Below are 219438 nucleotides of genomic sequence, written 5' to 3'. Positions count from 1 at the left end.
TCGGCGCGGTTGCAACAGCTCATGGAAGAGGATGCGTTCAGTGCGAAACTTGTTTTCAGTGATGAAGCAACATTTTTTCTTAATGGTGAAGTGAACAAACACAATGTGCGAATCTGGGCGGTAGAGAATCCTCACGCATTCGTGCAGCAAATTCACAATTCACCAAAAGTTAACGTGTTTTGTGCAATCTCACGGTTTAAAGTTTACGGCCCCTTTTTCTTCTGAGAAAAAAAACGTTACAGGACACGTGTATCTGGACATGCTGGAAAATTGGCTCATGCCGCAACTGGAGACCAACAGCGCCGACTTCATCTTTCAACAGGATGGCGCTCCACCGCACTTCCATCATGATGTTCGGCATTTCTTAAACAGGAGATTGGAAAACTGATGGATCGGTCGTGGTGGAGATCATGATCAGCAATTCATGTCATGGCCTCCACGCTCTCCCGACTTAACCCGATGCGATTTCTTTCTGTGGGGTTATGTGAAAGATTCAGTGTTTAAACCTCCTCCACCAAGAAACGTGCCAGAACTGCGAGCTCGCATCAACGATGCTTTCGAACTCATTGACGGGGACATGCTGCGCTGAGTGTGGGAGGAACTTGACTATCAACTTGATGTCTGCCGAATCACTAAAGGGGCACATATCGAACATTTGTGAATGCCTAAAAAAACTTTTTGAGTTTTTGTATGTGTGTGCAAAGCATTGTGAAAATATCTCAAATAATAAAGTTATTGTAGAGCTGTGAAATCGCTTCAATCATTTGTAATAACCCTGTACAGGCTATACACCAGCCGAACTAATGTTTTCTCAACAGGAAAGAAATGAATGGATCAACCCTTTACCTAAGTTAACCAATCATGAAGTTACTTTGGAAGAAAAGATCAGAGAAGCACTGGTACACTTAAAAGAACAGGGTCAAAATAGAAAGAGAGCATTTGACAAAAGACATGGAAACAGAACAGAATACAAGGTAGGAGAGGAGGTACTACTTAGGACACACCCTAAGTCTACCAAGGTTAAGAAACTGAACAAAAATGGCAGATGCTTTATGCTGGTCCATTTAAAATTAGTAAAATTCCACACCCTGGAGCATACTTGCTAAGCTACCCAAAAACTGGGAAAATAAAGGGATTATATCCACATAAGGATTTAAGGAAGTATTTAAGACACACAGAACCTAGTACGAGAGAGAAAGAATAATCTGATTTGGAAGCTATGACAATATCAGGGAAAAGACACATGTGTAAATAGTAAACTTTACTTTAGGCAATAAGTTACATTTAAGTAAGAAAGTAGACTAAGTAAGGTATTGTAGAGAACAGGAGGAATAGTGGAGTGCTAGAGACACACACTACATGTTCTAAACACTTCATGTACATAACAAGTCAAGGTTAGACAGTAAGTTCACACTATGTACAGCCAATAATAGGAATAAGGAAAGCTATGTACAAAAGATGGATGACAAATTACAAGAGAAAGGAAAACCCACCACCATAACACTAAAGCTATAGCTATGAACATGATGTACAATATTTACAAAACCCACCTTAATTCTGTGTAAAAGGCAGACAGTAAGAGAAGGGAAAACACTTAACACTGAAAACAAATGTCATCTCAAGCTAACATTACACACAAACACTTGCAAGGTAAAGCCTAGGCAAACTGAAGCAATATTAAGAACCAGATTACAGTAAATGAGAGGAAAAAGCAGAAACTATACAGTATACACTACTTTTCTTTCAGATGGAAGTAAGGAACAATATAAAGACACGATAAATGCATATGAAAAGCACAAAAGGTAACATAAGTTGAAGTGTGAGCAAAAGGTAGTATTCTGAAAGCTGAATAACAAGGAGGAATATTTTGTTGTAAAGAAAAGGTAAACTGTTGAACTATTATAGACAGCACTTATGTTATACACATGGTAACTGTCAGGGAGAGATATAACTTGGATTTTTGTGAGAATTTTGTATGTGAGTGAACACTGAGGTAATCCTACAGGGAGCCTTAACTTAGTTTTAAGTATTGGAGGAAGGAGGAATTTACAGTGGGACCAGAGGATAAAGCCCGGCCCACATTAATGATGGTAGTATTGAGGAAATGGAGGTGTTGGTATCTAATGAGAGGGCCACACAAATATTGTAGATTTAAGGTGAATGAGTGTGTAATGAGAATAGAATATGTGTGAGAGTATGAAGCCACAGTGAACCTCTGACATGATCTAGAAACCATGTATGTTATGATAATAAGCAATGGCAAGTGTAAAGAATTTTCCATTAGAAAAGCACAGAATATACCACAAATAACCACACTTGTGTTGAGAATAGCTCAAATTTGAAGCCAACTCAGTAGGGACCACCTCAAGACACAAAATAACACAAGAAGCAATATGCATTTTTGCAACATTTCTTAAGTGTATACACACAGTTATCTGTAGTTGAGAAGACAACAAATTAACATTCTGTAGCCTAGCTAACATCGTAAGATAAGCTACATGAAACCTAAAGAACCACTAATATCTGAATAAGATTACTGCTCTTACTGTAAACTAGTAACTAACCTATGAAGTTAATAAGCAAACAATACCTCAGGAATGCTAAGAGAATGTATGACATATCAGCATTTAACAGGAAGAATATGCAAAAGCAATATTTAAGCAATATTAAGCTACAAATCCTTTTACACTACAACTGTATACATGTACACACACACATTATAGTGGGAAGCACACATGAAGGACTTGTACATAGCCATAGCAGAGAATATGACATGATTTTTGAAACATGCAATGGATAGCCATGCACAGCATGAAGCTCTGAAAATATACCTACTTAAATATTGTTTGTTAAGAGTGTACATAATACATTAAGAAGAAGCATGGAGAGTAAAATTAAGGTAAGTTTCAAGCTTGTAACATGAAAAAACGCTGATATACAAATGATGCTTAAAGTAAAACGCAGACGTCAGATATGCTGAGAGACGAATTTTGCACTAAGTTGACACAACTTGTAGAAATCACTGGTGTACAAGTGAGAAACAAAGAGTAAATGTGGAGTGAATGTGAATATTTATGGTTAAAAGTTCTTCTTTGTAGGTATTGTAGATTGGTAGTTTTTAGCATATTTCTTCACCTTCTACTTGTAGTGTAAAAATAACACGACTTGCAGTAAGAAGTGGTGAAGACCCTTGTGAATAGCGAAGCAGCAATTGAACCTCAAGAATGGAACTTCTGTACAACAGGAGTTCACCCTAAAAGAGAGAAAATAAGAAAGAAAAATCAAAGGTTGAAAAAGTTCAGCTCTTTAGGATAAGATATTTAAATTCCATGTTTAAAAATGTATGTAAGGATAACTGATGCCACAAAAGAATAATGACAAAAGAATGAAGGATTTATCATGTAAAACAAGTATATATGAACTGGAATTTCAGAAGTATAATTATTTGTCTTCTTGTTTTGCATATTTTCATGATGATGTATGTCATTAAAAAAATGTTGGCATGGAAGAAGACAAAGTGAGCATTGTGACAAGAGTAATGGAAAAAATGTGTGTGAAAGGAAAAAGTCTTTAAGTGATTGTGAAAAATCATACCTCTCAAGGGAGGAAAGTGAAGAAAAAGGTGTGCGAGTGTTACTGCTTGTGTTACATACCTGTGAGGTGATACTGCGGGCTGGAAGTTTGCACTTTGACCCTGGAGCACACCAAGGGGCGTCGTAGCGGGTACTTTGGGTACTGGTGCAACCAACGCGACTTCTAGTAGCATTTACCACCAGGAATCCAGCACTTTCACAGCCTCCACGTGAAGGGACAACGCGGTCATGCGCGAGAACAGGAACGACAGTGTGGGATAAGACAATGCGTGCCTTAGACGCACGAGCCAAACAATGGTCCCATGGAACAAAAGCCTGCCGACCACCAACTGTAAGGGAAACAATGGGTATCCAAGCCCAACAGGACGAATCTGAGGACTCGCCAACGCGAGCAAAAGAGGAAAAAACGCAATTGTAAAACCAAAAACTCTTTTTTTTGTGTAATATATATATGTGTATATATGTATGAATTTATGTAACAAAAATTTTTTGTAGTAGTTAAGAATATCACCTAGTATAGCAATCCTTCAATTAGATTTAGAGCAGAGCTGAATTTTTTCTTAGAGATCTATATAGATATATGTAAAAGTGTAAAAGGTACTGTTCACTATCCACATGAACCAAGGAAAGTGACCTCATGCGTCAGTGAACAGTAGGGGGTGGTGTAGTGGAACAGACCCCTCCCCATTGACGCAAATGACAAAAAAGGAAAATGTTTATTTACTTTTTATTCAAATGAAATTACGCAATTAATTATTTAAATTATCATTTTTGTAAATTAATATTAAAATAAATAAATAAATTTTCTTGTAAATGTGCTCTTTGGTCGGAAGCAGCAAAGACAAGGCATTGCTATCTCTGACCAAAGAGGTGCAGTAGCGTTGATAGACGTTCGCCAGTCGAGAGTGGCAGCAGTTGCAATTAAGATCTCTTACTGTGATAACACATAGAGCAGTTCATAGGAACAGTGCAAGTGACTGATGCATTCTTGTAAATGATATTGACCAGTTTGAAGATTCGATAATGTCAGATTTCATTGCAACTCAATTTCGTATGGTCGTAAATAAGTACAAGCAATAAATGAATATGGAAAACAGCAAGATCAAGAGTTAGAAAAAAATCATTTCCATACCTACCTACTTCAAGAATCGGAGGGAGAAAATCAACGGAGACAATAGCCTGACCAGCAGCTATCAAGAGAAAACGAAGATCTACACAGCCTACTGTAAAATTAGGTAAAAAGGGATTCTAAAAGCAAATTCACTCTGTTAAATCTCAAAAATTATCCAAGGTTGTTATTTCTGTAGTAAATTGACCCATATTGCCCGATACGGTCGTGAAAAGTTACATTCTCAATACTGCATTAAAAACACTTTCTTTTGGCGACTTAGAAAACTTTAATAGAAATTTGTTCACATAGAAATAAATTTTCTTTTGGCAATTTTACTTCGGATCGAAAATCAGGGGTAGTCTCATTCACGAGTTCCTGTCCCCCTAAACTTTAAAAAATAAACTACCTACCAAAAAACCAAATTTACTACATGGTGAAATGATTGAAGCCATAAGAGTTGCTGGAAAACAAGGAATCCACTGAAAGTTTGAGACACATGGGAAAAAGGAAGATAGGTCTATTTGTTGACTGGAAAATTAGCATCATTATCCCAATTTTCAGGAACACTGATAGAACAAAATATTGTAACTACAGAGGTATCAATGTCACATCTCAAGTGTGTGAACATTATGAAGAAATTGTAGAACATAAGATCACACCCCTCATTGAAGAAAACTCTTGGAAGAACAATATGGATTCAGGAAATGAAGGTCAACAACTGATTTAATTTTTGCTCTCCGCTAATTAATGAAAAAATACCATGTACACAAATTAGACCTATGATTCACCTTCCAGGATATAAAGAAGGTGTTTGATGTTGTGAACAGGGAATATATGTGGGAAACACTGAAGAAAAGTGGAATATAAGATGGCATGGTACACAGGATCAATAATTTGAACTAAGATACCCACAGTAAAGACAAAACACCTGTGGGAATGGCTAAAATCTTTGACATGAAGTATGGGTTAAGGCAAGATGGAGTTCTGTCTCCTCTTCTTTTCATTATGGAAATGAAAAAGATATAGAGAAAATTACACCAAATCATCGGCAACGAAAAACTGAAAACCATTTTGTTTGCCAATGATGTATATTCTGCGGAACAACTCTAAATAAGGCCTTCAAGATCAAATAAACACCTGGGCAGAAGCTGCTAAAGTATGTGGTCTCATTTTCAGCCACGAGAAAAGTGAGGCAATGGTCATGAAAAGATATGGGCAACCAGTAGGACATGTTGAACTGGAGGGAAACAACAGATAACCTACTGTTTTAACTATCTTGGTAGTGTTCTTTTCGATACTGGTGTAGACAAAGAAATCACACCCACAGAATTCAAGCAGATTCTAACTTCGATCAAACAGCTGAAGACCTAATATGGGATAAGAAAGTACCATTAAAATGTAACTGAGTTATCTACGAAACCTATTATATGGTGTAGGAAAGTACTGTTAGAATATAAATACTTTTGGATTAAAGTAAGCCTCTCACTGAAAGCAGAAGTGTTGACTCGTGTAGAGGCACACACAAAAAGAAACAAAACTCGCAAGCTTTTAGAATAATCCTAATCCTTCTAAGAGGTAAAGTAAAAGCCACACAAAAAATGCACACGCACACATACACATGTCTATGCCCTTACATGGAGCAGGCGAGCCCAGCTGGCACTCTGTAGGAAAATAGGTGCATAAGTGAGTACGTGTTTGTTTGTTTGTTTGTTTTGTGTGTGTGTGTGTGTGTGTGTGTGTATGTGTGTGTGTGTGTGTGTGTGTGTGTGAATTTTACTCTAGCTCACAGAAGGATTACTCCAAAAGCTAGCAAGTTTTCTTTCTTTTTGTGAGTGTCTATTGACAACTCAATGCTACTGCTTTCGGTGAGTTGTCTCCTTTAATATTATCATATGTCCATTTTGATGTACTGTTGTGAAAGAAGTAAAAGCTTCAGAAGAATTGAGACAGTTAAGCGGTGGTTTCTTCATAGTATGGTCAGAAAGAAATGAAGGGATAGAAACTGGAATGAGGAAATCTGAAAACAGACTCAAGTCTGTACGCCTACAAGATAAAATAATCTCATAATAACTGAGATGGCACGGGCATATGTGATGCAGGGATGCTAAAGGTTAATGAGACTACTCTATGATCTGAATATCAGAAACAAAAGACCAAAAGGTAGACCAAAACTCAGGTACAAGAACATAGTGAAGTCTGACATCGAGCAAAGAGGACATACCCAAAACGTCATCCCAGAAGAAGAGAAGTTTAAGAACCGTAATTTGCTGAGAAGCCTGATTTGTCAGTCCATAAAATAAGATAGAGTGATGTGGAATATGAACAGCAAATGGGTGAAAAGTATGATGCTGACTAACCTTTTCCCACATCTGAAGCAGTTTGTTACTGGAAAATGTTTCAAATCCACCAAACACGTTATGGGAGCTGTAAACGGATTAGAATAACATAACAGAGAGGGTACTAACTGAAAATACGACTATGTCAAAGCATAAAGAGCATTTTTGATTTAACAGAAACACAAAACTTTCACTGCCCGGCTGAGAACTTTTCACCATGCCATTATGCCACCTTCTGTTAGACAGAATGGCGGTATTTTATTTAATTCAGTACAAGCCCTTTATATAAATATATATGACTGTTTTCAAGAACCTATACTTTCAATATATAAATCGAGTCTAATAAAATTTTCTGTACAAATCACAAATAAAAAATCACACCTGATTACAAAGGGCAAAAAATAATATATGTGCCCTTTCTAGCTGCACCAAATGTATATATATTAACTGTATACATATTAAAAACTTACAACTAAAGATTAAATAACCTTCGTGTGCAAAGCAAGCACTGTTGATGTTAAATATTTGGTTGGTATTCAAATGTCATCCCCAGTGGGTAAAAACACTGGCTTACTGTCACTCTAAGATAATGACATCATTATCACTGTCAGTATCAATCTCTGGATGTGTTGTTAAGTGCCTTTCCACCTGTTTTGATTCATGTGAATGAAATTCTGATGTATTATTCTTGGACTGTTCACATTTTTGCAGCATACCATTATGTCTGTCCTGCAGTTTAGATGGTCTCATTTCAGAAGAACAATTTGACACCCTAACATCGATTTTATGTGGCATACCATGTGCTTCAACTTTGATTGAAGCTGTGGCAATTACCACTCTCTCTTTAAGTTCTCTTCTTGGTGATTCCTGTAGCAAATTACATTTTTCATTCTTTTTGCTCCTTTCTGCTTCACGAAGTAACTTTGCCTTATTGTCAGTATTATGTTCTGATTTTTGTTCATGAATTACCACAATTTCTTCTTCATTTTCTGCTTGTTTGCTGTTATCATCTTCACACACAGTTTCCTCTGTCTGTCGGTCTTCTCTATCCACGTTGCCATCACTCTCCTCATTGGATTCTTCTTCATTTTCACTGGTATCATTGTCATTGTTATCCATATCTGAAACAATTAATAAAAAACAAGGCTTCAAAGGTTTTTCTCAAAATTCTGAATAAGCAACTTTACTAACTAAATATCCTTTTCAGGTGAAACAACCCTCAAATGTTACATCTTAACTGTCTAGTTTTTCTAGCCAAGTAGAAATGCATTGTTATTGAAAAATCTGCAACTTTTATTATTATAACATTTGTTCATCCTTTGTTCATTTTGTACAGCTGTATGTACAAGTCACATTACGAAGAGGTATACTGCCCAGCACAAACCACAGAAATAACCGTGTATAGAAACAAACAATGGATGATAATAATGAAAATAATAATAATAATAATAATGATACATGTTCAATTACCCAAAAGTTCCTAAATGCAATACAACATATACCGTACAGTTAAAAGGAAGTGACGCTTGATAAAGGTCTGCGTCACTCCATTCTTAACCAGACTTAACGTCTGAGAAAGTAAAGATAACAATAATAATAATAATAATGTGTATAGAAAAAACATAAGTATCTCAAATAAGTATAATGATTATTTCAAAACTATATATACATTGTAAATACTGGACAGAGAAGGGATGACAGGTGGTGTTCTAAGAGTAACACAACACTGACTTTCATATTTCAAGCACACCATGATTTAAACAGTCAGTAACATTAATAACAAATAGATTTTTTTTTCTTTAGCTGTTACAAAATTCTGTATATCAATCTGCCATAAAATCAGTTGATTCCGGAGAACAGAAATACCACTGGTACCCTCAGAACTTGATAAACATACAACATCCTGAATGTAACTAACTAACGAACTAAATTAAAAAACTTTGTATAAATTGGCAAAAAGACTTGATATTTTCAGGTTTCCCCACTGCTAAGTAAACACAGGATACAAGAAGAACTGTCTAATGATATTTCTTGCAATCACACTGGACATATTGATAAATCAATCGATAATTACACATAAGTCCAATGAGGTCTTTAGGGCACACCATAGAAAGACACAATCACAGTGCCATATCACATACCAAAACATTCATAGTAGATTTAAGGGTTGCCATGGACCACCACAGTCTCACTCGTACAGTGAGCATAGGGGCACAATGATAAGTTCATTATTAAAAACGTCTATATGTGAGAGTAGGGTATTGTGATTTCACCAAGGTAAGGTATTCATATGTTGGTAACACCAACTGATTTTTCACGGTGGCCACTTGCTGCACTACTGGCAAAATGTCGCAAGTGTGTCTGAACCTCATTTTTTGCAAGATTTCCGAGAAATAAAAACATTTCTACTTGTACAACTTATTGTCCATGAAAGTCAAAAGCAGTAAATGTGAATGCAGTAAATTTGGAAAGGATATTGAAGCACTGAAATTGATCGTACAAGTACTTCTAATTTTATTATGTAGTAAGTTTTGCATACTTTATGTATGGGGCGCAATGGGAAACTGATGCTAGGGGCACATTGGACATACTGCCCAGTGTGTTTCACTATCATTAAAATTATTGTTCTGTAGTATTCTCCTCTCCCCTCTCTCATGTTTCAAGAAATATGATTCAGAATAGGAAAAGGAAAACTAATATCGTATGACACCTGAAGACAGGATGAAAGAAGTTGTACAAGCTTTCCTAAAAGATAGTTATGCTGTGCTTGCAGCATCTAAAGAATACGGAATTCCTAAATAGACACTTGCACAGCACACTAACGTAATTTATCTATAGCCAAATTTTAAACTGAAATATGAAACATGTATATAAAGCTAAAAGCTACACTAATTCACAAATTTATTTTTCCAGATATGTAAACAAAGCAAAGGCTGCACCAGCCTTTGAAGAAGTTCGATTTTATCCAAAGTATAATTTTAAACAAGTTTTTACATTGGAGCAAAATCACTTTTACAAGAGTATGCTGAAGTATCTGCTGACATGCTGCATGGTATACCATTACACAACTTGCTAAGCTGACATATGGGACAGCAGCTCGCAGTAATATCAGAATGCTTGAAAATTGGGAGACAAATAAATGAGCTGGTCCAGGCTTTTAAAACGACATCATTCACTGAGTTTGAGGAAGCTACAGCCTACATCATTATGATGAGCAACTAGTGCCAGCCCCCAGGATGTGGGAGCGTTCTTATGCAGACACCAGCAAAAAAGTAGGTAGTACGTTATACACCAATTGGACATGGCCAACTTGTTACCCTAACTTCTTGTGTAACTGCATTGAGGAATTCTATTTCACCTGCAATAATATTCCCTACAGTTCATTATCCAGAACACAAACTATATGGCATACCACCATAAACAGTAAGGTTAGCTCAGAAGTCAGGGGGGAAATTTTGTTCACGTAATTACATGAACCGTGTTGTTAAATGTTCTAGTGCATCTCGTAACGACCCAGTTTTGTTGATTTATGACAATCATGGAAGCCATCTCAATATAGATTGTATGGACACAGTAATGAAGAATGGTGTGACAATTCTGACACTCCAATCTCATTATAGCCACAAACTACAACCTCTAGACAGAACTGTTTATGGTCGTTTTAAGAGGTTTTATTACAGGGCTTCTGACAACTTTATGAAAATGAACCCTGAAAAGACTATCAGATTCAAAAATGTTGCAGCACTTAACTGGAAGAGCATATCTGATGGCATTCACAGTATCCAATATCATATCAGGATTCCAGTGCATAAGCATCTACCCTCTTAACACAAATATTTTTACAGAGCAAGATTTCCTGTCTGCTTCTGTAATGCAGCATGAAACAACTGAGGAAAATGAGAAAGAGAACTATGATGCAATTAATGATAAAGTTGATTATGTAAGTGTTTTATCAACCTTCAGACAAGTCCAGGAAATTGCAATAAAAGGCTACACCTTGGCCTTCAAGAGATGATACCAGTAGAGCATCATGCTTGTCTGTCAAACCTGAGAGCATCATGCTTGTCTGTCAAACCTCAAAAAACTAGTCCACCCACAAAGGCACAACCAAAGTAAAGTTCAATTGCCAGAAGGAAAAAAGGCAAAACATGAATCCTGACAGACATCCCAGAAAAACAAATACTTGTTGAACAAAAGTAGAAGGAAGCAAAGGGAACTGCAAAAGATATGATCCCTGAGAAGCAAACAGCCAGAGCCAAAATGCAGCTTATTTTTGAAAGTAATGACTCTCGGGCAGAAATGCAAATTGAGTTGGATGACACAGACAATGGACGATACTGATTTTTGTAGTAGTGATGGAGATCACAATATATTCACAATGCTCACTGAAGATCTCAAACAAGATGATTATGTAGTGGTGAAGGGGAATACATTGCAAAAAACAGATCCCATTTCAGCACTTTGTTGTCATAATCACTTCTACCAACAATGAGAAAAAAATTACACAAGTGTCCTACCTGAAGAAATCACATAAAAGTGGCAACCATTTCACTACGCAGAATAATCCACAAAAAAAGTCTCTTTGTACCATTACAATGTTCAGTAAACATGTGAAAATATATGTCTAACAATGAAATAAATGTGTTAATTATGAGAAAAGAAGTCTTTACGTCAATAACTTACCTTCCCAAATGTGTACTCATAGTGTCCCAAGCAATTTCTAACTCTATCCCTACATGGTGGACAATGGGCACAAGAGACAGAGCTTTACCAGTATTTGTCCCAAAACTGTTACTGTGAGAACAAATAGAAAAATTACAGAAACAACTAATGTAATTATGTGACTCATGGAGTTTCAACTTTCTATTGCAGTTACTGTAGATGAAATAAAAATATTAAGTGATTTCTGTGCTCACCATGGCCCAGCTTCCCCAACCACAACAAGCCAGCGCTTACAGCAAGCTCTCTGGTGTGTCCTTTGATGACAACCCTGCACTACATGATTTTCTTGGACCGTGATTTGGACTTTATTATTAACTATCATCGACATATGGCTAGTGCACAGACTTTCCTACCTGCCTAATGCAGTACTGTCTTCACTCACTGCTCAACTTCTAGCTGTGCTTTCAGTGGATGAGCCAACAGCTTATGGGTGCACCAAGAGCATGGTTCACATCCAAGTCCCTCCCAGTCATATTTCTCTTGTACTGATGTGTGAGTTACTGAACAATCTTTCAGAATGCTGTATTGACCACAAGGTATCCATCTCCAGAAGTTTTTCATTTTGTGTATTTCCAGTCAAGCCAAGAACAGTTACTTTCTGTGAGTTAATTATAAATAACTTGTGCTTTATTCTGATAACACCGCTGTTGTTAAGGTTAAAACTCCCTCCAAGTAGCAAGCTGAAACTTTGATTTGGTCAATGAGGCATACTCACATAGTGCAATTACATGGTCCAGTCACATTAAAGTGGCCATCACCTATTTTCAGCTTCAATATGCAATAACCACTTACAAACAGCAGGTGGCAGCACTGACAGTGGAGGGTATATGAAGTGAGTCACAGGGTCACTGGAAACACTGCTGTCATCGTCATAATGCAGAAACAGAGTGATTTATCTGACATCAAAAAAGACATGCTGATTGGCTTTCAGGCCTAGGGTGCAAGACCTATAGAAATGGTGAAGTTTGTAAACTGTTTGCATGCTGCTGTAATTAAATTATATTGTGTGTGGAAAAATGGTGCCAACCAAAACCAGCACCACGGCAACTGTGTTGCACCATGGTTCATAGATGACATGGGCGACGATGACTGTCGAGATATGAATGGGTGAACAGACATGAAACTATTGAGCACTGACCACTCAGATGAACAAAGGGGCCACCAACAGTGTCTCTTCAACACAGTCTAGTGAAAGATACTGCATATGGGCCACCACAGCAGGTTAATTCATGCACCCATACTGACTGTTGCTCATAAGCAACAGGGGCTGGAATTTGCACCCCGATACTGCAACTGCACATTCAAGGAGTGGCAACACATGGCCTTTTCAGATTAATCACATTTTATGCACCATGAATACAGGGCTATAAATACAAAATCAAATAGGGGTAATGCAGGAGTAGGTTTAATAATGAATAAAAAAATAGGAGTGCGGGTAAGCTACCACCAACAGCATAGTGAACGCATTATTGTGGCCAAGATAGACACGAAGCCCATGCCTACTACAGTAGTACAAGTTTATATGCCAACTAGCTCTGCCGATGATGAAGAAATTGATGAAATGTATGATGAGATAAAAGAAATTATTCAGGTAGTGAAGGGAGACGAAAATTTAATAGTCATGGGTGACTGGAATTCGAGAGTAGGAAAAGGGAGAGAAGGAAACATAGTGGGTGAATATGGATTGGGGGAGAGAAATGAAAGAGGAAGCCGCCTGGTAGAATTATGCACAGAACGCAACATAATCATAGCTAACACTTGGTTCAAGAATCATAAAAGAAGGTTGTATACATGGATGAATCCTGGAGACAATAGAAGGTATCAGATAGATTATATAATGGTAAGACAGAGATTTAGGAACCAGGTTTTAAATTGTAGGACACTTCCAGGGGCAGATGTGGACTCTGACCACAATCTATTGGTTATGACCTGTAGATTAAAACTGAAGAAACTGCAAAAAGGTGGGAATTTAAGGAGATGGGACCTGGATAAACTGACTAAACCAGAGGTTGTACATATTTTCAGGGCGAGCATAAGGGAACACTTGACAGGAATGGGGGAAAGAAATACAGAAGAAGAAGTATGGGTAGCTCTGAGGGATGAAGTAGTGAAGGCAGCAGACGATCAAGTAGGTAAAAAGACGAGGGCTAGTAGAAATCCATGGGTAACAGAAGAAATATTGAATTTAATTGATGAAAGGAGAAAATATAAAAATGCAGTAAATGAAGAAGGCAAAAAGGAATACAAACGTCTCAAAAATGAGATTGACAGGAAGTGTAAAATGGCTACGCAGGGATGGCTAGAGGACAAATGTAAGGACGTAGAGTCTTATCTCACTAGGGGTAAGATAGATACTGCCTACAGGAAAATTAAAGAGACCTTTGGAAAAAAGAGAACCACTTGTATGAACATCAAGAGCTCAGATGGAAACCCAGTTCTAAGCAAAGAGGGGAAAGCAGAAAAGTGGAAGGAGTATATAGAGTGTCTATACAAGGGTGACGTACTTGAGGGCAATATTCTGGAAATGGAAGAGAATGTAGATGAAGATGAAATGGGAGATACAATACTGCGTGAAGAGTTTGACAGAGCACTGAAAGACCTGAGTCGAAACAAGGCCCCGGGAGTACACAACATCCCATTGGAACTACTGACGGCCTTGGGAACGCCAGTCCTGACAAAACTCTACCATCTGGTGAGCAAGATGTATGAAACAGGCGAAATACCCTCAGACTTCGAGAAGAATATAATAATTCCAATCGCAAAGAAAGCAGGTGTTGACAGATGTGAAAATTACCGAACTATCAGTTTAATAAGTCACAGCTGCAAAATACTAACGCGAATTCTTTACAGACGAATAGAAAAACTAGTATAAGCTGACCTCGGGGAAGATCAGTTTGGATTCCGTAGAAATGTTGGAACACGTGAGGCAATACTGACCCTACGACTTATCTTAGAAGCTAGATTAAGGAAGGGAAAACTTACGTTTCTAGCATTTGTAGACTTAGAGAAAGCTTTTGACAATGTTCACTGGAATACTCTCTTTCAAATTCTGAAGGTGGCAGGGGTAAAATACAGGGAGCGAACAGCTATTTACAATTTGAACAGAAAGCAGGTGGCAGTTATGAGAGTCGAGGGACATGAAAGGGAAGCAGTGGTTGGGAAGGGAGTGAGACAGGGTTGTAGTCCCTCCCCGATGTTATTCAATCTGTATATTGAGCAAGCAGTGAAGGAAACAAAAGAAAAATTCGGAGTAGGTATTAAAATCCATGGAGAAAAAATAAAAACTTTGAGATTCGCCGATGACATTGTAATTCTGTCAGAGACAGCAAAGGACTTGGAAGAGCAGTTGAACGGAATGGATAGTGTCTTGAAAGGAGGATATAAGATGAACATCAATAAAAGCAAAACGAGGATAATGGAATGTAGTCGAATTAAATCGGGTGATGCTGAGGGAATTAGATTAGGAAATGGGATTCTTAAAGTAGTAAAGGAGTTTTGCTATTTAGGAAGCAAAATAACTGATGATGGTCAAAGTAGAAAGGATATAAAATGTAGACTGGCAATGGCAAGGAAAGCGTTTCTGAAGAAGAGAAATTTGCTAACATAGAGTATAGATTTAAGTGTCAGGAAGTCGTTTCTGAAAGTATTTGTATGGAGTGTAGCCATGTATGGAAGTGAAACATGGATGATAAATAGTTTGGACAAGAAGAGAATAGAAGCTTTCGAAATGTGGTGCTACAGAAGAATGCTGAAGATTAGATGGGTAGATCACATAACTAATGAGGAAGTACTGAATAGGAATGAGGAGAAGAGAGTTTGTGGCACAACTTGACCAGAAGAAGGGATCGGTTGGTAGGACATGTTCTGAGGCATCAAGGGATCACCAATTTAGTATTGGAGGGCAGCGTGGAGGGTAAAAATCGTAGAGGGAAACCAAGAGATGAATACACTAAGCAGATTCAGAAGGATGTAGGTTGCAGTAGGTACTGGGAGATGAAGAAGCTTGCACAGGATAGATTAGCATGGAGAGCTGTATCAAACCAGTCTCAGGACTGAAGACCACAACAACAACAACATGCACCATCAGGCAGATGGCCATTGGTGTGTATAGCATGAAATGTCTGGAAGCAAACATCGTGCAATCAGAAGGGAGCATTATGGTTTGGGGAATGTTTTCATAGCATTCCCTTGGTGGATCAACAAAAGCGACCATGTCCACCCCTACATACAGTTTGTTCTTCCTCAGCATGATGGCGTTCACCAGCAGGACAATGCAATTTGTCACACAGCGTGCAGGTATATACGTGGTTCAAAGAGCACCAACATGAGTTGACCATTCTCCCCTGGCCACCAAATTCCCTATATTTTAACCTGATCAAGAATCTATGGGACCACCACAATCGGGCTGCGTTTCATACTGCAAAAGGAGTTTATCCAGGCTTTTGACAGGTGGTCACATTAATGTGACTGGATAGTATAGTAGCACTTTGCCAACAAAATGCAAGGATCCAAATTCCAGGCAAATTCTAACATCTTACTAAAGGTTCAATCATCAGGAGTGACTCAGAGAGCAATGACCATACAAATCTGCCTTCGGCATGGAAAACATCTTCAGTAGAAGAATCCTAAGGAAGTCTAATCGCCCAGTGGAGGAGAGCATTGACAAAACTTCTGTCTGATTAGTTCTTCATTATTGTTTGGCACTCTGGGAACTGAACCATGCTGGATTAATGGGAGTGACAGATGAAACCCAAAGAGAATTTGTCAAGGGTTTATTCATTCAGCATAGGAAGATCACAGAAATGGTCTAAAATCCCAGCTGGGAAATACCACATGAAAGATATCAAACACCACTTTCAACCTTCCTTTTAACATGCTGAGATGGTATGCTCACAGCAGAACCAACAAACAATCTTCCTTTGACGAGTAGCTCTTGTAATTACTGCTACCATAAAATTAGAAAAATTCTTGTGGGAAGTGTACTGACTATAGTTTTCCTGTGAACCACCTGCAAGGTAAATCAATATATCCATTCTCTATACAAACTTATGAAATACACATGTTATTGCAGATTTCTTCTAGTTCTATTCTCGGAGAGTTGTTAGGAGAGTGGAGGGAGGTTTTTCATCTGGAAGGTGTGTGCAAGTGGTTCACTTAAGACGGGGCAGGGGTTCTGGTTCAGCACAGTTTAACCTATCAAAAATGTTGCATATTGAGAACTGAAATAAAATATTTTCATTCATTTTCCAAAATATCAAGCACTTCTAATTGAAGTGTAAGGAACATTACAGAATGAATCCCAACAAATACCTAGAAATAAATAGAGAGAGAGAGAGAGAGAGAGAGAGAGAGAGAGAGAGAGAGAGAGAGAGAGAGAGAGAGAGAGAGCATTAGGTAAAAAAAATAAAAAATTATACATCCCACACAAAGCTGTTTTACTGTTTAGTGACAAATGAAACCTTGCTCTAATTTTGGAAAAGTTTAAGTTAATGCAGATGAGTAGGATAAAAAATCCAACACTGTTCAAATTGTGTACAGTCGTGTGCTTGACACAGTGACATTTATTAAATATCTAGGCAAAATATTGCAAAGTGACATGAAATGGAACAAGCACTTGTGATTACCTGAACAAAAAGCAAATGGTCAGTTTCACTTTACTGGGACAACTCTAGGATAGTGTAGCTCCTCCTTCATGGAGACTGCTTACGGAACACTTGAGCGACACATTCTTGGGCACTGATCGAGCTTTTGGGATTCCCACCAGATAAGTTCAGAGTACTAGCATTCGCAGACTGCAGAATGATTCTATGCCCTCAACATATATCTTAAGTAAGGACGACAAAGACAAAGTGAGAGAAATCAGGGCTTGTATGAAACTATATAGACAGTGATGTTTCCCTCACTTCATCTGCAAGTAGAGCAGGAATGGGAATGATTAGTAGTGGTACAAAGTGCCACTGCCATGCACCATATGGGGACTTGCAGAGTACATGTATGTAGACTTAGGTGTAGATTTAGATTTATACAGGAGTACAAATAAACTAAGCTGTCAGCACTTAAGAGAGGGTAACTACAGCATTCATCATACCTATTGCCCCTTTAAATGTCTGGAGCGCTATAGTTGAATATGATATTTGAGGACGCATGTTTGTCTTATCGAGGACCTGGTATGCATTGGTCACTATTTAATTGTGTGTCTAACACCTCTTGAGTGTTAGCACATGACACTGACAAAGTTTGTATTGTGCTCAATATGAAAATGGTTTGATTGTTTCCCATCTGGAATTGTGTGTAAGTTGTTTTCATACAATAAAAATAACTGACCTCAAACATACTTTAAAGTGGGATTTGATGATGTCCTCAGGTCTGAAATTTTTCTAGCTCATTCATAATGTGAATCAGTTAAATGAATACAGTAAGATGGATAGTACAGAGATATGCAGCAATTTATTTGAATATTTCTGTGAATAACACATATAGCAGACATCTGCTTGGAATTCATCAGACAGCCGTTTGCTGAGTCATTAATACATTTCCTCATAGGCTGGTTTGCTCCACATAATAATGTACACTCTCAAACACTGAAATTAATGGACCCATCATTTGGATGAGATTTTAGCCATTTTACAACCACATGAAATTGCGAAAGTGGTTCAAAAGCAGTTTTACGTAAAACTTGATATCACAAAATTTAACAAGATACTAAAAAAACTAAAGAGAAATAATCCACTGACTGACATTGGATAATGTTTTCCTCATCCTCAAATGTCTTGGAATAAGCAGACAACAGCAGAAAATCACTGTTGTATCCCCGTGCACCGTTCAATCTTTCGACCAACTTTGTTGTACGGGAGCGAAAGCTGGGTGGATTCAGGTTACCTTATCAACAAGGTTGAGGTTACGGATATGAAAGTAGCTAGGATGATTGCAGGTACTAGTACATGGGAACAATGGCATGAGGGTGTCCACAATGAGGAAATCAAAGAAAAACTGGGAATGAACGCTATAGATGTAGCAGTCAGGGCGAACAGGCTTAGATGGTGGGGTCATGTTACACGCATGGGAGAAGCAAGGTTACCCAAGAGACTCATGGATTCAGCAGTAGAGGGTAGGAGGAGTCGGGGCAGACCGAGGAGAAGGTACCTGGATTCGGTTATGAATGATTTTGAAGTAATAGGTTTAACATCAGAAGAGGCACCAATGTTAGCACTGAATAGGGGATCATGGAGGAACTGTATAAGGAGGGCTATGCTCCAGACTGAACGCTGAAAGGCATAATCAGTCTTAAATGATGATGATGATGATGATGATAATCCCCGTTTCCAGACTCCTGCTGTTTCTCACTATTGTTAGTCATGCCAAATGCGATAGACGTGTAGCTTGATTTTTGTGTGTGTGTGTGTGTGTGTGTGTGTGTGTGTGTGTGTGTAGTTTTCTTCCTGGAGAAGATTCCGTCCCAAAGCTACAATGTGTAACAGTATTTTCATTGTGCCTGTCTGCAACTCAACAGGTCATCTTATGGTGAACAGCAATCTATTCCTTTCCTAATACTGTTTATATTCCAATCTGGAGTTTCCAGTGTTTGATAGATGTGTAAATACCTTACACTGGTTGTGTGCTCCAATATTTCTACCAAGTCCAGACTGTTTTACAGTTCACAGCCAGTGATAAAAACTATTGCATACAGTGACCTAGGAGAGTTAGAAAATAATATTTTGAGCTGTTTGAACCAGGATTAGGAAGTGTGTCCTTCCTCCTCTTATTATGATGGGAAGCAGCACTCCCAAAGGCATTTCAAAGCTACTGCTACTGCCAGCTCCCCCTCCCCCCAACTCCCCCTCGCCAGGGAGAAATTCATGTACCCCTTCTGTCCGCACCTAGTGGAATCGCATGGGCAAATGTTACATCTGTTTTCAATGTGTTTGCATGTTGTAACACTACTATTGATATTGTAAATAATTTGTACTGATTAATTCTGAGTAATGTAAAATGTGTATTCTTTATTACGAAATGTCTTTGATCTACTATAAAGAAGTAGAGTTGTGTGAAATATTTACTCTTTGTGAGTTAAGTTCTTTGTATTACTTGGAGAGCAATATCATTTAATCATGGATATTTTTTGTTAACTCCTTAATATGTTTACATGATGAGATTTTTTAAAACATGTCTCTCTGTAACTATGTAACAGCTGGTTCATACCTAGGGACTTTGCATTATATAAAGTAAAACCAAGAGTAATTCCCCTCTGCAATGGAAGTGAGTTGACATGAGCCTGGGCGGCAAATGAGAGAGCACAGTATTGAGTCGGCAGTCAGTAACTGATGAATGAACAGTGCAGGTGCTGAGCAAGGCTTACAGTACTGCAATCGAGATGGAATGGCCTCGGATGTAATTTGTGATTGAAAATAGTGCTCTAGCTTTGGGAAAGGCTCTAAAAATGATATTAATGACGCCAAGAAGAAGTAAATAGAGCTTATTAATGCCAACGTAACAGCCACATGCTCGCCGCAACCACTTCACCACACATACGAAAGGTCAGAACTGTATAACTGTATGAACCAGTAATTTTGTGTTTGGTTTTGTGAAATTATAATTCTAATATTGAAAAACTGTTTTTTAAGAATTAGTATGTCCTGTGCACTTATCCAAATAGGATACTCTCCTTGTAAGTGACGAAATCTGAGTGTCCTTTGTAAAAATAACTAGTTAAATTCTTGATTTATACAAGAATGCCTGGAATTCAATGAGAAATTAATAATATGTTGTTGATTAAATTAACTGTTGCATAGACAAAGAAAGGCATTCAATGAGAGATGTATTACAAAGTTTCAAGAGCTTCATATTGCTTTAAATGTGTGTGTCAAAGTTTTGTGATAGTACACTTAATGTGCTTGGTAAAATTACCTGTTTCATATGTAGATAAAAACAAACTCTTTATGTCTGATCATTTTGAATCTTAAATATGAACTGAACTTAAATATGAAACCAGGCAAGAGTATTACCTGGGGAAAAGTGTTTTAATGTTCATTTGCTTTAAAAAGTGTCAGTAAAATTCACTTGCTTCACAAGTGGTATCAAAAAGCAGTTGGTTTGGATGTAGATGGAAACTGAACTTTCACTTGAAGTCATGTTTAAAGTAGTAGAGAGTATTGTCAATGCTAGTAGTGTTGAAACATTGCAAGATTAAAGATCTCAAGCGAGGGAGTAATCTGACTTTTACCATAATATCACATTGTTTCTGGAAGTGTGTATAGTTTGCTCATATGATGAAAAGACAGTTTATGGGATTACATTTCATTCTTTTATATCAGAAAGAAATCAATTTGAATAGTTGTTTCGCAACCAGAGAGACCTGAAGTGATTATTGAAATAATAAATTTAAAAGGTTTGTATACAGTGTTGTCTTATAGCATATGTACTGTAAATGTGTGTTAATCAAGCTGGGCTACTATCATGTGCTATTTTGTCTTGTGTGGGTTCTGAAAAACAAGTTTAGGCTGAATTAGTTAAAGGTAGAGGTAATGACTGTGATATATGAAAGGAAAGGTCTCAATTGTAATTCTATGACTTATCTGTGAAAGTGATTACTGCTACTACCCACTTTGTAGTTCATCCAGTTGTGTGTATTCGTTGCACTTCACTAATCAGAAATTAATGAAAAGTCCTCTTGAAATAGTAAGAATAGATTCTTTCAGAATAATTTTTTCACATTATTATGCCTAATTAGGCTGGCAACCATATTAGTATTTCATTCACCAATCATCTGTTACTGAAATTTCTTGCCAAATTTAGTCTTTCTGCAATCTGCCAACTACTATCATTACGAAGTTAAAGTTCGATGCCCTTTCTTCTGTTAGGAAAAACAGTCAAATCCAAAACTCCTCTCAGAGGGTAACACCTAATGCATGCTTAGGCCATATTTGATACCAATAGTACGTGGTTGTGTTGTGTGTAACCTCCTTGTGACAGTCTGAAAAACCTCCTTGTGACAGTCTGAAAGTCCTTTTATTGGGAAACTGTGTAGTTCACACATTATCGCGACGCCAGTAGTGTTATACGTAGCTTTTCCCGTGACAGGACTATTTGTTCTGTTGGGGTATAGGTGTTATAACGTCATGTATCTGAGGTGGGATGTGGGAACCAGCCCAGTATTTACCTAGGTGGATATGGAAAACCATCCAAAAAATACATCCAGGCTGGTTGGCACACCAGCACCTGTCATTAATCCGCAATCTAGATTCAACCTCGGGCTATCGCAGCTCCCTCTGTAGCAGAAGTGGAGGTCTTAATGCACTCAGCTATGCGAATGGGTCTGCATTAAACTGCGAAGCACATTTGTTGTTGCTATGGTCTTCAGTTCAAAACCTGGTTTGAAGCAGCTCTCCATGCTGGCCTATCCTGTGCAAGTCTCTTCATCCCTACGTAACCACTACAAGTCTACATCCATTTGTTATTCAAACTACTCATTTAATTCCCAGCATTCTTCTGTAGTCTCACATTTCTAAGCTTCTATTCTGTTCTTTCTGAACTGTTTATCATAAATATTTTATTTCTGTACAGGGGTAAACTCCAGACAAATTCTTTCAGAAAAGACTTCCTTACACATTAAGTTTATATTCAATGTTAACAAATCCCTCTTTTTGAAAAATGCTTTTGTTGTTATCGCCAAGTCTTCATTTTATATCGTCATCATTTTAGCCATCATCAGTTGCATTGCTGCCCAAATATCAAAACTCATTTACGGCTTTTAGTAGCTCATTTTTTAATCTAATTCCCTCAGTATTAATTCAACTGTATTTCATTACCCTTGTTTTACTTTAGTGATGGTCATCTTGTAACCTATTTTTAAGAAACTAACAATTCCATTCAATGGTTCCTCCAAGTCCTTTGGTGTCTTTAACTGAATTATACTGTCATCAGAAAATCTCAAATATTTTTATTTCTTTTCCCTGAACTTTAATGCCCTTTCTAAATTTGTCCTTGGTTTTCTTTACTGCCTGTTCAATGTACAGATTGAAGCTGAATGTGAAGACTGAATAACACTGGGGGCAGCTGAAACCCTGTCTCACTCCTCCTTAAATGCACCTCCTCTTTCGTATCCTTCGACTAATAAATTGCAGTCTGGTTTCCAAACAAGTTGTAGACAATCTTCCACTCCCTGTAGTTTACCCCTGCCACCTTAGCAGAGGGAGAAATTACAATGAGAATCCCACAGCACTTGGTCACTGGCCCACTACTGTTCTTATTTTACATTAACAATCTGTCATTTTATTTGAATCCAGAGACAGAATTAGTCCTGTTCCCACATAATACAAGCATACTTGTGAAGCCGAGCAAAGAAGCATCAACACAGAAATGAGTAAATGACATTTTTCTGAAAAATATGGAATGGTTTTGCATTAATTAGCTAGCCTTAAACTAAAAAAAAAGAGCAGTTTATTCAATTTTGTACTGTTAAAATTATCCCACCTCCTATTCACATAATATATTTATAAGAAATTATAAACAGGGTACAAAACTGTAAATTACAACGGTCCATACTGATGAAAACTTAAACTAGAAAAACCACATAGTAGAGCTGCTAAGACATTTAGGTTTGACTACTTTTTCCATAAAAATAACTGCAAAATTTGTGGCTACAGAAGCCAGTAAGTTGACAAATTTTTCATATTTTCTATTCGTTAATGTCTTATAGAATAACATCCTGGGATAACACCTCGCTCAAGCAAAAGGTATTGATTAAATAAAGGAAAGTAATTACAACCATGTGGGGAGCTCACACGTGTACATCTTGCAGGCACCAGTAGCTCTTTAAGCAGCTGTGAATATTAATCACAACCTCACAGTACATTAATTCACTTATGAAATCTGTCACCAGGAATCCATCTAAGTTCAGCAGCAATAGAGATTTTCAAAATGATAAGAAAAGAAAGAAAAATGATCTTCATTACCCTTTTAAGAAATTAACTTTGGCACAGAAAGGGGTGAAATATGCAGTTATAAAACTCTTCTCACGCAAATAATGTGTCCGACAGGTAGCAGAATGTTTTCAAATTTAAAAAATAACAAAACTAAATAAAAAAGACCCTGTAGAGAGACCATATGAAGCCAAATAAATGATGTTATTTTCATGTATTTAAGTGTTCTATTGTTCTGTTGAAACATTCCCGATCATAAAGTTGAGTCTGATCGATGGCACAAGTATTACCTATAACTATTCCAGTCGACAGTGTCAAAAAGTTTCTCTAAATCTTCCATGTACCTACATTTCTCCAAAATACAACCTGATCTTCTCCAATGTTGGTTTCCACCAATTTTTCCATTCTTTTATAAATAATTCATGTCAGTATTTTGTAACCTTGACTTGTTAAATTGACAGTTCTGTAATATTCATATCTATAGGCACATTCCACTTTTTAACTGGAATTATTACATTCTTCCTGAATGTCTGAAGGTATTTCACTTATTTTCTACATCTTGCACACCAGATAAAGTAGTTTTGTCATGATTAGCTCTCCCAAGCACCTCAGTAATTCTGAGAGAATGTCGTCTGATTCAGAGTCCTTGTTTCAGGTTAAGTCTTGCAGTGCTCTGTCAAATTCTATTTACAGTCACATATCTTCCATCTCATTTTCCTTTCTATAATACTGACTTCAATTTCATTTCCCTTGTGTAGCTCATTTTAAATATTCATTACGTCTTCAGCAGGTGACATCAACTTTCCCTTGAATTTGCAGAGCTCATCCAAATTGTCTTGCTATATGTGATACCTAACTGCTGAGTTGAATTCAGTATTACGTCAACTATTAAGCAACTTGCACTGTGTGTGTGTGTGTGTGTGTGTGTGTGTGTGTGTGTGTGTGTGTGTGTGTGTATCACGTAAGATGTAACACCCCTTTTATTTCATGAACAGTTACACATACCAAAATGTGTTTTTTTTTCAAATGTTACGAGTGCTGAAGGGCATGTATGTTTTTGTTTGGTTAATGTTTTTAGTGCTGGTATGAACTGAGGTACTGAATTAAATATGTTTTTTAAATCAAACCATCTACTTTTTATAACTGCATTCAACATTTCTTGAGGAGGTATTAACAGTGATATAGCATTTGTTAATGTTGATGTTGAAGCCTGTCACAAAAAAATTCACGAAATGTCCTAGAATGTGAGCGCACGATTGCTGGAAATAGTATTTGCGGTACAAACACTGTCAAGCAGGCATCTCAGATGAGACTGCATAGCTGTATACCATAAAGTAGGCTTGCAAGATGAGAATAAAACTTTATTTTCCCTTGAACCAACTTACAACCTAGATGTAGGTTCACTATGAACACTGTATATGGAAATATGACATAGGCTAGCATCTAGCATATCAATATGCTGCAGAAAGCAACTTCTGAATTAAATATCTAAATGTTAGAAGTAATATATGACCTCTGTCTTCTGTACATGGCTGTGAGCTGCTTAGAGGTAAAATGCATGCTGTTGGACAACTGTCTCTACCTACACTGCTATCAATTATATCATACAGGATACATTTGTTAAACTAAACATTTCATTAAAAATACTTCGATGATCACCAGTACATTGCAAAATAAATATTCTTCACTCGAAACATTGTTTAATGCTGAATGTTAGCACATAACGACAGTGTGTACCAATGTCCATTTAGAACGCCTGAGGTAGAGTCAGGTCCCACAATGTAATTACCTATGACGACGCACCTTACGTTTACACTCCATGGCCACTGATGTTGAACCTGAGGAAGCTAGTGTGGTTTTTTCGCTGTCCAGTAGTGGATGTTATGCAAATTTGCATTATTGTGGTTAGTAAACGTTGCTTCATCGATAAAGAGCACATGTTGCAAAAAATGTAGGATCATCTCAGTTGCTGAAAGGCAAACCAATAAAATTCTGTATGATGTTTGAAATACACAGTTGTCAAGTGCCTGATGAAGTGATAGATGATGAGGATGGAAATTCTGTTGACGCAGACTGTGAATGTCACTTGTCTGGCTGATTCCACATTCCTTGACAATATGTCTCGTAGCACTGTGTGGATTCATTAGCGTTGTAGGTAGAACAGCTTCTTTGTGTTGTCTGTCAGTTGCAGTCCTCTTTCTCATTCTCTTTCTGATATTCAAGCAGCCTGTCCAAACCAACTTCTTAATAATTCGGGCAACTGCCTGGTGCATCAGACACTGGCTATCTGGATATATAGCCCTACACCACTGTACTGTTTTTGTGGCATTTCTTTTACAGTTACTGTATAAAATTAGCATATCTAACTTCTCCTCATTGTTGTATGTATGCACACTACGAACGTTGAAGCAGAAATGAGTGGCCTAGTGGCCTGCAGTGCAGGTAAGTAAACAGGCAAATGTGTTGACATTCTGTCACAGCGTAGCACGAGAGCTCTACTTGGCAGTGTTTGCACCACTAATGTCAATATCGGCCACCATGCTCTCAAATTCTATGACATTTCTTTAATTTTTGTATGACAAGTTTCAATGACAACATTAACAAATGCTTTATCACTGTAATTGTCTTCTCAAGAGTTATTAAATGCAGTTATAAAAGGTATACAGTTCCATTTAAAAAATATTTGCTTCAATATCTCCATTTATACCAGCACTAAAAACATCAACCAAACAAAAAAAACACATGCCCCTGAACGCTCTAAAATTTGCTGAAAACTGCATCAATATGTGTAACCTTTCGTGTAATAAAAGGGGTGTTATGGCTTATGTGATTCACCCTGTATAATGACTGTTACTCAGACACACGCATGGTGCATGTGCAGTGAGTGTGCTGTCCATATGTAGAACAAGAAAGGCACACAATCTACCTGAGTTTGACTGAGTGCATATTGTGATGGCTCAGAGGCTTGGCATGAGCATTCTGGAAAGTAAATGACTTGAGGAGTATTCAAGGAGTGCTGTGATGAGTTCTTCAACATGTGGTGAAACCATGTCCACCGTCATGGGGTTGGGCGGCCACCCTCACTACAGATGTTGAGCATCGTATGCTGGGCAGACTGATAAAACAGGACAGGTGGTGAACTGTGGCAGAACTATCAACAGACTTTAATGCTGGACAGGGTACAAGTGTGTCTGAACATAAAGTGCACTGAACGCTCCAAAGGATGGGCCTCCACAGCCAATGACACATGCATGTTCTGATGTTACCACGATGATATTGGCAACTACAACTGAAATGGGCATGTGACCATTGGCACTGGATGTTGGTGCTGTGGCAGAGCATTGCATGGTCTGGTGAATCCCGATACCTTCTTCATCATGCCAATGGGAGAGCATGAATCCAATATCTTCCAGGGGAACAGCTCCTTGACACCTGTACTGAGAACAGACACAAGCTGGCAGCGGCTCCATTATGCTCTGGGGAACATTCACATGGGCATCCATGGGTCCAGTGAAGCTCATGCAAGGCACAATCACAGCTCAAGAGTATCACACACTGGTTGCAGACCAAGTACACCCTTTCATGATCACCATATTTCCTGACAGCAGTGGCATTTTACAACAGGGAATGCGCCATGTCACAAGGCCAGGAGTATGATGGAACAGTTTTAGGAACACAGTGGTGAGTTCCAATTGATCTGCTGGTCCCCAACTCACCAGATCAGAACATCGCATCAGACCTTATTGACCACCCTCCCCAGAATTAACGGGAATTGGGTGACCTGTGTGTGCAGATGTGCTGCCAACTCCCTCCAGTGACCCACCATTGCTTCCATGCCATGATGCATTGCTGCTGTTATCCGAGCCAAAGATGGACATATAGACTATTAGGTAGGTGGTCATACTTTTGGGGCTGATCAGTGTATGAGGGGGTAAAAAAAAAAAAACCTGGAATAACACTGCTTGGGTGGAGCTTGTGTAGTACACATTTCTTCCGCTAGGCTTGTATAGCACAACTCATTACCAGTTCAGAGCTGCCTGTGTTGTCAACCTGGCTTGTTCTGTTCATCCCCAGTGACTGTTTTTGCTAGTGCTGTTTTGTTCTTGTTTTGTTTCTCATGATGGCAGGTGAACAATGTGCAGCTGTGAAATTTTGTTTTCTACTTGGTAAAAATGCTGCTGAAATTGTTTTAATGTTGAAAACACCTTACCAAGATGATGCTATACAAAAAACTAAAGTGTACGAGTAGTTTGCTCAATTTAAAAATGGTGACCTGTCTACTGATGACAAATCGCATTCTGGAAATCCATCAACTGCCCAAATCGTCAAAAATATTGAAAAAAATAGAGCTGAAAGACCATTGACAGACAACTGATGAACTGTCAGTGATTAGTGGATCTTGGAGCTCAGTTCAACACATTTTAACAGAAAATTTGGGAATGACAAGGGTTGCTGTCAAGTTTGATCCTCAGGTTCTGACTGACAATCGAAAGGAATGTCAAGTTGAAACATGTGGTTTGAAACAGCAGCTTGAAACAGATCCAGATTTTCTGTCAAAGGTTGTTACTGGAGAGGAGTCAGGGTGCTATGGGTACAGCCAAGAAATAAAGCTACTGTCAAGCCAATGGAAGACATCTTCATCACCCCATTCAAAAAAATGTTGTTAAGTCAATAAAAAATCGAAACAATGCCGATTTACTTTTTTGATGCGAAGAGCGTACAGTATAACCACGTTTATACGTTTCTGGAATCAATGTTTTCCTGCCATTTACAATATTTTTTTTTTATCGGTCCTCTCAAATTTCCTATGCCCACAATGTTAATTTGCACCTGATTTTGCGTCAACATATTTATAATTTTCCCCCAATTTATGCATTACGAAAAAATGTTTGTGGCCAAAATATGATGCTGGCATGATGTTGGCCATCCAGTAGTGTTTACAAATATTAAGTGGTTAAGTTTCTTGACATGAGGGCACCCTACTCAGCAGATTTTAACTGGTAAACGAGTAAAAGTTATAACAATTTGTGCCATATCTCTTGCCGCTGCCAAGCTCTAATGGTGTGGTGGCTGATGGGAGTAACTAGGTTCATTCGAATGAAGATAATGTGACCAATCATAACCATTTCCAAACTGTCTCTGCTGCGCAAATGCAGTTTCGTGATTGTTGTGATCATCGTGACAGCTCTGTCGAACTATATTTAGCGTGTTTCAGCATAGGGCCACGTGGAGCGCTAGTTGAGACAGTCTTTCACTTTGTGTTGCTCATATGTTTTTAGTGTAAACACAGTGCTGGTTACGTATTGTATTCATGCTGGGCAAAACGTGTTTCGAGAATTTATTCTCATTGTCAAGTGCAGTATTTACGAATGTATTTTTTGTGATGTTACACAAACAAACAATGAGAGTGATAGTTTGTGTGTGTGAGTGTGGTTTTCTACATAACTAATGAGGTACAGTACCTGATAACCTCAAAAAGACAACTACAGTGCATGAGACGCAGAATAACACATATTCAAACACCATACAAAACACATATTTGCACTTGACAATGACAAAAAATTCTCAAAACTCGTCATGCTAAGCATCAAAAAATACATAACTAGTGCAGTATTTCATTATTGTATCAATATAATAGAGGGAAACATTCCACGTGGGAAAAATATATCTAAAAACAAAGATGACGTAACTTACCAAACGAAAGCGTTGGTATGTTGATAGAGACACTAACAAACACAAACACACACACAAAATACAAGCTTTTGCAACCCATGGTTGCTTCATCAGGAAAGAGGGAACCTTCCCTCTTTCCTGATGAAGCAACCGTGGGTTGCGAAAGCTTGTATTTTGTGTGTGTTTTTGTGTTTGTTAGTGTCTCTATCAACATACCAACGCTTTCGTTTTGTAAATTACATAATCTTTGTTTTTATGATGGTATCAGTTTCATAACTTTCAAAAAATGGAAAGTTCACTATGGATTAACAACAGTAGGGACTCATCTCTGTCAAAAGACATCGTGCTGTACATCCCGAGCGGCATGTAAAAATCTGTAACCGCCGGACCACATGCAACTCATGATGAACAGTGTCTTTTTACAAATATTTACAAGCTGTGGAGCACACAGTATACAAAACTTTCACGTTGAAAGCAGATCTCCCATAACAATGTTTCCATTGGCCTTTTTTTGTATTATCATAACAAACATAAGACTACCGTGTTCAGCATAATCACCCATACAACTAGCAGTTAGGTACACCCATGTTTCCTTTGCAAACATGACTTCCTATCTTTTTAGGTGAAGCTGGAGAATGTCTTGAATGTTCAGTCACTAAATATTATTTCTGTTTTTATATAACATTAAAACAAATCATATTTTAATGATTCGTGATTATTTGTATCCATATTCAATGCACAAAATTGGCTAGATTGTGGCTTTTCGCTACATCTGTCGACAATGAAGATTAATTAATTGCCATGCACTTGTAAGAGTGGAAGGCTTCTTACTGCAGTTGCCAAAAATTTAAGCTGATTGATAACACGCTTACCATTTTACGTCTTGTCTTTTTTAATTTTATAAATACACGAAGAAACAAGAAAAGAAAAAGATTACATTTCAACTTCAAAGTTGCATCATTAAATTAAAACAGTAATCAAACTATGGAAAATCCAGGATATAATGTAACAATATTATGAAAAGGAAAGTTGCTACTCACTGCATAATGGAGATGCAGAGTTGCAGAGAGGTACAACAAAAAGACTGTCACAAATAAAGCTTTCAACCAGTAAGGCCTTCGTCAAAAACAGACGACAGTCATTCTCTCTCTCTCTCTCTCTCTCTCTCTCTCTCTCTCTCTCACACACACACACACACACACACACACACACACACACACACACACAATTGCACTCTCAGGCAACTGAAACCACAATGCGAGCAGCAGCACCAGGGGATTATGGGAGTGGCGACTGGGTGGGGGTAAGGAGGAGGCTGAGGCAGGGAGGGGGAAGGATAGTAGGTAGGGGTGGCAGACAGTGAAGTGGTGCAGGGGGCAGGTGGGGAGGAGGGGGAGGGGAGGGGGAGGGGAGGGGGAGTGGAAAAGGAGAGAAGTAAAAAGACTGGGTGTGATGGTGGAATGAGGGCTGTGTAATGCTGGAATGGGAACAGGGGAGGGACGGGATGGGTGAGGACAGTGACTAACGAAGTTTGAGGCCAGGAGGATTACAGGAACGTAGGATGTATTGGAGGGAAAGTTCCCACCTGCGCAGTTCAGGAAAGCTGGTGTTGGTGGGAAGGATCCATGCGGAACAAGCTATGAAGCAATCACTGAAATGAAGGATGCCATTTTTGGCAGCATTCTCAGCAACAAGGTGATGTTTCTTGGCCTGTGTAGGTTCGGTGGACGGCGGAATATTGCTGTGGGAGGAGTGGGAAGGATAGTGGGCAGGACATTTCTCATTTCAGGGTACGACGAGAGGTAGTCGAAACCCTGGCGGAGAATGTAATTCAGTTATTCCAGTCTTGGGTAGTACTGAGATATGAGGAGAATGCTCCTCAGTGGACGGATGGTGAGACTTTGGAAGGTGGTGAGAGACTGGAAAGATAAGGGACGGGAGACTTGCTTTTATACAAGGTTGGAAGGATAATTATGGACCATGAAGGCTTCAGTGAGACCTTCAGTACATTTCAAGAGTGACAGCTCATCACCACACACACGACACCCACGAGTGGCTAGGATGCATGAAAGGGACTTCTTATTATGGAACGGGTGGCAGTTGTCGAAGTGGAGATATTGCTGGTGGTTAGTAGGTTTGATGTGGACAGAGGTACTGATGTAGCCGTCTTTGAGGTGGTCAACATTTAGGAAGGCGGCTTGTTGGGTTGAATAAGACCAGGTGAAGCAAATGGGGAAGAATTTGTTGAGGTTCTGGAGGAATGTGGATAGGCATCCCCACTCTCAATCCAGGTCGCAAAGAAGTCATCAATAAATCTGAATCAGGTGAGGGATTAAGATTCTGGGTGTTTAGGACTCTAGGTGGCCCATGAATAGATTGCCTCCGGATGGTGCCATGCAGGCGCCCATAGCTGTACCCCGATTTATTTGTAGGTAATAACTTTAAAGGAGAAGTAATTGTGGGTGAGGGTATAGTTGGTCATGGCGACTAGGAAGGAGGTTGTTGGTTTGGAATCCATCCATCAGTATACAATAGCAGTAAGGCCACATGCATTAGGGATGTTAGTGTAAATGGGCATGGCATCAACAGTGATGAGCAAGGCACCATGTGATAAAGGGACAGGAACTGTGGAGAGTCGGTGAATGAAATGGTTGACATCTTTTATATAGGAGGGTAGGTTATGTAACAGGTTGAAGGAGTTGGTCTACAAGAGCAGAGATTCTCTTAGTGGGGACACAGTAACCAGCCACAATGGGGCATCCTGGGTGGTTGGGTTTATGGTCTTTAGGAAGCATGTAAAAGGTAGGAATGCAGGGAGAGGTAGGGGTGTGCAGAGATATGGACTCTGGGGAGAGGTTCTGGGATGGGCCTAAGGATTTGAAGAGTGACTGGAAATCCAGCTGGATTTCTGGATTGGGGTCACTGTGGCAAGTTTTGTAGATGGAAGTATCTGACAGCTGACGGAGTCGTCCTGCCAGGTAATCCTTGTGGTTTAAAACAACAGTAATGGAGCCTTTATCTGCAGGTAGGATTATAAGAGATCAGGATCAGTTTTTAGATGGTGGACTGTGGTTCTTTCTGAGGATGTAAGGTTACTTTCCATGTTGAGGGATTTGGGGAGTGATGGCGAGGCAATGTTTGAGGTTAAAAAATTCTGGGAAGTTAACAAGGGGTGATTTGGGGGCAGTGGGGGTGGATCACGGGTGGATGGAGGAGTGAATTGAGTAAGGCAGGGTTCAACATTGATCTCTGGTTGAGTCCGATTGGTACGGTTGGTGGTGAAAAAGTGTTTCCACTGTAGGGACTGGGAGAAGGAGTTAAGGTCTTTAACAAGTCCTGCATGATTGAATTTGGGAGTGGGGCAAAAGGTGAGGCCTTTGGAAAGGACTAATATTTCTGTGGAGCTAAGGCTTTTGAGGAAAAGTTCATGACTGTGTTACAGGTCTGTTTAAGTTCTGGATTCTGTGTGATGGTGGGAGGGAGTTTTGGAGGGTGGGGTTGAGTGTAGTAGGTCTGCAAGACAGGGTTTTCAGTTATGAGGGGATGTGGGGGAAGTTTGGAGGTGGCTGTAGAGGTGGTGGACAGTGGTACTCCCGAGGCAGGAGTAGGATGTGAGCAAGATGGAGCCCTTTTTGAAGTGGCAGTGTGCATGCTGCTCTATTTTCTGGATGGCAAGAGTTTCAATGTTTGTTATGGGTTCCAGGAATTTGGGACTGCATAGCAGGAGAATTTTACAGATGGAACCCTGAGCTGTAATAGACACTGACAATGAAAGTTATGAATGTATCTATTACTTTTAAAAATTAATAACTTCTAAGCACTTTAAGTGATCTTACAGAACAAAGTGTCCACAGGTAGTGCTTGAGAACAGCTACTGAAAAACAGCTTCAGAGTTCCTGTTAGGGTAATAAAATTTGAGTTATGTGACTGGTATATTGATGCCATGGACTAAAAAACACATTTAATGCAAAATAAATCACAATATAATAAATGTATCAGCACTGTTAGATAATAAACTGCAATTTTTTGGAGGGAGGCAAGGTACTGCAAGGAGGTTAGGGCACAGTTTTGTAGGACTATCTCGGTGAGGACCTAGGATTGGCGGAATCTGAACAGGTGGAGGCCATTGTGGAAGGAGGGGTGGCAGCCAGAGATGGGTAATTTGATGTAAGACCATTTGGGGGGTTTTCATGAACCAAGCAACAACACAGGAACTGAGTTCTGGCTAGGGATAAGGAAACTTTTCTGTATTGATGCAGCTGAAAGGAGCAAGGATCCATGATGGTGGAAAAAATGCAAAAAATTACATCACCTATCCACCAAAGGCAGGGCTACCTGTGAAACCAGTCATGTGATCTACAAGCTAAGCTGCAACCACTGTGTTGCATTCTATGTGGACACGACAACCAACAAACTGTCTGTCTGCATGAATTGTCACTGACAAACTATGGCCAAGAAACACCACCTTGTTGCTGAGCATGCTGCCAAACATGACATCCTTCATTTCAGCGATTCCTTCATAGCCTGTGCCGTATGGATCCTTTCCACGAACACCAGCTCTTCTGAATTTCACAGGTGGGAACTTTCCCTCCAATACACCCTACGTTCCTGTAACCTTTCTGGCCTCAACCTTTGTTAGTCACTGTCCAGACCCCTCCAGCCCCTTCCCTGTTCCCATTCCAGCACTACACAGCCCTCATTCCACTATCGCACCCTGTATTTTTAATTCTCTCCTTTTCCGCAACTCCGCCCCCTCTCCCTACCTCTTCCCTGCCCTCCGTCTAACCTGCAGCACTTCACTGTCCATCACCCCTACCCTACTATCCATCACCATCCCTACCCCAGCCTCCTCCTTACCCCTACCCAGTCACCACTCCCATCACACACTGGTGCTGCTGCTCGCATTGTGGTTTCAGTTGCCTGAGACTGCAGTCATGTGTGTGTGTGTGTGTGTGTGTGTGTGTGTGTGTGTGTGTGTGTGTGTGTGTCTCACCTATTTCTGACTAAGCCCTTAATGGCCAAAAGCTTTATTTGTGACAGTCCCCCTCTTTTTTTTTTTTCCTCTCGATGACTCATCATCTCCGTTATATGGTAAGTAGCAACTTTCCTTTTCATGATGTTGTTAAATTAAAACAGTATTTGATATCGCACAAATTATATTTTGAAATAGTTTCAAAGCAACTACTCTCTCTCACTTATATATGAATGAAAGTAAGGATTGTTAAGTCAGTTGCTGCAAATTTGATTGATCTCAAGAATTAGGTAAGAATTGACTGCCACATTTAAAAAATTGATTTTATGCAAAATCAGCCAAAATATCCATTTAAGGAGTTAAACAGCTTATGTCCATATTGCAAAACTAGTTTGAATGGAAGTGTTGAAACATATATCACATACACAATTTATATTTCTGTTTTTGAACAACTTTAAACAATGTAAACCCAATAAAATAAAGAAAAAGTCTCTAAATACGCTGTAAGGATTAATATGCCTCGAAGTGGTTATCCTTGATGCAATTCAAATTCAAATAAAACTACATTTTTGGAGGAAAAGAGACTATTCAAATTGTACTAGTTTGTTAAATGTAATCTTAAATAAGATAAAAATAGCCCATCTTTTTCATATACAGCACCTTGCAAATAGTAAGTGCAGATGAGCAGAGAGGCAGGTTTTATCTTACTGAATTTCCAAAGTGTTTCACAGTTGAAGTGAGCAATTTTCTATACCTAAATTTGCGACAGACCAAATTTGGGACACATTAAAAAGATTTTAAAATAAAAAAAACAAGAGATCTCAATTAAATGTAATAAATGCAAAATATTACTTGTCACAAAAATACATTAATTTATATTTTATTAGTGCCTTCTAAGATGAAGCTAGTAAAACATATTGATACAGACAAAATAAATACCTAATTCGAGATAAACTGTTTCATAACTGTTAAATCTGGGACAGATGTCTTAAATTACCTTCGCAAAATTTGGGATAGAGCTACAAAACTGGTGCCTGTCACAGAGAGGAGGAAAGGGGAGGAAGGAGGGGGAAGTGGGATGGGATGGATGATCTCTTGTATATGCTCAAAGAGTTTCAAGGAAGTGTAACAGGAAAGTTATATATAGAAACAATACATCAATCAGGGTCTCCAGCATACACAGATTGTTTGCTGATGGTTCTGTTGTCTATACCTAGATCAGAGCAGGATAACAAACTGATTGATAGTTAATTGTTTACAGGACAGCAGCAGAGTAACCAATCCGAGAATCAGTGTGGTCACATCTCCAGTTCTTTGCAGCATTATATCAATCTCCTACCTCACATAACAGTTACCACTGGCAGCTGCAGATGCTTCTTGTGGATGGAAACATTACCTCTGTGGTTTTATTTTACTGTGTAGTTTGTTTCTCTGTGTGCCAAGTTTATTTTATGAAACAAATCTCTAAAGCCACAGTAAAAGTGGGCAGAAAAATGATAAAGATGTTACAAGCGCATTCAACGAAGCACATTACAGGAGAGTGTGCGAACGTATTCAGAATGTCATCACATAACTGTTGCTGCCATAGCTATTACGCATGAGTGGATAATATTACAAGCAAAAAAAATTCACCTCCTCCCATGCTCAACTGTCAATCACTTTATTATTCTGATCCTGGTATACATACAAGTATTGTCACAGAACTTTTGTGTGAAAATTCATAGCAGAAAACAATATTTAAACATGAAAACTCCAGGTAGGAATATCAGCAATGTAGGAAAAGATAGATTGCTACTTAGTGTATAGAACATGCCTTAGGTTGCAGACAGGCACAATTAAAAGACTCTTACATAAAGCTTTCAGAAACAGCTTGTCAGCAAGAGACAAACACACACCATTCATACACACAAGCAAGCACAGCTCATGCACACATGACCACCACCAACTCCAGCATCTCACACAGCAATGCCGGTGCGAGGTGCTGGAGTTGGTAGTCAGGTGAGCATGAGGTATGCTTGCTTGTGTGTATGAATCATGTGTGTTTCTCTTTTGGTGACAATTATTGTGACTGAAAGCTTTATGCAAGTGTCTTTTAATTGTGCCTATGTGCAACTTCACGTGTCTTCTTTACGGTAAGTAGCAATCTGTCTTTCCCTACAATGTAGAAAACAATGTTTACTTTAATAACACAGGGAGGTATGTAACACTTTTGGATTAAATAAGCAACAAGTTTCTAAACAAAAATTCTTCTCAGGAACTGCCCAGAAAGAGCATTTCAGCTTCCTTTCCAATTTTTTATCTGTCAGGCAGTTAATATCACTGGGTATGTGATTAAAGATTTTAGAAGCAGCATTATTCCTCTCTTCCGAGTTAAAGCCAATTTAATGAGTAATAACGATGTACATTTATTTTTCTTCCAATATTGTAATTACAAGACAATATACTTTCTGTACTCTAGTGAATATTTTTCATGAGAAAAAAATATTTACTGTGATGCTGTAATTAATATATGTAACTCCTTGAACAGCTGGTTACAAGATGGCTGGGAAGAGCACTACCTGTTATTCTTATTGCACTCTTTTGAGCAATCAAAATCACAATTTTATTACTTATAATCATTGATTTAGTGTACAGAACACACATCAGTGTATGTAATGTAATAGAGACATAGAAAGTGTTGGAAAAACCTAAATTAATCAGAATTTACAACCATCAACACAACTTTATTACATTACTTAACGAACACAGCTTTATCATTATTTAAAAATTCTGTGAATAACTAATAATATTTTTGCATTAATTATATCAGGTAACTTTCTTTTCAGCACGCCTAGTTTCATACAATGAAAGTCTTTCACTTTCAATTTATTATAAATTTTCACATCCATGTACTGAGAAGTCTGGAAATAGCATATTGATCTGTGAAATGGAAACATATAATTTTCTTTGTTTATAGCATAATAAATTTCAGTGTGAATGCAAGACTGTTTTATCTGTCAAGTAGTTTATGTGAGAAGACCATGGTTTTTTTCACAAATATCCCCAGGAATTTGACAGAATTTTCCTCCCAAGTTTCTGATTTCTATAGGTAATTTGGAAATTATTTGATTTTTTTGTTTAGTTTTATATTTTTTTAGTCAAGTCTTTGTCATGTTTCATTTTCCACCATTTAGATCACACTACCTGTAATATTCTAAGCAGTTTAGTGTGTCACTGACTCTTTGGAGAACTTGCTTAGTGGTTTCACTCCAATGAGTTTAAATGTGTCATTTGAAAACAAAACTGAATAGGGATTATATACAGAGGTGTATCACCTATTAAAAATAAAAACAGGATTGGGTCTAAAATGGAACGTCGTAGGACTCCCTGCAACATATTTTTTTCTGTCCAAGAATAAATTTCCTGTGCATAACGCTGCAACCACATTTTGCTTTTGTATGTTAAATACAATCTGAACTACTTCAAAACACTACTGCTATTCATATAATGTAGACTTCCACAGCCAGTATATGCTTCCTTGGATTTGTAAGCTTCAGGCCATGGTTCAATTGTTTGAGATTGATTGTAAAAGCTTCATGAGTCATTATAGCCTCTGATGATGTCTCCAGCATTGGAAGAAGAACATTTTAGAAGACAACTATGCCACAGACCATGGCCTAATACCCATGAAACAAAAATCATCATAGACAACAATGTTAATTTTGTATGTTAGTACTTTATGGAGCATTAGGGAGTGGTTTACACAATCAAAACATCATAGAAAATCCTGTATACATAGATAAGGAAATTCTTTGACAGATTTGTTGGCTTCCTGGAATCCAAACTGGTTTAATGTGATGGAATGTATATTGGAAAGACAGATTAGAGGCCACTGGAGGGGAGAGTGTTCACTGCAGTTGATAAAAATATTCTCTCTATTGAGTGTGACAGTGAAGTTATCTGGTCACGTATAACAGGTGTAGGTGAAAACAAGTTACTTATTGGATGTTTTTACCAGGCACACCGTTCTGCTGTGACAGTTTTAGAGTCATTCAAAGAAAGTCTATGGCCAGCAGTGTGTAAATACCCAGATCTTGCAACACCAGTTGGAGGTTACTTTAACGTACCAAGTATAGACTGGGTGTCTATGGATTCATTGCAGAGGGTGCAGACAGACCATCGTCCAGAGCACTTTTGAACACATTTTCTAAAAACCATCTTGAGCAGCTAGTTCGGCTGCCCACTTGAAATGGAAATATCTGAGACCTTGTAGCTACAAGCAATAGGCCGAACCTTATCGACATCAGTATACAGATGGGTGTTAGTGATCATGATGTCCTTATAGCAACTATTGTTACAGAAGTTAATAAATCAGTCAACAAGGCTAGTACAGTGTTTTTGGTAGAAAGAGCAGATTAGCAGATGTTAGTATATCACAGAGACAGTGAACTGACATCATATAGAGGAATTATTGGCAAAGTTTAAGCAGTCTGTAAATCATGGTATGGAAAGTCATGTGCCTGGTAAGTGGATTAACAACAGTAAACACTCAACATGGTTTAATAACAAAATTCAGAAGATGCTGAGGAAGCAGAGGCTGTTGCACTCTCATTTCAACAGAGAATGCACAAATGACGATAAGAGTCGTTTAGTAGAGACTGGTGCATCTGCGAAAAGATCTAACAAGGGGAGGCCGCCAATTGTGAAATTCAGATTCGATTCATACTGCGCATAATAAAAGCTCATGGCCAGAGGTGTAACGTGGCAAAGCACCAAGATGCACTTCTCAGCCGTTGCCGAGAAAATCGACAGTTAAAAGAAACCGTTGCGGTGAAATACTCTCTACGGTTAATAATTTTCTATAGCGTCGTGGCGCAGCGGTAAGCGCTCGGGTTCATAATCCAAAGGTCGCCGGATCGAATCCCGCGGCATGCAACTTTTTTTATTACTAGTTTTTTGTAATTTATATATATATATTACTTATCGCGAATGCACCCACAAGGATCACGCAAAGCTTTCTGACGTCGTTTCTTCCATACTTCTTTCATTCGTTCTCCATGTTTTCTTTTTCTTTCTTCTGTCCATTTTGTTCCTGGTCTCTTTAGTGCTTCCTTCTCCGACAATACAATCCACTTTTCCACCTTATTTCTAAAAGTTTTTCTATCTTTGACATCTTTAAGTTCAATATTTGCTTTTTGTAAATCTAATTTTACTTGGCTAATCCATGGTGTTGTTGATTTGACTTTTTCTATGTAAGTGAGAATTCTGTTGGTGAGTCGTGTGGGAGGAAGTCTAGTGACATGTCCATAAAATTTTAATCTTCGCCTTCTTATGTCTGCTGCCAGGTTTGATATAGTTTTTGTGGTTCTTCTTGATTGTATCCGGTATCCTTCTTCTGTTAATTTTGGACCTAAAATCTTTCTCATAATTTTGCGTTCTTCTTTTAGTATTTTTTCTAAATCACATTTTGTGTGGAGTGTGAGCGTTTCACTAGCATATAGTGCTGCTGGCTTAATTACTGTGCAGTAGTGTCTGATTTTTGTGTTCGAGGAGATGGATTTTTTATTGTATATTTCATGTGTCATACCATATGCTCTCTTCATTTTCTGTTGTCTGATCTTCTGTGCAACTTTCTCTCCTCCGGTTGGCTCCAAAATTTCACCTAGGTATTTAAAATGTTTTACTCTATTTATTTTTCCGTATTTTGTGTTCAAACTGTGTATATGGAATTTCGTACAGAAAAATTCTGTCTTTTGAAACGAAATTTGTAAACCTACTTTATCCGCGCATTCCTTAAGGATCTCTATTTGTTTGGTGGCGATTTCTTCATCATCTGCAAGTATGGCCAAGTCGTCCGCGAATGCTAAACAAGATATCTCCACGTTGTCTTTGGTTCTACCAAGATGGATTGGTTTCCAGTAGGATTGATTTTTTAATTCTTTTTCCCATTCCTTAATGACTTTATCCAGGACTATATTAAACAGACGTGGAGATAGCCCGTCCCGTCACCTTGACGTACTCCAGTTTTTATGAGAAAAGTTTCAGAGATTTCTCCCCTGAATTTAGCTTTAGATACAGTGTCTGTCAGTGATTCTTTGATAAGCCTTAGTGTTTTGGAGTCAAGTCCAAGTTCCTCTAAAATGTTAAACAAAGATTGCCGGTCAATTGAGTCATAGGCTTTCTTAAAATCTACAAATGTACAAATTATGGGGGCATTTCTAATTGCTTTGTGTTTTAATATTGTCTTTAAATTAAATATTTGTTCTATGCATGAGCGACCGGGGCGGGAGCCTGCTTGATAATCACCAATTTGGCGTTCCAGCTGCTCTTGTGTTCTTTTCAGCAGGCATGTTGAGAGAATTTTGTAGGTGACTTGTAAAAGTGAGATTCCCCTGTAGTTATTGACATTTGTTCTGTCTCCTTTTTTATGTAACGGGTGAATAAGGGCACATTTCCAATCCTCTGGTAATTTTTCTGTTTCCCATATTTTTGTTATTATTTTTGTGAGCTCTTGCAATGTCTTTGGTCCTAGGTTTTTTAATAGCTCTGCAACAATGCCATCTTCGCCAGATGTTCTATTATTTTTTAAGTTTTTAATGTGACATTTGATTTCTTCCTGTGTTGGTGGTAATGAATCCGGTTGAGCGTTGACACTGATTTCTTTGGGAAACCTTAAACTAGGTTCTGGGCAATTTAGTAGGTTAGAAAAATATTGAGCCAATACTTGACAGTTTTCCTGGTTTGTTAGGGCTAATTTACCATCTGGTTTTCTGAACCATAAATTTTGAGGGATATATCCTCGTATTTTATCTGCGAAAGTTCTGTAGAAGTCTCTTGTATTATAGTTTTGGAAATTTTCTTCTGTGGCATCCAGTTGTGCCTTTGTGTACTTCCTTTTTGCTTGCCTAATAGATTTTGAAACCTGTTTTCTAACCTCGTTAAATAAATGTAGACTTTCTTGTGATTTTTTACTGTTATATTCTTGAAATGCCTTTTTTCTCCATTCCAATGCATTTTCACAGTCTGAATCCCACCAAGGGTGTTTGAATATCTTTTTCAAGGGAATAGTTTCCTTAGCTATTCGCGTGATTTTAGAATGAAATTCTTCCCATTTATATATATATAATAAAAAAAGTTGCATGCCGCGAATTAATGAATTGCTTTATGCATGTTGGTGAAGGCGGATCGCTCTCCAATTGTACCGCCTCCATTTTTCCGTTTGTTTAACAGGATGTACCAAAGCTCTCACGCCCGCACTGATTTTCGACGATGTTATAAGTTGCACTAGGGACCGCATCTACCTTCTTTCGAAGTTAGCAGGCAACTACGCTGTTATGCGGCGGCTCGTTTCGGCCCATTCAACATCTGTCCATCAAGTGTAACGAGCGAGTAACGGAGTTTATATTTCATACCTGCCACAGCAAATTTGTGTTCGTGGGGTCTCTATTCTAATTCGAACGTTTGACTTACGCTATACTTATTCGTTTCGGAATATCGTTTCTACGTCTTCCGTTAACTATACGTGGTAAACGTTGTTGTTGTTGTTGTTGTTGTGGTCTTCAGTCCTGAGACTGGTTTGATGCAGCTCTCCATGCTACTCTATCCTGTGCAAGCTTCTTCATCTCCCAGTACCTACTGCAACCTACATCCTTCTGAATCTGCTTACTGTATTCATGTCTTGGTCTCCCTCTACGATTTTTACCCTCCACGCTGCCCTCCAATGCTAAATTTGTGATCCCTTGATGCCTCAAAACATGTCCTACCAACCGATCCCTTCTTCTAGTCAAGTTGTGCCACAAACTTCTCTTCTCCCCAATCCTATTCAATACCTCCTCATTAGTTACGTGATCTACCCACCTTATCTTCAGCATTCTTCTGTAGCACCACATTTCGAAAGCTTCTATTCTCTTCTTGTCCAAACTGGTTATCGTCCATGTTTCACTTCCATACATGGCTACACTCCATACAAATACTTTCAGAAACGACTTCCTGACACTTAAATCTATACTCGATGTTAACAAATTTCTCTTCTTCAGAAACGATTTCCTTGCCATTGCCAGTCTACATTTTATATCCTCTCTACTTCGACCATCATCAGTTATTTTACTCCCTAAATAGCAAAACTCCTTTACTACTTTAAGTGTCTCATTTCCTAATCTAATCCCCTCAGCATCACCCGATTTAATTTGACTACATTCCATTATCCTCGTTACATTATGGAGACAATTAATAACATTTGTGAAATACAACTTTGTTTGCGGAAAACATAATGATGTTCGAAGTCGCCAGTTTTTCCACGACAAACGACTTTCAACATCTTATTATATGCATAATTGTTGCAACTGATTGCCGGGAATTATATATGTGTGTGTGTGTGTGTGTGTGTGTGTGTGTGTGTGTGTGTGTGTGTGTGTATATATACACACATTTGAATTACAAAAAACAAATACTAAAAAAAAAAAAGTTGCATGGCGCAAGATTCGATCCGGCGACTTCCGGATTACAAACCCGAGCGTTTACCGCTGCGCCACAACGCTGTAGAAAATTGTAAATCGTAGAGAGTATTTCACCGCAACGGTTTCTCTTTAACTGTCGGTTTTCTCGACAACGGCTGAGAAGTGCATCTTAGTGCTTTGCCACATTACACCTCTGGCCATGAGCTTTTATTATGCGCAGTATGAATCGAATCTGAATTTCACAATTGGCGGCCTCCTCTTGTAAGAGTGAAGCATACAACAATTACCACTGTCATACCTTAGCAAAAGATCTAGCAGAGAACCTGAGGAACTTCTGGTCCTACGTAAAGTCGCTAAGTGCACCTAAGGCTTCCATCCAATTGCTCGTTGACCAGTCTGGTGTGGCAGTTGAAGATAGCAAAACGAAAGCCAAAGTTTTAACTTTGCATTCAAGAAATCATTCACACAGGAGAATCGTACAAACAGACCATCATTTGAACACCAGACAGACTCCTGCATGGATGACACAGTAATAGGTAGGTATCCCTGGCACAGAGAAATGATTGAAAGATTCGAAAGCAAATAAGTCAGTAGATCCGGATGGAATCCCAGTTTGGTTTGACAAAGAATACCCTACAGCACTGGCCACTCACCTAGCTCGCATTTATTGCAAATCTCTTGCCCAATGCAAAGTCCAAAGTGACTCAAAAAAAGCACAGGTGGCTCCTGTTCCTGGGAAGGGTTCACAAACGGACCCACATAATTACAGACCAATATCCTTAACTTCAGTTTGTTGCACAGTAACTGAACATATTCTTAGTTTGAATATAATAAATTTTCTTGAAACTGAGGAGCTTATGTCTACGAATCAGCATAGTTTTAGAAAGCACTGCTTGTGTGAAACTCAGCTTGCCCTTTTCTCACAACAGGCAGATTCCATATTCCTATATTTCCAGAAAGCATGTGACTTAGCGCCCCACTGTGCGCTTTTAACAAAGGTGTGAGCATATGGAATATGTGAATGCTCAAAGACTTTTTAAGTTATAGAACCCAGTATGTTGTCCTCGATGCAAATGTTCATCAGAGACAAGGGTATCATCAGCAGTGCCCCAGGGAAGTGTGATAGGACTGCTTTTGTCGTCTATATACATGAATGATTTGGCTATACATAAATGATTTTGCAGACAGGGTGGGCAGCTATCTGAGGTTGTTTGCTGATGGCACTGTGGTGTACAGTAAGGTGTCGAAATTGAGTGACTTGTAGGTGAATACAAGATGACAGACAAAATTTCTAGTTGGTGTGATGAATGGCAGCTAGCTGTAAATGTAGAAAAATGTAAGTTAATATGGATGAGTAGGAAAAACAAACCCATAATGTTCAGATACAACAACTGTACTGTTCTGCGTCACACATTCACTTTGTATAAATAAGCAATATGAAATGGAATGAGCATGTGAAGACTAGTATGGAAGGCAAATGCTCGACTTCAGTTTATTGGGAGAATTTACGAAACTGCAATGGAAACTAAATATGGACACTGATGCTACCTGCTCTTGATAACTGCTCAAGTGTTTGGGATCCATACCAGGTTGGATTAAAGCAAGACATCGAAGCAATTCAGAGGCGGGCTGCTGGATTTGTTACTGTTAAATTCGAACAACACGTAAGTGTTATGGAAATTCTTCAGGAACTCAAATGGGAATCCCTGCAGGGGAAGTGATGTTCTTTTCGAGCAACAGTATTGAGAAAATTTAGAGAACCAGCATTGAAGCTGACTGCTTAATGATTCTACTGCCACTAACATACATTCGTGTAATGCCCATGAAGATAAGATATGAGAAATTAAGCTCAAACGGGGGTATACAGATAGACTTTTTCCCTCCCTCACTATCTGTGAGTGGAACAAGAAAGGAAATAACCAATAGTGATACAGGGTACCCTCCACCATGTGCCGATGGCTAGAGTTGTATCTATGCAGATGTGGATACTAGATTTGGCTCTAAAATGTTGGACTGAATTGCAACAATTTTTTCCATTACTTTCTTTCTTAAAGACGAGTTACCCAAGAATACAATTCCATATGGAAAATAAGCAGAGTATGTTAACTTGCTGATTTGTCTCTCTCCAAGGCTTGTAATATCATGCAACACAAGAACAACTGAACTATGTTGCTGAAGAAACTCTAAAATGCTTTTTTTTCTTTTGTTTTTCAGTTTTAATTTTGATCAAGATTCTGCCTCCTCGTGCTTTAAATTCATCACTGGTTTTGTACCCTTTAATGAGCAGAATTGAATGCCTTGCATTAGAACATTGTCCAGGTATCTAAGGTGTAATATAAGGGCCAATCAAAAAGTTCCATTCGAAGGCCATACAGTCCTAACCAATTTGCCCATCAGCCAAAATTCCTTTGACCACTAAGGCAATCATTCCTTTGACACACCAAGTTGAAGGTACCCTTTTGGTAAAACACTGCATCCTGCTGCATGAAGAAGTATGTAACTGCTTGCTGCACATCGTCATTCCACAGGAATCATTGACCTTTCAAGACCCATTTTAGGGCCCAAAGGCTTGATAATCAAATGGAGAGAAATGAGGACTGCAGGGGATGTGCACAAGTATCTCTCACTTGAATTGACATAACTTCTGCATTATGAGATTTGTGATGTATGGACACATGTTATCATGAAGCAGCAGCACCCATTCCACAATGGTGGTTTTTGACATACATGCTGATTCATTCACGTTCTTCATTCTCTGATGGATACCTGCTGGTGTTTGTCCTTCACCAGCCAAAAAAACAATAACAGCATGTTGGTCCTGTTTGGAACATCTGGTAATGATGTCACCATAGTTCAAGTTCCTGCATTTACCACACGCACATTGGAAAGACGCGATTCCCACAGTATTTGCTTGCCAAAATGTTGGTCCTTATATACCTGCATCGGAGTTGCACTATGTTGCATATATGCTGCAGCAATGCTCTCAGATGGAAATTTTTTATCACCGCTTCTACTATGAAGAAATATGAAATAGAATGAACAAGTGAAATCAGTACTAGCAAGGATGACAGCATAAATGTATTCAATCTGTTAAGAAGACCATGTATAAAATATTAATGTGACAGAGTACTCTTCTAATTTTTGGGGTTCTTATCAAGTAGGCCTCAAAACAAACATTCCAGGAATTTGGGTACATGTCTCTAGGATCATAGTAGCTCAGTACAGCTTATAAACAAATGGGAATCACAAGAAAGCCAACATTGCTCCCATAAAGCCCTGTTAAGTAAATTTAGAGAGTTAGTATTCAAGTGGAATACACTACAGTTCCATTCTCTCCATCATATACCATGCACAGAGAAAATAACATAAATAAGGATGAGAATGCAGTCCTACAGACAGTTACTTTTTTTCCACTACAAATGCAAATAGAATAGAATGGGAAATGGCTAATATTACTACAAAGCACCTTCTACCATGAGCTGTACAAATACATATATATTTGTAGATTTAATTGTCTGGCTATCTTGTAGCCTACATCCGTTGCCTGACAAAAAAAGTGGAACACCCAGAAGAAATGGTCAGACATCAATATAACCTTATAGACACGCACATCATCAGCAGATGAGTTGCAATCCTTAATGACAGGTAGAATGGCCACCACAGTGCATTCATGTTGTTTGTGTTTAGTGTTGTTACCAAGCATGGTAGGTTATATAAGGTGAGAGAACAGCATTATCAGCACCTTACTGAGTTTAAAAGGAGCCTCATTGTGAGTCCTGACTTGGCCAGCTGGTCTGAATCATGCAAGATCCAGATTTGTGAGGCATCTGGACGTGACTGCGGCCCAATGTCGGACTGCATGGGAATGTGAGGACAGGTCCCAAACAAACACAAACGGCCACCAGCTACATTGTACTAAGAGTACCAGGCACATCGTAATCCCTTCAAGTCTGTGCCTGCCATTCTAGAACAAGTGACAGGACTGTCTGAAATACTGTGTGTCATGTCACACCATCAGTCGGACACTAGCAGCTTTAGGAAATTACCGCTCCTGTTTAGGTTACCATTAATACAACACAAAAAGCTGCATTTGGAGTGATGTCTTGACGGAGAAGCACGGATTGATGATGAATGGTATCACAATGTGTTCACTGATGAATTGCGGTCCTTTAGTACCTTGGATGACCATTGTTGGTAACTGTGGAGGTCCAGTTCTTCCAATGTTTTGGATAGGCACAGTGGTGTGACTTCTGGTATCATGGCGTAGGGAGCTATCAGGTATAACTTCAGGTCACAAATGGTAGTGATTGAGGGACCTCTGATAGACATCCTGCAACCTCATACATTACCCCTCACATGACAGTAATGCGGTGCCATTTTTGAATAAGACGATCCCTTTTCACAAGAGGGACATGTTCTATGAACTGTCTGTGCTATGTTCAGGCAGTCCCATGGTCAACAAGATCCTTTCACATGTCCCCAATAGAACATGTGTGATCAGCTCAAGTATCAACTCCGGCCCAGTGCTAGCACCCAGGTTATCAAGGACCAGTTACAACAGTTGTGGCCCAGTTTGTATAAGGAGAGGAAACAACAGCTTTATGACATGCTTCCCAACCAAATCAGAGCATGCGTCAGACCAAAGCAGTGCAATGTCGTTCTGATAAGTGGGCTTATAATGCCAAGTTCTTTGTCAGTTTGGCTCGATTTTGTAATCACTGAAATACTCTAACATCATATCCTCTCACCAGTGAAGTTTTATTTCATTTCCTCCTCCTCTTCTGGGTGCTTCAACTTTGTAATCACACAGTGTATGTAGAGTTAGATGTCTGACTGAGGACTGATACCACGCTCACAATTTACCTTTGTGTTTGCGTTCCTCCTTATCTTTCTTTCTTCACCAGTTGTCTCTTGTCCTCTTTTTCCCCACTGTCTTCAAAGAAGAAATGCCCTTCTTTAGAAGCTCAATATTCATCACAGATGTTTCTATACTACCAGTAGCATTGTCTCAGTTTCCACTACTGATGACAACAATCTCCTTTAATACTGACTGGGTTTTGCGTAGGTGCTTGACGCAACATGATAATAATATTAAACAGGAAACACTTCCTAATGTTCTGCAAAACCATATTTATTTGGTTATGAATTAGCTTTCAGCATCTTATGCCATCTTCAGGTAACAACTGACTGTTACAAACAAAGATAAAATGAAGTGTGACTTACAAAGATATTGCTTACACGGAAGATATAAAAGGCACAAAAACAAATAACATTTTGAGTGTTTACATAAGATTTTTTGTCACACATAACTAGTTGCATTAATTAAAAAGGAAACAAATGTTTTAAGTAGGGGCACTTTTAATAACTGATGAAAAATAAAGCTGAATTTACAATAATAATGTAATACTAAGCTGGCATTCTGTGCCGTATGTTTACTGATTCCCAGTGTTTCTTGTAGGGTCACTATTCTGCTTTACTTAACAGAACATAAAATTTCACATTCTCCATAATATGAATGGTTTTCTGTTATGAGATGATCTTGTCAAATGACCAAACCAGTTTTCTTTTTCCTCCTCTGTTATTTAACTTTTAGTTACAAACACCAGAGTAGACCTGTAATTTCAATTTTATTTCTCATCAGCTGTTAAATGTATAAGGGGTAGCCAAATGAAAGGGAGATTTGCGGTTGCTTATGACACTATGAGTGCACACAGGCATGCACCTCTTTGTCTGAAGCAAATTGACAGTCATGAATGTCCTCCTTCAGGGCTCCAAAAATATGGAAATTCCACGGGGAGAGAGCGGGGCTGTGTGGAGGATGTGTAAGGGCTTCCCAGTAAAACTTCTGTCGTGTTGTCAAAACAACATTGTTAACATGTGGGTGGGCATTAGCCTGCAACAGAATTACACCATCTGTCAACATTCCTGGGTGCTTGGACTTGATGGTGCACATAAATTTTTGCAATGTGTCTACATACCGCTGTGCACTAATTGTGACACCACGTTCCAGAAAGTCAATGAGCAGTTGGCCCTTGCAGTCAAAGAACAATGTCACCACATCTTTCCTGGAGCTGGCATGCACAGTTCTGAATTTTTCAGAGGGGTGAATCCATGTGCTTCTACCATTGGCTCGATGTTCTCTGGCTCAAAATGACAGTATGTCTCATCTCCCATGACAATATAGTACAGGAACTGATATTCTTCTTCATTGTGATACCATTCCAGGTGCAGTAGCGATGTTGATATTCTGATCAATTTCTGCTCTTCCATCATCCTGTGCAGAACCCTCAGTTCACAGATTTTCCAGAACTTCTCATGCTCTGTCATGATGGCATGATCCATACTGTGACTGATGCCCAACATGAGCCGAATGTTTTTCACCCTCCACTGTGGTCATTTCTGGTGGCAGCATTCACTGCAACAATGACAGAAGGGGTAATGGGCATGAATTGCACTGCCAGACAATCCCTCTGCAGTCAAAAATCACACTACGTCTCACTGTTCCTCCTTCCTGGCCTACGTAGTGAAGACACACACACACACACACACACACACACACACACACACACACACACACACACATGGCACAGTGGTGAACATGCATGCTGTTCCTTCCTGATTCCCCATACAGAAAACTTCTACACACATACCAACCTGCATTAACAATGTCCAAGCCTTGTTTTCATTTGCCTGCCCTTTGTATCTTCACATCAAAAAACTTTGTTTTCATTTTTAGTTAATGTAGCTATTTCTGTGTGACAAAAATGTAATGCTTTCCTATGTGCACACTTCACATGCCATCATTTTTGTGTCTTCTGTACAAATAAAACCTGTGAGAGTTGCACCTCATTTGATCTGTGTTGCAACATTCTGTTTTCACCTAATAGTGGCTCAAGAAGCTGTAAACCACTCCATGTCCAAATACATACCATTTTGCAGAATGTTAGAAAGTGTTTCCTATTTGATATTAATTATCTCTTTGACTAATTTATTCCAGTACATAGGTTTCATTTCCAACATGCATGATAACACTTCATAACATTGTCTGGCACACACTAACCTGCCAAAATCTTATCAACAAAGTCATCTTCTGTTTCACTTCCATCAACAGTCTCTTTTTCACTACCATCCTCTTCTTCATCCTCTGATTTGCTTGCTATTTCATCATCAGCAACCTCTTCTGGTATAATATCTTTTGTTTGATCAGCAAATTTGTCAATAACCTGTAAAGAAAAGCAAATATATAACAATTACCTAAACAGAAAAAAAGTGCAGAACAAATTGTGAACTTTTAATTTATATATATTTAATAATTAAAGTGTTGTATGTGCATTCATTTTTATAGTGTGAATTACAATAAGGAGAACCAGGGAAGCTAGTTGCAAATTAAAGACAGTTTGGTCAGGTGTCAAACTGAAACAATATGATACCGCAAAATAATCTAGGAATGACACTTGATAGATCCCTTACTTTCAAGAAGCATTGCATGCAATGCCATGTCAAAAGCCTCCACTAGTAACAATCTTCTATGGAAACTGTCCATATTACAGTGGGCTAGCCAGCCTCATTCTACACAAATTTCTGCAATGGTACTATGCTTTTCTGCAGCAGAGTATGCATGACCTGTCTGGTATAATTCAACACATGGCAAACAGGTGGACATAGCTCTCAATGATGCTTGCTGAATCATAGCAGGTTACTTTAAATATAGTCCAGTCAAATGGCTTCACCACCTCACAAGAATAGCACCAACTGCTGTTCAAAGAGAAATAGCTGCAAATGAGGAAAGAAAGGCAGTGGAGCAAAAAAGAATACAGCCTCTGTATGTGCACGAACTGCATCTGCAATGACTGAAGTCAAGGAGGAGTTTCCTTAGAACATCGGCGGCACTTAGAACCACGGCTGAAAAAAGTAGGCTGCAACTATCAAGGGCTATGACCTACCTTGCTTCTGAGTAGAAAAGAGTTTCTGAAACTTCTGACTATGATGAAAAATGAATGGCTTAGAAGTTCCTGAATAGACTGAGATCTAGAGTTGGCAGATCAAAGTGAATTTGAAAGATGGGGCTACACTGATCAAGATGATATTCATTGTGACTGTGGAGAAGACCAAACTATTCATCACATGCTTCAATGCTAGCTATGTCTAACTGCCTGCCCAAAAGAAGAAACTTCATCGTGGAACAGAAAATGCACTGGAAGTGGACGAGTTCTGGACAGAAGTAATACAGTCATAACTGGGTGTATATTTCTGATATGAGAATAAATAAAATATTTTATATTACATCAATAATTAAGAACTTATATTTGCAATGAAAACTGAAATTTTTCATTTGATATATAATAGAAACAAAAAGACTTGCATTTTTCATAAGAATAATGATTAGATATGTGTTAATTAGAAAATTTGATGAATTTTATGTTAAATGATGTAAGTATTCGGAGGGAGGGTGGAGTCCATAGTGAGATTACCTGATTACAATTCTCTGAACCCACCCAGTGAGCCACTGTACCCATCATGAAAATCACTTTCATTTTAGGGAATTAAAGTTCGTGAAGTTTGGCAGATTTTACAAAGAATTTTTCAGAGCTGCATTGAACAGCTTTGTGTAACTGATGTTTGAGTTTTGAATTTTATGTACCATAAATTTAAAAAAAATACAATTGCTGGGTGGTCTCTTTGTTAGAAAATATATGAAAAGGTCATTTACAAACATACTGCCTCATCCATTTGTTACTACTCTTTCTCTGTCTGGGATGCTCACTGAGCAGAAGAGTGTCATAGATACACTAACTGTTCAAAAGTATGTAATGCAGAATTGACCACTAGATGTCACAAGGGGCGCATTCACCAGAATAAGAGAAGGCAGGAAGTACTGTGTTGTCAAAAGATGAGTAGTAACAGCGGAACAGGTTGGTCAGGAGAGCTCCACAACTTTGAACCTGGACTAGGCATCGAATGTCACTTGAGTAACAACTCCAATAGTGACATTACAACACTTCTAAAGCTGCCCAGATCAACTGTTGCTGATGCAATTGTGCAGTGGCAACATGGAGGAACAACCACAACTAAACCAAGATCAGACAAACCTCATATACTGAAAGACATGACCCTCTAGTGTTGCAGAAAATGGTTGTAAGACATTTCATCAGTAGAAGATATCACTTTTGAGTTTCAAATGCTACCAGCAATCCAGCTAGTGCTGTGACTGTGCACAGGGAGTGTGAGTAGAACGGTCATGCAGCTTCTCATAAGCCACACCCATCGTGTGTAGTGCCAACAGTGAAGTACAGAAGAGGTGGTGTTACGGTTTTCTTTCTTTTTTTTCCAGATTAGGGTGTGGACTTTTCTATCCTGCACAGCGTAGGTCACCTATTTATAGTCACTTGCTCTGGTGGGTACACTAAACCACAAGGAAACAAACACACATTCCTATATGTCCACAACTGACTGAGTTCACAAAGTGAATGAACTAGTAACAAGTTTGGGACTCCGTGAAGTCAGTGTAGAAATACAACAGTTTCGAATCAGTAAACACTTGAGTCCAGAAAACAGAGTCAACTAGGCTGTGCAATGGTACGATACGAGTAGCTACAAGGTACGATACGAGTAGCTACAAGGTACAACATGCAATGATCTGTGCCACGAGCCCAGGCCACAGACTCAGCAGCAAAAAGTTGCCACTGGGTGGTGCCACATGACACTCGTATTTTGACAGTGGTTCCCCTTACGATGGCAGCCCGCAGTTGCTGTTCACAGCCTTAGTACCTCTGACACGTCCATGTCCGTGCTGGGTGGGGAATCCAAATCACTGTCAGATACCGAAATTGTCCCCTTACTGCATGTAAGACAATGCTAAATGCAGAAGGATATGAACACACTTCACATCATGTACTGCATATAATAGAGGAACACTTAGGAGGCAATGATTGTTCGTATTAGCATGACAATGTAACCTGTTATTAAGTAACACCTGTGAGGCAATGATTTGTGGATAATAACATTCCTGAAATGGACAGGCCTGCCGGCAGGCCCAACCTATTAACACCTTTGGGATGAGCCAGAACATCAACTTCACTGCAGATCCCAGTGTCCAACATCACTATCATCTCTGGATTCACCTCTTGACAAAGAATGGGGTCCCATTCCTCCACAGGCATCCAGGCATATCACTGAAATCATCCCCGGCATAGTTAAAGCTGTCATAAAGCCAAAGGGTGGATACACCCCATGTCATTCTCCACTGATAGGTGTCCAGACACTTTTGATTAGATATTGTGTGTACGATAAACCATTGTGGGACATGCTGAAGCAAACGTAATTTACACTATGGAAACAGTTACTCCTAAAAATTTGAGCACTCACTGGATAAAAATAGCCAAGAAACATATGACTTAAGCCATAAACATAGTGCATAAGGATCTCACCTTTAAAATGTGAGATAATGGAGTTTATACAGTGGCCTAGAGGCTACATGTCTCTCTACACACCATTTTCAGATGGAACCAAAGTGGAGGAAAATTATAATTGATTGGCCTCCACATGTGATAATTTGCAGAGTACAAATGCAGAAGTAGATACACACACAGAAATGACAGAAAACGTAATGCAGAAAGACCTGTACAGGATGTCAATGTGGCCCTTGCAATACAACCTTAGAATGTTAATGCTGATTCAACCTGCTCACTTTTCCTAATGAAAATTTTATAAAGCTTGTTTGGACTTCATTAAAGTCAACAGTTTAAAATATTAATCATCAGTGCACCAACAACAGTGAAGTCAAGTAAACATATTTGCAGCCAAGGCTATGTAATTAATAATACAGTTATTTAAAGTTGCCATATGGGATTTGGAACATGAAGTATGCCATGGTACACTGTTAAGTCAGTTTTACCTACCCAATAAGACAACCACATGGTTCTAAGGGCATTCGAGCAGTGCCCCACCGGGTTTAATAATGCCAAGAGCAATCAAATAACCAAGGGTGAACATTCATAAACACAGAAGAATTTGGCACCCTTGACTGACTACAGGTAGATGTCATTTCTCACTGGGACAGCCCTGCACTGTTGAAATTATCAAGTAGCTGCACAGGAACAGCTCTGTATTGTTGAAATTATCAAGTAGTTGCTCACTGAACAACCAGAAAGACTACAAAAGCTTTGTCTCCTCAAGATATGCATTTCACAACTCTCAAAGAATAGCCATAGGTATTATAATACTGCTGGGATTCTGGACAATAATTCAAAAGCAGTAAATCTTCAGAAAGAAATAACAGATCTCTCTGCAGTGAAGAGGTTGCTCAATATTTTGTGTTTATGGTGCGTAACCACTGGCTAATAGGGCTTGTGCAGTACTAACTACAAAGTGAGTACTGTTAAACAATATCCACAGAGACATTTCTAAATTTAGGTGCTTAATGTGTATACAAATTCCATTCTTTGTTAAAATTTATACAACAAGAAAGTGGATGAACAATAAAACCAGCAATGGAGTAACATCCACAATTCATCAATGAGCTTGAGTAAATGCTGTTATAAATCCACAACACAATCTATAATTAGCAAACCACGCCGAATAGTTTTCCAAGTCAATCCCTCACAAAATTTTATTGATGCTCACAGATCGCTATGAACATAAAAGTGGCAGCAGCAGCAACAACAACAACATAACACATTAGTAGACAATTAATAAAGTACAGCTCAGGACAGGTCTGTTACAGCAATAGTAAGCACAAAAAAGGGCATATGACACTATTTTACTGGAATACATGTTTTAGAGGTTATATCCAAAACTACAATTCAGTACAGATGTCTAGAATATTCCTGTGTTGCAAATGACACCATGCTGTATTAATATAGACCTGCAGCTGATTTATGTTAGCAACCATAGGCCACACTTAACAACAACAACAACAACAAAAGTAAAGTACATATGTAATCACAAAATCTGATGTTGACATATTCCTAAACTACATAAAACTTGTATGTATACTTTTCAGAAACAATAAAACAAAGCACATGCTGAAGATACCATAACTGTGAAACGTGCTTAGGGATTATACAAAAAAAAAAAAAAAAAAAAAAAAAAAAAAAAAAAAAAAAAAAAAAAAAAAAAAAAAAAATTTGTATTCTTGTGAGAAGGCAGACCCTGCTTAATCACAAGGAAACCAAATGATTAAGACACATATGGCAGGCCAGATATCCTACCAAATTTTTTGAGGCCCAGAGAACACACAAAACCTTTTCCCACAATCATTGCAATTTACCTACAATGGAGAGCAGGTCATTTATCCAGGTAAACTGCTGCCTTCTTTTATGAAAATAAAATGCAGTCAATCAGAACTTCACAAACACTGCAAATTGGAGTGTCTTTTTCCTGGACGAGGTGATTATGTCTCTCAGAGCAGTGTCATGTCCGTCCTCATTCATGCCAGCATGACTTCTTTACAGCAGAGTAACTCAAGTAACATCCACTATAGCTTTGTAATTCACTTCAACTGACGTAGCTCACTGTTTTGGATCCCCACTCAGTCACTTTCCCTTCAACGTACCCCGGCAGGGAGGGGGATTGCAACATCCTCAAGTACTGTGTTCAGTGGCTCAGGGTATAATATGTGCATACTAAGGGGATGAAGTGTTAGTGATTCATTTGTCAGGGTCAACAGCATCAGACTGCACTCAGGAGGCCTCTCTGCACACCCTCTGCTTTGACACTGCAGGCAGTAACTGTGCTCAGTTTAAAGGTGAACAGTGTTTGCAACATTCATTCTACGTTATTACCCATGCACCCCCCTCCCCCCAATAAGTATGTGCTACTGTTGAACAGCTTCAGTCATTTGAACAGGGTCGCACTGAGGGCCTGTGGAAACCTGGATGGAGAGAGGTTTTAACAGATTACTGTGTATGTTGGACACAATGTATCAGTGGTGTCATTGCTTCCAGAAGTCGTCTATGCAACATTCCCACACTTGTATGTCAGGTTCTGGATGTCCATATCATATAGACGCATGTCAAGATCGACGCCCTGTGTGAGCAGCAGTGGTTCACCAAACATCTTCCACAGATGAAATCCAGGCACATGTTGCACCTGCTGTGTCATCAGGGACAACAGGAACTGTCTGCTTACAGCAGGGTTACAATCAAGTGTGCCTCTGGCCAGGCTACCACTGACACCACGACAATACCAAAAATGGCTACTCTGGCGTCATGAAAGAGTTTACAGGAGAGTGGAACAGCACTCTGTTGCCTTCACTGATTAGATCAGGTTTTGTCTGTATGCAAGCAATGGGTGCACACAAGTGTGGTGTACACCTGGTGAGCTGTTTATTCCAGAGTGCATTCACTCACAACACAAAGATCCGATCCCAGGCTTAAAGTATGGGGGGATCAACAGTTATGACTCACAGTCATGTGTGGTATTTCTGCAGGGTAAAGACACCAGTGCCTGATACACTGCACAGGCTGTTATCCCTATTCTACTGCCATTTCTTTGATAGGAAGATGATGTGCTTTTTCAAAAGGACAATGCATGTGCACATACAGCTGCTGCAACGCAACATACTCTTCATGGTTTACAACTGACACAGGCAGTAAGATCACCAGATCTCTCATCTACGGAACACATCTGGGTAAGCCTGCAAGAATGATTGCCAAGCTGCAACAAAAGGCACAAGATGCTTGGGATAATCTATTGATAATGTATTGATGCAACTGTCTGGAAACCCTTTTGTGTGACGTATATTTCATTTGGTGTCAATATGTTGTCATACCATCTCACTTGTCAGTAAAACGACCTTGTCCCTGAGGGTGTTGCATTTTCTTTTTTCTTTTTTTCCCCCACAGGGTATTACTCTTCTCTTTGGCTATGAGGTAATAGTTGATAATGGAATGCCATACTGTATCAGAAAACTTTCCCCATTATTGCCCCTGGCTTGCTCATTCTCATGTACCTAGTCATCCAGCAGGAATATCACCATCTTCCTTCCTGTTTTTCTCACTGTAACAATATCAGTTTATCCTTGACATTCTAAATCATTCTGTTTTCTGAGAACACTAGCTGAATCCTCTGAAGGGCAAACACGGAATCTGAGAACACATCTAGAAGTCACATCACACTCACTCCAGTGACTTCAGAATCACGTGTGAGACGGTCATTTCAATTATCACCTCAAAATAATCATGTTGACACCATCAAACTTGGTGACAGCGTTCATCCTTCTTTATATATTCGTCCTTCAATTTGACGTTTCCCAACAAAGGATGATTTGGTGAATACCTTCATTGTACAATCCCGCATTTTGGCTTTCAGAAAACGTTCCACCCCAAAAAATCAGCTTGTCCCTATCCTGGAAATGTCTGCAGTGGAATGTTTCTTTCTTAATAAAATATGAAGAGAGTACTGGGTGTCATGTCAGGAGCATACAGAGTGTGAGGCAAAATTTGATAGCACAAAGAAACAGCATGACTGCTGTGTTCTGTGCAGAATGAGTGGCGTGTTCTAATGAAGCATAAACACCCACTTGGACAGCAGTTTGTGACACTTTGTCCAATAAAGTCATCAGCAGAGTTTGGTAGTATGCTCCTATGACAGTTTGTGCCTTACAAGCATTACCTATTATCTCCAAGTCGTGGTGGTCCCAAGAAGTACCCAGCATTACCTTGTCTGATTATGGTTGGTTCTCCACCTTTTTCAGTAGTGTTAATTCACCTGTTTCCAGAGTTTGCTCGATTGTCTTGGTGGCCCAGAACTCATACATGGTGATCAGGCAGCCAAATAAGTCATCTGGCTTGAGCTAACAAAGCTGCAGCATTTCTGCCACTGCCAATTTCGAGAGCATTTTGAACGGATGTGAGCAGCCACAGGAGGCAGTGACCTCCTTCATTCACAAAAAGTCATGCAAGATGTTGAAAACTCACCGACTGATTTTCACTTTTACCACTATTTCCTCAAATCTGATAGAATTATCTTTTTGAACAGTATGGCTTCCAGTTCTCCTGAGACTCCTCATTCTTCATGTAGAGATGATCTGCCACTTTGCTCTTTGGCATTCAGACTTTTTGACCAAAACAGAAGCATCTACGCCACCTAATCACTGTTTTGCATGACGGTCGACTGTTGTCATACACCTCCATCACTCAGCTTGGACTTTTGCAGCATTGTCTACTTTCAAATGTGGAGAACAAATTACCACACAATATTCCACTTCATGAATGTGCTACGTCATTTTGTTTTGGCTCCTCTAGCAGTGTGCTACAATACTGTTACGCAGAGATTTTAATGTGTATCAGGTTTGCTGACATGCACTTGCAAACAGACAAAAAATTGACCTGATTTTTCTGAGATGACCATTAAAACTTTATAACTACCCTCATACAATGACTGTTCAGCCCCATACACTGTGGCAGGGACATTATAACTTACACATTGCTCTCTGAAAGTTTTAGGGCTATAAAATTGGGCTATATGACAAAGCATGACCTCATGGTAACTTCAAAGTGTCTGTAGGAAAATCCAGTTTGGGTTCCATCTTTTCATGATTGCTTCCCATTCTTAGTTCCCTACGACTTCATAATGGACCAAAAAGAATATGGGAAGTACTAAGATACACATTTAAAAGCATCTATACTTCCTTGTGAGTTAGTATTTATAGTGTCAAAATGAGAATGGAATAAAATAATTATGAGGCTTTGGCAATGCAATGAATACCTCTGTATTCTGATGAGTTCTATCCACCCGTTTAGCAAACAACTTAAGGAAATGTACTTTCAAAGTTCAGCCTATAGTATGTTTCATCATTTTTTGAGAATGGTGCAGACACAGCTCCTTCCTAAGGCTCCAGTTGAAGTTCTTGAAATGTGAAGGCACACATGAACTTCAACTACACACTGCTGAAACACATGATAAATGTGGTGGTAATATTAACCATGTGTAGAATGTGTAGGGTATCAGATTCATTTAAATAAATTTCTGTAATTCTTTTAGCTTGCAAATTTATTTAGGACTGGGTGATCCTACACTAGAAACCAGCATATAAGTAACGAGCAGTACATGGCTCAAGACAGAGAGGGTCAAATGTTGACTCAGTGTAGATACATACGCATAAAATAAATTGTTATACGACACAGTAAATACTATTATAACAAATTTAAAAAGAAAAGGTCTAACCTGAAGACACCTTTCTATGCTGATCACTGCAGAGCACTCCAAGAACAGGAACTGTATCTCTTATGTTTGAAGATTTGAACTGGGATTTGTTTAAAATCAGATGCTTGCAATTAGCACCAGACTTTTCTACTTCTGAAGAAGCACTTTGTCTGAAAGTTGTAATATTTCTAGTATACTTTTCCCTTGTGCCTGCCAGTGCCTCATCTATGTGGTGAGTTGCAATCTGCCCTTTCCACATTACTGTTAATTCATCATGTGCCTTCTATTGTTTGTTGCAAATTTCTATATACCATACTAGACAACTGTGTTATTCGTCCAGGGACATTTCTGCACTAAATGTCCACATTCACAGTACAAAGGTATGATATGCACCACGACACAGAAGAAGAGCGCCTACTGATCAAGCACCAAAATAGGTACAACACGAGTGTGGCCTTCATAAATACAAATTGAAAAAGGCAATGAACCTCGAACTTTCAGAACAGGTGACACCATCATTGGGGATGGGGGACTGAAATCTGATGTAGTGAAGAATAAGTCACCCAGAACCTAGGGTCTCAGCACTGTCTCTCTTTTAATTCAACACTCTATGTGGGTCATTCTTCCTTACACTCTATGGTCTATATATATTTTTCCCGTACCTTTTCTTTCTCTCACATGTAGGTTCCTATAAGAAGGCAGCAGTTGTTTCTCTAAGCTACCTCTTCAACACATTGTTCCATTTGTGCTGCTATAAGTCCTACAAACCATTACCAATTAAGCAGTAGGTAATTACTGATTAGGCACAAGAGCTCTGTAATCATGATTCATATTTTATATGTCTATATCGGTAAAAATGAAAATAAGTAAAAGACAAAAGAGTGCACAAGCTAGTAACCCATCGCTGAAGATGTAGCTATATGGCATCATTTATAAATCAATATTATGATAGTTATGTGTTGTAGTAGAACATCTCTTATGAATTCAAACATCTTCGGGAATTCGGAGTTTGCAACCTGTTATTGATCAAAGCAATTACCATCATTCAAAACAACCAACTTGAAGTATTTAATGTCTGAGCCATGCATATTACTAAAAAATATAAAGATAAATATATTTAACAGTTTGGAAGGAATGATTTCAACCTCATTTATACGACTCCCAAACTCCTTCTTGTGCTCTCTAAGTTTCTCATCCAGCTCCTGGTCGTCTTCAGCTGGATCCCTGTTATCACCCAAATAATATGAGTGTGCATTCCACGTAGAGAATTGTCGCTGCCGCTGCAGTTGCTCTCCAATGGTCTGGAATGCTGCTTTAGCTGTAAAAGATAACTTAGTCAGCATGTTTATGTCTTACGCAAAAAATTTAGGAGTAATGGAAGCCACTCACTGAATAGCAGAAGTGTTGAGTCGAATCAGTTCTCTCTTGTGTTACACTACTCCTGAAGCACCCCCCCCCCCCCCCTCTACACACACACACACACACACACACACACACACACACACACACACACAGTCAGTGCCCCTACATAGTGCCAGCTGGATGCACTATGCTGTGACTACAGTTTGACAAGTGCACTGGGTGTGGAGGGACTGGAGATTGGGTAGCAAGCAGCTGAAAGGAGGCAGCAGGATTGCTGTCTAGGCATGCAGGAGGGATGGGTGGCAAGTGTATGGCCTAGACATGTGATGCATGGGTGCTGGAGCTCGTGGAGAGCCGGCCAATGATGAACGTGATGTGGAAATGTGAACTGGTAGGGGTTGATGGACAGAAGAAGGGCAAACTTTTGGTTGGAGGGTGTGTAGACTATGGGTCAACAAAGAATGAGGCCAGCAAGATTCTGGGAGCAAAGTATGTGTAACTCCCATCTGTGTAGTTGAGAAATGCTGGTGGTGGAAGGTAGGATCCAGATGGCCTGGGTTGTGAAACTGCCTTTGAAATCATGCACAATGTGCTCTACCGCCTCTTGTGCCACTCTATGGTCAACTTTGATTTTGGCCACACTTTGGTGGTAGCCATTCATTCCAATGGTGATCGACAGCTGGCTGGTTGTCATACTGATATATAAAAAGTAGTGCAGTGATTGCAGCATAGTTGTTACATGACATGGCTGATATCATGGAGGTACTGCTTCTGTTGGGCTAAGCACAGACAAGCCCGTGACCACTCACTGTGTACACGAAATATTCAGCAAAAGATAAGCACATAATCAAAGGGTTTAAAATAATAAAATAATATCTCAGTTTTCTGCTTGAGTTTTTCTACCAGAGTTTACACACACACACACACACACACACACACACACACACACACACACACACACACACGATCCACTCAATCCACTAGACGATTTTTTGTTTTGAAAAATATAAGTCACTTTGGACCTACATGATGCTAGGGCAAGGACAGTTCATTCAGATGGAGCTCCACTTACTTGATAAGCCTAATACAACTTCTGTGCAGTAGGCATCTCACTGTTTGATTGCAAATGACTGGTTTGCTTCTACAGTCATCCACACCATTAACACATAGCACACCTTGAGATTAATAATGTTATAAATGTTTGAATCACCTCTGAGATCTCAGTGGTGTGACAATACAAGGCACACCCTTCACGTAAATAAAATCAATAGTTGACATCATTCTCCACAATAATGCGCACCACATTACTCATTATTGTGTCATTGTTGCTCACGCCCTCTGTAGTAGGTGGATGTGATGTCACAAAGGGGTATGGAGAGTGCTCAGAAGGGCTATTCTGAATTTGGCTATTACAACTGGGAGTTTCCATTGTATGACAGTTGTTCAAGTACTCCGTGGCAGCCACTGACCATATGCAAATTGTAGCATTCTCTTCACAATAAACAGAAACCAGTGGTGCATTATGAAATTACGGGTAGTTCATGAAAATATAAATGGCATTTCCCGCCAGGGGCCACTGGCTTCCTCTCGCAGGTGACTGCAGTCCACGGTTGGAGGCCTTTGGTGGAGGTGCCCGGAGCCACTCAACAGCGTGCTACTCAAAAGTGACATGCGCTGCAGCAGTGGTGGTGCAGTTGTAATGCATGAGTAACTACACTCCTCCTTTCTTGGGAAGAAGAGTGCCCAGATGCAGGCTCCTCTGCCAAACTATGACGGTTGACACATCCATACTGTCAGAAGCAGTTGTCCTGGGTCCAAACAGGTCCCAGTCTATGTGAACTAGCAAGCAGGAGCGAAAGTGGCATGAGAGCAGACACACACAAGTCTTCCTCCCCAACCGGAAAAGCCAGCGGAAAACCCCAGCGCCCTGCAGGCACAGGTCATTTCAACATAGCACTTTGTGAGAGGTGCCGTGAGCTGGGAAGCTGTGGTGTCTGAAGATAACGTAGTCAATGTAGGAGATGCAGGCACCAGCATAGGAGGTGCCTGTGCGAATGCTGATGATGACCTGGCAGCCATTCCCCAAACTCCCCACACCAGCCCTGCAAAAGAAGGCACTGCAGAAGCACTGAGAGGCCGAGCCACATTGGTTGGGTGCAGCCAGGCCACTGGTGGAGCAGCTGGAAATCACCTCAGGAGTGTGCAATGGCACAAACGGCAATGCCAGTGGAAGAGGTGCCAGCATGGCGGTCTGCTGAGTGGCATCACTGTGCACCTGAGGGCACAACTGATTGGAATGGCAGGCCACAAGGCACTCGTCAATGTCCACCATGAACACATGGTGCCCACGGTGACTGTGGATATGCCTGGACTCCAACATTGGTGTTGTCTGAAGCCTCAGGCTTAGACCACGGTTCCCAGCAGAAATCACAATCACTTTGTAGCTGCTACAGAGGTGACTGACTGGGGGCAAGAGCTATGGCTGCCAGCAGTGCAAAACTCCTCTTCTGTTGGTAATTCCTTGATGTCTCTGCACATTTGTGTTTTTAAGGACCACAAAAGATATTCTGCCTTGCCATTGGATTGCAGATGAAAGGGAGGCACTATGCCATGGTGGATGCCATTGTGTGAGCAAAAATCTAAAGGACTGAGCCAAAAATTTAGGACCGCTGTCCAAAACTACCGCACAAGGTAGGCCTTTGATAGAAAAAAAAAATCTCTGGCAGCAGCTTGACTGTCGCATCTGCCATGGAATACAGACAATGAACAACATATGGTAACTTGGAAAAGACAGCAACAACCAACGACCAAAAGATATCCAAGAAAGGTCCAGCAAAGTCTATAGAGATTCACTCCAATAGCAAGGGCACTGGCCAAGAGCAAAAAACTGTGTGCTGTGCGGCCTGTTGTTTGGAACACTGGTTGCAGCCTGTGACCAGGCACTTCACCTCACAATCAATGCCAGAATAGAACACATGCCGACATGCCAAATGTCTAGTGCAGTCACCTCGACGTAACAGGGTGAGAACCTTGCAGGGCAGTGGCACTGGAACAACAACAAGGGGAGTACCCCCTTCCGTCAAAAAGAGATTAACACCATCCAACAGGGAAAAATGATTATGGAAAACATAGAAGTTTCACAAAGAGCCGGATGCTCAGCCTGGTGGACAGTCAGTCCACCCATGTCATATCATGTGCACAATTTACTGATACTCAACGCTGGGTCTGCAGATCACAACACACATCCTTGGTTGTCATATCCCTCCTTTCGTTCCCTGAAACACCTATGTACCTTGGCACCCGCAGAGAGACACCTCTTTCCCAAGCCTTTTCATTTGAGGAGGATGGCTGGCTGGGCTGTTTTGAGGGAAGAGACCAAACTGCTAGGTCATCGGTCTCATCGGTTTAGGGAAGGAAGTCGGCCATGCCCTTTCAAAGGAACCATCCTGGCATTTGCCTGGAGCGATTTAGGGAAATCACGGTGAGGAGGATGTCCTGGATACTCTGGACTACTTTATCTGCTGGGTACAAGCATTGTAGAGAGTAAGAGGAACTCAGGGAATTGGAACAGACAAGGAATTTAGCACTCAAAACATCTCTCATTTGCTCCAGCGACTGCAAGATCACATACAATTCCACGTCGATGACAGTAAAGTCTGGAGGCAGTCAGATCTTGAGGACATGATCAGGGAAAATAACATGGTAACCAACAGAATCCTCCTGTTTAGACCCATCCATAACTACAGCTACAGAGTCAATTAAAACGTTATAAAAGAATGTATTAAAAATGCATACAGAAGTGCAACCTCTCCTGTACTGAACTAAATCCAAAATTACTCTGGGCCTCTGCAGTAACCAGGGTGGCAGGTGGTTGAAATTCTCGATTTGGTGTGCCATGTGATCCACACCATGGGATTGCAGCACACACTTTGTGCAGATCGCTAATGGCCTCATTGCCTGTGAGCAATTGGTAAAGATGTATTCCCATAGATGGACAAACAATGGTATGGTATGCTGGTGAATGAGGAGTAGTGAGGAACTTACACGCCTGGTAGATTTGCCACTGGATGGTAAGTGGTGGTTCACCAGCCTCAGTGCAGAGACTGGGTATGGGGCTGATCCTGTAAGCACCCATGGCCAATCTGATACCCTCAGGGCATATAGTGCCAACGATCTTCGGGGTAAAAAGACCTCACTGACCCTTATGATCTGCACCCATAGTCCAATCACAATCCCATGAAGAACCTACAAAGCTACAGCAGAAGCATTCTGTCTGCTTCCCAAGAGCTGTGGCTCCCTTATCCTCAGGCTCTTTAGGTCTGATAACCATGACAGTTTGGAGTAAAAAATGAGGCCTTGAAACCACAAACAGACTTTAAAATGGAGAATTGTGTCCCACATACACAATTCATGTACAGCAAAAAGACAACGAGAAAGATTAAAATGAACAGGTCTCTGCATAAAACATGAAAGCAATCTTTGCAGTCCACCCCTCCAACCTCTTCACCATAAGTTGCAACTGACAACTTGGTCTTGTGATATGAAAGAGCAGAAGACTGCAAAATCATCCATAAATAAGGAGCATTGGAAAGGACTGCCTGCTGTGGATGATGTACTGTGTGCTGATATTCTTGAGTGAATATTGAAAGTAATATGTAGCTAACGAGCTTCATGGTTAATATTCATAAATGTAATAGGTTAAAATTATGTGAAAGACATACTGTGTGTAGTGTCTTTCTTTGTATTCTTGTGTTCAATGTGTCTGAGAATGCTGAAATAATGCCAGCAGACTGGAAGCAGCACAGTAATGGCAGCTTCGGAAGTTGGTTGCTGTACACACCGAGCCGACAGCATCGCCACACCAAAGAACCAGAGGAAGACTTCATTGGGCCAGCAGATTCGACACAGAATAAATTATAACATTGTTAATATGAAAAAACTGGTTACTACTGTAATTTTGTTCATGTCTGTCTTCCACTGAAGTAAGTCATTCGATGGAAACCTGTACCATCCTATGTGTACTGTGAAGAATTATAAATCAACGGAGAAGATTGTTATTGTGAAAAGAAAAAAACACTGCTATTGAAGACGTTTTGTTTTGGATGCTTGCATGCTGACGTTGGTTATCAAAACTGAATCAAAATCCTAATCAGCGATTGCCCCCTTTTTTTTTTTCTTAAAGACGTGATTAATTTATTCTCATGACTGTGAGTGAGTTTACTGAAAAGTTAAAGTTAATCTGAAAATTATTGAAGGTTATTTAAGTTCACTGAAAGTAAAATATTTTGACAGTCACACTGCACATATCAGAGGTATGCTTAATGATATTGCGTGCTTGACTGTTTAGTAATACACGCAAGCATCTCTGGTTGTCTTGACAACAGAAACTAAGTGCAACATATCCAAATACAAAAAGTAGCCTGAAATTGATATTTCCAACATGAATCTTGATGAGAGAAAAAGCTATTACTGCTCATTTGTACTTTTCGAAAATATAAAGAATAATTCTTCAGAAGAGACAATGTTAAATATCGGCTCATTCAATATAGTTGAAAATAGGGTCAGGCTGATCTGTGGATACATTTCTGTGGCCAGTACATGTCCAGCTGTCTGCATGTTGTAACTATTAGTAGTATGAATAGAGTTGGATCTGCAGGTATGATGTTTGCGACACACTTTTTAGCTTACCATGTTTGTTTCAAGTAACAATGATGCATGGGGTATTGAGGGAGAGGAAGATCAAAGACACAATAATGCAGTAATTAAAAAACCACAGCAGAAATCATAAACATATAAACAAAGTATTTTATCTTAATCCATTAGGTAAAGCTAATATCACAACAATATTAAGTCGCATCTATCATGACAAAATAGTGGAACAGTCTGTTTATTTTTGTGATGATGTAGCTCACTGGTAAAATTTTGCTTCAGTTGCCACTGTTCTCAAACACATTTGCCAGTTTTCGTTCTTAAAATTGTGGTAAATCATCAAAGTACATAAGCCAAATCGCCTCTCCCTGTGATACACACTGAAATGATAAAAGTCATGATATATATAGTGATATGTACATATACAGGTGGTGGTAGTATCATATAATCACCTACACAAGGAATAAAGAGGCAGTGCATTGGTAGTGCTGTTGTTTGCACTCAGTTGATTCATGTGAAAAGGTTTCCAACACGATTATGGCCGCACAACAAGAATTAACAGACTCTGAATGTGGAATGATAGTTGGAGCTAGGTACACGAGATACTCCATTTGTGAAATCATCACAATATACCAAATTTCAGGTATTACCTCTTCCCATGGACAAGCTGTGGCTGACGGACTTCACTTAACGACCAGGGGCAACGATGTTTGACAAGCTGTCAGTGCTAACAGACAAGCAACACTGCATGAAATAACTACAGAAATCAATGTTGGATGTACAATGAATATATCTATTACGAGAGTTTATCAAAATTCAGTGTTAATGGGTTATGACAGCAGACAACAATCGTGAGTGCCTGTGATAGCAGCACAACATTAGCTGGAGTGCCTCTTCTGGGCTCATGACCATGTTAGCTGGGTCCTAGATGACTGGAAAACCATGGCCCGGTCAGATGAGTCCTGATTTCAGTTTGTAAGAGTCTCAGGTAGGATTTGAGTGTGGCGCAGAGCCCACGAAGCCATAGATCCACATTGTTAACAAGGCACTGTGCAAACTGATGATGGCTACCTAATCATGTGGGCTGCATTTGCATGAAATGCAATGGGGCCTCTGGTCTAACTGAACTGATTGTCGTGGTTATATTTGTCTACCTGGAGACCATCTGCAGTCATTCATGGACTTCATGTTTGCAAACAATGATGGAATTTTTATGGATGACAATGCACCATGTCACCTGACCACAATTGTTTGGCCTCCAGATTGCCCAACATGAATCCCATCGAACATTTATGGGACAGCTCAGTTCATGCACAAGATTCTGTTCCCACAACACTTTCACAATTATGGATGGCTCAATATTTCTTCAGGGTACTTCCAACGACTTATTGAGTCCATACCATGTTGAACTGCTGCACTATGTCATGCAAAAGGAGGTCTGACATATTAGGAGGTATTTATGATTTTTGTACCTAATTGTATTGTGTTCCACAATGTTGAGTAAAGTTTGAATATACCCTATGTTTACACAAGACATGTGGGCTCTCCAATCTCAACTCTGGAACCCAAGTTCACCAAGCCTGAACCCTGCCAATGCAAACTGAGCTTTCTCATGTGACCACAAGGTAGGCAAATGCAGCTTACATAATGCTATGGACTTGCCAAGTATTACTGTCTGCAACTATAACTACGTTAACCAGTCCATACTGAGTCATATGAAAGGGAACATTCATATAACAATCAAAATTGGTGACTAACTGCTAAAGACCAGTTGTCTAAACATTATTGATGAAGTATTCTGGAGCAATACCTTAGTTTATCAAGTGCTGCATGTTACGTATTGCTTGTACCGGAATCTCATCAGTGGCTATGCTGAGGTGGATAAATTGGTTTCCATCAGATCTCCGAAGATAACCGCTATTGAGCATGACCAGAACTTGGATGGGTGACCGTCTGGGTATGCTGCATCCTGTTGACAATTTTGCCATTGCCTTTCAGCAGAGGAGACAGAAGGGGTGGTGGCATTAAGTCCCTGATCATTAGTCTTTGGAGCAATGTCCTGGATTAAATTACAAACCTTTGTGCATCCTTATCTGGTGGATAAGGATGTTAAGCTTGGTGGCCCCCTTGGCGCTCCTCAATAGAATATGCCCATTCTGTGAACTTAAACTGTCGGGTTTTGTCGAATTGTGTGTTAGAAACTGTAAAAACTGAGTCTTATTGTGATTTAGTGTTAGTTATTTTCTACTACAAGCCACGAACTTATGTCATGAACTGCACTATTTGAAACAGACCCAATGTTGCACTAAACATCCTTTACTACCAAGCTAGTGTCATGAGCACACAGAAATACTTAGAATTACCCGCAACACAAGAGGCATATCATTTATGTAAATAAGGAACAGGGATGGCCCCAACACTGATCCTGTGATACACCCCCCACCCCCCCACCCCCAATTTACCATACCCCACTCAGACCCCACATCACAGCCATTCTGAACATTGTGAATAATGACCTTTTGCCGTCTGTTGTTAAAGTAAGAGGTGAACCAATTGTGAGCTACTTCCCGAATTCCACAACAGTCCCAAATCTGGAGCAATATTTTGTGATCAACACAATCAAATGCCTTAGTTAAATCAAAAATTATGGCTAGTGTTCAAATCCTTTTGTTTAATTCATCCAGTACCTCACATAGAAAAGACAATGTAGCACTTTCTATTGTTAAATGTCTTCTAAAGCCGAACTGTACATTTGATAGCAAATTATGTGATATAAAATGATCAATTAGCCTTACATACACAACCTTTTCAATAACTTTAGCAAACACTGATGGCATAGAAATAGGTCAGAAATTCATCAGGTTACCCTCCATTCAGAGGCTGTTGCACTCAGCGACTGTTATTGACTTGTAAATAATAGATTTCAGCTATCAGTCGTCCTTTTGAAATTTTATTGGCAGATCTATATTTCAGCTAGAAACTAGCTATTCTCAATGCACTCAATGCACTATCATTTTTGATCAATGCATGAAATGCCTGTTGGTCGGGCTTCTTCCACAGTTCATTGAATACTCAATGAACTGTGGATGAGCCCAACCAACAGGCATTACATGCATTGATCAAAAATGATAGTGCATTGAGAATGGCTAGTTTCTAGCTGAAATGTAGATCTGCTACTTTATTTAATTCACCAGCAATGCTCAGAAAGTGATTGTTAAATACTGTACCTATATCTGACTCATGAGGAACAAAAATATTTTTACTATGAACTGACTGTATATCATCAACCTTCTGCTGCTGATCAGACACTCCCTTCACAACTGGCCATTTAGTTTTATTTTATTCTGTGAATCAGCTATTATATTTGTATACCACATACTTTTTGCCTTCCTAATAACATTTTTAAGCACCTTACAATACTGTTTGTAATGGGCTACTGTAGCTTGATTGTCACAACTACTAACATTTTGATAAAATTTCCACTTTGTTCTACATGATATCCTTATCCCACTGATCTACACTGATCTTCTGTCTCATCTTCTTCTTCATTGTCAGGAAACAGTGTTTCCACAAGCAGGGAAGCTGACAATTAAGAAATTTCTGTTACTGCCCTGTCATTTCTTTTGAGCATGGACAAGACTGTTGGTAAATGTATTTTCTCACAGACTGTTTTGTATGGATTCCCCAGGGACTAGACTCCACGAATTGTTTCCATTGTTTCATTTCTGTTGTCCATAATGTAGCACTACTATCTGTTCTTACCACAGCTACAGTAAAACAACCATTACCATGATTAAAAATAACATTATTAACAATACTAAAATTAAAATTACAGCCTATAAATACACATGGGCCATCAAGGATTGATGTAGTGGCAACCCTTTCCAATTTATTTTTTGCGACACCCACTCCAGTGCCACTCTTCATTTGATTCCTTGATAGCCATGCACATTTGTAGGTTGTAATTGTAATTTTAGTATTGTTAATAACAATACTTTTAATCATGGTAACGGATGCCTTACTGTAACCATTGTAAGAACAGGTAGTAGTGGTACTGTTGGGTTGGAGAGTTTTGATTCTCTCCCAGTTAGCTTCCTTGATGATGTATCTGAGCTTCATGCACACGTTTTCTGCAGTATCTCGAATTTCCCTTCCAGTGATGATATAGTTTGTGATATTGTGATCACTTGATGTCATTCCACTCTCAACCTTCCAGCCTTTCACTCAGTGTGTTGCTGCCATATTTGGTAGAGTAACAACTATGTTTGGTGCTGCTCCAACCCTCCCTTCATACACTGCCAGACTGTCAGTCATATTCAAGGCCTGTAGGTTGAGTTCTATGATAGTTTCTTCTAATTGTCTTCCACGACCATCAGCCAGGCGGCTATGCCACAATACCGACTTTGCGTGTGCACCAATGGGATACGGAAGTGGCTTCATTCATCCTAAGTGAAATATCCTTTAACTTTAGCAGATACTCACTGATCTAGTCACTAAATTGCAAATACACTAAACACAGGATGCAATTCTCCTTTGCCGTTAACACTTCCACACAGAGTATATGTTCTGAACAACAGTATAATATATTTGTCAGTATGATGGCCTTGTTAAATTCTATTGTTGCTGCCATAGGAAATTGCCCTTGGGTGACTATCTGGGTAGTTACTGGCATATTGGGGACCTTTCCGCCCTTAGTATAGAGGCACAATACAACTAACTCCAACTCTTCTGCCACTCTTCTAGTCTCATGCAATACACTAGCATTTCTCAAGACATTAAGCTCTCCTATTTTTATTTCCATTACGGGTGATAGGCATATATTTGACAATCTGGTCATTCTCATATGTAATCCCATGCTACAAGACCATGTGTCATCACAAAGCACTTACATAATGTATCTAAGGAGAATTATTTATTTCTTCTGGCAGGAACCTGTTTCAATAACTTCTCTAGTTTTTCCAATTCTGCTGGCAGACTGTTCACCTAGAGTGTTGTTGTTGTGGTCTTCAGTCCTGAGACTGGTTTGATGCAGCTCCCCATGCTACTCTATCCTGTGCAAGCTTCTTCATCTCCCAGTACCTACTGCAACCTACATCCTTCTGAATCTGCTTAGTGTATTCATCTCTTGGTCTCCCTCTACGATTTTTACCCTCCATGCTGCCCTCCAATACTAAATTGGTGATCCCTTGATGCCTCAGAACATGTCCTACCAACCGATCCCGTCTTCTGGTCAAGTTGTGCCACAAACTTCTCTTCTCCCCAATCCTATTCAATACTTCCTCATTAGTTATGTGATCTACCCATCTAATCTTCAGCATTCTTCTGTAGCACCACATTTCGAATGCTTCTATTCTCTTCTAGTCCAAACTATTTATTGTCCATGTTTCACTTCCATACATGGCTACACTCCATACAAATGATTTCAGAAATGACTTCCTGACACTTAAATCTATACTCGATGTTAACAAATTTTTCTTCTTCAGAAAAGCTTTCCTTGCCATTGCCAGTCTACATTTTATATCCTCTCTACTTCGACCATCATCAGTTATTTTGCTCCCTAAATAGCAAAACTCCTTTACTACTTTAAGTGTCTCATTTCCTAATCTAATTCCCTCAGCATCACCCGACTTAATTCGACTACATTCCATTATCTTCGTTTTGCTTTTGCTGATGTTCATCTTATATCCTCCTTTCAAGACACTGTCTATTCCATTCAACTGCTCTTCCAAGTCCTTTGCTGTCTCTGACAGAATTACAATGTCATCAGCGAACCTCAAAGTTTTTATTTCTTCTCCATGGATTTTAATACCTACTCCGAATTTTTCTTTTGTTTCCTTTACTGCTTGCTCAATATACAGATTGAACAACATCGGGGAGAGGCTACAACCCTGTCTTACTCCCTTCCCAACCACTGCTTCCCTTTCATACCCCTCGACTCTTTATAACTGCCATCTGGTTTCTGTACAAATTGTAAATAGCCTTTCGCTCCCTGTATTTTACCCCTGCCACCTTTAGAATTTGAAAGAGAGTATTCCAGTCAACATTGTCAAAAGCTTTCTCTAAGTCTACAAATGCTAGAAACGTAGGTTTGCCTTTCCTTAATCTTTCTTCTAAGATAAGTCGTAAGGTCAGTATTGCCTCACGTGTTCCAGTGTTTCTACGGAATCCAAACTGATCTTCCCCGAGGTTGGCTTCTACTAGTTTTTCCATTTGTCTGTAAAGAATTCGTGTTAGTATTTTGCAGCTGTGACTTATTAAACTGATAGTTCAGTAATTTTCACATCTGTCAACACCTGCTTTCTTTTGGATTGGAGTTGTTATATTCTTCTTGAAGTCTGAGGGTATTTCGCCTAGAGATGGATGCTATATATGAAATCAGGTACAGGAAAAGTAATATATTCTATTTCTGGCTGCATATTCCTTACTAGATGTATTAATGCTATAATAAGTGTCACTGGTTCTTCAGTCTAGTGAGTTACATCACTTTCTCTATGCTTTCATAAATCTGTCACAGACCTGTCCCGGTCTCTGTTCTGTTGTTTACCTCTCTGTAGAACGTGTTTGTTCCACGTACGTAATGGCTCTGAGACTCGTACTGTTTTTGTTGCAGATTCATATCCTACACTGGCAAATTTTCTTTTGTTTCTGTAGGCAGCACTATATTTTCCTCGAGTTCTACACACAGCTGCCCAGTTCCCAGTTTCTGCTCGTCTGTTTCACACGTCAGTTCTACTTCTGCCTTTGATCCTGGTTCTCTGTTATACCACATTGCTCTGAATTTTTGCCAAAAACTTCTTTCATGCTTTTTTTGAGTGAATGAACTCTACTTCAGTCTGTCAGATGCTCTTTTCTATGGTGTTTGATGGTGATTTATGTTTCTTTGTTTCTTACATAGACAGCCTGCACTGGTATCATTAGAGTCCTCACTGTTTTCTAGTTTTCTGAGACACCAGTACACAGTCCATTCTTAAAATCTGCCTTGTCAGGAGGGTTTGGTACATGTAACATTCACCCCTGTTTCCCATGCACTTTTTACCCCTATACTTATAACACACACATATTGCCCCCTTGTTTGATTTTACAGCAGTCCTTCCTGGTTTGGCCTTCTTTCCCACAGTGTCCACAAATTACTAATTGTTTATGAGAGCATTTTGCCAGATGACCAAGATTATGGCATTGGGCACACCATCTCAGTACTAAACAGTCTTTCACTAAAATGGAACGGACTCCAATATATACTTTTTGTCATTTCATGAGAGTTGTTCTATCCTCAGGGCTCATTTCAATAACTTGATCAAACACTTTTCTTCTCATCAGTCCCGTCCTGTATCATACCGTAAAGCCGCTTTCAAAGCTTTACTTGGTCAGTTCCCCCTCAAAATTTTGCATTTACGAGAGGCATTCAATATGTAATGCAACACACTTTTTTCCAAGTGCTGGTTGGTTTTCTTATGATGCCAATACCATATTATTCCCCACTCTTTTGGGTACAAAATACTATACTTCAACATAATTTCTGTCCAATGTGACAGCCTTACTCTAGCTTACTGGGAGGGCCTGTGTGCCTGAATAGTACCACTATACTGGTTGACATCAGAGCCAATGTCTTGCTGCACCAATAACCTCCTTGTCATCCCTATACTGCTTCTTGTGGAGTGCCAAACAGATGAAGTCGGAAAGTGCGAGATCCGGGCTGTAGGATGGATAAGGAAGAACAGTCCAATGAACTATAGTAAGCTCCTCTTGGGTGTACAGGCTTGTGTGAAGCCATGTGTTGTCATGGAGAAGGAGAAATCCATTTACACTTTCGTGGCGATGAACACATTGAAGTCATTTCTTCAGTTTCCTCAGGGTAGCACAATACACTTCCACGTCGATCGTTGCACCACGAGAGTCAACATTAAACAGAACGGCCCCTTTGGGGTCACAGAAAACCATTACCACGACTTTACTGGTTCAGGGTGCAGCTTTAAACTTTTTCTTTTCTTCAGAGGAGAGGTAGTGTGGCACCACTGCATGGACAGTTGTTATGTTTGTGGTTCAAAGTGATGAACCTAGTTTCATTGCCCGTGACGATGGTCGACAAAAAATTGTCACGGTCAGCCTCATAACACACAAGCAATTCTGCAAAGATGGTCCTTCACTGCTCTTTATGGTCTTCTGTTAGATGGCGAGGAACTCGGCAGGCTCACACCTTTGATTATCCCAACTCGTGGATGAGTGTGCAGCATTACCGACATAGATGTCCAGTTGTACAGCGAGGTGTTTGATCGTAATCCATTGATCACCAAGAAAGAGAGTGACTTCATGTTCCAAGATTGTAGGAATCACAGCTACATGTGGCGGCTGGCAAGTGGGACATTGTACAGGTTTGCTCGACCTTGTTGTGATGATGACAGATAACTCACCCAATGATTTACTGTGCACAGCCAGGTCTCTGTGGGCATTCTGCAAGCACCCATAAATATCTGTAATGTTCCAGTTTTCTGCCAAAAGAAACTCAATGACAGATCTCTACTTGGAACACAGGTCTGTTACAGATGCCATTTTGAAAGTTATGTACGGTGCCGCAATCTAGCAGAACTTTATGAAACTACAGAGGCTGAAGCATGAATATTCCACACTGTCCCACAACAATTTCCACATTTTTTTAACCGAAGTTGCTTGAGAAAAAAAAGTGTTGAATGCCCCTTATATATTGAGGCTTTTGGTGTCTTTGCATGTGTGTTCTTTGGGCGTCATACTGTATCATTAAAGGTCTCTTTTTCTTAGGCTGTTCACATATCAGCATCTTTTGTACCTTTCTGTTGTTCATTATTCTTTCCGTTTCACTTTGTGTTGCTGTTTCCAGGATGACTACATTGTGAGTTTGCTTGATCTTCTTTATACACATTTTCTCTTTGGCAGGGTTTAATAAGCTCGTTAGTTTTTGTTGCACTATCTTTACCTATTTATTTGTTCTCAACGTTATGAACAAAATATTTTGGTGCATAGTTTATGACTGACTGACTGACTTATGAATGGAGGGGGGAGGGGGTTATGGGACTAAACGACGAGGTCATCATTCTCATGATTCCATTGCACAGCTTGTGCTGCTGCAATGTTAACAGCAGGAGATGTTTTGGCTGTCTCTCCACTAGGTGGCATTGTTAGTAATGCATTTGGATAAGTTTTCTCTGGTTTTTGTCAATTTCTCTATATCTGTCAATAACTTTTGTAGTTGTTCCAGCTATCCAATCAATAATGCTTGTTCTACTGCCCAATGTGATATTTTCTCCTTTGATTCTACTTTAATTCATATAAATAGCCTGTGTCATTTTTTGTGAAGAAAATTCATTTTCAATAAAATCCATCAAATCCTCATACTGCTGTTGTATATTCATCACTTCTCTAATTGTTGCAGCTTTCTCCTAGGCATTATCATTTGAATTAGTCAAGTGACTGGTGCCAATCCTTCAAGGGTAGCAATCCTCGTTACATCCATTTCCCCATTTTATGGCAAATCCACTGCAGTGTATGCCTTCTCCACACTGAGCTGTGCCGCTGCCTTACCTGCATCACTGATCACTGAGTCATCAAAAGAAGTGCTGTGCGTGCCGAGGTGGTTCAACTCGAACCAACTGTGGCTGGCTGCGGTGGCAGTGCAGCTGACAGCAAGTGCCTAATGCAGTCCTGTTATCCACATGCCACTACTCACTGATGTGCAGCTTGCTGACACAATGTGTGCACTGATTTGCACTTCCCACCAAAGGGAGAGTGACTATCCCTCCACACTGGCAGCAACAAATTACACTGGAAACTTTACACATTTGCTCTGCTTTATTTACATTTACTGTCTTCCAGAAAATACACACTTCAATAAGCGAAACTTCCACTACTCGTGGGCATACCTGCCAATAACAACATCTGCCACACGTAAACACCATCTGAACATGGAGTCATCATCAAACCACAACTGATCCCACAGCCATCTTGGTTTTTCTAACTCCATGTCTCAAGTTTTTGAACCCCAGACATCTTTAACATTATAAAGCAAACCTTTTAACTCTGTTGACTGAATGAAATCCACTGGCCACCCTGTCTTTGCAGCACCTTATTAATTTGTTCTGCATATGGCACATCTCAATCTTTCGGAAGGTGTTTCCAATTTTGGATGCATGATCTGCTCAATTTATTGACCTGAGTACTCATTTCTTTGGAGAGGACTAAAACGGGTTTAGTGTTCCACTGATCATGAGGTAGTAAGAGCTTTTCTTTGGATATCTAGTTGTAGGTATCGTAATTTTTTTGTGCTTTTTCCTTGTGTTTTAGTGGGTGAGCTGTATGAATAAGGTTCATCAACATGACAGTTCTTTGTGATGAATGCTGACGGTGCAATATATGAAGACAGAGGTCAGTGCGCTTAGAATTTTTTAGTTACACTGTTTCCTTGGGACCTGTCTGACCTGTTTAAACTTGCAAGTCAAGCCGGTCCTATTCTCCAAGTTCCATCACGAATTTAGTATTAAGATGTTTGAAGAAACCTTGAAGTCTTGTTACTAGTTTGGTTCACCACAGAAGATAATAAATGAGCTACCCATCGCCACCTCATTGATTTGTTCATAATATTTTCTGTCAAACAGGAAATGGATTAACACAAATGCCTGCCTGAAGAGAGAAGTATTACTTCTGTCAACCTTCACATTAATGACAGATAAGAATTCAGAAAGGTAGAATCTCATAAAGAGGATGTTGTACCTTCACCCATGACAGACATCACTCATCCATCCATACAGTTCACAGGCCTGCTTATACAAGCCACCTGAGTTGGCCCCTCACACGCTCTGGCGAGCCGCCAAAGAAACAGTATTATTTAAGCAATTGTAAATAAGTGCTCAGCCTATTTTGTACCCTGCATTACTGTTGTCCAGTCAGGAATGTAACAATATTATGAAAAGGATAGTTGCTACTCACCCTATAGTGGAGATGCTGAGACGCAGATAGGCACAATAAAAAGACTGTCACAAAATAAGCTTTCAGCTGACAAGGCCTTTGTCAAAAACACACACACACACACACACACACACACACACACACACACACACACACACACACACACACACAAAATTGCAACTCACACACACATGACCACAGTCTCTGGTAGCTAAAGCCAGTCATTGCATTCAGTGCTACACACAACCTGTACTTCACTGTATGTTACATGTTGCTCTATAACGTACTATGTTCCATAAATCATCTTTTTTCTTGCTATAGCAGAGAGAAACTGCATCAAATCTTCCTGTGATGTCCTACATCCAGAATCAACTGTGAATTTGCTTACAATATTTTGTCAGCTAGTATGTCGGCATGCCAATATAACTAACTTTTGCTTTTAGGGAATACCTTCCTTGTGTCACTTAGACAGCTCATATAGTTGAGGTGACAAGCCTGCAAGTTCTGAGCCTGGCATATTGCATGAACTAATCATCTTGATCAATACCATCATTATCCTAATTTTATTGGTGATGATGATCACCATCCTGAGGGCATTCCTATTCAACAAGACTAAAATCTTCTTGTTGCAGTCCGCAAGTGACGTTCAGACTGTAACACTGCCCTTGTCATTTGGTAGAATTTCCATTTATTTGTTCTTCTGCACATTTATAAGTCCTACATACATAGCCAATGTAATCTGGTACATGTAACCTTTGAGTAGTAGGTATGAAATAATTCATTTGGTACAAATCCTCAATGTAGTGTTGTCCAGATGAAGCATGTCTTTCACGGACATTAACAGCAATATTCCAGATTTCTTTTAACAGAATTTCTTTCAGATAACAAGTAAGTGGGAAGTTATGATTGTGATTAGCTAAGACTTTCATCCGAACCCACACTAGCATACACTTTTGACTTAACAAAGAATTAAGGAATGTTTTGCACTTCATGTTATCTTAGTACTATGTATATCTGCCGAACAAAAGTGTCTGAGCACAAGTCATGGTACAGAATACAGCTTCAACTTGGCACAAATGACTAAGTAATAAATAGTAATTATCTTCAATTTATTATGAATAATATTTGTTACTGACCTTGGTTCCTTAGCCTCTCAGGAGAAATATTCATTTTCTCCTCCTCATATGCAGACTTGAGAAGTTTCAAAACATCTTGATAATCAGGGAACTGTCCTGTTTTATTCACATACTTTTCAATAGCACGGTTGACACTTGGAAATGCAGTTCCTGAAACACACACAACATGTTTCCAACTAAATTTTATTCAACACTTGTTGAAGTTGATGACCTAAGTAAGACAGATCATATTCCAGAAATAGCAGTAAAATGAATGTTTAAATGAAATACTCCAGCTCAATGTAATGTCAAAATGAGTCTCTAGGTGCTGTAAAATGGAGTTATTTTGTGCGGACTTCTAAGGCAGAGGACAAGGGAAAGGTACAGATTTCTTTTTTAAAAAGAAGAAGAAGAAGACCACTCAGTAGTATCCTCAATGACTTAATTTCATATTCAGCTTTCTGGACTGACATCATTACAGGAGCAAAACTAATTATATAGACATGCAAAAAATTACCGAAAGCTCTGCATCATAATAGCAGGAGCTCCTTTGTGGCTGCTTCATGGTATTGATTATTTGCATACTTCTTCCCAGTCTATGCACTTCAAGGAATGAGGAATTTTGCTGGCAGAACTTGCTGCTCAGCATGTGCTTAGGTCCATTCCAAAAGTACCTCAATTAATGGCATACACTTGTTTTACTGCTTACCTCTTTTTGTATTTGTTTTTATCAATCCTACTGCTTCTTCGTTCCCCCCCCCCCCCCCCCTTTTTCTTCACCCTACCTTCTGTCACTTCTTATTCTCACTTTCCACCACCACCTTTCAGACAGGCATTACTATTTTTGTTTTGATCTTCAGCTACTATTTCTATCACATCTATTATTTCTTTTTTATTTTTGTTTAGTTCTATCACAAGTTACCTCCTTTCCTTATGTTTGACTTGTCAAATGCTTTCTGCCACAGCAATGTTCAAACAAGTACATTTTCTTCATCTCGTCTGTTGCACTCCACAGTAAATTCCCATTTACAGACATCAAAACTGAAAGTCACTGGATGTTAATGATTTCATAAAACCTGTTTACTATTACATTTTACTGGTGTTCACATTATGTAGTTGGAGTATTTGTTATGTGCAATGATGGCAGGATGCATAGGTCTTCCTAATACTGATACATCATAGAGACTATAATTGTAATATTCTGAAAAGGATACACTGCTACTCACAACATTGAGATGTTGAGTTGCAGCAGGAACAACAAAATGACTGCTAAAAATGCAAGCTTTCGGCTAAAAGGCCTCCTCCTGAAGTAGACAAAACACACACACACACACACACACACACACACATTTTCAGACAAGCAGATGGTAGGTGAACTCTGATGGTGGTGGAATATGAGTGCCATGAAGTAAGCTGACTGTTGTAAGAGATGCAAGAAGGCTAGTGGGGTTACTGTGAGTGGTTTTCACCAGACAAGTAGCCGCTGCTGGCCCGTGCATGATGTTAGGCTGCCACCATGGTACAAATTCAGAGACGCAAATTTTTTCAAGGCCACTGCATAAGTGAAATCCATAGCAATAATTATGCTGACTAGACAATAGCACCACATGAAAGACATAAATGAGGTGAGGAACCATATCTAAACACCCTATCTATGGATGTAATAGTACTTTAGATAGTGACAATGAAAGTTATGAATGTAGCTATTACCTTTAAAAGTTAATAATTTCTAGGCACCTTAAGTGATCTTAAAGAACAACATATCCACAGATAATGCTTAAGGACAGCTACTGAAAAAGTTTCAGAGTGTCTATTAAAGTAATGAAATTTGAGTTATGTACTGTAATGTTGATTCCAAGGACTGAAAAACATATTTAATGCAAAATAAATCACAATATAATAAATGTAGCTGAACTGTTAGATAATAAACTGCAATAATGATCTGTAAAACTTTAATTCTCATTATGTGTAATATGGACAACAGTAAATAATGCTAATGTTGACTGTCTCACTGAATAAGATGTAAATAAATCAAAAATCAAGGACCAAGGCAAAAACTTAACATCGCCACAGAGAAGGTGGTGAAATTCTTACCCTGATTCAAATATAACACTTATGGTAGCAATAAATTTAATGTAATTTTTATTCACTATAAGGTTCATGAGCAACACGTGCAATGTGAAATGTGCTCCCCTGATAGCAAAGCATATTATCATTCCACTTACAAACCAGTCTGCCATTCAACACTATTGCTATTTGGTGTTAATAACAGTGAGTTTAACACTACACATACTATACAAATGAAGTGCCTTATAAGACTAATTTTTCATGAGTGTATATTCATATACCCCTAATCAGCACAAATTTTCATATTGCAATGTTAGCTGTTGTTTATACTAAGCACCAACACCAAGTAGACTCAGTACTCAGTGAGGTCCATAATGGGAGTAGCTGGACTGACAGAAGTTGAAAGACATTGGCCCCTTCCTAGACACTGCCAACATTAACTAGTAGACAACACTGTGTTCAATCCACTGACATCCACTATAGCATAAGCAACATGAGGAGTTAACAATCACTGAAATATTATATGTAACTGAGTTTGAAATAACTTCCTTTATTGACAATACAGAGACCTTAAACACTGAGTTGTTTGGTAGCTAACAGTAGTAGTGACCAGAAATGAGTCAACGGCATTTTTGTCAATTCAGTTAGTACCATCAGGCCAGTCGCAGACACAGAAAAACGTCAAGGAGGGGGCACTAAAGATATGTTGAGCTACCTTTACTTTTACTGTAAGAAAAAATAATCAAGTCACATGCAAAGTTTAAGAAAGTTTTATTTAAACTGATTATGCACATATACATGACAATGCCATCTTGTGATATAAAACAGTTGCAATTGTGGTTCTCTTCCTTAAATGATGAATTCTAGGTGCCTTTTCTTCCTGGCAAATTGGTTAATTACATTGTCAATAGGACAATCAATGTAAGGGTGAGTGTTCAACAGAGGTAAGCCATTAAGTCAATCCTCCTTTATTGTCGACCTCAGCCATGCCTTTGTATGCCGCAATGTTAAAAACTTCGTTCTACTGCAGCAACATATGCAGCTAGACAAGCAAATATTTTGTACAGTGTGTGAAGTAGGACAGTCAGATCTAGAACACACAGAAAATGCTTGCATAACAGAATCACGAACATTAAGGGCATTTAAGCTTGTTTGCATATATTGAAGAATCTCTCCCTTTAGTCTCTTTTTAATCACGAAGAGTGATTCTTCTTCAAAGAACTGTAGTTCAGTTAAGCACTGATTCAATTTGTGTGCCAGATCATCATTACTGCCATGTTTCAGCAGTTGTGAGGGCAAAAGTATGTTGAATTTTAAATGATAAATATTTTCTTCAGCAAAAAATTCTCTCATGTCAGTCGTAACACGCTCCAGTATTGCAATAAAAACAGTTCTTTTTCAATATGTCATAGCATCATCATTATGATAGCAGCTTTCTCTGCGTCTTTGTCTGCTTGTACAATGAGGAACACTCATTGTCATGTCTAACTCTCCATAACTGCCTTCGCCTCTTCAACAATAAGAGCAAAGTGGATATCAGCATTAGCTCTCATGCCATTGTACACCTTAAGGATCGAATCTAATTTTACTTTTGCCAACCCGACGTCCAAGCTAGGGTCTTGTAATATATTGCTGACTGTATATGTTATGCTCATAATGCACCCAGTGTAAACAGAGTGATGATAAACTCGCAATTAGAGAGAGCTCGGAGGAAAATATTGCCTTTGGCAGTCGTCGGTTCTATCCTTCCAACACTGTATTTCTTTAAGAACTTTGCAAACTGATCTGAGATCAGTTGCGAATTGAATAACAACAAGTTGCTCAATCCATCTCGTTTGACAATGTGACTGCAGCAAGTGTTTTAGGTGACACTTCAACATTGTGAACCACTTTCTAAATGCTATAAAGAACGATACTGCTTCTTCAATAGTACCAAGTGAGTTTCTCACACTTGTAACTTTGCAACTGCAAGAGACAGCGAGGTTGAGCCGATGACTTCAACACGGTGCTACTTGCGCCGTTGATAGCTTTCTTTTTTATTGTAGCCACAGCTCCTTTCAATTCTGACATATTAACTAAGCAACCATCACAGCCTATACTCACACAGTTCTCAAGAGACAGAGAAAGGCTTTCAATTCTCGTTAGAATCGTAGTACCTAATACTTCACCAGTAATAGTATGCTCTTCATCTTGACTTTATGGATGCCAACAAAACCCAAAAATCTTTCATGTAATTTGCCATCACCATCAACATATCTTGCAGCTAAACTCAGTTGGGCAATGTGCCCAATGTCCGTAGTCTCATTTAGGCTTAAGCTTTAATAACAAGAATCTTTGATTTCCTCCACTATTCTTGATAATATCACTGTTTCACAGCATGAAATAAGTTTGTTACACGTTGTTTTACTTATGTAAGTGGAGTTTACTTCCGTGGGCTCAAGGTGATGCTTTAGTTGTAAGTCTCCAGCATCAATTCTAAACCTTAGAAGAGCTCTAGATTGGATTGGATTGTTTGGGGCAAGAGACCAAACAGCGAGGTCATCGGTCTCATCGGATTAGGGAAGGAAGTCGGCCATGCCCTTTCAAAGGAATCATCCCAGCATTTGCCTGGAGCGATTTAGGGAAATCACGGAAAACCTAAATCAGGATGGCCGGACGCGGGATTGAACCGTCGTCGTCCTGAATCCGAGTCCAGTGTGGAAGAGCTCTAGAGTTTCCCTCATTACTCACTATACTTTCATGATCATTTTCGTTTTCTAATAGACTCCCATCATCTGTATGCACCCACAGAGGAATATTTTGCTTTCTGTGAAATATGATTGTTTTTATTATAGGTACAAGACAGTCTCTGTTTTCACTAATGCTTTCCAATCTCTGTGTTGACAACTGATTTATGACCTCAAGTTTGCGTTTGTCTTAAGTCACTCAAAATAATTTTTCATCTGTTGATGCATCACCGTGGTACCTGAGCTGAGTGTGGGTATCCAGGTCACCGTCTTTACCAGTAAATTTGGCAAATTTTGTTAGTGGTTCAGTCACAAGTTTCTTGGCGATGATGGATTTCTTTCCTCCAACCATTTTATTATTCACAAAAATTGAATAGTTAATGCGAGGAAGTCCCTTTTTAATTTGTGAGAACACCAGCCATGGATACTGCTCAAAGTGATTATCGTGCACTTGTCAGCATTCAACCCATCCCCTCCTCCTGTACTTGGAAGTAGAAAAGATATAACCTTTTTAAGCGTTCCTTGGAACTGTGAGAGGCTTGTTTTATAGCATCACTAATATTTCCTGACGCTAATATATCCAGATACCGCCAATATCCATGGGATTAAAAGAACCAGCCAATGAACTTTTTTGTGGAAGTTTCAACGAAGTGCTGGGTTCTGCCTGTACATCTGGTGGTGTTTGTCCGGCTGAATGGTGACCGGAGATCCATTTTATTATATTGTTGTGACAAAGGTAAATTAGATGCCAATTATTCTTGAATAAACATTTTATTCACACTGAAAAATGCAACACTAGTACACTTAACACTAAAACACACACTGTCACACTCGGTGTATTTCTAATATCACTAAGCACAACACTCACTGAAGTCCATGGTGATAGCCAATAATCACAGTTGTTCACTTTTTATCACTTCCAAGTTATTGCGACGATTCTAGCTTTCAAACTGACTACCTGGCAGCAACTATGCTTCCCTTATACATGTGGCTCAGTTGCTTCGGGAACATTCACTGCTAGAATGTTTGCTTCCAGACTTTTATGGAGTGTGAACAAATAACTACTGTTAAATCTACAAACCAATAAGTGCCTTATGACATATAATATAAGGCCGAGTTTCCAATGATGACATCATCCGGCAATTTATGTGTGTGGAACTTTTATTGTCGATTCTGTTACTTTCTAGTGCATTCGATAGAGGGCCTATATACTAACAATGTGTTTTTAGAAATCTTCTCGAAAGCCAATAATCACAGTATATATGCATCAATAGTTTCCCAGACCTAACTTGTATTACAAGTTAGGTATAGGAAATTATTGTTACATTATTAGTAAAAATATTGTTACAAGTCTCGTAACAATATTTTTACTGAGAAATTACAACGAATTACTATTATTAATACTTCACAATCAACTGATCACTTTCACTCTTGACTAATCTTCACACTTGCACTTGCTACAACTAGGACTTTTTACTTATTCATTCTTCAGTCTTAATATTTCTGCTTCTGAATGTAAACTAGCATCATATTCAGCAAATAGTCCGTATTTATAACGCTATGTATCGAAGGTTCTCTGTACAAGAAAACAGTACAATATTCATGACTTTTCTCGAACAAATGCCAGACAGAATAACGTACTGAGATCACTAGAATGGTTGTGACTTTTCTCATAGATATGTGTTAGCTATCTATATGCCAGACAGAAACATATAAAATATGATGATGTTGATGTCCGTACTACATAGGAAAGTACAACTACTCGATAACTCGATTCAGTCGAGTCAACTGACGAAAGAAACGAATGAACAGCGTGCGGGTTGACTGGCGAAGGCGGTGCGGGTGGCAATGCGGGCAACCCCGCACCGGGGGGCACACGCCCCACATGTGGGGAGGGTGCCCCCCATATGTATCCACTCCTGCATCTGCCCAGACTCTTCTTAAAATGAAAGTGTAGCACCACCTGCTACCATGACTGGTGTGTTGCCATTTGTTTCCATGGATGAGTGCACAAAACCAATGAAAGCAACATTCATGCATGCTAGAAACTGCTTCACTTTGCAGAGAATTTGTTTAGAAAATTGCTCTTACCCTGCCAACCACCATGTGAGAAGATGCTAGCATACTGCAACTGCTATATCACATTACATTCTATACTGATTTGTCCGTCAATGTACCTTTAGTTATCATATTTATACTAGCTATCCTGAGTTATACAGATTTTTCTTTGCCATTTCATTCTTTTTTCCTACGTGAATGACCATCTTAGACTTGCAACTTTGTGTTATCCAGATTCCTTTCATTTAGATTATTAAAATGTTAAGTGTGTGGGAAAGATGGGGATTTGAATAAAAAGTTGACACAAACATTTTTCAGCAAGTATGGAGCTGTACCATTTTGAATTTGATGCACAAAACTCCATAATGAAGAACATGGGTCTAGATGACTGACATTTGGCTACAACTTGGTGGTAGCCACAGATTAATATGGGCACTATTTCTACACCTACATCTCCAATTATATTCTGCAAACCACCATGAAGTGCATGGCATAGGGTATGCTGCATTGTACCAGTTATTGCGGTTTCTTCCTGTTCCATTCACATATGGAGCACAGGAAGAACAACTGTTTGACTGCCTCTGTGCATGATGTAATCTTGTCCTCATGATCCCTACGTGAGCAATACCTAGAGGGTTGTAGTATAATCCGAGAGTCATCATTTAAAGCTGGTTCTTGAAACTTTGTTAGTGGACTTTCTGATAATAGTTTACGTCTATCTTCAGCATCTCTCTGGTACTCTCCCATGGAACAAACAAATATGTGACCATTCATGCTACCCTTCCCTGTATGTGTTCAATGTCACCTGTTAGTCCTATCTGGTACAAGTCCCACACATTCTACACGGGGTGCACAAGTTATTTGTTAGCAATATCCTTTGTAGACTGATTGCACTTCCCTGGTATTCTATCAATAAACCAAAGTCTACCACCTGCTTTACCTGTGACTGAACCTATCCAATCATTCCATTTCATATCCCTACAAAGTGTTAAACCAAGGTATTTATGTGTGTTGGCCGATTCCAACTGTCATTGATATTATAGTCATGGGATACCTTTTTTTTCTTTCTATGAAGTGCACAGTTTTAAATTTCTGAAAATTTAAAGCAAGTTGACAATATTTGCACCACTTTGAAATCTTACCAAAATCTGACTTCTTTCAGACAGTACTTCATTTTATCAGGCAGTAGTTCATTTTAGATAACTGCATCACCCACAAAAAACTGAGGTTACTATTAAAATTGTCTGCAAGGTCATTACTATACAACACGAACAGAAACGGTCCCAACACATTTCCCTGGGGCACACCTGAAATTACTTCTACATGTGACAATGACTCTCCATCCAAGATAACATGCTGCATCCTCCCCACCAAAAAGTCTTCTGTACAGTCACAAATTTCATTTGATACCCCATATGATCATACTTTTAACTATAAGCAAAGGTATTGTACTAAGTCAAATGCTTGCTTTTCAGAAATCGAGAAGTACTGCATCTACATGACTGCCTTGATCCTAAGTTTCCAGTGTGTCATGTGAGAAATGTGAGTTGGGTTTCACATGATCAATGTTCTCAGAATCCATGCCAACTAACACAGAGGAGGTCATTCCGTTTGAGATACCTTCTCATCTTTGAGCGCAGAATATGTTCCAGATTCTACAATAACTCGACGCCAAGGATACTGAATGGTAGTTTTGTGGATCACTTCTATTACCCTTCTTGTAGACAGGTGCAACCTCTGCTTTTTTCCAACCATTGGGCACAGTTTTTTGTCTGAGGGACCTACGATAGATTGCAATTATAAGAGGGGCTAATTTAGCCACAAATTCAGTATAGAATCTGACAGGGAACCTATCAGGCCATATAACTTTGTTTAATTTTAATGATTTCAGCTATTTCTCAACACCACTGACATTATTACTTATTCCACTCATCTTTTCAGTGATTGTCATCATCATCAGGATTTCCTTCCAGCGAGCCAGGTAGGAACTTGGTGAACGATATGCCTCGATTGGTTTCTGTCCTGGTATAGTTTTTCTCTCTCCACTACATCCCATGTTACTTCTCTTCCCTTCAGATCTTCTTTAACCTAGTCTGCCCATCTCTTTCTAGACCACCAATTGGTCTTCTTCCTGGTACCTCCATCTCCAAATACTGGCACGGCGTTGAGTGCACTCGCTTCAAATGACTAAACCACTTCAATCTCAAAGCACTCATCCTCTCCTCTGTAGTCAATGTCACCTGCAGGCCTCTCCTTACACAATCATTCCTGACTCTGTCTCTCCTAGTTTTTTGTAGAGCTGACCAAAGGAACTTCATTTCACATGCTTGTATTTATTTGACTCTCTTCTCTCTTATTTATGACACAGGCCTCTAGACTATACATAACGATTGGCAGGAGATAAGTTTTATACATGGTCTGTTTGGCTCTTTGAGGGACTTCCTTGTTCCAGATTACATTTTGTACTTGGTGGAAGAAGCCAGATCCTTTTGTTATTCTGTTTAAGACTGGTCTGGAACTTCCGTTGTGTGATATGATGCTACCCAGATAATTAAAGCTTTTCACACATTCAACCTCCTTCCCCTCCAGTATGATGTGACAAGGTGTTGATGTCCTGCTCATCTTCATTGCCACTGTCTTGCTCCTACTCACAGTTAACTTGAATTTTTTAAATTTTGTGTTCCAGTAATCTAGTCTCCTCCGAACCTTCATTTCCATCTCTCCACAAAGTCTCCTCCGAACCTTCATTTCCGTCCCTCCACAAACGGCAATGTCAACAGTAAAAACAAGAGCATTGAGATCTTCATTTTTTCCTTCCTTGACTTCTTTCATGATTGTGTCCATAAGTGTAATGAAGGATAAAGGGGAGAGCGAACTGCCTTGCTGAACACCTCTCTTTGTCTTAAACCATTTTGATCTTTCACCTCCTACTTGTACACTGCTCTCACAACCATCGTACAGCATCTGGACTTATTAAATTAATGAATCAGGAACATTATGTTTTCTCAAGCATTCCCATATTTTATCCCTTGGTATACCGTCATATGCATTTTCCAAATCCACAAATACGACTATCAAGTCCTTTCCTTTTTCCCAGTACTTCTCCATTAACTGACGGAGGTAGAAAATGAGATCTATACCTATTACTTCTGAACCCAAGTTGTTGTTCCTCTAATTGGTGTTCTAGAATTTTCCACAATCATTTTTCTATGACCTTTCCCAATATCTTAAGGCAGTGTAATAACAGTGCGATTCCTCAGTAGTTGGTGCATTTCTTTCTCCTACCTTTCTTGAACAATGGTATTATAATTCCTTTTTCCCATTCATCTGGCACTTTGTTTTCTTTCCATATCACCTCCAGCACCCGGTATAACCATCGTATTCCATGGATTACTGCGGCTTTAATCATATCTGCTGTCAGCTCATCTACTCCAGCCACCTTCCCACTTTTCAGCTGTTTCAGGGAATTCTCGTTTCTAACCAAGAAATTGGATCCTGCTCCTCCTCTAATTCAATGACTTTGGTGTCACTTTCTTGTGCACCTTCCCCATTCAGTAAGATTTCAAAATAATTCTTCATCTCTTCTCTCACAACTTCCATGTTCCTGATAATATCCCCATCCTCTGTTTCAATTACTTTTATGTCTTCTTTATCAAATCTTTTACTCTTCAATAATCCATATAGCAGTTTTTGGTTCCCTTTGCTATCCTGCTCTAATTTCTGGGTGAATATTTCCCAATTCTTCTCCTTTTCTTCTTTCACAATTCTCTTTTCTTGGAGTTTCTTTTGTCGGCATTCCTTCTCCAGTGTTGTCACCTTGTGTTCATCTTTCTTTCCATCTTTTCAGTAATACATGGATTAATTGGGGCAGTTCTTATAGGTTTTCCTTTGTAATGGAACATCTGAAAACAGAATTAAGCGTTTCAAATTTTGCTTTGCTGCCCTCAATTTCACTTCCTGTCTCATCCGCTAGAGACTGGATGCTGGTGCTGCTAACAGCCTTTACATATGACCAGAATTTCATTGGGTTTTGTTGAAGATTATTTGACAACATTCTGCTATGGTACTGAAGGCTTCACGCATGATTCTCTTGATAGACAAATGTATTTCATTCAGCATCTCTCTATCAACAGTGCTATGCCTTGTTTTATACCTATTATGCAATAATCTCTGTTTCTGTAGAAGTTTCTTAACAATGACTGTATACCATGGAAGGTCCCTTCCACTGCGAACTGTTCTACTACGTACTTCTCTATTCAGTGCACGGTCAACTATTCTTTCAATCTAGAGCCATTGTTTCACACGATCCTACAGCCCAGACAACAGGCATTACTTGCTGCAATGTGTGCCACAATCTGCAGCTGCTACTGCCCTTTCCTGAAGGTTTCAAGTTCCTCACCAAGATATGACACTACTGATTTTTTATCTAGTTTACTTAACATGTATATCTTTCTGCTTGGTTAGGTTGTCCTTCACACTTTGGTAATCATCACATCATGATCACTGATGTCAGTTTCAATTTTGACATCCTCAAAGAGGTCGGATCTGTTTGTAGTCATTAGGTGCAATATATTTCCATCATGAGTGGGATTCCGAATTACCTATTCCACATAGTTTTCAGAGCAGGCATTACGTAATGTTTCACACGATGTGTTATCACACCCATCACCAACAAAACAGTAATTTTCCCAGTTGATTGCTGGATGATTAAAGTCTACACCAATGATTACAATACGACTGGTTAACTTGCATACAAGCAAACTGAGGTTCTCTCTAAAGTTTTCATTTACATCAGGGGATGAGTCTGGTGGGAAGGATTCAATTACCATTTTATGCCCATCCTTATACTGAGTCTTGCCCAAACAATCTGACATGCAGCTTCAATTTCTATCTCAGTATATTTGAAATTCTTATCTACTGCAACAAATACACCATCTCCATTTCCCATTAGCCCATGCTTTTGATACATATACTTAAATTTTCCCCAAAAATCTCACTGCTGTCAATTGCAATTACAATGACTGCAGGTCTTCAAATATTCCAGTCAATGTGAATACAGTAATCTCAGTTGCCACAGAGGACAGTGACACCTGGAACCACTTTCCTTTTCTGCAAAACAGAGGGCAGATGAACACCATTCCGCTGGTCATGGATAAATGGTGACACACCACACACACACTCAGTCACTTGGAGTTCCTGTGCCAGTTCGCCAGTTGTTAGCAGTTAGGGTTCGACAGCTACAGTCACCACCAACCGACGCAGAGCATCAGTTGCCACCATAACAGCTGGATGCTATATGCAAGTTATTGTGAAACAGTCAACATCGAGTGTGTATGTGATATTCACAATCAGAGACAGACTTAAATTGTTAGATACTAAACTACTTATGATCTCTTTCACTTTGTTAAGTTAGTTAGCGTGTAGGACCTCAGCTACTGAGCCATGCATCAAATATCACTAAAAGCTGAATTCTGTGTAAATCCTTTTAATAAACATTTATTACTTGTTTCAATCTGTGTTACACATATTACTGGTTTTAGACACAACGTGTCACAAATTCTCTGTGATCTTTATTGGGTAAAGCTTGACCTTTAATCAATTAAAGGACCATAATGCCATTAATCTGTTAAGATAACAAGAAGTACTGCAGAAGCAGTGCTGCAGTAAGGCAGTCAGCATGTGACACGCTAAGGTAATATGTTATTAATATTTAAATCTAAAGGTCACATGTTTCAATTCTTACTGAAGTACAAAGAGCATGGGTGAACTTTTATTCTAACGAGTAAAGCTTATAAGGGACTGCAACTACTTGTCATCACCAACTGAGCAGATATTAAAGCAACAGAAGCAGGAGCTCCAGATGACCAAGCATTTACAAAATATAGCAATTTTGGTTGGTGTAGCTCAGGTGAGGCACAGGCAATTTATGTTAGCACAATTTCCAGGCAGCAGTTTGCACAGTGAAAAGAATACAGTGTGGTAATAAAAGGGTTGTGGTGTAGATTCCCTATAGTGGAACCTGCCCCCCCCCCCTTCCCAAGCACATTTTGTTTACATTCACATTTGGTTTACATTCATAAAAGGTTCTCTTTCATCACACATTTTGGCAGGAAACAACGTGCAACACATCATTTCACCAAATATTGGCAACGATAAATACAATGTAATGTGTTTTGTGCAGTCTTTTCTAAATGTGATTTATTTTTCACTCTTGATTAAGTAACAGCAGTTTTGAAACTTCTTAACCAAATTCTTTAGCTAATGTTAAAATTGGACATTGCAGAGTTGCAATGGTATAGTGCATTTTGGGCAACAATCACTTTAATACTGCATGATGATGGAAATATTTCTTGAACCTATTCTTATGTGTCTGAAGCTGAATCAGAATATTCACATTTGATGTGTCACCCAAAGTACTGTGTGTTAATTAACCTTTAATGCACCTCAGTCACTGTTAATTATCTTTTTTATGTGCAGGTCCTGCAAAGCAGTATCTCTGTAGAACCATATGTGTGCCTTCTACTTTGCAGCAGTTATTGGTGAAAGGAAAAATGATATTACTATAATTACAAAATTATGTCAACATTTCATCATTGGCTGTCTTGTATTTGCTTCAGTGGGTGTACAGATCATGATTACTTCGTAACTTGGAGCAGTTACAATATAAATTAAATATAACATATGCCTTGAAGTGACATTTCATTTTAGAACTTCTTTTGTTCACTGTTTTTTTCATTCTTGGAGAGGGTGTCTACTCCTTGACAGTCAAGACACTGCCAAGTTGTGATTTCGAAACATGAAAGGCCACACCCACAGTAGGTGAAGATATTTACTCAGCATCAGGCCTTGCCAATTACTTGAACCACACACCTCTCCATTCCACTCTGCACATACGTGAAACAAAACGACTGCACACAGCACATGTTTCATGATTTTTCCCTACCTAATACTACTTTACTATTTTGTCAAGATCATCTTTCCTTGTCTTAAATAGGGAGTGAGAAATATCGTTTGCCTAGTTGGCATGTAACACTACAGTGTCAATTATCCTACATACTGAAAAATCTCATTGTATAATTGTGAATTGTTTGTTCTTCCCATGAGTCAATTGCCACAAGAAATCTATTCTCCTACACATAGGAGCATTATATATTGAGCATTATCTCAGTTTATTTGCAGTATAAGTACTTTTAAAAAAATTCTCCATCCGTATCTGATCTCATGACCCTCAGATTACCATTCTGCACTCTTTCTACTGCATCAATTGCTGCCTGGAGTCCAGGGAAAAATATGGCTCATGCTTTGCCTGAACCTCACTAATAATAGTATTTTTTCTAAATGTGAAACAAATACTAACAAAGAGATAGAGGGGCTGGCCAGTACTTACCTCAGCTCAGTACAGCCGATAGATACACACAAAACAGAACCGAAAATTTTTTCTAAATGCCTGTCCATCTGGAGCTCCTACCTCTGTCACTTTTGCTTCTGGCAAAGCCCTGTGTACACCATAAATCTGGACAAAATCACTAATTATGAGCAGGTGCGATCCCATTGTTACTCAGACAAAGCCACACACCTCGACACCCAACATGTATGCTTACTGGAGAGAGTTCCGTGCACTTGTAACTGATAGGCAGTAACTTTATGGCTGCAGTTCTACAATGGTGGATATGCAACCTATGGTTATTAGGAAAATTTTGCTTGATTCAATGTCCCGTGCCCTTCTCTGGGCTTATTACCAGCCTGTTTCTTCTCCACTGCATATTGGTATATTTTCTTCATCTACAGGCTAATTCTGGAAGGTTCACATTGAGACAGCACAAAATGATGGGACTGTATGGCCATCAGAAGTTGAAGTAGACAGTGTGAACAGTAAACAAAGTTTTCGCCAAATCTGTAGATTAGTAAATGCACTCTTCTGCAATATGTAGCCATAGAAATTAAGTAATGATCAGGAGGGTAATGTGGTAAATGCCTACCTGAATACGTTACTGTTCTTCTCTCCTGAAGTTTTGGTACGGCACCACATTCATACTGTTGCAGCTTTTTGTACACTGCTACTGCACGCTCTTTATACCTGAAACAAAATAATAATATAGTAGCAATATTTTCAGAGCTGTAACAATTTTCAGTAGACACACACACACACACACACACACACACACACACACACACACACACACACACACACAGAGAGAGAGAGAGAGAGAGAGAGAGAGAGAGAGAGAGAGAGGGGGGGGGGGGGGGGGGGAGGGGGGAGTGTACCATGTCAGTGTAGCAGGGAAAGAGGAGGAGAAGCTAGTGCAGCAGAACTGTAGAAAGTTGCATAAACACTGGGAAAAAGGGGAGGGGGGTGAGGGGAGGAAGCAGGGCACCAAGATACTGCTGAAAACTATGGAAAACTGGAGCAGGAAATCAGAAGTGCCCTTTCAAAAGAACCATCCCAGCATTTGCCTTGAGCAATTTTGAGAAATCACGGAAAACCTAAATATGGTTTGCTGGACGTGGGTTTGAGCCATCATCCTCCTGAATGCGAGGCCCGTGTGTTAAAACTGTACTACCTCGCGCAGATGGTAGAGAACACAATGCAAGAAGGCACCGAGCATGGATAATGAGTTGCATACATAGAAAATTAAAACAATAATTAAAACAAGGGAAGGAAGAAACTAGTTAGGGTCGGGGTGGGCACAAAAGGGGTGGGAAAAAGTGCAAAGAGATGGGATGTGCTCCTAGGCACGTGGAGGACACGGGCTAAAGGAGATTGATGCCAAGACACAGTGATCGCAATAATTACTTTTAGAAATTTAATTCCACCAATTTCAATAAAAGTTAACTATCTTATGTGAGTGGCTTACGTATTCCAGCATGGAAATATATTTTATAAACAGATTTAATTTTTTTTTCACAGGCATTCCCAGCTGTTAGATGTCACTTTTTTAAAAATATTTATCATAGTGTACACAGCTGAATGTGCAGTATGAACTGAAAGACCACAGAGTAAATTTCTGTCAACATTTACTATGAGAGAACTGCACTTAGGAGAAGTTGGTAGTATGTTGTATGTCAGAGATACGTAATAGTCAACTGCACTCTGTAAGGGCACAGAACTGTATTTCGGAAGACTGTTTTGGGAAGCTGAGGCAACAAAACATATAATGGCCTTTCTCTCAATTAATAATGCAGCAGAACACAGTGGTCCATCACTAGCTTAAATCTATGGAAAAACAGCCTGCATCAGATATTACTGGTGGTGTTAACAGCTGCAAAAATATTCAGATCAAGCAAGTGGTGTACTATAGGTGTGTCAGTTTATTTATCACTGTGCTTCAGATTGTGTAAGTTGTTCCAATTTCGTATACAATATGAAAAAAAGTATTTAAGGAAAACCAACAATTTCTATTTGAGCGATGGTGTGACTTGCATAATCTAATCTGAACATTGCAGTTTTTGTAGTATGTACAAGAGACGCTGGAAAGAGCTGATGCAAGATAATATAATGGGTTTTTGACTGCCAGGGACTGCTGGTTCCTGTTGCAGATCAATGAGGCATTGTCCACTGTTGGCTGCCTCTGGGGGTAGTGCCTGGAGCTGCTGAATGGTGCGTTATGCAGACGTGCCATCTGCCGCAACCATAGTGGCAGACACGTAGTAATGTGGGGGTTACTATACCTCTCCCTCCTTGGGGGAGAAGAGTGCCCAGATGTTGGCTCCTCTGTGACACTCTGATGGTTGACACAACCATAGTGTCAGATGTGGTTGTCCTGTGTGCAAACAGCTATCGGTCCACATGAAAGCATGAATAGAGGTAGCAATGGCATGAGCACAGACACACGTGAATTCCTCCCCCAATTGGAGAGCAGGCGAAAGAACCCAGCTCCTCACAAGCTGCAGACATGTTGACAACAAACACAGAGCTGGAGACTCGGAGTTGGGGGTGCCGCAGCATGCAGAGGTACTGTAGGGGGCAATGGTAGGGAGGCGGTAGTCAGGCAGCAGGGAAGGTGGCACCAGCATCAGTGGAGGAGGCACCTGCGGCAGCTTAGGAGGCAACTGCAAGTGTGCCAATAAAGCCTCAGCAGCTCTCCTCCCTCCCTGCATGAGCAGGCACTACAAGAACAACAAGAGGTTGAGCTATGTCACCTGTGTATGGCTGAGCCACTAGGGAAGCAATGGAAGATCACGACAGGATGGTGGGCAGGCACAGCCTGGGTGGTATGCTGCCCATAGCATATGGCCATGCTGGTGGAAGAGGTGCTAGTGAGGTGGGTCACCGTGAGGCTTCAGTACTAAACCGAGAGTGCAGCTGATTGGAGTGGCACACCAAAGGCACTAATCAAGGTGCACCATGTCTGCACTGCCTGTGGACAATACCCACAAGCCAACGCAGGTGTCACCTGAACAGTCAGGCTAGATTGTCACACAGATGACAAAATGGTAGATATCGAAATAGACGGCAGAGGGATAGAGAAACAATTAATATCGCTCAAAAGAGGAAAGGCCGCTGGACCTGATGGGATACCAGTTCGATTTTACACAGAGTACGCAAAGGAACTTGCCCCCCTTCTTGCAGCGGTGTACCGTAGGTCTCTAGAAGAGCGTAGCATTCCAAAGGATTAGAAAAGGGCACAGGTCATCCCCGTCTTCAAGAAGGGATGTCGAACAGATGTGCAGAACTATAGACTTATATCTCTAACATCAATCAGTTGTAGAATTTTGTAACACGTATTATGTTCGAGTATAATGACTTTTCTGGAGTCTAGAAATCTACTCTGTAGGAATCAGCATGGGTTTTGAAAAAGACGATCGTGTGAAACCCAGCTCGCGCTATTTGTCCACGAGACTCAGAGGGCCATAGACGCAGGTTCCCAGGTAGATGCCGTGTTTCTTGATTTCCGCAAGGCGTTCGATACAGTTCCCCACAGGCGTTTAATGAACAAAGTGAGAGCATATGGACTATCAGACCAAATGTGTGATTGGATTGAAGAGTTCCTAGATAACAGAACGCAGCATGTCATTCTCCATGGAGAGAAGTCTTCCGAAGTAAGAGTGATTTCAGGTGTGCCGCAGGGGAGTGTCGTAGGACCGTTGCTATTCACAATATACATAAATGACCTTGTGGATGACATCGGAAGTTCACTGAGGCTTTTTGCGGATGATGCTGTGGTGTATCGAGAGGTTGTAAAAATGGAAAACTGTACTGAAATGCAGGAGGATGTGCAGCGAATTGACACATGGTGCAGAGAATGGCAATTGAATCTCAATGTAGACAAGTGTAATGTGCTGCGAATACATAGAAAGAAGATCCCTTATCATTTAGCTACAATACAGCAGGTCAGCAACTGGAAGCAGTTAATTCCATAAATTATCTGGGAGTACGCATTAGGAGAGCTTTAAAATGGAATGATCATATAAAGTAGATCGTCGGTAAAGCAGATGCCAGACAGATTCATTGGAAGAATCCTAAAGAAACGCAATCCGAAAACAAAGGAAGTAGGTTACAGTATGCCTGTTCACCCACTGCTTGAATACTGCTCAGCAGTGTGGGATCCGTACCAGATAGGAATGATAGAAGAGAGAGAGAAGATCCAACAGAGAGAGCGCGCTTCGTTACAGGATCTGTAAGTCGCTTCAAAAAGCAGTGAAATACAACCGGGGCACTAGACACCCCACACATTAAACACTGATATTAATAAAGCCCAAAAGACTTGTTCACAACAAGCAGCTGTTTCGATGTATTATCTAATGGAACCTACAGCAAGGCTTCAGCTAAGTCAGATTTGGAAAAGAATTGGCCCTCAGCCAATTTTGCAAGTAACTTATCATTTCAAGGCACAGAGTCAATAACAGACTGAGTATTTATGATAACTTCAAAGATGCCAGAAAGTCGGTTTTTTCACCAGAACTAATGATGCACCCCATTCACTTGTTGAAACTGGTCGAATGACGCCAACTGTTATCAACAGATCTATTCAAACTTAACTTGTTTGCACATACTTAACTTGTTCCCATAAGGACACAGGTATGGGCTGGACCCAGAAAAAGCTGAGCTGAAGGTTTAAGTTTGATATGTGTCGTGAAATTGTTCACACCCCCTAAATCTCAGTACACTAGTCCAAAAATTCAAAGCACAATGAATCCAACTCTTGATCATGAATGTGAGCTGACACATGATGCATAGAGTCAGTAATAGAAAATTCAAAAGCAACAAATGCATCAAATCCAAACTAATTCTCACTGACAAGCAAATAGACCAAGAACAGGACCATGCTGTTTACTGTAGTTTACCAGACAGCATGTGATGAGAGCCAACTGTGGGGAGCCCAGCCATGCACACATTTGAGATATGAAGAACAAACCAGCCACTCTGGTGTCTACTTGTAGTAACAATGGTTTGTTCACCAGAGACATTTCGATAAAGGGCTTATCTTGACCTGAAGGCAACAATGAAATAGTATGACTGTTCATGTCCATTGGTTCAGAGGAAGGCTGAGAACGACAAACTGGTGCAATGTTACCTTTCTTGTGACACTTTATGATACAATGCACAGTGTGTTTGTCTGGGGCGGCCACATTTCCTGGTTTGCATGGCATCGACTCCCTCTTAGCTTGGTGAGCATGTTGCTATGTGCAGTTGTTGTTCATTATCAATGACAGTAATGTTTCCCCCACACTTTTATTTGGTGGCCCGCTGAATGGGAGACCGCAAAGGATTGAGCAATGTTGAAAACTTCTTCCAAAGACAGATCTTCACATTGAAGGGCCCTCTGATGAAATTCCAGTTGGGTGCAAGTTGGTGATCACATTGTGAACCATGAAGTTGGCATAGGATTCTTTGGAGGTTTTAGCAATAAAGTGGATTAGATCCTGTAGCTACACTGCTCAAGCCCAATAAGATTGATGTGGCTGATTGAGGCACTGGTAAAACTCTATGTGAGTAGCAATGCCACGACTGTGCTTGCAAAGACAGGAAGACAACAAATTACACATTTCATCAAAGGAAAGGGAAACCAGTTACTGCAAGGGGACCAACTAACACGACAACTGATACATGCAAGGAGGAATTCATGGCAAAAATAATGCATTACAAGTATAATCATTGTCACCCTAAATGCAACAAAGTAATGGTGGAACCATTTTTCATAAGCTTACCATCTTCAGCAGGGTTCACATAAGGCAGAAACAGCAGTAGATGCACCTGAGACAGTGGAGCCTAAACAGACAACATAGCCTCGAGTTTTTCCAAAGCGGTCAATAGTAAGTTGCTGCTGGTGCAGAAGTGACTAAATGGAGAAATTACATGATAAAAAAGTCACTGAAGTTGAACACAGAACTTATTCTCGTCGACACTTGTGTTCTAACTCAAAACACAATAAGAAACACAGTTATGAAAAACCAACAACCTTTGAGTCATGGTGTGACATGTGTAACATAATCAGAATGTTACAGACTGGTAATATGTACGAGAGAGACCGGCCAGAGTCTATGCAAGAAATTACAAAGGGCATTTGCCCACAAGGATCTGCTGGCTTCCTGCTGCATGCGACTGAGGTGCCATCTACAGTCAACTGTCTCTGGTGAGGGTGCCTAGATCTAACAATGGACAACTGCAGAATCAGAGCTAAGTACTTTGTATGTAGCACACTTAACTCTCTTCCTTTTAATTCTAAACAAAGTAAACATTAACTTTAAAATTAATGTTGGCATTCCCAAATAATCAATATAACGAAAAGCCAACGCCAACAGTAGACATTTTATAGTTACAAGAGTAATGATTGCCACAGCTAAAGACAATCAATTACCTTATCTAATCAAATATAACACTCTTCAAGCACATGGGGCTAAAACTAATTAATACTGTCTCCCATGTGAGCTTTGATGATGTGAAAATAGGTCAGTAACTGCATAAACCTTCTCAAAACCTGTGAATGAATTTAATATGAATGACAACATAATCAGTTAGTAATTCAGAGAGTAAAATGTTACATTTGTAATGGATCTGGGAGATGTGTTATTTTCTACCGGATTTGTCGATACCAAATCTAATGAGGGAAGTTGTAAATGTTTTCTTATGTTTTTGAAAGAATATTTTTTTGTGAATTGTAATTTGCCTTATTTTATGCTAATTTACTTATATTTTTGAGAGTGACAGCATATTGATTAATATTAGTAGATGTGACGAAGAATATCAAAGAGACTGGTTACAAGTGGAAGCTTGTGTGTTGTGTAAAATGTCTTTGACGCTGGAGTCGTCTTTGACCATAGTCAGTCGGCAGTGAACTCTCAGTGTGTGTTGAAGGTGGAACAATGTGCAGGTCACCATTATAAATAATTTGCTAGTGAACAGGAAAAATGAATTATGTTACTATTTTTTTATATAAACTTCAAGAAGAAACCACATTCGAAGAAATGCTATTTGAAGCACCAAAAATGAGGCAAACGCATTGAACCAGGTCATTTCTGCAGCCGACGAAACTGCATTGTGGAATCACACTTTCACTAGATGACTGAAGCCAACACAAAAAGACAAATATCGTCTAGCAAACATTTCATGGAAAAGGTACTGTCATGAAATATGCTAAATACAGTATATAAAAAATAGTGAGCATATTTCAACTGGGGACTGTAGCCAGGATATTGTGTTCATGTGATCTTCAACAGTGCTACGAAGAAGAAAATTTTTGTGTGTTAATACCAGTTTTTCAGAATGTGTGTTACAGTATTGGCATTCATCGGGAAGTAAAAGTTTTGGAGAAGAAATGTTTTGGCAAAAAATTTAATTTTCAACAGACGAGGGAATTTCAAGAATTTTGGTTAACAATCACATGGATGGAAAACGTGGATTTGCAACAGTAGAAGAGAGTTCCAGATAAGTCACGAAACCCTCGTATTTTGTTAAAACAATATTTTTATCTTGTTTTCTATTGTGTTTAATTTTTTTTTTTCCTTCACAATGACTTATGAGATTTTCAAGAGTATTGTGCCTAAAGTAGAAAATAGTAATTTAATAGACTTCGAAAATCAGGACAGGTCAAATGAAACAGAAAGAACCGATCAATTTGATTTAAAAAGTTTTCTTGTAAATTTCACAAAAGAAATTAAACAATCAGTTGACGACAATAAGACTTACTGGGATGAAAAAATTGATAACATTTTGTTGCAAGTCCAAGCAGTCAATACCCAAGTGGGTGATCTTTCGAACAGAGTTGGCAGTGTTGAGGAAAAAATTGAATCTGTGGAAGCAAAAGTAAAAGAAATTGATGCTAAATTCAGCGATGAAATTAATACTGTAAAAAATGAGTTACTGACAGATAGAGAAAGAAATTTAATTGATTTTAATGAGATAAAAGGGGAAATTAAAAATTTGGATGAGAACACAAAAGTTTTAGTAAAAAATGCAGAACAAAAAACTGACAATAGTTTGGTTACTCTAGAAAAAAGTAGAATACAATGATTTAGAAAACAAAAAATCTGTTAAAGAACTTAGTGAAAAAATTGAAAGTTTCGACATTGAATTTCAAAGCAAAAATCACAATGTCAACACTTGCAATCTTGTACCTAATATTCCAGTGAAGCACTTTTCGGTAGATGGACTCTTACACCCCGTTGATTTTATACAGTATTGTAAAGATTGTTATTTACCTCACTCACTAGATGATGTGAAAATTAAATTTATGCAAAAATTCTTGGAAGGGGAAGCTTTGACTTGGGCGAACCAGATTGTAACTGTGTGGATGACCTTTTCAGAATCTGAATCAAAATTTCTGGAAAATTTTTGGAATGATCTTAAACAAACTAGAATCAAAAGTGAATTTTTGAATGGGAGAAACTAAAGAGAATCAGATGGGAGCATGAAACAATTTTGCAAAAGTGAACTCCAAAAACTTATTCATTTAACAAAACCTTTAGATGACTTGATCAAAATTGATACCTTAAAGAGAAGATTGCCATCAGCAAATGCAGTTGAGTTTAGTTCATTGTCCTGATAGTAATGTTGAGCAGTTTCTCAATTATATTAAAAGTTGGATAGGATAACGACAAGAACACACAGCGGGTTTACTCAGAAAGATAGTGGTCAAAATTGGGGAAATGATAACTTTCAAAAAAGGGAACAAAACAATTATCATGATGTCAGTCAAAATTCAGGGGGATATAACAAGAATTTTCAAAAGCAGGACCATAATTTTCATCCAAAACAAGAACAACATTTTCACAGAAATAATCAACAAATTAGAGAACACTTTAGGGATCAAAATCAAAGAAATTTTGCTATAGATCAGTACAATAGAAACCACCAACAACCAGGTAATGTTTGGCATAGGAATGGGAACAGAAATGTTGATCAGAGACATTGGCAGAACCACAATAAGCAGTTCAAACAGGAACCAATTGTAATTCAGGAAATAAAAAACAAGTAGACGCCCCCTTGAAGGTCCGCAAGGTTGAGGCAGAAGGTGAGCATGATGAAAGGACCAATGGATGTGATTATCATAAACCCAAACATGACAGATCCAAACCTAAGCTATCACATGAGGTCATTAGTTGTTACTTATTGAAGAAATTTCAGGAGGAAAGTAATGATGATACTGATAAAGATAAAATTTTCAGTACACAAGAACATACAGTAGATAAAAGTAATTGTGATTCATTTAATTTAACAGAGTTTTACACTTGGGCAGAAAAGAACAACACTTTGTCAGATGATGTAATTTGTAGTCAGATTTGTAGTAGTTCAGAGACGTGTGTGAATGACAGAGAGAATGCATGCTGTCAGAATGAATGTATTAGTGAAAGGGATCTGGTAACTTTAGAAAGGGGAAATAATATTTTGGGGGATAATTTGAATGTGTATGACCTGAATATGTGTAATGATAATGATGTTGATGATAAAGTTGATAATGATGGTAATGGTATTGATGATGAGGAAAGGTATTTCATTAGTTTAAATAGGGAGTTGGGTATACACATGGTTGAAAATGGATTAAATAGTGAGAATAGAAATTATCAGGGATGTTACCAGGATGAATAAGGCTCGCAAGCAGGGTGTATGTGAAAGTGTGAATTTTGATGTTGTTGGTAAAGAATCTGACTACACAAATAATGATGACACATGTATAACTTCTAGCCTAAGTGAAACATTTACAGATACTAATGACACACACACATTTCTTATGAATCTATGGCTGAACAGTGAAACTATTTCTTTTGACAAGAATTTTAGAAAGGTGCTTATTAATGTACGTGAAACTATATGTCCTGAGTGGTGGAAAAAGATGAGATATTTTATTTTTGAAAAGCTGAAGGATAAGTACTTCAACAGTATACAATGTGATTTGGATGAAAATTCTTGGCTATTTGAGATAATAGAGAGTACTAATGACAATTTTGTATCTTGTGCAAATTTTATAACTGTGACAAATAATACATATAATGGTATACCATATGATTCTGATAAGTATAGGTTTGAGGAAATTGAAAGTGATTTATTACACAAGGATACAGGTTCTGAGAAAAGTGATAAATTTTGCAGTCCTTATATAACAATTCAAATTGGGTCATGGAATGGTAAATGTTTAATTGATACAGGAAGTGAGATCTCGGGAATATCTGAAAGGTTAAGCAAGAAATTAAAAGTGGGGAAAGATTATGTTGAAATGCCAGTTGTTGGGGTAAAGATAAAAGGTGCTACTGGGAAGAGCACTAAATTGGTAAAAAGCCAGGCTTTAGTGAAATTTTTAATTGAAGGCAAGTTGTTCACACACGGATGTTTTGTAATTCAGGAATTTAATGAGGATTTTCTTTTGAGTATGAATTGGATAGTAAAAGTAAATACAGCATTTGATTGGGGTGGAAGAAAACTTTTGATAGAAACTAGTGAAAGGGAATACATTCAGACAAAATTTGTGAAGACACTTGGGGATCGCAGAGTAATGGAAATTTTGAAAGTATCAATTTACTAAAAGAAAATAGATTGGAGAACATTGAAATTCATAGATTTGATACTGATGAAGTTGAATTTGGGAATTTAGTAAATTTGAAAATTTCAGAAACACAAAATTTATCTGGGGAGCAAAAAGAACAGTTAGAGAATCTGCTGTGGGAATACAGTGATGTTTTCAGTGACATACATGGTACGGTAAAGGGTTATCAGTGTGAGCTTCAGGTAAAACCTCATGAACCATTTTTCATAAAACCATACAGTATTGCAATATCAAAAAGACTTGCTGTTGAGAAAGAGCTGGAAAAGATGGAAGGATGTAACATAATAGAAAGGAGTATCAGTGCATATAACAATCCTTTAGTAGTTGTTTCGAAAAAAGATGGTGGAGTAAGATTGGTTTTGACTCTAGACACTTAAACAAAATTTTGTTCAGACAGACAGACCATCCTGAAAATATTGATGAGTTACTCTATAAATTTACAGATATAAAATATATGTCAGGTTTGGATCTAACTTCAGGTTTTCATCAGGTACCACTTTCGGTTAATTCTAGAAAATATACTGCTTTCTTGTACAATGGTAAGAGTTACCAATATTGTGTTGTGCCATTTGGGTTAAATTCTTCTGTTTCCGAATTTATAAGAGCTTTGGATCATGTACTGGAGCAAGAACTTGCATCTAAACTGATAATTTATGTAGATGACATTTTGGTTACAGGGCAAAATTGGGAGGAACATTTTTCGATTTTGAAGTCAGTTTGCGAAAAACTTAGAAAAGGGGGGATGACATTGAAATAAGAGAAATGTAAATTTGCAGTTTCTGAATTAAAATTTTTGGGTCATGTTGTCACAGACAAGGGAATTTTGGCAGATCCAGAAAAAATTAAAGCAATTTCAGAAATTCCTATTCCTAAGACTAAAAAACAATTAAAGTCATTCTTTGGGTTATGCGGTTATTACCGAAAACATATAAGTGATCAGAGTCTGAATGCACCATGTTTAAGTCAGTTACCTAAGAAAAACACTGTTCGGGTTTGGGATAAAAGTTGTCAGGAAGAGTTTGATAAAATTAAGCAAGAGTTGAGGAAGCAACACTTATTACACAGACCTGATTTTAATTTACCATTTTGTTTGAACACTGATAGCAGTAATTATGGGCTTAGAGCAGAGTTATTTCAAGAAAGAGTAGAGAATGGAGTTAAGATACATTGTACCATAGCATTTGCAAGCAGAATGTTGCTCAAGCATGAGAAAAATTATACAGTCACAGAGAAGGAACTTTCGGCAATTCATTGGGCTTTTACAAAATTTAGAATTTACCTTATTGGACATAAAACTATAGTATTTTCAGGTCACAAAGCTTTGAATTACTTACAAGAGTGCAAATTATACCACAGTAGATTGGCCAGTTGGGCAATATTTCTGCAACAGTTTGACTTTGAAATCAAGCACATAAAAGGTTCTGAGAATGTAGTAGCTGATTCACTTTCAAGGTTACCAATTGGGGGAGAAAAGGAGATTTTTGAACAAGAGGAGGAAAAGCAATTTAAAATTAGATACTTGAAAGGGGTGGAAAACGAGAAAACAATTAGAGCTGTGTGTAACAAAATTAGGAAAAATCAAAATTTAGATCAAAGTTGGAAATTAATCAAAGAAGATTTAGGCAAGAAGGGGTATGAGAAACTTGATAAATTTTACAAATTACATAAGGGGATTTTATTTCGGAGAACAGATCTAGATTCTGATAATTGGAAACTGTGTTGGCCAGAGGCAGATGCTGAAAAGCTGATCATTTACACACATGAAAGTTTTGGTCATTGTGGGATACAGAAGTGCATTCAAAAGATACAAGAAAATGTTTATTTTTACAATATTGGAAAGAAGGTAAGAAAAGAATTGGCAACCTGTGACAAATGTCAGAGAGTTAATGTGAGCAATCAAAGACGTGGTGGAGAGATGCAAAACATTATTCCGGAAAAACCTTTAGAGCTTATCGCTGTGGACTTATACGGAATGTTGCCAAACAGTAAAGATGTTCACTGTTACATATTTGTTATGGTAGATGTATTTTCAAAATTAATTAAACTATATCCAGTGAAAACAGCTACTAGCCATGAAATTGTAATAAAAATTGAAAGAGATTATTTCGCACAGGTGGGTAAACCAAAAGCTATATTATCAGATAATGGTTCACAGTTCACCTCTAAAATATGGAAAAAGTTCATTGAAAGATCAAAATTGAAGCATATACTTATATCTGTTTATTGTCCATCCACCAATCCTGCAGGAAGATATATGAGGGAAATTGGGAGACTCTGCAGAACTTATTGTAGCCATAAACATCCAACCTGGTTTGAGCACATTCGAAATTTTGAAGATATTATGAATAGCCTACAACATAGTTCCACAGGATTTTCACCGTATGAGATTATGTTTAATATCAGACCTGCAAATCTTATATTAGAGCTTATTGAATTTCCTAAATGTACACCTTTAACTATGCGAGAGAGAAAAGATATTGTCAGGGAAACTATGAGGAAACAAGGGGAAAAGAGGAATAAAAGACATAACAACAGGGTAAAATTAACCACTTTCAAAATTGGGGATCTTGTTCTGGTAAAATCTCATGAAAAATCAAAAATGTTAACTTCAGAAATTAAAAAATTCTTTGAAATCTATATTGGGCCTTTTGAAGACATAGAAAATCCAAACCCTAATGCTTATTGTTTGGTATACACTTAGTCAAAGAAATTATTTGGTCTCAGGAATGTTGTCTCTTTGAAACTGTATAAACAGAAATCATAATTTCAAAATTTAAATAACCTATTTTCATCTAAAACAAAAGTCCTCCACTGGAATATGCTTGTTAGAACATAACTACCTGTAGGACCAAGTACGTATATTTGCATGTATAAATTAATAATTTGAAGTCACATGCTAATTGAAACTGATGAAAAAACACTGTTGTAACAAAGAATGAGGGAAACATTTATTACTATTTTTTTCTACAAAAAAAAAGTCTCCATAGTGAGCATTTATGAATTTTTCTAATTTTTGGAAGCTAAGTCTTCCCTGTGGGTGAAGGCGTGCATGTGAGGACATGCATGCAAAGATATAAGTTTCAAAACCAATTTTAGATAAAGCCTCATGATATATGAGCAATTTATTATTCTCTATACTGATGTTGTGGGGAGCGAAAGTTCTCTTCACAAGAATGTGACTTGTAGTAATATTGTAGTAGAGAGGCAAGTGTACACAAATAATTGTAAAAAAAAATTTAGATAGTACTTAATGTATCTTTAGCTATACTAACAAAAAAAAAAAAAAGAGAAAAAAAAGAAAGAAGGAAAATCATGTATACAAAAAAATATATAAAATTCAAAAAAAAAATCATAACTAAAAAAAACATGCAAAGATGATATGACTTACCAAACGAAAGTGCTGGCAGGTCAATAGACACACAAACAAACACAAACATAAACACAAAATTCAAGCTTTCGCAACCAATGGTTGCTTCGTCAAGAAAGAGGGAAGGAGAGGGAAAGATGAAAGGATGTGGGTTTTAAGGGAGAGGGTAAGGAGTCATTCCAATCCTGGGAGCGGAAAGACCCACCTTAGGGGGAAAAAAGGACGGGTATACACTCGCACACACACGCATATCCATCCACACATATACAGACACCTGTAACCCGGAAGGTGTACACGATCAAAGGCAGAGCCATGTGTGAAAGCACCCACGTGATTTACCAACTGACCTGCCTACACTGTGAAGCTTTCTATGTGGGAATGACCAGCAACAAACTGTCCATTCGCATGAATGGACACAGGCAGACAGTGTTTGTCGGTAATGAGGACCACCCTGTGGCTAAACATGCCTTGGTGCATGGCCAGCACATCTTGGCACAGTGTTACACTGTCCGGGTTATCTGGATACTTCCAACTAACACCAACCTGTCAGAACTCCGGAGATGGGAACTTGCCCTTCAGTATATCCTCTCTTCTCGTTACCCACCAGGCCTCAACCTCCGCTAATTTCAAGTTGCCGCCGCTCATACCTCAACAACATCTTTGCCTCTGCACTTCTGCCTCGACTGACATCTCTGCCCAAACTCTTTGCCTTTACAAATGTCTGCTTGTTGGTTGGTTGGTTTGGGGAAGGAGACCAGACAGCGTGGTCATCGGTCTCATCGGATTAGGGAAGGATGGGGAAGGAAGTCGGCCGTGTCCTTTCAGAGGAACCATCCCGGCATTTGCCTGGAGTGATTTAGGGAAATCACGGAAAACCTAAATCAGGATGGGCGGACGCGGGATTGAACCGTCGTCCTTCCGAATGCGAGTCCAGTGTCTAACCACTGTTTGCTTGTGTCTGAGTATGTGCGGATGGATACGTGTGTGTGTGTGCACGAGTGTATACCTGTCCTTTTTTCCCCCTAAGGTAAGTCTTTCCGCTCCCGGGATTGGAATGACTCCTTACCCTCTCCCTTAAAACCCACATCCTTTCGTCTTTCCCTCTCCTTCCCTCTTTCCTGATGAAGCAACCATTGGTTGCGAAAGCTAAAATTTTGTGTGTATGTGTGTGTTTGTTTGTGTTTCTATCGACCTGCCAGTGCTTTCGTATGGTAAGTCACATCATCTTTGTTTTTAAAAATATTTTTACCGCATGGAATGTTTCCCTCTATTATATTCATATCATTAATTTGTATACATAATGTGTGTGTTCAGGCTGGAGTCAGTTTGCTCCACGCTCTTGTATGTGCAAGTGCTGAATAAACCTTTGTTGAGTGAAGTTAGTGTTCATCACTTATCCAATTACACCTTTTTCTATGTGACATTATTCTGGTGGAGACGCTGGGTACTGGAACTTACGATCGCGCACATTATCGACCACACAGTGGTTTCCACCAGGCTATGACAGCGCCGCCGTTTACATGGCGAGAAACCCAAGTTCAAGCCATATTCAACAGATCGCAATCTATCAGAGATTGAAGAAGAAGAGAACGTTATGATGACAGCAACTGTGTGCCACCATATGAGACATCCTTCCGGGTTCTCTGGTGATGATGGCCAAGATCTAAACAAATGGCTGAAGGTATATGAGCGTATAGCCAAATTTAACAAATGGGGTGACACCGTGGGTTTTGCTAAAGTATTTTTCTACTTGGAGGGCACTGCCAAGCAATGGTATGAGAACAACAAGGAGAAGTTCACAAGCTGGGAAGTATTCCAGGCAGAACTGCAACAGCGACACACAACGACAGAAGTGCAAGGCTGAAGATAAATTAAAATGCAGGGCACAGCGTCCAGGAGAAAGTACAGCATCCTACATTCAAGACATCTTGGAGCTGTGTAAAGTAGTGGATCCTAGAATGACGGAGGAAGATAAGATTGCACAACTCATGAAGGGTGTTGCTGAGGACGTGTATCAAGCCATACTCATGAAGGACGTTTCGACAGCAGATGACTTCATAAAATGGTGCCAGTATATCGAGACAATGCATCAAAAAAGAATTACACGCAAGAAGTTTGAATGGCTTCCAAACGTTGTATCGATGTCTGTGTTGGAGGAAGAAACTGATTTCACAAGTGTTCTTCGTCAGATAGTGAGAAAGGAAGTTCAAAAGGCACTTGAATTGCATGGCGAGCACAAAACCAAGACGCTACAAGAGGTCATAAGGGAGGAAGTGGAACATGCATTGAACCCAATCTCTCGTCCTTCATTTCCCTTTAAAACAGTTAAAAAGTCAAGTCTCAGGTGAAGTTACATTCCTACGATGCCACATGAGGAACCTGTTTGAGCACCAAGGAAGACAGACGTCTGGAGGACCCAGGATAACCAACCAGTATGTTTCCACTGCGGACGACCGGGACATATGGTGCACTATTGTCGAGAAAGGCAGCAGATATTTGATGACGCCTGCGCCAGAAGACAGCAGACCGATCTTAGCTGATGCCAACTCCAGGACGATGAAGACGAACAAGATGATGTGGATGCAGGACAACGTAGGTCACCATCGCCGCAAGCTGGCCGCTGGAGACGACACTCCCCAACACGCCGATCAAGGTCTCCATCGCCATTCAGAAGCTCCAGCTGATCACCTAGCCGCCGCAACCTGGAAAACTAAAGGGTGCGACCTTCCTTGGAGGTGAGACCACCGAAGAGAAAATTCTCCACCATCGATCCTACAAAAATGATAGGACACTATGTCAATATCTTCTTGGATGGCTGACCAGCCCAAGCTCCTGTGGAGCATGTAGCATCATGTTCAGTCATTTCGGAGAAGTACCATCGCCAGTTGCAGAAAACTGTATTCGTTGACAACAAAACATCTCTGCTGAAGGTGGCTAATGGGAAACATGTAAAACCTGCAGGTAGATGTACTATTCGTGTGAGTATAAGTGGCCATACAAAGCCCTTAGAATTCATTGCCTTACAAGAATGTAGACATGACGTCATTCTCAGATGGGACTTTTTGAAAGATTGTCAGGCAATTGTAGATTGTGGTCGCTCGAAGATTATGCTAGACGAGATGAGATACCATGGACAGGAAGATGCGCATCTGAGTGTGTGGAGACTATGTGGGCTGGATGAAATGATCATCCCTGCAATCAGTGCTAGAAAGGTAACTGTCATGTGTCATGCCATGCATCAACCCATGGAGCTTGTAGTGGAATGTAAGAGAAGCATACCACTGACGAATAACTCGGTCATCCCAGCCTCTGTCAGCTCAATCAAAAACAGATTCGGTGATTTGTGGATAGTTAATTGTCGTTGAGAACCGCAGATCCTTCCAAGACGCATTTGCGAAGCAAACACTGAGCCATTAATTGAAGAACAGCTGAGCATCAGAAACCTCCCATGCCGAGTCTGTGGGCAAAACTAATGCTAGCACTACGAGACAAGATCTTCTAGCTCGACCATCACCAGATCTCACTAAGGAACAGCAGAAGAAGCTACTTGCCATTCTTCAAGAGTTCTCTGAATGCTTCAGTCCACAGGTGAAGAGCAAATTAGACAAATTGACGGTGAAGTACCAGATTAGCACTGGAGACCATCAACCAATAAGCCAGAGAGCATACCGTGTGTCAGCAATGGAGCATCAGATAATTCGTGACGAGGTAGAGAAAATGATGAAAAGTGACATCATTCAGCCTTTGTAGAGCCCATGGTCGTCACCAGTGGTCCTCATCAGGAAGAAGGATGGCATTTGGCGCTGTTGTGTTGGTTACATAAAGCTTAATAAGATAACTGAAAAGGACTTTTACCCTCTTCCATGAATTGATGTAAGTTTTTCTCAACCATGGACATGTACTCGGGATACTGGCAAATCAAAGTAGATGAGGCTGATCGTGAGAAAACTGCATTCATCACCTCTGAGGACCTGTATGAGTTTAAGGTAATGCCGTTTGGTTTGTGTAATGCACCAGCAACTTTGAACGGATGATGGATAAGTCACCTAAAGTGGACGATGTGTCTTTGTTATTTAGATGACATTATAGTGTTCTCAGGGACCTTTGATGAACATATAAAAAGACTGAGGCCGTGCTTAAGTGTCTCCAACAAGGCGGACAGAAACTTAATCCAAGAAAGTGTCTCTTTGGAGCAAAATAAATCAAAATACTTGGACACCTTGTGTCAAACGAAGGTGTGCGGCCAGACCAAGAAAAGGTGAGAGCTATAACAGAATTTCCTATTCCTAAAAGTATTAAAGATGAGATAAGCTTCCTTGAATTATGTTCCTATTACCGTTGTTTTATCAAAGACTTTTGTATCAAAGCCAGGCCACTCCAAGAGTTGTTAAAGCCAATACAAAATTTATCTGGGGTGGTGCTCAACAAGATTCTTTCGATGTGCTGTGAAAAGCTCTGACGACTGACCATGTACTTAGTCTGTATGATGAGAGAGCACCTACAGAACTACACACAGATGCCAGTGGGTACGAGATCGGTGTTGTTCTGGTGCAAATTTTGGATGGAAAAGAGAAGGTTACAGCTTATGCTTCTAGGACTCTTACAAATGCTGAGAGAAACTACTCAACTTCAGAAAGAGAATGTCTTGCTGTGATCTGGGCCACATGCAGATTCCGACAGTATCTCTATGGACGGCCACTGACAGTTGTTACAGACCGTCTTTCACTCTGTTGGTTGACAGGTCTTAAGGATCCAACAGGATGACTACATCTTCAAGAGTATGACATTACCATAGTGTACAAAAGTGGGAGAAAACACCAAGATGCCGACTGTCTCTAAAGAAACCCTGTGCAAGACCATCAAGACTTTGATGAAGATAGTGGCTGTCTCACTGCACTCCAGGATCTCTTTGCTGAGCAGAAGAAGAACGCCAAGATATCTCAAATTATGCTTGCCTTAAATTGGTCAGAGGATGGCCCGGTGTGGCTCCATCTACATTTTTCTTATTGTTTTTAGTACTGACAGACATAATCTTATGATTATATGTCTTTATTCCGTATTAGTTTTATTCTGTGACATGGCCAATGTTTGGCACTCAAAATAATTTACTTTTAGTTCTGAAGAAGATACCATTATTGGCATCGAAACCTATGTAAACTAAAAAAAATTTTACCTTGCAACTGAAGGCTTTCTTATTGTCCAAATAGTTCTAGTAGGTCACAACTGATATAAAAACGAGCTCCTCATCCAACCTTGAAGGCCCAAGGGATGTGTACCAACCACTATGTCATCCTGTGCTTTGTGGCATCATGCAGATGAGGTACTGTGAGGTACGTGGTTAGCAAACTGCTCTTCTAGCTGTTTTGCAAACTTTGCAGACAGTGGTGCTGCTGCTACTCGGTCAAGTAGCTACTCAATTGACATCAAGAGACTAAGTGTACCCTGTACCATCCTCCCACCAAGGAAAACTCCTTGGCAGTATCAGGAATCAAACATGGGTCCTCTGCATGACAGTCACCTATGCTGACCACTCAGCTGGGGAGGTAGACTCTTAAATGATATGCAACATCGATGATAGTCATAGAAAATGGCTGGAACAATTTGATGGCAGTAGTTAAACACATGGCTCTTCCTCAATGAAGTTCATTCACCACAATTAAAGAGAACAGGGGATGGGATGAAAATAGCTATGTTAATGTTCTTTACAGTAAGTGAATACATCACCAAACACACAGATGAAGAAGCAAGAGAGAGAGAGAGAGAGATCATGTTATTCTGTAAGATCTTTGCGAATGGCTAGGTTGTGAACCATTGTTGTACTTTCCAAAAAACACACAAAAACAGTAACCAGTCTAATTTCATGTTGCAAGTTTTAATAATGAGTAACTGTTACATGGAATGAGGGTGTCTTCACTTCAGCCGAAGTGGAGTTGAAAGAGGAACATTTCAGTATCATGTTTTTTGTATTACTTCATAATGCTGTGGAATCCTGTACAACAATTCATAGCTACAAACAGTTCCAAAAATCTGAAAGATTTTCATAGTTTATAGGCGTCTTATGCCAGTAATCAAGTAGTGTGTAACATCTGTTTCTCTAACTGTACCTGTTCACATACGTGGTCCAGTCACAGTAACATGACCAACGTCTACTTTCAACATCAACATGCAATAACCACTCACAGACGAAAGATGATAGCACTTCCAGTGAAGAGTACATAAAGCGTGTCAGAGGGATGCCATTACAGTGCAGCTATTGTCTTAATGAAGAAATGGACCGGTTTAGCTGATGTCCAAAAGGGTATTATCAATGGCTTTCTGGCCAAGAGTGGAAGCATTTCTGAAATGGCTAAGTTTGTAAACTGTTCACTTGTCGCCATGGTTAAGGTATACTGTGCACAACAAAATGGCACTATCCAAAACTGGAACTACGGCAATTGTGGGGCACTAGATACCGTAGAGGACAAGGGCAGATGAAAGCTGAGGTGGTGTGTATGGGTGAACAAATGTGTGCCAGTTGAGCAGCTGATTGCCCAGATGAACCAAGAGGCTACCAATTGTCTCCTCACAAACCGTTCAGCAAACATGGCTGCATGTGGGCCTCCACAGCAGATGCCAGGTTCATGCATCCACAGTGATTGTTGTTCACTGGTGACAGTGGCTGGAATTGGCATGCCAATATCACAACTGGACATCCACAGAGTGCCGACAGGTGGCCTTTTCACGTGAATCACATTTTATGCTCCACTGAACAGATGACTGTTGGTGTGTACGGCACGAAATGTCTCATAGCAAACAACCTACAACCAGGAGCGAGCATTATGGTCTGGGAAATGTTTTCGTGGTGTTGCCTGGGTGGTCTTTTCATCGTGGGAGGCAAATGGATCAACATAAGAATAAATCTATCCTTGGGGACCGTGTCAACCCCACTTGCAGTTTATTTTCCCTCGGCATGATGGTATTTACCAGCAGAACAATGCAACATGTCACACAGCCCGCAATGTACGTGTGTGGTTCAAAAAACACTAGGATCAGTTTACCATAATCCTCTAGCCACCAAACTCCCCAGGTTTAAACCCAATCGAGGATCTTTGGGGCCACCTTGGTCAGGCTTTCGCGCTGTGGCTCCTCAAACTAGAAACATACAGCACCTGGCCACGGCATTGGGGTTAGTGTGATTCCACATCCCTGTTGGTATCTTCCAAAACCTCACTGAATCTCTTCCTGCACGTCTTGCACTGCAAAAGGTGGTTATTTAGGCTTTTGACAGGTGGTCACACTAATTTCACTGGACAGCACACAATGCAGTTAATGCACAGGGGATCACATGATTAGAAAATTGCTGAAAGATGTAAGATAAACTGCAGAAACAGGTATCTTCAACAAAGAAGCCGGTGACCTACATAAACAAATAAAGTGCACTTAGAGACAGGCAAAAACATTTAACAATCTTTGGTTACGTAACTTTGCGTTAATCATTGTTGTCAATCACAACTATCAGTTGAGACAATGAGGATATGTGAGTAAATTTATTTTTGGGGTAGGTACATCACAATTACTGGAAGAGTACCACAAAAAGTAGTTCATCCAGAAAGGAAGCTCCAAGCAAAATAAATCTGAATGGTTCTTCATAATTGTTGTCAGTCTGGAGCCCTTACCAAAGTGGCTACCTACACAGAAGTCTCACAGGCAAGCCATACAATTCATCTCATATTTCTTTAGTCAGTAGGACAGTCTCACAATAATACTCAACAGTCCCCAGTAAGAGAATATACAGAAAGATATTGTACAGCACAATCAATATTCTCGAAATTCCAAGAGTGTGCATTCATTTGACATAGTAACAATGATATCTATATCTACATGTAACAATGATATCTATATCTACACGTATGTCTAAACTCTACAAATAGAGAATATTTCAAATACCACAAAAATTTTCTTCCTTTCCTTTTCCATTCACTAACACAGTACACTAGTTTGCCACTAGACAAGTCAAAACAAAACAACACAAGCCATTCATAAACTGGAGTACTGTGGAATAATTCATTTTCTGAATTTGGAGGAGAACGACATTGCAACAATTCAGGTGGAAATGTACTTCAGCAATGTACCATCATATTGTACAGTGGTTAGGTGGCACAGACATTTCCAGTGAAGTCAAACAAGCCTGAGTGATGAATAACAATGTGGCAGACCATCCCTCTGTGAATAACTGGGAATCGCAAGGGAAATGGAGACACACATGCTCCACATTGCACTTGAGGTGGTAGTAAAAATAGTGAAAATCAGTCACTGATCAGTTTTCAGCATCTTGCCTGGCATTTTGAACATAACAAAGGTCATTGCCCACTGAGCTGTTTGATTGTTCACATCCATTCAAAAAATCTGTTGAACCGAGGCAGGAACAAACATACTGCAATGGTGGTAGCTCAATCCAGATGACTTCTTTAGCCATGTAAACACAATGTACAAGTGTTGATTGTATCGGTATGACCACCCTATAAAAATGGGTCAATGCAAGCAATGGAAAACTGTGGATTCACTACTCTGACAAAGGTGAAGACCCAACCGTCAATGTGCAACATGATATTAAATGTTTTTTGGGAGTAACATGGTGTGGTGCTAACAGATTATGCTCATTAAGGGGCAAACCAATACAGCACCATATTGCAGAAATCTCCCAATGACATTGCAGAAAGGGGGGGGGGGGGGCACTGTCAAGCTGAATCTTCACAGGAAGCTATCAACGGAGCAATTTTTATTCCATGATGATGTTCCAGATCATTATGTACTGGATTCAGTTACACCTGCTACTTCTTTTGGCTATCAAATTTTGCATTTTGCCTCATCCACATCCTGAAATGGCATTCACAGATTTCTTGCTCTTTCCTAGGATGATGAAACCATGGCATGCATGTCATATCCTGAAAGATAACAACATGATTTTCAAGGTGTAACCCTTCCAGAACAGCCAAAATATAGACTTCTACAACCAGATCTCTCCCAAGTCATCTATCATTGGGAAAAATGTGACACATCAAGGGTGAATATGTAGACAAGGGCTGACAACATCTCTGAGTTTCATTGCGACAACTTGTTTCAAGGTGATAATTACAACTTCACAACTAGTTCTCATAGTATGTGGGAGGGATGCGTGTCAGTAAGCTTCTATATGAATTCAAATTTCACTCATTTTCCTTCCGTGGTCATTTCACAAGATGTTAATTGAAAGAAGTGATGTGGTGTCTTCCACTTCTAAAGGGTCTGCCAGTGGCCAGTGTGTGTGTGTGTGTGTGTGTGTGTGTGTGTGTGTGTGTGTGTGTGTGTGAGATGCACTAGTTTTCTCCCTTCATGGTCCTGCTATACGGTGCGTGTATTTTCTTCACCTTCTGCAGTGGGGGTGCATGCTGGAAGAACGCTTCTATCTGTCCAAAGTACTAAATGGTGTAAACTGTTTTTCAATAACTCTTCTGTATTGTAACAGCAACATTTCTACAGTACGTTTACTTTTACAATGATGAGTGATGCAGATGTTTCATAAGCTGTGGCATATCTCTGATGCTTTGACATCTGACAGCCAAGTCAGAATGACAGTTCACAAACATGTACTCAACTGTTCAAATGCTTAAATTCTAGTCAGTGGCCCCTTTTCTCTAGGACTACCAAGGCACTGCCAAGTCGCAACACCAAAGCATAAGCGAGCCTCTCCAGTAGGTGGAGACATGTAATCAATGTAGCGCCTTGTCAATGTCTGGAGCTGGCGGCTTTTGCATCCCATTTGCACATATGTTAAACCGAAGTGCACACACTGGGATGTTCCACACTTAAAAATACCCAAACTACATTTTCAGTTTACATGTGCATCAGCGTAAGAGAATAAAGATGTAACATGTTATTCTGCAGAGCCCCATATTACACCACTACGAAAGTGTGATTCTTTTCTTAATTTTTTTACTCTTGAGTACGAAAGCCTATTAAAGGCGAAAGCAGTTTCGTGGTAAAGGAAATGGTTTCATCCTTTGCAGAAGGAAACTTATAGGATTATCGGCGTAAAAAACACATGCCCAAATTATTATTCATTTGGCATATTAAAAATCATCACTAAATTTTTAGTACTGATGGTGTTACACAGGGAAGGTTTTATTTTGTATTAATGTATAAATGTTTGTTTTTATTTTTTATTTAAATGAGTTCAATGGTCTCTAAGATGTTTTAATTTTTTTAAATCACATAAAAAATAAGGACATAAACACAATGAGATCCAGTATTTGTTGCACTTACTGGTAATTCTTAAAGGGAATGGTCATCAGCTTGTTGAAGGCACACACCATAAGAGCAGATTTATTTTTAACAATGGGAGTACGGCTTTCCATTTCTAATCTCGTAAGCAGTCAGTCAGTTCCCAATTTTACTTTGTTTACCTTTTCGAATGTACAACATCACCACCCAGATGAGTGGGCATAGTTGGTGGTGTTTCTGAGACAAGAATGTTGTAACGAGTGGTTCACAGTTAAGTGCAATGGGGCTGTAGAATACCTGTCATGCAGTTTAAATTGTTGGTATTAACCCAGGTCGAGTTTGGCTTGGGATGTGGTTTTGTGTGTCCAGGAATGTATCAATCATGGTGAACTCCCATATACTGAGTGCTTTGCTTTGTCATTAGTGACTGGACATTTGTTACTGTGGAAAGTATTGCTTTACTATGCAATGTGCTTAACACACCAAGAACATTATTGCATCCTGTACTATCACAAAATACTATGTGGTGATCAAACAATCTGAATCACAACTGTGTAATTTTGCAGTGCGTGTGAAACATTAAATCATCAATGGGGCAGATACAAGTAATGTTTTGGCTACATATGCAATGCAGTGTGCTGACTATATATGGACACATTAGTGTGAGCTAGAGCAGTGTATTGCAGCAGCAGCGACAACAGAAGCAGCGGACTCACTGGTATTGCACATACTCGTGCAGCAAGAGACAAGGCAGTTTTCCAGCATGGCAGTAGCAGTGGTGTTTTAGGGCACATGATTGTTAGCGGCGCATATGCACAACAATCACACGCTGCCGACTGTGAGTAATGGACATTTTGTAATGAAATTATTCATCTCACAGCTCTACCTGGACAACAAGGCTGTGCCCATCGAGGCTGTCAGATGTAAGAGCCAGTAGAAGTAGCCCATTCGAAGCCATGGCAAGGCAACAGCTCTATGCAGCAGGTCCCTCCCAGACTTAGTGCCATGACACAGAAGGCCAATCCACCCCTGCTCCAGCAGTAAATCTAACTCCTGTCCAGGAGACACACCAGTCATCTTCCACCATCCCAGGATGGGAATCTCATCATGGTGGGCTTCCCCACACTGGGACAACTGAGGCACCATCCAGGGCTGCAGCAGATACAGCAGTGTCGAGGGTACACACCACTGGCATGGAGGCCTTGCTGCTGGCTCACTTAATGAGCATACAATGGAGACTCTGCATTAGCAACTAGGGTGTGCAAGCAGCGGAACTCAGTGTGGTGTACCACACAGCACAGATGCTTCCATACACAAATTGTTAACTTTGCAGCCACATTTCTCTGGAGCCTTCTGGGCTCTCCCTCACCTCACCACCCACTTGCACCAACCCGGCTCATAGCTGCTCCTCCTTGCACTGGGGTGCTATAGTAATGAAAACTATTGTGTCAGTGAACTATTTTAAATGTGCAAGTGTGTATATGTGCTAATGTTCTGAAAATATCTCAATGTATTTGAGATGAACTGTGGATAATTGTTACTCAGTCACACTCCTTAAATGTTTCGGCTCATTGCAACACTGCAGGTTGGTAAAGTTGTATATTGCACAGTAGCTACCAAAACGACAAATGATGAGCACCACCATAAAAGTTTTATTTAAGTAATAATATAGTATAGTATGCTGTTCAGAAAATTATTTCCTTTATGTGCATGTATTCTGGAGCAGATAGATGCATGTATCTGGAAGCTGGGATGATGATAGCACTTTCACTACCATTTCGTAGAACCTTGGAACCTGCTGTTTGGGTGGTTTATTTCCTGTTGTCGGGTCCTGCCTTGAAGGTATGGTGTGTGCCATGAAAGAAGAACTGCTGTGACAATAACAATGACACCATGAGAAGAGCACAAGCAGTTTCGGCTTTCACTTTTCTGTCAGCTGTCATTCAAGTGAGAATGAATGTCAATTAATATCATGAAATTTTAATAGATACAGCTTGTTTGCCAGAAAGTACTGTACAAGGTGTCTGAGTACTGTAATGAGGTGGTCAATATACTTTTCTTAAAGAAGAAACCCTCTACATCATTTCTTGGAAGACTGAGTTTTATGGCAGACCTATTCAGCTTCCAGCACAGAAGAAGTTGCAGAAGGAAACAAAGTCTACATCAACAAAGACATACATGGTTATTCTGACTTGGCAATTTAAACAAAAGAGGACAGAATTATTGATTAATGGTGACCGGAAATTTACTTCTCTCATACACAAATTGCTGTTAGACATGAACAAGGAAAAAACTGGCAGAAAAAAAGTCCCAAGACCAACTGAGGATTATATCATAAATCTTTTGGAGTCTAACCAGACAGTTACCCACTTAGCTACCAAGCCTTTGTAACTGATTACACACTTCATGTTTACAGGCTGAAACAAAGCTCCCTAATGCAGTATAATGTGGCACCTACCCGCCATTGCTGGTGGCAGGGGGTGAATCCTCGACAATTCTTGCAATTCATGCTGACAAAACATTAGAAAAATCATTGTACAAACACAGTCCAAAGATCCTGAGACAAATCCAACAGGAAATACATCAAGTGACCGCAAAAGCCTTTAACAATTTTTTTACATATGCTGTGTTAAAACAGATCCCAACCCCCCCCTTCCCCCCCCCCTCCCCCCCCCCCTCTCTCTCTCTCTCTCTCTCTCTCTCTCTCTCTCTCTCTCCCCTCCCCCCCCCCCCCAATCTCATATGCCTTCCCTGATCTGACGGGACTGATGAGTTCACTGTTTGGCCCCCTACCTCTCCCACCCCCCCCAAAAAAAAAAAACAACCAACCAACCATAAAACTCACCTTTGTAACTGTATGTACGTGGAGTCATTTTCTTCATCCCAGTCTACTTCTTTTTGTTCTAGTTTTGCGATTCTTCTTTGAAGGCACTGTAAAATGTAAGAAGAGAAATTTCATCAAAATTATGCATGCAATTGTACATAATCCAATCATCAATTTTCCAGCAAGCAAAAACTTAAAGTAAGTAAACTGCATGCAAATGGATGGTATTACATCTGTGTCAATACTAGGTGAATGAGGATAATCTTTCTTGATCTGAACACTATTGATTCAGAGTCTGTGGGTGAATTATGTGAAATTGGCAGAACAATGCTGCCAGCCAAACAAGAAATTGAGGATTTTGTGAAATTGGCAGAACAATCTGCTAGCCAAAACAAGAAATTGATGATACTACAAGAGCAAAGGAAAACGCAAAGTGAAACTCAACATCTAAGAATCAGAAATAAGGGAAAACTCTCTGTTTGTTTGTGTGTGTGTGTGTGTGTGTGTGTGTGTGTGTGTGTGTGTGTGTGCTGGGAAGGGAGGGCGGCATGCAAGTGCGAGAGCAAGCACATGCATACATGGGTGGGTGTTCAAGTGGTCATGGTCTTCAGTCCGAAGACTAGTTTCCTGCAGCTCTCCATGCTACTCTATCCTGTGCAAGCCTCTTAATCTCCGAATAACTACTGAAACCTACATCCTTTGGAATCTGTTTACTGTATTCATCTCTTGATCGCCCTCTATGATTTTTACCCTACACATTTCCCTCCAATAGGAATTTGGTGACCTCTTGAGGTCTCAAAATGTGTCCTATCAACTGAACTGAGTTCATGGTCTCAGAAAGTAAGGACAGCTGAAAAGTGTTACAGAATGGGAGAGGGGTTGTAAACACCATCTCCTCAGCTTTCACTTACATCTTTGGATCTAATTATTGTAGCCACAAGCAGAGATACGAAGATAAATAAATCTAAGAAATGTGCACTGAATATTCAGCTTCTATAGTGTTTCAATGCCAAAAGAACAAGTGGATCATTACAAATACACTGCCTAACAAAAATGTGAAGCACCCAGAGGATATCGTCAAGTGTCAGTGTAACTTCATACATTTACACACCATCGGTGGATACATAAATGATTAGAGTCGCAGCTCTCTGTGACCACCAGAGTGCATTAGTTTCGTTCGTTTTTAGTGTCATTACCAGGTCTGGTAGGGTACATGGGTGTCCCACGAGGAATGGTCAATATTCAGGGGTAATAAATGAATGGACATTCAAAGCTAAACTGTCTAGTAAATATGGGTTCTAAAGTGCACACTGAGAGAGCTTTGAGAATTTCTTCATCTTCAATAATGTGAAACAAACCTATTCTACAGCAAGCCGTTTGCTTTCCATATTTTGGGAGTAGTAGTATGGACCAAAACAAGAAAGAAATGTGTAGTTAACATGGGCTCTAAAATGCATACCTTAAGAGCAATTAACAATTGTTTAGTAGAAGAGATGTGTTTGATGGAGCACAGATGAACAAGTGATCACTGATATTAAGGTATGTATTTTAGAGTCCATGTTTACTGTAGTTTTTTTCCATACTGCCACTTCTCAAAATGTGGAAAGCAAAGATCCTGCAGTACAAGAGAATTGTTTCATTCACAGTATTGAAGACGAAGTAGTGCTCATAGCTCTTAAGGTATGCATTCTAGAGCCCACGTTTATTACACTTTTTGCTTCAAATGATCGTTTCTGTCACATCCTTCAATATTGACCATTTCTTCTGGGATGTCATGTATAAGTGTGAAACGCAGAGAAAAGCTGAACTCTGAAGGACACAGAGATGCTTTGTACTCTTGTGTTGTCAGTATGTGTTAGAGTTTAAAAGGGGTTTAATCACGGGGATCCCATTGGTCGACTGGTTGAATCTTGCAATGTCCAGATTTTGGCAGCATTTGGATGTGACAGTGTTGCCCTATTGGGCTGCATGGGAACATGCGGGCTGGCATACTCATCGTCAAGCTTCAAATTGACCATGTCTGACTACCACAAGGTAGGATCAACATAGTGTGCACAGAACCCTTCATAACCCCTTCACATCTGTGCCTGCCATCTGACAACGAGCAACTGACTCCCTGCAACAGGCTGTGCCATGCTGCACCATTGGTTGGAGACTGGCAGCAATGGGTCTAAGGACTTACCGTCCGATTTGTAGTAGGGTGCTGTTAACATCAGCACACAAACAGCTGCATTTACAGTGGTGTCATGACTGAGAAGCACGGACTACTGATGTATGGTGTAGCACTGCTTTAAGCGATGAATCACAATTCTGCTGTACACCCAATGATCATCATCGTCAAGTATAGCGGCGACCTGGGCAGAGGGCCCAGTTCTTCCAACATTTAGGAGAGTCAAAGTGGTGTTACTGCTGCTATCATGCTATGGGGAGCCATGGGGTATGACTTCTGATCATGGACAGTAGTGTCTGTGGGAACCATGATGGCAAAACGGTTTGTCACAAACACTCTATGTCTTCACATTTTACTCCCATACAACAATATCGTGGTACCACTTTTCAAAATGACAGTGGTCATTCTCACATGGCACTTAGCTCTATGAACTGTTGCAAGATGTTGAGGTACTGCAATAGCTAGCAAAATTGTCAGATATTTCCCCAATGAAATATCTGTGGGCTCAAAATGGACATCAACTCTGTCCCAGTGGTAGTATCCAGCATGTCAAGGTCCATTTGCAACATTTTGTTGGCATGTTTGCCTCCAGAGAAGATACAACAGCTTTATGATACCCTTTCCAATTAAAACAGTGCACGCATCCAGGCCACAGGGGGCACAACGTCATACTGATAAGTGGCTTGTGAGTTCTCTAGGATGTTATTTCAGATAACTGTGTGCTCACTGACGTCCTATCTGTGGTACCATACGGAGATCACATTGCCACACCAAAGTTGGCAACATGAATTGATACCAAAGATATCAGAGAGGTTTCACTAAATCTGTAGCAATGTATGGGAGGTGCTTCTGAAGACTATGCTTCCCGTCTCAGCACAGCAGCACCTTCACACTGAGGTCAATGTATTGTCCAGCTAGCAAGAGCTCTGCCCCAGTTCGAGACCTCAGTTACAGCAGTCCACGTCATAGTACAGGACCAGTGAGTAGTTAAAATTTCAGATGAACTTGTAGTGTTGTTGATGCTGAACATTGTACATCAAGAGAACGGTGTATTAATTAGTGCATCAAATGCTTTGAATGTCCATAACAGTTGTAAATTATCCAGTACTCATGTGGCAAAAAAGGGTGTCAAAGTTACATAACTCTTTTATTCATTATCATATTAAAGTGAACTATATTTCATGAGTTTTATTTTAATGTGCCACCTCACTAAGCAATCAAAGAACCCACAGTTATGGGCAGACAATTGTAGTTTTGTCTCATCACAAAAAATGGCAATGATCAGTGTTTAACCAGCTCATATTCCACACCAACTGCCTGCCTGTTGCACACATCTTATTTTTTTTCTAAATTTTGTTCCTCTGTTTCTAGTCAGTTGTCTTATTGTGTGTCCTACTACATTTCAAGATCTCCGAGCCATAACAGGGAATGAATGTAACTGAACTTGCACAGTTCCAGGTAGGTAGAAAACCTGTGGTCACTGTCAGCCAACTGACATCACTAAACAAACAAGCAGCATGGTCACCGGTAACTGCTACAAAATTTTGTCCTTATTTTTTTGTCCACCGTTGGCCCCAAAGTGTACTGCCTCTGTGTGAAACTCTGTGCTGGAACTACTCCCAACAAAATCACATATGACAAGCTCGTGAAATTGTTAAATGAATATTTTGACAGTCAAATCCATGGAGCTGCTGCATGGTTCAAATTTTTTCACCTGAAGCAGCAGCCTGCTCAGAAGTCAAATAGTGGAAAGTGGTCTCATCAGACACTTTAAGTTTAAAGATTTATGTGGAATTAACTATAATGAAGTAATGTTACATAGTTGCGTTACTCCGACTGTACCTGATGCATGCATTCATGTTGCAATTCTTAAACTGCCTGACCCTGATTGAAAAACTGTACTGTCTATTGTGGAATTTCAAACAAATGTGGACTCAATATAGATTGATTTTGAGGCTCCTTGTGTTTCAGTTTTTCATAGTGCTCCAGACAATCAGTCCCATATACAGAATAGTGCTCTGGCAAACAGTAAGAACAACAAGAGTAAAACCTTCAGTGCTGTAGCCCACAATGTGGGTTAAAAAACTCTGGCAGATTACTGTATCCTCAGTGTTTTTCGAAGCACAATCAGAAAGACTGTCCATGTCATAATGCTCGTTGCTTTGAATGTGGACATGAAGGACCCATTCTAACTGTGTGTTTACAGGCAAGTAAGGCAAGGGAAATGGCTGCTGCCATGTGAGTGTATGGTGGCCACAGCCATGCTGTCAATAGGTGTATACAGTACAGGTTGTGCCACTCACACAGACACAAGCTGAACCAAGTACTTCCACACTGCAGAATTCTTCCAATGCTATATGCAATCAGGCGAACAAACCTTTTTTTTTTTTTTTTTTCATTTAAAGATGAAACAACAGATAATAAAGTTACAGATGGACACCGGTACTTCTATTTCCCCGATAAATAATGACACTTATGCCAGAATTGGTAGCTCGCCACTACAGCAGCCTACTTAAGTTTTGCCTGCCTAAAACTGACAAGAAATTCCTGTCCTTGGCATGTGTAGTTTGCCAGCAACTTTTCAGAGAGTGACTAAATGTGTTTCTTTTCATGCACTCATTTCTAGAAACAGTGCAAACATACTCGGTTTGTTCAATTTGTGGATTCAGTACAATGTGTTACAAATCAGAGTTGGTGTGTCCAACACTAACGTTTCTGACTCGTGTAGCATCTACAAGGAACTATCTGAATCAGCTATAGCGTGGAGCAAAAGACGTTGAAGCACACATCACTGTGAAGGAAAATGCAGAGCCATGATTTTTTTCACGTACGACCTGTCCCCATGCAATACGTGAGCAAGTTGATCAGGAATTGCAAAGATGGCAAGACAATGGGATTATCCAACCAGTTTCTGCAAGCCAATGAGCATCAGACTGTCATTCTGAAAAAGCCATCAGGTGTTTTACATCTGTGTTCTGCCTTTAAGGCGACAGTAAACCCACAAACTGTAGTGGATTCTTTTCCTCTTCCTTATCTGAAAAAAGTGATGGACAGACTGGGATAGGGCAGACACTTTTCAAACATAGATTTGCGAGAGGCTTATGTACAGTTACCGATGACGAACAGTCCAAGTGATACTTTGTGATAAACACTCACTTAGGTTTGTTCTAATTTCAAAGATTGATGTTTGAAAGTGCTTCAACTCCTGCAAATTGTCAATGGTTCCTGGAACAGTCAATAGTCAAAGCCACTGTCTGTGGAGAAGTCCGCGACGTTCTTCTACATCTGAACCTTCAACCTGCAGATGAGATATTCCACCTTGCATTAAACTGGGGGTGAAAAGGAGCAGAAGTCACGTGGTGAATGCCTTGATGGACGTGGAAATCATGGAAGGCCTGAGACACAAACTGCAGATTGTTATCCATCTCAGGCACATAAGGCAATCCATCCCTAGAAGAAATGTTGGAGAGGGCCTGAATCATAGCGGAGAGCGCGTCACCTGCTGTGCAGCCTGATGGGTAGCAGACTGAGAGCACGCCAAAACATGATGTACAATCCCACCATCGATGCCGGGCCAAAACACATGCCAAATGGCCAATAACTTGGTATGCAAAGAGCGCCAAATGTACCTGATGTGGGAGCTGAAGCACATCCCTCTGCAGGGCCGCCGGGATCACAACCTTAGCCAACAGGCCCTCTGTAGCTAAGAGAACAGCTTCATCAAACACTGAAAGGGAGTGACGTAGGCAAAACAGTTCTGCAAAGGATCAAAAGCCCTGTCCTGAGGCATGTCTAGCCAACCATGCTGAATGAGGTGAACAACATGCACAAAATTGGATCGACAGTGATGGCAGTTGCGATATGCGAGCCCGTATTAGGAAACCCTTCCACTTTATGTTGCACCTCAACACCAAAGTGAAAACAAAGGAGTTCATCCTGATCAAAAGGAGGATCCTGCCCCACCAGAAGCCAGGACAGCATACTGGCATCATCATGTTGCACAGAAGACTGAAAATGTATTTCATTGTTGTAGCAAGACAGAAACAACAACCACCACTGAGGACGATGTGCTGCTTTGTCAGGCAGTGAAGCAGAAGGATTAAACAATCAAACCAAGGGCTTGCAGTCAGTACTAAGGTTAAACTTAAACAAACTCAGACCCATACAAGAGCACATGGAACTTTTCAGGGCTTAGCAAGTGCTTCATTTTCAACTTGGGAGTAGAGTTGAGCATAAGCTTTCAGGCATTCGGAACTGTCCTGCCTCATGTCCATACTAAGAGGTGTCCATAGCCACAACCAGATTATGGCCAGGATAGAAAGTAGCCAAACAAGAAGCAGAATGTAATTTAGATTTCAAAAGCCCTCACAGGCCAGCATCCACTGAAATGGAATGTTCTTGTAGAGCAACTTACAGAACAAGTGGGCCAATATGACTATACCAAGCATAAATTTGTGGTAGTAAGCAATGTCACTTAAACATGCTTGGAGTTCTTTGACATTTGTAGGGTGAGGCAGAGCTGTGGCTGCAATGACATGATGATGTAATGGTTTAACACTATCTCAGGAAACCTCAAGTCCCAAATACACAATAGGCGACTGAAAAAAGTATGACTTGGCCAAACCGTATTTCAACACTGTTGCATGTATGACCATGAACAAGGTGTGTAAAATATGAAAATGCTCTTCCATGGCCGCACCCAACACTACAATGTCATCGAGATAGTTGATGCAGCCTGGAACGGAAAAATCAATTGTTCTTAAAAACGCTGAAGAGCCCTCATCCACTGGAACCTGTAAACAGACTTAAGATAAATAAATATTGAAGAAAAATTGGTCCCCGGCAAAGTAGCCAATAAATCATCTGGATGAGGCAAAGGGTAGGTGTCAATGATAGACTGAGCATTAACCGAAACTTTAAAAGTTGTCGCAGAGACGAAGCTGATCATTCAGTTTTTTAGCAAACATGATGGAGATTGACCATTCACTCAATGCAATAGGCTGTACAATCCCCAATGATGTCGGCTTGTCCAATTCTGACTTCACTTCATCAATAGGGCTATCACGGGGAAAGTGTGTGCCATACATTTCAGAGTAATGTGAGCTGCAAAATTAATGGCACAACCTGACTCATCCGAAAAAAGAGATGGGAACTCAGAACACAGAAAATCTAACTAATGGCAAAGGATCTGGTCGGACAAGAGGTGCACCAAATCCACAATGGAAAAAGCAAATGCATTGAAAACATCCAGACTAAACAAATTTGTGGTGCCATCAGCTGATACCGAAAAAGTCAACGAACAAACATTTGTATGTTCTTGGGAAAATATTTTGAAATGTCTGTCTGTTTTCCCCACGTAGTAGCTAGGACAAGTGGGGCATGATACTTTATACACTCCATCGCAGTTGAACTTTTGGGTTTCTGTTATTATGTTGTAGACCAGTGAATGTCCAAATTTATGTCAAATATTTTCTCTTCTTTATTAAAATGGCAATTTGCTGTCTTATTTTTATGTATTTGTGTGTCTAAATTATCAGTTGCTTTGGTCGTGTAGCCATTTTTATGGCAATATTTTTTATTGCATCCAATTCTGTCCTAAGACTGTTTCCTTCTAAGTCAAGTAAGCACCCACTGTTCAGCAAAGCACTAGGTCTAAAATAGGAAATAGGGTGCAGCAGAAAAGAACACAAACTCCATCCGAAAGCCATTAAAACACAATAAGAAAGGGATGGGAGAGCAAGCAGAAGCAGGTCAAGGAGGTAGGGCAAGGGGTCCCCAGGTTCAGCATGCAGCAGGAGAAGCCTCAATCCCAACCATCAACCAACCGACACTGCCCACAAGGTAGCTTAAAACTTTATATTTGGAAATAAAAAACACATTCACAAAACACGGGGAGTAAATTAAAGGGAGGAGAGGCAAAAATGCTGACAAGACGGCTGCTAGGCACATTCCAGCTGGTAATCCCACCCGACGACGGGTATCATGAGGTCGACGCCCCTCATAACCAAAGAGTGAGATACATTGGACAATTATGGAATTCTCAAATGGTGACTGCATACGAGAGTATGAGTTGGTAGAATCAGAACTGAAGATATAATATCCCTGCTTCGGCAAGGAGACTGTCTACAAGACTAGCCCAGATGGCTCCAGTGGCCATATGAACTCCATGATGATGGACTGGATCTAACAATTTCAAAGCCAAAGATGCCACTAAGGCACAAATCTGGCATCACAGTCTGGTCAGAATAAGACCATGGCCTGGTAAATATGGAGAAGAATGGCATAGTTCACATCTCAAAAGGTATGGGCAGGGAAGCAGAGAGTGTTAAGTTTCTGTATGCAATTAGTCTTCAACTGATGACAATGATGCAGTCAAGTCAGCTTTTTATTAAACAGCAGGCCCAAGAAATTGGACTGTGCAACAACTTCCAAGGACTGGTTATCTAAGTAAGTTCTGGGTCAAGATGGACTGTGGTAGGACAACATAAATGCATGACACATTTTTGTAAGAGAGAACTGGAAGCCTTGGAAATGGCCCAAACAGAGGCTCATAAAATGGCACCTTGGAATCTGTGTTCAGCTGGAGCTACTGACTGGTAGCTGTACCAAATGTGAAAGTCATTGGCATACAGCACAGGGGTGAGCAGTGATCCAATAGAGGGCACTATCCCACTGATGATGATGATGATGATGATGATGATGCGGTAGAGTGGAATGCTCGGGACAGAGCCCTGTGGGACACCATTCTCTTGGGCCCATGGAGAGCTAGTGAAGCACCAGCTCCAACACAGAGCAACTGGTAGGGTAAAAACTGATGAATAAAAATTCATAGGGAGCCTCAAAACCCCAGTCATGGAGGGTAGGTACAATGTGATGATGCCACACACTGTCATACACTTTATGTAGGTCAGAAATACTGCAATGATGCGTTGGCATTTAGAAAAAGCCTGTTTGATTGCTGTTACCAGCTGGACCAGATGGTCAGCTATGGATTGTCCCTCCCGGAAACCACACTAATATGGGGACAAAAGGCCCCGAGACTGAAGAACCCGGCATAATCCGTGGGCAACCATCCTTTCAAGCAGTTTACAGAACACATTGGTGAGGCTAACCAATTGGTAGCTGCACAGAGGCATTGGATTTTTGCCTGGTTTAAGGATTGGGATGACAATACTACCTTGCCATGTTGGATTATCTGATTACAAATTGGATATGGGCCTGGGGCAGTATCTTGAGATGAGGCAAAAGCTTGAAGCAGTTCCCAGTAAATGAAAGGTTTATTATAAGATTTGGCTTGGCTGGCAGGGGGAGGAGGGGGAGGATGAACATGAAACATTGAAACATACGAGGACTTTTTCAACTTGTTGTTTCTGCAGTACAAAGATAGCCAGATAAAAAGAGGACATCAATACTGTGGCAAAGTGGGTCGCCAGGTGTTCAGCAGCAACTGACCCTTTGCTAGAAAGACCCCATTCAAACCTGGAAAAGTTGTTGATTAGAAGATCATGGACTGCATTGAAGTTTCAATTCCTATCTGAAGAGACAGCCAGGTCAGAATGGCCATTTTTTCGTAAAATTTAATGTTTCATGTGCGAAACATCCACCCTGACGCCAACTACTCCAATCAAGGGCTCTACCCAAGGACACTGCCTAGCCACAGCAAAGGCCATCTGGCACAAAGGCTGCTGCTGGGAGTCCTCGTGCTTCACAAAGGTGGGCATCTACTCATTGGTGTGAGTGAGGAGCTAGCAGCTTAGGCATCAGCAGTTAGGGGGCTCAACCACATGGGCACATAACTACCCCACCATGTCGAATTGGCTACCGTGTTGGCTATGAAGTGTCAATAATAGCCAACACAGGAGCTGTGCACAGCAGGTCTTTAACACTGCATGCAGTAGGTGCTATTTAAGGTTGGTTGATTGGTTGATTTATTTGGGGAATGGGACCAAGCAGCGAGGTCTTCCGTCTAATCGGGAATGATGGGGAGGTTTGCTGAGCCCTTTCAAAGGAACCATCCCAGCAATTGCCTGAAGCAATTTAGGGAAATCACAGAAAACCTAAATCAGGATGGCCGGACATGGGTTTGAACTATCATCCTCCCAAATGTAAGCTATTTAAGGTGTTCTTCCACAGTCGGTCCACACTACAGAAAAATTTGGGAAACGAAGGTCAAACCCAAAAGAGGAACACAGACTACTCCAGCCAAAAGGTGGTGTTTGAAGGAATGTTACAAGAAAGGAAAACAGAACCTAGGGAATAGCTGGGCTGACATCAAAGGCTGCCACCATGACACAGAGAGCAAGAGAAGGAAGGCACTACAGAGATAAGAGATTGCAGCACAGAAAAGCAAGTAGATGCTGCAATAGCTTGGGGCCAAACACATATATTCACGAAAGAGTCACGAGCACTGAGGGGGGCTGCAGATGTAATGGCGTGTGTAATGGCACAGTTTTTTTTTTCTTTTTTAGTGTCAAAATATTGGTTGGTTGGTTGTTTTGGTGAAGGAGACCAGACAGCGTGGTCATCGGTCTCATTGGATTAGGGAAGAATGGGAAGGATGTCGGCCGTGCCCTTTCGGAGGAACCATCCCGGCATTTGCCTGGAGTGATTTAGGGAAATCACGGAAAACCTAAATCAGGATGGCCGGACGCGGGATTGAACCGTCGTCCTCCCAAATGCGAGTCCAGTGTCTAACCACTGCGCCACCTCGCTCGGTATCAAAATATTAGCAACAATTCAACAAACTGATATTTTTTTTTCTGTGAATGTTACACTGGCCAGAACAGAACAAGTTGTTTCATAGTGTAAAGACAGCGAAGAAGTGTTGGTGACAATAACAGTATATGTATATATACAGTCTACACTATGTCAAGGTTGTACCATTCAAACTTGGACTATGGGGGCTATTTACTGTATAAATAACTTTGTGGATGGTGAAAGCGGCTTCTGAAAGAAAAAAGTGACCAGTGTATATGGAACAACAACTGCGATGATGTTTTAATCATTACTGTGGTAGAACAACTATTGAATGGAATCCAGTTCTCACATTGAATCCAGTAAGTCAGTGAGTGGTAAACTTCGAATCATCAACAATTAATAAAATTCTGATAATCCATAATGAACTTCTTAAATGGGTCAACACATTTCTTGAACTTGTGAGCGTATTTGGTTTTTTGCTACAAGACCTACTCCACTACCAAGGAAAGCTGACTTGAACTGCTGTCTATAATTCCTTTTATTCCAGCCGAGACCCTTCAAGACTGATTAGTTCCAGAATGGGAGAGGAATAAAATCTACAGAATGAAGGATGCTTCTGAAGACAGATGAACAGAGGAGCACATCCATTGTTAACATCGGAAAGTGGACACCATTACAGCTGCATAAAACAACTCAGACAAGTGCCCTGTGAGCCAGTGGTTGGTAGTTTAAATTATGTAAATGATTTAGAGTTGCAATTCTCTGCAACAGGTAGAACTTCCACCCGTGTGAATTAGTGTTATTTAATTTTAGTGGCATTACCAGACCTTGTAGGGATACAGGGTCATGAACAGCCCAAGATGGTGAATAATCACTGTGAAGGAAATGGAGGTGCTGTGTACTCTGGTGAGACAGCACTATCAGTATCTGACAGAGTTTGGAAGCAGCCTCACTGTGGGTCTCCGATCAGCTGGTTGAATAGTGCGGTTACCAGATTTGTGGGGCATTTGGTTGTGATGAGTGGTCCAATGTTGAACTGCATGGGAATGTTGGGCAGGCATACTCATCATCAAGACTCCAGTCATAAGTGAACAACACAAGGGAGTATCACCATATTTTGCATAAAGCACACTAACTCCTTCATGTACGCACCTGAAATCCGAGAACAAGCAATGGACTTCCTGCAAGTGTGTAGTCATTCCACACCATTGGTTAGAGACTAGCAGTAGACAAAGTAGGGAATCACCACCCCATGCACAGGCTGTCATCAACACCACACCATGATAGCTGTCTGGAAGTGGTGCTGTGACTAGGAAGCCTGAACTGCTCATGAATGGTGTTGCAATGTATTCAGCAATGAATCATGGTTCTGCACTACCCCAGATGACCCTTGTTGGTGAGTACAGTGGAGACTTGGGAGAGGTATCAACCTTCTAAGGTTTTGGAGAGACAACAGAATTACTTCTGGTGTCACAATGTGGGGGATCATGGGTGTAACTTCAGGTGATGGCTGGTAATTATTGAAGGATCTCAGATGGCATAACAGTAATCACAGATATCCTGTTTACTCATATGTCATGTCTTGTGCAACAGTATCATGGTGCAATTTTTCAATAGGGCAATGACTGTCCTAGGACAATTTCCACACATGGCACATGTCTCTATGAAATGTCTACGTGTTGTTCGAGGTTCTGCCATGACCAGCAAGATCCCCAGAACTGTTCCCACTAGAACATGTGTGGGACCAGCTTGGACATACACGCCATCCCAGCACCAGTATTCGGGATATCCTGGAGAAGTTACGACAGTTGTGGGTCATGTTGCCTCAGGAAATTTCATGGTCCACTTGGATATACAGGGTTATTGTAAATAATGGACCCATTTTCGAAAATTCCTACATATTTAAGTACAAATCCAAAACAAACAAGTTTTATACCAATGAAAAGAGGATGTTTCAAAGCTTTTGGCGGGTGGGCAGTGATGGTTTCAGATGCAGCTTGTAGAGTTCGTGTGGCAATAGGGCCATGTTCCGTTTCACTGTCAGTTGTGAGTGAGATGGTGACTGTGAAGCACAAGGTTTTCTGTATTCTTCAGTTCGTGAAAAGTGAGTTGCAAATTGTAGTGCAACGGGCATTTCGGACCAAATTCAGTATTCAACCAACAACTCGCAAAAGCATTAGCCATTGGTTTAAGCAATTTAAACAGACTGGGAGTGTGTGCACTGGAAAAAGCACAGGCCGACCGTGTGTGTCAGAGGATGATGTCCAACGGATTCATGAAGTTTTGTGTGGAGTTGCAGTATGTCTACCAACATAACCAGTTGAGAACTTGGAAAACCAGCTGCATGGAAAGTTCTGAGACAGTGTTTCCTGTACAAGTCCTACCGATTACAACTTGTGTAGGCTCTCAACCCCAATGACGTCTTATATTTTGTGATTATGTGCCAGCAAAGATGGGAGGACAATGCATTTCCACAGCATGTAATTTTTAGTGATGAAGCGATATTCCACCTTGGAAGAAAAGTAAACAGACACAATGTTCACATATGGGGTTTGGAAAATCCACATTCACTACTGCAACTTGAAAGAGACTCACCGAAGATCAATGTGTTCGATGCTGTATCCCATACAAAGGTTAATGAACCATTTTTCTTTGCTGAAAGAACCATAAAGGGAGTCATGTACCTGGACATGTCGGAACAATGGTTGTTTCCTCAAGTTATGGAAGATTCTCAGGGTGGAGCTCTGCCCCATTGGCACTGTGATGTATGAGGCTTTTTGAATGACTACCTTCCTCAATGCTGGATCTGTTTCAGGGGCTTGAGGACCTGGCTCTGCACTTCTGGCCACCAAGCTCTCCTGACCTCACACCCTGCACCTATTTCTTATGGGGTTATGTGAAGGAAGCTGTTTACGTCCTGCCTCTACCAAGCACTCTGAATGATCTGCGGAACCTGACCACTGCTGCCATGTACTCAGTAACAGCAGATACACTTTCGCGTGTGTGGGATGCATTTGGCTACCATTTTGATGTTAGGCGTGCAGCCAACAGTGGCCACACTGAAGATTTATCACATTTCTAATTATTAAATAATTATTAAAAATGAATTAATTACAAATTATTAAATTTATTAAATTGATATCAAACAGTACCAAAAAGACTTTGAAACTTCCTCTTTTCATTGGTACAAAGCTTGTTCATTTTGCATTTGTACTTGAATAATTATAAAGTTTTGAAAATGGGTCCATCATTTACAATAACCCTATACGTTGACTTCACTGTAGTCTTAATGAAAAGGTCACTTTGTCAGCAAACTAACCACTACTGTAATGCTCGTATAGCACTACAACTGGAATGCTTTTAACTTCAGTAGAATAAAATAGTCTTTGGTAGAAGTGCAGTAACCTTTCACTTGATTAGCGAGATGCCAGACTTTCTGAAGTTTGAAAATTGCTTTAGGGCATTGTTGCCACTCTTTTCTGTCTGGACATGTTGCATTTCATGGTGACGCTGCCTGATTTAATTTTCATATAACGTCCCAATCTGTGAAGGGACTTGGTTTGTTGTTATTATGGGCTCTCCAAAACTTGTAGCTTATGTAGAACTCTGTATGGCGAGGGGCGACACAAGGCACCCATCAGCAGGTGGTGGTGGTGGTGGTGGTGGTGGTTAGTGTTTAACGTCCCGTCGACAACGAGGTCATTAGAGACGGAGCGCAAGCTCGGGTTAGGGAAGGATTGGGAAGGAAATCGGCCGTGCCCTTTCAAAGGAACCATCCTGGCATTTGCCTGAAACGATTTAGGGAAATCACGGAAAACCTAAATCTGGATGGCCGGATATCAGCAGGTCTGTTAAGGTGCTGCAGAAAGGGGGGCGGGGACGGGTTAGCTCGTAAATAAAAGTGTGGGTGGGATAGGTTGCCAAAGCAGCCCTGGGACAGCCGTGAAAAACCGCTCAAGCGGCCATAATGTATCGTGTGCTGAGGCTGCAGACTGCAATCTCCCTAGAGAATATATATATTCAAACTACGAAACTGAGAAAGTTTTTAATGGCATGAAACCAAAACCTTAACATGATCTGCAATAAAACACAATATCTTAGTGTACAGTGTGACTGGATATTGCCTTAAATGTTATTAAATATTGTAGCATTGAAACACAGTCATAAAGGCAGGAAACCATTACAACATGTAAGACACACATATTTGCTACGAGTTTCATGTCTTATAGCCACCAGTCAACTCGTTAAAAATGCCACTTTTTTCTGCTGTGTTGAAATTGTTTTAGGGCAATATAATGATAAATTCTTTGAGCATAAAAGTCAAGATTTGTGTCACCTGAAGAGCTTATCATGCATGTTGTTATAAATGATAAAAAGTAAAACCTTTTTGCTAGAATAGACATGCAACTTTTTCTTTAACACCACCTTCCACTCTCCCCATACACACAAAAGTTAGCACTATGTGAGTTTTAAAATTTAAGATAAGAAATAGAAAAGCTAATGATAAGAGAGGACTAAAGTAACTGTAAGTGGCTGATTGATCATGAAACCAAAATATATGACCAGCTACACAGAAACGCATTGAAAGTGCAAGCAAGTAGAACTGTGATGTTTGAATAGCGGTACTTCCCATTGCTTTCTGGAACCGTTCACATGTGGGCAGCTTATGAGACAAGGCTTTAAAAATATTCTATATGATGGGGAGAGAGGGGGGCAGGGTATCGGTATTATTACTGTTAAAACTGTTTTACTGCTTCTTTTTTTTCTTATAGTATTTATAAAATTACTTACATGCAGCATTTTGCTCAATTTCTTTGCGGCTCTCTCTTGAAAATGTGGTTCTTCTTTAACTGCCTTTACTTCTTCAATCGGCTTTTCTAGATTGCTACTCTCCGGTGAATCTGTTTCAAGTTTTATTTTTTTCCTTGGTGGATCTTTCTTACCTCTCAGTTTCAGTTCATCGACAACTTCTTTGATATACACATAAAGATTCTTAGGATCCTTGTCTATCAGTTCCATTCTTGTTTGCAGAAGCTTCTTGAAGGTTTCGGACGATGTATAAGCAGCATTACACGCATGATAATATTTCTTGACTTTTGCGTCAATTATTTTGCACATGTCTGCTGACTTATCATATTTCAAACATTTCATGATGAACTGAAAATCAGATAAACAAAGAACATATACTCGCAGCCATAGTAACATAACAACCTTCTATACAAAAATAAAAAAGAAACAGTGGCAAAGAAATTATAATTTTGGCATAAGATCTATAATTATAGATCTGTACATGTTATTCACATCATCACCAAATTTCTCCAATAATCTTTTTTATAGTATTTTCTTGCAGTATGCAAAATGTGACCCTCAGTTTTTATGATTCCTCTCAGCTAAGGATTTTGCACACAGTTCTTTCATTAAGAAGATACTGAGAAAAATGGTACTTCTGTTATCACTTCACAGAGTGAATCTTCAGCAAACACAGGAAAATATAAGCTTACATCTACTTCTGCATCCACAGCTTACAAGATACTGAGCACTAAAATACAGACCTGATTCATGTGCTTCCTGAATTGTGTGTACAGAATGTGAGCTACAATTAATATTTTCCCCAGATTCAAGCAGATTGTTATAGAATTTATGTTTCTTTATCAATGAAAATCAATGTATTTCAGCTTTGAATATGTTCCAGTATCAGCTGTTGAGGATACTGGTATGCATGTAGACTTTGCCAGCATACACTGTTGATGAAAAGCACACTAGTCCTGCTTAGCAGCAGTGTTGGAAAACTGCAGCATTTAGACAACTTCCATACACATCATCTTCACAAGAAGACACTCATTGAAACACTGCAGTTTTTCAAGATTGTCACCCGACTGGCAACTCGAGAACTTTTCAACATGTTAAGAATACTGAGCTATAATTTTATACACGAATCATTTCAGCATTCTCATAAAAATGAGCCACATGCATGCATTATGCATCAGCTGGGATCTGGGATTGTTTGCTTTGGAAGACATTCCTTATTAATGAAATTTGAAAAAGTGGCCAATTATAAAGAGCACACCATGCGAAACATCACTGAAATTAAGATCTACAGTTTTTTTGTAGTGACTGCTTATCCTACCCATCTATGTGACATTAAGTACAGGATGAGTAAGAAGTGTGACAGCAACAAAACTGATTACACTCAGTTTGTGTGTGTCCAACACATGGGACACTTCATCTCTGAGGTTGACAAGCACTGGGATTTTCACAATAAACTGTATCATGGATCTACTGTGATTACTTGGATTTGAGGCAAACTGCTGTTTCCACAGTCAGTTGCTGTAAGCAATAAGGTGTTTATGGTAGAGATTACTGAAGGCTGTCATGGCTTGTAATAGTGAACAGAGAAGACAAAGCAATACCAGACCAAACAACAACACTTATTGAGCATACATAGCAACCACAACCAGCACCCCATTAAAGGGCAAAAAAGCCACAACTCCACATGTGTACCTCAGCTCATCACCAGGCCAGGGTTTAGGGCTAAAGTCTAGATCAAGGCCAGCAGCAGTCAAGGCAGTTCTTATCTGCTGCTCATAGGTTGGCAATGTGTCAGTTTTGTGTAGCCAATTGGATGATTCTTTGACATAACCAATGAGAGGCAAGAACAGAGGCGATGTATTTCTAGTGCCAAAATTGAAACCATTGTCCTGTATGCTGTGTTTTGATGTATTAGTGAGTTTGGAGAGAAATATTTTGTGATTATGGCAGCAAATTCTATAAGTGTAAGGTCGTTGGTTAACGTCTCATGGGTAAATTGCAGAGACACAAAAATGTATCAAATGTGGTGGTGAAATTATTACACAACCGATCTATGCAAATACACTGAGTAAGTAGATGATCAATGGTTTTTAATCAAATCATGTTTGAAAGCAAGTGGATCTATATATCAATAAACACTGATCCACCTACCTTCTCCCACAATTTAATTAAAAACATTGATCCATCTATCTTTTCTCATGATTTAGTTGAAAACATTGATCCAGCTACCTCCTTCCATGATTTAATCAAGAAACATTAATCCACTTAGTGTGCTTACGCAGATTGTTTGTGTAGCAACACAGAGCAGAGAAATATTTCACTGCTTTTTGTAATATATCATGGGTTGTGAAGCTGTCCTTGGTCTGCAGATACTAGCACAGTTTCAACAGCTGCGGCTGAAACAACAAGCACTTACATTTATAATCCTCATTTGCAGCAATGTTTCACCGTGTCTTCCAAATGTATTACTTCAAAATACATCCTCTGCCTGCAGCTCTCTCATTGGCTGAGTAACAAAAACAGCTGACACACCTTTTCAATCATATCTCATGGTAAGCCCTGACAACATTCCTGCACCAAACTCGTAAGTACACCGCTGACTCTGTTCTAGACTTTTAGCAGAGATTAGCATGAGTGTAGGAACACTGTCATTAGATGCTCAAACAATGCAAAATGGTCAACTCAACCAATGGGGGACTTTGGATATTATTTAAAATGACATAAGGGGATGTGCTCTGCTTTACAAAAGGGTACTATTCAGGCAGGAGGTCAATGTTTCAAATGTGGAGGATATTTATGTGGGATGTGAATGACACACTAAGAAGTCTGTTATTGTCTCTGATAGATGAATAACACAGTAACCCATTGTCCAATCATGTGCATACGTTTGTTGACTTGCAGCTCCATTGCAGATGACCAATAGTTTTGGTAAGACAATGCTGTCCTATTGCTTACAACCTGTGTCAGAATGGTTTGAGAAACACTCAACAGACATGCAGATTCTTATTAGGTCAGCTGGCTTCAATTTCACTGAGTATATCTAATTGTAAGAAATCGTTGTGCAGGGTGTGCTTGCCATGGGCAGAACTCCAGTCAATTTCCACAAGTTGTGGGCAGCACATGACAAATTATGTTTTAAGATGGTTTCTGACACTGTCGAGCCTCATGTAGTCAGTGTTGCAATCCTTTGCAAACAACACCAGGGCAAAAGTGGATCATACTACTTTGTACTTCAATCTAATTCCATTTCTCATGAGTCTGTAAATAATTAATATATAGTGAGTTGATAAAAAAAAATCATGGGATAGTGATATAAACATACACAAGGTATAAAAGGGCAACTGGCAGAGCAGTTATTTGTACTCAGTTGATTCATATGAAAAGGTTTCCAATATGATTATGGCCACACGACGGAATTAACCGACTTTCACACAGAATGGTAGTTGGAGCTAGATGCATGGGACATTCCATTTTGGAAATCATTAGGGAATTCAATATTCTGATATTCACAACGACAAGTGTGTGCTGAGAGCAACAACTTTCAGGTATTACCTCTTGCCATAGACAATGTAGTGGCCTACAGCCTTCACTTAATGACCAAAAGCAGTGGCATGTTTGCGCAGAGTTGTCAGTGCTAACTGACAAGCAACAGTGTATGAAATTACTTAAAAATCAATGTGGGATGCACAACAAATGTATCTGTTATGACAGTGTGGCAAAATATGGGGTAATGGGCTATGGCAGCAGACACCTGATATGAGTACTTAGCTAACAGCAGGATATCACCTGCAACGCCTTTCCTGAGCTTATGATCATATTGGTTCGACCCTAAATGACTGGAAAACGATGGCCTGGTCAAATGAGTCCCAATTTCATTAGGTACGAGCTGATGGAAGAGCTCGAGTGCGACACAGACCCCACAAAACTGTGGACCCAAGTTGTCAACTAGGCACTGCAAGCTGGTGATGGCTCCATAATGGTATGGGCTGTGTTTACATGGAATGGATAAGGCCATCTGGTCTAAATGAATCAATCGCTGAGTGGAAATGCTTATGTTCGGCTAATTGGAGACCATTTACAGCCATTCATGGACTTCATTTCCCAAATGAGTGATACAATTTGTATGGATGACAATGCGCCACATCACCAGATGACAAACCCAGATTACCCAACGTGAATCCCATCGAACATTTACAGGATCCAATCAAGAGTCAGTTCATGCACAAAATCTTGCACCGGCAACACTTTCACAATTATGAACAGCTATGGTGGAGCATGGCTCAATATTTCTGCAGAGAACTTCCAACTACTTGTTGAGTCCACGTCAAATTGAGTTGCTGCACTACGCCTGGCAAAAGGAGGTCTACATGATATTAGAAGGGATCCCATGGCTTTCATCATTTCAGAATATAATGTCACATATGGACAAAAACATCCTTTGCAATAATACTTATAAACAAGCAAAAAACGTGTGTTAGAGGCAATAATCAACATTTAGGGTGTGAAAATAATTTAAGATAGAATGACCATATACACTGATAAACCAAAATACTGTGACCACCTGCTTAATAGTGTGCTAGTTCACCCTCAGAATACAATAAGCAGCCATCCCACACAGTATGGATTCGATAACACCTCAGTAAGTTTCCAGAGATATGTGGCACAAGATTATGCACACATCACACAGTTGCTATATATTGCAGCCCACTGGTTTGTGGGCATGCGACTGGCTCCCGATATTATCCCAGATGTGTTCCATCAGGTTCAGGTCAAGTGAATTTGATGGCCAAGATATTTGAGATGCAGGCAGTTATCCTGCTGAAAGATTCCACTGCCACCAGGTAATATATCAAATGTGATGGATACATGTGGTCTGCAATAATGTAGCTGCAGTACACAGCTGTCATACTACCTTCAATTAGTAGCCTACCACAGATTCCACAGAAGTGCAGATGAATGTCCCCCATAGTACAATAATGACCTCACTGGCCTGTGTTCGTGCAGTGGTGCATGCTTGGAGCAACCATTCTGCTGGATGACACAGTATCCGGGCTCAGGCACTGACCCAGTGGTTTTTATCTGTCCGGACTACAAGTTTCCATTGATGCAAAGCCCAGTCTCTATGATCCCACACTCATTGCAATTTACAATACAATGTCACTGGGCCAACAAAAGAACATATAGGAGTCTCCTGCTGTGCATCTCCAGTTCAACAATGTGCATTGAACTGTGTGTTTCAAAACACTTCTGCCTGCACTAGCACTGTACTCTGACATTGGATCTGTCACAGACTGCTGCCTATCCTCCAACCTTCATGTTCTGTGATGAAGCATGGACATCCAGCACCTTGCTACCTAATTGTAGTTTCACTATCTTTCTATCATTTTCTATAGCTGCTCACAACATCAGCACACAAACAACGAACCAGAATCACCATTGATAAAATTCTCATTTCCTAGTGCTGGTCCACAGCAATCCATTCTTTGTCACAATCATCACTAGAATCGATCCCCATTTGTCTGTGTTCTGCTTATGTACTTTCCTTAGTGCAGTGAGCAATGGTCATAATGTTTTGGCTTGTCAGTGTAAATCAAGTAATAGGGGACACAAACAGCAACTGAGAATAACAATACGAAATTTGAAAACAGACTCATGTAGAGGAGGAAGCTCAAAAGAGCATTATTTGATCCACTCAGCCTTGGTATCTTGCCAAATCAAATTAATTAGAGAGATTAAAAAGGTTGGAAGAGCAGATGCCCAACTATGATGAATCTATAATGTTCATAGTGAGAAGGTCTGCAGATTTTTTGAATGATTTCATGATGCCTTCAATTGCCATTTCTTTAGTTGATATATGAATGTACAATTTCAGTCTTACGCCATTTTAAAATATCTAAAAAGGAAGCATTTAAACTTGATGACTTCTGTGGTGTTCAATATCTTCACTCTGAAGTATTGATACTGCAGGACTTTACCCTGTGTCTTGTAGGGCAGTGATTCTATGATCTTCATAGAGATACGGTCTGCAATTGTGATGAACTTTTTGAATGATTTGTGCAGCATTCTGCTGCCATTCTCTTTATTTGGTGTACAAATGTAAAATTTCGGCCTTAGGCTATTTTCAAGTATCTAGACTTGTTTACATAGCACACGGTCAGTCTCAAAATACTTTTAAACAAAAGAAAGAGTTCTGGTTGATTGGTTTGGGGGATTAAAGGGACCAGACTGCCATGGTCATCGGTCCCTTTTTCCAAAGACAAAGAACACCCACAGAGAATAAAAACAAGGAACAGAAGAGATCACAGACGATACAGAACAAGAGATACTGAGACAAAGACAAGACAAAACAAACTAAAACCACACAGAGTGTGACGGTGGTTGGCCGACCATAGACATAAAAAAGGAAAGGCCAGCCACTTAGAAACACATTAAAAAATCAGTGTAAAACCATAGGCCAAAGGCCAGAATCAACACAAAACAATAAAATACAACAGAAACACTCAGAGTAAATGATAAAATCCCCCTGCCCGAATAAAACGTAAAACTAAGTCAGCCATAGTGGAGTCGTCTGTTAAAAGGGCAGGGAGCGTAGCAGGCAGCGCAAATGTCTGCCTGACCACTGCTAAAAGGGGGCAGGCCAGCAAAATGTGGGCCACTGTCAAAGCTGCCCCACAGCGACATAGAGGAGGGTCCTCCCGGCGCAGTAAATAACTGTGTGTCAGCCGGGAGTGGCCAATGCGGAGCCGGCAAAGAACTACTGAGTCCCTGCGAGTGGCTCGCAGGGATGACCGCCACACAGCCGTCGTCTCCTTGACAGCACGGAGTTTATTGCGCATTGGCAGTTCGCGCCATTCATCGTCCCATAGCGCCAAGATTTTGCGGCGGAAGACTGCCCGCAAATCAGTCTCTGGGAGGCCAACGTCCAGAGATGGCTTACTGGTGGCCTCTTTCGCCAGGCGGTCAACATGTTCGTTACCCGGGATACCGACATGACCGGGGGTCCACACAAAGACCACAGAGCGGCCGCAACAGGCGAGAGTATGCAGAGACTCGTGGATAGCCATCACCAAACGAGAACGAGGGAAACACTGGTCGAGAGCTCGTAAACCGCTCAGGGAATCGCTACAGATAACGAAGGACTCACCTGAGCAGGAGCGGATATACTCTAGGGCACGAAAGATGGCGACCAGTTCAGCAGTGTAAACGCTGCAGCCATCCGGCAAGGAACGTTGTTCGGAAAGGTCCCCTAGAGTGAGCGCATATCCGACACGACCAGCAACCATCGAACCGTCAGTGTAAACAACACCAGAGCCCTGATACGTGGCCAGGATGGAATAAAAGCGGCGGCGGAAGGCCTCTTGAGGGACTGAGTCCTTAGGGCCCTGTGCCAAGTCGAGCCGAAGGCTAGGGCGACGAACACACCATGGGGGTGTATGCAAAGTAGCCCGGAAAGGAGGTGGAACAGTGAAACCCTGGAGCCCAGAGAGAAGCTCCTTGACGCGGACCGCTATTGTACAACCAGACCGGGGCCGGCGTTCTGGCATACGGACGACCGACCGCGGGAACAGGAGACGATAGTTTGGATGCCCGGGCGAGCTTAGAACATGGGCAGCATAAGCGGCCAGCAAACGTTGGCGTCGGAACCGCAGTGGAGGTACACCTGCCTCCACTAGTACGCTGTCCACAGGGCTGGTGCGGAAAGCACCAGTGGCAAGGCGTATCCCGCTGTGGAGAATCGGGTCCAGCACCCGTAACGCAGATGGGGATGCTGAGCCATAAGCCAGGCTCCCATAATCCAGACGGGACTGGATTAACGCCTGGTAGAGCCGCAACAGTGTAGAGCGGTCGGCGCCCCAGTGGGTGTTGCTCAAGCATCTCAGAGCGTTTAGATGCCGCCAACACGTCTGTTTCAGCTGCCGGATATGAGGCAGCCAAGTCAACCGGGCATCGAAAACCACCCCCAAAAACCTGTGGGTCTCCACCACAGCAAGGAGTTCGTCGGCAAGATAAAGCCGCGGCTCAGGATGGACTGTTCGGCACCGACAGAAATGCATAACGCAGGTCTTGGCTGCCGAAAACTGAAACCCATGCGCTACAGCCCAAGACTGCGCCTTACGGATAGCGCCCTGTAGCTGACGTTCAACAGCTGCAATGCCAGTAGAGCTGTAATAAAGGCAGAAGTCGTCAGCATACAGGGAAGCGGAGACAGAATTTCCCACGGCCGCAGCAAGCCCGTTAATGGCTATTAAAAACAGACAGACACTTAAAACAGAGCCCTGTGGCACACCGTTCTCCTGGACGTGGGAGGAACTATACGAGGCCGCGACTTGCACGCGGAAGGTACGACACGACAGAAAATTGTGGATAAAAATCAGCAGAGGACCCCGAAGACCCCATCCATGGAGCGTAGAAAGAATGTGATGACGCCACGTCGTATCGTACGCCTTCCGCATGTCGAAAAAGACAGCGACCAGGTGCTGACGGCGGGAAAAGGCAGTACGGATGGCCGACTCCAGGCTCACCAGATTGTCGGCGGCGGAGCGGCCTTTACGGAACCCACCCTGAGATGGAGCCAGAAGGCCCCGAGACTCCAGTACCCAATGCAAGCGCCGGCTCACCATCCGTTCAAGCAACTTGCAAAGAACGTTGGTGAGGCTAATGGGATGGTAGCTGTCCACCTCCAGAGGGTTCTTTCCAGGTTTCAAAACGGGGATGACAATGCCTTCCCGCCATTGCGACGGAAACTCCCCCTCGACCCAAAGACGGTTGTAAAGATCGAGAAGGCGCCGCTGGCAGTCCACTGAAAGGTGTTTCAGCATCTGACAGTGGATGCCATCTGGCCCAGGAGCGGTATCAGGGCAAGCAGCGAGGGCACTGCGAAATTCCCACTCACTAAATGGAGCATTGTAAGATTCCGGGTGGTTGGTGCGAAACGAAAGGCTCCGACGTTCCAGCCGCTCTTTAATGGAGCGGAAGGCCTGGGGGTAATTCGCAGAAGCGGAACTCATAGCAAAATGCTCTGCTAAGCGATTGGCAATGACGTCGGAGTCAGTACAAACTGCTCCATTCAGTGAGAGCGCAGCGACGCTGGCAGGTGGCCGATAGCCGTAGACGCGTCGAATCTTGGCCCAGACCTGCGAGGGAGTGACATGGAGGCCAATGGTGGACACATACCGCTCCCAGCACTCCTTCTTGCCTTGGCGGATAAGGAGGCGGGCCCGCGCACGCAGCCGTTTGAAGGCGATAAGGTGGTCGAGGGAGGGGTGTCGCTTGTGACGCTGGAGCGCCCGCCGGCGATCTTTAATCGCTTCAGCGATCTCAGGCGACCACCAAGGCACAGCCTTCCGCCGAGGGGACCCACAGGAATGGGGAATGGCAGATTCGGCGGCAGTAACGATGCCGGTGGTGACCGATTGAACCACCGCATCAATGTCATCGGTAGAGAGAGGCTCAAAAGCGGCAGTGGAGGAGAACAAGTCCCAGTCAGCCTTATTCAGAGCCCATCTGCTAGGGCGCCCAGAACAGTGGCGCTGTGGTAGTGACAAAAAGATCGGAAAGTGGTCACTACCACACAGGTCGTCATGCACACTCCATTGGACAGACGGTAAGAGGCTATGGCTATAGATTGAAAGGTCAATGGCGGAGTAGGTGCCATGCGCCACACTGAAGTGTGTGAAGGCACCATCATTTAACAGCGAGAGATCGAGCTGCGACAATAAATGCTCAACGATGGCGCCTCGACCTGTTGCCACTGACCCACCCCACAGAGGGTTATGGGCGTTGAAGTCGCCCAATAGCAAGAAAGGTGGCGGCAATTGGGCGACCAGTGTAGCCAGGACAAGCTGCGAGACATCACCATCCGGTGGAATGTAAAGACTGCAGATGGTAACAGCCTGTGGCGTCCACACGCGTACAGCGACAGCCTCTAAAGGCGTCTGGAGAGGGACAGACTCGCTGTGCAGAGTGTGAAGGACATATATGCAGACGCCACCAGACACCCTCTCATAAGCTGCTCGGTTCTTATAATAACCCCGATAGCCACGGAGGGCAGGGGTTCGCATTGCTGGAAACCAAGTTTCCTGGAGAGCAATGCAGAAGAAAGGGTGAAGGCTGATAAGTTGGCGGAGCTCAGCGAGATGGTGGAAGAAACCGCTGCAGTTCCACTGGAGGATGGTATTGTCCATGGCTGAGAAAGGCGTGACGGGACGGGGAAGGCAGATTACGCCGCTGGGTCACCTGCTGCCTCCGATTGAGCACCCGTGCTAGTGTTATCCATGGCGTCTGAGGGACCGGCGAGATCGAGGTCCTCAGCGGACGCCAGGATCTCCACCTCGTCCTCAGACGCAGATCTGGAAGGTGGCGGTGGGGCGGCTGCCACCGCGAGTTCCTTGGGCTTAGAGCTCTTCTTCTTTGATTTCTCACGCTGCTCCTTGGGTTTAACTGGCTGGGAGGGCTTCACCGATTCAGTCTCCGGGACTGAGGAGGATCGTGAAGCCCGTCGACCAGCTGATTGCGGGCACTTACGCCACTGGCGGTCGTCAGCCTTCCCACTGGTGGAAACCTGGGAAGGGAGGGACCCGAGGGACCCCTTGCGAGCGTGAGAAGCTGAAGAAGTTGGACACTTCTCTGGCTTAGAAGCAGGGACGGACGTCCCCGATGGGGGGGATGGTGTTGCCCCTGAGGTAGGTGGCGCAGGAGCAACCCGGTGGGTAGAGCCCCCCACTGGCAAGGGGGCAGGAGGAGTCGTACTGGTTATCGAGTTGGCTGGAAGTCGTGAAACTGATGGGGCGAGCACAGGTGTTGTAGCGGCGGCGTAGGATGACGTCATTCGCACGGGATGTAATCGGTCGTATTTCCGCTTGGCCTCAGTATAAGTCAGTCGGTCCAGGGTCTTATATTCCATGATTTTGCGTTCTTTCTGGAAGATTCTGCAGTCTGGCGAGCAAGGTGAATGGTGCTCCCCGCAGTTGACACAGATGGGAGGCGGGGCACATGGAGTATCGGGATGAGACGGGCGTCCGCAATCTCGACATGTGAGGCTGGAAGTGCAGCGGGAAGACATATGGCCAAACTTCCAGCACTTGAAGCACCGCATCGGGGGAGGAATATAGGGCCTGGCGTCACATCGGTAGACCATCACCTTGACCTTTTCCGGTAACGTATCACCCTCGAAGGCCAAGATGAAGGCACCGGTAGCTATCTGATTTTCCTTCGGACCCCGATGAACGCGCCGGACGAAATGTACACCTCTGCGCTCTAAGTTGGCGCGCAGCTCGTCATCAGACTGCAAAAGAAGGTCCTTATGGTAAATAACTCCCTGGACCATATTTAAACTCTTATGCGGTGTGATCGTAACAGCAACATCCCCCAACTTGTCACAAGCAAGTAACCGTCGTGACTGGGCAGAGGATGCCGTTTGGATCAGGACCGATCCAGAGCGCATTTTTGACAAGCCCTCCACCTCCCCAAACTTGTCCTCTAAATGCTCGACGAAGAACTGAGGCTTTGTTGAGAGAAAAGACTCCCCATCAGCTCTCGTACAAACTAAGAATCGGGGCGAATAATCCTGAGATTTACGTTCCTCCCACGGCGTGGCCAGAGAGGGGAACGTTTTCGGATTGTACTTTTCAGCATTAAATTGAGCCCGAGAACGCTTAGAGACTGCTGGCGGCTGGCCGCCAGCGAGAGATGATGTACCACGCTTCATTGCGGGTCATCCGCCCTGATGCCACCTACTCTGACCAAGGGCCCTCCCCACGGGTGCCACCCAGCCGCAGCAATAGCCACCTGGCAGGACGGCCATTGCCGGGAGTCCTGATGCCCCAAGGAGATGGGCATCTACTCCTTGGCATACGTGGGGAGTTAACGGCGCAGGCATCAGTAGAGCGATCCCTGTGTTGTCAGGGGGCTGCAACCAAGAGGGTACATGGCGGCCCCACCACAACGGACTGGCTACCGTGCTGGATCTTAGGTGCAAAAATGGCCAAGGTCGTCGTCGCAGTTAAAAGAAACACTGCAGAGTGCAGCGTGGTAATCGCCCAAGAGATCGAAAACGAGCGGGACACCATTGCAACGACGAGAAATCCGGCTAAAGGTCTAATTGCACGACGGAAACAGTGCACCATGTAAGGCGCCCTTCCCCAATTGGCTCGCTCTTCGGATAAATTTTGAAAGATGGAGGTCAAACCCGAGAGGGGACCATCACATAAGGCCGAAACGTTGGAGACTCCTTTTAGTCGCCTCTTACGACAGGCAGGAATACCGCGGGCCTATTCTAACCCCCGAACCCGCAGGGGGTAGAAAGAGTTCTGCTGAAGATTTTTCTAATATCGCTAAGGCCATTGCATACTGTGAAACCATACGTCATTATTCACTTCAGCAGTGTATGAGGGCACTTGTACATAGAGTTTGAGCTCTGCAGTTGCTGAGCATTGTCTGAATACAGGACATAGGACGGAGTCCCATAATGCTATGGCCCTTTCTATGGCCATGCTGCCAAACCCACATAAAAGAAAATTTAACTAAATGAGATACAAAATGTACACAAAGCAAGGAATAGTTCCCAGTGACGGGCATATTAGTTGACAGCAAGAGGGCTAAAATCTACAACAGAGCCAGCAGCAGTCACAGCAGTGTTTCGCTACTGCTCATAAGCTGGTCCCACATCAGTTTCACATAGAAAATGAAAGGTAATAAAATGAATTTCTAGTGCCAAACTAGAAACCACCATCTTCTTTGCTGTCATGATAAATATTTGACTATCCTCCCCCCCCCCCCCCCCCGAATATATCACAAATTGTGAGGTGATGACTGGGGGTGGACCCAATAGCACAGCTTCAAATGTAAATTATTGTGAGCAAAACAAGCAGTAATTACATTTATAATATTCGTTGTCACAAATGCTTGACTTTTTTTCAGAGTATGTCATGAATTCAGACGTGGTTAGGTTGAAGCGTGATAATTTGGTTGCAAGTTGTGAAGCCAATAAATGTGAAAGCTAAAAAAGCTGGTTGTGGCGACAAGCTGATCTGTAGCTTAGCATGAGTTTTAGGTTACATTGGAATGTGACAGTTTGGTTGCAATGTGGTGAAACCAACAAATGTGAAAGCTAAAATATCTCGTTGCAGTGACAGACTGATCTGTAGCTCAGCCCGAGGCTATGTTAGGTTGGAATGTCAAACAATGGAAAATTCAGGATGGAATGTAACAATATTATGAGAAGGAGAGTTGCTACTCACCATATAGCGGATATGCAATGTTACTTGTAATCCGTCTTTATCGCAAAATATTTAGGCCTATTCACATGACCGGTTTCAGTTCCTCTAGAACCATCTTCAGATCTGCAAATTTTGGTTACAGGAGTAGCCCCTCCACACTCAGCAACATGCAGCAGCATGTGAAGGTTGCTGTGTGTGGACGGGTTACTCCTGTAACCGAAATTTGAGATCTGAAGATGGTTCTAGAGGAACCAAATCCGGTCATGTGAATAAATATTAAGACGAACAGTAAGTAACACTGCATAAAAAAGTGATTGCAGTATCCCTGCAGACATTATGTCTGTTTTTGCAAAATTTAGCGGATATGCTGAGTTGCAGATAGGCACAACAAAAAGACCCTCATAATGAAAGCTTTCGGCCATTAACAACTTCACACACACACACACACACACACGCACACGCACACGCACACACAACTGCAGTCAGGCAACTGAAACCACATTGCGAACAGCAGCACCAGTACATGATGGGAGTGGCGACTGGGTGGGGGTAAAAAGAAGACTGGGGCAAGGAGGGATAGTATGTTGGGGTGGCGATCAGTGAAGTGCAGCAGGTTAGACAGAGGGCAGAGGAGAGGTGGAGAGGGAGGAAGTAGTGGAAAAGGAGAGAAATAAGAAGACAGAGTGTGGCGGTGGAATGACAGCTGTGTAGTGCTGGAATGGGAAAAGGGAAGGGGCTGGATGGATGAGGACAGTGACTAACTGTCCTTGTTCCCATACCAGCACTACACAGCCAGCATTCCACCACCACACCCAGTCTTTTTATTTCTCTCTTTTCCACCACTCCCCCCCCCCCCCCCCCAAATCCCCACCTCTACTCTGCCTAACCTGCTGCACTTCATTGTCTGCCACCCCCACCATACTATCCCTCCCCCTCCCCACCCCAGCCTCCTCCTTACCCCCACCCAGTCACCACTTCCATCATGCACTGGTGCTGCTGCTCGCTGTGTGGTTTCAGTTGCCTGAGACTGCAGTCTCTGTGTGTGTGTGTGTGTGTGTGTGTGTGTGTGTGTGTGTGTGTATTGTTGACAAAGCCCTTAATGGCTGAAAGTTTAATTGTGAGAGTCTTTTTGTTGTGCCTATTTGTGACTCAGCGTCTCCGCTATATGGTGAGTACCAACTTTCCTTCTCATAATATTGTTAGGTTGGAATGTAACAGTTCTACTTGAAAAAATTACATTAATAAACTTTGTTGTTTCATATATATTTGTTTCTTCTGAATATTTCACAAATTGCAAGGTTGTGGTTAGATTAGTACCTAACAGCATGGCTTAAATTATATTAATAATCTTGGTTGTCAAAAATTTTCCATTTCTTCCAAACATATTACTATTTCAGAGGTAGTGATATAGTAACACGAAAATTTGACACCATCGCTTCGAAAGATTTCGTATGTCTACTGCTCCCTCACTGGCTGCATAGACCCAGCAGCTGAAATGCCCTCTTGCTTCCCTTCATACCTCATGATGAGGGCTGTGACACTGCTGCATGGAACACTGACCAAGAGACTGGCGAATTCAGAATTCCTTTTATTCAGATTTGGCAGACCACCCACTAGTTTTGTTTGCTACCTGTCAATAGAATGCACTGTTATCTGGGTGCCTGACCCAGAAACTGTTGATTGGCACATTCACACTCATGTTTCATAAGAGTTTACACCTGCTTGGGGTTTACTAACAGAAGCCTACCACATCACCTGAAGAAGAGAAATGTAAAGTAGTGCACGTAAAAAAAATGATGATGTAACAACAGACAGGTTTAAACAACTTGACAAGTCATTCCTGAGGACTAAGAAATACAGGTAACTACAAAATGTAACAGCTTTAACTACATGGTCAATGAGTCACAATTAGAGTCAATCATGTCATATGGGGAATAAAGTGTGCAGATCTGAAGTGCAATGATATTAGAGACTCAGTGACACATAAAGCAAATGAAGTCTTCAGCTCATTGGAAAGAAACTGGGAAACTACAGTTTGTCTACAACAGAGATTCACAAAACACCTGTGCAAAATCATCTAAGAAAAGCAGAAATGCTGAAAGAGCTCAATACATATCTCTCACAAACAAGGGCTAAATTATACTATGGCCCATCAAAGCGCAAACGTTGGCAATATTTGTACTTGTATGGTTGGTGGTACCAAATGGAGACAGGCATCTGCAGAGGGAATTGTGAGCTGTTAACCAGACAAATGAATAACTCGCCTGACTTCTACACACATTGTTTTGGCCAGAAACTGGTGTTCATGACATAAATAAACATCAGAATATGCAATTTTACTTCTGGTGGCTGACCTGGACAAATTACATGCATTGGGTAAACAGCCCTTTCTTCAGTTTCTGCTATACAGCATACTGACATTTCTATTATGATCTGTAGCCTAGCAACGTCTAGATTAGGTGGGAAGACTGATCTGTAGCAGAGGCCAAGGTCTATGCAAGTGTGATGTGTCTCAACCTGTAAGTTCCATTAACACCACTCTTGTGTGCTGCAGATATTATTCTAATCAGAGCACATGGAAAGGGGATAGAGCAGTGTACTGGGGGTTATGTCCCACCAACCCAAAATAAATAAATTACTAACATCATATATACTTTCACAGACATTGCCTTATAATTTTATGACCTGAGTTTCTCAGTCTCTAATCACCTTAAATTACTACCACAGACTTTTATGCTGCATTTGATGTTCTTGTAAGCAGCCAGTGAGAAATATTGAACAGATTACTTCAGCCTGAGAGAGCACTCTCCTCTGAACACACAATTCGATTTCACTCAATTGCATTTTCAGCCATGGGCTCCGAATGTGTTTGCCTCTGAATGCTTTTCAAAGGAAGCAGGATATATGGTGGTACAAGTCTGTGTTTGAAGGACAAAAAGTTGGCAGAGGCACAAAAATAGGATCTAGGTTTCTGAAGGAACCCGAAGAGGAACCAACAAGTGTTTCTCCAAAGTTGTTCGAAGATGTACAAAGGACATGCTGCTCAGTATTGTCAAAGAGCACATTCTTCTAGGAACAACAGTAATTTCTGAATGCTTTAGGTCATACAAATGCATAAATGATGAAAGGTTCAAGCATTTTCTGTTCATCACAAAGTGACATTTAAGGTTCGCAAAATGGCTGTACACTCAAATAATGCAGAAGGCCCCTGGTCAGCCATAAGGAGATCTCTTCATGGAACCAGACAATGGAAAAAAACTTTTTGACAGTTATTTGTTTGAAAACATGTGGCACAGAAGATACAGTCAAAAGAAGGATTTATCTACAATTTTATGAAGAATGGGGCAACAATGTATAAGCCCTGGTGTGATGTGATGTTTTCAATAAAACGTTGGTGTTACCATCATTTTTATGTTTTCTGGAATTCCTTAGTTGATTCTTTATTTTTATTTTCTTGGAGGTGTGGTCTGCTTGCATGACTGGGCAAAAGGCCATTTGTTTACATCTGATACATGTTTCACTTCCTTTCATTTATGAAGCATCAACAGCGGCCTGTAATACACGACATTTCATAAATACAAAGAAGCGAAAACTGTGTACCATAATTCTCATTTTGTTGCTTAGACAGATCATAACTGCAAGAATATAATAATGATAATACTTGTGTCAAATAATTTCATATATGCTTCTGTGTATACCCGTTTTTCTGCAAAATTTCAGTTCTATCACATTAGGGGAGAGTGGTGAAACTTGATCAGTGGGAAGACTTGTTCTCCCATTACTTTGGCTGTTTTGGGAAATTAAAAATTTTTGCTGTTGAATCCATATATTTATACATATTAATTCTGTAAGCAATGATGGTGGTAACTGTTTCTTATAGAAGTTCATACTTTAAGACACAAAGTACAACCAAAAATAAAAGCTAACTGTAGGTTAGGGAGCATTCAGAAGCAATTTTGTTTACTCATGCCTTGTAGCAAGACTTGACCTTTAAGAACATAGTGATCCAGGGATCGATGTGTCCCTCTTCATATGTTTCCTAAACATTTAATTGTTTTCCTGCCATCACGTTACACTAAGGCTTATATAACACCCAACAAATCACATTATATAGACATTTTATTGTAATATAATGCTTTAAATTATGAAAATGAAACTTAGGCCTAGTAAATTAAAACAAAAATTATCATAATTTTTCTTTATACTGCAGAAACACTTGTCTCATATATAAAATGAAAAGAGGGAGCCGAAGCTAGGAAAAAAATTGACTCCAGAATTATGGAACTTGCAGTCATGGCTTGCCATGGAGAGAGACGCATCAAAGTAATTTCAAGGCTAACTGCTGATCTTAAAATATTGTGTTAGGAAGCAATTAAATCAAGATACTGACATTTCTTATTGTCCCACATTACATAAGTCTCAAGCATTTTCCACTGAGGAAGAATATTCTTCATGTGAATATTTGAAAACAGCAAGCAAATTACAATTGGGCCTGAGTGCAAAAAGAGATGTGTGAACTTGCATACGAATTTCCTTCTGAAAACAAAAAGAAAATTCCTAAAAATTGGAAGAGAGAGAGAGAGAGAGAGAGAGAGAGAGAGAGAGAGAGAGAGAGAGAGAGAGAGAGAGAGAGCAAAGTTCAAAATAACTGGTTCAGAGGTTTCATGAGAAGGCATCCTGAACTCTCTCTTCATACACCAGAAGGAACCAGTTTAAACAAAGGAAGTAGCTTTAATAGACACAATGTTAACACAGTTTTTTGATAATCTTCACCAGATTATAACTGAGAAAGTCCTTGGACCAGACCCAATTTGGAACATAGATGAAATGGGTTTTACTACAGTCCACAAACAAGAAAAAATTGTGTCTGTAAGAGAAGGGAAACAGGTAGGAAAAGTGACTTCTGCCGAGCGAGGCAAAATTGTAAAAGAATGCTGTGCAATAAATGCTATAGGATGCCACATCCCATCACTCATGATCTTTCCATGTGTGAACTGGCAGGATAGGATTCTGCATGGAGCTCTTCCTGGAACCAATGGTTCCACTCATTCCAGCAGTTGGATGAGGTCTGATAATTTTCTTCTGTTTTTAAAACATTTTCAAAAATATGTGAGGTGCAGTGCCGAACATGAAGTGCTTATTATCTTCAACAATAATGATAATCATATTAGTTTGGAATCTTTACATTTTGCGAAAGAAAATGGAATTACCCTTTTGACAATTCGTCCCCATACATCACATAAAATGCAACCTCTTGATAGGTCGGTGTATGGTCCAATGAAGGCATATTATAATTCCACTGCAAGCGACTAGATGACAGCACAACCAGAGAAAACTATCTCTCTCTATGACACCAGAGATTTTTGGTAGAGCTTTCCCCAAAGCTTTTACACCAAAGCAACAGGATCAGTCATTTTTGGGTTTCAGGCATATGCCCCTTTAACTCTGATGTACTTACAGATGATGAATTTTTGTCCACGTATACAACAGGCCACTTAGAATCTGTGATTCTCCAAGAGAGTATGTTTCAGTATCAACACCATCTTCCAGAACCAGACCACACCTCAAGGCAGCAGGTCGCATTGCAGCTAGATACAGAAGGAAACAAGCATCTAAAGTGATCCTAACGAACACTCTGATAAAACATAAACTTGCAGAACAATTCATAGCAAGAAATGCATGAAGACTGAAACCTGTGGGGCGACCTAAAAGACCGAATTTAGAAAATGAGAAACAAAAGAATAAGCCTAAAGTAAAATCTTCTGAAAGTGAAAACTCTCTTCATGTGAGTCTGATAATCACTTGGAGAGTTTGAGTAGCAATGATTCTGCTGAATTATTAGATGACGAACCAGGCACTGGAAAACCTATCATTGCAACCTTCCAAACAAAGAAAATTGAAAAACATTAAGTTAGAGAGATTATCAATGTTCCTGATGAAGAGAACTTCACTGTAAAATGTGTGAGAAAGATACAGGGCCAACGGTTCAAAAGGACAGAAGCTGAAGATATACGTGTGACACTGAAAGAAATGAGTGATTCCATCTCCAGCATTTTCTTCAAAGAATGACAGAGTTAACAAGTTTCACTTTTAACAGTGCCCAGTTCAAGGGCTTTAATATTCAACAATTAGCATGTTTGTCTATAATTTTGTCATGTTAAATATTTCAAACAGAGGCAACAATTATTGATCATTTCAAGAAGTGTACTTCTTTTCTTAGTATGAAGGTACTTTGTCTTTTATATCAGCTTGGATACACTAAACATTCAAATTCTAATTTTATTGTCAGTAACTTCAATTATTTAACACATATATTTGATAACTTAGTGACTTTTTGAAGATCTCATAACATGTTTTGCAGGCTACAAATTGCACTTCAATCAATGAATTTAGAGACCATGGATAATTTTGTTTTTTATGTTTCTCATGTTAATTTCTTTCATTTATAAAACTCAGTTACCTCTTTTAAATCTTACAGACAAAATAAAATTTGGTTTTAATAATGAATTGTTTTATTTACCACAATAAAGTGGCAGATCAAGTCTCTCCAAGTGTCTAGCACATAGTGAGACTTGATCCACTGTGCAAACTTTTAATTTTCAATTTTTTATGACGATACTAAATGGCAAAGGACTGAATTAAAAATATGGTCAGAAAGAGTTAAAACCTGACTATTTATTACTAATTTTAGTTCCTCTCTGAAGTTTACACCTCCTGTTTTAAAAAATAAAATGTTACCAACAAACACTACAAGGTAAGAGCACTGACAGCCCTTGTAAAACTGATAAAATTGCAAGAATATGGAGCAGAATCTGTCGAGATTCTTTAGCCCTGACATATGATTCTGAGTTAGACCATGAGAATAAAATGGATTAAATCTCATCACTCCTCCCTATGATACACACTATGCCAAAGGATGTTATGTTAAAATGCAATATTTGTTTCTCCCATGACTGAAACTAAAACATTGTTCTTACTGGCTACATGAATCAGTTGTCCTTCCATCTAAGCTTTCCTTTGTCTGTCCCGCCACACATTACCAACGTACCCTTCAAGGTAAGAGCAATGATGACCCTTTGAAAAGTTTTACTGAAACAGAAGAGATAGTGAATTTACTTGATGAAAGGAGAAAATACAAAAATGCAGTAAGTGAAGCAGGCAAAAAGGAATACAAACGTCTCAAAAATGAGATCGACAGGAAGTGCAAAATGGCTAAGTAGGGATGGCTAGACAACAAATGTAAGGATGTAGAGGCTTATCTTAAGAGGGGTAAGATAGATACTGCCTACAGGAAAATTAAAGAGACCTTTGGAGAAAAGAGAACCACTTCCATGAACATCAAGACCTCAGATGGAAACCCAGTTCTTAGCAAAGAAGGGAAAGCAGAAAGGTGGAAGGAGTATATAGAGGGTCTATACAGGGGCGAAGTTCTTGAGGACAGTATTATGGAAATGGAAGAGGAGGTAGATGAAGATGAAATGGCAGATATGATACTGCGTGAAGAGTTTGACAGAGCACTGAAAGACCTAAGTCGAAACAAGGCCCCGGGAGTAGACAACATTCCATTAGAACTACTGACAGCCTTGGGAGAGCCAGGCCTAACAAAACTCTACCATCTGGTTAGTAAGATGTACGAGACAGGCGAAATTCCCTCAGACTTCAAGAAGAATGTAGTAATTCCAATCCCAAAGAAAGCAGGTGTTGACAGATGTGAAAATTACCGAACTATCAGTTTAATAAGTCACAGCTGCAAAATACTAACGCGAATTCTTTACAGATGAATGGAAAAACTGGTAGAAGCTGGCTTCGGGGAAGATCAGTTTGGATTCCGTAGAAATGTTTGAACACGTGAGGCAATACTGACCCTACGACTTATCTTAGAAGCTAGATTTAGGAAAGGCAAACCTATGTTTCTAGCATTTGTAGACTTACAGAAAGCATTTGACAATGTTGACTGGAATACTCTCTTTCAAATTCTGAAGGTGGCAGGGGTAAAATACAGGGAGCGAATGGCTATTTACAATTTGTACAGAAACCAGATGACAATTATAAGAGTCGAGGGACATGAAAGGGAAGCAGTGGTTGGGAAGGGAGTGAGACAGGGTTGTAGCCTCTCCCCGATGCTATTCAATCTGTATATTGAGCAAGCAAGTAAAGGAAACAAAAGAAAAGTTCGGAGTAGGTATTAAAATCCATGGAGAAGAAATAAAAACTTTGAGATTTGCCGATGACACTGTAATTCTGTCAGAGACAGCACAGGATATTGAAGAACAGTTGAACGGAATGGACAGTATCTTGAAAGGAGGGTATAAGATGAACATCAACAAAAGCAAAACGAAGATAATGGAATGTAGTCGAATTAAGTCAGGTGATGTTGAGGGTATTAGATTAGGAAATGAGACACTTAAAGTAGTAAAGGAGTTTTGCTATTTGGGGAGCAAAATAACTGATGATGGTCGAAGTAGAGAGGATATAAAATGTAGACTGGCAATGGCAAGGAAAGCGTTTCTGAAGAAGAGAAATTTGTTAACATCCAGTATTGATTTAAGTGTCAGGAAGTCGTTTCTGAAAGTATTTGTACGGAGTGTAGCCATGTATGGAAGTGAAACATGGACGATAAATAGTTTAGACAATAAGAGAATAGAAGCTTTCGAAATGTGGCGCTACAGAAGAATGCTGAAGATTAGATGGGTAGATCACATAAGTAACGAGGAGGTATTGAATAGAATCGGGGGAGAGGAGTTTGTGGCACAACTTGACTAGAAGAAGGGATCGGTTGGTAGGACATGTTCTGAGGCATCAAGGGATCACCAATTTGGTACTGGAGGGCAGAGTGGAAGGTAAAAATCGTAGAGAGAGACCAAGAGATGAATACACTAAGCAGATTCAGAAGGACGTAGGCTGCAGTAGGTACTGGGAGATGATGAAACTTGCACAGGATAGAGTAGCATGGAGAGCTGCATCAAACCAGTCTCAGGACTGAAGACAACAACAACAACAACAACTGAAACAAGTTGATAAAATTGCAAGAATATGGAGCAGAAGCTCTTGAGATTCTTTAGCCACTGACATACAATTCTGAATTAGACCATGAGAATACAATCAGAATTAATAACAACGTAACACATGGAGGGGTATAAGCAACCATTTATCCTAAATTACATATGTGATGGAATGAGAAAAAACGTAAAAATGTAACACAATGAGAAGTACTCACGGCCATATATTTCTTAATGATTTAGCTACAGAGCATAAGTGTACATGTAGAGCATGATGAACAGGTACTCTGTTGAAATATTTACTAGGTTTAGTAAAGCAGCATATCTGACAAGACTCCAGAATGATTCTACTGCCTACAACACATCACATGTACGGGCCACCAGCACAACTGTGGGAGGGTAGGACTTATGCACAGGCAGTTGTTTTCCTCACTCCATTTGAAAGTGGGACAAGAAAGGAATTGACCAGCAATGGTACAAACTACCACCACCATGCGCTATACAGCGGTTTCTAGAATGTATGTTCATAACGTGGAGGTCACTTTTAAAATTCTAGGAGATGGCAGAGGGAGCTCTAAGCCTATCCAATGACAGTAAAAGTTAAAGACTGGACCCCCCTTGCATTTTGAAAATGGCCTGAATGTTGGGAACATTAGACTTCCCTACTGGTCAATTTGTTACCACAGCCAGATTTGTTGCTTTCCCATTCATTGGCTTCGCCAATCCACAACCAGATTGCCATTTTGCAACCTAATCTAGACCTTGGGCTGCACTGCAGATCAGACTGTCACCACAGCCAAGATTTCATGGGGGAGGGGGCGAGGAGAGACCAATGCATAACTTTAGGCAAAATGATAGTGTATTTAGAAAACTTCTGGCTCACTTATAAATAAACAAGAACTCTTTCCTTTTCCTCACACTCTCTGTGAATGAGACTAATTGCAGACTAATTGAAAAAAAAAAAAAAAAAAGAGAAACATAATGGCTTATTACGTACTGGTACTTGTTGCAACAAAAGTAGGTTATAAAATGTGAACTCGGCACTGATACACAAATCAGACGATTAGTGAAGCATTATGAAATATTACAGCTAAGAAAGTAGACACTATTAAGAAAAATTATAACTTGCAGACAAAACAATAGAAAAAATTTTACAAGTTTAAAATAAAAAGTATCACGAAATGTCAGATTAGATAAGACCTATGACAAAATAAAGGAAAATAGAATTTTAGCATATGGTTCAATGGTGTTAACGCTCTCCCCGAGGAAAAAGAGAAAATTATAAAACACGGTTTTACATAGAACCTGATGAGCCTAGCTACTGATGGTTGATCTGAAGGAGGGGACCAAACTGCGAGGTATCTGTCCCATCGGATTAGGGAACGATGGAGAAGGAAGTCGGCCGTGCCCTTTCAAAAGAACCATCCCGGCATTTTCCTGCCATTAGCGATTTAAGGAAATCACGGTAATCCTAAATCATTATGGTCGGACACGGGTTTGTACAATCGTAATCCCGAGTGCGAGTCCTGTGTACTGCACCACCTCGCTCTGTTGAGATTCTTTAGCCACTGACGTACGATATACTTTGGTATAATTTCTCTTATTAAAGTACTGACTAGTACTAGTACGAAAGGTTTCAAGAAAACAAAACCAATCTGTACCATTTCCAAGGACATCTTTGAATTCGAAACTACTGCCTCTTACACACGATAACAACACTTATGACGTTCACCACAAATCGCAAACAAACAGTTATCGACAAGACCATGGCAATACTACAAATTTCCGTCATCGATATATCGATAGTTCTTTATCGATAGCGGGTCGAGACAAATTCCAAACTGGCCGTCACGTCACATCACATCACGTCACGTCACATCATGCACTTCAAAGCATTCCATAAGGTATTCGGAATAGCCGCATTCACACTGCCCGTCACGTCACGCCGCGGCGCCGACATTTATCCCAGTTCACACTTGCCGTCACGTCACGTCACGACACGCCATGTCAAAACATTGCACAATGCATTTCAAATGGTGGCATTCACACTGTCAGTCGTGTCACGTCACGGGGCGATGAGTGTGTCGACTGACGACATTTTTCGTTGTTGACCACGTAACCCCCAAGTCTCCGCCATACACAAATAGCCAGGCTCTCGTCTTCGATATTTCGTTACGTCGTGCTTTTATTAGGTAGTGCTCTCTACGTGTTGTTTATCTGCTTGTTTGCCGTTCACGCTTATTGATTCTGTGTTGTTTTATGTTATTTTTTATAGATAGGAAATAGGTGACGACAGCCATTCAAATTGAAATCAAGTGTCTTGAATTGATCTGACATGACCTAACATGGCGGGCAGTCTAAATACACGTTGACGGTGTGGAGTTCTACAAGATCCAGCATGAACAAGATACCATCGAAACCTTGACTTATTGTAATTACATCCAGTATAGGTCAATTCACACTGGCCACCACGTCATATCACATCGAAAAATTTCACAATGCATTACAAATGGCAGCAATCAAACAGGCCATCAATGGACCGTCATGTCACTTCAAGGTGTCTTGGGCAGAAAGTTTTTACTGTGTCGTCATCGGTTAACATTGAAAATTAAGCTGTTTACGTAGCGTTCACAAGCGTTATACTCACGAAGTCTGTGTTTTTTAATATTTATTTTATTACTGTGGTTTGTTTTCATGGCAATCTGCAAATGTTCCATGAAAACTTGGGTGTTTTTTCCATTGTATGTTCTTCCGCAGGCAAGGTCAAATATCTTAAGTTGAACAGTTACTTAGAATTTACAGTAACAGAAAAGTCCTGATGACCACATTGTGCATAAAGGATACTTCACACTAGCCGTCAAGTCACATCACCTCTAAACATCACTCAATGCATTTCACAATGCATTCACAATGACCGTCAACGGACATTCACGTTACATAACGTCATGTCAAGGTGTGTCAGGAATAAAATTTTGAGTGTCCTAGTCAGCTAACATCATACTCTACGGCTATCGTCGAAAGTTAACGTATTTCCGCTGCACTCACTCATGTTATAGTAGACGGTTTTATGCTTGTATGTCTCCTTAATCTTTGTTTTATAATTGTTATTTGTTTTCGTGGCAAAATGCAAATGTTACATGACGAATTGTATATTTTTCCATTAACTATATGCAGTTAACTTTCCTTCGTGTCGTGGAAAGAAATTTACCTATAATTATCGAACACAAGTTTTACAATTTTTTTTTTCCAACCACATAAAACAGCCCCCCTCCCATCCCCCCTCCAAAGTGCTGAGCACTGAAGGGTGTAATGCGAACTCGGCGTCTTCGAGGCGTGAGGGCTGTTGGTCGTCGTCATTCGTTGCTGCTCAGATATCATGTTCAGCTTGTACAGCCTGAGTCATGGTGGAAGGCGATGTGGCTAATAGTAGTGTGAGGTAGTGGGGGCTGTGTTGCTTCTGCCTCTGCTGACAACAATGCTGAATCGTCTGTGAGTGGTGTCAGATGCGGAGGCGAGCTGCTTGGAGAGGTAACTGGCAGGGTATCGTGAGTTCACATGCCATTGAGATTCATGAAGACACTGCAATGAAGTCCACTGATGTCAGTAGGTGGAACATTCTGATAAGACCAGTAGCGATTGTCTCGATCGTGGCGTCTAGAGCTGGATGTGTGTCGAGCAGTTTGACTGCGACTTCTTCTGGTTGAAAGTCTCAGACATCAACAGTTCAGTGGGTCACGATCTGGTCATATGTGAGACTCTGGACTGTTGTCGTCTTGAAGGTCATTCACATCCTCTCCAATGATGAGGGTCCGCACACGTTTTAGTCTGTTAATGAAGACCATCATACAGTAAGGCTTTTAGGTCGTCAATGAGTGCCATGCAGACACCGAGAAGTATCCATGGAAGAAACCTAGGTAAACGAGTAAAAATTAGCTTGCAACTGAAGGCTGTAAAAATTGTTTATTTCTATCCATGGAAGAGCCTTAGTCCATGTGGCACCACGGCATATGACTGCTGTCTTCATTGTGTGGTGCCTTTGTTCCACCATGCCATTGCTCTGGCAATGATTTGCCTTGGTACAACTGTGGTGACAGCAGCCAGTGTGTAGGTACATGGCGAAAAACGCCCCAGATACGGTAAAGTTAAAATTTATTTATAAAAAAAATGAAACAGCGTTCGACCATAAGCGCTGGCAAAGACATTAATTATGAATGCGCATAAGGTACGGACAAATGAAAAAAACTCGTCATTCAATTTTCTTTGTACATGATTCTGTTTCTCACTCTCTGGTATGTACAAGTTCTGTTAAGATGTGCTGCTAGAATAATTACGAGCTACGAGTGTTTTGTATCATTTATGTTTCGAAATAAGAGAAGACTTGGTATCAGTATTAAGTATTTTTTATTGAAGTGAAGTGGAACAAAGTAAGGAGGATTTTCTTATTTTTAATGTGCACTGTCGTCCTTGAAGTCGGCTGCCTGCATCTAAAATTGAAATGTATGAGAGGAAGTCCGATCAGCCTAAATTTGTACAAGCAAAGCTTTTCTAATACTGCATTTTTTAATTATTATAACACAACTGGCGACCTGAGTGCCAGGACTTCTGGGCACCAGTTGTAAGTAGGGTTTGTTAACTATTGTTATAATAAGAAATATCTATGACATTGTTATGAGTCATAAAAACCAGTTGTCTGTATTTTTCTATTGTCTGTATTTTTCTGTTTACATGAATCATGATGGGGAGCACATAAATCAAAAAGGCAAAAATTGAGGAGAAAGTAAGGAGGACTTTTTTTTATTTTTGACATGCACTGGTCTCCTTGAAGTCGGCTGCCTGCATCGACAATTGAAATGTAAGAGAGGAAGTCCAATTAGCCTAAATTCATACAAGCAGAACATTTCTAACAATGCAATTATATTAGCCTTTAAACTTCTGTCCATCCATACATGTTTTTTCTCTTTCTTATTATTATAACACACCAGGCAACCAAAACATGATAACCATGCCATTATCAAGGTGTTGGTCATGGATTCTGCCATGCTTTCTGTTAGTGGAACAGCTTCCACCCTGCATGAAACTCAGTCTACCGTGAAGAGAAGGTATTTGTACCCTTCTCACTTTGGCAGAGGTTCAGTGATGTCGAAGTGTACATAGGGGAAGTGTCCATGACGTATTTAAAACTAGCAAGAGGCGTCTACATGTGTCGACCCAACTTGCTTCACCGAAAATAAAGGCAAGTGTGTATTATTCATGGCAGTTGCATCTGATGCCCAGCCAAGCAAAGTGCTCAGTGACAAGCTGGATCACAGGCGAACTCTTGGGTGTGTGAGGTAGTTTAGGAAACCATAGATTTTCCATCAAACCGACATCTGTAGGATCTGTCAGATCTGTGCTGTGACGTGTCGCAAAGGACACTGGCCTCCAACCCCAGGGCCAACCGCCATTCGATTCTCTGGTTGTAAGAACTGTGCACGAGTAAAGCTTGAATAGTTGGGTCCTGCTCTAGTTCGTCTGCTAATCTGCTATAATCCAGTGTGAGGGAGGTGGTCTGCACTCATGAAGGGTCATTTGTGACAATGTTATCCTCCCCATGCAGATGCCAGATGTCAGTAGGTTATTGGGCGATTAGGTCAAGGTGATAGAATTGCACGGGGTTGACCATCACTGACGGGTGTCGCATGGCATCTACCAGCAGTTTGTGATCGTTGTAGATCATGATGTGGCCGAGCTCTTCTAGGCACTTCAGTCTGGAACTGTGCAACCGCTACGGTCGCAGGTTCGAATCCTACCTCGGGCATGGATGTGTGTGATTTCCTCAGGTTAGTTAGGTTTAAGTAGTTCTTAGTTCTAGAGGACTGATGACCTCAGCTGATAAGTCCCATAGTGCTCAGAGCCAGAGATCACAATGTAGTTCCCCTCTATATCATCCCAAAAGAATGACAGGGGCTTGTATATGGCTAACTGTATTTGAATGCTGCTTGTTTCAGATGCTGTTATTTGATGGAAAGAATCTGAAAGGTCTAGCACTTGCCACTCTTTGCTGGAGGACTGCGCCGGCAGCTAAGGGATGGTAATCTGAGTGTTTGGTATAGGGTGTGCCACTGAATCTGCCATTGCAAGACATTCTGTAGAGTGACTGAAAACCATTTACGTGTCTGTGCGCCATACTAGCGTTCATTTTCATTGTATGTGTGGGTCCTCCAGAGTGTCAATCAGGGCTACCTCGACTTTTTCTGCATGTAGTTCATCAGTAGAAATTCGGGGTATCAAGGGACCAGCGAATGTCATGATAAGCTCGTGGTGGTGACAACTGGTGAACAAATTCAGCATGGACTGGTGTTAGCTTGATCCCCTCTGCATCGAGATTGTGTCCAAGAAATGTAGCTTCCTGCTCCTGTATTTGTGAATTGTCACTATTAAGGCCAGTTCACACTGGCAATTATATCACATCAAGGCACATCCCGCTAAGACATTCTGCAGCGCATTTCAAATGGCGGCATTCCCACTGGTCTGCCCATCACGTCATGTCACGTCACCTCATGACACAATCAAGGTTTCTTGGGAAGAAGGATCTGAAGCCTGAAGTCATCCATCCGATGTTGATGACGTAATAATCAAGCTCAGTTCCTCCTAACACACAGCCATTCACAGTTCATATTTCGTTTCTTCATGGTTTTTGTCATTGATATCAATTGTTTGTTGGCTGTTATTTAATATTTTACAATGAAATGGACTGCAATATAGTTGCAACTTGAAGTGAAGAAAGTGCTGTGGGTGGAATCAGATTGATTAGTGGGTGGAATTGTCAGGCATTTGTGATGTCTGATAAAGAAATAGACTGAAACCTCCATATGCAGCAATAGTGGCAACATGTATTATTTCTGAGCTATAAATGAAGTAATATGTTGGAGTTGTTTCTTTAAATATGTGTTTATGACAGGCTTATTTATTGCTAAGTAGTTCTCTGGACTGTGGGCAAAAACAATTTTGCAACCATCAGTGGCCAATATTTATGTAGTTTCACCAGCTAATCCCAATACAAATAAGGCACTTGAACTATTGAAAGCAAAATACAAGATGCAAAAAAACTATAAATCTTGAGGTGAAATAGATTGATGGAGATATGACTATTGCACAAAAATTTTCACTGGACTGGCGACTAAACTTAACCTCAACAAAAGAGTATTTTGTGGAATGTAATAGCAGTTCATCACACTGTGTTTCTTTCAGTAATTCTGAGTGCAATTTGATGTAACAAATGAAAAACAACTGATGCTTTGACTTTCTAAAATATAAAATGCCCTCTTCTTCAAGCTACTTGTATAGTGTGCGAAATTCCCCTTCTGTACCACGCAATGACATTTTTCGGACACACACTATCTTTTTGCATTGTTTTGCTCTTCTGTCTTCCTTCTCTACATACAAGCTATTCCTGCAAGCTGCAAACCATTTGAGTCCAAAAATGCCATTTTCATACAAATGTAGACTCCAGCATCCAAATGTGGTTATCATGGAAGATTAGTTGAGAGATAACACTCTTAATATTGAATACACATGTATTGGTCACTTGACATACTCGTGTAACAAAGAATGGCTGTTACACATCTAGGCGCTGAAAGTTCACACAAGAACAATAGTCCAAAGAAGGAAGGTGCAAAAGATAGGGCACTCTGCACCAGAGATGACACGGGCCCCCCCCCCCCCCCGGAGCAAGAAGCGTCTCGCGGGCCCTGAGGAATCATGACGTCATATCATGGCATGACGTCGTCTCTCATGCAAGCCAATATCGCTGGTAGTTTTCGAAACGCGGATATTCTTTGAACATGGCATGCTGATGCCTTGTGGATTTGTGTATGATGGCGGGATTTGTGTGCGTTAAAGCTTTTCAATCACGGAAAAAAATTGATAATACTTGCTGCAAAAGCATGTGTTTGCAGACGAGAAAGGATAGTTTATATTCCAGACAATGGACGGTAAGTAACTTCCGTTAGTAATCTTATCATGCGCAAGAAAAGTAAAATGTATGGTAAATCTACAGAAATTTCATTCTTTGTGCCTATAGTATTCTGATGCATTATGTTACTCAGTAAAGTTTCTTTCAATGCATCTATGAGGATTATTTGTGGTAACGGCGTATTCTCATAACAAATGGCTTCGGTATTTAAGTTGCAATCATCGTAACTTTTTCCTGATCAAAAATTGTGTATAGTAACTGTATTCTAACAGTAACCTGCACATTTGAAAACTTTTGAATGTTCACAATTAATCATTGATCATAGTCAGTATTTTTGACAGTAAAATGGATATGAATTGCAGTGACTGAATCCAGGTTTGTGAGTGGTGTAATGTGTTTTTGTAATGGATGTTTCAGAGTTTCTGAAGTGAAAGTCCAAGGAAGAGAAGACGACGAGAAGTAGCTTTTTTGTCTGTTTCATGGTTTATAGGCCTACTGGGGAAACTCGCCATGTAAAAAAATGAGTAACGCATCCAGCTTGGTACTTCCATGGTGATGTGGAAATCCGAGCATTGTTAATAAAGAAATTAAATCTGTGTGTGTCTTTCTTTTGATTCCTTTATCATGTTGCTTATAGTAGACCAAATTTAATTAAAATACCCAGGTGATAATTTCAACATAAATTGGACTATGTGAATAGCTGCTTCTCACAGGCAAAGTATAAATATTCACCATCCTATGGCATGCGTGTTCACTAGTCAGTTATGGCAAAAGAAATCACTGACTCAAAGCATAATTTGCTTGGTAGACATAATTGGAAATGGCCTTTTTAGTTATAAGTTTACATTATTAGATTATAGTACTCCCTGAGAGATTATCTTCTGCATTTCTTGGCCCTGACATGATTAGGTCTGGAATACAGCATTAAGTGTGCTGCTCTGCTGTCAGCAGCATGGTAGTCAATGTGTTAAGCAGTCGTTTAGGAACTAGTGTGAAGTATATACATCTGTACAGCCTTGGCTAAAAAGATACAGCTAGAATGCTAATTACTGTTTCAGGAATTATCCTTTACACAGTTAAATATATTATGTTAAATATGTATCTAAAACTGAATTCATGAATAACTTTGTAGTCATTTAAATAAAAATACCGCAAACTGAAAAATTGTCTTGAAATGGTAAGGGATATCAAATATAAGTAAATATTTTTCTTTGGTAAGATCAAAGTGTAAAATTGCTGATACCTGGTTGTTACCATGAGATCAGTGCTGGCCCCAGCAGAGCAATCTGCTGTGACCACCGGCACCTTCATACCAGCCAACGGGTTAATACACAAAACAGGGCAGTGTAAGACTAGGTCCGTAATTGTCATTGGTTGAAGCAACTAAAATTAAATTTCTGAGGTATGCTGCAACTGTGTTATTGGTATATTCCCCAGCATGATTTAAAATCTTTGCATTGAAATGGCACTGACAGTGTGTAATATATTTTGCAACTGAGAATAGATAAAAATTTATGTGGGAATATATTTCAAGAACCCCTTTCAAACCAAACCTGACAATTATATTGACACACCAGTAAACCCACCTGAATGGCACACTGGGTTACACAAGCATTAGCTGTAGAATAGGTAATTTACACAGAAAACTTTTCATACAAATTTTATTGTAAAGCACACTGAAGTTAAGGGAAAGATGCAATGCCTAGATGAGATAAACATGGACACACAATAACTCGTTTTGCTCAGATATATGGAAAATTAACTGTAGTATTATATGATGTATAACATATATATGACATATAACACATCTGAGGTGCAAATTTGTGGAGAGGAGAGATTGCATTGAACCTGTTGTGTATGGTGCATATTCTGTTGCAGTGCTGGGATGATGTCATCCAGATTTCAAAATTAGGGGTCTTGTAATGAAACTCTCACCAGTTTTAATATTTAAAAATAAACACGCCTGAAAAAGGAAGCTGAATAGGACTTTCAATTAAATTGCAAAAATTTTCTTGTTTTGCACATTCACTGCAGCTGACACTTAAAAGCTCGTGGCTAGTAGCTCTTATTGACCTTTGTGTCAGCCACAGTGAACATGTTGAAGATTTTAAAGTAACAAAGTAGTTGTTGACATACTGGTATTAATGGATGGCAGCAGGAAACACAGCAATGAAATAATGTGAATTACTTAAACCAGGAATTAAACAAGTCTACATAGCTTTGAACACAGTCATTTCACTCTTCTTAGTCACTGCATATTTGTGTGCTATAACTAATACAGCAACCTTTCATTTTCTCATCTTTGATCTGGGACATATGTCACATCTTACTTATTTTCCTAGAGCATCTCTAGGTTTACTAGATCCACATTTCAGAATTCTGGTAATTGTAGTCCTACTTCATGCTGAAAGTGTGGGTTGATAGCTGTCTCTTCAGATATGATATCAACTGCCATTTCAGAAACTTGAAGGAAAAATGTGATTATTAAATTTTCTGTCAGTGATGAATATATCACTAACGTATATACATCACAAATATTTATGATGCTACAGAATAGTACAGGGCCATCTTCTGGAACACCTGCTGAGTCGACTGAACAGTGCACTTCGTATCCAGTGCATCAATTTCTTCATAGGTAGTATCATAGTACACTACTATCTCAGGCTTGATTGTTGCGATGCTCAATGAAACAGCATTATGCCTTGAAGACACTAAACTAACAGCCTTCTTAAGTTTTTGAATGAAGGATATAAGTAAGTAATATATCCAAAAACAATTAAGTTTTACATTTTGCTGTAAGAAACTCGTTTTGAATCTTTCATTTTATTATTATTTTGTACATGTGTGGCCTTTTTGTGTCCTCTTCCCAGTTTGACAAGTACATCTGATTTACTTAATGAGGATATTTATGGTTACAAACAAAAAAAAGAAAAAACATGTGGTGACAATGCAACCTGCGAACAAAGATCATCTTCCAAAACTTTACGAGCCTAGGAAGTAAGCACAATGATTTGGACATAATAGCATGTTTTAATAAACCAGATGTTTCAGTTATTACTGAGCACTGGTATACCAAAAAAGAACCTTATTATGCACCAATTAACAAAAAATTTCTGCTCGTCTTTCAGTAGGGATATCAAACCTTATGGTGATGTTGCAAAAGTGCCAATAGTTGGTGCTCAATTCCTTACATGTTGAAGGTGTTACTGAACTTTCTGCGATAAGCTATAGATGGGAAAGCTAATCTCTATCAATTGCTTGTAGAGAGAGATAGTAAATACTCTGGGAAAACGGCTGGGTAATAATGCTGATAATTGTTCACAGTTTAATGAAACCTTATCTAACACAAATCAGTTTTCACTCTTAAGAATGGCGAGTGGCATACACTGATCTAAAATTACTGATATGTAATGCAGGGTACCCAGGACTTTGTACTGGGATACTTTCTTTTGTCAATTTATGTAAATGACAAAATACTGCTCCCCAAATTCAAGGATAGTTCTGTATGCTGATGCATAGTGTAAAGGTCATGAGCAACTACAAAAACTATGAAACTGTATTACAAATGAAATAATTCAGTATTTCTATGAAAGTCATCTCATTGTCAGCACAAGATAGCAGCAGTAATGGATTTTCACCCCACAAGACAGATTTTGAAATTCAGTTGTGCACTGGAACTGATATTGTCATCAAAGAAAACTACTGCTTGGTTACAGTTAAACTTTCTATATTTAACATGTTATAACATGGAAACTAATTACTGTACAAGAACACAACTTGGTAGCATTAATGTCAAGGACATGAGCAAGAGAAATAATGCAGAATCAATTCAATTGAAACACTTTTAATGTTTCCAGAATGAGAAACATCCCCCAGGCTGTGGCTAAGCCATGTCTCCACTATATCCTTTCTTTCAGGAGTGGTAGTTCTGCAAGGTTCGCAGGAGAGCTTCTGTAAAGTTTGGAAGGTAGGAGACGAGATACTGGCAGAAGTAAAGCTGTGAGTACCGAGCATGAGTCGTTCTTCGGTAGCTCAGATGGTAGAGCGCTTGCTCGTGAAAGGCAAAGGTCCTGAGTTCGAGTCTCGGTCGGGCACACAGTTTTAATCTGCCAGGAAGTTTCACTTTTAATGTGCTGCTACAGTACACCACACCAGTACCATTACTGGTGACGGTGATGGAGGCTGCTATGAAAAGCTTTCGATTTTATTCAAATCTGATGTGGCAAGTTAACAAAACTTTTTACCCATGTGAGTAAAATTATTGTGTAAAATTGATAACGCAGCTTCTTACAGAAGTCTTTTCAGAGCCCTTCGGAGTCTTTCACTTACATGTCGACATACACTCCTGGAAATTGAAATAAGAACACCGTGAATTCATTGTCCCAGGAAGGGGAAACTTTATTGACACATTCCTGGGGTCAGATACATCACATGATCACACTGACAGAACCACAGGCACATAGACACAGGCAACAGAGCATGCACAATGTCGGCACTAGTACAGTGTATATCCACCTTTCGCAGCAATGCAGGCTGCTATTCTCCCATGGAGACGATCGTAGAGATGCTGGATGTAGTCCTGTGGAACGGCTTGCCATGCCATTTCCACCTGGCGCCTCAGTTGGACCAGCGTTCGTGCTGGACGTGCAGACCGCATGAGACGACGCTTCATCCAGTCCCAAACATGCTCAATGGGGGACAGATCCGGAGATCTTGCTGGCCAGGGTAGTTGACTTACACCTTCTAGAGCACGTTGGGTGGCACGGGATACATGCGGACGTGCATTGTCCTGTTGGAACAGCAAGTTCCCTTGCCGGTCTAGGAATGGTAGAACGATGGGTTCGATGACGGTTTGGATGTACCGTGCACTATTCAGTGTCCCCTCGACGATCACCAGTGGTGTACGGCCAGTGTAGGAGATCGCTCCCCACACCATGATGCCGGGTGTTGGCCCTGTGTGCCTCGGTCGTATGCAGTCCTGATTGTGGCGCTCACCTGCACGGCGCCAAACACGCATACGACCATCATTGGCACCAAGGCAGAAGCGACTCTCATCGCTGAAGACGACACGTCTCCATTCGTGCCTCCATTCACGCCTGTCGCGACACCACTGGAGGCGTGCTGCACGATGTTGGGGCGTGAGCGGAAGACGGCCTAACGGTGTGCGGGACCGTAGCCCAGCTTCATGGAGACGGTTGCGAATGGTCCTCGCCGATACTCCAGGAGCAACAGTGTCCCTAATTTGCTGGGAAGTGGCGGTGCGGTCCCCTACGGCACTGCGTAGGATCCTACGGTCTTGGCGTGCATCCGTGCGTCGCTGCGGTCCGGTCCCAGGTCGACGGGCACGTGCACCTTCCGCCGACCACTGGCGACAACATCGATGTACTGTGGAGACCTCACGCCCCACGTGTTGAGCAATTCGACGGTACGTCCACCCGGCCTCCCGCATGCCCACTATACGCCCTCGCTCAAAGTCCGTCAACTGCACATACGGTTCACGTCCACGCTGTCGCGGCATGCTACCAGTGTTAAAGACTGCGATGGAGCTCTGTATGCCACGGCAAACTGGCTGACACTGACGGCGGCGGTGCACAAATGCTGGGCAGCTAGCGCCATTCGACGGCCAACACCGCGGTTCCTGGTGTGTCCGCTGTGCCATGCGTGTGATCATTGCTTGTACAGCCCTCTCGCAGTGTCCGGAGCAAGTATGGTGGGTCTGACACACCGGTGTCAATGTGTTCTTTTTTCCATTTCCAGGAGTGTATTTACTCCCTAATAGTATTTGTTGTTCATAATAGGGGTAATTTTACTCTGTTCAGTGAAATGAACTTGCAAAATACTGGAAGTAAAAACAGTGTCCATGTAGACTATACATCCCTGCCTACGATTCAGAATGGAATATCACATTCTGATTGAAAGTCTTTAACAGGTTGCTGCTAGACATCAGGCAGAAAACTGAAAATCCTAAGGTAATAAAAAAATACAAAGTAAAAAAAATATTTTATTAGCTTCTCCTTCTATAACTATAATTAAACATAATGTTTCGACTCACGAATGCAATTGCTAGTTAATGTTAACACTAAGTTTCAAATTAACAGGATTTTAATGTTACCATTATATGAACAGCTGACAGTACTCATTGTAAAATTATGAAATGACTTGTACAAAGTATGAGGGAAAAACAGCACTTGAATTTTAAAAAAAACACAACCTTTCTAGCTTTCAGGGTTGTTACTTCCTTCCTCTGGGAAGATGAATATAGTTTGTGACTGGAAATGAGGGGAAGATCACTTACACCAGCCGTATAGAACAATTATGTGACACATTCATGAGTACTGCTCCAATGTTTGAGATCCAGGTCAGATTTAAGCAACACATTGAAGCAACTCAGAGTCTGGATGCTATATATGTTACCAGTAGTTTCAAACTATGTGTGAGTATAATGAGAATCCCTGGAGGGAAAATAATGTTCTTTTTGTACAACACTATTGAGAAAATTTAGAAGGCATGAGAAATCTGGGTTCGGATGGTAGATAGCCTTTCTTCCCTCTCTCTGTTTGTGAGTGGAACAGGAAAGAAAATGATTTGTAGTGGTACAAGGTACCCTCCACCAGGTACCATTTGGTTGCTTGTGTAGTATGTATGTACATCAAAATACGGAAGAAAATTGTGACTGCCTACTACATTAAGAAGTAATAGTTGAACTAACCTAAGCTTTGTGATTTACTTCAAATGTTTTGTCCCACTGATACACACTGACAATCAGTGACTTGCATCTATAGCAGTCTTACAATTTGGAGATGTCAGTAGGCTTACTGCTTGGATCTATTAATATTCCCTCATTGAGCTCTTTTTATCTTAAGATCACATAAACTGGATTTTTGAGAAACTACATACAGGGAGATGTGATTGGCATATAGCTGTTTGTTTACAGAAAAACAGCGATCAAAATTTAAGCATATCGGTAACACACACTGGGCAAGAGCACATATCTGGGCTAGAGCACTATACTGGATTTCGCCCCCTTCCCCTAGAAACCTTAGCTGGAGTAATAACTATTTGTAGCATAGTCTGAGGTCTACATTAGGTTGAAAAGCGATAATTTCGTCGACAGTTGTGGAACACAGTGAATGAGAAATAATGGTTGTGATAACAGACAGACGTGTGGCTTTGCCTAATATTTGTTTGCGGCTTATTTAAATGCACTTTCCCACATTTAATGCATTTCTCACAATAAAAAAATAAAACTACTGGGTCATCCCCAAAAAACATTTATTAGAAAATGAACAATCATCCGACGTGTTTTGGTGCATATTATTTACAGATATCGTACACAAACTGGAAAATTGCAATGGGCGTTCCACTACGTATCCTTTACCATATTTGATTTGTTTTTCCGCATTTGCTACTGCTGGTATGGGTTCAAAGACAAATTCGTGCTGCAAACGTCTCAGTGGTAGTTAGCCTACATTGGTAAGCTGCAGTTAATGCGTTAAAAACATTTATACACATTGTCCTCAATGCGTAATATGTGTTATGCTATAAATCGCTCTGCCTTTCGACCAATAATTTGTTATCAATTGGCTTCAATCAATCACGTAAGACTCTAATGTGTAACTTTGACTACGCTGCGGATTATTATGTCACCATAATCCAGATTATTCGCATTCAAACCCTCTTTCTACATTTAATTCTGTTAATGGAAGCTTCATTCAAATAATCTGGATTGATTTGACGTTCCAAAACAATGGCTGATAGCAAGTCAGCACAAAGTCACAAACGCTGTGGCCAACGTGTGACGTCACTTACGTCAACAGAGTTGTTTACAGGTCTAGTCACCAGGCAGCGCTGTCACGCTTTCAGCTTTACTGATGACGTCATGAAGCGATTCCTCGGGGCCCGCGAGACGCACGTCCCGGAGCATGGCAGAGAGAAGGCTCACGAGATGAAGTCGTAATCTTGGTGCCAACATGGGGAGTGTAGGTGGCGACTGGAGCGGTAAGTGAGGTCAGCAGTGTCGGCAGTGCTGCAGCCCGGTGGTTCCAACAGCTGCACGTGAGAGGAGATGGCGTGCAGAGACGAATTGGATGAAGGCAGGACGGCTGCTTTGGGAGGAAGGTCGTCATTGTGGGGCTACGCCGGTTTAAGTCTTTTAACTGAGACTGTATAGATACGTTTACATGTGGCACATCTTCCGGAAGACGGAAACCGAATCTCGTAAACCGTTTTTCAGTGTCGCGTTTACATGTGCATGTTGAATCGGTTTTGCTGTCCCTGTCGAAAATCGGATTTCCGATTGTCTTCTAAGATAAACTCAGGAATTAAGAAATTTCATGAATTGTATGAAGGGAAATACAAAATAATTAGAATTCCACACCCCAATGCTGTGGAAGTAGCTAACACAAAAACGGAAGTAAGCAAAGGACTCAACAGTATTATAGACATCAAAAAATACTTTGAACATTAATTACCCTCAGGGGGCAATAGCGCTCTTTGCATTGCTAGGTAGATGACGACTACCAGGTACCCTAGTTAACTAACTGCATTACTTCATTTCCTTTCATGCTGTTCGTTCTTCCTCTGCTTTCATTCTGAGCTGTATTCTGTCTACTTTAACATTCATCTCTATCCACAGCTACGACAAAAGTTTTACACAAACTGTGACAACAAACCCAATTATTGACAGCATACTAACCCAGCAGGATAAACAACTGCATTGCACAGGTAAAAAACAGGAATTGACAGAATATATGTGAACAGGAGGTCTTATAACACGAAAGCATAGGATCACAGATGCCCAAGCAAGACAACATGGTATTACGTTGCATTAAGAAACACCAGAATAGCTTTAAATGACATTTGAAACATCTATCACAAAGTACACAGTGGAACGATTCCTTTTTTAATTTTAAAGAACCAGCAAGAATAATGTTACACATTATGTTTGAAAAATCTGTCAAAAGTAGCAGATAAGTGAAACATGGGCTTTAATTATATCAGACATGAAATAGTATAAGTTTTCGAAAGATAAGCTATGAGTCGCAGAAGAAGAGGACGACGCCAAACCAGGTAAGTGAATATGACGAAAGTTACGAAAGAATAAAATTTGGTGGCAGAAATCGAGGTCAGCAGATTACTAGTGCAAAGGTTGTGTTAACCTTTTGGAGGTAAATACTATATTCTTAAGTATGACTTGCCAGCGACGTAGTTTCTGCTGAGGTAATTGAGTATGCGTTTATAGGCAAGGGATGGTCCTGCCAAAGAGGTTTATGTTACGGAGGAGTATTATTTTTAGACGACAGGTAAGTCGGCCAATTGTAGATGAGAAGTGAGGAAAGGAGAATTATTCGGCGTCGTGTAAGTCGGCTCATTATAACGTAGTGTGAGGAAATGGAGGTTTAAGGCGACATGTGAGTCGGCCCATCATTCAAGAGGTTTTCATTGGCGAAGTGGTTTCCGCCAACTGGTTATGAAGTACAAGGGAATAGACGTAGTATTATTGACATGAGCAAGACATAACACTAACACGAAAATCTCAAGGGACATTGACAATACATTTACGATTTAAAGATAAGGCCACATTATATAAGGTATGGAGAGGAGTTCACTGGTTTATAATATGGAGTATGAAGAGTAAAATGCTAGCTATGAACAGTTCAATCAGCCCCTACGAAATGAAGTCACATAATGATTAACATACGAATATTGACGCTATAATGTTATGTAACGATTACAGATGTGTACACATGAATACAGTTCCACTGACTGTGTAAGTAGTAACAAGATTTATGATAAGAGAAAGGTATGGTAACTCTTACTGTTGAGTAACGCAACGTTTCTGGTAGCCGAAATTTTCTTTAAGAGATTTATTCTGAAATAATCTCTCAATATCTGTGAATCACAACTGTGTGTCTATTAATGATTAAGAAGGTTTTGAAGTAACAACTAAAATGAGACTGTACTAACAAAATGTAGATACAACATTAAAGAATATGAGGTGTGTAGCAGCCAAATAGGTCTGCGTAACGAAACAGTTATGCAGCGCAGCGCCGTCTGCTAGATTTAAAGTGCACATCACCACTGTCGTCTGTATGAATGAATCGGCGAGTATGTCACATGTTGTGAATGGACACTGACCTTACATTGCTACGGGCAACGCCCTAGCCATATGTTAGCAGTCACTGTTTACAAACAGTGGCACTGCATGTAAACATAGAATAATCTTTACTTTTTGAGTCTATTTAGGTACATACTCATTGTATGGTATAATTAAAAGTTTATTTCAGGGTTTATTTAAGTTCTATTAGAAATCTAATGTAAGGCATTTTGTATTGTTACATGAATTGTACCGGTCCTCTACGCTGGAGTTGGAGATTGAGAATGGACAGTCACTTGTCAAACCCAGCACCAATTGAGACTGAGCTATGTAATGTAAGACAACGGCATGGACAATGGAATCTCAAGTTGCTGTTGTAGATCACATGTGTTTGTTCCTGTAATGGTGAGAGTGAAGCGCTATTTCAAAGTGTACATCAATTAGTGAATTGCAGTTCTTCCTTTTCATTCTTTGTATTTCTAAAGTGGATGTCAGTTTGGTGAAGTGTTAGTAAAGTGTCCTTTAAAAGATGGCAATGAGCCGATAATAATGTATATATTTAAATTTTTATGTAATTTATCTAACAATGTAATTTTCTTCGTGTCTCTTAAAGGACGGCAATGAACAGATAATAGGTGATTATTTTTTGAGGTGCTGTGTTTTTAGGTAACTTCATAACTTTCGTTGGTGAATTTGAAAGACAGTTATAAGCTGATTTTTATTCTTTTTTATGTGATTTCCTTTGAAAATTCTCCTATTTCTCATATGTTTTGTGTAATCATATAATGATACGCTACTTGTAAAATTTTGACCTCTTGTTCAAATTATTGTGTGATCAGTAGATGTAACTGCATCTTGATAATGTTTGTGGTATAGGGTGTTATTGTTTTGAATTTATTGCAGTCATCATATAATTTTCTTATTCTCAGATTTTGGAAGAGTTTACTAATAATGATAGGGAAAATATGTAAAAGCCATCTTCATGTTTACATGTTGATATCAAAGTAGGGATAGTGTGATAGATTGGTTCTTGAGAGATTACCTATTAGTTTACAGTTCTATCAAAATTTGGTTCAATTTATTTATATATTTCCAAAAGTGTGTGTTGTCTTCAAGAACATCCCAAGTTTTCGAAATCTCAGAAGGAAGGGGATGTGTAATATTTCTGGCTTTGTCAGCCATCATATTAGACAATTGCTACAAATAGTTATTTCAGAGCAGAACCGCGCTACAAGTCAGTTTCAGCCTCAAGATACAGAACCTACGACCTGTGTACTGTTTTCTGCGGTGGGGACATCAACTTGAAGACAGCAGGTTAGTGAACTATAACAGAACCTTTGTATTCCACAATGTGCAGTGGAAACAACTAGGCACCTCACGTGTACTGCATGCGCAGAACAAATGTGCTCAGTGACACGTCATCTGCAGTAATGCAGAGGAGGTAATGGAGGATGATCGTTATTAACACCAATAATCAACTCATTCTTCCTTTCTTGCCTTAAGCTGAGGATGACACGGTAGTTGGATGGCCCCAATGGGCCACTTGTGGCCTGCATATGGAGTGCTGTATGTATTCCTCAAGCATTACACAATGAAATTAACGTATTTCTCCCCTATCCAAAAAATTGAAGATACAAACAAAATTAATATAAGTTTTTAGTGACAGGCAGGACAACTTGGAATGTAAAAGAGAAATCTAATGTGAAAAAGAAATTCTTACCAGCTTTCAGATTTTCTAGAATGTTATTAGAACGACTGCTCTACTGTAAACAATTCTTAGCAATGAACTGTTTCTCAGTGGTGGAAAATCTTTGTTAACTTGACAAACAAATTCTACCAGCTATTACAAGTGTAACTTGTCTAAGCTCATGGTGATAAATGAAAGAAATAAAAAGATTACCCAATGTTTGTCCTCTACATGTAATCTCAGTGCCTTAGGATTTCATTAAAATTACTCACAGCTATGACTTTCGTATTTTGAAATTTCACTCATAGGCAGGCTCACTCGTGGAATGCCTGATGTATATTCCAAATAGAAGTAACATGTGTTGTATCAGTAATTCAGTATATACCACGTAGTTATTTTTTACATACAACAACATGATAATTTATGCTAAGTCGAAAGTTACTACTCTTTTGAAGTATTTAAACAAATTCTATTGTAATATAGTCTATTAATGTAACCATCCACAATCAGTGGGACTGTTGTTACAAAATTACCTCTTGGAGATGCAGAGTATACCCTCCTGCCATGGTTCATGAAACCGTATACAGGGACTGTATCACCTGAAGAAGAAAGTTTTGGTGTTTATTTGAGCTCCACCAGAATTGTTGTTGAGGCTCAAAGCTCGATGGAGGTGCCTTGCCAAACGCATAGATATAAACTATCAATTTGTGCCTCAACTTGTTGCTACATGTTGTGTACTCCATAACATCACTGAAATGCTCAAAGATCACTTCAGGGAAAACTGGCTAAATGATGTGGACAGGGGAAATGATATGTTCCCTCAACCCAATGAATATACTTGCACAGAAGCTAACCAAGATGCTGAAAGGATAAGAGACTGCCTAAAAACGTATTACATTTCCAGTTATCCATTAAGGAGATTTTGATTACAATTTCAATAAGCACATTCTTATTAAGTGTGTTTAAATACTTGTAAATCAGATCAAATTTGGTGGTTATGAAATGAAAACATACAATTTCAATAACTTGTTTATTTGCTGTACTTCAATTTAATATGTACAAAAAGCTCACTGTCTGTAACTGGAGGTGGATGGGGCACCGGAGTTGGATGGGGCACTGGTGGTGGATTGGACTCTGGAGGTGGATGAGGAAGGAGATCGAGTTGGATAAGGGGTGGTTTGGTGAAAAAAAACGGTCTGTGGAAAGAACAGTGGTGTTTGCTGGTAGGGTATGAATCGTAGTTGAGTGTTCTGACCACTTATAGCGTGAAGGCCACTTAAAAATGAGTTTACTAATTGTTTTGTCTCTTCCGCATGCCTACTTTGGATATTCGCCAACAGTTGCTTCTCGCACTGTCTGTCTTTCTCAAATTCCTCTGATAACCTGTAACATTTTACAGAAATCAGCACAGTATTTATGATGAACTTTTAATGTTAAATTTGTATTATAAACAAATGCACAGTAATGCTGGCAATAAACAAAATAAAATTTTACTTATTTTGTAAGCAATTTGAAGTATGTAAAGAGACAATTCCACATCAAACAGCCATACTTAGGAAACTGTACTGCAAAAATTATTAAAGTCACTAAATTCCTTGTAATGTAGTTAAACTTGGGACTTCTGTAGATGAGGGTGGAGAGCACAATTGGCTTTTACATTGCAGTCATAGTTATTTCAATTCTAAAGTTTATCTTTAACTTGAACTTCAGTTTTTTTTAATGGGGAGTATTAAATATGCAGCAAATTCACAAAAATGACTATGCATTTAATTTAGTTTTTCACCCATGACACAGAACATGAAAAAGTTTGTTCTCTATCTCAACAATATTAGATGTGTTTATTTTAGGTTACAAATAAGGAAAACCAATAAAAACATTCAGTTACCAATAAAACAATAGGTAATATGTAAATGACCATGTTTAAATGTTGAAGATGTCGCTGGATCATATGGGAAAACTAAGGAGGATGACTGCAAATAGATGGAAAGAAAGATAACTAGACAGAAGGAGATGGGGAAAAGATTTTATGTACGAGTTATATAGGGAACTCAGCGGAGGTGTTCAGAAATCAAGAGCCAGCTATATCCCAGATTGAACTTTAACAAGCTGAACAGGCCTATAAGTTATTTACAGCTAACAGTTTAAGTCTTAACCTCACAAAGACACACATTATGCAATTTCAGACAAACAACATATTAACACCAGAAGCAGACATTAATGGTCAAACACTGAATGAAGCACAGTGCGTAAAATTCCTTGGGGTGCAGCTGGATAACAAGTTAAAGTGGAGTCAACACATAAATAAACTAATCAAGAAACTTAGTTCAGCATGTTATGCTCTTAGAAGCATCTCCCATTGTGTTGGCTTATTTTGCATATTTTCATTTCCTGCTGTCATATGGAATTATCTTCCAGGGAAGTGCACCTAAAGTAAATAAAGGTTTTTTGCAACAGCAGCGAGTGGTAAGAATATTGTGTAAAGTGGATAACCGTACATCTTGCAGAATCCTTTTTAAGGATCTAGGAATACTTACACTCACTTCCCAGTACATTTACTCCACAATGCGCTTTTTTGCTGATAAAAAAGACCTTTTCTAGCGGTATTGTACTATACACAGTCACAATACAAGAATGGAGAGATACTGGGCACTAGGGAAAGAACATCACAGAAAGAAGTGCGAGTCAACATACCCCAAGGAGGTTGAAACAGAAGAAGAAGTAACAGGCATAGATATTTTCATCATGAAGAGAACTGTCTTGTTAGAGCAAATTCAATGTTTTCAAAGTAAAATGTGTGTAAAACTCAGAGTTCTTGTAAAATGTGTGGTGTCTCTTCTGTGATGATTAACAACTCACTTTGAAAACTTTTGATATTTATATTTTAACAGAAAGTGCACCAATGAAATTCTTTATTTCTATGTTTACTTTTTATTTTTCACCTTTTGACTGTTGAAAAATGTGGTGCAACTGTCCCAACTGTGATTGTGAAGTTCCACATAGGTACTTCCTTCATAGATTTGTTCTATGTAAGTTAAATACACATTAACGCCAGTTTTCCACTACATTAATGCTTTGTACAAGTAATTGTAATGAACAGGGGGCTATCTCCCAAAGGATTCCCATTACTTGTGTTGTACACCATTTTAACAATCATATGTTGATTAAAAGAAAAAGACTTGCCATTTTTGCTGATCCTTTTGGACTTCCAGGTGGTTTGCACGGGCATCCTTTGCAATGCTGCAAGAGCCCCAGCATAACCCGGTTTGCCGGTATCAGATTTTCTTCCTGAATAAGAAGTATGATGTTGAAAATATATATATATATATATATATATATATATATATATATATATATATATATAGGTATCACATAGATTATATAATGGTAAGACAGGGATTTAGGAACCAGGTATTAAATTGTAAGACATTTCCCGGGGCAGATGTGGACTCTGACCACAATCTATTGGTTATGGGCTGTAGATTAAAACTGAAGAAACTGCAAAAAGGTGGGAATTTAAGGAGGTGGGATCTGGACAAACTGATTAAACCAGAAGTTGTACAGAGTTTCAGGGAGAGCATAAGGGAACAATTGACAGTAATGGGGGAAAGAAATACAGTAGAAGAAGGATGGGTAGCTCTGAGGGATAAAGTAGTGAAGGCAGCAGAGGCTCAAGTAGGTAAACAGACGAGGGCTAGAAGAAATATTGAATTTAACTGATGAAAGGAGAAAATATAAAAACGCAGTAAATGAAGCAGGCAAAAAGGAATACAAACATCTCGAAAATGAGATCGACAAGAAGTGCAAAATGGCTAAGCAGGGATGGCTAGAGGACAAATGTAAGGATGTAGAGGCTTATCTCACTAGTGGTAAGATAGATACTGCCTACAGGAAAATTAAAGAGACCTTTGGAGAAAAGAGAACCACTTCCATGAACATCAAGACCTCAGATGGAAACCCAGTTCTTAGCAAAGAAGGGAAAGCAGAAAGGTGGAAGGAGTATATAGAGGGTCTATACAAGGGCGATGTACTTGAAGACAATATTATGGAAATGGGAGAGGATGTAGATGAAGATGAAATGGGAGATACAATACTGCGTGAAGAGTTTGACAGAGCACTGAAAGACCTGAGTCGAAACAAGGCCCCGGGAGTAGACAACATTCCAGTAGAACTACTGACGGCCTTGGGAGAGCCAGTCCCGACAAAACTCTACCATCTGGTGAGCAAGATGCATGACACAGGCGAAATACCCTCAGACTTCAAGAAGAATATAATAATTCCAATCCCAAAGAAAGCAGGTGTTGACAGATGTGAAAATTATCGAACAACCAGTTTAATAAGCCACAGCTGTAAAATACTAACGCGAATTCTTTACAGATGAGTGGAAAAACTAGTAGAAGCCAACCTTGGGGAAGATCAGTTTGGATCACGTGAGGCAATACTGACCTTTCGACTTATCTTAGAAGAAAGATTAAGGAAAGGCAAACCTACGTTTCTAGCATTTGTAGACTTAGAGAAACCTTTTGACAATGTTGACAGGAATACTCTCTTTCAAATTCTAAAGGTGGCAGGGGTAAAATACAGGGAGCGAAAGGCTATTTACAATTTGTACAGAAACCAGATGGCAATTATAAGAGTTGAGGGACATGAAAGGGAAGCAGTGGTTGGGAAGGGAGTGAGACAGGGTTGTAGCCTCTCCTTGATGTTATTCAATCTGTATATTGAGCAAGCAGTAAAGGAAACAAAAGAAAAATTCGGAGTAGGTATTAAAATCTATGGAGAAGAAATATAAACTCTGAGGTTCGCCGATGATACTGTAATTCTGTCAGAGACAGCAAAGGACTTGGAAGAGCAGTTGAATGGAATGGACAGTGTCTTGAAAGAAGGATATAAGATGAACATCAACAAAAGCAAAACGAGGATAATGGAATGTAGTCGAATTAAGTCGGGTGATGCTGAGGGAATTAGATTAGGAAATGAGACACTTAAAGTAGTAAAGGAGTTTTGTTACTTGGGGAGCAAAGTAACTGATGATGGTCGAAGTAGAGAGGATATAAAATGTAGACTGGCAATGGCAAGGAAAGCGTTTCTGAAGAAGAGAAATTTGTTAACATCGATTGTAGATTTAAGTGTCAGGAAGTCGTTTCTGAAAGTATTTGTATGGAGTGTAGCCATGTATGGAAGTGGAACCTGGACGATAAATAGTTTGGACAAGAAGAGAATAGAAGCTTTCGAAATGTGGTGCTACAGAAGAATGCTGAAGATAAGGTGGGTAGATCACGTAACTAACGAGGAGGTATTGAATAGAATTGGGGAGAAGAGGAGTTTGTGGCACAACTTAACAAGAAGAAGGGACCGGTTGGTAGGACATGTTGTGAGGCATCAAGGGATCACAAATTTAGCATTGGAGGGCAGTGTGGAGGGTAAAAATCATAGAGGGAGACCGAGAGATGAATACACTAAGCAGATTCAGAAGGCGTAGGTTGCAGTAAGTACTGGGAGATGAAGAAGCTTGCACAGGATAGAGTAGCATGGAGAGATGCATCAAACCAGTCTCAGGACTGGAAACCAGAACAACAACAACAATATATATATATATATATATATATATATATATATATATATATATATATATATATATATAATTTTTTGTGAAACCAATAGTATGGCTTTGCATCAAAATGTGAATAAATGCTAAGCTAGCATATCACCTGGAGTGTGATATCCCAATCCCCTTTAACCTGTCCCACTGATATCTTGGATTTGAAACCAATGTAGCCCGAGATCTAGGTTAGTTCAGAATGTGTGACTTTGGCTTTGAGTTAGTGAAATAAATTAATTATAATATTGCCAACAGAAAAATTATAATAGCCAACGGTCATGTAAATCATGAGCATTTTATGCTTATTATGCACATACACTATACAGAAACAACGAAAAATGCAAGTTGATGGGAGGGGGTGGTCGCAAAGTAATATAATATGAGCACTGTGTAGTTATAATAAGCCACTACAACCAACGGATTTACAGTGACACCATGAAGACATCCACTACTGTCTATCATTCACAAAACTCATTTTCAACAGGCAAGCTTTCAAATGTAAGCAGCACTCACTTTTTGCTGGTCTGCTGGCTGCAGACACCGTAAAGTTCGGCGAGTCATCTGGAGAAACTGTAAACGAAACCTCATGTTGGGGTTCTGATTAAGAAGTTTTGTTTCTGTGTTTCTGCAGATTCTGTACAATAAAGAAATGTACGACGTAGCGTACAATTTAATATCATTAATATAAAAGTAACGAAACTGCTGAATCCTTACTATAGCCAAACTCTTACCTTCTCCACATGGTGTAGAATCTACACCACGATCTAGCAATAAAGCTGACGGCCTCTCGACAAGGAGACATGCCATTTCATCGTAAAACGGAAAATCCGAACGATCATTGCCCCTTTTGGTATTTCGCTTCTTGGCGTCGTTGAAGTCTCACTTCAGAGATTTCCACTTCGATCCGAAATACAGTAACATTACGAGTTACATCAAATTTAAACGCAAATAAAATTTGCAGATTTAAATCACGCATATTATTATTATCTAAAAAGTAAACCAACCTTAACTGATCGGGTGTACGTATATATCGCCCGTCAGCCATGGCTTTCGCCAGCTCAGCAAAAATGTCCGCATTCCTGAATCTCTTGCCATCCAACAAATGTAATATGTGCTTTTCTTCTATTAGATAGAGCATATGGATAACCACCTGCTCTGTCCAGTATTTCTTCTTCCCTGAAGATGCGTTTGCTTCTGCCATATTTCCTGACATTTCACATATAACAATAAATGCAAGCAATCTGACAGCCCAATACCGCTTCAAAATGGGTTGAGCGTTTACATGGGCGCGAAAACCGCTTGCGGAACTGGAAAACCACCAACTAGAAGCGCATTTCCAGATTCGATTGTGGAGTGTTTACAAGAGCAACCAGAAGTGGAACTGGGAAATCTATTTACGAATTCCGGTTTTGGGAGCCCATGTAAACACACTATATGTGTCTGTCCATGGAAGTGGATGACGAACGTGTTGGTACCCCGACGTATCACATGGTGAGGGCTCGAATAGGGCGCTGAAGGGCTGCCCACACAGTGTCATCCCTCAGCATAACAAAGTCACACATAGCTAGGTCCTAGTACTTGTGGATGAACACAGTGGGGTGGTGATATGGGGGCGGGGCATGGGGGTGCAGAGGTGTGTGACCTGCTTGCAGACATGCTCGACCAGGGCTGGGAGGTCCTCGGATGTGGCGGAACGTGAATCCTCAATGAACTCGCCGGAGAGAAGGAGAGGCTCGCCAGACAGAACCCCAGCAAGCAAGGCATTAAGATCTTTATGAGCCGCGCGAATACCCAGCAGCACCCACAGGAGGGCTTCCAACCATAGGCCTCCGTGGCACATTAGGGCGGCCTTGAGTGTGCGGGACCACCGCTCAACAAGGCCATTCGCCTGATGGTGGTAAGCTGTGGTATGAAACTTGGCGACACCGCAGAGTTTGCAGAGTCGTGCGAAGAGGGCGGGCTCAGATTGGCGTCCCTGGTCGGTAGCGAGAGACAGGGGACAGACAAAGCGAGCAACCCACCCTGAGACGAAGAAACAGTCGATGGTCTTGACTGTGATGCCAGTAAGGGGGACCACCTCAATTCAGTGGGTCACATGGTCGATGACTGATAAGATATATCTGTAGTCCAGAATGAGATTTTCACTCTGTTTTATATCTGTAGCCCTCGGATGGAGGAAGGGGACCAACGACGTGGATATGGATGTGGTTGAAACGCCCCTTCAGGTTGTCAAACTTGCCCAGAGGAGGTTGGCGTGCCGACCTTACTGCATTGGCACAGAATGCATGCATGGCTCCAAGCGCAACAGTCGTGCTTCACACCAGGCGAGGCAAAGCACTCTGTAACCAACCTTGTCATGGCCCGTGTCCCAGGGTGAGCTAAGCCATACAAGGCGGTAAAGGCGGTATGACAAAAGGCAGTGGGGACCAGGGGGTGAAGTGTGCCTGTAGAGGTTTCACAAAGGACACTGAGTGCTGAACCAAGAAGTGTTGCTGTATTGGATGTGGTGCCTTGTGCCACTCCTAATAGTGCACTGGTAAAACCCAACTCGTGTTGTGTCATGCAAGGGATCTGAATGCAATTGCTGAAGTGAAATGTGCGAGGCAGACAGCACTGTATTGACCTGTTCTGTTTGTTGATGAGCCATTGTCTGATCTATGTTGCTGTATATCGTCATTGTTGGCTTGTAGTCGGGGTAGCTACTCCAGGTCCAGCAGTGCAGTTAGTATGCAGATGTGGGAAAGGTAGTCTGCCACAACATTCTCCACGCCACGGATATAGCATGCTTTGGAAGAGTGCTGACAAGCGTAGCCCATATGACGGAAATGCCTGGGTAGAATAGCGTCCAAGAGTGGCTTGTGATCGTATAGATCGTGAAGTATCGCCCTTCGAGGTCACTACGAAAATGTTTAATCACCTCATACACTGCGAGTAGCTCACAGTCGAATGCTGACCACTTGCACTGGCTTGTAGCCAGTTTCTTAGAAAAGAAGCGGAGGGGCTGGGTGGAGTCGGTGGTGTGTTGCTGTAAAACAGCGCCCACACCTAAGCCATTGGCATCAGTCGTGATCGAGATATGGACCACAGGGTCAGGGTGGGCGAGTGTGATGGCTTTGGCTTAGGCACTTTTAAGGTTACCAAAAGCGTCAAGCATAGTGTGGGTCCACTCCAACTTCCGTTTTCCAGTGATTTTCTTGCCAGAGAGAGCATCGATGATGGCAATTTGGACGGAGGCAGCTGAGGAATATGGCAGTGGTAAAAGTTTGCCATACCCAGAAAACGACGGAGCTGAGCATAATCCTCAGGGAGAGGAAGTTTAAGTATGATTTAGACACGAGAACTCGTCAGTCAGAGGCCGTCAGCAGAGTCGTAATCGCTGAGGAAGGTAACACTTACGAGCATAGTTGAGATTTATCATGGTTGATCACCACACCATTGGCAGCAAGGACCGAATGGACTGCAGCGAGGTGGACTTGATGCTCCTCAGCAGAGGAAGAAAAGATAAGGATATCGCCTAAATAAGTGTAAGCAAAAGGCAGATGAAGCAAAATGGAATCAATGAACTGTTGACATGTCTGCGCAGCATTTTTCAATCAATAAGGCATGTAACAGTATTCAAAGAGGTTGAAGGGTGTGATGATTGCCATCTTCAGAATATCCAGTGGAAGCATGGGAATCTGGTGATACGCTTTGGAACAATCTAATATGGAGAAAAAGGTAGAACCATGAAGCAACTGTGTGAAATCTTGGGTGTGTGGTTCAAATGGTTCTGAGCACTATGGGACTTAACTGCTGTGGTCATCAGTCCCCTAGAACTTAGAACTACTTAAACCTAACTAACCTAAGGACATCACGCACATCCATGCCCGAGGCAGGATTCGAACCTGCGACCATAGCGGTCGCGCGGTTCCAGACTAGCGCCTAGAACTGCTCGGCCACTCCGGCTGGCTTGGGTGTGTGGCATGGGGTAGTTATCGATAATGGTGTGGGCATTAAGTGACCTGTAGTCCCTGCACATGGATAAGGAGCCGTCCTTTTTGGGAGCAAGGTGAACAGGGGAAGACCAGTTGCTATCGGAGAGGGAGGAGGACGCCCGAAGCCAACAGACCCTGAAAGATCTCCTTAGGGAACGGAAGTTTGGAAGTGTTAAGGTGCCTGGCCTTATAACGAACAGGTAGGCCATTGGTGGTGAGAATCTTACGGCAAGTGCCATTACTGATGGCCGATAATCGATTAGGGAAGTCAGCATGAGGAGCCAAGAAGGTATCCACAGGCAATGTCGGTTCACTGACCTTGATTAACTGGGGCAACGTAGACGGGGCATCGGCTACAGTCGGCACACAAGAGTGAAGTGGTGTGAAGAATCTGGAGAGGCGCAGGCTAGTTCGTCTTGGAGATTCGTCTGTGGTGATGCGAAAGAAACCGCAGGTGTTGGAATGCTCGAAGCTGGAGCAGGTTGGCGAGAAGACGCTGCAGAGGCGTCTGCTGGGCCACCTTGCTGCGGGGCTGCAGATAGGCGATGTATAGTGTGCCATGCATGTGACAATTTGGGGGAGGCAGAGGCAATGTGGGCTCTTAATACATCGTTTTGGGTGCGGAGTTCGTCGATCTGGGAGGGCACGTACGACAGATCAAAGATACGTGTGGTTATGCGCTCGACCAGGGAAAGCATAGCCGAGGAGGTGGAGAGCGAAGTGCTGCTGAACTTGGGTGTGCACATAACTGTAGAGCCAGATGCATGGCAGAGTGCGGCGGCCTGCAGGTCTGGTGAAAGTTCCTAATGGTGTAGAAAATCCAATCTGATCACAGGTTCATCCACGTCAGCAGTATCGAAGGTCCAAGGGAAGGTGTGAACAAGTGAGAGGTCAAGCGACATCTTGGTGGAGCCATGGACCACAATGGGATAACGGTTGGCAGCGATCAAGACGAGGGTAGAGGGGGATAGCGTGTCATCAGCAAGCTTGGCTGGGATGATGCTAACGTCGGCACCAGTGGCAACGAGAAAGTGTAGGCCGCTAGATGGCGGCTCCTGACGGGCAGCTGAAGCGCCGAGGGAAGTGCATCGGCCTCTGCTGACAGGGTGCGGAACCATAGCCGCAGATGTGCCAACTGAGGATGGTGGAGATGTCGTTCGTGACAGGCAGTGTCAGTGAGGAATGATAACATAAGCCTGATCCGCCGCGCGTAATCGACTCTCGAGTTGGTCAGTGACATGAGACAGTAGATGTAGCTGCAGATCCGAAGGCATTTTAACCATCCACAATGTCCAAAGGGTGGCGCCAGGCAATGCTTGGTCATCGATTAATGCACGTAGGCACCAGCAAAGTTGCGGAGGGATGCAGTTATGAAGACGCTCCTCATGAATAATGTGATGGACAGCCTCCGCCGGAGGGTGGGAAAGGCATTCGATAATCAGTGATTTGGGTGTCTAATATTTCTGCGAGGGAGGCAGCAAGAGGAGTAAGTTTCTAATGAGGTCCGTATGTGTGTGGAGATGGCTGACCAGGCAGACAAAACAGGCGCCGTCGTCGGAAATGCCGTGGATATCCAGGAGGTGGTCCACTAAAGCAAACCAAGTTTTGGGTTGTCTTTCTGCAGCGCAGATAACTTAGGGAACATGCCTTGTAACACATGTTGAGGCAGCAGTGGCAGATGGAGATCAGTGTGGGCAGAGCAGGATGCCTCCGACGTTTGAAGTGCGGTACCAGTGAACAGTGCATTGCCCAAGGTGTGGGTGGCGCTGTGGCCATATGCAGAACACGATACAGAGGGGGCGGGCGTATAAGCCAGCAAGGCATGTCCAGTCGGCAAGCCTGATGAAGAACGCGGCTTGGGTGTAACGGCTGGTGCCGTTGCAACAGCGGGTTGGGGGTGGTTATGGCAGAGTCATGGGGTGCTGACGCGGTAAATGGTGCAGGTGGAATGTCCAGTGCCGTCACGAAAGTGAGCGGAAGGCAGTGCATGGGAGGGGGGGGGGGATTGCTGCGACACTACGTAAATGAGAATAGAAATATTCGAATCACAGTCCTAGAACTTTGCTGTCACGCAAGCCATCCTGAAGGTAAGAATGTCCTTGAAGGATAAACCACAATGTATTTAACTGGAAGGTCCTGCATGTTGTGGTTAGACAGCGGGCATTGCATGTTGTGGCTGTTGTTGTGCTGCCACGCTAGGCGGCGGCCACGTCGTACTGGGCAAGGTTCCGAGCATAAATAACTGTTCACTTTTAACTAAGTTCGAAGGAAGTACACTTGTCCACTCATGGTCGCAAGTGGCAGAGTTGATGGGGCCTGTTACACTTGCACCAAAAGACACTGGTAGATCCACTGTGGCGGAAACAATGCAGTCTGGCACACAATGTGGGTGAATGACGAAAACAATCAGAAATAGCGCTGGATCAGACGACGACGGTGTTGGGGTCACCACTGTGGTTATCACGGAAGATTAGTTGAGAGATAACACACTTAATATTGAATACACATTTATTGGTCACTCACATATATAACAAAGAATGGCTGTTACACATCTGTGCACCGAGAGTTCACACAAGAACACTAGTCTAAAGATGGAAGGTGCCAAGGATAGGGCACTCTGCACCAGAGACGCCATAAACACATATAAGCTACCCTGTTAGGTATGTACACTTTGCTCATAAAAAAGAGTTGAAAATCATCACGTGAAGATCGCAATTACCCCAAAAATACAGTTGAGGACAGCCATCCGACTTGACGTGCCATGACATGACGGACTGTGTGAATACACCTTGACGTCACGGCGCCGTGATGTGATGGTGCGATGATGGCCAGTATGAACTGGCCTTTAATTACCACCCCTGCATTATGGAGAGCAGTGAGAAAGAGCTCACGGTATCGCCCATGACTGTAGAAGTCTGCAGAGAAATCTAAAATGTCATCAGGGTACAGTTTGCAGCAACTGATCTCGAAAATCACTCTACCCATAAATCGCTACCACGTCTGTGGCGCGTTTCTCAGTTCACATAGCATTTTGAGGCACTCATGCAAGCCGATGAGTGTAATAATGGCTTTCTTACCGATATCGTTTGAATGCAAGGGAATTTGATCATATGCTTTGTGGCAGTCAATCACATTACAAATCATAGCTCTTGCGAGTGAATGTGTGAGATCTTAAATGTTTGGCATGGGTTAGCTGTCATGAATTATGCAGGCAGTAAGCCATCTGTAGTCCCCATGGAGTCTTACAGAGTCTTCCTTTTTGAGTACCAATTTTACAGGCGATTCGCAAGGACCGTCTGAGAGACGAACGATGCCCACTTACAATATTTCTTCCACCGCTGCCTTAGTTGCTTCGAGGAGAACAGGTGCAATGTGCCACGTCTTGGGGTGAATGGGTTGACCCAGAGTGGTTTGAATGTGGTGCCATGTGCCACTCCTAATGGTGCACTGGTAAAATCCAGCCCGTGTTGAGTCGTGGAAGGGATCAGAATGCAATCGCTGAAGTGAAATGTGCAAGGCAGACAGCACTGTATTGACCTGTTCTGTTTGTTAATGAGGCATGTCCACACATACATATTCTGCAAGGCACCATACGGTGCATGGTGGAGGGTACCCTTTACCACTACTAGTCCTTTCCTTTCCTGTTCCAATCGCAGATACAGCGAGGGAAAAAAAATGACCTGTATGCCTCCATATAAGCCTCAATTTCTCGTATCTTATCTTTGTGGTCGTTACGCAAAATGTATGTTGGCGGCAGCAGAATCGTTATACAGTCAGCTTTAAATGCCGGTTCTCTAAATTTTCTCAATAGCGTTCCTCAAAAAGATCGTCACCTCCCCTCAAAGGATCCCCATTTCAGTTCCATACTTGTGTGTTGTTCAAACCTACCAGTAATTAATCTAGAGCCCTGCCTCAGAAATGCTTCTAGGTCTTCCCTTAGTCCAACATGGCGCAGATCCCAAATACTCGATCAGTATTCAAGAGCAGGTGACACTAGAGTTCTATATGTGTTCTCCTTTACAACTGAACCACACTTTCCTAAAATTCTCCAAAAAAACCTAAGTTGACCATTCGCCTTCCCTACCACAACCCTCACATGCTCATTCCATTTCATATCGCTTTGTACCGTTATGACCTGATATTTAAACGACATGACTGTATCAAGCACGACACTGCTAATGCAGTAGCCGAACATTACAGGTTTGTTTTTCCTACTCATCAGCATTAACTTACATTTTTCTACATTCAGATCTAGCTGCCATTCATCACACCAACTAGAAGTTTTCTCCATCATCTTGTATCCTCCATCAGTCACTCAACTTCGACACTTTCCCGTACATCACAGTATCATCAGAAAATAACTGCAGATTGCTGCCCACCATGTATGCTAGATCATTTATGTATGTAGAAAATAACAGCGGTCCTGTTGTATTACTCTGGGCACTCCTGACCAAATCCTGTACCTGATGAGCACTCACCATCGAGGACAACATACTGGGTTCTATTGCTAAAGAAGTCCTTGAGCCACTCACATATCTGGGAACTTATTCCATATGCTTGTGCCTTCGTTAACAACTGCTGTGGGACACTGTGTCAAATGCTTTTCGGAAATCTATAAACATGGAATTTGCCTGTTGCCCTTCATCCACAGTTCATAGTATACCATGTGAGAAAAGGGTTAGCTGAGTTATGTACGAGCAGAGCTTTCTAAACCAGTGCTGATTCGTGGACTTGCGCTTTCTGTTCTCTAGGAAATTTATTATATTCGAACTGAAAATACGTTCAAGAACTCCGCAGAAAACCAATATTAGGGATATTGATCTGACACTACTAATGCGTTTCTGCATATTAAGGGTTTGTGTTTGCTAGTCATCCGCATTCACTTACATTTTTTTTACATTTAGAGCCAGCTGCCATTCATCAGTTAATGATCTTCGACACATTCCTCTACGCCACTGCATGATCAGCAAACAACCTCAGATCGCTGCTTACTCTGTCCGCCAGATCATTTATGTATATAGAGAATAGCAACGGTCCTATCACACTCCTCTGGGACACTCTTGACGTTACCCCTGTCTCTGATGAACACTCGCCATCGAGGAACGTGCTGGCGTCTGTTACTTACGAAGTGTGCGAGCCGGTTGCATATCTGGGAGCCTATTTCGTATGATCGTACTTTCGTTAACAATCTGTAGTGGTGTATCAAGGCGAATGCTTTTCAAAAATCTAGGAATATGGAATATGCCTATTTTCAACTCAGCTGTTTCTTTACACTAGGGATGCTTATTACTATGTCATCCATATGAGACTCTGTGCGTTGGTCAAACGACGATATGTTTGTATGATTCTCCCGTGTGAACGATTTCTTAACCGCGAAATTTAAAACTTCAACTTTCGTTTCGCTGTCTTCAACTGTCACGCCTGACTGGTCAACTAGTGATTGGACGGAAGCCTTAGACCTGATTAGCGATTTTACATAGCACCAGAATTTTTTCAGTTTCTCAGCCATATCTTTGCTAAAGTATGACGGAGGTAGTTGTATGATTCTTGCTCAGATCTTTCCACAGACGCACTAATGTCTACTAACCTTTGCATGTGTCATTTGCTCGTCCTCTTTTGGACCGAGAGTGCAAAAGACTTTGCTTCCTCAGAATTTACCGAATTTCGTTGTTAAACCATGATAGGTCTTTTCTGTCCTTAATCCATTTACTCGGTACATACTTCTCCAGAGCATGATTTACAATCCGTCTAAACATCGCCCGTAATTGCTCTACATTCATCACACTGGAATTAAATTAAGACAGTCATTGTCTATGAGAAATGCTAACTACTATTTATCTGCTCTTTCTAGCCTCTCCTAGCCTTCTTCATTGATTTATTAATTTTCGTAACCATTGTCGCTATGGTGACATCATAATCACTAATCCCTGTCTTTATAATGAAGCCATCGATAAGGTCCAGCCTGTTTCTCGCTACAAAGTGTAAGATATTTCCACTGTGTGTGGGCTGCTGAACTAGTTGCTCATGACAGTTTCCAGAAAAGACTTTTTTTGAATGACGCTAAAACTGTTACAGTGGTATCTGGGGGCTGGTAAAAACTTTAACAATTAACTTGGTTTCACCGAGACCTGTTACACAAGACCAGATAAATTCACTGTCACACTAAGTTTGAACCTCAATAGAGACGATATTTTTGTCAGCTGCAGTGAACACTTCCCCTCCTAAGCCATCTAATATGTCTGTCCGATACATGTCCTATCTCTCTAAATATGTCAGAGCTTTCTGTTTCAGGTTTTAGCCAGCACTCGGTCCCAACAACAATCCGAATGTAAGAACTTTCCTGGATGGCAGTAAATTCAGGAACTTTGTTACGAATATTTCGGCAATTTCATGATAAAATTTTGAGAGTCTAAGTGTCTTTTTTTTTAATGCTGTCTGAATCCACTGTCTGTATATCGACTGGTGAGTATTCATCAGAGTACCTCAAACTATTGCACAGCGTAAAAAAATGTGCTCCACATGTGCTCCACAAGTACTCTGTTACTCAGGTAGCTGGGAGATGAGTCCTACAATTCCCCACCTGATAGTGCATCTCCAAAAATCTGCAACCAAGACCATCACAAAGTCAATGAAGCCTTTGGTTGAGACCCTCTGTAACAGTGGTGTAGCTTGCCTCATATGGGCCCTGTATCAAAATTTGCTGCAGCTCCTTTTACTCGACTGCGGCGAAGACCAAATGGAGGGTAAATATTTTTCACAATAGAAACAAAAACTCTCACTTTGAATAAAACGAATATTTATTGATTAAGTATAGGCTATACAGGTAAGTAATAATTTACAATTAATGCTTCTAGGAGCCAAGTTAGGCAAACAGTTCAAATACATACTTTTCCCACCTTTTTTCGGCAAACTTACTTATTAAATCATTCATAGCCGAATACGATTTTAGTTTTTCGAGATGTTCTGCCTCTATAAACAGCACTGACAATTCTGGAAGCTGTTGTTGATCATGGAGGCCCTAAGATAGTTTTTAATCAGTTTTAATTTCGAAAAACGTCTTTCAGCTATTGCAGTTGTTACAGGAAGGGTAAAAAATGGGAAACATGCTGTTATTACCTCTAGAAATCTGGGTGCTAGGCTACTGATTTTAATCATTAATAATTCCATGTGTTCCTTAATAGAATGGATTTTCTGAGTTTCGGTTTTTAAGCACATTTTCAAAGAAATTAATGGTTCATACAGATCAAATAACATGTCTTTACTGTATTTAGCAGTCAGTTTTCCCACTTCATTTTTTATTATTTAATTTGAAAATGATAAGAGTTTCCCCACTTGCAATACTTCAAGTGTATTAATAAGGAGACAGAGGCTTTTAAATCTTTGTTTAGTTTGAGTAATTAATATATCCAAACAGCAATAGTACACCTGTACTCTGAAATATGATTCTGGGTCTGAAATTCTCCCATCTTCTGATAAATATCGCTTAATCATCTTCCGTCTGTTTTTTTAAACAGTTGTTACCTCACACTCTTTTGCTAGGTCTCTGGACTCGTTTAGTAAACAATGAAATGAATCTTGATTTCTCATTTTGCTCAGTGTATTCAAAAGATTACTCAGTAAAATTGAAGCTTTCTGTAAGTTATTATTTTCATGTTGCAGTGTCTTAGAAACTGGATTAATGATTTCAAATAATGAATTAAAAAAGGTGACAAGCACTATGAAATGGAAGTTCTATAAAATATTAATTATACTTTTACATTCATCACATTCGTTTTTTTAGCGGAAATTAAATTTATCTGCTACAAAGTTTTCTTTATTAATTAATAAGTTTTCTTTATAGCAAATAAAGCGTGGTGTCTTAAAGACCATCTAGTAGAGCATACCTTCTTAAGGATAATTTTATATTTTAAATATTTATCGTTACTCAGCATTGACCAGCGTGTTATACTACTGCCAAAAAAGGTATACATTTTTTCTAAATTATCGAAAAAAATTGACACTTCAGGACGCATTTTGCATTATTTGAAATTAAATTTAATGCGTGTGTCACACAAGGAATATAATCGGCATTTGGTGCAAGTTCTTTTATAATGGCTTGTAATCTACCATACACACCTGACGCAACATTTGCTCCACCGTAGTCCTGCCTTCTACGTTTGGACAAATCAATTCCGTATTCTTTTATAGTATTAAAAACTGCAGTTTTAAGCCCTTCTGCACTACAATTAGCTACTGCTATACAAATCCCAAAAGGGACTCGCAAATTTTTGTTTCTTTAGGCACACAATCATCTTTTACGATACTGAGATGTATCGAAAAACTACTGAAAGTTGGTCAGTTTTTGACAGGTCTTGAGTTGTATCCAAAATAATGACTAGAAATGGAGCAGCTCATTTAATTTCTAAAACAATATTTTCTCTAAGTGCAGCAGCAAGTAAATTAACAATCTCATTTTGAATTGTGGGGCTTAAGTAATTTATTTCATCTTTTTGCTTTAAAAGAAGTCCTTTTAAAATAGGATCGTAATTCCATTGAAACATAAATTTGAGATCAAATTTCAGATTCAGAATTATGGCCTCTTAAAGGAAAATTGCATAAAGCTAAAGTAATTATGATATTAATAACATGATGCAATACATCTCACCAGAAAGTAATTTTACTATTGATTTCACTTTGTAGTAAAGTATCGATGGTATTATCTTGCAATAATAATTACTATTAAAAGAAAGACTCAATTTAATATGCTGTTGTGAGTTTTCATGGTCAGATATATATTGTGTAAAATTGCTTCTAACAGAAACGCCATTACTCCATGTGGAGGAGTATGATTCGCTTTGACCATTTGCAAACAACCAACAGAAGCGACAATGCGGTTTGTTTAAACTATTAGAATAACGTAGCCATGGCCTTGAAATTTTTATACCAGCCTTATTGAAGTATGAGAAATGATACGCTGAAAAACATTGCTTATGTTCTTGCTCTTTTGGAAACGGTCCTTGTGGTTTAAATAAGCCCAATTTAAAAATAATTTCTCGTTTGCATTCAGCAAGGCTGTCACCAAAATTTCCTCTATCTGACAAAGATATATTATGAAATTCCTCGGACTTATTAAGATCTTCGGTATGGGTTTCTTCTATTTCCCGAACCTCTGGCAGACAATGTGTTCCAGATGAATCTAAAAATAAAACGAAGTAAAATTAATATTGAAAATTTTTTGAAATTATTCAAAACTGTAGGGCTAAAAATGTTAATTAAACATAACTTTAATTTTTTAATTAATCTTTAAACCAAGCTTGGCGAACCTAAATTGTTTCATGAGCCTCCTTGATAACATACAACTCCAAAGTGTGCAATATTTTATATGTTGATGAGTCTTAAATTCGCTGTGGATGGAGGTGCGAGGTGAAAAAGGCGGATGAACAATGGTGAGGTGGAAGAAGTGAAATTGTCGTCCTGCATGACTGCTGTGGTGGAGATTCAACGAATACAAGTGATATTTCAAGGAAGCACTTTCTTTGCAGAGCCATTAATACTCGTATGTGATACATTTTTCTACCATATGACATTGAAGTAAGACGGTTCACACACAGATATTTCATGAGTAAGAGAAGACTGACGTTTAAAATACAGTACTTATAAAGCCTCTACAGTCCTGTTACACGCCCTTGAGGCGGTGAAAAAGTAAACTTTCCTCTCCCATCTAGTATTATTATAAATCCAAGTTAGCGCCCAACAAAGCGATAATAACAACAATAAAACATACATGGCGTGACTGATGCTGTAGCACAAGACAAATAATCACTGAATAGACTGGCTGATTATTCAAGGCAGCACGAAAAGATTTAAGCATCACAGGCAAGATTCCTTCAGAACATAGGGGGATCATCAAAATCTGAACAAAATAGTGGAGTATAGGGCTTAATTTGGACCAGAATACGCCGGAACGGTATCTCGGCATCTCTGAGGGAAAATTTTTTGGAACTGAGTGGACCAAGTCCGCACCAGTGACTGAAAGTAGTACACTTATTTTTAAACGTAATGTAAAACAGAATTCGCCACTTCGCAGGCACCGGTGAATGTAACATTGAATGGACTGTGTGTTATGAAATACTGTTAGCGATTTGTTTCCAAAAACATTTCACACGTATATCAATTTGCAATAGCTGCAAAACTGCAATGTGTGTTGACTGACCTCTCTGTATTTGTGGTCTTCCCATTTGTACTCCTCTGTGAATTTGGTATATATCGAGAGAAATTTCTGTTCATTCATGTTACACTTTTGCAAAGTGTTACTTATGTATGTACAGTGTAATGTTCCCGTTTTTTTCGATATAAAATGTGCCTTTCTTTTCTTTGGTGAGCTATTTTTTTGTAGTCTCCATTCGTGACAAATGGATGTTATAATAAATACTATGTGAGCATATTCACCTATGATGTTTTCCAAGGCTCGTCAACATTAAAAACAAATATTTGTAGCAGCCCTAGCACGAAATTAATAGCCTTGGGGAGTATGTAACCAGCAAAGTCAACACATCTAACATAGCATCATGGAATTTACATCGTCGATACAGACGTTTCCATCTAACCAATAATTCACAAATTCATGGGTCTTTCTCCAAAAATTCGATTATCGTCCTTAATTATAACAAATTTTCCATCGGCCAGTTCTCTCAAGGAACTATTTTTTTGCTGTTGCAGGTATCAACTGTTATTTTGTTTTTATTACGCGTGACAAAGCGCAAAAATCTGTAAAACATACTTTGATAACCTTTGGATAAATGTAGGGTATGGGCTCATAATCGGGGCTCCCCACCCACAATACCGATACGTTAGAAACTATTCAACAATGGGTAGGTAGCTCTGTAGTTACAGTTCTTGCATTCAGTTAATAAAAGAATTACTGTAATATTGAAAGGTTGTGTTAAAATGAAATTTAATTACGCTTGGGACTGAAAAAGAGTCCATAATTCGCCTTAACCGAAATTAGTGTTAACCATTAAAATTTACTATTAGAACTAATGTATTTCTGTTTGGACAATTTTTTTTTCATGTTAACCAGGAGTTCGTCTTAAACAATTACGAGCTAACGAGGTTAAACAGTAATGCTGTACTATGTTAATTAAAATTTTATTTTATTAAATGTGTACTTAATAAAATCTACATTGAATGATTTTATTTTTCATCGCCATTTCCACGCCAGATGTGTTGGCTGGAAGAGATCTCTTCCTGACATAAGCTCATTGTTGTAAACAAATTTAATGTTTCATCATATTGGTAACTGCATAGAATAAAAAATTTGTTTAATTAATACACCCTGCACAAAGCACGTAAAATTAAACATCCATGTACATACAATATGGGAAAACGTGTGTATATAAAATTATAGAATGTATTTTGTTGTAAAGGTGCATAACGTTTGTATACAAACACTCTGCTTGCATGTGTTTACGTAGTGCAATTTGTTCGACTAGACGATAGGCTTGGGTGAAACTTGTCACACGCCACTGTTCTCAAGCAACAGGCATCGCATGCGCACCTTTCATCTAACCTTATTGTTTGTTATCATAATTCAAATAAAAATATATATGTTGTACAGGTTCGCAATGAGGTGTAATGATACTTATGAAATCTACGTTACACAGTCTAGAACGCTACACAGATGTACATAACGTGACCTAAATTATAAACAAGAAGTATTTTTCCTGAAGAGAGAGATAATTATTAATACTTATCATTACAAAGTAAACCACTCACAGAATCTGATGGCTGGAAAAATGAAGAAGTTTTGGGCAATTTCTTTATAACTTCCTCCTTCTACTGTTTATTTCTTATTTTCTTAGCTCCACTGGGACAATCTCTCTTTCTTTCACTCATTTCTTTCACAATTAAACGCATCAACGAAAAAATAGTCACTTAGATATACAACATTTCAATGTCATGAACCGCGTGCACAGACTGAAATAAATGTGTATAAATTGTTCTCATTCAACTGAAATGGAGAAATATCATAATCATTGTTGTTCACTGATGTGTGCTGCAGGAAATCTGAGATGTTCAGAGTTGCCAACATTTGGACGTCCAGTTAATTAAGCGCTTAGGGTACAGCCTAAGACTTAAGCATTAACCTTGAGTGAGACTGTGGAAAAGATTTTACGAATTTTCGCTAATACATGTCGGAGCCACTGTAGACCGGGGACCCCATAACACTGATACGACAGTAGCTATGCCCCTGCCCTGTATTCCCTTTCAGAGGTTTAGTCACAACTGGGAAGCGGTGTGGTTTTGTAACTAAAGCACGGTGCACAGGTTTAGAAAAAAAAAACATCAGTTTATTTGCAAGTGGGGGAGGGGGAGGGGAGGGGGGGCGACTATACGGCAATGATTGCCGGAGAATGAGAGAAGAACTTTAGTAGCCCCAGACCCATCTTGAAGGAGATGGAAAAATTCAAATGTGAAGGAACTAAACATCTGTTCTAGGCGGTGGTTCGGAACAGAAGAGAGAGATTTTTCTGGTCACGGCTCCAATAGCCCACAGTCTCACCAGTCAGGTAATCTGGCGATGTGACTTGATTGCGAAAGTGGCTTTGCTGACGACAATTTGGACTATTCCGGCGCGAACCTTTCGATTGGTGTCGAATCAGTGGAGAGACAATGGACGAAATAGGCGGACTCTTTGTAAAATTTAAATAATAAGAATTACCCATATTCAGGGTCTGTCAGCACCTTGTTCCTCCCATGGGTGAACTCTACAATCTCAATGGGACCATAAATATGGCCGCTAACGATATTTGATTTTGATTTACTGATCCAATGTTTTAATTTCCCTTAACATTTCAAATCTTGGAATGTGAGACTAATTGTTACTTGACCATGTAGTGACTGGGTGACTGCAATTGTCAACACAAGACTATGATTGCAGCAGCGTTACAGATGTACCCAAAGCTGGTTTCAGAGACAGTCTCGAGGAGTACCAACACCTGAAACACTCGTATGACAAGGATGAGGATACAATGTAAAAATAAGCAATACATGCTTATACGATGGACTTTTTTAAATTTTTTTAATCTTTTTTGTTAATGAATGAAATGAATGATTGGTTTCTAGCTTTATTAGAGGAGGTATAGAACCTAATGTAGTTTGTAATAGAATAGTATCTGCTTGACATTGAATTTCCTCATCAGACTGTGGTTGGTCTGCATTAGAATGACATGAATGCACAGTGCCCAGTGTCCTCACAATGACTGGGTAACCACCAAGGTGGCACCAATTGTTTGCCAACCCATCGATAGGGCAGACCAAAATCGCAGAACAGAGTTTTGAAACATGGCAGTTGGTTTTAACTGTAATCAGGGAGGAGGGGAACATTGTAAGTCAAATTTATTTAGAGTTCGTTGTCACTAGCTATTACATTCTCTACATAATGGTGTAATTATGTAAATGACCCAATAAAAGTTAAACAAACTGAAAATATATTATTGTGTGGAGGGCACCAAGTCAACTACTTGATTAAGTCTTTCTGAGCTTCAGCCAGAATGACATAGGCAATTAAATAGATTGACTAATAAAACCATTAAATGACAACTGAAAAATATAACGCTTCTCACCGTATTGATGCTTGTTACAAACAAATGACAAATCATTTACAACAAACACCTGAAGGACGAGTCCTTTGACCCAAATTTAGTGTTCGCAAAAGCAAGGTAATTTACATGGAGGTAAAAAAAGAAGGGAGGTGTCATTACATGACAAACGTGAAACCAATGTCAGTCATCTTAACTAGCCCAAAACATTAGGTTTACCACATTCATACCTCCATGGTTCACCGCTTTGATATTTCCCCGTGACGTCACTCTGATGTATCTGTGCCCAGTTTCGACCGTGTTGAGTGCTTTAATTGTGGACGGGTGTAGTAATCGATCCGATCGTAATCTACAGTTTCGTAAGTAGTATTTCCTTTTGTATATATCAATTATTGTTGCACTGTTTATTTTTATTGTAATGGTTTTATTTCTGTCATTTGACTTTAGATTTGCCTTGCTTTAGTCAGTGTCCGTTCTTTCTCTTCTTTCCTGTTTTTCACTGTCTTCCATGTCGCAGACGCTCCGACATCCGAGCCACACTGGGCTCTCCCACCCAAACAACACACTGCTACGAGATTGTGCTATTATTGGGGCAGCATCTGATGCTCTAAATTCCTCTCGCCGATAATTATTATTCATTGTTCACATTTCCTCCACATTTTGAAAAGAGTTTAGCTATAACAGCCAGAGACAGCAGTCAGGGTGCCTGTTTTTTGTGTGTACGATTGCATAACTGTGTATATGTGCTGTGCTTCATTTCTGAAGAAGGCTTTGCCTGAACATTTATATGAATACACTTTTCGCCGTGCCTTCACTGTGCTCGTCGTGTGAGTAGCAAACTATCCACTTCACAATACATTATTCCTTCAAGAAGTTTGTTGTAAAGAATCCACTGCACTTCAACAGTAACAATGATGTACATAATTACAATATCAGTAGCAAAAACGACATTCATTACACCTCATAAGTCTGTAACACAAACAGGGGTTCACAATGCTGCAACCAAAAGTTTTTATCACTTCCCATAAAATGCCTGACACACAGCAAAGTAAAATTTGAGACTAAACTGAAAACGTTTCTCTTTGATAACTCCTCCTATTCCACATAAGAGTATCTATTACTGTAATGTGTAAATGGTGATGGGTAGGAATTAATGTCTAACATCTGTCTGTATTTAATTTAAAAAACGTAAAAATCTAATAAATAGTCAGCATGGACACATCTTTACGAAAAAAAAAAACAGATGTCAGTATATAATGACTCTTTCCATATCATTATGATATGTCATGCAAATGGTATAATTATGGAACATGAACATAAGTAACTAGCTATTGGCTTGTCATAAAGCATGGTATAGACTTTGAAACCCACCAGATGAAATTCAAAAGTAAAATCAAGCAGATGATCAAGTATACATATATTCCAGTTATGCTATGTTTGGTTATCCCTGAAAAACTGACATGAAAAAATATTCTGGGAAAAGATGCAAACAGGCTACTGTTGGAAAGGCATGCCGACATCTTAAACAGGTTAGGCTGTCATTACTAACAAGTTACTCACATATATGTTAAAGAAAAATATAAATTTTAAGGGGTTTAAGCGTTTGAGACCATTCCCTTAATCAGTTTACACATTCCACAATCCTGGAAGACGTATACAAAATTATATTGTCCTTTTTACTCTATAACTTGCTATTGTTGACCACACACTGAATGACGCATCACTGATAAGATTTCAAAGTGAGAAGATGGATAAACTTCAGTGAGATTAATACACTGACAATCTAATAAAACAGGAACTCTGTTCTGCATGTATATACATCCCTATGTAGTTCTGTTTCGTTGACACTTCAATAATCATTCACAACGTTGACATGCACAAGATACGATAGCATGCCTTGCTTCTTTCCTCATTGTATACATTTATGGGCTAGCAAAGAACATCTAGGTAGGTTTTTTGCAAACGTGAATACTAAAAACGTTGTGCGTATGAGTTGAAGTCTGAAAATGTAACCAACAAGAAGCAGTACCGATACTACTATGCAAACAAGCATTAGTTTTGGATTTCCGGTTTCATACGCTATTGATAAGACAGTGAAAGTGGAGTTAAATGGAAAGCGTGCCTTTCACATTATCTCCTTCTGTTTCTGCTTATCCGAAATATATCAGCAAAAATCTAGTTATGTTAACGAGGCCAAATGTGATGTATTACTACAAATGCGGTTTCAAGAACAGTAAAACGTTCGAAATTGTCTTCCTGACACTATGTTATTCAAGCAAGCTGTATAATTTTTAGTATTCAAAACAGTCGTTGCGCGCAAACGACAGAGATAATGAACAAGAGGCAATCGTAAACAGTACTCTACTAATTTTTTTCGGCTACTTAAAATGGCAGAAAGCAACGCCCACACTGGCTCCAAAACAACGTACAGCGTAAAACCAGGTTCACACCCGCAATAGAAATGTCGCCACAGCTAATAGCATATTGCTGCTGCATGTGTCAATTCCCAGTTGTTAGTGGCGCAACGTAAGAGACGCAACTTTGGTCACGCCGCAAGAAGTTCCCCTTGGTTGTACTTCGTTCCGCCACTTTCCTACCACCAGTGCTCCCTGGTGACAGTGTTTCGAAACACGAGCATTTTGTCGCAGTTATCGTGGAGCAATTGCAGCTTTACTCCATTCGCTTTCAATTTGTTTTCATTTTATTTCTGAAAAAAGTGATAGACAGCAGTGGTCGGCAGATACACTTTCGCAGCTTTTGGAACTTCAAGAACAGCAGCAGTGTGTGTGTGTGTGTGTGTGTGTGTGTGTGTGTGTGTGCAAACTAATGATTAATTTTAAAATATTTTTGGATAAGTGAATAAATAAATAAACTTAATATATGTAACCAAAAAAGCGAGTAGTATAAACTTCGTTATTTGTGAGCCCAAACATTCTATATATTGTGGATTAAATGGAGTAAATAGCTCCAGAGTGTGATGTGGCAGCTGTTAGACTAAAAATTAGCTATTCGAAATGTCTGTATCAACGAATGCAACAAGATTTAAAAATTTTCGAAGAGTGGTATGTCTGTAGATGATATTTACATGCCAGCTGTTGGCTAGTTTGTCACTGCAGACAGCATTTTCGTCTCCAAATGTTATTTCTAATATAAAGGTGTTCGTGGCCCCAAATTTATCCCTAAGCGAAATATAGCTTAGGATACTACATTTGGGTTTCGTCTTTCTCGTGTTCAACTCTTGTCACAGATCTAAATAGCCATAACCTGCACTGTAACATTCATATCCAGTCATTTGATTTCACTGTGGAACTATGTAAAACTTGGGGCACCCTGTGTGAACGGTAGCTGACAATGCCACTAGAGAAAGCCACAAGCTGTGGCGTCATATTATATGCCTGTGAGAACCCAGTTTGTGGGGGCCACCTCCCTTCTTTTTTTACCTCCATGGGTAATTAAGTCCAGTTAAACCGATTAGGCAGATTGTAAAAACAATCCATGGCAATAATACAAAATCTCATGAACAAATCAGCACAATGATAAAAGGCTACTGTTTGACAGTCGTAGAAGCAAACAGTTTGTAAGACAAATAAAAAAAGAAAACAATCCACAGTGAGATTACAAAATTACACTTCATGAGAATAGGGAAATAAAAGTCGTAACGTTTGAGCTGGAACTACGCCAAGGCACGTGATCAGATGGAGTGGCTGTATGTATTCTACTACATAAATTGCGTGTAAAACGTCAGCATATAGTTATGCACAGTATTGGAAAAGCAAACAGGGCGGTAGAACTGCGAGAACAGTTATAATAAGCAAAATACTGTAGTATGCCATAACATGAGCGGCAACTTGGTCTAGAGAAATTTTTTGGTGCTCCTGTGCCATCAACTATGTAATCCATGGAGGTACCATGATGTGAACCCTTCAAAATCGATTCTGGAAATCCGCTTCTAGTTGCAGTCCTCCAATTCCGCAATCGATTTTCCTTTCCATTGAAACGCAACCAGTTTTAAAACGTGCTTGGGCTGTCACATTTCGTCTTGTTCTTAAAAATTTTCGGAGTGGCGTTTTGTACAGTGAAATATTAAACTAAAGCTGCTTACATCTCGTCTAATTGAATAGAAATAACGATTGTGATGACTAATTCAAAACTGTAACAGCAATTTTTCAGGCACCATATTTAACTGGGCTGGCAAATCCGCTTCAGATCTTAACATTTTAACACGAAAACGAGAAACGGTTTCCTAAATTCGCTTTTCGTCTTTCGGAAGATGTGTTGCATGTAAACGTAGTGTATGAGTGTGGCTGTTTACATAATAAGACAAAATTATTACAGCTGTTTTAGGAATACGTTCAACCCTCCCATTACTCTTGAGGCCCGTCCACACGCAACGATCTGTCTGCGCAAAAGTCTGCGCACATCACGTCTGTGCAGACAGATCGTTGCGTGTGGACAGAAGATTTGCACCAACCTGGAAGTTGGAGTTGAAGGTTTGAGCGAAACCTCTCAAATCTGTGGGTTCAAACCACATCTGCGCAGACAAGTTGGAGCGTGTGGACAGGAGATCGCCGCAAAGCTGGCGCGAAACAGCTTTTTGATCAGTCTAGTGTTTGTATATGTGTGCACAGGACATTAAATTGGTTGATACTCGTCAGTGTTCTCGAGAGTTTGTAAGTGAATTCATTGAAATGTATGGAAACCACCCATGTTTGTGGAAGATTAAAATGAAAGAATATAGTGACCGAAGCAAAAAGACAGCAGCATACAATGCTCTAATTGAAAAATTGCGGGCAGTTGACGCATCGGCAAACAGAGAAACGGTAATAAAAAATAAAAAATTCGTTGCGAACTGGCGAAATTATTTGCGGATGGATGTCGAAAGCTATTATTATCTCTTAATGCTTGTAACCCTTCATATTATGAGAAAAAATACTTGTATGATAAGGGCAATTTCTCCTCATGAACGGCTGGCGGTGACATTAAGATTCCTAGCAACAGGAAGGAGCTACAAGGATTTGGAATTTTCAACTGCAATATCGAAATAAGCGTTGAGTAAAATAATACCCAACACATGTGAAACTATTTACGCTGTCCTGAAGGATGAGTTCATGAAGGCAAGTCAAGTAAATTAAGTCTGTCAGCGAACTATTTACCGAAAAGAGTTATCCAAAGTTCAGAAATCTAGAAGATCTGGTGTAAGAGTAGATCAACTATACCAGCCAACGTTATGGTATTTTGATCTGCTTGGCTTTCTTAGTGATCAAGAAACGCCAAGACTAAGCAGGAGTACAATTGAAGATGAAATTGGAGTGTCAATGTGCCAGAAAATGGAACACGAGGTAATGTAAAACAAAACAGGTTCGCCCTGCAACTCTCGCAGTAAATGTTCGTGAGAAAACTGCTTTCGCTTTAGCAGCCACTGTCTACATCATTTTGACCGCTTTCTCTGTTTCCTGCGGTTGGTCTAAATGTTTTTTGCAACACAAGTTGCGAACACAGACCACAACAGAACTTCCTCCATTTCTATATTTCAAAATAACTGAATTAAATGTTTGACGTTTACGGGGAGCGTAGTCGCTTGCCACTGATATTTCTTTTCTACACCGACAGATGGCGGGCGAGTAGTAGACTGGGGTTTGTGTCGTGTGAAAACATCACATTTGCAGCGATCTTTTGCATGTACAGATATCTGCGCCGATGTCTGCGCAGACAGATCGTTGCGTGTGGACCGGGCTTTAGGTTGAAATAAGTAGTTCGCACTTCTTTATTTTGAGTCGTTGACACACCTGTATAATAAGTTTGGACATAAAGTTTGCTCCTTGATGTGTTATAATAGCTTCTGGACTTCCAAGTGGTACAACTAACTAACTGACGAATGCTTTCACAGTTGTCTCAGTGGTCATGTCTTCACTAGATATCATAATAATGTACCAAGAGAAGATGTCAAAGTTAGATTAAACATACTGTTATTTTGGGCCGTTACAGGGGAAAGTGAAATTAAATCGAGTGACATGAATTGAAAAGCCCTTATGGCCTATTGCCTCAGGCAACGTTAGAAGAAGTATTTTTGGTCTTCGTCCTTGCGCTCTCTTAGTGCACGGGAGGCAGTTTTGAACGTATTCTTCGAAATCTGTCATTTTCTGTGACCATCAATAACGGCCTGCGATGGGTGCTCATGTAGCGCTTTTCCCATTACGACATGCCAGTATGCTATCGTGAGACTGTTGCATTTTCGGATAGCTTTTGGCACTATTATCTATTCTCCAAGAGGTGTTTTCTTATATTAAACGTCATCTTTTGTAGCAAAATTTGATGAGGTAGCACATTTCCTACACCTAGCATTGCAGTCTTAATGACCTTTTTAATTCGTCAGTAAGCACCTCGTCTACTTGCAATACCTTAATTTTCCTCTTCAAGGCAACTCCATTTCGATTTAACCTGCCAGGCTTGTGTTTGACTGTAGTGGTGCAACCACGTGGCTGGGGGTAATAACTGTCAAACAAAAGTAACCCATTTCCATTCCATTGTGACAGGGTGCCACAGCAACCGATTTCGAATTATTTCAGAACAGAAACAGTTCCTCAGACTTAGGCCTAATAACATGTTCCACATTTTTGGGTTGGGACATCATCAGATCATGTAAAACTATGAGGATATATAACCCATGCATCATAAACCCGCATAAATTGGAGAATGGACTTAAAATAAACTGGATACTTTATATATCAAATATTCAAAAAAATGTTGGCATTTTCGTTGCTCTGCTGCAGTTTTGTCTTCCTGTAAATTTCCTATGTGATAACGGACCAGAGAACACCATGGTTCTCTAATAAGGTGAAAAGTTAAAGAAAAATTCAGGTGTACACAACTTTATTTGATGTTATGTCACATTGTAATCAAAATCTCACACCGTACTGGCTCCTTCTGTACGATTTATCGTGGGTCTTATATACTATTTCTAACATTTGTTGCATACTGTAAGGGCCACAGGCTTATACGCAGCCGCCACGTTCGGATACGAGTGCGACCTGGCGTTATAGTGCAATCCTGATGAACTGCGGTGTCAGTATAGGACGGCTGAGGAGGTACAGGGATGTGTGAACTTACGAGAATATCCGGACATCTTGCTGAAAATGACTAACAAGTTCGTGTCGCCCTCCATCGGTAATGCTGGAATTCAATATTATGTTGGCCCTCCCTTAGCCTTGATGACAGCTTCCACTCTCGCAGGCATACGTTTCTTGGGGAATGACAGCCCATTCTTCATGGAGTGCTGCACTAAGGAGAGGTATCGATATCGGCCGGTGAGGCCTGGCACGAAGTCGGCATTCCAGAACATCCCAAATGTGTTCTACAGGATTCAGGTCAGGACTCTGTGCAGGGCAGTCCATTACAGGGATGTCACTATCGTGTAACCACTCCACCACAGGCCGTGCATTACGAACAGGTGCTTGATCGTGCTGAAAGGTGAAATTGCCATCCCCGAATTGCTCTTCAACAGTGGGAAGCATGAAACGGCCTTGATACCCCTGGGCATTGAGTCAAACAGAGCTTGGATGGCGTGTACAGGTACAGCTGCCCATGCAGCTTCAACACGATACCACAGTTCATCAAGAGAGTGACTTGCGTATTGTGACGAGCTAGTTGCTCAGCCACCATTGACCAGACGTTTTCAATTAGTGAGAGATCTGGGGAATGTGCTGGCCAGGGCAGCAGTTGAACATTTTCTGTATCCAGAAAGGCCCATACAGGACCTACAACATGGGGTCGTGCATTATCCTGCTGAAATGTAGGGTTTCGCAGGGATCAAATGAAGGGTAGAGCCACGGGTCGTAACACATCTGAAATGTAGCGTCCACTGTTCAAAGTGCCGTCAATGCGAACAAGAGGTGACCGAGACGTGTAACCAATGGCACCCCATACCATCACACCGGTTGATATGTCAATATGGCGATGACGAACACATGCTTCCAATGTGCGTTCACCACGATGTCGCCAATCACGGATGCGATCATTATGATGCTGTAAACAGAACCTGGATTCATCCGAAAAAATAACGTTTTGCCATTCATGCACCCAGGTTCGTCGTTGAGTACACCACCGCAGGCGCTCCTGTCTGTGATGCAGCGTCAACGGTAGCCGCAGCCACGGTCTCCGAGCTGATAGTCCATGCTACTGGAAACGTCGTCGAACTGTTTGTGCAGATGGTTGTTGTCTCACAAATGTCCCTATCTGTTGACTCAGGGATCGAGACGTGGCTGCACGAACCGTTACAGCCATGCGGACAAGATGCCTGTCAGCTCGACTGCTAGTGATACGAGGCCGTTGGGATCCAGCACGGTGTTCTGTATTACCCTCCTGAACCCACCGATTCCATATTCTGCTAACAGTCATTGGATCTCGACCAACGCGAGCAGCAATGTCGCTATACGATAAACCGCAATCGCGGTAGGCTACAATCCGACCTCTATCAAAGTCGGAAACCTGATGGTACGCATTTCTCCTCCTTACACGAGGCATCACAACAACGTTTCACCAGGCAACTGCTGTTTGTGTGTGAGAAATCGGTTGGAAACTTTCCTTATATCAGCACGTTGTAAGAGTCGCCACCGGCGCCAACCTTGTGTGAATGCTCTGAAAAGCTAATCATTTGCATACATCTTCTTCCTGTCGGTTAAATTGCGACTCTGTAGTACGTCATTTTCGTGGTGTAGCAATTTTAGTGGCCAGTAGTGTAAATCAGTATGGGAAACTCTCACCCGGGTGATACGGCCGATCTCCAAACCGTTATAAATGATTTGCGGAAAGAGATTCAACGGTTAAAAGCAGACAGAACTCAGCGCAGCCTTTCACATGACTTGTCAAATGATAGCTCTTGGAGTGCTGGCACGATAAAGAATTTCTCATTGTTGCCATCAGTACCAGAGTTCAATGGTAAACCTGAGGAAGACGTAAAAGTATTCTTCCGCAAACTCGAAGGAGCTGCCTTGTTGGGTTCATGGACTGATTCAGATAAATTAGCAGTTGCTAAATTAAGAATTCAGGGAGCTGTACAATATTTCATCAGCGTGGGGCCCAGTTGTGTGAAGATTACAACGAGTTCAAAGCAACAGAGATTGAAGCGCACAAATGCTATCAGATTCTACCAAGAGCAACTCCATAGTCTGCGGATGCGACGAGACGAATCTGTTGAGCAGTTTGCTGACAGAATTCGAAACATTAACGCTCAAACATATGAGCTGCTCAAAGACGAGAATGAGAATCGCATTCAGCTGTTCGAAGCCAATCAGAGAGCTTTAGACACGTTCATTCAAGGGTTGTATGGCGAGGAAGTAAGCAAAGCAGACTGTCGCGATGTAAGACCATTCAGGAAGCAGTAGCAGCAGCTGTTAGCTGCGTAGAAGGATTAAGACGTCCGTATGATACACGAAAAAAAGAGCGTCGGATATTCAACACAAATGCAGAATGTTACAAACGTAACAAGCCTGCTCATAAACATAACGACTTTGTTACAACTGTGGAATACAGGGTCACATATCGAAAGTTGTCACAATAAGAGGAATGCGAGCAACAGACAACTTGTGAGATCGTTAAATGAGTGCGGGGACGTACGGCCATCACATCATCCGCCCCCTGCCCGAGACAGTGATTCCTTTTAGCTCCACCGAAAAAGAGATTGAAAATGACTTTGTGATAGGTGCTGTATATCGTGGACATCAAGCTACTAGTTGACACAGGAGCGCAGACCTGACTAATGCGGTGTTGCATTGACAAAAGGGATAAGTTAAGACCGCCGCAGCTAAAGGTGCACTGGTTAAACGGCGGGAAATTACGTTACCACGGATACGTTGACTTAGAATTACACACTTCAAACAAAGTTTGCATCACCCCGGTTCCCAGAACTCCTGAAGATAGACGTTGACTGTGGATATTCTATCACAGACACAGTCCCTTTGACTGTTCAGAAATGTCACTAAACCCGCCCAAAGATGTAAACAACCACGTATGAGCAGCGCCTATTAGACGAAGAGGGTCCGACAGCCGACCAGTTTCAGTCATTCCAACAGGAAGGAGCTACACGGCTTGTGTTGTCTGTAGTTCAACCATGCCTAGACTGTCAACACCACGGTTCGATCGTGTCCGCATTGTTACTTTGTGCCAGGAAGGGCTCTCAACAAAGAAAGTGTTTAGGCGTCTCGGAGTGAACCAAAGCAATGTTGTTCGAACATGGGGGAGATACAGGGAGATAAGAACTGTAGATGACATGCCTCGTTCAGGATGCCAAAGGGCTATTACTACAGTAGGTGACCGCTACCTACGGATTATGGCTCGGAGGAACCCTGACAGCAACGCCATCATGTTGAATAAAGCTTTTTGTGCAGCCACAGGACCTCATATTATGACTCAAACTGTGCGCAATAGTCTGCATGATGCGCAACTTCACTTCTGACGTTCATGGCGAGGTGCATCTTTGCAACCACTACATCATGCAGCGCGGTACAGATGGCCCAACAACATGCTGAATGGACTGCTCAGGATTGGCATCACGTTCTCTTCACCGATGAGTGTCTCATATGCTTTCAACCAGACAATCGTCCTAGATGTGTTTGGAGGCAACCTGGTCAGGCTGAACGCCTTAGATACACTGTCCAGCGAGTGCTGCAAGGTGGAGGTTCCCTACTGTTTTGGGGTGGCATTATGTGGGGGCCAACGTACGCCGCTGGTGGTCATGGAAGGCGCCGTAACAGCTGTACGATACATGAATACCATCTTCCGACTAATAGTGCAACCATATCGGCAGCATATTGGTGAGGCATTCGTCCTCGTGGACGACAATTCGTGCCCGCATCGTGCACATCTTATGAATGACTTCCTTCAGGATAACGAATTCGCTCGACTAGAGTGGCCAGCATGATCTCCAGACATGAACCCTATCGAACATGCGTGGGATAGATTGAAAAGGGCTGTTTATGGACGACGTGACCCACCAACCTCTCTGAGGGATCAATGCCGAATTGCCGTTGAAGAGGGGGACAATCTGAACCAAAAGTGCCTTGATGAACTTGTGGACAGTGTGCCACAAGGTATACAGGCATGCATCAATGCAAGAGGACGTGCTACTGGATGTTAGAGGTAACAGTGTGTACAGTTATCTGGACCGCCACCTCTGAAGGCCTCTCTGTATGGTGGTACAACATGCAGTGTGTGGTTTTCATGGGCAATAAAAAGGACGAAAATGATGTTTATGTTGATCTCGATTCTAATTTTCTGTACAGGTTCCGGATTTCTTGGAACCGAGGTAATGCAAAACCTTTTTTGATTTGTGTATGCTTAGGCCAAGAAAAATACATAGCAAGGGCACAAGTGGTTACAAATAATGACGGTGTACTTGGGTTTGATTTCTTGTCCGCTAATGTGGCAGACATAGTTGTCGCAGATAGAATGATCAGACTATGTCGTAGAAACTACAAGCTAGGAAATCATTCTTCAGATCATACTCAAAGGAGCAGCAACACTGACGTCGTGAGATCGATCAACCCCACCGACGCATCTGTTCAAACCCTGTGAGTAGATGAATAGATTGATCAGCCTCACCAAATTCCCCAGGGGAACAGGAAAAATAATCTACGTCTAAGTCAAGTCATCCCAATGTAAAGAAGCAACTCTATTATTGATCGAGCGGTTGGATGAATGTGAGTTACTGAACAAAGTACATTATTACGTTGCGAGAAGCATTGGATTAGCTAGAAACGTAAGACAGAATGTAGCTAGAGTCCCAGTAATAATAATGAACATGAGCAACGAAGACGCTGTATTGCCATGAGGAACAAAAGTTGCTGAAGTGTTGAACATAAGTAAAAGTGACGTCATACAGATTCCAAATGAAGTTTCAAATGTTGTGGTTACGAAGACAGATTTTTTTTCTAGTGGTACTGAGAAATTGCAGTCGGGATCGAAATTAATAATGAAGTAAAGAGCAAGATTTGACAGAAGATAGAACATTCAACAGTTGAAGAACAGAAGATTTTAGTGTCTGTTTACTGTTCCAAGCTATGAATTGTATAATACAAAAAATAATTATTGCAGTGTGTGCCTTTTATTCCATTGTGAAGTCATGTTGGTCTCAATAAATGAGCAGACAGGGGAAGCATCACTGATTGTTTAGCATGGCTGACAAGGCTTGTGTTTCTGACAGAAGCAGCCTACACAGCGGGAACTGGCATGGGTGCGACCACAGGCGCACTGTTGCCAGGCGCTCAGCAGCAGAATACCGAAGCCATTTTATACGGTTAGGTGATGAAACAACTAGAATGGTGTTAATCGACCAAGTGCTTTATCATTGCTGCCTCTCAAGTTGTCTCGGCATTCCTGAATAATACTGTGCTTTCGGTTGGTCAGCCAAGTTGCTGATTTCATTTTTTTGCAGGATGTTTCGCCGACTAACCCAGTAGTATTCCCCTCGTGCTATGAGCTGTGTTATAATGTTTACGTACTGCCTGCACTCCAACTAGACCTTTTTCAGCTTGTGAGACCAGGGCGGGTTCTTGTAAGACTTGGGCCTTTTTGGCCAAATGTCCAAACACCAACATGCTGGGTGTAGGGCATGGAGAATCCCAGTTGGGAATCTTTAGAGACTGGGAATGTTTGGGAGGGGGGGGGGGGGGGGGGGAGGAGGATTTCCAGTTTTGGAATTCACTTGATATACAAGGGAAATGTGCCAAAAACATTGGTTGGACTTGAGTATTACTCTTTTTTTTGTCATACTACATGTATTTTCTGTGCCAATAGATTTCCTGTTTCGACAGCATTGGTTTAAGACCAAATTTTTATTTATCTCTTCACTGAACAGTCACATACCGTGAAGGGGGTGCGAGGCCGCGATGTGACGAAGACATTCACATGTGGTAGATCCTTCTGGTGTCCCTGCCTAACCTCCACTAGAATCGCAGTACACAAATCTTTTTATTCTATTTTGTAACCTTTGTTGACTAATTTTGATTGCACTTCAAATGTGTGATTAGGTTATGGTGCTTAGCAATATAAGTCCTGTAAAACTGGTATCATGTCTCATAGAAACCTAACCTTATTTTAAAGTTTTGTTGTCCTCTATCTAAATTAAATTCCACTATTGCAGTTTCTGTCTGTGTGTTTGGGCTAATATCAGGAACTACTGTGGTGATTTTTATACACTTTTCACTATTAGATAGATAGTTTCATTAAAAAATTTTGCATATATAATTTATTAACATTTTGTGCAAACTGGCTGAACTATGATGAATTTAAGTCTACTACATAGTGAAACTGACGCCATTACCATCTAGAGGTGAATGGCAGAACTCCTTGCAATCATAATGAAAGAAACGCTATTGCTAAATCCTATAGTATAACTAACTTGTTAAGCAAGCACGGCAGAATGAGAACCACTGACACCTTCGTAATAGCGAGAATGATGTGGCCACGACATGTGACATTGGGTAAACATTAGTCACTACTTCGCTCCTTAAATACCCCAGCATTTTAGCTGATGGGGCAGTCAGACAGATCAACGGCATACATAATGTCTGGACTCAATTCCCTGATTACAGCAAAGTGATGTCTGGGACAAGTCTGTTGTAGGTTGGTTGGTTTGTGGGGGGTTAAAGGGACCAGACTGCTACGGTCATCGGTCCCTTTTTCCAAAAAACTAAAAATCACCCACAGAGAATTAAAAAAAAAAAAAACGAACAACAGAATAAACGACAGACGACACAGGACAAGAAAGACTCAGACAGAGATCAGACAAAACAAATTAAAATCACACAGAGTGTGACTGTGGTTGGCCGACCATAGAGATAAAAAGGAAAAGCCAACCACCGAGAACACATTAAAAACTCAGTTTAAAATTGTAGGCCAAAGGCCAGAATCAACACAAAAAACATTAACACTCAGATTAAATGATAAAAAAAATCCCCTGCCCAAATAAAACGCAAAACTAAGTCCACCATGGCAGAGTCAACCGTTAAAAGGGCAGGGAGCGTGTCAGCCAGTGCAAATGTCTGCCTGAGCACACTTAAAGGTGTACAGTCCAACAAAATGTGGACCACCGTCAAAGCAGACCCGCATCGAGAGGCGGGTCCTCACCACGCAGTAAATAGCCATGCGTCAGCCAGGTATGGCCAATACGGAGCCGACAAAGGACAACGGAGTCACTGCGAGTAGCTCGCATGGAGGAACGCCACACAGTCGTTGTCTCCTTTATAGCACGGAGTTTATTGGGTGTGGTCAGATCGCGCCACTCAGCGTCCCATAGCGCAAAAACTTGTCAGCGGAGGACTGCTCGCAAATCAGTCTCCGGGAGGCCAATGTCCAGAGATGGTTTACTGATAGCCTCTTTCGCCAGGCGGTCGACATGTTCATTGCTGGATATCCCAACATGGCCTGGGGTCCAAACAAAGACCACAGAGCAGCCACAACGGACTAGAGCATGGAGGGACTCCTGGACAGCCATCACCAGATGAGAGTGAGGGAAACACTGGTCGATAGCTCGTAAACTGCTCAGGGAGTTGCTACAGATAATGGACTCACCTGAGCAGGAGCGGATATACTCTAGGGCACGAAAGATGGCGACCAACTCTGCAGTGAAAACGCTGCAGCCAGCCGGCAAAGATCGTTGTTCGAAATGATCCCCTACAGTTAGAGCATAACTGACCTGACCAGCAACCATCGAACCGTCAGTGTATACAACGCCAGAGCCCTGATGCGTGGCTAGGATGGAATAAAAGTGGCGGCAGAAGGCTGAACGGAAGGCCTCTCCAGTTTGTCTGACGAACTGGTTTCAGGCTCTGTCTCAGGCTGATACTGATCTTCGGCCTGACATGGCTGCTTCTCCTGTTCCGGAGGTTGCCCCTCAGTCTGCAAGATCCGGGCAGTCGCAGAGTGTGGGCTTACTGGTAGTTGGGAGCTCCAACGTCAGGCACGTAATGGAGCCCCTTAGGGAAATGGCAGCAAGAGAGGGGAAGAAAACCAATGTGCACTCCGTGTGCATACCGGGGGAGTCATTCCAGATGTGGAAAGGGTCCTTCCGGATGCCATGAAGGGTACAGGGTGCACCCATCTGCAGGTGGTCGCTCATGTCGGCACCAATGATGTGTGTCGCTATGGATCGGAGGAAATCCTCTCTGGCTTCCGGCAGCTATCTGATTTGGTGAAGACTGCCAGTCTCGCTAGCAGGATGAAAGCAGAGCTCACCATCTGCAGCATTGTCGACAGGACTGACTGCGGACCTTTGGTACAGAGCCGAGTGGAGGGTCTGAATCAGAGGCTGAGACGGTTCTGCGACCGTGTGGGCTGCAGATTCCTCGACTTGCGCCATAGTGTGGTGGGGTTTCGGGTTCCGCTGGATAGGTCAGGAGTTCACTACACGCAACAAGCGGCTACACGGGTAGCAGGGGTTGTGTGGCGTGGGCTGGGCGGTTTTTTAGGTTAGATGGCCTTGGGCAAGTACAGAAAGGGCAACAGCCTCAACGGGTGCGGGGCAAAGTCAGGACATGCGGGGACCAAGCAGCAATCGGTATTGTAATTGTCAACTGTCGAAGCTGCGTTGGTAAAGTACCAGAACTTCAAGCGCTGATAGAAAGCACCGAAGCTGAAATCGTTATAGGTACAGAAAGCTGGCTTAATGCAGAGATAAATTCTGCCAAAATTTTTACAAAGGTACAGACGGTGTTTAGAAAGGATAGATTGCATGCAACCGGTGGTGGAGTGTTCGTTGCTGTTAGCAGTAGTTTATCCTGTAGTGAAGTAGAAGTGGATAGTTCCTGTGAATTATTATGGGTGGAGGTTACACTCAATAACCGAGCTAGGTTAATAATTGGCTCCTTTTACCGACCTCCCGACTCAGCAGCATTAGTGGCAGAACAACTGACAGAAAATTTGGAATACATTTCACATAAATTTTCTCAGCATGTTATAGTCTCAGGTGGAGATTTTAATTTAGGAGATATAGACTGGGACACTCAGATGTTTAGGACGGGTGGTAGGGACAGAGCATCGAGTGACATTATACTGAGTGCACTATCCGAAAATTACCTCGAGCAATTAAACAGAGAACCGACTCGTGGAGATAACATCTTGGACCTACTGATAACAAACAGACCCACACTTTTCGACTCTTTAAGTGCAGAACAGGGAATCAGTGATCATAAGGCCGTTGCAGCATCCCTGAATATGGAAGTTAATAGGAATATAAAAAAAGGGAGGAAGGTTTATCTGTTTAGCAAGAGTAATAGAAGGCAGATTTCAGACTACCTAACAGATCAAAACGAAAATTTCTGTTCCGACACTGACAATGTTGAGTGTTTATGGAAAAAGTTCAAGGCAATAGTAAAATGCGTTTTAGACAGGTACGTGCCGAGTAAAACTGTGAGGGACGGGAAAAACCCACCGTGGTACAACAACAAAGTTAGGAAACTACTGCGAAAGCAAAGAGAGTTTCACTGCAAATTTAAACGCAGCCAAAACCTCTCAGACAAACCGAAGCTAAACGATGTCAAAGTTAGCGTAAGGAGGGCTATGCGTGAAGCGCTCAGTGAATTCGAAAGTAAAATTCTATGTACTGACTTGACAGAAAATCCTAGGAAGTTCTGGTCTTACGTTAAATCAGTAAGTGGCTCGAAACAGCATATCCAGACACTCCGGGATGATGATGGCATTGAAACAGAGGATGACACGCGTAAAGCTGAAATACTAAACACCTTTTTCCAAAGCTGTTTCACAGAGGAAGACCGCACTGCAGTTCCTTCTCTAAATCCTCGCACAAACGAAAAAATGGCTGACATCGAAATAAGTGTCCAAGGAATAGAAAAGCAACTGGAATCACTCAATAGAGGAAAGTCCACTGGACCTGACGGGATACCAATTCGATTCTACACAGAGTACGTGAAAGAACTTGCCCGCCTTCTAACAGCCGTGTACCGCAAGTTTCTACAGGAACGGAGGGTTCCAAATGATTGGAAAAGAGCACAGATAGTCCCAGTCTTCAAGAAGGGTCGTCGAGTAGATGCGCAAAACTATAGACCTATATCTCTTACGTCGATCTCTTGTAGAATTTTAGAACATGTTTTTTGCTCGAGTATCATGTCGTTTTTGGAAACCCAGAATCTACTATGTAGGAATCAACATGGATTCCGGAAACAGCGATCGTGTGAGACCCAACTCGCTTTATTTGTTCATGAGACCCAGAAAATATTAGATACAGGCTCCCAGGTAGATGCTATTTTTCTTGACTTCCGGAAGGCGTTCGATACAGTTCCGCACTGTCGCCTGATAAACAAAGTAAGAGCCTACGGAATATCAGACCAGCTGTGTGGCTGGATTGAAGAGTTTTTAGCAAACAGAACACAGCATGTTGTTATCAATGGAGAGACGTCTACAGACATTAAAGTAACCTCTGGCGTGCCACAGGGGAGTGTTATGGGACCATTGCTTTTCACAATATATATAAATGGCCTAGTAGATAGTGTCGGAAGTTCCATGCGGCTTTTCGCGGATGATGCTGTAGTATACAGAGAAGTTGCAGCATTAGAAAATTGTAGCGAAATGCAGGAAGATCTGCAGCGGATAGGCACTTGGTGCAGGGAGTGGCAACTGACCCTTAACATAGACAAATGTAATGTATTGCGAATACATAGAAAGAAGGATCCTTTATTGTATGATTATATGATAGCGGAACAAACACTGGTAGCAGTTACTTGTGTAAAATATCTGGGAGTATGCGTGCGGAACGATTTGAAGTGGAATGATCATATAAAATTAATTGTTGGTAAGGCGGGTACCAGGTTGAGGTTCGTTGGGAGAGTGCTTGGAAAATGTGGTCCATCAACAAAGGAGGTGGCTTACAAAACACTTGTTCGACCTATACTTGAGTATTGCTCATCAGTGTGGGATCCGTACCAGATCGGTTTGACGGAGGAGATAGAGAAGATCCAAAGAAGAGCGGCGCGTTTCGACACAGGGTTATTTGGTAAGCGTGATAGCGTTACGAAGATGTTTAGCAAATTCAAGTGGCAGACTCTGCAAGAGAGGCGCTCTGCATCGCGGTGTAGCTTGCTGTCCAGGTTTCGAGAAGGTGCGTTTCTGGTTGAGGTATCGAATCTATTGCTTCCCTATACTTATACCTCCCGAGGAGATCGCGAATGTAAAATTAGAGAGATTAGAGCGTGCACGGAGGCTTTCAGACAGTCGTTCTTCCCGCGAACCATACGCGACTGGAACAGGAAAGGGAGGTAATGACAGTGGCACGTAAAGTGCCCTCCGCCACACACCGTTGGGTGGCTTGCGGAGTATAAATGTAGATGTAGATGTAGAAAGATGGAAGTGCACAATGGAGGGAATGTAGGCTACTTGGGACACAATGCAGCCGATGTGGCCGGAGGCTCAGTGCAAGCCCAACTCCATGCCAAAAACGAATATGCCAGATCTTAGGGCAAGATGGATATAGAATGCATCACGTAAGGCGTCCTTCCCCAAATGGTACGCACTAATGGAAAAATTTGGAAATGGAGTGGTCAAACCTCTTAGGGGACCATCACATTAAAGGCTGAAACAGTTGAGACTCCTTTTAGTCGCCTCTTACGACAGGCAGGAATACCGCAGGCCTATTCTTATCCCTGAACCCACAGATTTCCTGCACGCTACTGAATAATGACAGTGAGAAGAGATGCCTACCTCACCATAATAACCAGTCGCAGAGTTCAACATCACAATCTGCTGATGTCACAGCCGATGTCGCAGATGGGTGGATCTGGGGGCCTTCCTTATCATCCCGGTTCAGGACAGTACCGTTTCTTACACTTTGGAGGTTGAGCTAGGCCCAACCTAATCAGCAGGTCAGGATCGTTGTACTATACAGGTACATGACAACTATCATTGTGGTTCAACAGATGAAGAAGAACGGCAGTGGGTAGGAGGTGACAGATTACCTCTAAAATTGGCATGTGCAGTGCAACACACGCAAGACCTTCACTCACTTTCGTGGCTATGTGATACGGTGAGTGCCAAAACCACTGCGAGCGGCAACTAGCAAAGCTGCAGTTGGAAAGGAATGGGTGTGCATCAGCAGCTACCCTTAGTGGACTGAAGGCCGCTTACGACACAATTCCCTGACAGGCATCAAGATCCAATATCAACAGTGAGTCAAGAAACTGCTTGTAACTTACGGAAATAAACAACTAATTCTGAGCCTTCTTTCCTACACCAATTGGCGACAACAGATCACCACCATCTTCTGAGGAAAACTGGCAAGAAGCGAACTGAGAGAGTGCCTTCTGACACAGAACCATTTCTACTTCCACCTTCTTCCAAACAGTCACCTCTTGCAAAACAAGAAAAACACTGTTTCATTTCCTGCATGAAATTAATTTAATTGAACTCATTAAAGTGGCTTTGCTAGAAGA

The 219438-nt window shown here is 40.6% G+C and overlaps 1 protein-coding gene across 4 annotated transcripts; it reads right to left on the bottom strand.

Annotated features, from left to right (window-relative positions):
- Positions 1-4349: 4349 nt before the first annotated feature.
- Positions 4350-158884, bottom strand: LOC126416518 (daxx-like protein). 4 transcript variants are annotated; one of them, XM_050084260.1, is made up of 9 exons: positions 158777-158839; positions 153575-153704; positions 134882-135247; positions 119245-119330; positions 92795-92892; positions 77986-78135; positions 60052-60224; positions 49821-49983; positions 4350-8161 (listed from the first exon to the last, which is right to left on the bottom strand). In XM_050084260.1, exons 3-9 carry the CDS (start codon positions 135239-135241, stop codon positions 7617-7619), a joined length of 1575 nt encoding a protein of 524 aa, XP_049940217.1. In that variant the 5' UTR covers positions 135242-135247; positions 153575-153704; positions 158777-158839; the 3' UTR covers positions 4350-7616. The 4 variants fall into 4 exon arrangements, 3 of the variants coding, with proteins under 3 accessions (XP_049940217.1, XP_049940216.1, XP_049940218.1); XR_007575478.1 differs by lacking the exons at positions 4350-8161; positions 153575-153704 and adding exons at positions 48082-48653; positions 48739-49175 and having other exon boundaries at positions 158777-158884; XM_050084259.1 differs by lacking the exon at positions 153575-153704 and having other exon boundaries at positions 158777-158884.
- Between the last annotated feature and the right edge of the window lie 60554 nt (positions 158885-219438).

The sequence above is a fragment of the Schistocerca serialis genome, chromosome 8, assembly GCF_023864345.2.
Source record: "Schistocerca serialis cubense isolate TAMUIC-IGC-003099 chromosome 8, iqSchSeri2.2, whole genome shotgun sequence".
NCBI classification, from domain to species: Eukaryota; Metazoa; Arthropoda; class Insecta; order Orthoptera; family Acrididae; genus Schistocerca; species Schistocerca serialis.
Note: the sequence above shows the minus strand (reverse complement) of the source record. Positions and strands in the feature narration are given on the sequence as shown.

Excerpts from the sequence above, each read along its gene's own strand:
- LOC126416518 (XM_050084259.1), bottom strand. Across the intron at positions 78,136-92,794 it reads AAGAACAGTAACGTATTCAG|GAACTGCATTTCCAAGTGTC; the intron begins GTAGGCATTTAC and ends TGTGTGTTTCAG. Across the intron at positions 8,162-49,820 it reads TGTTGATAAGATTTTGGCAG|ATATGGATAACAATGACAAT; the intron begins GTTAGTGTGTGC and ends TAATTGTTTCAG.